At 46.7% G+C, this 218,935-nt stretch overlaps 9 protein-coding genes and 1 long non-coding RNA gene across 19 annotated transcripts; 4 read left to right on the top strand and 6 right to left on the bottom strand.

Annotated features, from left to right (window-relative positions):
* Positions 1-5,867: 5,867 nt before the first annotated feature.
* Positions 5,868-41,294, top strand: slc16a10 (solute carrier family 16 member 10). Its single transcript, XM_023810270.2, has 6 exons — positions 5,868-6,482; positions 29,003-29,147; positions 29,994-30,423; positions 35,863-36,006; positions 36,312-36,540; positions 37,602-41,294. Exons 1-6 carry the CDS (start codon positions 6,176-6,178, stop codon positions 37,838-37,840), a joined length of 1,494 nt encoding a protein of 497 aa, XP_023666038.1. The 5' UTR covers positions 5,868-6,175; the 3' UTR covers positions 37,841-41,294.
* A 773-nt stretch (positions 41,295-42,067) lies between these two features.
* On the top strand, positions 42,068-50,791 carry mfsd4b (major facilitator superfamily domain containing 4B). Of its 2 annotated transcripts, none has more exons than XM_023810168.2 (4): positions 42,068-42,611; positions 44,324-44,492; positions 46,297-46,413; positions 47,874-50,791. In XM_023810168.2, the coding sequence occupies exons 1-4, from the start codon at positions 42,330-42,332 to the stop codon at positions 49,238-49,240; spliced, it is 1,935 nt and encodes a 644-aa protein (XP_023665936.2). In that variant the 5' UTR covers positions 42,068-42,329; the 3' UTR covers positions 49,241-50,791. The 2 variants fall into 2 exon arrangements, with proteins under 2 accessions (XP_023665936.2, XP_023665938.2); XM_023810170.2 differs by lacking the exon at positions 42,068-42,611 and adding an exon at positions 43,348-44,146.
* A 953-nt stretch (positions 50,792-51,744) lies between these two features.
* rev3l (REV3 like, DNA directed polymerase zeta catalytic subunit) lies at positions 51,745-91,383 on the bottom strand. Its single transcript, XM_023810167.2, has 32 exons — positions 90,469-91,383; positions 79,654-79,843; positions 78,547-78,621; positions 78,053-78,213; positions 76,018-76,162; positions 75,828-75,922; positions 74,836-74,940; positions 73,879-73,963; positions 71,691-71,836; positions 71,216-71,344; positions 70,809-71,037; positions 70,271-70,410; positions 66,138-70,164; positions 65,000-65,922; positions 64,582-64,670; positions 64,131-64,256; positions 63,862-64,054; positions 63,334-63,445; positions 62,905-63,020; positions 62,073-62,191; positions 61,696-61,814; positions 61,151-61,292; positions 58,082-58,326; positions 57,075-57,183; positions 56,643-56,849; positions 56,050-56,159; positions 55,835-55,949; positions 55,099-55,236; positions 54,638-54,828; positions 53,846-54,092; positions 52,921-53,136; positions 51,745-52,448 (listed from the first exon to the last, which is right to left on the bottom strand). Exons 1-32 carry the CDS (start codon positions 90,605-90,607, stop codon positions 52,308-52,310), a joined length of 9,324 nt encoding a protein of 3,107 aa, XP_023665935.2. The 5' UTR covers positions 90,608-91,383; the 3' UTR covers positions 51,745-52,307.
* Positions 91,384-96,213: 4,830 nt separating this feature from the next.
* Positions 96,214-99,864, bottom strand: LOC111842985 (probable G-protein coupled receptor 139). The gene is made up of 4 exons (XM_023810172.2): positions 99,032-99,864; positions 98,641-98,743; positions 97,934-98,031; positions 96,214-97,685 (listed from the first exon to the last, which is right to left on the bottom strand). Exons 3-4 carry the CDS (start codon positions 97,995-97,997, stop codon positions 96,658-96,660), a joined length of 1,092 nt encoding a protein of 363 aa, XP_023665940.2. The 5' UTR covers positions 97,998-98,031; positions 98,641-98,743; positions 99,032-99,864; the 3' UTR covers positions 96,214-96,657.
* Positions 99,865-100,241: 377 nt separating this feature from the next.
* Positions 100,242-143,687, bottom strand: fynb (FYN proto-oncogene, Src family tyrosine kinase b). 6 transcript variants are annotated; one of them, XM_072703207.1, is made up of 12 exons: positions 143,517-143,687; positions 113,574-113,830; positions 112,078-112,174; positions 109,107-109,205; positions 108,265-108,368; positions 107,853-108,002; positions 106,414-106,578; positions 104,558-104,737; positions 104,166-104,242; positions 103,387-103,540; positions 102,969-103,100; positions 100,242-101,887 (listed from the first exon to the last, which is right to left on the bottom strand). In XM_072703207.1, the coding sequence occupies exons 2-12, from the start codon at positions 113,818-113,820 to the stop codon at positions 101,679-101,681; spliced, it is 1,614 nt and encodes a 537-aa protein (XP_072559308.1). In that variant the 5' UTR covers positions 113,821-113,830; positions 143,517-143,687; the 3' UTR covers positions 100,242-101,678. The 6 variants fall into 6 exon arrangements, with proteins under 6 accessions (XP_072559308.1, XP_072559309.1, XP_072559311.1 ...); XM_072703208.1 differs by lacking the exon at positions 143,517-143,687 and adding an exon at positions 142,554-142,669; XM_072703210.1 differs by lacking the exons at positions 106,414-106,578; positions 143,517-143,687 and adding exons at positions 105,947-106,102; positions 141,062-141,247.
* Positions 141,336-144,969, top strand: LOC140581234 (uncharacterized). The gene is made up of 4 exons (XR_011984297.1): positions 141,336-141,473; positions 142,960-143,117; positions 143,320-143,437; positions 143,744-144,969. It is a non-coding gene; the product is annotated as an uncharacterized lncRNA (long non-coding RNA).
* Positions 143,849-154,453, bottom strand: LOC111842984 (organic cation transporter protein). Its single transcript, XM_023810171.2, has 10 exons — positions 153,751-154,453; positions 151,525-151,628; positions 150,650-150,804; positions 149,796-149,964; positions 149,205-149,328; positions 148,568-148,674; positions 147,564-147,775; positions 146,535-146,643; positions 145,525-145,737; positions 143,849-145,130 (listed from the first exon to the last, which is right to left on the bottom strand). The coding sequence occupies exons 1-10, from the start codon at positions 154,117-154,119 to the stop codon at positions 145,067-145,069; spliced, it is 1,626 nt and encodes a 541-aa protein (XP_023665939.1). The 5' UTR covers positions 154,120-154,453; the 3' UTR covers positions 143,849-145,066.
* A 4,701-nt stretch (positions 154,454-159,154) lies between these two features.
* ccn6 (cellular communication network factor 6) lies at positions 159,155-162,982 on the top strand. The gene is made up of 5 exons (XM_023810246.2): positions 159,155-159,348; positions 160,637-160,898; positions 161,575-161,793; positions 162,071-162,264; positions 162,532-162,982. Exons 1-5 carry the CDS (start codon positions 159,301-159,303, stop codon positions 162,826-162,828), a joined length of 1,020 nt encoding a protein of 339 aa, XP_023666014.2. The 5' UTR covers positions 159,155-159,300; the 3' UTR covers positions 162,829-162,982.
* A 2,017-nt stretch (positions 162,983-164,999) lies between these two features.
* Positions 165,000-172,694, bottom strand: tube1 (tubulin, epsilon 1). 4 transcript variants are annotated; one of them, XM_023810154.2, is made up of 12 exons: positions 172,464-172,694; positions 172,081-172,154; positions 171,839-171,891; positions 171,690-171,750; positions 171,459-171,574; positions 170,756-170,877; positions 168,365-168,552; positions 168,072-168,244; positions 166,959-167,099; positions 166,459-166,599; positions 165,743-165,917; positions 165,000-165,476 (listed from the first exon to the last, which is right to left on the bottom strand). In XM_023810154.2, the coding sequence occupies exons 1-12, from the start codon at positions 172,486-172,488 to the stop codon at positions 165,318-165,320; spliced, it is 1,428 nt and encodes a 475-aa protein (XP_023665922.1). In that variant the 5' UTR covers positions 172,489-172,694; the 3' UTR covers positions 165,000-165,317. The 4 variants fall into 4 exon arrangements, with proteins under 4 accessions (XP_023665922.1, XP_023665924.1, XP_023665925.1 ...); XM_023810156.2 differs by lacking the exon at positions 171,839-171,891 and having other exon boundaries at positions 171,659-171,750; XM_023810157.2 differs by lacking the exon at positions 171,839-171,891 and having other exon boundaries at positions 172,464-172,693.
* Positions 172,695-173,295: 601 nt separating this feature from the next.
* lama4 (laminin, alpha 4) lies at positions 173,296-199,136 on the bottom strand. Its single transcript, XM_023810224.2, has 40 exons — positions 198,865-199,136; positions 195,161-195,262; positions 194,195-194,319; positions 194,005-194,085; positions 193,690-193,904; positions 193,016-193,116; positions 192,662-192,842; positions 192,243-192,332; positions 191,378-191,529; positions 191,111-191,221; positions 190,818-190,929; positions 190,504-190,668; positions 189,688-189,881; positions 187,611-187,727; positions 187,184-187,332; positions 186,271-186,412; positions 185,617-185,710; positions 185,352-185,468; positions 184,981-185,166; positions 184,647-184,783; positions 183,957-184,121; positions 183,171-183,316; positions 181,835-181,997; positions 181,598-181,731; positions 181,139-181,310; positions 180,614-180,745; positions 180,383-180,525; positions 179,553-179,682; positions 178,969-179,106; positions 178,658-178,791; positions 177,981-178,142; positions 177,522-177,654; positions 176,965-177,152; positions 176,637-176,826; positions 176,395-176,550; positions 175,820-175,979; positions 175,181-175,311; positions 174,954-175,047; positions 174,628-174,747; positions 173,296-174,066 (listed from the first exon to the last, which is right to left on the bottom strand). Exons 1-40 carry the CDS (start codon positions 198,976-198,978, stop codon positions 173,921-173,923), a joined length of 5,622 nt encoding a protein of 1,873 aa, XP_023665992.1. The 5' UTR covers positions 198,979-199,136; the 3' UTR covers positions 173,296-173,920.
* Between the last annotated feature and the right edge of the window lie 19,799 nt (positions 199,137-218,935).

Genomic DNA, 218,935 nt, shown 5'->3' with positions numbered 1-218,935 from the left:
GCTCACTGTCCTCATCCTGCCATCTCCCTGCTGCCTGCTCACTGTCCTCATCCTGCCATCTCCCTGCTGCCTGCACACTGTCCTCATCCTGCCATCTCCCTGCTCACTGTCCTCATCCTGCCATCTCCCTGCTCACTGTCCTCATCCTGCCATCTCCCTGCTCACTGTCCTCATCCTGCCATCTCCCTGCTCACTGTCCTCATCCTGCCATCTCCCTGCTCACTGTCCTCATCCTGCCATCTCCCTGCTCACTGTCCTCATCCTGCCATCTCCCTGCTCACTGTCCTCATCCTGCCATCTCCCTGCTCACTGTCCTCATCCTGCCATCTCCCTGCTCACTGTCCTCATCCTGCCATCTCCCTGCTCACTGTCCTCATCCTGCCATCTCCCTGCTCACTGTCCTCATCCTGCCATCTCCCTGCTCACTGTCCTCATCCTGCCATCTCCCTGCTCACTGTCCTCATCCTGCCATCTCCCTGCTCACTGTCCTCATCCTGCCATCTCCCTGCTCACTGTCCTGCACACTGTCCTCATCCTGCTCACTGTCCTGCACACTGTCCTCATCCTGCTCACTGTCCTGCACACTGTCCTCATCCTGCCATCTCCCTGCTCACTGTCCTCATCCTGCCATCTCCCTGCTCACTGTCCTGCACACTGTCCTCATCCTGCTCACTGTCCTGCACACTGTCCTCATCCTGCTCACTGTCCTGCACACTGTCCTCATCCTGCCATCTCCCTGCTCACTGTCCTCATCCTGCCATCTCCCTGCTCACTGTCCTCATCCTGCCATCTCCCTGCTCACTGTCCTCATCCTGTCCTCATCCTGCCATCTCCCTGCTCACTGTCCTCATCCTGCCATCTCCCTGCTCACTGTCCTCATCCTGCCATCTCCCTGCTCACTGTCCTCATCCTGCCATCTCCCTGCTGCCTGCACACTGTCCTCATCCTGCCATCTCCCTGCTCACTGTCCTCATCCTGCCATCTCCCTGCACACTGTCCTGCACACTGTCCTGCACACTGTCCTCATCCTGCACACTGTCCTGCACACTGTCCTGCACACTGTCCTCATCCTGCCATCTCCCTGCACACTGTCCTCATCCTGCCATCTCCCTGCTCACTGTCCTCATCCTGCCATCTCCCTGCTCACTGTCCTCATCCTGCCATCTCCCTGCTCACTGTCCTCATCCTGCCATCTCCCTGCTCACTGTCCTCATCCTGCCATCTCCCTGCTCACTGTCCTCATCCTGCCATCTTCCTGCTGCCTGCTCACTGTCCTCATCCTGCCATCTCCCTGCTGCCTGCACACTGTCCTCATCCTGCCATCTTCCTGCTGCCTGCTCACTGTCCTGATCCTGCCATCTCCCTGCTGCCTGCTCACTGTCCTGATCCTGCCATCTCCCTGCTCACTGTCCTCATCCTGCCATCTTCCTGCTGCCTGCTCACTGTCCTCATCCTGCCATCTCCCTGCTCACTGTCCTCATCCTGCCATCTCCCTGCTCACTGTCCTCATCCTGCCATCTTCCTGCTGCCTGCTCACTGTCCTCATCCTGCCATCTCCCTGCTGCCTGCACACTGTCCTCATCCTGCCATCTCCCTGCTCACTGTCCTCATCCTGCCATCTTCCTGCTCACTGTCCTCATCCTGCCATCTCCCTGCTCACTGTCCTCATCCTGCCATCTTCCTGCTGCCTGCACACTGTCCTCATCCTGCCATCTCCCTGCTGCCTGCTCACTGTCCTCATCCTGCCATCTCCCTGCTGCCTGCACACTGTCCTCATCCTGCCATCTCCCTGCTGCCTGCACACTGTCCTCATCCTGCCATCTTCCTGCTGCCTGCACACTGTGCTCATCCTGCCATCTTCCTGCTGCCTGCACACTGTGCTCATCCTGCCATCTTCCTGCTGCCTGCACACTGTGCTCATCCTGCCATCTTCCTGCTGCCTGCACACTGTGCTCATCCTGCCATCTTCCTGCTGCCTGCACACTGTGCTCATCCTGCCATCTCCCTGCTGCCTGCACACTGTCCTCATCCTGCCATCTTCCTGCTGCCTGCACACTGTCCTCATCCTGCCATCTTCCTGCTGCCTGCACACTGTCCTCATCCTGCCATCTCCCTGCTGCCTGCACACTGTCCTCATCCTGCCATCTTCCTGCTGCCTGCACACTGTGCTCATCCTGCCATCTCCCTGCTCCTGTGCCTCTCCTGCCTTCTGCTGACCACCACTTTCCTTCATACACATTAACAGTTTGCAAAACTGCACCTATACTTTTGGTGTAATGTTCTGTAGCTCTCAACAGTAATGTTTCCTACTTACTCTTCTTTTACCACCAAAAACGTGTCTGATGTCTCCATCTTTCCTTTTCCTCATAGTGTGTCTGTGAATAAAATCTAATCTATGTTTAACAAAACAGTATCTGGGCTATCAGATGAAGCTTCTAAAAATGTTCATAAATATGAAATTGTGGAATGCAGAATCAATACCACTAAAATTAAAATAATAGGGTTTATAAAATGACCATGATCGATTTTACCTCACCAAATAAGCCTGATTTAAATAGAAAACTTAGCTTATCTTGCTAGTTAACGTAACTAACGTTAACTGTATCGGCCTCAGAAGGACATTGGTAAGTAATTCAACTTATAAAGACGTCAGCTTGCATTAGTAGATGAAACACTTAAACGAATAAATGAAGGTTGTAAAATAACACATTTTCAACATGCTAGACTTCTGCTGGCTACTTACATTTACCAATGCACGACAAACAGTACCATGACAGACAAACACAATGAACTGGTCACTCAATGAGAATGAATGACGCAACCGACTGGCTAAGTTGCTTCTATCGCAGAGGTGGGTAAAATGGTACGGTCCACACTAGGGGTGTCTGAAATCGTTTTACATAAAATTTTCCTACAAGGTGAGGTTATCTTTTAATTTTTTTTTTTACAACGAGATAAAGATGTTAAGACCCCCCCCCCCCCAAACTGCTATTTTTGTCTATTTGGGGGGGTCTGGGTCTTGATCGGGTGTACTGTACCCCCCGTAATTCGAACCATGGTTACCCAGCAAACAATTTTCGGTTCGGCGAATGTTCGCTAAGCGGTGCGGGAACGTTACACGATCACTTAAGCGAACGTTCCGCTAACGTAATTCAGGAAAGTTTTATTAACGTTCTCGGAAGGTTTGTTTTTGAGAAACTGTACAGTTCGCGGACTTAAATAATTCAATATTGTAATAATTCTCTCTCCAGTTCCCGTCGAGGATTAGTAAAACACCGAAATTACCAAAAGTCCAAAATAATCCCAAAAATATACAAATGTAAAACAACTTATAACAAATTATCAGAAACAGAAATTAAACATTTCACTTAGCTTGTTCAAATGTGTTTTATTATACAACATATGTATTATACATTTGTATATTTATAATGATAAATACCAAAATACATTTAAAATAAATTAATAAAATAACATTATAAAGAAATGGTTGGGGCCGAGGGGTCACTGCAGCCAAAATGAACAGATGTAATCTCACTCTAAACATTCGATGAAACTTGAGAGCGTGTCATAATATTTTTTCCAGTATTATAACATTAACATGATAATACATTTTTCAATGGTCATGTATGACTAAATGTAAATGCAGAAAACATCATGTTGAAGCTCATTGCTCCTAGTTAGAGTTCTGGGGTATTACATATAATTCTCTCAGAAATCCTGTCAGGTTAGCATAGCTATCTTACGTTGAAAGTTAATTAATTAATTAATTAATTAAATAAAATCTTAGAAATTCTGTCAGATTAGTGCGTGTAATGGTAAAAACGTTACATGAAATCTTCTCTGAAATCATCTAATATAATATAATATGACATATATACTTAGACATTCTATACAACATTTACATCACTTCTCTCTAAGCTGCTGGTTACCCCGACGACGAGTAACGTCCGCGAGCGCACGTCGTCTTTTTCAAATCTGACGCACTAGGCGCCGGCGTTCTGTATCAGGGACCAATCGATTAACTTCATGTGTCAAGTACTGATGGAATACCCGGATGGGCTTTCGTTTTTTGTATTAAATAGAGTGCACACTGGAGACAATTTTAATGGGCATTCAAATTTATAGATCAGTGTTGATAAACACATCACAGCACACAGTGCACAATAAAATGTGTCTTCTGCATTTAACCAATATGCCCTAAAGGTTATTTTATGGTTCTATAAAAATAACCTCAAGGGAACATTCACAGAACGTTAGTAAAAGGATACAAAAATGTACCCTTAGTAGAACCTTCAGGAAACATTCCCTAAAGGTTCTCCCAAGGTTCCACAAAATGTGACCTTTAGAAAACGTTCTAGGAACGTTTGTAAAAGGTCACATTTTGTGGAACCCTTTTTGAATGTTCCAAGAACGTTCTCTGAAGGTTGGAACCTTCGGGGAACCTTTAGGGAACATTTCCTGATGGTTCCATGTTTGCTGGGTCTGCAGAACTTTTCCCCTGCCCATCTCTTCTGCATTCAACACATCAACTGAGTACTGAATGTCGGCTTATGTTATATGTGATAGCCCTAGTCGAAATTTTTCTGTCTGCCTGTGTGTCATGTTTCTCATTCGCAGTTTCTTATCCACAAGATCCTTGCCACCTTAAACTAGTGATGGGCAAATGAAGCTTCAAGAACCATCTGCTGTATTTTTTGACCTCACTAGATGGCGCTCTTGGCTTGCTTTGAGGCATGCTTTGAGCCCTTTTTTGAACAGACAGCACCATCTAGTGGAGTAAAAAAAAACATCAAATAGTTTATAAGTATCATTTTGCCCATCACTACCTTAAACGCCCTTTGAAATCTATTATGTCTATTAAGACTTACTGAAAAACAATTTTACTGTCAAGTTTACTGGGAGGGTGAAGTTAAAGTAACGGCAAGACATTAAGTGCACCCTTTCCGTGATGCCAAATGACATTGGCACATAGATTGAAATGGGCCCGAATGTTAAATTGTTTGAAGCAACAATATTCCAAGGTATAAAATAATCGTGCAAAAACAATGAAAAGTTGGACAAAATCAGGACGGCAATCAAAAAGGTTATCTATAGGCCTAATTCGCATATTAGGTGAAAAAAGCAAAAAAGTTAAAATGGCTTAACGGACATTTCTTTTCTGAATATTAAGTATTTTATTTTAATGACATTGATGGCATTTGGACAAATTACCTAAAAAAATACATAGCTTTAACATTTGGTTTGTATGCTTGTGTTACGACGTTGCTTGTAAAATCCGCTCAGGAAAAGCCACGGAACTTAGATTTTAAAGACAAACGATTACATGAAGGACGTCGTATAGTATCGACTCGAATATTTGGTAGATGTGTGTCTACACTAGATGTCGCTGTAAACTCCCATAAGGCACCAACAATAGTGTATATAGCATATTACAGAACTGCTCCGAATTTGGAATTTTAAGAAACATGTGAGTGTTTCAGATTTATAGGTACTGGACATTATATGATGCGTGAATACCACATGTATCTTGGGAAGATCACTTTTACCTTAAGGAATGTACAATTGAGAAAGCAGGGTCTGACAGACATTGTTACGTGCCACACCAAATAATTCTCTATTACTGTTGTCCAGTATTACCTGCAAAAGCATGGTATTTCAGCACGGCTAAACTTAAAGTAGTAATGTAGGAAGTGAATGCTTTTAATATAGGACTAAATAATTGACATAATTAGTTAAGCTCACTACTATACCATTTGTGCGTGGCTTGCCATTACTCTTGAATTGAGAGCATAGTGTCCAATGAGCGAATCTGTCCTACGAATGTCCCGCCCCGAATCTGAAGTATTTTACAATGTTGCAACACTGCTTGTCACTTGCAAGTAGGCTGCAATAAGTGGATACACTTAAATTAGATAGAATTCATATTCTGTTTTGCATTTTCTAACAAGAAATACTCGACACTATATTAAGCATTAAAGTGCGTTGACTGATGTGAGGAACACATCTAAAATAATTCAGATCACTGCTTTATGTTTTAAGTTCGTTACCTGTTTGTAGAGTACACACTGAGGCAGCCAAAAGGCTTAAATCAATTTCATTTAGTGCCGCTATTATATGCATTTTACTGCAACAGTACTCAGCAGAAGAGCGGCAGGAGAAGACTGGAAGAAGCAATATGACAGACAATGATTGTGCTACAACAAAAGACGCGATCGGCACCGTGCCCACGACGGAGAGCGAAGGAGTAACGGAGGACAAGAGGCAGAATGGGGAGAGCAAGGGGACCACCACGGAGAAGATCCCCGAGGCTGACACAAAAGAGTTCGAGCACCCCGAAGGAGGATGGGGATGGGTGGTCATGCTGGCTGCAATGTGGTGCAACGGCTCGGTGTTCGGGATCCAAAACTCCTTCGGCATCCTTTACGTGTCCCTTCTGGCAGAGTTCGGCTCCTCCAACGACGAGGACCTCAGGTTTAAAACAGGTCAGATATCCCAAACGAGCGGTGCTGCTGATCCACGCCGCAGGCTTGCATATCGCTTGCATATTGTGATGTAAATTAATAGTATCTTTCGCTACATAATAACAGAAATGTGAGCTTGCTGGTAGCCGTCCTTTCGGGAGCCCCGATTCAATTGCGCTCGCAAAACCAGTTCTGCGTTATACAATCGTCAATTTTAAGCGTAGAACGTTCTTTTTCGGTACTATAGTTGGCAGTACACGTGTTGCGCTGGATTCGGGCTCGGGGGAGAACCTAAAGAAAGATCTCCTGTGTGTAGAAGTTAACTAATGAATTTAAGCTAAAGAGTACCTTTGTTATTTAAGTCTGTAATACGATTTTCAAGGGTATTACATATGTATATGTTTCACACCCCGCAATCTGCTTCTAGCTCAGCAACTCACATGGTCTTCAGTGACCATGAGGTAAATGCGGCCAAGCATGGAACGGATGCATATATGCAATCCCAGATTTCGCCAAGGGACAGAAAACTAAAACATAGAAATTGGCACAGCAGAGATCAAATGCACCCAGATTCGTAACAGCTGTACCAAAGTACAAAATGTTCCCTCCGCATAAAATGCTGACCAAATAATGCCATTTATGTTACATTCATATTTCTTTAGCAGATTATTCTGTTCAAATGCGACATACAGCGAGACGTATAATGAGTAAAATTTCGAATCCGTATTAGAAAATCCGTCTCTTGGGAAATGCATAACAAAAAGCTACGCAAAGCTCTAAAATAACGACGTTGGTACTGTAGTTACGGCTGCATGGAAAAGTTAAAGATATATTCCAGCATTGTAACCATACAGAAATCTAACTGTGGGCCTTTCTCAAAAAGCAAACGTGTGTTACACGAAGTGATCTGTGGACTCTGTGTGGGCTCTAGTGATCGGGTAATAACGTTTTGCTGCATTGAGAACATGCCGTAATATGAATAACAGGTGAGTAACCTGATATTGATATTGTCACAGATTGCTTATCTTCAACTAAATGTCTCATGGTTACTGTAATTGAATAACGGCGCAGTACAAAGTGCAGAAGTGCGTTGTTTTAAACGGAGGGGAATACACAAAACGTTCAGCGACGCTTATCATTACAGAGATTATTGAAGATGGTGGGGAAAATTATATTTTATAAGGCAATCGAAAGATAATTTGAAATATGACTAGTTCTTAAGGACGCAGAAATCTGTGGGTTAAGAACTCTTAAATTATGCGTTTCAAATCATTGTACTTCTCACTAAATGGTTCTCAACGCTTCGCCTCACCCTCCCGAAAAAACTGGTTGCTTGGGGGTCTCCGACGACAGATTTCTCCGACCGGGGTGGGGGGGGATCGTCGCGAGAGGTCTTGCTAATGTATTGCCAACAGTGTTCGTGGTGAGTGAGGCCTTTCATAGAGATAGGCTACATGTTTCACTTTGTGTGTGCGTGTGGTTCGTTGTACCCCGATTTTTAAAATGGATCTGGAAGCATTTCGGAAAGGAATGTGTCCTCCCAGTGGCTTCCAGCGCCCAGCTTCAAATTCAGAATTAATGAATAAACGTAAATTCCAGTCTCCGAGCAACTCGTTAATTTCCCGTAACATCAGGAGTCCCGTCGGTGCTGAGTTTTATATGGTGCTGGAGTTAACGGAGTTGTTCATTTTAGTTGTTTTAACACAACTCTGATGATCTGATGGTCTTTTGTGAAGCAATCAGCGGCAACAATTATGGACAGAGTAAGGTCTACCAGTGTAATGTTCCGCTGAGTCAACCGCAAAAGGTTAACGCAATGGAAACAAAGCGTCAGAGCATCCGGTGGATATGCAGAAGCCTTGTTATCAATGCCCCCTCCGCCGACACCTTGTGCCGAAGCATACATAATCACAGGTGTGGGGGGGTCGTCGTTTATGAAACGGCATTGCCATGTCTGCAGAGTTTGGCCTTTTGCCAGGAGAGTCCCGGATACCCCCCACAGGGAAGACGTGCACGAGCAGTTGCAGCATCTCTACGCAGCTGTCAGTGCAGCCGCGCCCTCCGCCGTCCGTGTCATACTGCAGCCGTCTCCGGTATCACAGTGACTTTAAACGGGTGGCAGGTTCACTGGCTAGTGAAGCACCTCTGCCGAGCGTGTCAGCTTCACCTGAATCACGTGGCCTGTCGGTCTCCGCTCCTACCACAGTGAAAGGATTAAATATCAAAACCTGCTTTCATTGTTTTTTGGCCTGAAGTTCAGAATGAACTTGGCAGATGTATAAATTACCATGGTAATATTAGTATTGTAAATTACTTTTATAGTGTTGTTATTACTATTATTTATTGGTCAGATCTTTTTATCCAAAGTGATGTATGATCCGGATGGTAAGTTCAGACAGTGCTGGGAGCAATCAGGTGTTACCGGCCAACCCCACAACCCCGGGATGCGAATCGGCAACCTTTCAATAGCAGGCACTGCATTATAACCTGCTGAGACACACTGCCCCCTGTTTCTGTGGCTTTGCCCTGTACCTGCATTATAACCTGCTGAGACGCACTGCCCCCTGTTTCTGTGGCTTTGCCCTGTAGCTGCATTATAACCTGCTGAGACGCACCGCCCCCTGTTTCTGTGGCTTTGCCCTGTAGCTGCATTATAACCTGCTGAGACGCAACGCCCCCTGTTTCTGTGGCTTTGCCCTGTAGCTGCATTATAACCTGCTGAGACGCACCGCCCCCTGTTTCTGTGGCTTTGCCCTGTAGCTGCATTATAACCTGCTGAGACGCACCGCCCCCTGTTTCTGTGGCTTTGCCCTGTAGCTGCATTATAACCTGCTGAGACGCACCGCCCCCTGTTTCTGTGGCTTTGCCCTGTAGCTGCATTATAACCTGCTGAGACGCACCGCCCCCTGTTTCTGTGGCTTTGCCCTGTAGCTGCATTATAACCTGCTGAGACGCACCGCCCCCTGTTTCTGTGGCTTTGTCCTGTAGCTGCATTATAACCTGCTGAGACGCACCGCCCCCTGTTTCTGTGGCTTTGCCCTGTAGCTGCATTATAACCTGCTGAGACGCACCGCCCCCTGTTTCTGTGGCTTTGCCCTGTAGAAACTCAATTTAAATGCAAGGATTTGTACTTTTTAGCTGCTGTGCTTGTTAAATGTTTCATAAAGAGCTCAGCATATGTCACTGTAATATGATCCTGGCTAAAGCTGCAGCCAGACCCCAATTAGGCAAACCAGTGAAGTAAATCTTACAAATTTGGTAGCAATGACTTGTGGTGGGTTTTATTTTGGCTATTAACATTTATTAAATAAAATAAATAACATTTAAATGAATAAAAATCCCAGGCAACACACACAAACTGTAACCCTTCCCTGTAATGTAAGTTGGTTAAGAACATAAGAAATTTACAAATGAGAGGAGGCCATTCGGCCCATCAAGTTCGTTTAGGGAGAACTTAACTAATAGCTCAGAGTTGTTAAAATCTTATCTCGCTCTGATTTAAAGGAACCCAGGGTTATAGCTTGCGCTACACTAACAGGAAGACTATTCCATACTCTACACGCTGTGTAAAGAAGTACTTTCTCAAATTCATTTTGAAATGTTCTCCCGCTAATTTCTCTAAGTATTTAAGTTCTAGTATTTAAGCTAATACTGAGGTAGCCATCTGGCTGAACATGATCCAGACCTGTTAGAACAGGGGTGGCCAATCTTATCCGCAAAGGGCCGGTGTGTATGCAGGTTTTAGGGTAACCTTCAGGTCAGCTGTTCAAACCCAGGTGTGAGGACTCTTCAGCCAATCAGTCCTCTAATTAGCAATCTAATTAGGGAGCTGCAGCGAAAACCCGCACACACACAGGCCCTTTGTGGATAAGATTGTTAGAATCTTATATACCTGGATCATGTCCCCCCTTAGTCTCCTTTGCTCGAGGCTAAACAGATTCAGCTCAGCATCGAATTAATGAATAAATGTAATGAAATACTGAGGAACACTAGTGTAACTTGTGTGTTTTCGTCATGTGACTACACGTGTCATCAGACATTAGAATGCTGTTTTAATGTTTTTGACGGGAACAGGGGGTACACTTTGATCTGCCGCCTTAGATAAGATGTACTAGTATTCGGGGGTCCTCCCCCAATGCCTTAATCTTGGGATATGTTCAGTGCCTCTGTGGGCTGGGGACACAGGGGCAAATTTAGAAATTTACAAAGTACAGGGACTGTTGATTGTTTAAGGGCTAATAAAATTATTTAGCTTCTTTTTAGTCCTGTGAAATGGGGCTAGGAGATTGTGAATTACCCGAGCACTAAAAAAGGTTATATTCAGCTGATAATGTAACTGCAGTAGCACAGTGCATTCTGAGTCAACTTCAGTAATTTTACAGCATGACTTTAATATTGTGCTGAGCTTTCCCTGTTTACAGAAAAGCTTTTATTTTGATGTAAATTTCCAGCTTGATGGTCAGCTATGTGTGTAAGGAGGGAAACCACAAAACAATAACAGGCCGTCACTTTCCCCTCCTATTTTTCTTAAATATCCATTAACCAATGGGCCGATCAGGGCATCAAATCCTTGCTTCTTGTTTGGCATTTTTCTGTAAACAAATAGCAGAGCCCCTTAAAAACCAGTTTCTAATCTCTTGAGAGAAATGTTCCACCCACATTACTGTAGCAGCAGAACACATGTTTGTTTCTGTGTTCGCTGTTCAGTGTTTGTTACTAAAATAGAAAAAGGGCACACAATCTTCTCGCCGTTAATTTAATTTAGCATAGACCAAAGCAACATAAATTTGAAAAAGCAAGGTCTGGCAGTTCCTGGGGCAGTTAGGGGTTAAGGGCCCTGCTCAAGGGCCCAAAGAGGAACTCAGTCTGCTGACTGCTGCACTTGAACCCATGACCTTCTGATCATGGTCACAGAGCCCAAACCCTAGACATCCCATGCAAATGTTCTGCATCATCTGCATACCGGTTCACAACTTTTGTCATAGCCACTCCCTCTCCCTGGTCAACAGCTTTTCCCGTCGCTACCTTAGTCAACTGTTGCTTTGTGTGGCTCAGTGATTAGGAGTGTTGCTGATTCAAGTCCCGTTATTGTTGAGCAATTATTACTGTTGGGTCCTTGAGTAATACGGCCCCTAACCCTTCCTTTTCTCAGGAACTGGCTGCCTCTGCTTTCTCAAATGTACGTCATTTTAGATAAGAGTGTCTGCTAATTACATGTAATATGATGGAATCTTCATGACTAATTTCCTCTAACAAGAAATGCATGAAACATGACAGGTTAGCAAGCCACTGGTATGTTCCAACAACAATGGCTTCACATGTGGGCTGACATGATGTCAAAGGGATTTTCAAATTTCCAGTGCTTTTTTTTGGGGGAATTGAAAAGCTTATGTGCCCCCCCCCACTGAAGCCTCATGTAATCCACATAGCATGAACTGCTCCCCACTATGGCCTAGACTTTCAACATGGCTTTAGCTGAGAGCGGTAAACTCATTATAACATGTCAATCAAGAGGTTTATGGCGCTAACAAGGTGTGTAAGGCTCAGAGACTCAGTTTAATTGGTTTAGATCTTTTCACCTCCCACCTTTGATTGGTTGGTATTCTGTTGTATCCTGTGTCGGGCATACAGGACTGATACGGCCACATTGACTGGACCACATGGTCCTGAACCAGCTCTGTATCATCCTCTGTAGCCCCTGTACACCAGAACCAGAAGTACACCACGTAAATGACCCAGCACTCTGTCCTCAGACATTACTCCTAAAAATCTTGGCTTGTTTACATACAGGCATCACCTGAGTGGTTTACAAACATCGAATGCCCAGTTGTTAGCGATGCTCAGCACTGTTAATATCTGCCTCCATCTCTGACGCATAGGACACTAACCCCGAAGCCAGTAGATAAGCGGCCAGCGCGTCACTGTCTGCAGTGCTGGACTTGTAAACACCATAAACCTGGTGCTGGTTCTGTAGACCAGGATGCCTGTGGATTGCTTAGCTGGGGGGTGCTTCATGTAACCTTTCCCCAACCTTCCACAGAATCCTTCAGGATCCATTCCTACAAATTGCGATCCCCTTCCTGTGGTTTACAGCAACAGCCTTGTGGAAAGTGGACACAATAAATAGTGGGTGATTTCCTACTGTAAGTCTAAAGTAACTTCTTGACAAACTCCCTTCCATATAATAGACTCGCCTTTTTAATTTGTACGTTTGCATCTTTGCTGGAATATTCTAGTCATTCCCATCTTCACAAGTAGCGGTGGTAGGGTCAGGCTAGTGAGGCTCTTAAGTCTTGAATGTTTTTACCAATGCCCTAGATCTTTTTTATGTTTGGTTCGCTATATTTATAATGAACTGCGACTTGTCAATATGGTTCTGGCCTTAGCTTTGGATCTCCCTTGACCCTAGAACCAGTTCTACCTCCAACACAGATAAAAAGTTTCTGAATAGTGATACAAGTGGGTTACTTATGATTGCTGGAAGCTCTTTGGCTACGGTTTGATAAACCTAGTATTTACCACAATGCATCTCGCCTGAAGGAAAAAGTGTGGTCTCTTTGCCCTGTCTGAAAGCAAGCAGTGGATGGAAAAGAGGATTAGGAGCAGGGGGGCTGGGTGGCCGTATTTGGCTCGTGAGACTGGACGGTGCTGTGCTGTGGGGGGGGGGGGTAGTTTACTTTGCCGGCCGACTCCACCTCCTGTCATATTCTGACACGATTTGTTTGAAGCCCGTGACTGTACGACACTGGGTCAAGGAGAAGTTCAGGGAGAACTGCAGCACCTCACGGCCAATCACAGCGTCCACTGTCGGGGGGCGTCAGGCCAAATGTAAACAGTGGGGCCGCTTCTCCCAGGTGACCAACCTTCGTTTCCTTCGCTGAACATCCTCAGTGTTACTTCTGCTTCCCCAAGCCATTGAAGTCGGTAGCCTTGAAAATGTTGTAAAGAAAAACTAGAGCAACAGTAACGTCTACTGTTTGGACTGTGCAGAATTGTAAATCAGCTTCTGCATGTCCCTAATCCTGATGCATAATTCTGGTTTAGTCTTACACTCAGGAGTCTAAAATACTGATAACTACATATGTGTCGTTCAAGTGAGGAAGAGGTGTCGGTGTATGTGGTAAAACATGACTTAAAAACAAAATATTACAAAACATTTTGTCTTATGTTGATCCCCCTGAAGATGCTGTGAAAATTGTATATATTTCCCTTTGAGTTCCTAGTGCCCTTTCCAAGCACTACGAACAAAGCTGTGTACATTTGATGCCACCTCTTGTGGGCCTGGGTGAAAATGACTTATTTGTTCTTCTGAGTCAGTAAGGCTTTCTTATCAAAGTATGCAATTTCTGTCCATATAGACCTGTTATTTATTATTATAACTGGAAGCTTGGGAATAGTAACTGGAGATTTAATTCTTTTTCATGCTTTGTCTTGTCCAGCTGTCCAAAGATGTGGGTTATCTCTCTTTTTTTTCTTTCCTTTGAATGGTTTCAATATGGTGTGACTTTTCTTGCCTGAGGGGGCAGGTAGAAAGGAAGTGACAGGGTTCAGCATTTCTGCAGCGCTGTTCCTTCATCTGGCAAGACCTGGCTGAGTAAGAGCCCAATGTCGAAGCTCAAAATCCATGGGTTGGTCTATTAAGTGGAAGGAGCAACTATTTTATGGTATTGTTCCCAGCAAAGTCTGATAAGTGCATACTATATCCACGGTCCATTTTAGGATCTTTAACACTTCAGTCTTTTTAATGCAAGCTTACATCAGAAAGGTTGGGTTTTCTATGAAAGCCGCAAGATTTAGTTTTCTAAATCTGAGATTAACCGGATAAAGTTTAGAGACAAAAGGAAAAGAGGCAATTGGCAGTTCTCTGAAAAAGCTTGTATGTATGGTTAATTAATAACAGACCATGTAGTTAAGACGATATTAGCTTGACATTGTGCTGGGGTGAAGGCTATTGAGGAGGCGCACGTGTGCAAGCCCACGCGATCAGGGAGCCGCTTCCCCGTTAGCTGGGTTAGGAGTTGTCAACATCACCCCATTCGGGTCGCTGCTGGAGAAGAGTCAACACACAGGCAGGGTAAACACGGCAGCATAAGCCCACGGAGCAGCTGAAGGCTGCCCTACGATAGCGTTTCGAGGCCTACTTCATGTCTGTCACACTTTACCAGCATGGACCAAAGGACAGGAAGCTGGAGGGACCCTCTACAGCAGGGTTCTTCAACTCTGGACCTCGATTCCAAATCCAGGCCGTGTTTTCAATTCTCCCAGGTAGTTGTTTAATAATTACTGATTCTGATTGGTCAGAGGCTTCACACCTGACTGACAGGTAAAGGAAGGCTGGAAAACCAGCAGTGCTCGGACCTCGAGGACCGTGAGCTGAATAACCCTGCTCTACAGGACCGGCTCCCACCAAACCCTGGGCTTGCTCTTGTATTTCAGTAGCTATGTAACATAATCCCATTTAGCTGTCTTATACAGTAGCTACCTGCCTGATACAGGGAATCACTCTGAAACTTAAGGGCGAGAATGACTTTCCTAACATGAAAGGTTAAACCTTGAATATGTCGGTTGATGCCTGCGGGATTAACTGTGATGACAAGCGGAATGCTACCACGCGTTAGCCGTTCTGAGATTTGCTGCGGCACGTGTAGTTAGTGGAAAACTTGTCACTGTGGCCAGCCCCCTCTTCCCTCATTCTACAAACATAACAGCAAATGGAACAACACCCTGTAATGTGCTTAGGAGTAAAGTCATAAGCGCTGTACGAGGAAGCAGATGCATTGTGAAAGGCGTTGGGTTCTGTTTAGACACTTGACTTGATTTTGATCTGAGCCTGAGGGTTGAATTGATATATATATTTTTTACGCGAGATCCCTCCACTCTGACTTACATCAGCGATCTGACTTTAGGTGTGTCTTTAGCACAGCAGTTAATTCTCTCGTTCTCGGTCCCTGCACCTAGGTTGTGGAATGAACTGCTTCGTCACATCAGACTGGCTCCTATCCTCTCTGTATTTAAATCTCGTCTCAAAACTGACCTTTATTCCCTGGCTTTTAATTAGCAGTGAGCCTGTACTGTCTGGTGGTCCATATTTATTGTAGTCTATTATAATTTTTTTTATGTGCTTTAAAATTTGGTGTTCCATGACTTAATTTTTAATGTAAAGCACTTTGGTCAACATTGTTGTTTTTAAATGTACTCTATAAATACATTTGATTTGATTTGATTCCAGTGTAGCGCATTGGCAACAAGTTTCCTTTTTTCCATTGGCTGTTACTATGTTACTGATATAACTGTGAAAGCAGTCGTTTCCAGGTTCAGGAACGGAATTAAACTGAAGGCTAACAGGCAAGGCTAAAAGAACGGGAAACGTCCTTCCTGAGGGCAAGCCACAGAAGTGGAAATCGGGCAAGATGCAGACACACATCCCACTGGGGCTTCAAACCGATAAAGTGGAGCACAGGCAATTCTACACCCTACTTAGGGGGGCTCCAGCTATCCCATTTTTTGTCTCAGTCCCCCTGAAAAACTGGCAACCTGTATTTCTTCAGGTTGAAAGTGGCAACCCTACTGAACCCCCCGAAGAGTCAAATGCTCAAACTGCCCCTGAAATGCAGTCTGTTTCTTTAAGCTGGTGGCAAATACCAGCCGCTGCACTGGAAAGGTATGCTATATCCACATTCTGTATGTACTTAAAAAAAAAGCCAAATTAAATCCAGGCCCTCAACCATCTATGGAAAGTGTTGAGAAAAGCACCTTAAGACACTGTCCAGTCAAAAACCATCCTCATTACTCCGCACCACAAATGCCTTGCAGCCCTTATAAGACCGTGCTAGGAATTATGGTAAAAATTTATATATTTTTTCCTATGTATTAAACCCCTTTGATTGCTTCGGATGGTGCACATGCCTGGAATAAGCAAAGGACGTTTCCCAGCTAATACTTCTAAGGATGGTGGGATTCCGCGTCCCACGTGTGACGCCCTGCAGCACTTCAGAGTCATGGGCTTATTGGGCCAGATCGGACTGGGTGTGCCAAAACGTCGCGTGGAAGAAGAGCAGGTACCGCAGCCAGTGCCTTGCATCCAACTACTTTTCCGGAGCTGTGCTAATTAGGCGATTGGAGCTGTTCTTAATGCCACGTGGCGCCTTGGCAGACTGAATGGCATTACTTGCCAATGTGAGTGGAATGTTTAGTGCCACAGTTGGTTTAACCAGTGCTGCACATAAGAGGAAGTCAAGTGTGTCACCAGTAGGACAATGACCTCCGTTCCCCCATCTCCAGCTTCCTCCTAACCTCAAGCCAGTCCAGTTTCTGATCTTTGTTTGCTTTTATCGATAGCAACATTTCTTTTTTGTTATGGCAACTGGTTACTCAAGTTTTATATCCATTCAAGAAAAACTGAGCGCTAATGCTGACATTGAATTGACATAAATAGCTTTGGAATTAATGTACTTATAGGATGTTGTGCACAATGTGGTACCTGTCCAGCATCACAGTGCTTCTGTGCTCTTTATACAGTCATTACGCCAAGGTGCCTACAAAGGAGAGTGATCGTGTCGTATCACATGACCTGGTCACCTGACCTAAACAAGGTAAAAATGGTTGTAGATGAGTTTGACCAGAGAATGAAGGAAAAGCAGCCAATGAGAGCTCAGCATATATGTGGGACCTCCTTCAGGACGGCTGGAAAAGCATCCCAGGAGGCCACCTCATGAAACCGGCGTAGAGACAGTAGGGTCAACCAGTTCCAGGAGCAATTGGGGTTAAGAACCCAATGGTGGGATCACTCTACCGACCCAGGGATTTGAACCAGCGACCTTCTGAGTCCCGACTCACAGAGCTGCATCCCCTCCACAACAAATATATATTTTGTTTAATACTTTTTTGGTGCATGATACCATATTTATTCAATTATTTTGATGTCTTTATTCTAAAATGAAGAGACTAATACAAATAAACCTTTCTATGGGTAGATGGGTCCAGGCTTTTGACTGGTGCTGTAATTATTTTGAAAAAGTACATCTCTTTCACCATCAGCTTCAGTCATGCAGATCAAGCGATGGGCCAGATGTCATGGACCTATAAATAAATGATTGTCTACAGGGTGCCATAGTTGTGGGGACTTATAGGTAACTCTTAGCGCCTGGCTCTGTAGTTGGCAGCAAGGGGCAAGGGTGTAATTAGAAAGATCATAATCAGAAATGGCGGTTTTAGCCTCAAGGTAGAAAAGCTGGGGTTTGGGTACAGTGGGGGGGGGGGGGGGGGTTCATTACTGTATATTATTGCCTTGGCCTGGGGCCAGGGTTCACTACTGTCTTAGATTATTTCGCCTTGATGGAGCCTGAGTGGGCCCTGGTCTTAGATGTCATTAGTGGGGTTTGAAGGGTTGGGTTTTATAGGGGAGGTGGGGGCTGGTCTGTGCTCACTGCAGGGGGGGGGGGAGGGGGTCTGGAATGGAGCCAGTTTGTCAGCATCGAGCAGCTTAACCGCTCAGATCAAATCCAGGTGCTGGAGGGGGAGACAGACCATGCCTGTCTAGGCAGCTGTGCTCACAGTAAGGACCAGACTCTGTAGACCAATGTTTCCCAATCTGATGCACATGGACCCCCAGACAGTCTACGGTAGCGAGCAAAAACATGGATCGTCTAGGGCTTCTCCACAACTGGGTTGGGAAACACTGATACAATTACAGTACCAGATTTGTGTTTGGGCTGGACCGGAGCGACTGGATCAGCAGAGTCTAGTCAGAACTGAATGAATCGTCTCCTTCAAAGTGGGGCTGCTTCAGGCTAATCCTTGAGGCGTATGCCTTCAATTGGAGATCCTTGCCAGCGATCATTTCTGGAATGTTCCATTGCGTGTGGCCAAGGTGAACCTCAAGGCCAAAATAGTGCCCCCTTCCTAGACGGCACCGGACTGTCACTGAGACTCTGCGATGTGGATTATTTGGAGCAGATGCGCCAAACCCCGCTTCTCCTGGACTTGCTGCCGGGTTCCCCGTCAGACGGCGGCTTAGCACTGTCGCTTTGATTATGCTGTTAAATCAAACACCTCAGTGTTTATTAAAACTATTTTTTCCTGTCACTTTAAACCACATATTTTTTCTTTGTGTTAAAGCACGTATGAGGTAACAATCACGTGAAATGTGTATTAGTGTATTAGTGAATAGTGAAGGGTGTATTAGTGAATAGCACAGTCATACTTTTTAATTACTGACCAATTATTTGTGATTATAACATAAATAGAAGTAGCTTATAATGAATTTTCTCATTAACTGGGTTGCCGTCACCTAAACTCTTAATGCATTACAGTCAACACCAATAATTAATTAATCTAGCTGTAATTTTCATTATAGGAGTATATCTGTACCTTTAACAATTTTCTAAATGCAGATTCAGTTTAATATAAGTTGATGACTAATCCATTTGCATAGCTTTCATGTTATTTGCTTTGCTCACTGCCAGATGCTTTACAACAAACAAATTTTGTAGACAACCTGCTACTGTGAGAAATGGAAGTGAAAATCCTCTTGAAACTGTAACTGACAAATTATGTGTCCGTTTCACTTGCACCCTGACTCTGAAATTAACATGTGGTGCTTACATGTGGACTAGAGACACGTTGTTGACAGCCTGCGAGCGAGTGCGTGTATGCAGAGATTTTTGGTGCCCGTTCCCTGTAGCTCATGGTAAAGCATCAGATGTTTAAACATGATCAGACTGTGTGAGCTTCAGCGCCTGCCGGGAGACGCCAAAGGCAGGCCTGGCCTTGTTTAGTCTCAGCAGGCCGGGCTGTCAGGCCTCCAGTGAGATGGATCTGTCTGGTTCAGTCTGCTGGGGCGCGAAAAGGGTCAGCTCTTTCTATTCAGTTTGATTTTTACTTAAACTTTGTAGATCACACAAATCTACTTGGTTTCTCTCCATGCCATGTAAACAGGATAGTGTGAATGGTTTGTGGGCATATTGTATAAACAGCTCTGGAAAAAATTAAGAGATAACAGCAAAAGTTTTTGTTTCACTTATTTCTCAATTTATGGATGTGCTTCTGTGAATAATATATATATATATATATATATATATATATACACACACACACACACACACACACACACACACACACACACACACACACATACATACATATATAAATATTTTATTTTTTATTTTTTGCGAACTACTGCATAGTTCTTCCCTGTTCCTCATTAATGAAGGCCTTCTTCCTTGCTTTATTGGTCTTCACTCCTGCTTTTAGGAGCCTGATAGACACTGTCCTAACAGTGCACTTCACATCTGCACTTACTCTTTTTCCCTTTTCTTTTGAAGGTCACTTGATGTCATCCTCCGATTCATGAGGAACTGTCAGATAAGTTGACAGTCATCCCTGGCATTAGAAGGTCTCTTCACCCCTTTATCTCACTGGTATTTAGTTGTTCCCAGTGTCACCTGCTTCACCTTGTTCTTGTGTCTTGCTGCCTTCGAAATTTTGAGCTTGGAAGCAGCCTGCCTCACAGTGGAACCTTCTGCCAGCAGAACCAGGATTAAACCAGGATTTAAAAATGCAGATTTTTTTAATATAGAGTTAAAACATAGAGATAAAATATAGAGTTAAAATGTAGAGTGGTCTCTTCATTCCTATAAGCACTGGACCTACTCTGAAGGCCTTATTCTAGAGCTGTATGTCTAAGTAGGAACTTCTCAAAGTCCAGCTGTCCAGGTGTACCTGGTCCTGTTCTAGTCCACCACATTTGTACAGATTTCAAGGTGTTAGCCTTAAGCTGTGAGGTGTAAAGATGGACATCTGATGGTAGGAATCGAATGGATTCTAAAATGTACATCTACAAACCTCAACATCAGTTTCCTGGGGGAACGTCGCTGTTCTGTCATGCCCACTCACTAGATCCCTCCCTTTCCCGATGAACCACTTCATGCCCACAGGGTGTGAGCATATGTGACACGCTTACGGTAACCTGATCGAATGAGAAGCTTGTCTTGTTTAGCATATCTCACAGTCCCGGCGTTACAGGCTGGGGCGCTGAGATCTCTGATCGAGGCTATTATTCAAAGGCGTGTTGAGACATTAAATGGAAGAACAAGCTTAGAATTTTCATTTTTGACTTTTGAAGTGCCCCCCTCCCCCTATTTCTTTTCTCTGGCCATCAGACCAGTTAAACAGTGATCACTTCATTGTGATAACAGAGGGGACTAGGCAGGACATGCTCTGCTATGCTGTTGGCCTTAAGGTGTCCTTGCATTTAAGCCAACAAATGAGTGACTGAAGAACACTTTCTTTGGCAATATTTGTCTGGTTTAGGTATTTGATGGACTGATCATGTCGTCTAGATAAGTACAGCTCAAGGCCCGTGAAATATTTCGGTGCTGTTGCCAGAGAAGAGAACCTCGGCACTAAGTGTACACAGGCACTACTGTTGTATTTAGTGTTTTTTTTTTGTATTCTTATTCTTGTATTTTTATATATTTGTACTATTTTCAGGCTATCTGTCTAGAGCTGTGGTAACACAGAAATTTTCCCACTGTGGGATCAAAAAAGTCTGTCTGTCTGTCTGTCTATCTATCTATCTATCTATCTATCATCTTTTGTGGGCTTGAAATTGCTAAATTGATATTGTTGGAGTGTAAATGGCAAACAGGTGCACCTGTTAAGGGAGTCATGCCTGGCGACACGGAGGCAATCCCTGGGGGCTGTGTCTGAGCACTGCTAAGTCAACCTAAGCAGCAGAATAGGCTGATTAACTTGGAAATGATGGAACTCACCGGGAATTTTATTTTTCTGGGGAAACGTCTCTGAAATATCATTTTCTTTTTAATCAGAAGCAGATATGTGTGATTAACATTTAGTAATGGAAGCCTAGCGTGGCTTTCAGCATTGTACCGTAATCATAAAGTTGTGTGGGATCTCGTTGATGTTCGTAGATCAAAATGGATGTCTTTCTCCTCCAGGTCCCTCATGGAGAAGGAGAAGGTTTTTTTGAGGTGGGGGGCAGGGGGTAAGGGCCATAATCCAAATGGAGGTGCCAACCTTGTCATTGACCAAAATATGTTTTGAAGCAGTGAGTGATGGGGAGGGGCACTCTGGAGTGTGCCTGTAGCCACGCCCCCTTGTAAACGCCTCTGCGGTGTGTCTGTAGCCATGCCCCCTTGTAAACGCCTCTGCTGTACCTGTAGCCACGCCCCTTGTATACACCCCTGCTGTGTGCCTGTAGCCACGCCCCCTTGTAAACGCCTCTGCTGTGCCTGTAGCCACGCCCCCTTGTATACACCCCTGCTGTGTGCCTGTAGCCACGCCCCTTGTATACACCCCTGCTGTGTGCCTGTAGCCACGCCCCCTTGTAAACGCCTCTGCTGTGCCTGTAGCCACGCCCCCTTGTATACACCCCTGCTGTGTGCCTGTAGCCACGCCCCCTTGCAAACACCTCTGCTGTGCCTGTAGCCACGCCCCCTTGTAAACGCCTCTGCTGTGCCTGTAGCCACGCCCCCTTGTATACACCCCTGCTGTGTGCCTGTAGCCACGCCCCCTTGTAAACGCCTCAGCTGTGCCTGTAGCCACGCCCCCTTGCAAACGCCTCTGCTGTGCCTGTAGCCACGCTCCCTTGTAAACGCCTCTGCTGTGCCTGTAGCCAGGGACGGATTACGGACCGGGCCAGCAGGGCCGCTGCCCAGGGGCCCTTGGGGTGCAGGGGGCCCATGGGGCCCCTAGCCCAAAACAATTTGCAACGCTTATCAACAATTGTCTATTTTAAAGGGCCTACATTCTTTGATCCTCTGCCTACAAGGGCCCCTGACCCTATAGGGCCTCTGATGGAAACATGGAGGGAGGGCGTTTGGCTGCCAAGGGCCCTTGAATTGTGGTGGTTGTGGTGGTGGTGCTGGGGGGGAGGGGGCGGGGGCCCTTGCGAACGTTTTGCCCAGGGGCCCACACAACCCATAATCCGTCCCTGCCTGTAGCCACGCCCCCTTGTAAACGCCTCTGCTGTCCCTGTAGCCACGCCCCCTTGTATACACCCCTGCTGTGTGCCTGTAGCCACGCCCCCTTGTAAACGCCTCTGCTGTGCTTGTAGCCACGCCCCCTTGTATACACCCCTGCTGTGTGCCTGTAGCCACGCCCTCTTGTATACGCCTCTGTTGTGGGAACTAAAGCAGGCAGAGGAGACAGGGTCATTGGGTTTAAATGGTGACAGGAGAGATTATTATGAATGAATGAATAAATGAAAGTTGCATTTATATAGTGCTTTTCTCAACACCCAAAACGCATTACATAACCACTTTAAACACCACCACTGTGTAACCCCAACGTGGATGATGCGACGGCAGCCTTTCTGCACCAGTGCACTCACCACACAGTAGCTAAGGTGGTGATGGGGCAGGAGAGAATCTACCATTCAATCCAATCAGTGGGGAGACAGAGGAAAGATGTCTGAGAGTTTGGCTCAGGCAGTTTTAGCCGCTGTAGCCGTCGGGCGCCTGTAAACCCTGAGCTCATGTCACTATTACATTTTCAATATAGTAACTTTCTTGTTCTAAATACACAGTGCTGAAAAAAGACGAGCTAAAAATGCAGGACTACAATTTCCTGTTTCTGCATAGCCTTTTAGATTTGGATGGACTTATGTGTTTGTTGTAGGAGATGGATAAATTTGATGCAACTAATAATATATTTATATGAAGGGCCTAAGTAACAATAAGGCCTCCAGAGCAGCTTCAGCCCTTATGGGAGTGCTGAACCATATGTGGTGGGACATCGGACCAACCTGCAAGCAGAAAAGCTTCCATTTCTTCGAGGGATGAATGAGGTTCTACTTTTGCGTCAGAACTTCCTGTGAAGATTCAGGGTTGTGTAGATCTGGTGGTTGGTGAGGCCGCGAAAGTTGTTTGACTCCAAATCGCTACTAAATCTCTTTAGCAGTGAGTATGGGGACATTATCACCTGGGAATATGGGACCGTCACCAGGCAACAGTGTTTGCACCGTAAGGAGCACCTGGGCCTGTAAAATGGCCTCATGCTCCTTGGCCTACAAACAGCCACACTGAACAGCCAGATGGCTGCCCAACCCACAGACACTGTGATCTGAAGGCTTCCTGTGGCTTCCTCTAAGTGTGAACCCACCCAGATGTAGGAGAAAGGGTGAAGGCTGACCCAGCAGACCGTCAGCGGACCGTATTCCTTCCAGTCCGCCGGGGTCCTGGGGACATGCTCATTACGGCAGCTAATTCTAGGATTGGGCAATTCATTGAAAATTAATCAGAACCGACATTCAAAACCTCTAATCGGCGTAATGTTGCCCATGTAGTGAAACTACAATAAGCTGTATTTTATGTACACCATACTGTATTATAGCATATTTGAATTATACAGTTCAGTAATTGAATTTGTACAGTACTGTAATTTGAAAAGCGTTTGAAACAGCTGTACTGTATTTTGAAAATGTACTACAAATGTCAATGAGATCGTAATCTGGCAGATACATAAAGCAAACAAAAAAATTGGTTATAACGATCATCCGCCTATAGTGATCAGTTTCACCCAGACAGACATGATTACTACAAGCCGTTTCCACTGCAATTTATTTTGTTTGCAAGTAATGCAAAGTATTTGTTAACTTTTTTTTAGGGGACTTGCTTTTTACATTAAAACTAAAATGTGACCTTTTTCATAAGACGTTTTCATTTCAAGCAATTTGTGCTTTGATTTCAGTTGTTTGAAATATTCAATAACCATCAATGGTTCATCTGTGTGTTTCCTTCAATTGTTTTAAAATAATAAAGATAAGGTATACAATCTTTCATTAGAAAAAATATCCCAGCTTTAATTGTTAACCATTTTTACAGTACAAACCTTGTCAGTGAAATATGAGGGCAAAAAAAAACAAACAAAAAAATCAAAAACATAATTAATCGTTCATTAATCGTAATCGAGATAAAATGTTCAGTCAATTGTGACATTGACTTGAGGTCATATCACCCAGCTCCAGCTTATACATCCTTGTGTTTTCGCCCTGCACACAATCGGTCTCCCAACAGCAGCCCGGACAGAAACCCAGCTTTGTCAATCTCACCACGTTACGTTTTTGTTGCGTCTGGGTCACAGAGGTTCTGATCCAGATCGGTGGTGTTTTTGGAGGCTGTGTGTTTGTGCTGCTTGGCAACGGGCCTGTTGAGTGTCTGTCGATCCCCATCTGTGAGCTTTGACTTGTGGCTGCTGTTCCTCTTTGCCCACATAGTTTCTGCATGATTGGAACATGCCGTCATGATTTTTGTGACTGTTCCCCCCAAGAAATCGATACAGCTGAAATTCAAGCACTGAGCCTTTGGCATCATTTGACCTCATGTGGCTCTGAAAACTCGCATATCAAAGTGCTGGTTGCCAGAACTCTTTAATAGCTGACACATGCTACTCATTAGCAACATAAAGTGATTCGCTTTTAGAGTTTGCACTTGTTATTGTAATTAAGTACCTTCAAAGTTAAAGTGCCTCTTCTGTCATTTTTGTCCATTTTGTCATTTTTGTGCCAGAGTTAAATCTGAGGATAATTCTATTGACACTGAACCAGGATTCAGTTACTGGTATTTCTACATTATCCTATAAGTATCACAGTGGCTTTTGTGTGTGTGCGTGCATGTGTGGTGTGTGTGTGTGTGTGTGTGTGTGTGAAATCAATTCTGGCGCCAAAGTTAAAATCCACGAAGTTCTATTTCACAAAGAATGATGGTGAATGTTTTGAATAGTTTTGTTCTGTTCAAGACATGGTCTCTTAAGTGGTGATTGTGTAAATATGAATGTTTCTTGTGGGAATCTATTTTGAATCGCAGATATAGTCATACAAAGAATCTCCTGATGTGAAGACTCTGACTGTGGTTGGCTCTCGTAGCTCCACACGTAGCGTGTTCTGCTGACGAAGCGAAGGTTCTGGGTTCAAATCCTAAAGAGCCAACATCTGCTTTATAGCCTTCCCCTTTACAATAAGCCGCTTTGGATAAAACTGTCAGATAAATGAATGAATGTAGTGTAAACTGAGGGATTGCTAGTCTATTTATACTGTGAGGAACCGGATATTTGCCAATCATGACAAGAAGAAAAAGAACGAATGGAAAATTCAATGGAAACCGAAATATTTATGTCCCGACATTGATGATAAAGAGGAACTTAGAGAGTTTCTGGCGTGCATGCTGGTGGTTTCTGTGTGGTGGAAAATGGCAGAAGCAGTAGAGAACTCCTCCATTTCCTCACCTTAGCTCACCTTTCCCGTACCCCCTCCTCAACATCGTGGGGGGGGGGGGGGGGGGCGAAGTGCAACGGGAGCTTTTGCGTAACCGCAGATTGTGTGTTCTTTCACGTTTGCTTTCACTCGCCGCTTCGCTGTTTGTCCCCCCCCCCCCCCCACCGGATAGGAATAAAGGCAGGGAACAATATTTATGTTTCTGCCTGTGGTGTTTATTGTGTTTAGGGCTCTTTTTCCTGCTTCAGCGCGCTACACAGCCTTGTTGTTAGGTCCCTGCCTGCTGGGCAGTGAATCCTGCCATGGGACCGGCTGTTTGCGCTCAGCGGAGTGGCGCGTCAAAGGTTACGCATGGGGCCATTCCCCCCCCCCCACGGGTTGACCTGGGATCAACGCTGTCCTTTGAACAGAAGGGCGCTGAGGATTATGTCTGGGTTGCTGGATAGTTAAACAAGGCTTATGGGCTTCAATTGCATGGAGCAGAATGGATGGTAATATGCGGTGTTGTTAGTGTATAATTCTAAGCAAAAACCTGTGAGCAAGTGAAACGCAAGCGAAAGAGAACTTTGTATGTTTTTTGATGAGGCCCACAAGTCTTCGGTGTATTATCTTCGTTCAGCTTTACCCAACCAGCTCATATCTAGCATGGGACAGAGGGTGGCTTGCATGTGCTGCGCCCATCCTCAGCCTTGCCTGCTTAATTCACTGGCAGCCAAACTGTAGCGTGTGTGAGGGTGAGACGCTAACAGAGGAGTGACGCTAACAGAGGAGTGACGTACCCCATCCCGCGGGCGACTGGTGGCTCGCAGGCACTCCGTGGAGTGGAGGAGCAGAGTGTCAGGTCCCACCCACTCTCTCCCGCCTCCGGCTGGATAAAAGCAAACTATTCCAGAGCTTCAGGTTCAGGTTTGCACTGTGCAGAAGCCTTAGGCAGTCAAAGCAGGTACTAAGTACAGTGGTACCTCGGTTGTCGAACAATCCGTTCCAGAATCGTGTTTGAACACTGATCAGTTCGAGAACTGAACATATTTTCCCCATAAGAAATAGTGGGAATCTGAAGAATCTGTTCCCACACCCAAAAATTCAGCCATGGTGACGATATTTTACACAAGAAAAGCTTAAACTGAAGCGTCTCCCATTTGTGTACCCTTTGTGTACACGGAGAAAGGCGGACGCATGACTCATTTTGACCTGTGCAGGTTCTTTCAGGTTGGCGTCTTGGTTTGACTATCGAGCAGCGTTACTGAGCAGATTTTTTTCCGGAAAAAGCTGTTCGGGTGGTGGGTAGTTCGGACTCGGAGCAGTTAGACAACCGAGGTACCGCTGTATATATACAACTGTAGATATAAAAAACATAGGTAACACTTTACTTAAGGCCATGTTTTTAATATTTTATAAACACATTCATAATGCATTATAATGCATTCATAAAGCATCATGAACATGGCTATAAATATGTATAAAATGGAATAACACATTATAGGCATGTTTATTATGCATTATGAATGCTTTATGAAGCTCTCATCTATAATGCACTATAGGTACCTTCATAATGCAGTACAAAACACCCTTAATGCTTATACGACCATTATAATGCATTATAAAGGCATCTGTAGTGCATTATAAACGAGAGCCATGGTAAAGTGTTACCAAAACATATATATAAACCACAATTTAACATTAGTATATATGCAAATTAATAGTAGAATAGTGATGTTTCATTAACCCCTTTGGGGTATTTCTATTTTTGCCTACCTCATCTTGACCCACAGATAAGGGGGAGCAAGCAATGCGGGGGGGGGGGTCACACACAGGGTTAGCTACCTTGTGGTCCCCAAGTGAGTATTAAGGACTTTGCTCAAGGGCTCATAGACATGTGATTGTTACGGTGAGGCTGGGCTCAAACTGGCAACCTTCTGATGACAGGGACAGATGCTTAGCCCACTGAACCACATCCGCACCTTTGGGATTGGGGCTCGAGTCTCCACCCTGGCTCCATGCGTGGAGTTTGCATGTTCTCCCCATGTCGTCATGGGGTTTCCTCTGGGTTCTCCATTTTCCGCCTACATTCCAAATGCATGCGGAGGATAATTGGAGTTCCTGAATTGCCCATAGGTGTGAATGGTGTGTGAGTGTGCCCTGTGATGGGATGGTGCCCCATCCTGGGTTGCCCCCTGCCTTGTGCCCTGTGATGGGATGGTGCCCCATCCTGGGTTGCCCCCTGCCTTGTGCCCTGTGATGGGATGGTGCCCCATTCTGGGTTGCCCCCTGCCTTGTGCCCTGTGATGGGATGGTGCCCCATCCTGGGTTGCCCCCTGCCTTGTGCCCTGTGATGGGATGGTGCCCCATTCTGGGTTGCCCCCTGCCTTGTGCCCTGTGATGGGATGGTGCCCCATCCTGGGTTGCCCCCTGCCTTGTGCCCTGTGATGGGATGGTGCCCCATTCTGGGTTGCCCCCTGCCTTGTGCCCTGTGATGGGATGGTGCCCCATTCTGGGTTGCCCCCTGCCTTGTGCCCTGTGATGGGATGGTGCCCCATCCTGGGTTGCCCCCTGCCTTGTGCCCTGTGATGGGATGGTGCCCCATCCTGGGTTGCCCCCTGCCTTGTGCCCTGTGATGGGATGGTGCCCCATCCTGGGTTGCCCCCTGCCCATAGGCTCCAGACCCCCTGCAACTCTGTATAGGATAAGCAGTTACAGAATATGGATGGATGGACAGTTCAGGTTGTGAAGGTACAAATTCAGACCAGGATTTTGTTTCAGCTAACCAGTTGCATACTCTGTGAATGTGACTCTTTATACTGAACTTGCTTGGTTGAAACAAAATCCTGGTCTGGATTTGTACTTTCTCAACCTGAACTTTTCACCTGTGGTTTTCTCATTACTCTCAGCTGTTCCCTGCTGTCTTTCCTCTGCGGCGGCGACGCAGTTCTAACGGGCCAGTAAGATGTGGTTGCTGTTCTCTTCACACTGGCCTTCTGCTGACGAGTGACGTAACGGCTGATACCCAGCCGGCTGCTCCGAACAGCTCGAAAAAACTGCATCACAGCACTTTTTCCCATAATTGTGGAACTTCCAGTCCCATAATTCATTGTGAAAATAGCCTGATATGACATGCGAACTACTGTGAGAAATTACTCCATACTAGCTTGTCTGTTTTAAAGAACTGTTGTACAAAATTACGTAGACCTTCAGCTGTCAGGATAACATTTGCAGTGGAGTATAGTGAGTGGTCCTTGGTTTCCAGCACAGTTTGTATTGGAGTGGTGCTGACCTCATTCGTGACCCCCCCCCCCTCCTGTCATCCTCACAGCATGGGTTGGCTCCCTCTCCATGGGTGTGATCTTCTTCTGCTCCCCCATCGTCAGCATCTGCACTGACCTGGTGGGCTGTCGGATCACCGCCGTGGCTGGTGCCGCCGTAGCCCTGGTGGGGTTGCTGTCCAGCTCCTTCGTCTCGTAAGTGCCCCCCCCCCTCCCCCCTCGGGTCTTAGTTTCATAATCCCCGTCCCCATCTATCCTCAGTGCCCGTCACTGTCTGGGAAATCGATCTGTGACATACGACTCCACGGATTCAAGGGTTTTGGCATCAGTGTCTTACACACAATGAGATTACGTTGGTGTCTCTCAATGCCCATGCAGTACAAAAATGAAGTAAATAATACAGAAAAGTTGTAAACAATAAACAAAAGAGGTAGTCAAACTATGAAAGACTTCAATTATAAAGACAAAGACAATGTAACAGGATCATAACACAAAGGGCAGAAGTGACAAATGTCCATTATTGTAGGTTATCCTCCGTGATGAGACTGGCCCATTTTGTGCCCCTCACTGGATCATAAATAATCTCTGTATGAGGTGAGATACACAAAAGGCATTGATATTCAAAGCTGAACTCTCAAAATCAAGCCAGCTCGGCCAGAACACTTATTAAAAATTGCACAATGGTATTGGAGATGTCACAATGTTTATTACTGTTAAACTGATAAATATTAGGATTCTTTATGAAAGGTGCATCAATTTGGGAGTTTGAATGCTGTCTGTAAACGCTTCTTATATCTCTGAGCAGTGGAACTTCTTAGCTTAGTCTCTGTGACCTTCAACGATGTCGTGTAGTTTCCAGTTGAACGTTCCACAGTTGGGGTGTGCTTCATTCTTCCATCATGGTGATGTGTCAGCATTCCTGGATCGGAACCGAAATGGTTCTTGTTGGATTTGCCATGCTGGGCCTAAGGGCTGAATCACTGGTGAGAGAGTAGCTGACTACCTTTGATAACGGTGTCGGGTAACCGACTTGCTTCACAGATCCCTCGAAGCCATGTACTTTACCTACGGCATCGTGTTTGCCTGCGGCTGCTCCTTCGCCTACCAACCGAGCCTCGTCATCCTGGGCCACTACTTCAAGAAGCGCCTCGGCCTGGTCAACGGCATCGTGACGGCGGGCAGCAGTGTCTTCACGGTCTCGCTGCCGTTCCTGCTGTCCATGTTGCTGACTCGGGTGGGGCTCGCCAACACACTACGTGCCCTCACTGTCTTCATGTTCATCCTCATGCTGGCGGGCTTCACCTACAAGCCGCTGGTCCCCAACCCCGCCGCTGCCAGCAAGACCGGCCGGCGCTTCCCACCCATGAGCAAGATCTTCAATATCAGAATCTGGAAGTCCTTGGGCTACCGGATCTGGGCCTTTGGCATCCCCGCCGCTCTCTATGGATACTTTGTGCCCTACGTTCACTTGGTGAGAGTCGCTGCTATTTAATCGCTCTTCATAATGCGCCGAATTGACTGTCCTGTCACAGTGAATCATTAAAGGTGAAACTCACATTCAGCTATGGGCATAAATTATGGGGGGGTGGGGAGGGGTTGTAACCAATAATCAAAAGCAGCCAATACAACCCCCTGGACCCCCTTAAATGGGTGGAGACCTCAACCCCCCCAACGCTGAACCTAAAGTTATGCCCTCGCATTCATCATCTATTGAATCAAATGGTCTCATTTGATGCTGTTGGTCATCAATCAAAAATACCAGTTGTTTATCTCAAAAACCAGTTCAAACCAGTTTAGGGTTCTTTTCACTCAGATGGTTGGATATTTGAGACATATTGTTCTGACCTAATGTGCTCCTCAAAGGTTAGTCAATCTCAGGGGTGCAACTGTAGAAACTCAGGATATTGTTTACGTTGCTTTTTTGACAGAGAAAAGTGGAAGACTATCTTCTTGTAATATTGATATTATAGTTGACGTTCTTTGTGTTTTGTAGAACTGATGCTCTGGTAAGATGGGTGTCTGAGGCGAGGAGGATTGATTTCTGCTCTCGCTACACTAGCTCCATTATTCCTCTGACCTGCGTTTGTTTGAAACTTTTTTTGGAAATGAGTCCTTCAGCAATGGCAAGAAGTGCGGGGAAAAAAACACCTTTAAGTGATCAGCTGAAAGATGGGACTAAGTCAGAGGCATCGTCTTTGCCCATTGTGTTTGCTCAGATCTGTTTATGCTCAGATCAATTTCTCCACTTTTCCTTCCTTTTCGGGATAAGAGCTGCTTTCCCTTAAAAACAAGCCCTTTTTGAAGCACTGTATTGATATCACTATCAGTTTATTGATTTCTTTTATCATTATAATATTGACACTTACCTTCTGTCACAATTAACCAGTAAATAGTAAGAGTGGTGATAAAGTTCAGCACATGACCTCTGCTTACACACTTTCTATCCTGCGTTTACAAACCGGGCTCAGTAAGAGATTAAAGTATAAGCAAAGTCAAGAAATCCTCGTGATTCCAGATGTCAAAAGAAGTACTTTTAGGAATAAAATAGGACTGGTTTCCCAAAGGGCTGTGGACTGTCTTCCTGTAGCTCAGGTTCTGGGTTAACCTGGAACTGTGTGACTATACATGGTGACCAGGGAGTTCTCTGGTGCCAAGAAGACATCTGTTGCTTTGTTAATGGTCTGCTACAAAACCACCTACAGTTTCTATCCTTTTAATCTCCTAGTGGAGTTCTTTTTTGCTCAAGGGTACAATTGCAGGGTAAAATTGCAGGGTACGATTGGTTTCCCAATTGCAGACTTCCTTCTGCGTCCAATTTCTTGACCACCGTGTCTGTTGCTGCAAAGCATGTGACTGGCTGGCAGCACTCAGAGAAACTGTTCCTCTAGGTGGCGCCATAGTGACCCCACACAGCACTGTGCAGCCTATGGTGTATAAATAAGGCTGTTTGTGGCCACGCAATAATAGAGCAAATGTGCCTTGGAGAGAACAGCAAAAAGGTGTTTCCTGCTGTTAGGTGTAGGCTTCAGAGACTCAGAGAGTCTGAAGCTCGTTCACACACGGTGGTCACATACCATGTACACAGCAGGAATTATCCATGTCTCTCTTTTTTCTTTGGTGAAGAACATTTAAAAGGAAACTATGAGCATGGAGGTGGCAGGAAATTGAGGGCATTGTTTTTTCCTCCATATTCTCCCTCATGTGGTTTCACGAATGCACTCCGTCACACTCCATCTGGATTGCAAACGCTGCATAGTTCTAAACCCCATTAGGACTGACAGACCACCCTTTTTCGTCCAGAGGTGAAGTACTATGACTCCTGTTATCGGCAGTGTAGTAGCATAATCTGCACAGTTTAGCGGTAAGTCAGCAGATCGGCTGTTGAGATTCGCTGCTCAGGCCCAGAAGCACGTCCTGGTATCTCCTCAGGACAGTGCGAGTCAAAGTACACCGATCCTCTAGGATTAGATAACGTCCCCTTCTGTGCCGCTGCATTGCTGTCTTGTGTTTCTGCCATAACCTGATAAAAAAATGAGCTTAACCCAAGGAAGAAGTCTGGTGGACTAGTAACTAGTAGTGCTTTTTTTTTTTTTTAAAGTAAGTTGAAAACCTCATTTTTTTAGTAAATATTTTGGTCCTCATACCCAGAGGGGCCGTAACATAGTGAGAGGGGCTAATATTTGCTTTGATGGTGTAGTTGTCGAGTCAGAGCTGGGGGGAGGGGGGAGGGGGAGGAGTTGTCAAACCATGGGGGGCCCTTTCTTGGGGAGGCTCATGCATTAACCCTTTACTCTGGTGTTCTTGTAATTGCCTATAAAGACCATCCAGGAACAACTGGTAGAGTCTACATTGTATGTACTGAGAGCTTGATTAGTCATACACGTTGATTATGTTGAATTTAGCGGGGCATTTCCAGCGAGAGATTTTCCACTGCTGGAGCCCCTTGAAAGAACATATCTGATACGCTCTGTGCCACTGGGTGGCCATGATACGCTCTGTGTGCCACTGGCTGGCCATGATAGACTTAACCTTCTCCCAATGTTAGTTAACTCCAGCAAACAGGAGGCAGGCCTGGTATCTCATTTGCAAGCCCTGCTGTTCATGAACAGATGTTTGTGTTTAAGTGTGTGTGTGGGGGTGGGCTTTGTGGGGTGTTTTTGTAATTTTATTCAGACTTGAATAGTTATAGATTTACTTGATGTAGGCAAAGCCGTTGTAGCATGAACATATCTGGTACTGTAAACAAACATTTTAATAAAATGGGATGCCTTATCACCAGCAGTCATGATATATCAGTCAAAAGCAAATATAAATAAATGATCTGTGTCTTTCTGGCAAGCAGGGACTGTCCTTTGATGCATCCCTGTTTTTTTTTTTTGTTGTTGTTGCGAAATTCACGAGGACCGAGCAGAGGTGCGATGGCTGGTGTCCCGAACGAGAGCTTACGTGACTGTTTGCATGTGTTCTGAGTGTAAACAGCTCAGGTTATCAGACAGAGAGCCTCCCTGGGGCAGCTTGCTGGGCAGCAGCGACAGTGAGGGCAGGACCCACGATGCCCTTTGAGACCTGAACCTCTGTCGAGGTTTGGATGCGGGGTGGGAGAAGGTCTTCGCAGAATTCATTTTCTCTCTTAGGCACATTTGCAAGAAGAGTAAATATTCGGGTAACATTAAGACTTGTATTCAGAACAGCAGTGCTGAAGGGTGACTGATGCTGAAATGCTTGAATGCAAAAAAAGAGGTATGATCTTTTATGTGTTATTGAGCAAAACATTCTTAAGTGACAGCTAAACCTGTTCATAACTGGCTCATAAAGGGAATGAATAAGAGGTAATGGCCCATGAGCCATTTGTGACTAAATTGGGAAAATGTGCAATCAGTGTAGCTGCATTTTAACAGCATATTGTGCATCTAACCATTCAAGTGATTGGTTTTTACTTCTTATTTCCTGACTACAAGAAGACCTCTTGAATCCAGAAGTCAGTATGGCTGTATGGTCGGTGGCACCTGCTGTCACGCCGTGAAATTAAAGAGCTTTGAAGTGTAAAAGTTAAAAAAGCAGCTGTTGTGCACTAGAGGGGTCTGTTTCATTATGGCTGGTGGTTAAAAAAATGAGGTAAGAAGGTAGTCAACCCAATGTATCATGAAACTATGCAGATTGCTTACTTTCCAACACCTTATTTTGTGGTAAAAAAAGCAGCAAATTAATAGGTTACAGGGCATTTTGTAACTAATCCAATTTACTCAGTTAGTAAGTATTAAAATATTTAGCCAGTATGTCAGATGTAATGAGGAGCAGTTACTCAAAACAGTGTTTCGTGCTCTTTAATTTAAAGAACAATGTATGAATTTGAAATTAATAAAGAAAAAAAAGATGAATCTGTGGTTTTAATCACAACCTGTAGGGAGTTACCATCATTTCCCATATTATAAAAAACACTGCAATGTTTAGCAGTTTGTTAGTGACTGAAAATGCACAGGAAAAAAAATAACTGAATCATTACAAGTCACCTTTTGGGAGCAGAGAGGGGACACAAAGAAGTTGGAGCTGTTATTGTCCAGCATTGAAAGGGCAGGGGTGGTGCTGGTATCGTCAGGAGCGGAGCGAAGGCGTGGGTGATGCTCTTATTATCATGAGCAGAGAGAGACAGAAGTCATACTGTATGTTGTTGTCAGGAGCAGAGAAAGGGCTGTTGTTCCTTCTGGCCACTAGATGTCACTGTTTACAATATTGTAATAAATTTCACAATACTACAATAGTGGGTTTTTTTCCAAAAAAGAGAGAAAATGTGTTTTTAAATGACAATACAATTTTAGTAATGAGTTATTTCAAAGTTGTTTCATATTTTAATCATAAATAGAGGAGGTGCTGCGCAAATTAAAATGAGGCAGGGCGGCACATTGGGGAACGTGTTCCGTGAGATGTTTCCAGGGGGGGGGTGGGGGCGTAGGTGCCACATTAAGCGGAGGAATGTGTGAATTTACACCAGCTTGTGAGATGGCGTACATCAGCGGCGCTCAGATGGGAGGGAGTAAGAGGTGAATCCGTCTTTGGACGGCGCCAGCAGAAACGCGTTTCCTGATGAATCCACCTTTGAACTGCTGAGCTGGTAAAAGACGTTTCCCTGGGGCAGCTGTTGGCCGCGATGGAGGTCAGGGAGGCCGTGATATGGCCTTCCGGACTCACGGTTTGCGGGGCCACCCTGGGCCCCATGGGCTGCAGTAAATTAAAGTCATGTGTATCTGCCAGGAGAGAGGAAGGCCCCCTAACCCTATAACCATGCGGGGGCCACCTCAGGTTCCTCCTGTGGTGGAGCCCTGGAAGTGGAGCAGGCGTGTTTCCCCCAGAAAAGGGCCCCACAGTTCAGGTCCCCTCACTGAACTCCGCCCCCATACTAACACAATATCAAGCACAAACATGGGTAAATCCTGCATGGCTCACAAGTACGCGGACTTACAGGAAACTCTAGACATTAGGTAGAGGTTAATCAGCCCACACAGCCTAAAGGGCAGCCTGCTTGTACTTCCAGGCTATATTAGAGTATCTTTTGCCATGTCCCTGAAATGTGACTGCGCTTATGTAATTCAGTCAAATTAAAAAGGGCAGGAGAGGTTGGATGAAGGCAAAGACTTGAAGGTGGAACGTGTCGAAGTAACGTGTGTGGTCTTGCTGTTGAGCATGTTGTAGGTTAAGCACTTAACCTGACTTTAATGTATTTGTGTATTAATAGATATGTAGTAGCAGTGTAAATGAACAGGCACCAAGAGCGGTGTGTCTTAGCGACCATGAGGAAACAGTGAGGAATCACTGTGCACCTTTGGGAAGTTGGAGCTGAATCTTGTGGGACCCGTGCAGCTCATTTCCCGCCAAAGCTTGGCAGCCTGTGACAAATGGCCTTCCCGCCACGCAGATGAAGCATGTGAAGGAGGTGTTTGGTGAGGAGGCCAACAAGGAGGTGCTGCTCATGTGCATCGGCATCACGTCCGGCGTGGGCCGTCTCATCTTCGGCAGAGTCGCTGACTACGTCCCTGGTGTCAACAAAGTCTTCCTGCAGGTAGGAGAACAGTAAGGCAGGAGTGGAGGAAAAGCCATCTGATTGGCTGTGAACTTGTTCTCTGATAACCAATGGGAGAAAAGCAATAGTATGATACTATTGAAACTAGTATTGAAACGTAATCCGAATTTTATCAGTAAAGCCTGTAGAGTTATAATTGACGGACAAATATGTTGCTATATTATACAAATAAATAGTTGGAATAGTTGTAAATTGTACTGAGGACTGAATTTGACATATTCAGAAAGCATTGGGTTAAAAGGGTTCAGCACTGAGTCCATCCTCTGTATTCTCCTGACCACCAGGTGTCCTCGTTCCTGGTGATTGGCCTCATGTCCATGATGATCCCGCTCTGCAGAATCTTCGGCGGGCTCATCGCCGTCTGTCTTCTCATGGGCCTTTTTGATGGCTGCTTTATCTGCATCATGGCTCCCATCGCCTTCGAGCTCGTGGGATCCCAGGATGTGTCGCAGGCCATTGGTTTCCTGCTGGGCATGATGTCCGTGCCCATGATGGTGGGGCCACCCATTGCAGGTATTGTACACAACACAGCAGCTATATGCTTTCGGGGGATAGGTGTGGTTAGAGCGCCATCTACTAATAACTGCTAATGCCAGATGTTTGTTAAACTAGTTAAATATTATCTGTTTTATTCTTAAATTGTTTTTTACATTGTATGTGAAAAGTATTTTAAGCTACAGGAGTTGAAATGCATCCGCAGTTTTGAGCCACTTGTCTGAGTAGCAAGTCCCTGGGAATCAGAAACTGCATTAAGGTTTAGGCTATGAGGTTTGGCCAGACTTACAGCGGATGTGTGAACCTGCATTAATGATGTCACTAACGCCCAGATTAATCAGGGCCTGAGACAGCACCTTTTAAAAGTTCAGTACTCATACCATTCCACAAGATCCAGGGTTATTATTGTTAACGGAAACTAAAACTACAATAAAACATTTTCGTAAACTGAAATAAAATACGAAAATAAAATAAAAAAAGACAATAATAAAAAGACACTTTTGTTTATTGTTTCTGAAACTGAAATGAAATAAAAACAAATGTTAAATACTTTTGTTACAGTTTTGAATACTGTTTAGCTAAAGTAATGAGTTGTTTATCGTTAATTACTATCAAGAAAACCTGGAACATGTTTTGCCCGCTGAGATGACATTTGTACATAAGGTTCACTTTGAATTCATGTAGGATTCTCTAAAGCTCAGACAACAGAAGTCGATCCCCAGAAATAAGATTACTAAAACTCGAACTGAAATTAAAATGTATATAAAACTAAACAGAAATATATGTTTCTAACTAATAAAACCACACTGAATATTTACTAAGACTAGACTGGATTTCAAATTAAAATTGAACATAATATAACATTAAAAACTAATTATAAAAATCTAAATTGTAATACTACTGAGAAGAGCTCGATCCCATAGCCTACGAGAAAACCGTTCCTTAAAAATGTTGGGAAGCTGTCAGGACACCCTGCAAGGCATGCATGCTAGGAGATGTTTTGGAGGTCATCTCAGCTATAGGACTGTTTCTACATGTGTAATAAACTCGTTCTCCTTGCGTTGCTTTCCTTTGCTCAGGTTATCTGAGGGACAGACTGGGCTCCTATGACGTAGCCTTCTACCTGGCCGGTATCCCTCCTATCGTCGGGGGGGCTTTACTGTGCCTCATCCCCTGGGTGGAAGCCAAGCGCAAAAAGAAGGCATTCGAGACCGAGAAGGAGGCCGTGCAGACAATGCTGGAAAGCAAGAACTTCAGCAAGTGTCCAGCAGATAGGGGCAGTGCAGACAAGAGCGCTGACCCAGAATCTGTCATTTGAATCGGAAATATTCACACACACATGAACATCCAAATAAACACACATACACACATTCATACATGCAATCAATCAAGCATCGAAATAGTGCTTTTTTATTATTATTTTTTTTAAAAGCTGCTTTTGCAGGACAACTAGAGGGAGAAGTACTTCCACATCGGTGTTACCTAGTGATGGTCAAAGTGACACTTTCATGAACCATTAGCTGGATTTTTGACCACGAGATAGCGCTCATTGTACAAAAAGGGCTTAAAGCATGCACCAAAGCAAACAAAGAGCACCATCTAGTGGTATCAAAAAATGAGCAAATGGTTCATAAAGTGTCATTTTGTCCGTTACTAGTGTAACCTATTTAAATGCACAACCGTTTCTAAATGAGTGTGATTCTAATAACCTATGCATTTCAATGCTTTTCCATTAGATAAATGAGTGGCATATGCCTATGGAAAATGTTAATGCCTTTAAAATTTGCTTATGTATAACAGATATGAAGCTTTAGAGTACTTTATCAGCCTAATAGCACTGCATCCTTGTTAGCTTGTTTTCGAAAGGAACTTGAAGCCATTACTTTAAAAATGCTTAACCTGCAATGCTCAAAACGGTAATACACTAGATAAATTCCTAGTCAGATGTATCATAAGGCAAGTCAAACACTTTCCCTGGAAAGAGTGGAAAATGAATGTTGTGCATTTCTGTGGCCAAAGAGATTGGAACTAGCTGCTAAGTTACCAGTTTAGTCCTGGTATGTTGGAGACAGCTATGAACCAAAACCATAAGAAGAGCTGAAACAGAGTTTGAGATGTGATTGTGAGGTAAATTGGGCTGATTTAAGGCTGATGTGGCCAGTGGGCGTGATCCCACTAGAGAACAATGCTGCTTATTCGTCTAAGCAAATGAACTCTGTTTTTGGAAATACTTTTTTAAAAACCAACTTATGAATGTATCGTTAATTTGCAAAATAATTGACCTGGGTATAGAATATTGCTTCAGAGAAATGAATTACAAAATAACAATAGGATTTTATTTTAATGAAACTGTACTCTAAGGTGCTGTGATATACTAAGCATCTTTTAGCAGAATAGTAAGTCTCACAATGCTAAACACATTAAGGGAACATACATGCATCACCTCTGTAGGCGTGTAATGGAAAATCATCCCAGCTGTTAAAAACTGAAATTTCACATTTGTGGGGTTTTTTTCCCCCTCCCGTTATGCAGTTGAAAATCCAGTTCAGTGGTAGTAAATTTTTATCACTGTTTGGGTTTCACTGAAATGTTAGGTGATGCAAAGAAAGCGTGTTTCTATGGTTGACTTTCTATGCCTGGCTTCTCTATGCAATGTAGATATGTGATGTCGCCATGCTGAGTGACATGAGCGCTTTTACAGGAAACAGTGAATGGATGAAGTTGTACATTCAGTCACTAAGTGCATATGATATTTAAAGGCGTGTAATCAGCACATAAACATCCAGGATTGTATTACCAGCACTATCATAAACCGATTTCCGGTTTGCTAATACCACAGGGTGACCCTTCCTTCAAAGCTCAGTTTTACATAACCACCGAGATATGTTCAAGTTAAATATATATCTAAATGTGTTAATTGGAAACCTACATTTCTTTCTTATTTATTTTGCTTTGTGTCTAGAATTTGTCTTGGCTTTGCTCTGTGTGTTGTTCATCGAGACATTTGCCATAAATAATAAGTCTTACTGGTGCTCTTAAAATGCACATTAACTGATTATCAAAGAAGGGCCTGTGTATCACATCTGTACTGTGTTAAAATGACTACTTATCGTTAATACTCTTGTCTATGGTATCAAGGAGATATTAAATCAGTTTCTCAAGGTTTTAAAAGATATAGAATTATAAAAGTGATTAACAAAAACATTTACAATGGAAATTGAAAAAAAAACATTACTTTTGCAGTACTTTTGCATAGCGTCTACCTCAGAATACTTGGGCAATCTTGGGATATTTATCTTAAGCCCCAAAGGGCATCGCTGTGAGTTACCATTTCATTCCATTTTGTGAGGTCTGACATTCAATTTCACTAACTTTCAATTTTTTATGTTTTTGGGCCAACATTTTACCCCTCCTCACACCTCCCATTGTAATACACTTTTAATTCATCAGACATTCAACAACCAATGCCTGAATGGTTAAAATGCTATATATCTAAGGAAATTGTATGTAAAAACCCAAAAGAGAATTTTTCTATGAAACAGTGCCATTACACTTTGATATCCTGCAACGTTATATAGTATTGAACTTCAGCGGCATGGATATTTGGAATGTGTATATATATATATAGCATTTTACTATAATGCATTATATTTGAAATAAACCATTTACCATTTATTTTGTGACAGTCTTGGCTTAAACTGTGTAATGAACTATGGATGTAACCATTATTATTAGTAAATTTATTAGTGTTTTCTGATAGTATTTTGAGGAAAAACACTGAATATTGTGGAAAACCCCTTATATACATGCGATCTATTTGTACAACAGATCCTTTTATATGTATGTTATATAACGATACATATATGTTTATTTTATTCTGCTCATGTTGTTTATTTATGTACGTTATCTTTCTGACTTACAGTGTTTTCATTGAAGAGTAGAATAGACATTCTGTTGTGTTAATGATCTGTAGCACCTCAATTGTTAAAGTATCTAAGAGAAACATTCACTTACAGCTATGTAACGAAGTTGGGCAAATTCTAGTTTGCAGCGCATTGTTGGAAACAGCGACCTCTGCTTGTGGAAGAGCACCAATATCCATTTTTTTCTGTTAGACTAAATATTTCATTTACACTATCAATCCAAAGATTTAAATGTGAAGCATTTACTATTACTTTTAAAAGAATATAGTATATATATTAGTAAATTTAGATGTTTTTAACATTTTCTTTATATTTTTTGAAAGAAAATTGCTAACTACCAAATAACATTATTTACTGGGAATAGTATATATCGAGAATACAAGGAATATTCTATTAACGCCATATTGTGTGAAATTGAATCTTTTCTATAGCTTATATGTTTCTTTTCTCAGCTGTATCCAATAAGAAAAAAACTCATCTCTATTTGAAGTGTAATGCATTTAAGAACCTGCACGCACATATTTGGGTTTTCTGTCGCTGTGCACTGATTAATTAAAGTGCATCCCCGAATTCCCTGTCACGCAAGGTTGTTGGGTTATTTTCCTCATTTTTTTGTGCCTTAAAACTTTTTCGGAGCATCTACCTGTGGTATGGAAAACATAGGTTTTTGAAAATCATGACATATTTTGTATTAACTTTTAAGTCCCTAATTCCTGCATTTGTATCTTTTTGCTGATTGCATGATTTTTTAATTGGACTTTTCTAGTATGCAATGTACTTGTCCGCAGATTGTATTCCGATTGTATGATCACTTGGTTAAAGAGTAAAGAATTGTTAAATTTTTCCTAACTTAAATGAAATGTTTCTTGTCTCCTACAAATGAAAAGCCCATACATTGCAATTACTTGGACAAAGTCTGCTTTAAATTAGCGATGGCGCCTATACGAGCACACCATCAGCTCAACTCAAGAACTCGAGATGCTACAATACTTCTTGTCTGTACAGCACACGTAACATAATGTCACAGATATGTCTCTCATCCAAAATGTAGTTCACGTATTAGGACATATCACAGATACATCCCATTTCACCCGTGCCGTCACTAATCATGAAGAATGACGTGTGCCTGAGTCATTTAGACAGATTCAGTACAGTGTATTAATAATAAGTATATCTCTACATCGATATTCAATGTTGCTGAAGCCAAACCCAAGAAACATATGGCACAATATAGGGATACTCCTTTGATTTGACTCATGTCCATTACAGGACGTTACTCCACAAATTCATCCATCCATCCGTCTTCCAACTGTTTATCCTGTGGGGGGCTGCACCAAACAGGTACATTCTGGATGGGATGTCAGTCCCATGTGGGACAATGAGTCCATAATACTGCTAACTCGTTTCATTTTATGCCACAGCACCAATCTAAGAGTTTATCGCCTGTGACATTTGCTAGTAAACAATCTTACGTCATTTAATCAGCGCCCAGCGCTTTGAGCACACACCGCCCGTGTCACTGATTTCAAATCGGATCCCGTTCCGCCGTCCCTGTCTTCAGCGTTACTTAGTTTAGGCACAGAACTGATCCCGGATCGGTGCATGCCGTCTCCGCGCGTCCCTGCGCGTCATAGCGTCATGTTTGCTTCCTGTGTCGGCTTTCATTTAATCGCTGCCCTGGTTTACCTGACGGGCTTCTCCGCGGTAGCAGGCGGCCGCTTTGCCTCTCACCTGTCAGCTAGAGGCCTGCCGGAGCGAACATGAACTATATGTAATGTCGCAGAAGAGGCTGATCTGAAAGCGGGGTCCCTGTCATTTCCCTGCAGCGACCACGGCGGCCGCGTTTAGCACAGCTGGTCGGTAAGCGGCCGCGGACGGAGCACCATGTCTGCCTCGGCCACCGGCGAGCCGGCGGCGAAAAAGAAACAAGTCCGCTTCGCCCGGGTCGGGGAGGACGAAGACAATGACCAGGATGAGGACACCCTCTTCGATAAGAGGAAGGAGGCCAGAGGCGGGCTGAAGAGCGTGATGAAGCGGGTGCGCAGGCTGGACGGAGCCGGAGCCGGCAGGGTGGCCGTGCTGGGGCCGGACGGCGGGGCCGCCGCCTCCGGGACCTGCAGTCAGTGGATGGTCACGGTGGCTCTCTGCGCCTCCTTTCTTGGGCTGGTAATGTAATTATTAATATAGATTACTCTTCTAAGTTAGGCGGAGAAATAAAACGAGCCGTCATTTAGGTTTCGCTCTGTGTTTTGTCACTTAAACGTTAAGCAGCATGTAACCTGATCACTGAATGGAATGTCCCATTTAATTCCATTTATTTTTTTTATACTCATACTAATAATACTGGTTAGTTTCAGAAATCCAGTACTCTAAGGATGGTTCGTTGTTTTACTTGAGAAGGGATCTAGTACGAATAAAAACATTGGGGTTATCGTGTCTGTGTGTGTGTGTCTCTGTGTGTGTGTGTCTGTGTGTGTGTGTGTGTGTGTGTGTGTGTGTGTGTGTGTGTGTGTCTCTGTGTGTGTGTGTGTGTGTGTGTGTGTGTGTGTCTGTGTGTGTGTGTGTGTGTGTGTGTGTGTGTCTCTGTGTGTGTGTGTGTGTGTCTCTGTGTGTGTGTCTCTGTGTGTGTGTCTCTGTGTGTGTGTGTGTGTGTGTGTGTGTCTCTGTGTGTGTGTGTGTGTCTCTCTCTGTGTGTGTGTGTGTGTCTCTCTCTGTGTGTGTGTGTGTGTCTCTGTGTGTGTGTCTCTCTGTGTGTGTGTGTCTCTGTCTGTGTGTCTCTGTCTGTGTGTGTGTGTGTGTGTCTCTGTCTGTGTGTCTCTGTCTGTGTGTGTGTGTGTGTCTCTGTGTGTGTGTGTGTCTCTGTGTGTGTGTCTCTCTCTGTGTGTGTGTCTCTCTCTGTGTGTCTCTGTCTGTGTGTGTGTGTGTGTCTCTGTCTGTGTGTGTGTGTGTGTGTGTGTGTGTCTCTGTGTGTGTGTGTGTCTCTGTGTGTGTGTGTGTCTCTGTGTGTGGAGTTCTTATGTCCTCCCATTGTCCTGGTTCTCTGGTTCCATCATGCACTCCAAAGACCCTGATATCCCTGTTCTAGGTGTACCACAGCATGTGTGCTGAGCTTCCCCCTCCTTATTTCTTCCAAAGGCAAATAGCAATACTTTTTAAAGTAATTATGATGTCATGACACTGTGGTTGGTTGTTGGATAGGTAATCATGTTGCTGTACAGAAGCAGTTGTATGTGAAGGTTTTATAAATTGACCATCTGGTCAGCCTTAAACAGCATGCCGTCTGTTGAAGTTGTTTTTGTGACGCATTTTCACATGAAATGCATGTGCTCAGTATTTAAGTTACAATTCTGCCGGCAAATCACCCTGCATGGTTTTTCCGTGCCGTGAATGTAACACTCAGAATTTGCCTGAGTGAGCGCAGATATTTGGATCTCGCACTTGTTACACCATCCCTTGTCTGTGATCAGGGTTAGCCAGAGAACATCCAGCTGCTGGTAACATGGCACTGAGAATACAGAGAATGTAAGGAGAAATTCAGGTGACGGTGGACTAGTTTAAGTTTGTGATTTGTAAAGCCTGAACCTGAATAAAAAAAATAAAAATCGATATTACTGATTTCAGTGCTTTTTCTACAGTCGTAGGACGTAACTTTCTTAGTTATATATACAGCTGACGGACCTGAAGCGGATTAGCTGTGGCAGGTAAATCGTTTCGTTTACATTCGTTAAATTCGTTTACATTTTATTTATTTTGCACCTACTTTTATCCAAAGTGACGTAGAGTTGAGGGCCTTGCTCAGGGGCTCAATGGTGAGATCACTGTGCCGACCGTGGGATTCACACTGGCCTGTGAGCGGTGCCGACGTTGTCGTGTTTCAGGGAATGAGCATCTCAGTGCTGGGGCCCACGTTCGGAGACCTGGCCTCTAACGTCAGACAAAGCATCAGCAACATCTCCTACGTCTTTGTGGGACGCTCTGCGGGCTACATGGGGGGCTCTGTGGTGGCTGGGTTCCTCTTCGACATCATGAACCATCATCTGCTTCTGGGTAAGCCTCCATATCGGCTGCGTTGGTGGGTCTGCTCTCGCATGGGGACACTTTTACTTGCTCTGCATTGGTGTTTTGAAGCCCCTTGTGTCCAGAATGGAAGTTAATGCTGGTAATAGAATCGACGGTTGGCTAATGTGGGTTTCCGGCAGCCATTTTGCCCGTGGTGCTTTCAAAAACAATTTGAGCACTTTGTTCCTGCAGACACATTTATTTAGCCACCTGTTCTACAAAAGCCGCTGTAGCTCCTTGGAGGTGCAGTCGTGCTGCGTTGATTTGGTAGCCACTGCACCACGGTAAACCTTACGTTACTTTTACTTATCTGTTGGACATTTTAATCCAAAGCAAGATACAAGTGAGAATCAGAGAGCAGGGGTCAGACTGTTCCTGAAGTAGCTAAAGATTATAGGCTTTGATCAAGGAGCCTGCGGTGGCATCATTCATCCTGCCGGGGGATTTGAACTTATGACCTTCTGATCATGGAAACAGAGGCCTGCCTTGCAGAGCTGTGTGTAATGCTGTCGGGTGCTGTGCTAGCTGTCTAGCTGTTTGAATATGAGTCATAAATAAGCTTTTGGACAGGATATTTCTCAATACTATGGGGTGCATACATTTTGTTGGTGTACAACTGTTCATTTATTCGCGTAATGCATTATTCCATTTGCCGGTATCGCTTAGAACGTACACCTTTACAGCGTAAACTTCGATATAGCGTATGATTTTCAGAGGAAAATAGGCAAACTGACCTTCGTTACAACGTAAAGCCTCATCTTCCGAGCGCGCGCACAATTCAGAATCGGCTGTTGCCGGCCATCTACATCGCTTAGCAACGCCTAACTCAATGAACCTATCCTCACGAAGCATTCCACGCCGGCCGGACTCCTTGCATGCAGCCCCAGTTTTTTCATGGTTTTGCATGGTGTCATGGTATCGAAATTTATTTCAGCCAATTGAATCATACAGGTGCATAATTTTGGTTTGACATTAGGTTACAGTAAGGCGATTTGAACGATAAGCCGGCAGTGGATTTTGCGTTATGTCGGCTGTCTATGAGTAACTGATATTAACCTAGTTTGAAGAATATAGTTCCTATTCAGAATAGGAACTATATTCTTCAAACTACACAAGCTGTATGTCATAGTGTCAACTTGAGGGGTGTTTTATAAAAGTTTTTTTATATACATTTTGTGTTCTATCATTCATTTTGAGGGACTTGGTTACAACATACTATGGTTATAACGTACAAATTCTTAATGTCCCCCGAGGTACGTTGTAATGAAGTTCGACTGTACAAAGTGATATTTTTTTGAGAAAACAATGATTTGTGCCAACCTTGAGCTTTGAACGGGGCGACCTCAGATAAACCAGTGATCGTGGGCACGGCCCCCAAGCCGCTCAGCCCCCACCCTCCCATTATGCACATTTGTGAGAAATTCACAATTATAGTGCTGATTTTTCTTTTTTTGTGAAAACTGGCTTGTCTTGGGTTTTATAGGGAGCAGTAACTGAAACCTGCCATTGGACAAAAGGCGACATTTAAAACCCATTCATTTGACATTTAGTTGCATGTTTGTCTGACAGAAGCCTTGTTCAGTCCTCTTTATTTATGTATGTGTGTTGTGTGTGTTTTTTTTTTTTAAATAACCTAAATTGCAAAAGCGAAAGGACTTTAAGTGCCCAAGGTGCTGAGAGATGGGCGGTAAATGGGAAACAAACTGGACACCATGTTGTTAGAAGTTGTGGCCAGACAGGACCACATGATTCCCGATCTGTCTGATGTTTCTCTCCTCGCTGTCCTCGCCAGGCTTGTCGTTGCTGCTCACAGCTCTCGGCATGATTGGAATTCCCTTCTGTAAGAGCGCCATCCTGCTCACGCTCCTCATTTCTTGTGTTGGAGTTTCAATGGGGTTTCTAGATACAGGTAAGAACATCTGTAGAGGCAGGAAGGTGACAAACCTACAATGTATAGTAACAGTAATTATGTTTTTCAACAAGAGCAGTGTTTCCCAATCCGGTCCTTATGGACAGTCCATGTTTTTGCTCCCTCTGGGAAGGAGCAAAAACATGGACTGTCTGTGGGTCCCCAGGGACCAGCTTGGGAAATGCGGAAGTAGAGGATGTATTGTGTGGCGTTTTACTTTCTAATTTCCAACTTTTAAAAACAAATTTGTTTTCATAGTAGAGGGGGAGAATATGTGAATTTAGTTTTGTTTTTCCAGAAATCTTGTGTGATTCTCTTTGATTTGGGTCATACATTTAATACATTTTTTATAGTGCTGTCAAACGATTAAAATTTTTAATCAGATTAATCACAGGGTTGCTGTGGATTAATTTCGATTAATCACGATTGAATACCATTCATTTTCAATCTATATTAATCACATTTAATTTTGCATGAGCAAACCGACTCAAGAAAAAAGGGAATATATATGCACTTAACATGTTTATTGAACATCTTGAACATGAGTCGGATGTATTCCATCTGCCACAGAAGTGCAATACCATGGACCCATATCAAAAAGCAAGATTTTTTGCTTAGCCGGACAACTTGTCGGATTTAAGGTACCTCAGTTTAAATGGTCTTTATCTTCGTTCGCTTACAATTAGCACGAACTACCGTAAATCCGACAAATAATCCAACTAACCATGAAGTCCAATTCTAGCCCGGTTAATTGCCATTGTTAGCAATATCAGTTGATAACACATTACGTGCGGTGCTTTACATATAAAACTCCGTAGCAACACATCCACAGATAACTTGGGCGGTATAGCGTGCGACCGATTTAATGAGCCACAAATGAGATGTAGTGCTTAAACAGTAAAACTACAGCTTTCCCTTCTGTTGATAAAAGGCGCAGCCATCTTGGATTCTGAACTCGGGATCCACTGTGCTGCTCCGAGATCTCCGAGAAACGGGACCGTGCATGTCGTTACTTCTGGCTTCAAAACTCCGGAATCCGACTCGGAATACGAGTTCCGAGGGCAAATGGAACACACCAAAACTGCCCAAAATGGGTTGACAGAGACATTTCAGGGATTTTGAATCATTCTGCGCTGCAGATGGGTTAATTGTGTTAAAAAATTTAATCAGATTAATCATGATGATGGATTAATCCGCGTTAACCCGTTAATTTTGACAGCCCTAATTTTTTATTATCCTCATTCAACAGCATGCCGCTGTTTAAGAGAATTTGCATGTTACTTTAGTAGTTCAGTGTTTCTATCTGCCAGCATGCTGACTTGCCTCTGACTGATTTTGTTTTTGTGGCTGTGAGGAGTCTTGCTTCTCAATAGCTTTACGGCATTTTTTTCGGTTTTACAATTCTGTCGAGCACTGAGTCATACTTGTATTCCCAACCCTGCTTCCCACCTCATGCTTAGGTGGCAATGTCCTCATCCTGAAGACGTGGGGGGACCGCGCCGGACCGCACATGCAGGCCCTGCACTTCAGCTTCGCCCTCGGGGCCTTCTTTTCGCCCATCATCGCCAAGCTGCTGCTTGGGACAGACGATCACTTGGAGGACAGCAAGGTCTTCGGCTCGAGGGGCACCCACTCGACGACTGCCTCGTACACTACTTGCTCTTCTCCAACCACTACGGAAGGACCTGTGCCCCCTCTGAAAGACCACCCACTAATCAAACTAATCAGATCCACCCATCATCTTGCCCATGCACCTATCTCCAAGTCCATGTGGGCCTACATTGTGATTGGGGTCTTTTTGCTGCTGGTCTCTCTTCTCTTCTTTGTCCTCTGTTCCCGGAGCAGCTCTGCTCAGGACATGGCCAAGATCTCCCCGGGGAAACCGCGGATGGCCAAGTACCACAATGCCCTCATTCTTCTGCTCTTCTTCTTCTTCTTTTGGTACGTGGGAGCAGAGGTGGCCTACGGCTCCTTCATCTACACCTATGCCAAGGATGTGACTTGTATGACTCGGTCTCAGGCAGCTGGACTTAACTCCCTCTTCTGGGGCACCTTTGCTGCCACCCGGGGCCTGGCTATCTTCGCAGTAGCCTGCGTGAAGCCGGGCACCATGATCCTGCTGAGCCTGGTGGGCTGCACGCTGTCCTCTCTGCTGATGGTGATCTTCAGCCACAACAGGACGGTACTCTGGTCCTGCACCGCCCTCTACGGCGCCTCCATGGCCACCACTTTCCCTAGCGGCATCTCCTGGTTGGAGCAGTACAGCACGGTGACGGGCCGCTCGGCGGCAGTGTTCGTGGTGGGCGCGGCACTGGGAGAGATGGTGCTGCCTGGTGTCGTGGGATTACTTCTGGGGATGGTGCCGGAGCTCCCGGTGCTGATGTATCTGTCCCTGGGCACGGCCACCATCACCTCCATCCTCTTCCCCGTCATGTATAAGCTGGCCACCTCGCCTGGTGGGACGAGCTGGAGGCCACGGGACAAGCCTGGGGCCGACGACAGCGAGCACTACCAAGCCCTTCTGGACACCGGCGCCAATGAGGAAGAGGAGGAGGAAGAAGATGAGGCCGACCAGTGGAACGACGCTGACTTTGAAGTCATCGAGATGGACGACGCCAGTCTCAGCTCGCCGGACAAAACGGCGTCTCCGGTGGCCGCTGTGGATGCCGCAGAAGCCCCTGAGGGTTCCCTGGTGACCCCGATGACACACGACCTTACGGCCGAGCCAGCCAATCCCCTGGAGCTCACCAACTCCCCAGTCACTCTCCTTGGAGACTCTCCCAGTGTGAAGCCACTCATTACCCTGGACAGAGAAAAGAGAGACTAAAGACGCTGATGCTGGGCGGTTGATGAGTGCATGAGAGAGAAATTCTGCTGCGCGTCACCCATTACGCATGTCCAGTCTGTCCAAATGTCCAAATGTCAGGCACTTTTCCTGCCCCCTGAAACGAGCTTGAGCTCACAGATAGCGGCAGCTGTTCAGTTTGGGGGAAAACTTAATTGCAGCGTTGTGGAAGCTGTGTTGAATATGCCCCCGTATTTCTTGAGTACATTCTGTTACGTGTCTGGGTTATGCTTCGACTACAGACCACAGTTGCTTTACCACTTGTTCTCTCAGAGCAGTCTAGGTCATTGACTGTAGATGCACAATTCTCAAAATACTGCCCCCCCCCCTTCCAGTGGCTGATTACCTACATTGTCCTGAATTTATGTATCGTGACTTTTACTTTTACAGACTTATTGTGTTTGTTATGAAATTATATATATTTCATGGGGTAGGCCCTACTTAATGGGCAAGTATGATACACAGCATTCAAGGTACAGTCTGTGTTTTAGGGACAGTGCTGTACATTAGCAAAAAAATCACCCAGCATTCATAGCAAAGGAATTTTGGACTTAAATGTAGGGTATAGCAGTAGTGCAATTAAATGGTGAAGCCATTATACTAAGTGTAATCTTTTAATATATATTTTGGTATATTTTTTTAAAGTAGACCAGTGTTTCCCAACCCAGTCTGTGTTTTTGCTCCCTCCCAGCTCCCAGCACACCTCTACCAGGTATTCGGTGTTCCTGATTGGCTGGGAGCTTGGAGGGAGCAAAAACGTGGACTTGCCTGGGTTCCCTGTGGACTGGGTTGGGGAACACTGAAGTGGACCATAGAATCAGATTGTGCTGAATCAGAAGATATGCTAAATTAAGAATGATTTACTGTGTGCCGATATTTACAGTGTCACACTGTTCCATCCATTTTCTGTCACCACTTGTCCTATTCAGGCTTTTGGGGAGGGGGGGTTGAAGCCTATGGAAGTACTGGGCATTCGCACACCTAGGGGCAATTTGGGCTGTGGAGGGGGGGGAGATTGGATTGTACACCTGCACTTTGGTGACACTTTTTGGACCGTTGGGGGTGGGACAGCACTGGAGGAACAGGTCCAGAGCACATGGAACCCTGACGGAGATTCGAACCCAAGTCCCAGAAGTACAAGGCGACTGTGCTAACCACTACACCACACTGCCACCACATCATGCTGGGTTTGAATCCTCTCTTTAGAAAGCTGACATGAATTCAAGTGAAGAACAACACAAATAAAGGAATTGGACCCGCAGTCAGTGTCTCCGGCACCTTCAACTCCTGTTACAGAACCGTCCCTGGAGCGTAAATTTGCCTTTTTAAAATCGTCAGAGAAAAGTATGATTCCTCTGTGAGCAAAAATGTGGTGTCTTCATTTAATATTCTGGGTTATCTGTGAGCAAATTGTGCAAGACATCTCAACTGTCAAATTTTTATAAATGTACACTTTTATTTTGTATAGATTGATATTTAAGTGTACAATGTATTCCAATGTGTGTTGTCATTAATAAAGTATAAATTATGAAGGATGGTTGTGGGATTGTCATGACTCAGTGTCATTGCGGACTTCTTCAAAAATAAGCTGGACTTTTTTTAAAACCCAAACTCACAAGCCGGGGGAAGTGCAACTACAAGGACGGGTTTCCATTTGTGTGCCATCTGGAATGCTGAACGGAAAAACGAGAGCCTGACCTTTCCCGGCAAGAAACGACATATTCATAGTGCAGTTTTGGAAGGGGAAAAAAATCCTCAGAAAAGTATCCACTTTTAGACTTTCCTGCTCAGAATAATTTGCATAATGATTCTGAATGTGTGTAGTGTTTTCCTTTTTAATAGACTCGAGCCCAGTCAATGGAAAAGGTTAGTCTATAGCAGGATATGCGGCCTGAATACTGGTTACATCTGCCTGCGCACTGCAGGTCTAAAGGTCAGTGACCCAACCACAACACATGAAATTTAAAGTAGCACTCAGAGGCAGCATTTTCACTTAACAGTTAACAGGCTTATGTTCGTACATTTAATTTTATTATATCAACTGTTAACCTCCATCCACAGAAATATCTATTAAAAACAAACACCGTCCATTTTTTTTTTTACAATTATACAAATACACAGATCTTGTGTACAATTGAGATATAGAATCAGTCTTTACATAGGTAGGGAACATACATATAGCATAGAGAAAGCATTAGAAATGTGTACAAAATAAATATGCACAAAGAAAATAATGTATACTTTGCCATAAATTATCAAAATACACTATTGCAGCAAGTCCCAGGAGTTGGTGAAAACTCGAACGTGAACGTTCTCTGCTCCATTCTTCACCACCCACGACCCAAAGAGGCTCAGAGTTTTAAGGACTATTCCGTGCAGAAAAACGTACATAAATAAAACCATCTTTCTCAAGGCAAAAGACGTGGCGAGACAGAAAAACAACATGGTACCCCCCCCCAATCCCCCCCCCCCCCCCAAAGGAGAAAATAATATATTATTTAGCACTGCCACCCCCACTATAACCCCCCCGTGTTTTTAATGCAGGTGCACACAGATTTTAGATTTACAATGAGAGGATTTCTACATAAAAAGGTTTTTATATATTTATACATATATAAAAACAATCTTTTAATCAGTGGTTTTTTTTCTGCTACCTTGGAGTCAGAAGGAGCCCCATAAAAAACATTTAGACTTCAAAGTTTTTACAAAGAGTTACAGCGCGTACAAAACCATAACGCAGAATAGTCCTCTTAGGTCCGATTTCCCATAATTCCGTCCGACTCTGAAATATACCAGCCAAAAAAACACTGCTTTATGTACAACCAATAGCAGCTGGGAACGCAGAGGACGCCACAAGCTGACTGGCCAGCCACCACCCGCGCCAGCAAGCTAGCAGAAATACTTGTATAACAAATAGCGACTAGGCAAAAATTGAAACCTAACCATGTTAGATCAAAGCACCATTAAAAAAAAAAGAAAATCAAAATCAAAACGGAGACTGGGCATTTAGCACAACGTCGCCGAGTGTGAATGACGGGGATCCGGAAGCTCAGAACTGCTCCAGAAGCTGCCGGAGGTATGGGCCCTTGGACAGCTGCCGCGTGACCCGAGACAGCTTGTACAGAACCGGGCAGTCCAACGAGACGCACGGGACCTGGCGTTCCGCAGCGCTGCTGCAGTTCCGGCACACCTGTGGGGATGGAAGTTCGAGGGCGTCAAGCTCTGTCGTATGGTGGGGGGGGGGGCGATATCGGCTATGTGTCAGGAGAGTGCATACAGGGCCGTGGGGACGATGACACCCATGCAAAGACAGGACAGCTGGCGGTGCAGGGAATGCGTTACAGTGTAGCGAACAGGCATCGCAGTGCTGTTAACGCCGCAGAATGCAACGGCAGTCAGGGCTGGTGTGATTTTGACCAAATGGATTAAGGTAAGCATCGCAAGAATTACGCCTGGCCTGTAGCATTTAACTGATGCGTAATCAGCAGCCAGGAGGAGACATATCCGAAGCGAGAGCCATTTTTTGTAATGCAAACAGCAACAAATGGGAACTCTTACGTAACTCCTGACAGCTGTGGAAAGGCGCGCAAAGGCCGTTACCATGCCAACAGGCCTCGTTGTGCCCCCATGCATTCTGAGTACGGGTCCCTTCCACCCCTCACCTTCAGCAGATGCTCTTGCTGCGCCTCCCACTGACGCAGTTCCTGCTGCAGCGTGACGACGACGCGCTGGGGTTCGGCGCGGCAGCGGGCGCAGACGCCCAGCTGGGTCAGCTCGTCACACACGGGGCAGTGCAGGGTGGTGAAGTACTGCGAGATGGTGCCCTTCCGGCAGACCTCCTCGTCGCCAGCGCCGGCTGTGGAGGAGGCTTTCTGGACCTGAGGGTCACAAGTCAGAGGGAAATGACACAGGACTCAGCGTTAGCTCAGAAATGCACGGCTTCCATCTAAGCTACGTAACGTGTGACAGATTCAGGCCGATGATAATTTGGCATCATCTGAAGTCTCTTAAACGTTCTCGAAAAGTTCCCCCGACACTCTCAGCATATCCGTAACAGACCAAAGACTGCACAGCAGTTCTCAAAGACAGATCTTCCCGTTTGCTGCAGTCCTGGCAGGCCTCGCTCCGCTGTCGGAGGGCAGCTTCTCGTCCTAGGAATTCTGCCCATGTTAACAAATCATGAGTAGGCAGCACGCCCGAAGGAGCAACACAAGGTACGGCCTAGGACGCCATTTCTCATGGGCGGCCACTAGATGGCAGTAACGGCCCACATTTAAAAATTATACAGAATCCTTCATTGATGTTGACAACTTGAGCTAAATGGAGTAGTTGTGGCTGCTCTTAAGAAAAGCACGAGTCATGTCCATGTGGCTCTTTAAATTATAATATTTTCAATGCATTAACTGGAGGTGTGTTAGAAATTACCAAGGTTTGTGTTAATAAAAAAGACGCAAACCTATTGCAACCAACAGAAGAAAAAAAAAAACCATTACAGAATGACCATCCATAATGCAATAAGATAAACTGGCAGTGCCATTTGCCCTTCAGGGTCCCAACGCCTGCTCTAGATGCCCTAGGGCTGCTCACCCGGGGCAGCTCGCGGTACCAGTCAAACACGTCCACACCGATGAGGGCGAAGACGCGGTCCAGGGGAGGCAGGATCTGCTTGGAGATGTAGTAGCCGCTGTTGAGCCGCAGCCCCGCATCTTGCAGCACCTCCAGGGGGCGCCGTACCAGCTGGATGAGTGGCACGCCCGGCATGCCGTACACGATGACGTAGGGCACCCTCTCGCCGACGCGCGGCTCCAAGCGCCGGTCGTAGGCCAGCATGCGCCTGGCAAGGTCAAAAGGTCACGGTGGGCAGAGTGCCTATGACTACATGCTATTAATACGACATTTAATTACGTCATAATTATGAAATAATGACAAGAATATGAACTGCTATATATTAGCTGCTCTGAAAACAAAGTCCACGACAGCAGTATTACCGCGTGTCACATTTTCTTTTGCAGATCTCAAAATACACGACATTTCAAGAAAAGCAAATCCCACGGTTCATATACAGCAATGCATCGCAAAACTACACAGGAACGGTCTGTACATAGCAACAGAATATTTTCCCTTTAACAATAACTCGAAAGTCAGATATTTTTTTTTTTCTTTCTCCATATTAATGACAGTGTTGCTAGGCAACAGTCTCAGGTACAGCGAAACGAACAGCCTTGTGCAGACAATGGCTACTGGGGGGTGACGCTGAGCAGATTTACATACAGCCGAAAAGCATGCGTGTAGACAGGCAGACAGTCAGAGAGCAGCTGTCCAGGGATAAGCTGGGGGCCGGGGAACAGCACTGTTTTAGGCTGGGTATCAGGAGGTTACCTGGTGAGCTCCAAAGCAGGGACGCAGGCTCCTGGCCTGTAGGAGGCGCTGCCCCGATACTCCTTGGCAAAGGTGAGGTCCTGCATACTGGCTCTGCCCTCCAGGACCTTCATGCACTGCCGCTGGACGTACTGCTTGACCTGGCTGATGTCTCGCGTCTCGAACAGTAGCTTTATGGATCGCTCCAGGATCTGGGGGAGGGTGGGAAGGGGGTGGGGGGTGGGTGAGGACACAGAGAGAGACGAGAGCAAAGCAGTAAACGCGGTGAGCGGCATCGCGTCGGCTCAGGACCGGCAGCCCACATGCTCCATTTACCCGTTTCATTTCCATGCTTTTCCTCTCGCACTCGACACCCCCTCCCCCACCCCTGCTCCCCAAACGATGGCCAGGAGAGGAGAGCACGTATGGGCAAATCGCCACGGCCGTGAGGTGAAAGAGGCGCCAGAAATTCCCCCGGTTACCTTGGAAACAGCAGGGCAGCCGTCTCGGCGCACCGTCTCGATCCCCTTGGCGTCGAAGACGGGATCCTTCTGGTCCAGGGTCTCGTACATGTAGCCCACGTAGCGCTTCTTCGTCTGGAGCACGCAGGGAAGGTAAACCTGGGGACAGAGACACGCACAGAGGGAGAGACACGCAGAGGGGGAGAGACACACAGAGGGGGAGAGACGAGCAGAGGGGGAGAGACGAGCACAGAGGGAGAGACACGCAGAGGGGGAGAGACACGCAGAGGGGGAGAGACGAGCACAGAGGGAGAGACACGCAGGGGGAGAGACACGCAGGGGGAGAGACACGCAGGGGGAGAGACACGCAGGGGGAGAGACACGCAGAGGGGGAGAGACGAGCACAGAGGGAGAGACACGCAGGGGGAGAGACACGCAGGGGGAGAGACGAGCACAGAGGGAGAGACGAGCACAGAGGGAGAGACGAGCACAGAGGGAGAGATGCGCACAGAGGGAGAGACGCGCACAGAGGGAGAGACGCGCACAGAGGGAGAGACGCGCACAGAGGGAGAGACACGCACAGAGGGAGAGACACGCACAGAGGGAGAGACACGCACAGAGGGAGAGACGCGCACAGAGGGAGAGACACGCACAGCGATGGGCCGGTGAATAAAATCCATTTCACGGTTCAGGCTTAATTATAGAACCATACACTGGTCGAATTTAAGGCTGAACTAATCACTGATCCCCTCCCCACCTTCTCGAACTTCAGCTTGACAGGTTTAGGGTTGGTGGCGGTGACGGCTTCGGCGATCTCGTTCCCGATCTTGAAGGCCTGCTCCTTGGTGGCTCCTTTCAGCAGCACGAACATGCTGAGGGACAGAAACGTCAAGTGGAGAGGGTGTGCGAGCCGAGCCAGACCGGACCAGACCGGACCGGCTGGGTGCTTGGCCGGGCCGACCTCTGACCCACCTGTCGGTATCTCCGTACACTACGCGGGCCCCCCACTTCTTAGTGTCGTTGACGAGCTTGATGGCCCTCTCCAGCGTCTCCCTGGCTTTGTGGACGATGCTGTCACCAACCTAACAGCACAGGCAGAATGAAACACCACCATCGTTCTTACAGGAGTCTTAGCGATGGGTGCGACGGGGGTGGTATCAAACGTTTTATTGCGGTATACAAACGGCAAATATACCGCAGTATAGCGAGTAACCATGATACCACACAAGCCTACCTGGTCAAAGACAAAAACGGACACATGAGGGATCCTGATCAAATTAGAAACTTGAATTATGTCATCCACTGTTTGAGAGGAGAGCTTAAGGGTAATTGCTTCTAAGACCCAAGCAGCTTCTAGAACATCCTGGACAAGTGTCCCTATATGGGGTGTTGAGAGACCTGCCAACAGCCTCAATGTAACAAATGACTGAAGATGATTGGTGAGGTTGTAAGAGAGGATTTAAGATGATTGGTGAGGTTGTAAGAGATGACTGAAGATGATTGGTAAGGCTGTAAGAGAGGACTTAAGATGATTGGTGAGGTTGAGGGTGCCACCAGGTGCTCACCTCCACGCAGGGCATTCGGCCGGAGAAGCCGGCGGACGTGTAGCCAAAGGTGACGTTGGCGATAAGCTTCAGCCCCAGCTGCCGGGCATCCAGAAGGCGCATCAACACCTTGTCGTGCTTGTAGGCCTTCATCGACTGCTTGACCATGATGCGGGTCTTCAGGATCTCCTCCAGCATGCTGGGTAAGACACCCTTACGCACCGATGGCTATGTCCAGAGAAGAAAACAAAGTCGGACACGCAGCAGATGGGGCGATGAAGTGTGACCATTTCTGGAAGACGCTTTTCACGTGTTTAACCTGTTACATAACCTCTGAAACACCACACGTCTAACGGTGTGTCAGGAAATTTCAGGACTGTCGTTAATAAAATAATTCATTTATTTGTTACATATTTTCGAATAAGCTCACAGGCAATGCCAGGCCGTGCTTACCTTAACGAAGGCAACGCCGTTCGGAGAGATGGTGATGTCATGGCGGAACTGAGATAAGATGTCAGGAGGAAATCTCAGAGACGTACAGCCGAATTTATACTCGTCATGCCTGAAACGGACAGAGAACAAGGCTGGGCCCCCGCTGCTAGAGAAGCACCCACTACAAAGACGACGACTCCAACTGCAGCCGACACCCAACCGTTTTCTATATAGCCAAATTTCAGGTTGCAGGACATGTCAAACATCACTCGGTTCTGTGGATCAGGTGTGATATTCTCACCATTTGGAATCACCACAAATGGACAAGCATACTCTCCAAAAACGCATCGGAAAGTCGCCATTGCAAACCCAAACTGTGTCCAGCCACATTTAACTGCATGAACCCAGCATGTAGGCGAGTCATTTTGAGCACCCTAAGGTATCTGGTCAAATGTCAGATGAGAACACATTTTCTTCCACTCAGACAACCAAAGGGCATACTGGCATTTTTCAGATCGTAATTCCTCATCTCATACTGGAATAAACCGATTTACAAGCAAGGGAGGACTAACTGAAGCCTTTCATGCTGCGAGGCGAAGAACGTAGGACCAATCAATTGCTTTCCCTAATAAGTCTTTGACGAAGACAGCCCTGTGTGAGTTAACCACAAAACGGCCAACTTAGTCTGCAAGCTGTCCCCAAAGTCCAGGTGGACAGCAACTGTCTGTCATGAATATTGCACCACGCTTTAGGAGGGATGTCATTTCATTTCACTGTGTGCTGATATGACAGCAGCACTTGACTTGACTACTTGATTCAACAAATAAAAACGTTAGAGAGTAATCCAGAGCTTATCTGAAAATGGTACTGGACATTACACAATCTCAGGGCATCTCTCTCTCTGTCTCACGTGCACACAAACACCCTCCATGTTTACCCACACAACGAACACTACACTTAGGATCTTCCTCCTTGGTCAAACAGGAGCTCAGCGAGGGCGCAGATGAAGATGAGGGAAGCGTCCTTACGTGCCCAGACTCTCCACGAGGCCCAGGCAGGTGGAGTAGCAGTAGTTGTAGGCGATGACGATGGAGGGGTAGAGCGACTGAAAATCCAGGACTACCACAGAGTTGCTGTAGAAACGGGATTCTGGCTCCATGATGAGGGGGATGCACTGGGGGGCTCTTTGCTGGGCCCTCTGCTGTACGCTGGGGGACACTGCAATGTAGTTGAGGGGCTTGACGATTCGGAGCATCATGGACTCCACCCGGTACTGGCGGGGGGGGAAATTAAGAGGTTAAACACAAAGGTATCCTGATGCACACGGTACACAAATTTCAGTTCGATATGCTTGGCTGACATTCTAACACAGTTCAATGTAATTCAAACAGCTCAAAGGATAGCCGATAATCTCACACCCAGGTGTGCTAAATGAACCAAAAGTACATAGTCTGGAAAGTGTCTGCTATGCACGGCAGTCCCATATCATCATGGATTTCACGATCCCCAAGTGACACACAGGTACCAAAATCAGCATGACTCCAAACAGAAAATAATAAGGGGTCAGAACCACTGTCAAGACAGACTTCTGCAAGACGAACGCTAGAATCCCATAAACCATGCACCTCACCAGTCCATTCAGGCACGATTAATAAAAATCTTCGCCAAGGGCACGAATACTGGCACATCTACTTAAAATGCATAGCCTCTCCCTGGATTATGTATTTTTATTTTTTACAGTTCCTCCTGTAATGAAATCACCGCCAGCTTATCTCATTAAATCCACCCAAAGAGCAGATCTAAAGAAGGAATTAAAATCATATTGTCGCTTTCTTCATTTATGGCAGCAGAGTACCAGCATACCAGCTACTCAAAAACAATATATTTCTTAAATCCCCCAGCCTGCACAAATCCCACTGCACTGCTGAAATGAAGGGCTCTGGAAACAACTCATGCTGGAGCATCACTAACAGTGTTTTCACGTCACCGATGACAGAAACCGAAAAGTCTGGCCGCAGGGTTTCATTATCGTGTGTCGGAAACACAAACCAGCGCACTCAGGTGTACTACAGACTCTCTCAGCCATAAATGCTTTCTGTAATTAAAAACAAAATTAATTCACACCTGTCTTGTATGCTGTGGTAATTAAATTCATTTCCATATCACTTACAACTCCAGCAAACGCCGACAGGAAGCTTTTAATCCGACGACCGACACAGCGAGTAAGGAGACGGACATTTTAACGGCTTTCCCAAACTACAACAGTAATCAAAGAATGTCTTAAAAGAGCTTTGACGCCTCTGACCTGTCAGCTTCAGCGTGAAGATGTGGTAATGCTCTCGGAGAATACAAAAGAGGAAGGACTTAACCGCTCGTGCAAATAGTTATTAAATATGCCGACTCTGCACCAACACAGGAAAACGTGGAAAGGGTGGTCTGGGAAGCGGCTCTGATATTCACTGAACATACATTCCCAATGTGAAAGTCCATCAGTGTGGTTATCATCAACCCCTGCCACAAGGGGGCGCTAAGGCGGGAGCACGACCTATCCTTGTAGAACCGTGATGCCACATCACTCGGGTTCAACCCTGCGGTACGCTGGAGGAGATCAGTCATCATACAGTCTTTCTCCAAAGCAACGTACAGGTCAGGACTGATGAGGGTTTTCACACCAGAGGAACCATTTTCACAAACCAGAATCCTTTCCCCTAAGCAGGAACTTCTCTGATGTTTCCATCACAGGAACTCAGCCTGACTATAGTTCCTCAAAGACAGTTCTGGAACCTTTCTTTAGTCCCTACTCCAGGTACTAGGTACTTTTTGTTCAACCACAAACTGCCGGGGAGACACACACATCGATGAACTTGCGGACCGGTTGACCACAAGCACGAGCGCTAAGTTGGAAGTTATGCAGAGGTGCAGGAAAAGACAGAAGTAGGGGAGCAAAAAATGAGCGGATGGAATTATTTTTGCACCCCAGTCCCAACAAATTACAAATTTGCATTAACAAATACCATTTAACTTGCATCTCCATATTTCTGCATCTGAAAATCCAATCAATAACCAATACATATGTCTGTCTATCTCCGGTACAGGTAACTTGCCAGCAGTTATTAGTGTAATAATGTTACACTGTTTTTTATTCTGTGAAATATGAAAGATCAATCTGTTGGCCAGTTTTAATAATGAAATATAAAAAATTCACAAATTATATTAATAAAATATAAGTAAAAGGCTGTGTCCTGTTTTAATCGCAACCAAGCTCCCACGTAACCAACAAGTAAATTGAACTCCAGGTTTACTTCGTATAAAGGTCCCAGGTCTGACAGCGAGCTTTCAGAAGTGTCCGGTCAAAACAGCCCAGAAACTGATAAAAAAGGAACCAGGTTCCAGAACTTTGCTATGAAAGTGTCCATGGTAAGTGCATTGTGGGCCGGACAGCGAGCCAACACCAGCACATATCTATATATGGTGTGGAAATGTATTGCTCACAACAGCTATGGCACGAAGCTTACGGCAACTTAGGATGCGATTCGTGCCTTGAGTACTCAGAAAAACAGATCACTGATAAACGCCTGACATGCCGATTTCGTCCTCTGGAAGGGAGAGGAAATCAACCACAGCACACCCAAGTACACAATTAACAAGCTTCCACAAAGTGCCACTCAAATCTGACTCCTGTCGCCTGGACACACACAGGCCTTTGTTACAACAATGGCCCAGTTAAAGAATAATGGGCCAATTTCACTAGAAAGTAACTTCCACTTTGCAAAAAAAATAATAATAACGTGAAGGTGTACTTGAAAGTATGAAAGGCGCCGTGATTTCTTTCGAATTACCGAAAATTGCCACGATTATATTTTTCACATTTAGAGTGAAAAAGTTATGTTCTTTACAATAGCTGGATCCTGGATGAAGACTAAAATACAATCTGCATTCTGCAATGAGGAGAAACACAAACTGCAAAGCCAGTTTGGGAGGAAGCTTTGTGTTGGTTAAAGCAGAACTGGCTCTGCAGTCTCGGTGCACACGCTGCAGTGTTGTGCAGCAGCTGTAGGCGAGGTGGTGTGGCGCCAGTGATCAGGGGCGGTTCGAACCTGAGATCCTCTGGTCAGCACGTGGTAGAACTGGATCCCGAACACCCTGGCCAGCTCGCTGGTCCTGCCGATGATGTCACGCTGCTGTAAGAGCTGCATGGTGGCACACACCCGGCTTACGTAGTGATCCACCACCTTCCATCTGCAAGGCCAAGCCAGGATATGCCATGAATAACTGGCGTGTGCGTGCACACGCATGTGCGTGTGTTTGTATGCGTGAAACAGCCAAAATGTTGGGGAAACCAAAGTCAAACAGCAACTTAAAAATTAGAAAAAAAAAAAAAATGATAAAATACAGCAAAATGTATTTTTGTGTCAACCTTGTATGAGGAAAAAACATGCATGGATTTTATTGCAGGGGGTGCCACTAGGGCTGTCTTGTGGGGGGCCACAGTCATCGAGAATGTGGCCCCCCACCCAAATAAACGTACACTAAATAGTGCTGTCATTCATTTTCTTTGACTTTTAGACCCCCCCCCCCCCCCCCAGTAAACTGACGCTATATTGGGCACCAGTAATGAAATGGCCAGGAGGCCAGAACAGACCTGTATAGGTCAGTGTGGTGGTCGAACCAGTCGGAGAGGGTGCGGGCGCTGAACAGGGGGAAGCGCTGGTGCAGGACGTGGAACGCCACACTCTCAAAGCTGTAGCTGTTCAAGGTCACCTGAAAAGCCAGGCAGCAAGACTCACTCACATAAACTCACAGTGTTTCCCAAGCCGGTCTTCTGGGACCCACCACTGGTGCAAGTTTTTGCTCCCTACCAGACAGTCCACATTTTTGCTCCCTCCCTGATCCCGGTAGGAGCAAAAACGTGGACCGTCTACAGGTCCCCAAGGACCAGATTGGGAAACACCAACATAGAAAGATCAGCACAACTGGAGTTTTGTTTGGCAAAATGCCAGGGAGCACAAAGGCGCCTACCTCTGTCTTCATTACCCGCCACAGGTTGATGGTGATGCGGCCGATCAAGTGGATCTCGGACATGGTGTCAGAGCCGTACTCGTCCCGCTCGGCGGAGAAGCGGTTCTCTTTTGAGTCACCTGTCAGCAGACAGATGCCCATTACAGAACCAGGGGGCAGGGAACGCTGACAGCATGAGACGGCACTTCCCGGCCCGGAATCATCACAGCTTCCGTCTCACACTGCCACCTGTCCTTTTGATGCAAACTAACTGAAATCAGCCCACTTGATGTCACAGCAAGTTATCACTCTGACTTTGAGCTGCAGAACTCGGCACATCCATAATCCTGGACAGGGTCACGGCTCTTTGTAAACTGTACATTTGCATTGTCACCGGGCTTCAATTATGTCAACATATATAGGCCAGAGAAAATGAGCCAATGTGGGGCGTGTAGGCCCTAGGCCTGGGACCAACTGGGGCTGGACCACAGGCGCACAAGCCCCAGTTGAAAGCTGACTGGTCCCCAGGGTGCCCCCTCCCTTCGCTCGCCACATATGATTGGCTACTGATAAGGCTAGCACTTCTGTTTAAATTGTGGTGCTGATAATGCCCCCCGCCACCATAAAAACATCTGAGAATCGTGGCTGGCATGTAGCATAACGTGGTTGATACACACACACACACACACACACACACACAAACAAACACACGCACCCGGGAAACCACAGAGAGCCCCATAGCTTCCACTTAACCAGTGTTTCTGTTTTTGGGACAACATCACCATCATGAAACAAACTCCAGATGAAATGTGATGCCCTCGATGTAGATGCCCACCACTCCCGCTGATCTTACCCGGCACTCGTGACAGCTGCTGGCACAGGTCCACCCCTATGGCCGCTGCCCGCTGCAAGAGGTATCCCCAAGAGCGCATCTGCACCTCATACCCCAGCAGGATGTCTGGGTCAAACCTACCACAAGAGGGCACTGTTAACGCGAGCTGCAGAATTTCACATGACAATTTAATAATTAGAAGCATGTTTCAGATATTAGCACAAACTGTCTGCTGCTTCCAGGGTAGTACTTGACTGTTTAAAGGCTATTATGAGTCGCTCTGTTTAGCTCTTACTGAAGTCACTTCAGATCCTTTAGAAATATGCAACTAAAAATTGGACTCAATGCCAGCACTAGATTTGAAGTTTCACAAAAACTTGACAACTAATGAAATTCTGGGTTTTATGCTCTGTTCTGTATTAAAGAAAAGATTCACACAGAGTATTGTACCGTCTCATGATGTCAACGACTTCCTGGAAGAGCCCCTTCTCATCAACGGTGTAAGTAACCTGCAGGTTGGAAACCCCTGATCTCACCAGTAGAGGTGCTGTGCTTCTGGTACCTGGAGGTGGAACACAGACCTAGTCAGCTTCCTTGTACCTACTGAGTTAACTCAAACTAATCAAGATGCTGTTTGAGCAATAGCATTGTATTCCTTGGACTGTTTTCTGTTATCATCCTAATGTGAGGAGTGTCTGTGATTACGTTTCCCTTTGTTACCCCTATGAGGGACTTTGATTTTGTCTGATCACTTTCACATTCAGTCAAACAATGTGCCTGCATAGTTTCAAGACGAGTCATCAAATACTTTTTCAGTTATGGCACTAATGAGAAACCATCTGTATTCCCCATCAAGGGAATATAATACACAAAAGCAGATAAAATGCAGTTTCCAAGGGCGTGCCCTGTCACAGAGAACTCCTTCCCAGCATCATTTAGTAGTCACTATGTGTAGTAGTTATGGCACTTCCTTGTCACCTTGATCCCAACTGCCGCTGTCCTTGTCCACCACTATAGCACCAACCAGCTGGGTCCTGTCGGAACTGGGCAGGGGTGCGTCACAGTTCAGGCAGTAGAATAAGGCACATATCGGGTCGAACTCTGGGTCAGGCTCCAGGTCCCGGCGAGTGCGAGCATGGAGTTCCATGCACATCAGGGTCAGGTACTGCACCTTTAAGGGAGGGTGGGACAGGTGGTCACATGCCTTCCAATCACATGTCCCATAGGCTAAGGACACGGGACGGTACCTCGTGGAGCGCTTTGGCATCTTGCAGGTTCTGCATGCTGACTCGGAATCCATAGGAGTTGCTGATGGATGGACCTTCAATCTCTGAGCTGTCTGCCTTTGGAATGTTCAAAGCGGTGAGCTGGTTCTGATTAAGCAGGAGAAAACAAGGCAAAACAAAAAAATCGAGGGCTTGTTAGGTTATACAAAAGAATGCGGAAGACTTAAGCCACACCTCAGGGAACACCTGTTAATGACCAATATTTCACTTTAAAACTTTCCAGACAACAGAAGATCAATAAATAAATGTTATAGAATAACGTGGTTAAGAAACCTTGTGAGTCTGAAAACGTGACCCTATAATGTCGCAGTGCTGGCATTTTAAATTTACGATGGAAGCGACTATGAGGGAACATCTCCTCGAGTTGTTAAGTGACGGACATAACAGAAGGAGCAGCATCTATGGGCCTGACCTTCATGTGAGTGGTGAGGAGCGTTCTCCTCAGCGTGCTTGCTGCCCCGACTCTCCGCTGCTGAAGTCTCTGAGATCTCGATTCTGTATCTGAGGTCAGACCAAAAAAAAATTCAAAAAATAACTCAAGTCAAAATCCAAAGAAGGGAGAGAGAATGGGGATTGGGGCTTGAAGGAAGCAGAACCACTGCACCATTCCAAGGAGAAAAAACAATTACATGGGGATTTCTTCCAATTAAATTTTATTAAAAAATTACTGTGACAGATTAAGATTTCAAAGAGAGCTTCATTAGCCAATTATGAAGTCTTTAATGATAGCCATAAAAATTGACACTTTGTGGAAAAAATGTGATAAAACTTACTTTTGGAGCTACAACACTTAGAATGACTTTCTCAAAACATAAGGAAAAACCCATTACCTTCAATCACAGGAGTGCTGCAGATGGGCTCGGAGTCACCTTTGCTTCTCCGTCTCTGAATAACTGGTGTACTGTGGAGCAGGATGGGGCTGACCGTCTCCCCACCCTGGGCCGTGAGGGAGAAGGGGGAGGGGCAAGGCAATATGTCCCGCCTACTTTCAGGTGATATGTAGAGTGGGTCACCAGAACCAGTGAGCCTCTGCAGCAACAGCTCTGGCATCAACCCTTTCTTCTCCAACTCCTCTACGGACTCTGCAGCAGCTGAGCAGGGCCACGCTGATTTCTGCCAGGGTGGCAGGTCTGGCACGTCTGGAGAACTGGATTGACCAGAATACTGGTCATCCTCTTCCTCCTTCACTGCGCCGTCCCTTGCCCTAGCACCAATGCCATGTTTCTTAGGAGTGTGATGAGATTTTACTTCTAAAGGAGAAATTTTGAGGCACAGGTTCATCCCCCTTTTCTTCAGGGGCTGTGGGCTGGTGGCTTTTTCAGACTTATCTTCCTGGATCATAGTTGACTGTTCTTTACACTCTTCCACACAATCTGCGATCCTGCTTATGCGCTCATTCTGATCTCGATGTGACACAGCCAGGTCTTCTAGAGCGGTCTTTCTGTTCTCCCTGTGAATGTGCTGGAATTCCCTCCTGCTCTGCAGCCAGAGCTGCACCCGGTCCCGACTAGGTGCAGTCCTACAGGGTAGCAGCACCACCTTCTGATCCCCAGCTGAGCCAGGGCTGAGGTCGGCCCGGGTCCGGGTGCACTCCGTAGCGTCGGGTCCATGTGTTGACGGTGATCCGGGATGCGTCATGGCGAAGAAGGCAGTCTTCCAAAACTGCAGACCCTCTTGGGAAAACTCCCCATTGAACTCTGACAGCTCTCTTGTTAGTCTGGTCTCAACTGTCAGCTTCCGCCCACCAATTTCCCTGAAGGCACAAAAACATTTTTCTAAAAATCTAAAAATTTAAACAAAATATAAGGTGAAGACAGTGAGTAAAAGTGACTAAAGTTTGCAAATAAACTTCTACAGTGAAACTAACTTGCCTAAAGTTACAATCATTCTATGCAACTTTTTCCTCCATCACTTAACTGTCAATACATGATGTTTAGTGTATGTTGGTTGACACTGATAGTACTGTACCTGGCTTTTCCTGGGGCATCGGATGGATCACTGCAGTAAGGCTCCTGGTATGTCGCTTCCGAGAGATCCAGGTCCAACAGGGTGGTCAATATCTCATCCCGGTTCGGAGGAGACATGAGAGGCTTCAGAATGTGGGCGCCTCCCGTGCCTCTCAAAGCCTGACTGCCCATCTTAACATGCGACAGTGAGCTGACTGACCTTGGAGAACTGCTAGGTGTTGTCGTCGTTAAGGCGTCATTCCCTTCCAGTAGATCCCCAACTGGAGATCCAAGAATATCTGCAAAGGTTTTTGAGCTTAATGAGAGCGGCAATAAGGGGTCAAAGGCAAGCAGCAAGTCTCTCCTCTCACAGTGGAAGCCCTGAAAGTGGCTCAGGCCATGTGCTTTGCCATTGGGTCCCCAATCCCTGTTTTTCATAATTCTGGCGGCAGGCAGCTCCTGGCCACTATCGGAATCCAGTAAAGATGCTGACAAGTGAGTTGGGAGGCCCTCCTTGTTCTCTGCAGATTTGTCAAAGAGGTCAGGGCTGAGCGGCCCCATCTTGTGCCATTCCAAACCACACTGCAGCTCCTCCCCCAAACCCGAGCCCTTCTCAGGCATCTTCTCTAAGCCCAGGGCCACTGCAGGCATGGGCTCCTGGGTTACGTCACTAAGGAACTTCTGGGGCAGGTTCTTGTCGGCCAACACAAACTGGTTCCCCATGTAAAGGCTGCAGAACTCTGTTTGGCCTATGGAGTTGATGTCGAAGTTGTAGTTGTGTGGGAGTTCAGGAGACAAGCTATCTTCAAAAGAATAACAGCTGTCAAAGCCAGGGTCTGACAGGAAGGCCGGGCTGTCATCTGATAAGTGAGGCTCTGTTTTCAAAGGCTCCTCCTGCACTGCATTTTTACCTTTCCGACTCCTAGGTTTCTTTTCCTTGGGAATTTGCGTCTTGGGGACTCTAGGCTTCCGCGGGGTGGAAGAGGGGGCTTTTTTGGCTTTTGGAACCTTGTCTGCTGGGTCACTCGTAGCAGGACGGACTTCACACTCCGTCCCTTCCCCTAGCATTTTCTGTTGCCTTTTTTGCAGGAGCTCTTTTAGAACAGCAAGACCAGAGGGCATTTCTGGAATAGAAAGTCTTTCTCCATTCCTGGGAGTTGCTTCTTTGGCAATTTCTTCAGTACCACCTGACTTGCATCTAGACGCAAGCTTGGTTTTAGGAGGCATTAAATCAGCTGTTGCTTTTTCCTTCTTCTTTGATGCACGTCGTTTAGTCTTACGTGGCATTTTCCCTTCTGAATTTAAGGACTTTTGGGTTTCTTCAAAGCTCAAAGGAACATCACTTTCAATCTCTGTTTTGATTTCAGAGGGTTTTGTGGAACTGCACACGTCCGCTGAAATACATTTTGAACTTTGAGAATTTGAGTTCGATCTATTGTATGTGATGACGGAACATGGAAGGCCAATGCTAGCACCTGATGAGCAACGATCTTGCAACTTCACATCTTCTGATGGATTCAACATCTCCTGCGAACTCACAGATGCTACATTGGGATCATTATCAGTGCCTGCATCAATTCCCTGAGGAGTGACTCCTAGTTGCTCACAAGATGTTGCTTCAGAGATTGAAGTCTCACAGGTCTCAGACTTTAATTCAATGTTGGATGTCAAGGGTTGAGTACAGGAACTGGCAACATACTGTGAACAAACATCATCTGTGCTTTCTTTCTTGGACATGGGCACCTGAAAAGAAGGAAGATCCCCAGATGAAGCCGCTGTAGGAGGCAAGTCTTCCTCTTGGAACAGCACTTGTGAGCCACTGGACTGCTCACTCAGGAGCGACTCATTGGATTGCTCTTTTTGCTTCTTCTTCCGAGGCTTCCTGGTCTTTTTTGGAGCTACTGTACTCGGGCTGTGGTTCGTGTCTTGCGTGTTCTCCGCCTCTTTCTTTTTTCTCCTCGGGGTTCTTCTGCTTCTTGTGCTCTGCTTTTTAATGGGCTCCTCTTCCACAGGCTTTTTTGCAGCCTTGCCCCGTCTCCTTCTCGGGCTGCTAGAGGTCACCTTACTGGCACGAGCTCTGTTTCGGACTCCCCTACCGAGAACCTCTGCGGCGGGTTCCTGACACAAGTTAAGACAGGGGTCATTCAAAGGGTTTAGCAAATTACTATTAGAAGCGTCTGTCTGAGGCTCACTAGGTGACCAACAACGAGGAGGTGAAGAATCTGTAGGGCTGGAGGCTCTTTCTGAGAGGTAGCCTAATTCCACCATGACGTCAGTGTACTCAGTGAAGCAATCATCGGCATACTCGTTGTAAAATGGTGATGGAGGAGGCAAGGTAGGTAGAGTCAATGACTTATTTCTGCCTCGAGTTCTTTTTATCCTAAAACCCTTGCCTTTTAATTTTTGCGGGGTATTGGGTTTTTTTGGTGTGGCGTTAATCTTAGTTTTGCGTTTGGGGTATTTCTTTGCCTTTGGCTCACACAGAGGATATTTGACCGCAGTAGACTCTGGAACCTTGGGCCAGAATTGCTTGAGTGGCGCTAACCTTCTATACTCCTCCAGCCTCTCTGGGGTCAAAATTACCCTCTGCTCTTCCGCGTTCACTTTGGCTAATTTAACAAGCATATTCTTCTGACCTTTGAACCTATTGATGATGATGTATTTGATGATGATCGGTGGCTCCTTTTTTGAGATTCTCCGGCGCTTTTGATACTTGTATTCATGGTTCCCTAGCAGATAGGCTTCTCTGAGACTGTCTCTCGTGGCAAGTCCTGACTTGATGTGGTGGAAACTTGCAGATGACTCCCCATCCTCACTATCATAGCTCATCTTGCGTTTCGCTCTTAATGTGTACTTACTGCCTGGGGCACCTGAGAGTTTTGGTTGACAGCACTGTGCTAGTGCAGTGGATTTAGCTGGTGGAGCAAGCCTATATTCAACAGAAGCTTCAGCAGATCTCTCACTCAGTGGCTCGGAAGGTCCTACTGGAAGGTTTTCCAAGACTTCCTCGCCCTTTTCGGTAAGAGGCTTTATTGACAGGTTGGCTGTTTGATTGTCCTGAATCTCATAACATACATTTTCTGCACCAGACATCTTGAACTTCTGGCTTGTCGCTGCAGTCTTTCTCTTACCTAGCTTCATCCTGGACCTTCGATGCTCTTGCTGAAGTTTACCGCCACTATCGGCCAGCTTGCTGCTCAGACACTTTTTGGCAGGCCGGTTGAGGCAGTTGGAAAGTATCACACTGGGGAAGAACTTGTAGTGTGCCTCCTGTTGGCCCATTATTGTTCTCTCTGTCTTGTTCTCCTGATAGTCCTCATACCTGATCTTAAGCTCCCCTACATCTCCTGCCTCACTGCTTTTTTCCATTTCATCCTCCCCTGGGGCTATGGCATCTTCCTCATCTGCTGGGCTCTGGCTCGAGTTGACGCCTCTTGCCAGTGTACTTTTCCCGTCCTTTGGGCTGAGCTCTGTCTCTACCTTGGTGGAGCAGTTTTTCCTCATCTGGGAGTAACACAGAGAGAAACTCCTGCAGTTCTGCAGGACTGAAACCCGGTCCTTTTTCATATTTTTGATACTGCTGTATTTCTTTCTGCTTTGAGTGATCTTTCCATTTCCAAAGGTTAAGCCATCTGGGTCAGACTTGTTTAAGGTAACTGCTTTATTTTCATAAGTGTACAGAGGCACTATGTCCATCTTGTCGGCACCGATCTGAGAGATCTCAGGTTTACTTGCAACGTTGCAAGTAATGGGATGTTTCACAGGTTGTATGTAGGGACTCTCATTGTTCATCTTAAATCCAGTGGAGTCATTTTTGCTGTCCTGGCTGATGGAAGTCTTGGAAACGAAGTGCTTGTCTGTAGGTTCCTCTGTGTCCAAGGAGAGGGCTTGCCTGTGCTCTGGGTGCTTGCATTCCAGTAGCACCTTAGCTGAAGATGGAGGCTCCAGCTGGACGGTTTCTGTGGGAAACAGGTTCCGTTTGCTTAAGATCTTATCAGAGACTGTGAGAGATGAATGAGTCCTAGGCCCGTTGTCATTTAATGACGTATCTAGGGAGAGAGAAATAAAAATCACTTCAGTAAAAGATGAAGGTTTGCGTGTACATTAAAATGCTGACATTATTTTTTATTTTTTGCCCCATTAAATCAAACCCACCGCTATTTTCATCTGCAGCGCCATCCAGCTGTGGAATGGACAGATTAGCGAACAGAGTGTTCCCACTCCAGTCCATGTCTTCATCTGACGAGTCTCGTTGCTCCTCACCAGAACTGTCGTTTACGTCTTTCACTGACAGTCTGTGATGGACAGTGACAGACATATTTCAAAAGGGATTACACAGTTTATAAAGAACACGACGACTGAGGGATTCCTTTGTCAGTTCCTATATATGACAAAGTGAACATCAACAGACACCCTAAGCCAGGGTTATTCAAATCACGGTCCTCGAGGTCCGAGCACTGCTGGTTTTCCAGCCTTCCTTTACCTGTCAGTCAGGTGTGAAGCCTCTGACCAATCAGAATCAGTAATTATTAAACAACTACTTGGGAGAACTGAAAACAAGGCCTGGATTTGGAATCGAGGTCCAGATTTGAAGAACCCTGCCCTAAGCAATAAGGAGTAACCTGTGTTTGAGACGTTTTCCTTTGTCACATGACTCAGTTGCTAGGAAATCAACCATGAGACTACGGAATACCTCCGCCTAGATGAATGTTCTGGGAGGTCAGTGTCCCATCTCTGTGACATCATCATACTAAGCTCCGCCTCCTGTCTCTCCAGCTCAGGGGCTGCCTCCTCCTCATCGCTGTTGTAATGGCAGCTGGCACTTATCGACATGCTGCGTTGAGAGCTCTTCCTTGGCCCGTCAGCTTGATAGCCATCATCCTCCAGTCCTACAAGCAGGTCCACCATAGCCTGACTGTTGCCTGCGGGAGATTAAAATCAAACTCTATTGGATCTCTCAGAATCCCCTGTTCCTAAGCATCATTTGCCTGTACACTATGCATATAGACCGTGACTGAAAAATAGACAAAAAATAAATAGGACACTGCATCCCCATTGAGTGACAACCAAATAATTCCACATGATCAATGGGTACTCTACCAAGAATGGGTGACTGGGCAACTCCTTGGGAAAGTGGCAGGAAGGTCTGACTGTTCTCCAAGAGACTCAGGATTGCCCCCTCGTCCACAATTGCCTCTTCTGAGTCTTTACCACTTAACCTTTTAGCATCTATATGGAAAGGAAAGGACAGACAGAATAGTTGTCGCTAACCTCAGTAGTAGTTAAACAAGTGATTTGATCAAAGTGGTTTAAGCAATCATTCCAAGGCTAACCCTAATTCTTCATCTAGAGTTGGTCCTCAGGGACTCGCATAAGGTTCACATTTTTGCTCCCTGCTAGGGAGCAAAAACATAGACTGTCTGCAGGTCCCCAAAGACCAGATTGGGAAAAAGTGCTCTAGATCAGTACCAGGAAGATGATGAGCGAAAGGAATACCAAGGCCTTCTCTTATTATGAAAGTGCCATGAGATGGGTGGAGGTATCTCTGTACTGGGGACTGGGATTGCGGACCCACCCGTCTGCGTGTCTTTGTGGACCTCTACCAGATTGGCCGGGGTGCACCTCAGGGCCTCTGGGGTCAGGACATCAGGATGCAGGGAGAGCTCAACAGCAAACATCTGCGACTCATCTCCATCGCCGCACACCAACCCCGACTGAGTCCTGGGCGCGGGAATGGAAAATTTATTTTGTCCATTTGTCTTTGTTACTCAGCAACACTGTCACTATACAACTGTCACCTGAATTCGGATGCCCTTTCCAGTCACAAGGAAGCACATCTTTTATTTTTAGCGTACCACAATCTCAATCATGAAAATGGTTACAGCCTGTGCCCAGAAATGAATGGAAGGCTGGCAGTGGATGACAGCCAGTGGACTGGGTCCAAAAGCCTCTCAGCTACAGAGTACCATAATCACACTGCCCCTCCCCCCCTAAGATGGACATAGTGCCTCTGTACGCTTATGAAAATAAAGCAGTTACCCTAAACAACGTTCAGCTTAAGTTTGACCTATTCATACAGATGCACTTAAGAAATTCCTCTACTTTACAACATTCCTCTGAAAGACTTTCATACATACAATATTGTGCAAATGTCTTAGATAGTCAAAAAAATGTTTAAATCTGAGTAGTAAGTGCAAATTTTCTCAGGAGAAAAATAACACACATAAACATTGAAATATATGTAAATGTACCATAACACAATAAAAAGTAATAAGTATTTATTACGTTCTCCAGAAAAGTTACTGATATCTTGGTGGACGGCTAGATGAACACCGCTTCAGTTCCCAAACCTCTCCTCGGGGTCTCCTCAGTCATTCCATGTAATCATTAATTTTTACCACCAGCTCCCTTAACTCAATTAGTTGAATAATTTGGAAAAGTACTAATTAGCCAAACATAGTATGCTGGTGGTCAACAAAAACTCAGATATACTGGAGAGTCACTGTAAATACTGGGGGGGAATTTAGGAGAGGTTTTGAAACCTGCTTTGACAGATATTTACACCAACATGATGATTATATAAACAATTTTCTTTCACTGTGTTGGACTTTTGCACAGAACTGAATGTCCTGTCGGTGGGGACACACCGCTGGTCAGCAAGTCTGCGCAGCAAGTCTGCGCAGCAAGGCGTGTGTGACTGCAATTCTGTCTGTCTTAATTAGCCACGCTGCTAGAGTGCGCAATGCACATGCTGCGGCGCTGACTCCGCCCCCGTGGGCGGGGCCACACTCAGGCCTTCCCATTACTTGACCTACAAGCGAAATCCGAGCTCCGAGCCCCCGCCACTCATAAAGGATCGCCTGTATTTGCAGCATCAGGCCACATGAATAGAAACCATCTGGTGCTGATGTAATTCACGTGGAAAAAAAAAAATAAAAACTCTTTATGCGTGAGGAGAATGAATGGCACGGACGTCAAGCAGGACTCCACCTTCTCAGATGCAGAGGGGCACATTTGTTTTATGTGAACCAGGAAAAACCTGCGACGATCCTTCCAGTGGTCTGGTGCATTAAATAAAACCCACCAAGCACTAACAAGTATAAGAACCATATAAACACGGAAACAATGACTTCTCCGGAGGTCGCAGTCTGCGTTACGGGCAGGCTGTGACACGACATCCGTCCAGATCAGAAGGGGGGTAAGAGGATGAGCGAGATGGCGGGGGGGGGGGGGGGGGCATTTAGCTTTGATGTCAAACACACACATGAACTTGAGACAGTTTGCGCCAGAGACCTGGAGCTATGATTAGTCATCTTGTCACAATTAAGCCATTCTGCACTGTGGGTAAGCTACAGTCCACAAAGCTTATCAAGGACGTTCCAGTTATTTTTTTGCCACAACAGAGCTCTTGGCTTCAGACAAATAATATGAGCAGCTCATAAAAAGCCAAAACTCAAATGGAATGCGTAGACGAGCACTGAGAACAGGACTGAGCTTTACGGCGACTTTTCTCTCATCGATTTCCTGATATTGGGTACTTAATATATAAGCTTCAGTAATATAAAATAATACTACCCTAGTAACAATATAAGAGTGAAAGAGATACAAGCAGGCTGAGCGTGTTGTGGTTGTACCGTGAAGACGAATGAATTTCATTGTGTTGCAGCAAGACAGTGTGTCACATAACAGGGGCGAGCAATTGATTAATCGATGCAGTTCAGGGCTCCTCCTGTCTTAAAAAGGCCAGTAAAAGAGGAACTTACAGGGAGAAGTCATTTTCCCTCAGGATGTCCTTCAGCCTCCTCATAAAGACCCTCTCGCTCTCGCTGGGAGCCACACAGCCCCGGTCTGAAAAACGGAAAACAGCGGGATGCTCGTTAAACTCCGATGGCGGCCGACGTAGGCACGGACGTTCGGGAAGTGGGGGGAACAAGCCACACCCCTTTCTGGCTGCCAGGGGCCTGGAGGGGCTGACAGGCAGAGGAGGAGGGCAGGATAGAGAACCAATGCGGAGATTCATTGGACAAGCTTACGATACCCTTTAAGATTAAATGGGAATATCGAAAGGTCAAAATATAGATGATGCAGACAGCGCCCCCATCTGTGCTTGAGTGGAATTGCAGCTACAACAAAAGAGTTTGAGATTGTTGGCTTGCTACCATACGAATAATATTTCAACTGAAGACACGAAAGGGAAGAGCAGAGTTAGCTTTCATATAACAGATGCAATATCTGCCTCCTTCGATAGCTTAGCTCGTAGAGCAGAGCACTGCAGAAATGTTAAGATGGAAATCCTTAGGTTGCTGGTTTGATTGAAAGCTCACAGGAGTGCGGATTCGGGGCCGGTGCGTGACTCAGCGGATTTGGACGCTATGCCTGTGATTAGAAAGTCGCCGGTTCAAACCTTACGGAGTGATGTCATCGTTGGGCCCCCTGAGCAAGGCCCTTAAACCCAGTCGCTCCAGGGACTGTCTGATCTGGCTTTCTTAATTCTAAACCTCCATGCATAAAAGTGTCTGCTAAACAAACAGAATGTAAATCCTTCATAGTTTAATAATTATTAGAGACTTCCGATGCCCTGACACACTCCCACAGATCGACGATCCAGGTTCCACCTGGTTTGCGAGCACCGTCTCACCAGCTGCCATATACTGTCCCAGGCGTCTGAGTCCTGCACGGCTCAGGACAAACACAGCGGCGTGTGGGCTCACGTCACTCACCCTGAGATTCAGGGGTCTCGATCTGGGACGACTCGTTCTTCTCCCGACGCCGCTGCTTCTCGTCCTCCCAGATGGCCTGCAGACCCGGGTTCCTCCCGATCTGAGCTGCGGGAACATAACAGCTGAGCCGCTGGAGCGCGTGGATACGCGCTGGAGACTGAACCCCACCTGCTCACACAGGACCGATGTTCTGAGAACACATACGCGATCCCCGACAGCAATCTACTTCAGAAGATCAAAGAGAGCAGTCTTCACGAGCTTCACATCTTCTCTACATCACATGCTACACTTTGGCGCTTGGAAAATGATCTCAAAAGCACACATACAATAACTACCAAGAGTCTACAGCACAGCTAAGAACCATAGCAAGAAACACACAAGCATAACAAGCACACACAGAGTAAAAGCATGATACTTGATATAATAAACTCTCAAAACACCACCCAGCTTCGCTTGCTGTGGAAAATCCAACTGGATTACAAACCCCATACTGGCCCATCTCATGCATGACCTAGAAATGCTTCCACAATCACCCAATTCCCCTCCCATTTTCCCTATCAAGATCGGCCATAATTCTGTCTGGGAGCTTCTACGATGACTCAGGTCATCGAGAACGTTGGGGTTTGCTCCGAGGCTGCAAGGAGTGACAGTAACTGATCTGACGGGCAAACGAGGGGTCGAAGATGCAGTGGGGAAGGTGTCAGTCTGCATTGACGACAAAAGGGAGAGCCACAGCGCTTGGGCTTATGAAGCATATGAAGACCACACCCAGCCCAACGTTCAGAAAGCATTCATCTGCATCGCTAAGCATTCGTTCAAAGTCAGCCCCGCCGCAGAAGTGCCCGAGAGCAGCATTTTAAAAGCAGCCATGAAGATCATAAATGACGTGAGACATCTGCAACGGACCATCATCTCATTTAACGGTGAACGTGGAGCTGCTCGGACAGAGCTTCCCCCCCAAGTCAGAAGCACGTGCTCCACCCGACCCTTACTCTCGATCTCCAGCCGGTTGAGGATGTCCGCGGCCACAGCATCCACCTCCAGCTCACACGTGCTCTGCTTCTCCACCTCCTCCAGCACCAAGGAGCTGGGGAACAGACAGTGGGAGAGCGGTAAACAAATAGGGACCAGGAGACTGAAACAGACATACGGCGAGAGCCAGCCTCCCAGATCCACGCTCACCAGGGAATAGCATCCTCCTCCCAGCGGACAATACTGCCCCCTAGTGTGGAGTCTGACAGCTTGGCGGTACAGGGGCTCCTCCAATGGTAGCCAGGGGTCCTCCTGCCAGCCGGCTGTCCGTCCTGGGGGGTCGACGAGGTCTTCTCTGTGGAGGAAAGACATGGACAATGATGCTGGTAACTGTCACAAAAGTGGACTTGCCATTGAACCTTCGAATATTTAACCCGTACGATTAGACAAATGGGGCATAAATTCAGCCTGACGTTCCAAGGCTGCCACAGGAATCGGTGGGTTTTGTGTTCCACCCAGGATCAGAAGAAACTCTGCCCAGAAGGTGTCAGCCACCTGCATTCCTCACAGTCAATAAGGCCAGAAGGGCAGCGTTCCCAAAGAAAATTAGATATACATCAACATGCAAACTTTCGTGCTTCTTTTGCAGGTCGGGCCTACAGCATGGTGACCCAGCAGCAGTGGATTAATCATGAAATTCTGCTCCTTGTCTTGCGTTAAAATCCTTAGAACCTGTTAGTATCAAGGTGGGATTTCCAGCTGCCTTGCTAACTTGTTCCCAGACCTCAGGCCCAGTGAAAAAAGGCCCAGGGAAATGCAGCGGCATGGATACAGCGCCCCCCCCCCCCCAACCCCACTTCGGCAGGACAGGGGATTAGCGCCTTCTGGAGATCAAACAGTCCCGGCGATTCTGTCCCCTTTAATCGCTGGCATCAGCGGGGGGGGGCATGTTCACGGGCGATCAAAGGAAAGACAGGAAAGGTAACTGGCCTACAGCTCCCTCTGAGCAAAGGCTAGAGAAGATTATTCCTCCTGACAGAGCGCGGGAAGCCAGTGCAGCTACCCCAATGTGGCATATATCACCCAAGACTGAACGGCCATCACCGGATTCGAGTTCGACTTGGTCCGCCGGGCGAGGTGGGCCAGACGCGGCGAGGCGCGGGGAAGCAGAGCTCTGATTGACGGAGCGTGGCGCACGGCCCCGATTACCTCTCTGCTGCTGGAACATGCCGGCAGCGCCTGTCAGGGGGACGTGAACCATGCTCGCGCTCTCTCTCTCGCTCGCTCGCTCTGTCACCGAACACGTCTGCAGCTCAGCGGATCCTGTGAGCTGGCGTCCGTCCAGAGCATTCCCCGCTCTCCGGCAAACACATGCAGAACCTCAGCCGGCGACCACCCACCGCTGGGCTGAGCCAGCCGGTCCCAGGGCAGCTGGGACACTCACCTCCTCTCTTTGTTAGGGAGGAGGTGCTTTAGGTGGGCGTCCTGAAGTGAACCTGCTCCTCGATAACTGGCACGTGCGCCTGATTGGCTGAGCAGAGCCAGGGGGAGGAGCCACACCCCTTTCTGGCTGCCAGGGGCCCGGAGGGGCTGACATAGGAGGAGGGCAGGATAGAGCAGCGTGCGGAGATTCATTGGTCTGCCGAAAGAATGGCACACAGCTGCAGACAGCCAGGCCTCCCGGCTCCAGGCAGGGGGGGCCGCAGCTGGTTAAGAAACCGACCGTCCACTTTCAGGGACCAATCGGCTGCTTTTAAAGAAAGGACCGTTTCAGCTGAAACTGAATGTGACGCCATTATCACGCTGAGATGCAGGGAACCCCCACCTAGCCCTAACCCAATACAAAACCTTCACCATTTTTAGTTTTTTGATTAGCGATAGATTTGTCACTTTTCCCCTTGTCGCCACAAGGTCAATAATAATTTTTTTCCCCCTCACATTGTGCGGAAATATACATGCCCACATACACACAGACACCCCCCCCCCCCCAGAAGCAACTGCGTCACTCAAATGCAATTAAAGAAGACTCTTGCCTCCAAAAAAAAAAAAAAAAAACTGAGAAATCACCATGAACAATCAGCGTTTTGGCTTCTTTAAAAAGCACATCAGGCGATTTAAAGGCTTTTTTTAAGTTGTGTTCAAACACAGACACGCTCACGCTCCTGCCTGCCTGGCCGCCCGCATGCCCCACCTGCCCGCCCACAAGCCACGCCCACCCGCCCACAAGCCACGCCCACCCGCTTACCCCCACGCCACGTCCGCCGGAATTTGACTGCACCCAGGTTGATCAGGTTCATGCCGTAGAGGTTGTAGTCGATGAACAGCTGCAGCAGGTAGGGAATGTGAGCTTCGTGGGGCTGGTAGCTCTTGTTCATGACGGCGCCGCCCTGCAGGAGCTCGCAGACCCTGAAACAGACACACATGCATCTAGGCAGGGAGTTCAGCAAGGGCGTGAAGAGGACTCCACTAACCCTGCGTGGCGGAAAGTTCCAGATCCGTGTAATGAACACATAGAGCCAGCAGGGGGCCACAGATTGAGCCCACTGATCAGCATGTAGGCTGGGGGTTTCCCTGCCACTTTTACTAAAGAACATCAGAGCTCAAACTTGCAGATAATCCTGGTGGGCCCCCGTGGTATAAACCGACCGGAGAATGATGGAGGGGACGGGGGCGGGGGGGGAGGCCTCCACAGGGAGACACATGTTTCACAAGTTCATGCGGCGTGAACAAAAAGATCACCTTTTCACCATCTGGGGATTGTAGAGATAGATCTTCAGGAACTGCTTCTCCTTCGCGTGGAATCCATAAAAAGGCCTGAGGAGAGAGCGGCGGTTAGCAGGTTCTCCTGGGTTTGGACCTGTCAGACAGGCCTTGCACAGGACCACCGCCATGGTCCGCAGCGGTTCCTGGTACGTTCCTCCTCAAAGGTGCTGCGCGTCAGCTGAATGGCATCCGGAAGTGGTACGGCGTGACCTTCAGGGATCTATGATGTTCTAACACTGGGCCTGTGGCCAACATGCCTGCTTTTCCATAAAAATACCTCCACATTAGAATAGATGAAGGAAGCACCATTTATGTAAAAAGAAGAGTCTGGGAGGAGGACACTATTCCCTGGTGAGCGTGGATCTGGGAGGTTTTTATTTTAGCGGAAGCTTTTATACATTTTTTGAGAAAGCGGGGTCAGGCAGTCCCAGGAACAAAGGGGCTCAAGGGACTCGCTCAAGGGCTCAATGCTGAAATCACTCTGCTGACCCTGGGACTTGAACCAGTGACCTTCCTATCACAGGCACAGCAACCTAACCCGCTAAGTCACAAACCACCCCCCATTTTTACCCCATAATGTTATTTGTGAATTAAAAATTAATTTTGGATTCACTGGATACCTTCCATCTTCCAAGCACTTATCCAGTGCAGGGTCACTGGATACTATCCATCACCCTTTGCATGGTCACTGGATGCCTTCCATCTTCCAAGCACTTATCCAGTGCAGTCTGCACTGACAATCTCAAAGAATCAGGCTGCATGAATAATCTGTTTATTCCCCTAATACAAGCTGACTAAGTAACGCTTCACTTAATCCGACACTTTTATCCTAAGTGACTTACAGTGGAGGGACATTTAACGTCTGCTTCATGGGATTCAAACCCGCAACCCTTGTGTTATGAGCTAATGGGAAAAATGCCCTGGGATGGCAGAGATATTCCAGGAAAAAAGCTGAAATTGAGGATCAGGCTCCAATTTTACCTAAACAAATAAACCCAAATGAATGCATAATGGGAGTAAGTAATAACCCAGGACAGTGTACCCAGTGCCCCTCACACTCTTCTCAGATGAACGGACACTTACATGCCAGACACCAGGATGACCTTGAAGACGTGCTGCGAGTTAGACGAGGGACTCCCCATGGATACGTTGACGGCGCGGTCGATGCTGAAGGCCACCTGCCGCAGGAAGCGGTCCGGCTGCTGCCCGTAGCCATCGTAGGGAACGTAGATGTAGGGGAAGATGCCGTGGAGGTGGAGGCAAGTCTTCTGGCCTGGAGGACGGGGGACAGAGGGGGTTGGTCAGGTCATCAGGTCAGGCGAGGCCACTCACCGGCGAAGCGGTGAAATCGGCACAGCCAGGTGCGGCGACCTGCGACTCGGGGCTCTCGGCAAAGCCTGCGACGTCCGTCCGCCTCCCGACACACAACTGAGCCAGAGGGCAGGGCAACAAAGCGTCTGGTAGCCATGGCAACAGCATGCATGGGTGTAGATGCGTGCCTATTTCGCTCGCTGACGACTGGCGAATTTTAAAGCGGAGAGAGCCAGAAGACACTCGAATGGAAACGAGCTCACGGCGACCACCGTTCCTCATGTCGAGGAGACCTACCGTGACACAAGGGAGGAGAATCGGGCCCTGGGCCCCAAAGCAGGCGAGACGAACAAACACCCACAACGTTACGTCAGAGGAGACAAGGAGCAGAAGCCGGGTAGCACAGCAGAGCCACCATGATCTCACGCTGAATATCGCGGCGAAGAACGATTCTCACGCATCTCCCAAAGGAACGTACGAAAATCACTGGAGAAAAAGGCCACCAGAGCCCACAAGCTGCAGAGCTTCATCACATTATATAGGTCAGTCTTTCCAGATAGTTTATGACCCCGCTGATGATTCCTCTCCGACATTCTGAACCACCAAACTTCCGATTTCGACACGACGCCCCGCAAACCCAAACACACATTTCATCACGAAAGATTTTCCAGTGAGATTTACCCTTGACTGAAGAACCCTTTTCCTGTCTGAAACCCGTCTTTGTATAAGATATACTCTGACACGATTAAGCAGATAAGGTCACGCTGAGTGGGGGCTTTACAGTCGCGCCAGTTCAGGTCGTGTCCGTCAGAGATCCATAGCTCTCACTGCGATATCCAGCTGCACGCCCCAGAAATCACAAACAATGAGACTATAAACATCGCATTAAGCCCCAGCATCTGGTCCCCGTCGGCCTGTTTCGGCAGGATGTCGGAGCAGCGCCCCTGAGGGCCCCATGTCTGCGGGGGCAGGGGGGCCCCCAAGCCCACCCCAGTTTCCTCTGCCTGCAGCAGGTGAGGCCTCCCCGCCCCCTGCTTTCTCTTCTCTCACGGCTCCTCACATGCTGCACTACAGTCATGCCCCCCTCCCAGCCAGCAGGGGGCACAGCGTGGTAACTTCACATGCGTGGTCCTCATCATGACCCCTCCCAAACTCCCAGCGTGGTCCCTCTGGCTGTGACCTCTGTGAGGCGGCACCTCCTCAACCCTCAGGACAGACAGCACCCCCCCCCCCCGAAGCATCTCCTTGTTTCCACAATAATCTGGTCCATCAGTGCAAACTTCACTGAGACTCTGACAGAAGTGCATCTTTTCTCCCTGGCGTATTAGTCTGAGTGTCTTTTATTTATTTTCTTACTTACTCTCATTTCTTTGTATATTTTCCAGCATTTACCATCTTGTTTGCTCTTATTTGTACTTGTCTTCGTTTTTTTTGTGCACTTTATCATTTTAAATGTGCTCAATAAATACATTTTGATTTGAAAACAATACAGACAGAAAATGCAGTATAAAATGGAGCAATATGCAGATAAAGTGACGGACAAACTGCAGGTGCCATGGTGCTGCCCCTTCACGTCCACCAGGTACCTTGATACAGTGCTGAAGTCCGGCCAGATGCCCCATGTGGTCCTGCGACCCAGAGGCCCAACTGGCCTGACTTCAACTCATCGGCAAACGAGAGGGTCCGCCCGCCTGTACAAACCCGCGGCCACTGTCCACCGTGCCACGTTCTCGGCTCCCAAACCCGGCCCAGCGCTGTGGGAATGTCACCTCTCTGGGGGGACGTGCCCATCGAAGCCACCAGTGCCAATTAGAGGTGTGAAAAGGACCAGACGGCGGCGGGGAGGCATACAGTGCGGCGGCAGCAAGGACCGGAGGGGAAGCCCGGCGGGACACGGGGCGGTGGGGGGGGGGATCCTGATCACAGGGACACGGTGCGGAGAATGGGTGCGTGGTGGTAAGCACAAAGGCAGACGCCCTTCCCCAACACCCCCGGGGGGGCAGCGAGCGCGTGCTACGGCGGGCCCGTCCGTAGCCGCCGACGAAACGGAGCCGGGTTGCTAGGCAACTGTGCCGACGAGCACAAGCCTGCAGATAGAGGGGCAGGGAAATATAAACAGGCGATTGTTTGCACCCAGCTGGCCCGAGGCTGCAGGGAAGACGTCCTTTGATAGGTGCTTCCGACGGGGGCGCTCTCACTGGCGCTCTCACTGGCGCTCTCACTGGCGCTCTCTGCTTTTTATGAATGAGCGAGGACACAAAAGGACACGGTGTATGTGTGTGTGTGAATGCGCGCGTGTGTGTGTGGTCTGTGTGTGTAGAGTCCCCAAGCACCTCCCCAGGTCTCTGCACTACCCTGCACTCCCACTTGAACAGCATCCTGCCAGGAGTAAAGAAACCCTGGGTAATACCCTTGGGGGGGGCTGGTGGAGGTTTCCGGAAAACAGCCTCTTTCAGCTTCGCCGTCTGGAAGGGCTCCCGCCCTCCACGACCCGACTCCCAGCGCCAGCTGCATGGTATCAGAGGAGTCTCGCCCCAGCATCTGCGAGGACAGACACACTGTTTCCACAGTTCTGCTCTGCAGGTTCAGGGTGTAACAAGACAAGCATGTGTGAACTGTCACGTATCCGTGGTGAGGTTTGGGCTGGGAGCCATCAGCCGCTCCGGCCCAAATGAATCATTGCTCAGCACTATCCTCGCTCTCGATGAGCTGTAAAACTGAGGGTGAGGAGAGACGGCACGGCGCCTTTAACGCACCGACGAGGGAGGGGAGAGACGCCGTGATGCCTTAAAAGCACAGGCGAGGGAGAGACGACTGGCGAGGGAGGGGAGAGACGACTGGCGAGGGAGGGGAGAGACGACTGGCGAGGGAGGGGTGAGACGACTGGCGAGGGAGGGGTGAGACGACTGGCGAGGGAGGGGAGAGACGACTGGCGAGGGAGGGGAGAGACGACTGGCGAGGGAGGGGAGAGACGACGCAGCGCTTTAAATGCACAGGCGAGGGAGGGGAGAGACACCGTGATGCCTTAAAATGCACAGGCAAGGGAGAGATGACGCACCGCTTTAAATGCACAGGCGAGGGAGAGGAGAGACGACTGGCGAGGGAGGGGGGAGAGACGACTGGCGAGGGAGGGGGGAGAGACGGCTGGCGAGGGAGGGGGGAGAGACGGCTGGCGAGGGAGGGGGGAGAGACGACTGGCGAGGGAGGGGGGAGAGACGACTGGCGAGGGAGGGGGGAGAGACGACTGGCGAGGGAGGGGGGAGAGACGACTGGCGAGGGAGGGGGGAGACGACTGGCGAGGGAGGGGGGAGACGACTGGCGAGGGAGGGGGGAGACGACTGGCGAGGGAGGGGAGAGACGTTGCGCCGCTTTAAACGCACAGGCGAGGGAGAGATGGTGTTCTGCCATAAACTCGCACCACCCTTTTCATTTTTTAGTACAAGGAAGGCAGCAGATAATAAAGGTAAATGATCCCGAGAACAGTGATGTTCCAAAAAGTACAGATTAGTGACAAGGACAGGAATGACAGACATGGGCATGTCTGGGCATCTAATCAATTAATAATCAGCAGGGCAGATGCTCACTGTCCTGTTTGTCCTGAGAGTGACGAGCAGGTAAACTAGGCAGGGAACACCAAAGGCCACTGAGGAAACGACTCTGAACATGCATCCATTTCCAAGCCTTCCCTCCTGGCCAGGGTCACAGGGGGGCTTGGAGCGTATCCTAGACACCAAAGGGCAGAAGGCTGGGAGACCCTGGATGAGACTATCAAATGAAGATGGGAGAGACAGCAGGAGAGAAGCAGCCATTGGCTGGGGTAGCGAGGGACAGGAGGACAGGGACAAATGAGGGGCACCGCCACGGGTCCGACATCCAGCCCACAGGTATCAGACACGCTGGAGGCCCTGAACTTCCACAAGCAAGATTATTTTATTGTACATAATCCTTCAGGAGAAGGAGCAGGGGCAAGGGACATAGACAGATGGGGGGGAATGGGGTGAAGCAGGCGGGATAGTGGGAGGGGCTCAGTAATGGGGTTTGAGGAAGAGCTGGGGGGCAGGTGGGCCACCCCGGCATGGGGGCGGTGCTATTTTTAGCAAATTATATGACAGGTTGGCACATGGTGTGTGCAGAAGGGTGTGTGTGTGTGTGTGCCCTTCATTGCCTGCCACTCTGCAGTGCCCCCCCCCCCCCTCCCGGACGAGCGGAGGTTCCGGGTTCCGTCAGAGCTCTCAGCGCCCGCCCTGCCGGACACGCCCGGGCCTCCCCACCAGCCCAGTTCCATTTCTGAATCCCCACAGCGGGTGGAGGCCGGGGGGAGGGGGGTGCACTTGATTTTCATCCTACCCGCAGCTCAAGGATGGCAAGCCCACACAGGCTGCTCGGGAGGGGGGGGTAATATTGCCCACATTTTATTATTCCTTAAATCTCACAGAGCCAGACTGGAATTACAGGAACGTAATAAAGACAAAGAGAGCCGGACCAGCGTGCATGGGGCTGTCGGTAGTGAGGGCAGTAAATCGCAGCCCCCAGCCCCCCCTTCTGCAGTGGAAAGTAATCAGGCACAGCCAGGGCTCATCAGGAGCCAATCAGTGCTGCGGCCCACTCTGCATGGCTAGGGGGGGGCATGCCGGGGGTGTCCGCCCTCCTCAGCAGGCAGGGTGAATGACAGCACTAGCCAGGGACCCTTCAACAGCAGCAAGGAGCTGGACTCCTGGGCAAAGTGCAAACCACATGGCTCCGCCTCCCCAACAGGGTTGGCCAATCAGGTTTCAGCTGGGAGACGGTTTTTCGGGTGTCGTGTGAGCGGGGGTATCCCCCTTTCGCCACAGCTGGCGGTGCTTGAAGGAACCCTTCCCAAACAGTCCTGGAACAGTCCTTATCGGCCAATGAGCTTTCAGATACAGCAAGCAGTAGACACGGGGACACAACCACTGACCCCGCCCCCCGAACCCCAAACCCGCCTCTCTGACTGAACGAGGCCGTCGCTGCAGGGCAGGCAGCGAAGGGGAGGAAGCCGTCGAACCCAGGGCCTCTTCACCTCTGCGGGCTCCACACACAAAGCTGCGTCTGTTTGACTGGAGAGGCCCAGTTTCAGGAAGCTGTTACATCATCCCCAGCCTCATGGGGGGGGGGGGGTCAGGCACCAATGGGGACAAGGAAGAAGGCGACAGCGAAGAGAGGGGAACAAAAAATAAAATAAAAAAAAATTTTAAATGCAGACGGGGAACTTAAATTTGCTAATGCATGAAGCATCTGCGGCAGGCTGGGGGGAGGGACGGGGGGACTGTAGGGAGTTCCGGCTTACCAGGGTTTTCCCGGCTGCCAGCTCTGCTGCCGGACACCCAGAGGAGGAATTCCCTTCCCTCGCTCTGAGGCTACGGGCGACAGTTTAGGGATTTCAGCCTGGGCATCCAGAGCAAGTGCCTTACAGGCGTCTCACGGGCGTTTAATGCACTGCAGCACTGACTCATCGCTCAGCTCTGAGGGAGGAGACAATTTGGCCACTGTAGCATGTATACAGCGAGGCGCCCAGGGCAACGAGCCGCCCGCGTAAGTGACAGCTTCCGCTTCCTGTACCCTGAGGAAGTTGTGCGCTGGATTCCAGAGCCCTGCCGGTCGCCATTAAAAGGGGGCATCACAGAAAAGTCCCCGCAGCGAAAGAGAGCTGAACGCGGAATGAAGATGAGATCAGCCCCCCCCCCCCCCCGTAACCTCAGCCGGCTAAAACGCCAGGGACTTTTCCAGAAGACACCTATCTACCCCACAGCTAACTGGCGCACGCAACTGGAGGAATGTCAAAGGAGGGGAGCGGGGAGCTGGAACCAGGAACGGGGAAGCCTGAAGCTCGACGGAACGACACCGGTGCCATGGCTCCTGCAGCGAGCAGAGAGAAGTGGAAAATAAGGAGCCTGTGTTCTGGATAAAGGAGCGAGACCAAAGCGACATGGCGGAGGGCACAGGTGTGACGTGTGGGCTGTGACACCCAGGGACAGCCGGTGACGTGGGACCCTGCACACTCCTGCACACTCCCTCTCAGCACTGCCATGCTAACAGCTAGCGGTGCTCCGTCTCGAGTGTGGGGTCTGGATACTCCCTTATAAACCCCCCCCCCCTCCCCCTCCAGCAGGCAGGCCGCTCACCTACATGGCTGGACCGCTCATAGGGGCACTGTGCCACCCCAACATCACCAGCAACATCACCAGCAACTGCCGAAGTATCATCATCATCAACATCTACACCGTCTGTCTTTCCCAGCATTCCTTGTGGACCTCATCGTTTAAGGAACGAGGACCCGTGAACAAGAGGAAAAACAAGAGGGAGGGAGAGGGAGAGAGAGAGAGAGAGTGTGAGAGTGAAAGGGCATGAAGAGAGGAGGAGGTAGGATCCACGAAGACGCGGTCAACATCCCTTACGGGGAGCTCAGCAGGAGACCAGAGATGGAGAAACATCAGAGCATGAATAACATGCCACCGACGCGGAAATCAGAGCATGAGGTCCCTGGCAAGCAAGGCGGAGAACATGACACTAAACACGGGGGGGTCCACACTCTCGGAAGGAGCCATTTGGGCAAAGTGACAGCACATGGCTGCCGAGATCCCGACAGACACCCCTGCGTGGGGAGCCGATCGATCGCGCCAGGCTGCGGCTTCCATTACACCCCGGCGGCTGCGATCAGGTCACCGCCGGCAAACGTTTTAGCCAGAAGCCTTAATACACCGTCTTTACGTCTCCTTTCTCCGTAAGACGGGTTCATTCACGTCTAGGAAACGATGCATGAGGCTTTAATTATCATCATCACACGAACGACAGCAACAACAAGTAGTGACTGAAGCAGCTGCGGGAGAGAATTCCCTCTCAGAAAAGACAAAGGAGAGACACAAAAGAAAAATCTGGAGAGAGAGAGAGAGTCAACAGTGAAGGTCTCACAGTGGCCTCCTACAGCAGAGAGAGCGGCGAGGAGGGGGCACAGACGGTCATAAAAATTCTATATGAGACTGGATTGGGGGGGGGGACAGTGGCTCGTTTTTTGAAGATGCCATTCGTCGGCATTACAGTTACCACCAAACAACAGGAGGTCGTCCCCCCCCCCCCCGCGAAATGTCTGGCTTGGGCCCACTGCTTGAATCTGCTATTGGTTGCATGTCTATCACTTGGGGGGGGGGGCGGGGTCCAGAGACACGTGCAGCTGGAGTAGCTGGGGGGGGGGGGGGTGCTGGCCCCACCCCTCTGATGAAAATGTATGTACAGGTGCTATTTTTTACTAGCGAGCTGCAAAAAGCTGGCCTGGGAGACGGAGTTACTGCGTTCTCCCCCCCCCCTGTCCGGCCTCTGCTGGGTCGTCTCGCTGCAGCTGCTGTGTATCGGGGGGGGGGGGGGGGGGCAACCGGCCACGGTCGCAATAAAAACCAAGCCTGGCTATTTTTAGCACCCACCCCCCCCCCATTAATAAGACTCTTCTGATCACACAGCGTGCCCCCCATTGATGACAGCAATCCAGCCGGCTGGGAGGGGGGGGCTCCATCAGCATGGCACTGAAAGTGCAACATGGAAATGTTTACACAAGGACACGACGACCGAGGGGGGGGGGGGGATGCCCTCCTAATCCTCAGGGCTCCAAAGAGGGGGGCCCATTCTCTCTTTGCAAAATGGCCGGTGCAGGGCTTTACGGCATGCCCTGTGACCCCACCCCTCATACCTTCCACATCCAGGCTTGAGTGATCTGTAAACATCTCCCTTTGTCACCAAAATGCCACTCAGTGAAAATGCACTTGTCACTGTCACATTGACTGCCCCGCCCAGCTGGGCTAGATACCCCTGTGCTGCCCTCAGCTCTCGACGTCGCTACTGAAACACTGCTCAAGGCTAACGACGTCTTTAAGGGCTAACCGGGAGCGTATAATCCCCCGTGGCAACAACGAGGGTGCGGAGCGGCAGGCCGGTGGGGGAGGAGGGCCGTAACCGAGGATCGCTTAACATCCCATAAACCCCGCTGCCATACTGGTGACGATCCAAACATGTTCTGTAGCCGTGGAAAACAAAAGCAGGAGGTACCGCGGACGGAACCCCGGTCACACGGTAACGGAAAGGCGAGGCAGGCTCAAAGGCACCAAAGACCTGGAGGAGATGCAGAGGAATCCAGTGCGGCAGGTTGGGCTTCCAGCACAGAGCCACATTAACAATTAGAGTGCAAAACTGCAAAACGCACCGGGGACTCCACAGCAAGCCAGCTGACGGGCCGGTGAACCCGGCACGGAGCGCCAATTACAGGCCAAGCAGGAAGCAGAGGAGGGGAGGCAGGGACCCGGGGGGGGGGGGGGGGGGCACGAGGCCAAGAGAGTCACAAGTCAGGATTCAGGAGGACTCAGAAGCATAACCCAAGGGTTGCAGGTTCAAATCCCAGCAGGGTCCCTACTCCAGTGTCCCTGGTTAATGCACTAAACCTCAGTAGGACTATTAAAAACCCAGCAGCGTAAACGGTTACTTTTAAATACACAGCAAGGAACAAAAGCATTAAAATTAAAAGCAAACGCTGCTGATTATGTCGTACGGTGGAAGAGGGCCCGACTTCTTCTAAAGGTGGAATATTTTCCAGGTCTTTACCCAGCCCCAGCCACCACAGCGTATATCAATGTGGTCGCACATCAAAGTGCCTGGCGTCGCGTAACACGTCTCCGACCCGCAATTCGAACAATCTGTTCTTCTGCCCGGTTTCTCAGTCATTACCGCACACCATCCAAGCGACTGCAATACAAATGCCGGCTAATGTCTTCCATACGTGCTGCGGAGTCACATGCCCAAAGCAGGAACGAACCCCATCACGTCCGTAGCTTTGGCTGAGCCCCACCCCCGCCCGGCCCCGGTCCAAAGGGGACCCTGGGACCCAGTCTGGGGCTTCCCCAGGTCGGGCGTGGTGCACAAAATGCGGGCCAGTACGGACCACCAAAAAGCACACAAGAGACGCTAAAAAAGACCTGCATCACTTTTTAGAAATTAGTCATTATGGCAAAGAACTGACCAATGACACGCAGCAATCTAAACAGCCAATTAAATAAAGCAATTCCGAACGACCAATACATACTACACATCATTATTGGACATTATCGCTTCTACCACCAGGGGTGCAGTAGGGGCTTGGTGCCCCGGAAATTTACAGGGGTCCTCGAATACATAAAATTTTAAGTAAAATTGGCGGGGGGGGGGGGGGGGGGGGGGGGGCACAAGGTGACATTTTGTCAGGGGGCCCAGTATGTCTACTGCAATGCGAGACATACCATAACAACCAGCTGCAGGAAGACAGACGCACTTTGTGCCAGGAAATCAAGCGCTTTGCATGCTTTGACCCTGAGACAGAAAGGTCATACTTAGCAGTACAGCAGGCTGCCTGTCTGTCACCTGCCATGGAACTGCACGTGGGTAAAGGATACGAAAACATAATATATATATATATATTTTTTTAAATTATTTTCAAGAACCTCCGTCACCCGTCAAAAAAAAATCGCACACTGAATCGCTATCCAAAAACATTCTATTTTGCTGCATTTGACAGACACGACGCGAGGTGGGCATGGCACACCAGAAATGCATGCATTAACAGATTTTGACATGCCAGCCTAACAAGAATGGAAAATATCCGCACGTTACACAAGACATGCAGCCAAGGAGTAATAAATGCGATTTTAAAAGGCTGCCCGCGTCCCTGTGGCTTGCTGGCACTGCGGACCTCACTGCGGGCTCCCCGACCCAGGGGTCCCTATACAGCAGGATACGGCTCCCTCGGGGGCGCCAGAAACATAAAGACGATTGAAGTCTGACAGCAGTAAACCCGTACCTGATACGGGTCATTTTATACACAGGGGGACACAAACTTTCGAACATGAAGAGAAAAACGTGTTGCATTAATTAGGAAAAAAAACATTAAGTTTGTTAAAGGTGAATCCGCTGCCAGAAAAGACAATGCCCTGAATCAGTAAAGGCGGGGAGAATAATCACTATTCCCGGGGCAGGAATCAAATCGGACCATCAGTGACGCTTCTAGCTGGGAACAGTAACGCAGTAACGCGGTCTCCAGCGCCGGGCTGGGCAACAAGACCGTCCCCAGCCAGTAATCAAAGCGCTTCGTGGGTGAAGGAAACCGCCTCCGACGGGGAGAAACGTACGCTTCGGTCCCCCAAATAAGGATGGGAAAAATAAACTTGAAAACAAAAGCGATCCTACAAGAAAATGCCCTGGGTATGTCAGGTGCTCACCGTGCAAGTCTGACCGAGACAGGACCAGGTGAGATCAATGGGGAAAGCTTATGTATGTCCATCATATAAAAACATGAAGTCTGCTCCGTCTGAGTCTTCCGCTGCACGGAGGACCCAGACTGCATTTTAATATTTTGCAACCGGCAACAAAGAGGTAGTTTTCTATAGTTCGATGTGTAATAACCTGATAACGATTTGCATGCACAGAGCTATGAGGGAATATGTACATGCTATTCTTTCACTTTGCTAAACACCGGGACGGGGGTGTCATCCTGGGATGGACACACAGACACACAGACACACAGACACACACACACACACACACACACACAAGTACCTGCCGGTGTGGCGCCGAAGATCCGGACCACCGGCACCTTCTTCACCTCGCTCTCCCTGAAATCCGAGTAGCAGACGTCCAAGCCCCGCAAGGGACTGGCCAAATAGTAATCAGCGCTGACGATGCGGACGGCAAACATGATGGCCGCGGCAGAGACCGAGGTCTAGGAGCAGGCAGGACGGGCAAAACGGGGCAGCATTACACGGAGGGGGGGGAAAAAAAAGAGATTTCTTTGTCCCGTTCACAATGCTGACGAATAGGCTGTAACGTAAAAAAATATCAACACCTATTTACGTACAAAAAGCAAAAAAAGCATGTATTCTCATGGAAGAGCCTTGCGGGGGTATGTCCCTGGCAGAAACGCAATTCCTCTGCTACCTAAGTAAGGCTGATCGGCTCTACAGCTGTCCAGATCATCCCGTAATGGTGGTGCTCACCCCCCCGATAGCAGCCGCCGTGTTGCTCTCTATACCGGCGACGTCCGATTCCCGGGGACCGAACTACAAGCGGGCGTCCATAAACAAAACAATAACGTGCGCGCCGACAGGCGGTGCGGGAACTACAGAGAAAGCACTTTCCTTTCACTCTCGCCGTGCCCGAGTTTTAGCCCAGCTCCATGCACGCGTTTTATTCTCTCCTCTTCTCCTGCAGGCATTAATCTCTCGCTCCCTTGATCTGTCGCGGCGCTGGGCAGCCAGTCCTTCGTGGGGAAAATCCAATGTGGCAGCTCACCCGTCCCTGGCTGTATGGCTCCAATGTGCCATTACAGACATTGTTTCCCCCCGTCTCTGTAATATGATCTCGGCACTCCTCGGTACCCCTAATCAACACCATTCCCCTCAGCAGACCCTCCCCTAAAGTCCGCCTCCGCTGCTTAGCTACTGACACACTGCAGTATTCTCCACAACACGCAGCTCACTGTAGCCGTAATCCGCACCTGCGAGCGCTGCGCTGGAACCGTGCGCCGTCCGGCCTTCTCATTGGTCCGCCCGCGTCGCCATGCGCATCTCTGATTGGTGCCCGATGTACTGCGGCGGGATTTCTGCCAACCAGAGACATAAATTACACATCGGACTTTCGGTTTTCACCTTCTAGTTTAATTTCTCTTTTCAGTTTAAGACAACGTTGAACAAAATAGCACATTATTAGCTTTCTTTGTCCGTTGATTTAATGTCTTGAAAATTGAATACGTATAATTAATGCTGTCCATATTGCGAAAACTACGGCGATTAATGCCAAAATACCAAATACGGTTCGATAGCCTCGTGTTCAGATCCAATCGCATGTGCACCATTAGGTCAACGTTCCGCCCTATCACAGTATAAGCCAACAATAACGCAGGATTATCTGACGAGACAACCAATAAAAACGATGACTGCTGTTGATTCCTTGCTAACATTGTAGAGCAAGCTCAAATATTGGAGACGCAAGGCACCCTGCTGGCCCATACTTCAGCTATTGGTTCCCCTTAATGGCCAGCATTTTGATTGACTGTTGTGTCGACAAATGGGATTGGTCTACAGAGTATTTACTTTTTCGCAATAGCTCCTCCCTCTCTCTTGATGCTTGATTGGATTGTTGCTCTCGCCCTATGCGCTGACTGGGTGTGAGACCACGCCGTCCGAAGGCGACATGCTTCCGGATAAAAGAGGGAGAGAAATTTAACACATACCCGCCTAACCGGTTGTTCGGGCGAGACGAACGTCTGGGGGGAAATAATGTTTCCTACTGTATTCATCACAGTGATTTTCCTACGTTATAATAAAAATATATTTAGACAGATAAATTAGGAAAAATGTAATTTGCATCCTGCTTGTGATGAAGGACGTAAGAGACCAAAGGCTTTTCATTTGCAGGAATGGCACTGCAGTTTGGTAGCTTTTATTACTTAGAGAAATTGTCAAAGGTTTTAAAGCGTCTGGGTGATAGACTGTAGACTCATTGTCCCAGTTAGCATAAACATGGCCCATAAGGTAAATGGTAAACCTACAATTAAATAAAAGCACATGAATGAGAACGTGAGAGAACTGATTTTGGGGAAAGCAATAGATGAAAGACTTCATGTAGTATCCCTGTGGCAACTGTATATACATTTAATAATACCGGTGTTGTTTTATCATTTGATGTGTCATCAACCATTTAACAGTGATATCTTTTAGATCTCCAGTTCTGAATCAGACGATTAAGGCGGGAAATTATCAAAAGCAGGGGTGGACAGAAAAGGGCCGCTGTGTATGCAGGCAGGTTTTACTGTAACTGCCTAATTATATTACTAATTAGAGGACTGACTGGCTGAAGAGTCCTCACACCTGGGTTTGAACAGGCGACCTAAAGGTTATCCCAAAAACCTGCACACACACCGACCCTTTGCGGATAAGATTGCCCAAAACCTGTACATGTAGCTGTTTCACTATTAGAGGCGGATGTATCCATTTGTACATCTGAGTATCTTAATGGTGTCATGCAGGTATTTTCCTGCATGGTCTGTTTGGAGATTCTCACTTTCATGTACTGTTGCACATCTTTAACAGCTACGCCACCTGCTGCCCATCCAGTATGTAGCTGTGCGGTTCCCGCCACAAATTCTTAGCAAAAGCCGGGAGAGAGGAAGGGAGACCTCATCATGCACACACCAGATCACAGAAGCCCCAGCTGCTTACTCCTGGGGGGGCGGGACGGGGGCTGTATCCTCATTTCATCCAGAGCAGGTTAGCCCTCTGCTTGCCATTTACTTCCCTGGCAAGGCTCCCAGCTGCCTGGTTCACGTGAGGGCAGTTTGCAGAGCTCGCGGGCGTGCAGCCGCTCATCTGGGCTATCCATATCAGTCCATATCAGTTTCATCAGCTGCCACGGGAAACGGTATCATGCATCAATACGCAGAATCAACATCATGTCAGGCATTCGTCTTCCACCTATGATCATACGTTAGCGTGTTCTCATGTTAATGTACGATTCACTATAGAACAAAGGCATTTGCCCCCAATTATCCTTCCAAAGGAGAGGAGCCTAAAATAGGTTTATAGAAGAATCAGAAGGAAATTTCCCTGGCACGACATCACAGATTTAATGCGAAACATTGCAGCAGTGCAGGTCACATGGTGAAGGGGCTTTTCTTTACTGTCATAAGATGCCAGGTTCGCTGCATGGACGGTGCACCTAATGACTTCCTGATGATGAAAAATGGTTAATTTGTATTTGGTCTGGGCCAAAGGGGGGGGGGGGGCTGGCAGACGACAGTGTGAGCTGACCTTGAAGGGGGTTAGCCCGTGGTAGACGGGGAGCGAGAGGCGGGCCTAGCTGGTTAGTACTCTGCCAAACAGGCAGGCCGCGCCCCAGCAGGGCTCCACTGCACTTTGGAGCTGCGGGAGATAAGGAGACTGCTTTCTCCTGGCAAAGTTCAATGGCTGGGTTTACTACCAGAATGCAGTTTTCAGCCTTTATTCAGCCTTTACTCCTGGGGAAAGCAAATACATACCACAAGTTTAATCAGTCACAGGTAGGAGTGGACTATGCATGGTTACAGTGGGCTTTTGTTCCGCTGTGCAAAATGGTCCATAAATGCTGACCGATTTCTACGTTTGACATATAGATACACAGAACTAACCACTGGCATTAATCTACGCTCCTGTCCTGCAGAAAACTCAGTACAAATTTTCACCTTTATGTGGCACAGCTGTAGGCAATAATCAGTTACATGTCGCTCTGATAAGGTGACAGCTTCCATTTCAGCAGAAAAGAAAAACACAAAACTGAAAGCCTTCTCTTCCCCTTGTCTGTCAAACCTGGGTTTTGGCTGCGTATGATAAGGTCGAGATGTATGCAGGTACGTGTAGGACCACTGGGGCAAAACCATGGGAGGAGGAAACCACAGAAATGATGTTGGATGCTGCAAGTTACCAGATGGATCGCTGTGATAAGCACACCCATACTTGCACAGTGAATACGGCTGTCATGCAAAACGTTAAAATTCAAAGACAGGTGTTTACAAAGCCCATCACGCGATACGCAAAATCTATCTCATCGTGGATGTTTTGCAAGTTAATGAAGTCTATATTTTTAAGAATTGCTTTTGACAGTATGATTAAATGAACTTTGTGACTTATTACATGTCACTTTAGAGGTTTAGCGGGTTTGTTGCTGGGGGATGGTGGTATACAGTTCTTCGACACGTCATCCTGTCTATCACGTGAAAAGCAGAACAATGTTACACTTTCATTTATTATTTGTTTGCCGTTATGACTACTGTGATGCTTTTCTACTGTAAGCGCTAACAGAACGATTTTTATCGTACTGCTGTGAGATTTCCCGTTCGCCTTGTAGACATGCCTCATTCAAACATATCTGGTTGTTGTCTGCGAAGGATCAGGCTACTTGCTCGCTATATAATCTTATTATTTCAGCCATGCACCCATCAACACGACTCATTAAAGAGATCTGGAGAATGTCACACGCATAAAAAACACTAGCCTATGATACAAACAGGAGGCAGTGATAATCAGCCATGAAGGACCGAACGTGATCATGAATTCAGTGAAGTAGTCGGAGCGCCAGCAACGAAATTGCGCCATCTTATGGCCGAACGTTTAATGGCCGATGTATAAATGATAAACCTCGTGCTCTTAAAAAGACCTCAACCAGAAACATTTGCGTACAGGTAGTTTCATCCCTCACTCTCTGTGATTATCTGAACTAGCTATGCAGCTCTTGAATCCATACAATTGAGTTGCAAATCAGTTAGTTTAATGCTGACACAAAAATTCAATTCTATTTCAGGATCAGAGCCCGCAGGCTCGCAAAAAGGCTATTAAAAATTATGGTGATGATGCAAATGCAGCAAGAATTGCAATCAGTAGTAGAAAATATGTCATTACAGCTGATAATGTCACTGCGCAGACATCAAAACGCAGGTCAGACTTAACATAGCTTACCTTAACGCTGATGTACACATGAATACATCTTAATGTGTGCAACCATTTACGTATGGCGATCTATGAAGCTAAATCTCTGTGAAGCATTCTGTGGTGACTGGAAAGAGAGATCTGAATACAAACGGCCGGTCGAGATGCATGTAAATGCCAGGTGCCCACGGATGTACTTAACGCTGCCTGCTAGTGATGGGAGCACCCAGGACGCATGTTAATACCAGTGTGAACTGGGCCAGATGGACATGGCGGCTGGGGGTTCGAAGCCTGCAGCAGCGCAGGTTAAAGGCCGTCTTCAAGGGCTGAGTGACATGATCATTCTTCCAGCTGTAGGATTTGAACTTGCAATTTTACAGAAACAGGCTCAGATGCTTAACCTGCTGAATGCTGAGCCCCAAACTCCCCATCTGGGGGGGGGGGGGGGGTACATTGGCCAGGTGCAGCCTGAGACTGCAAGCAGGGGCCTGTTATCATCAAAGCAAAATGCTGCTTCGCCATAGTGATCATTGAGCTGCTCCTACAAAGATCCACTACATCACTAAGTGTTCTAAGTGTTTGCTGTCATGGTAACAGTGGAAAGAGCAAACCCGAGGTGTCCAGATGGAACATGTCTGCTTCAAGATCAAATGCACAAATAAACCCAGCAAAGCGTCCAAGTATTTCCATGAGCTGTGGATACTGAGATGTAAGAGATCCAAGATCCAAGTTAAGCAAAAAAAAAAAAACATGAATAATTGCACAGCAGACTGGGTTCCAGAAATTGATATCAATTTATTAAAATCAATCTTTTAAGCTTTAGAAAAAAAATTGGCAACAAAAGATGTCAGTCCCTAATTAAGATACTTTTATTGCCATTGGTACAGTTACATAGAGCCTCACACTGCCATGTTGTAACTTGAGTGGAAATGAAGTGGCTTCCTGCATTTACTTTACAGGCAGAGCCTAAACACTTACTGGGAACCAGGAAAACGAGACAGACATTTTTTTCTAAGTGGCTCAAAACACCGATCGTTAGCAGCACAAGAAATGGATTCTGTCATTTTGTGGTCAATCAAAAGCTCCCAGTTCTGAAGATTTTAGTTTTTGTCTGATATTCATGTGACTTTTCAGGAGTATTTTTACTTAAGACCCAAACGACAAATATGAATGAGCCGGCGCATACAGTGAAAAAACTTTATAGACATCCATTATTATCTTCAGTATACGCAGGCAACCAGATTAGTTCCTTTTTCTAAGAGCTTGAGATACTTTTTCCTCCAGCAGAACATCAGCCAAACTCAGTCTGCTTGGGGAGCTTAGTGAGAACAATGTTGACGGGATCTCTGCTCGTGGTGGACCTGTGGTCCGCCACAGAGAAGACTTTCATGGTGCTCTGTGTGAAAGCAGAACCCACCTGCCTGATCTGGGAACCACAGCTAAGCAGATGCACCAACTCGTGGCGGAACTGCCTGCTGACCACGCAGTAGAGAAGAAAGTTGGTGGTGGAACTGAGGTTTTGCAGCATGTTGGCCAGGTCGCTGGCCACGTTGATGGGCAGTCCATAATCATTGCGGTTGAAGTCCTCGCGGTTGTACACCGTGCGGAGGACGCAGTAGGTGACGAATCGGGGCATGCTAAATGCCACAAAGGCTGCGGACACTGTTCCCAGGAGCAGGACGCTTCTCTGAACTCCACCTGCAGAATTTCTCCCAGAAACCTTCATGGCTCGAAGCTCCTCCTTCGTGAAGAGGCGGTGGGCTTGCACCACGTGGCTGACGATGAGCGAATTGAAGAGAACGACGAGAAAGATGGGCAGCCCACTGGAGAGGAAGGTGGTGACCCACACCACTGTCGTGGAGTAGGGACCCTCCATGTAGAGGCACCGGGGGCCGGAGATGTTTACCCCGTCTGGCATAGTGATGTTGATGCTCACAACAGCGTTGATCCAGCACATGGGAATGGAAGCCAGGTGGGAAAGCAGGACAATGGTTACACAGGTGAGCACAGCTGTGGTGTGAGTCTGGCGCCACCTACTGGCATAGGTGGAGCTCAGCACCAAGTAGCGTTCAATGGTGAAGGCCACCACGATCCAGGAGGAGCTGTAGAGTGAGCCGAACTGCAGGAAGGTCAGGATGCTGCACCAGGGGTGCGAGTGCCAAAAAGGCTTCTGCTGCAGGAACGTGAGGGTGAGGTCTAAAAGGATCACCCAGAGGACATAAAAGGTGTCGATGATGGTAAGGGAGCCCAAGTAAACGATGGCTGTCACCGACATCCCACATTTACGGAAACAGACCATGTAGAAAGTGAAGAGGTTGGCTGTTGAAGACAAACACAGTTCTAATAGCAAAAAAAAAAGTCTTTGTACGGCACTATGTTGGCGTCGTAATCATAGCCACTTTCACGTTTACCTTTAAGCCTGTGGCCCATATTCATATGCATGTCATTTACTACTGAATTTCAGAGATATGGAAGGTGAATGTAGTATATACATAGCAGTTGAAAAATTACTGTCATTATCTACGCTATTTTTATATGAGGACTTTTGGAAAAAAACAGGTTCAAACCTGGGATTCCCAAAGCACACAGGAGGGGGTAGTAGGCTTTCTGAATGGTGATGAAGACATCCATCTCTCGGCGCTTCACACCAATAGCAGCTCACATGCTAATGTTTACAATAAAACCATTACTGTCCGAGATATGATAGCAGTATTGGTTTAAGATAAGAGGTATCACCAAACAGTCACTACAATAAAAGATAAATGTCTGTTATTACATCACATAGCTTACGTGTCATTTTCCTTGAACTAGTGCAGGAAGTTTCTTTTTTCCTTTGAATTGCTGCATCGCCTACACAACACTGCCAAGATTATACACACTGTTTTTGTTGTGTTTCAGCGGTTTGTATTCGTACCATAATCACTTGCCAGGACTTTCCTAACCTAGTAAATATTTTAGATTTTTCAATTAGGAAGATTACCAGTTATGTCAATCTTCATGAAAATTAAACTATGAAACAAGCACAACTGATGGCATTTAAAAGTTAATTGACAGAATCCTTTATTGTGTTAGTCTTACCCAACACAGAGCAAATATTAATGTAAACACTTCATTGTTGCACTGGAAATAAATCTTATTGCGCTAACTTCCTTAAAATTTGCATATGAAATAACGAATCCAGGGCTTATGCTGGTTCGGTCATGGGGCCCATAAGAAACAAGATGAATAAAATCACTTTAAATCCACACTACAGCTATGTCCAGGAACTGTGTACCTTTGGGAAGGTTCCTCGCTGCTTATTCTGGGGAGCATTTCATACGGATCAGTTTTCGGAGGCGACGGTGGATGGAGGTTCGGACGCAGCTTTGCACGCGCGTCTTTGGGGGAGAGTAAAAGCAAACGAGACAATGCTCTTATTTACAGGACAGATTCAGCAAAGGTATAATGGGAATAATGGGTCAGCATTCACTCCGCCCTCCGCATGAACTTAACAGGATGATCAATGCGGTCCCCAATATGCTATCAGAGATTTCAAGGCAGCCAGATTATAAAATCGACTTTATACCTAAATATTTTCCTTGACCCATGACTACATTTATTAAGGTAAAATAAACTGATAATTTCATTTATTTAGTGAGTAGTAATGAATTGGGGGAAAAACTTACGCCACTCTGATAGACGTGAAGAGCATCCGTTGGCGACGAAGGTGCCGAGATACAGAGGTGGGATGAGTGAGGAGCATTTAAAACAGGACCGGGATCCGATCGATACGGCGTCAGGCGGAGTCCGCGCAATCACAGGAAAAGCGGCACCTCGCCGTCTCCGTCCTACGGCCAGGAATTGATCCGTGTAATGCGACGTGTTTTACGCGTGATGGCCTATTTATCGGGGACCAGATGCCACGCAATTAATCGCCTGTGCGAAAAAAAATGTATTTACACTTAAGTGCATTATACTGGTAGACTAGCCTCGGATGTTACAGCAAACCCTTAGCAGTGTTTCTGGAATAGCTTTCACGGAAACATGCTTATTAAAACAGATGGGAAAAGAGCCACGCCGTGAATCCAACTCCCTCTACTGGGCATAGATGGTTGCTGCAGCCTGTCTGAAAGTTAGTTGTATGTCAACGTTGGACTCAATTGAAAACGAGATAAGTACTGAATGGAAAAAAAAAGTCACCGATTCGTGCTCTGGTTCGTGAATACACAGCTCTTATCCCGGAGTTGCTGTCCTCGTCACATGCACCAGATTCTCTCCAACTTCAAGAAACACCTCATTTGGCACCACTAGGGTGATTAGGAAATAACTGAATTAGCCGTCAGAAAGTCTCCTGTCCTGCTGCTTCCCTGCCTAAGGCTCCTCGGACTCCAGGTGGTCACTCTATATATGCAAATTCACCCACATCATCTATACATGGTACCTTGTAGGGGAGGGTCATTTGGTGTATAAAGGGGGCAACGAACTGCTTAACCTTGACCACACTGAGTCACAAACATTGCGAAGTTGCTCATAAATGTTAAACTAGAGGGGGAGGTCACCTGTCACCCAGCCAGACTGGTCAGGGAGTCACATGTGAAGACCAGGTTCTAGGTCAAGGGGCACCTTGTGTCCGAGACAGAGACCAGTACAAAGGTGAGTATGAACTCCTGCACATAAAGGTGAGAATCAAAGGGAACTTCTGGTCACCTCCTTACACCCTCCTGCTGCTCTCGGGGACCTTCATACAATTGAGTAAGAGCTGCCATCTGGAGCAGTGAAGATCTTCACCTTGCAAACAGGACATATGGAGATCAATATCGGACATGATACACACGGTGTCCATGGCAACGACCCATGGCAACAAAGCAGGCTATATTCCAAAAACAGACCACTAAATTGAAAAGAGTGTAAAATGTTTATTGTCCTCATTTTTAAATGGCAAATTACTTATTTCACAAAAATGATGTTAAAAATGGAACATGGAGGAATAATGAGAAATAAAAGCCATGGACAGTTATATTAAAAACAAAATGTGAAATTAAAAAAAAAAAAAGATGAAGCTGTTTGACAGGCTGCAATTTTCCCTGATCTTGTACTGTGTCCAACTTAAGCTCAAGTCTAAACTCTAACCTTTGGAGCCAACCATATGCTCTTTGATCAGTCAATCCAGGACAGTTTGCACATTATTGATTTATAAAACAATTAAAGAAGAGGCCTGACAAAGAGGTCAGGACAGACATGGGCGGTGCACTGCAGGACTGCAGTGAGTGGTGCTTTCGGAGCGGCAGCGAATTCTGCGGGCTGTTACAAAGCGATTCTTCATGTAACGTAAATGAAGACATAGGATCCACAGGAATGGCCGTGAATCGAACACTGTACACAAGTTAAAAAAATATTTTTTCCTGCTTAAATAAACTGCAAGTCAATCCCATATACACACCGTCTTCCGTCATTCCAGTTTTAAAGGCACCCAGAGCTGACGTCTAGATGCATACGCAGCCCTTCTGAGTGACAGAGGGCCGTTCACACGCAGACTTCTTGCATTTCGAGCCGTAATTACAAATAACCCCGACACACTCTCACCAGTCTGACGTCTATCACCTTGGAAGAAACTGCCGTTTTACAATGATAGATCAACAACAAAAACTACTTCTAACAAAAGCTGGAAAACGACGGAGAACATTGTCATACTTGGCTGAATCGGAGGGTGTGGCGAATGAGCATGTAATGCGGGAGCGCATTTTTTTTTTTTTTCTTGGAGAGAAGGGCGATTTCTCCCTCTTCACATATTGTGGGCATTACGCTACCCGAGAAAAAGCGAAACCGAAAATAAGAGCCTTTCCTATGAACGAGAAAGCGGGTTGGAGTTAATGCCCAGGTCAGAAAACCTCAGCAGGTTAATTGGTTTTAAAAAGAGTCGTTACCTTCATTATTCTTGTTATTTATTGTCCCAGATGAAAATAAAGCCTGTAGCAATATATATACACATATATATAAAAAAAATTAAGAAAACAAACAAAAAACAAATAAAAGTATAAGTGGTCACGTAGCTTTGTATTTACACAGGCGATTGCTCATCAAATCACATGCCAGCCACCCTAGAAACCAAGCCCCCCCCCCCCCAACCTATGAAAATCAGCTCCTCAGACACTGTGAAACTGACAATTTGTTGAGTCTCTTTCTCGCATTGGACTGGACCCGCCGGGGGCCGAAAGAGCTCGCCGATAGTCGACGGGACTCCTGAAAGTATCCCACGCCTTGGCAGGTCCACCTCTCCCCCACCTCAGCCCAGGCCAGGGCGGTGCGGTCCATCGCGGCCCAGGAGAGCGCCCCCTACAGGTTGTCTCCTGGCTGATATTGAGGCTCAGTGGCGGTGAAATAGTCCTCCAGGAAGGCCTGCAGGTACTCGAAGGTGGGCCTCTCCTCGGGGTCCTTCTTCCAGCACTGAACCATGAGCTCGTGCAGGGAGATGGGACAGTCCTGGGGACAGGCCATCCTGTAGCCGCGCTCCACCTGCTCCAACACCTCCCGGTTGTTCATTCCTGCCAGGTAACGGAGACACACAGGCTCAGCAAATCGGGGCCAGCCACTCAAACGATGGAAAATGGAGCTGAAAGCGACTCTCCTCTGAAAAAGAGAGCTCCGCCACAGATGTTAAGGAAAAACATCTGCAAACAGACTATTAGGGGGCAGCGTGTGGCTCAGTGGGCTAAGCCTGTGTGCCTGTAATCAGAAGGTCGCCAGTTGGAAGCCAGCCTCAGCACGTCTGTGGCTTCTTGAGCAAGGCCCTTAACCCCCAGCTCCCTGGGCGCCGCTACGGGTGGCTGCCCTTCACAGACAACTTACTCCACAAAGATCAAGCTGAGGGAGGCGTAAAGACAACTTCCCCACAAGGGTTAATGAAGTATCAATTATTATTATTAGCGATCAGATCTCATCTGTAAAAAGGGCTCTGACATGTGCTTGTATATATGTTGGCTTAATTCTATGGAAAACTTAAAACAGGCATCAAATGGGGCTGGGGGGGGGGCATTATTCCCCATATTCATTACCCACATCTGTCACAGCCAGGGGGCAGGTTGACTCGGCACCAGCCTATTAGCTCATTCAGACTCACCCCATTGCATCACCTCCGCTCTCGCCAGCCAAGGTGGCCCCTGCAAACTTGCTCTCAAATTCCACAAAAGCTACCATCTCATCAGCATTTCGCACTTTCTAAAAAGCGAGAGTGTCCCTTATACTGACATTCACATCAGCTGCACTCACAGCCTTTATTTATCTTTAGTAAAAAAAAAACACAATGCAAATGTGTGGCATTATTAAAAAAAAAAAAAACACCCTATCAATAATAATTGCTGAGAAAACTTCAATGCAGGACGGAGGCATTATAGAAACTCCGAAATGACAAACAAAACAAACGAACAAATCCATGAGCCGCTAATTAGCCACGTATCTTAAAAAACAACAGGTTAGTCCTGACTTTGTACACAAGCAAAAGCAGTGAAATGAGGAGCGGTATCACGTTCAGGGTGGTAAGCGTGAGTGGCACGACCACGCCAAACGCTCCCTCAAAAGGACAGTAATAAATGCGGGCACTTTACCCATCATGCATCACGCCCTCACCTGGGTAGGGGACCCGGCCCTTGGTCACCAGCTCAGTAAGCAGGATCCCGAAGGACCAGACGTCGGACTTGATGGTGAACCTCCCGTACAGCGCTGCCTCGGGGGCCGTCCACTTGATGGGGAATTTGGCTCCTAAGGCGATGGTGCAGAGGGGACAGACAGGAAATGACACGTGTGGCCACACCCAGTGGGTGGAGCTAGCTGCTGCAGTGCAGTAACTAGGCTCGTGTCTGCGGGCGCCCAGGGGACGCCTAGCGCCCGGCCAGTCAATGTTAAATCAGGGAAACGTTCTGGGTGGGAGATGAGAGCACGATGACATCAGCCACAGCTGCGCCCAGCACCCGCTCTGACAGAATGACATGTGGTCCAGCCCCCCCCCCCCCCGTGCATGACGTGCTGGGAGGGGAGCGCCTCTCACCCTGCCGTGCCGTGTATTCATTATCCTCGATGAGCCTGGCCAGCCCAAAGTCGGCGATCTTGCACACCAAGCTGTCGCCCACAAGGATGTTGGCCGACCGCAGGTCTCTGTGGATGTAGTTCATCCTCTCGATGTAGGCCATGCCCCCCGCCACCTGCAGAGACAGGGCCACAGCGTCCACATGGGCTCGCGTGCAGTGACTCCTCCGCGCCACAAGGTGGCATAACCGAAGACCACTGCCACCTCTGGGGATCTGGGCTGCTTTTTATGTGTCAGTGATGAGGGTGACGCCCCCTATCTGTCTGCGCTACGAGCATCTTACTGAGGCAGAGGAGGGGTGCAGGTCAAGAGGCGTTTAAACAGAAAAAGATGCTGGAGCAACAACAACAATAATAATAATACTTAAGCTCCTTGCTTTACGATATTTTGGCTCTACAGTGTGACAGCAATGTACATTCAGTGGCCATCGAATGTTGAATTTTGAATGTGATCTATTTGCTTTTCTTGTATTTACTAATTATCTATCTATATTTGATTTACGATATTTTCAACTTACACCCGGTTCATTGGAATGTAACCAGCATGTGTAATAAGAAACTGACAGAATTACAGGCAAATTAATAGGCAATTATAGGCAAGTTAAATTCCGTTATTCATTTCACTAATAATTCTCCCTGATACCGATTTCTGACTGCCAGCCCAGTGTGTCCCCCCCCAGAGAGGGGACACACTGCGTCCCGCCACCCTGCTGGGACGGCCGCCGCTCCGAAGGGCCTCACCTGGGCCGCCATGTCCACCAGGTTGGGCAGCTTGAGAGAGCGGCCTTCTCCGTCCTTCAGGAACTCCAGCAGGCTTCCTGGAAGCAGGAGGCCACACCGCGAGTCAGCAGCCATGCACAGCATCAGAGCCCCACCCATCACTCTAGGTGGGGGGGCTTTTCAATGCCCAGAAAAGACGGGCAGAGCGAACGGACGTCTTTATGATCTTCAGAACTGTTCCCATGGTTCATCTAGACACGTACATTTCTTCCTATCTTCAGACTGTCTAAATGACTGACTGTGAATGAGTCAATACCGTGACAAAGCAGCAGGTGGTAGCAAATCAGAACGAGGGACTCAGTGACACCGATACTGAGCTCAGCGCTCTGGTGGCGGCGGCAGTGACCCCTGACCTTTGCCCATGTACTCGGTGATGATGTAAATGGGCTCCTCGGACACCACGGCGTACAGCTGCACCAGCTTGTCATGCCGCAGCTTCTTCATGATCTGCGCCTCCTCCAGGAAGGACTCCGGCGACATGGTGCCCGGTTTCAGTGTCTTCACGGCCACCTTGGTGGTGCCGTTCCACGTCCCTGCAGCACCAAGCAAGCGCCACCGTTAGGGCGCATGCAGCGGATATAGAGGGCCGGTGTGCCAATGAAAGGGTGGCATTTGTGAGCGAGTGGGTGAGCGTTTGAGTCCCAGCAGGGAATAAGCTGTTTTAGGAACAGCAGCACCCTGCACTGCAAATTGCTGCAGCAAACATTGGGCCTTATAAAACAAGCATCTTAAAATATCAAATGTGCAAAGTCATTTTCAATGCAAAAACACTTGCATCTCAGATTTTACTCATTGCTTTTTAGAAGAAAATACAATTTTGAGGCTATTTTACAGAAAAGGATTGAAAATGCGAGTAGAAGAGGAAGAGAAGCGACGCCGACTCTGGGGTTCATTTGCCTTCGCAGCAAACACAGACGCTTCATGAGGCCAGGGAGTCTGACAGCAATGCGTCTGCCTGCGTGGCACCAGACGACGGTCTGACGCATCAAAAGGGCACGGCGTTCTACCGCCTGCCAGGATAATCCAACGCAGGGCGATTAACATGAAGAGCGGCGTGGTGAAGCTCCGCTCTCCGACGCCATCTGGCATGGCGCGAGCGGGCATGCCTCATTACCCAAAATTCAGTGTGGGCCGACCCGCTCACACCCACGGTCGCTCACTGATCAGAACAATTTCAAGGGTCTGGTGAGATGGTGCTGAAGCCAAACGAACCCCAGTGAAGAACCAATAGGCTCCTGTCAGGTCTCACTCAATGCTCCAGCGTATTGAAGTTGGGTTGTTGAGGGGATAGACCCCCATAGATGGGGCCTTCCAGAGCTCCATGTGGAGAGAATTGATATTACGCGTCATGGTATTTCTAGCCCTGTAGGGGGCGCTAAAAAATAAGTTTTGAGACACCAGTAAGTAAACCAAAATTCAATACGCTGCACTAGTTATAATGGCAGACTAGGAAGGAGGAAAGAGCGAGTTGGCACAGAAAGTTTCTATTAAGGGGGAAGATCTGAGAAACGGAAAGTCTGTAGGAATTCAGGATACCCTGGAAAAACCAGAGAACCCACGTCAGTCTGCCCATTGCGAGGTGGGACGTGCCGATCAGGCTGTGGAGAGCAGGCAGATGGCCATCCATACTTCTCGCAGAGGCCAATTAGTGTCACATGACTCTTTTCCATGGGGAACATGGTGTGGGTTATCGGATTTTTCCAGACGGGTCGTTACAGTAAAATAAGAAGTCGTTTCCTTACCAAACCAGACCTCGGCAAAACATCCAGCCCCGAGCTTAAGCTCCAGCGATAAGGAATCGCGGGAGACTTCCCATGCATCGTGGGACAGGCCCACAGTTTCAGGGGACAGGTTCACACACACGCTTGTTAAGTGATAGCACAAACCATCCGCGCTCTCTACAGGGGAGGGGAGGGGAAGGAAGGAACAGAATTAACTATCAGGGGGATGAACATGCAAGGAGGGAGGTGGAAGGTGCAGGCTTCACCCTGGGTGAGCAGAACGCCCCCGAAAATCCACCTACAGTATTCATAAAAGCATTAGCATCTCTAAATTTACATATGCATCCGTAATTCACCAGAACTCCCTCATTTTCCCGTGGCTGAGTCACGTCTTCATTACCCAGAATGCACAGTTCCGCCTCCCAGGGCTGCACCTTCCACGCTGCCTGAGGCCGGTTTCCGCGGCGGCGGTGGGCATGCACGCATACCCATCCAGACCTCCCCAAACTGCCCATTGCCCAGCCTCTTGATGAGCTGCAGCGACTCCCGCGGAATCTCCCACACGTCTTTGGTTTTGACGGACAGGTCGGCCAGGCGCGGCATGCCCTTGTGGCAGGGCACCACCAGGCGGCAGCAGAGGCCCGCGGCGCGCTCTGCGCGAGGAGAGAGCGGGGGGGAGACACAGGCAGGCGGCGTGAGGGGGAGGAAGAGTGCGGGGGAGGGGGGGGGACGGAGCTGCGAGGCGGGGGCGCTCCAGAGACTGGGTGGCCGCGTGGCAAAAGCAAACTAGGCCAGGGCAGATGTCAGCGTGCGCGTCATCCCATCCACGGGCGGAACCACCAAGGTTTGGGAGACAAAACAGCGGATTTTAAACATCTCAGAGGTACTGCAGGGAGAGAGACTCAGAGAAGGGGCTAGACATCACCCTCAGAGTGCGGGCGCTCATAGATCCGCCGTGCGCCATGTAACATGAAACAGCAGCAATGTGTATATTTAAATTAAGTCGTGCTATAAATTACAATTAGCATGAGCGTGTGGTCTGAGGGTCCATCGCACTGGGACTGACAGCGGTTCTGCCATTAACACCCTAAACATAATGGGCTGGTATGTCTTCCTCTTCTCGTGTGACAGGATGGCCTGGTTCACCCTTTTACTGCATAGGGTGACCATTTCACACTCCGGAGGGGGGGTGGCCCACCTGTAGGTTCCAGGCCAGACTTTGGGGGCTGATGCAGACTGAGGGGGGGGGGCGGCAGCGGAGCGTGGCGATTCAAACCGGGAAAGTGGACAGTCAGCGAGAGAGCAGGCGGGGGTTGGCACGGTAGCGGGTGGTAGCGGGCTGGCTGGGGGGTGGGGGGGGGGCGGGGGAACGGAGCCGAAACTCAGCAGGTGCTGCTTTCCTGTAACCCGGAGCCCCGGAGGAGAGAAACCCTTGATGTCCTACTGAGGTGACGACTCAGCATGAGCACGCAGCCTGAGGGCTCAGCGACGCGAGTCTGCATGTCCCGGGGGGGGGGGGTAAGCAGCTGTATCCTGCTCCCAGCATAGTGCGCCCCCCCCCCCCAGAAGGAGGGATCAGCCCACGGGGGCTCTGCAGCCCCAATTCCCTCTTTTACTTCCTTTATGAGCTCTGTACTGATAAAAAGAGCCAACAAGATCGCAGAATGTCACCTGGTTAGAGTAACTAGGTCAAAGCCTGTTCAGGGAAAGGGAGCGAACGGCAAAACTTTAGTTACACACTCCATCTTTTTATCCTTTTGTCTTTAAACCATTTTATATTATGTATTAAACTATATTCTTATACTGTACTGCATTTTTTGGTGTCTTTAAGATGTTTAATCTTGCACAGTAATTTCCGCCGGGACGAATTAAGCCGATCTTCCCTTTATCTTGCAAACGCAGCCGCCGTCAGCGGGCCGAACCTCACCAGAGTAGTGCTGCACCAGCTGCTGGAGGCTCTCGAACTGGGCCCTGGTGGTGATGTAGTAACCTCCGCTGTCCAGCTTGCGGATCTTATAGTGCTTCACGTGCTCCCCTTTGATCTCGTCCCAGTCCCGGATGGACAGGGAGTAGGCACCTGCAAGGACAGCAGCGGCCTGGTAAAGGTCCTTCACACCGACGGCACCGGTGCCCGATGTGCGGCGTCGCGGACCGACTACATCGCAGAGGGGGGGTAACCCTGGGATTACAAGCTCTCAAAAGGACAATCTCGCCATTTTCTTAAAAATACAAAGCAGAAACAATCACAGCAGAAGGCCATCTGGTAGAGGTTAGAGAGTTTGGGCTGGAGCCGGCCGATAGCCGGCCTCCTCGGCCCGCCTCCGGGTCGCCGCGGTTACCTTTGGTGGTCTCGCTCTCCCGGATGAGGTAGGTTCCGCGCACGTTGCCGTTGGACAGGAGATGCCGCTCAGCATCCTTGCGGCCCAGTTTGCCAAAGTACCAGCTGGAGGGGGGAACGGGGAGGTTAGAGACCACGGATCCTCTGCATGGACTGGGGGGGGGGGATCTCTGGCCGGTCCCCTGTGGGGGTGGGGGGGCATCTGCAGATGGGGAGGGTGGGGCACTGCAGGCCGCGCCATTAATGAGCCCCCTGAGGACTGGGGGGGGTTCCAGGAGATGATCCCACACAGTTCATGAAAACCTATTTTAGGCCGGCTGGCGGTAAGCAGAGAGTCTCCAAGGGACCTGGAATCTGTGTTCAGAGCCTCCCTTTGTCTCCAAATTGGATCATCCCCCCGCCCCCCCAGCCCCGCAGCCCACAGTTAATTTCAGCCTACGTTACTGCGTGTGTGTAATTGGATTCCGCCTTGGTATGAACCAATAAAAGGACATCACCACCAGCCCTGGAGATAGACGGAGCGAGCGCCACCTGGGGGGGGGGGGGGAGGCGTTTCGAATCCACCCCCTACAGTCTTATCCACCCCCCAAAGAATTCTCTAACCAGGTCTTCGTTTTAACTCGATGAATAAAGTCCCAATCCCCCGCAACCCCAGATGGGCCCACTGCTCCAGTAAACATGAGAAAACATTTGTATGGCTTCCCAAACCATGACTGAAGCCCCCACACCCAGAGGTTTCGGTGGGGGGGGGATTCAGCTGGTCCCACATGAGCTTGACAGATGGGTTGGGGCCCAGGAGCTGAGCGGGGCGGGACCACGCCCAGTTCTGGCGTAGAGACTCACTCCTCGGCCTGGATGGAATCCACTGGAGCCACGTAGTTACTGGGGATGTATCCGGTTCCGCCGGTGGCGAGAGATCGGGCCTCCCACCAGTCACCTTCACTGGGGGGGAGGGAAACGAGCATGACGGGCCAGTCCATTAACCTGCAGTCAAATCTATGCTATTACATCACAGAGATAATGTCCCCATAAGGTAAAAAGGTTTTTTATCGCATTGTGAGGAAATCTGCTGCCTACAATGTAATAATTGCAAAAACGCAGACAGACATGCACATACACACTCAGAGACACACACGCAGACATGCACACACCCACACACACACCCACACACACACACAGATGCTGTCCACCCCCAGGCATCCCTGTGTCCCGTCCACACCACCCAGTGCTGTGTAGCTCTGTTTAGTCACTCGCTCTGCCCCCCCCCCCCATTGTCTGTCTTACTGCCGCTCGCCTGCTGCCTTGCAGACGAGGTAGAAATGCAGGCCAAAAAAAGAAAACACCCTATCTATGAAAGGAGAAGTATGGAAGAGTGGGGCGGGGGGGGGGGAGGGGAGGAGGAAGGGAGGAGGCCCTTTCGTTCACGCGGACAAACAGCAGCATCAGGGGACTGTGTGCGGCAACAGGAATGTTCATGGATTCCTTTGTTTCCAGAGGGAAGCAGGATGACAGGGATTCCTCGGGCGGGAAGGCGAGGGGCCGTACCCAAGCAGCATGGCGACACCCCCCTGCAGGGGGCGCTCTAACGGCGTAACCCAGTGGTGCCGAAAGGGCTCCTCGCCGATGGGACAGAAACAGCAGGCCCCCGTACATGGCACCCCCCCTACCTTCCTGTGTAGCTGCGTGCGGGACACGTCCTGTTGAAGGGAAGCGTGTGAAGGGGAACATACAGAGAGAGGATGTCCCCCCCCCCCCTCCCCGGGGACATGCTGGGGCTCCTCACTCACCAATCACAGCCCCCCACACCATGTGACCTTAATGGCTCTCCCATACAGACCCCATAGCCTGTCACATCACTGCCAACCTCTGCAGTGACCAAAAAACAACAGAAATAAACAACCAGCTGTTTTGTTTTTGCATTAAATAATGGTGGGAAAACTGTTTGCCCATCCAATCGCAAAACCGAATGACATCAATAACCCCAACAAGGCTAGGCTAAGCCTGCCCTCCTGAGAGGCCTTTTATACAGCATCCTAACCCCCCCACGATGCTGCGTCAGACCCATGCAATGCTGCCATTCATCATAGCTCCTGGAGTGTGCTGTCACTTTTTACCAGTAGGGGGCACCAATTCAGAGGAAGCCCTGGCCCAGTAGCTGGGGCGAACAGGCATGGGTGGGTGACTGAGTGCCACGGCTCCGTCTGGCCTCTGACGAGACGGGTGCCCCCGCATTCCCCTAAGAGGGGCACGTTACTCGTGCCTGAAAGTCAGAATGACAAGCGCATCGATGAAAAGATGACAGGAAGGGTGGAGGAGCGGGAGGCCGAGACAGGGATGCATTGGAAATCCAATCCCAGCCAAAGAGAATCCAGCAGCGAGCATAGCAGCCATGATAAATGCACGCAAACCCCAGGAAGTGCCTGAGGAGAGCAGCAGCCCTGGGCAGGCTGGGCAGTTCAGGTCCAGAGAGTACAAGTCCAGACTGGGATTTTGTTTCAACCAACCAGTGGACAGTGGCTCTTTATACTCAACTGCCTGGTTGAAACAAAATCCCGTTCTGGACTTTTACTCTCTGGACCTGAACTATCCACCGCTGGAGATGGGAGCTGAAAGGCTTAAGAGGCATTCAGGGCAAATGGGAGGGGGCCTTCGGACGCATCCGAGCAGCTTTATGCCAAGTGCGAGACGCCTAAGAGGAGAATCAGCAGCTCCAAATCCACAGCTCTGATGTTCTCTAGCAGGAGAATGAACTGATCCTTTCAAGGGGGCGGGGAGATTGGAGGGGAGAGATGGGCAGCTTGGGATCCTGCCTGCGAGTGACAGTAACATGGAGTGAGAGTATGAAAGGCAGGTCAACTCCTCAGCTTCGGCTTTGTGTTCATGCCGGTCAAACGGCACCTGAGACTCTGTTTGCTTCACCAAGTCATGGTCAGCAGATGTGGGTAATGACTGAACAAAAAATGTCGTGAGTATAAGGTGCCGAAACGGGGCCTCTCTACAGGACGAGGAGTGCAGAGATCCGGGGGGACCTCGAAACAGAGCTGCTGCTGCTTCAGAGAGTCGCCTGATTGGCTGGCAGGGGAGACGTTCCAGGCACGCCGCACTGGGTGGCTGCTGGAGGAATGACATCACACCAGTGTCTAGGGATCCCCCAGAAGGAGCCTACCACCATGCCAGGAAAATCGGTTAGAAGATGATGGCAATGATGATGAGGTTGATGACGGCTATCCACTACGATGCCTGTCACATATGCAGACAACAACGCTACCTAATCAGCAAAGTCAATCACTCTGCAAAGCTACAGAGGATCAGCTTAATGAAAAGGGGGGGGGGGGGTGACGGAATGGAAACCGTGACGGCTGTAGCCTGTGAGGGACGCTTCTTAAGCTCGCTCCGGAATGATCCGGCCCCGGACCGCACAGACTGTGAAGGGAACAGAAGTCGGTACCAGGCGCACTGAGCACGAGCGAGAAGAGCAGTCAGGCGCTCTCGGCTGTGCCGGGGCAAGGCCGTCGGTGAGCAGTGTGGGCACGGTGACCGGCGAATGCAGACGCGCAGTGTGAGGGCAAAGACACAATGGCCGTCTTGTTCTTCGGTGAAGCACGAGGCCCTGGCACCTCCATAACAGCAGCGTGTGCGCACACACACACAGACAGACAGACACACACACAGACAGAAACACACACACACACAGAAACACACACACACACACACACACACACACACACAGAAACACACACACACACACACACACACACACACACACACACACAGTCATGTTACAGCTATGGTTATCCTGCAATACCACACTCACGTGCTGTTGAGAATCTGGAACTTCTCCCCTTTCCGGAAGGTGAGATCATCCTCGGTCCTGGCCTCGTAGTCGTACAGTGCCACAAAGAGCGTCACACCTGTGGGACACAGTGGGGGCACCGTCACCAGTCACACCATTAGTTGCAAACGGACCTTAAAATAAACCTTATCTGTCCAGACTGAGCACAAGTCGATTTTGCATGTCACACGGTGCAGACTGCTCACTTTTAATGTGAGGAATTTAGCTTACAAACCAGGGGATGCAATCCAGGAATGCACAACAGGATGCATTTTGGGAGCACAGGAATTCAGGCCCAATAATGCAACCAACCAGAGCTTGTACATGCCTGGGTTCTCATGGAAACAAAGTCACATGACACTGTTCTTCAGTCATAAACAAAACAGATGTAACATGACAGAGAAGGCAGCAGTGGAGAAAGACCTGGCTAAGCCAGGATCTCCCAAGTCTCAGACCCAAACGGCAGACTGACACCGCGGGGAAGGGGCCTGCAGCCAGACCCTGCGCTGAGAGCTCTGTCTAATTAACGGGCCCTGCGGGGCCAATCATCGCTGCCCCTCATTAGCCTCCTAGCCCTCGTTATCCACCTCTAAGCCCCTGACAAAGGAGACTTTCCAGCATGAGGCCATGATTTTACGGGTTGTAAGCGACTACAGCCTCTTAATGAATGACCAAGCCCCATACGGCTGCCTGCGCCTGTAAAATCCTGAGCAGCTGATTTATTCTGGCATAAGGGAATCGACAGAGAGCTCCTGAAGATGAGGAATACCCCCAGAGCTCTACTCTGCGGCGTGACAGGTTGGGCGGACCTTGAAGGGACGGTAACCCAGCCGGCGGCCGCAGAGACATCGAGACGTCGGTGGCCAGGTAACGGCAGCGGTGCCCGGGTGTTATACGTGATGGAGACCAGTGGCTGGTTACCATGGCAGCCACACAGTCACACCGAGCAGGCTGGCGGTCGCGAAAACAACTGGAAGAGGGAGATTATGTAAAAGCACGACGGGGTGCGGGTGAGCCTCAGGAGCGAGCGGGGCCTTCCTCTGGCCCCCCAATACCGGGTTAACCGGGGAACCCGCACCCTTATATAACAAAAACTGTCAAATGTAAGAGCTCTGCTAAAAGGTCACCGCAGACCTAAACACAAAGCAGTCTGTTTATATCCAGTGTCGCCGACATGCCGGAACAGTCTGCCCTGGCCTGCTGTCACTGACGACGTCCCTGCCTCTGTTCCCTCACAAACTTATATGGCGTCGTGGGACAATTACAGAGCAGAAAGGCTGCTAGAGAGATGCCAGGGGGAGGAAATGCGAGGTTAAGGAGGTTCAGCGAGCGTGGGCTCGGAGGCGCTTCGGGCAGAAATCACCGGGCGGGTCCAGGAGAGAAAGCCGCGACTCCCATCGGGGGTTCCCTCCGCCCCATGGCTTGCCCCTCCCTCCACCCTCACAGCTCGCCCCTCCCCCAAACGGGCCCGGGCTTACCTGTCCCGCCGCGAGAGCGCAGGGTCCCTGTGTGCGATGACGAGCTGAGGCCCCCGAAAACTGTCATCCTCTGGCTGTCCAGCACATTGAAGTTGTTGTAGTTGGGGATGGCAGTGACCCCGAAGGCGGGGTAGGGCTGGGGGGCGGGGTCCACCCCATATCGGTAGCCGGCGCTCTGGGACATGCTGGCGTCCCGCTCGTCTGTCAGCTTGGCCGCCTCCTTATCCTTGCATTGCACACAGCCCATTATCTACGTCCTGACGGAGAGGGGGGGAGTGGGAGAGCAGGTGAGGCGGGAGAGGCAGCATCTGGGGTCGGCGTGCAGACTGCCGCGCGTTTCAGACACAGTCGACTGAGAAGAATGAGAGTCTCAGCCCGTCCAAGGAGTTAGTAAGATCCCCAGGCACCACTAAAGCGGAGCGACTCTCTTCCCAGTACCTGACATTCCATGGCCGCTCCGAAATAACTTAATCCTGGTCCGAAAACCAGGGTCTTTATGCGTTTAAACTGAAACGCAGATGCAGTGTTCGCATCCAGCAAAGCGCGACTCGGACCTTAGCTAAACAGGCGAGCATCCGGGTTCCGCCAACCTGTTCCGTGACAGAGCCTTGGTTAGCACCGATCCCCAGGGCAGAACCGGACCAGAGCGGGAATTCCGTAATGTGGCACAGTCAAGGGCAGCTTGGAGTCGGCAGTCTAACAGTAGAATGGCCCATTTTCCTTACGTGGATGGAAGATGGCCTACCAGGGGGCAGGAGAGTTAACCCTATACCCAGCCCTAACCTCACCATAAGTAATCAAGTAAATTACAAAATTGTTGCCATTTTTAGTTTTTTTGATTGCAGTCGAACATTTCTATAAAATTGAGATTATCCTTGTAGGGATCGAAAAAATGTTCCCACAAAGTAAAAAGCTACAGGTTTTTATCACATCGAGCGTTAAACATAACAATGCGTTTGTGAGGTGCCTTACGGCCGCAGACACTAGGCGTGACTCGCCAGTCCAAAAGAGCAAAATCGATGGCGACGCAGTGCGGGGGCAGAACAGAGGCGGACGGCGATTCCCTCAGCAGCCGGCACACAGGCGGGGGGGTGGGGTGGCGTTAAGGGGGCTGACTTATTGACATGGAGAGACCAGGGAGGCTGATTAACCTCCTCCACTTTGATGGATGTCAGCTCCCTCTGCGTGGGGGGGCGGGGGAGGGGGCTGTCGGGATAGCACACTTCAAAGGAAGCTGGAATAATGTTGGTACAGAGTGCGTTTGTGTGTGTGTGTGTGTGTGTGCGGGAGTGTGTGTCATGTACAAATTACATTAAGACATATGTCCCCACGATGCGATAAAAATTTGATGCTGTGGGAACCATTTTTTCAGTCCCCACAAGGGGAAATTTAGTTTTATAAAAATCCGTGACTGCAATCAAAGAACTAAAAATGCCAAAAGTCTGGTATTTTGTTTGGTTACCTATAGTCAAGGTTAGGGCGTGATCGGGGTTACGGTTGTCATTGTTGGGATTCAGGATTTGCCTATATAAATGAATGGACGGTCCTCACAAAGATATGAATACAAACGTGTTTCAAAACCTCTGATAAAATCACCCCAGTGTTTACAGCCACCATGCAATATACCTCTGTATATTTGGATGATGTACGATATTAATGCCAATTCTAACATCGCTATTCAGCTAGATTAAAATAAGGCTTTTTCTTACTTTCAATTCAGTACAGACACAGCGCAGGCAGTTAAAGTTTTGCTAAAATATTTTTACTGTTACTCTGTCATAGGGGAAAAACTTAAGCTTTGCAATTTAATTATTATTCCTTTCATAGATTGTTATATGTTTAAAAATCAGTTTAAAGTTTACCTCCGCTGCTTCTGCATGAGCGCTGCATGTGTTCTCTGAGACAATCATAATCATTTTCATCCTTGCCATTTAAATCACTTAAATTTCTTGCAAACAAATCTTCAACTCCTTTTTTGTTTTATAAATACCCCAATATTTATTACAACAAAATCACATGCCTGCTGTATTAGTATATTCAACAAAAAACTTAATTTCTTTTCATACCGTCCGGATCTTTTTGTTGTATATGCGATTTAGTCATAAGAACATGTTTATCATTATTTTCTGATTTTTGAAAAGTTTAAGGTGGCGTTTGTATTGTGTTTCAGCGGCATGCATAACCAATCGACAAAGAAAGCCTTTCAAATCTCACCCAAAGTACCAAAGACGTACCCCAGCTAGTTTGGCATTTTTGGTACTGGTACCCGACCGGAAGTCAAAGGAAAAATGAAAGCACCAAAAGTACTTTACTTGGTGCGGTTTTAAAGAGCCCTTTGACTCGATCACTAGCACACTAGGTATAGCTAATCAATACCCCATAGACTTTTTTAAAAAAACAAATTAAATGAATTAATTGAGCAGGTGGTGAAATTTAACCAAAACATGAAATGGCTGTGATGCCCCTGAGGAGAGGTTTGGGAACTGAAGGGTGTCCTGCAAGATCTATGACTTTTGGGAGAACAGAAGAAATTCCTGTTAGTTTTTATTGTCTTACTCTTAATTTCCATATATCCTAATGTTTACTTGTGTTCTTTGTTCTGAGCAAATGTGCAGATAAATAGCTCTTTTAACTGCCTAAGACTTTTGCACAGTTACTGCATATATGTGTGTGTGTGTGTAAAGGGAGGTGGGGCAGTGAGAGAGTAAAGCAGAGTGGGGAAGAAGGAGGAGAGGAGCGAAGAGGAGAGGGAAGGAGCACTGCAAGGAAGGAAGCGCCGGGAAGGGAGGAAGGGCGGAGCAGGGAAAAGGATAACAAAAAAAAAGGCAAAAGGGGGCTTACAGCCACATGCAGCAATAAGAACCGCAAGCACCAGAGGGCCAGAAATGTTCATATCCAGACATCAGGAAAGAGAAAGGCCATCGTGCCAAATGGCACCTACGTCTGCATGAAGAGCAGGAGAAATGCAGGCGACGGTGCCGTGACGGAGGGCCACAGAGGCTGCGTGTCTGCGTGTGCATGTGCGTGTGCGTGAGCCTGTGCCCATTACGCAGCCGTGATGCCGGCCACGGCTCAAACGAACCAGGTGCGTAAACCTTAGCAGGACAATAATGGCAGTGATGGTTGGCGTTCTCTCACGCTCCGGTCATCCCTCCCCTAAAACAGCCAAAATTAACTCCATTCATGAGTCCGTGGGGAGGGGGGCAGTAAGAAACAGTGGCTGGCCCAATCTGCTGCACCCTCCCCCCCCCCAAAACAAAAAAAAAAAGAGGACAGGGGCAGGACCAGCCCCAAAAACCCGGTGTTCTGCTTCCTGAAGGGTAGCATCCACCCAGATACAAACAGCGGCGTCCTCCACCCCATTGAGGATTAAAACCCACTATTTCTCAGTCATGGCGCGTCAGGGAGCCCCCTGCTGCTACTGCACATCCGCACCCCCACCGCTCCTGTCCCCTTTACAACACATGACCAGCGGCATGCTTGTGTCCTTAACTACAATGCAGCCAGGGACACCTCTGTCCTGAATGGTCTTACTGACGTAGGGCCTCAGCCACAGCCAGCTATCAAAAGGCACAAATATATAGGAAGCCACGCCCACACATGATATACCACACCCATATATAAAATACCACGCCCATATATAAAATGCCACGCCCACATACAGGAAGCCACGCCCCTGCTGAGCTCCACAAAGGAATGTTTGGAGGCCAACAGACATCCAGAGAAGGAAGAAAAGGGATTCCTCTGCACCTCATGTTCCTTAAGGGTGGGGATGTGGGGGGGGGGGGGTGCACTCACAGGCAGTGACACCATTATGTCACAGCAGTGCAGCGTTAAAGCAAAGCAGAGGCCACAGGAAATCGACGCTCACAGTGCTGCCTGCCACCGTAACTTGGGCCTGCTTCGAGTGGCGCGTGTGTCCTGCATATGACAAACGTTTATTCACGCAAGACGTGTCAGGGGAGGAGAGAAACGGCACATTTGATAGCAGCTGAAACTTTGGAAACAAGCAGAGTGACTGAGGTGACAGAGCAGAGCAGCTCAGGACCCTGCGTCAAGCAGCAGCAGGATTACAGGTCAGGATGCTGATTTTGTAGGTCACGCATGTTGACTGCAGAGACAAGTGGGACTGCAGAGACATTTGCTGCTGTTATTCTGGTTAATGCCTCAGTGAAAGACCATTTTAAAACACACAATTCAAACTCGGCCCGATTCTCAAAGCAGACCTTAAATAATGGCACAGACTCTGAACAGACTACTTTGCAGGTACAGAAAAAGTTCATTTACTGGAAAAAAACGATCACATTTCAGACTTTTCATTGCAAGGATGGGGGGGCTGCAATCCATCTTCATCTGCAATCCCACCGATAAGGTCTGAGCGGGGGCCCACAACCCAGAAGTGAGTGAGTGAGTGAGAGAGAGTGAGAGAGAGAGAGAGAGAGAGAGAGAGAGAGAGCGGAGCGGCAGCCCACGCATCCTGTTCCCATCACCCTCCGTGGCAAAGTCGTCACCATTTCCATCATCCATGGCGCCGAGGAGAGAAAGCTGAAATGTGGGGTCCAGGAAGCGGTGTTGGGTGGGGGTGGGGGGGCGCTATTGTTCCCAAGGTGCTATGATTTCCTCAGCTTCCTCCACGCTGGTTGGGGCGGCGGCTGCAGTACAGTAACTCAAGGTCAAGGGTGGCAGCAAAGAGGCCAGTGAGATGGCGAGCAAGCGGGCGGAACACACACACACACACACACACACACACACACACACACACGCACACACACACGCACACACACACACACACACACACACACACACACACACACACACGCACACACACACGCACACACACACACACACACACACACACACACACACACACTTACACACGCACACACACACACACTTACACACGCACACACACACACACTTACACACGCACACACACACACTTACACACGCACACACACGCACGCACGCACACACACACTTACACACACACACACACACACACACACACACACACTTACACACGCACACACACGCACGCACGCACACACACACACACACACACGTACACACACACACACACACACACACACACACGTACACGCATGCACACACACACGCACGCACACACACACGCACACACACACACACACACACGTACACGCATGCACACACACACGCACACACACGTACACACACACACACACACACATATACACACACACACACACACATTGGTGTCTTGCAAAGTAGTGCGCAGATCACACTGCGTTTAGCAAAGAGCTACACGACAATTTCTGAAAAAATTGCAGAAACATAAAAGAGTATGGTGGCTTGTAAACTGGGGGGACCCCTCCCTACAGGCAGGGGGGAGGCAACCCAGCCTTCTCCCAGGGTGCATGTCTTATGGACATCTGTCATTTGCGGGTTACAGAGTTCTCCCTCTCAGATTAAAATAAACAGCGTGCTTCCTAAGAGTGTGTTTTGCTATGACGAAGCGCTTGCCATTTCCAAGCACGAGGCCACTGCTGCAGACGGCGAGCTGGGGGGTGGGGTAACAGCTGTAAATAACAGCACACGCACAGCACGCCCCGCTCCGGGGCCAAGGTACAGCCTGATACACCGTGTCTTCCATTATTCATGAGACTGCAGTGAAAGCCTCCTGGCACAGCGATGAAACGGCCCCCATGCAGACAGAGATGAGCCGCCCCAGCCTTCCTGTAACCTTCACTGCTGGAGCTGTGTTTGTAGCGAGCGGCGGCCTGTATTTCTCAGCTAGCAGCCAAGAGCCAGCTGCTGCACTCACAGAAGAAAAAAAAAAGCCCAGTACTTCATGCCCACGTTTAGAAGCAGGCCTCACCGGTGCCTAAGACAGGGGAGTCAGAGCAGGCTGAACCGGGGCCTAAGACAGGGGAGTCAGAGCAGACTGAACCGGGGCCTAAGACAGGGGAGTCAGAGCAGGCTGAACCGGGGCCTAAGACAGGGGAGTCAGAGCAGGCTGAACCGGGGCCTAAGACAGGGGAGTCAGAGCAGGCTGAACCGGGGCCTAAGACAGGGGAGTCAGAGCAGGCTGAACCGGGGCCTAAGACAGGGGAGTCAGAGCAGGCTGAACCGGGGCCTAAGACAGGGGAGTCAGAGCAGGCTGAACCGGGGCCTAAGACAGGGGAGTCAGAGCAGGCTTTACCGGGGCCTAAGACAGGGGAGTCAGGGCAGGCCTCACCAGTGCCTAAGATAGGGGAGTCAGTCCATGCTGGAACATGAGGAAGCAGAGTTGACTTTGCCAGTGCCTAAAGCTGAGTCAGTACTAGCCTCATCAGTATTTAAGGAGATGGGCAAGCAGGGTGACCTGGCTCAGACGGCGTTACGCCTTACTCTAAGCTGTTAACCGTTATGCAGAACACCAAGCATCATGGGGCCACTACCACTGTCCACCTGGCATGCTGAAGCCTGCTTCCCCCTCAAGATCTTCTCACTGCACATCCGGTAGAAGCCGGAGTATAGCGGCAAACCACAGCAGCAAAGCCATCATCACACCTCTTCTGCACAAGTGATCACATGGCTACTGCACAGCCCATCAGGGCGTTTCCAGAAGCCCGTCTACGCTCTGTAAGTGTGACCTCGAACAGCATGCATTCAATAAAGCAGCTCATATCCTGCAATCAATTAAAAAAATACTCCTTCTGTGTCATCAGCCAGGGCCAAATGATCTACCTGGCAGCAGTCAGACAGACATGAGAGTTTCTAAACAGTATCTGTTAAAAGTAGACAGAATTACATTGAAATTGCTTGGCTTAACAGTAGTATTACAGGAAAAGATTATGTATTAGTTTTAAAAAAAACCCAGAAGCATTTGGTGACAACAATGACCACAAACACACGCAACAACATCTTGAAGAAATTCTAAAAATAAATGGTTCTCTTTATGTTTGGGTACAGAGTTGCAATGTGATTGAGAAATAAGTTCAACTGCATTAGTGTTTACGTCGTGCCTTTCCTCATCAGAGACGCCATATAGCCAGAAATGATTCAGCATCTGAATCCGTGATCTGATCCAAATTAAAAGCAGACCCTTGTAACACCATTAGCATCAGACACTGTAGGGACAGACCAAAAGAGAAGAGGCAGAAATAAGGACAGAAGTGGTTACAGAAGGGAAAGACAACTGGCTGTCCAACAATCAGGGGTAATGGCGACGTCAAATTTCTGGTAATGTTTAACTTGACAGAAATAAAAGAATCCAAATGTAAACCCAGAGGTTTGTCTTACTGGAACGAGGGACCAAAACAAAACAAAAACAAATCTAGCATGACAAACATCTGTGTAAACAAGGCAGCAGATCAGCAAATACTTTAAAGAGCGAGATGGGAAACTTCTGTCTGATGTGGCGTGGTTTATACAGACAGTGGGCCCAGCCCATTAAAGCAAGGTGGTCTGGGCTCAGAAGGTAACGTTAAATGCAAGTCTTAGGTGCCGAACGCAGGAAGGTGGCAGAGGAAACAGAAAGTGAGCGAGGGAGACAGAGAGAGAGAGGTGGACACCTTTAACGAGGCAGACCCCTTCAGACGAGGTCGAGGAGAGAGCGACGGAGACAGCTGCAGCCTCACATCGTGGCCGGAATACAACAGCATGCCAAGCGATCGTGTTGTTTTCTAATGTATTAAAATGTGCAAATGGAGCCTTTTCACTGAAGATCCAAACTGAAAGCGCCCATATTACCGAGGGTGACAACCCGGGCAGAAATAAAGCTGTAAATCCATTATGACAAGGATGCTGCTCATGGGCGACCAGGAACGAGCTGTCTGTGGTGCATCTGACAAAAGATCTGCCTGAAATCTACTGTCCAACTTTCACTGGGAGAAAAACTATTTAGACAAATTCACAGGAAGTGTCAGGACCACAGCTGCCTGTTACAATTCAGTGTTAACGACACTGACGATAGTGACTTCAGATTGTTGGAGAAAACTTAACAATCAATGTTCATGACAGTCTACCAACATATTACAGAAATGTATAATTGCAATAAGACCTGACAGTCTCTCGCTGTCTCACACATACCTTTATCAGGATGTCTAACTTCTACGCTTCCACCCCCCACAACTCAAAAAGAAAAGGTGGAGAACAAAAGATCTGATGCCTGGGGTAGGGAAAAATCTACATTTGAGGCGATACATGTGAAAATATTCTCACTATTTGTTCCCACAAAGAAGACATAACAAGAGCCTAAAAAAGGAGCATGTCCGTGGGATTCATTATTTCTATCGCCATGCACTGCTTAAAAAAGAAAGAAAAACACAAAGAACAACAGATGTACGCCATTAAGGCAAACAGAGTTAAGACCGTGACACCGCTCCCCCAATTAAGCCCCTTTTAATTAAATGTGACACATTTCAGTCCCTCGGACGGCTGACATCAGCGGCGCTGCCGTGTGTTTCATCAGCAGGGAGGCAGGGACACCTCCCCACACAAAGCACACTAGTGTTCAGTTGGCAAACATACCCAAAATTACACATCTGAGCCCAAGAGGTTTGGGGTGGAGGGGACTCGCCCCACATGACAGCTGCAGCCCCCCACCCCCCCAGAGTTTGGATGGTGTTAGGATAGTGTTTCTCAATCCGGTCCTCGGGGACCCGCAGACAGTCCAGGTTTTTGCCTTCCGGGAGCTTGGGAGAGAGCAAAAACGAGAACCGACTCTGAGTCTCCAAGGAACGGACTGGGAAACACTTGCCAACAAAGGAAAGATGCCCAGTCACTCCACCACATGGATGGTCAACAGCTCAGTCAGCCCTGTTCCAACCAAACTCCTCCCCTCCAAAGCAACTGTCACCAGAAAGGCAGGCTGGTCTCACCTGGAACAGGGTTAGGAAGCAGCCAGTTGGAGAAACTGGGGGGGGGGGGGGGGAATCTGATCACTACGACATCATGCGTCTTGGGATTCGAACCTGCAGGTCACAAGGCCACGTCTTTCATCACCATTCCACTCCTCTATTTTACAAAACTATCAGCATGGACAGAGTGCTGGTATGGAAATCAACACAAACCTGAGATTAAACTAAAACAAAGCCTGATAAATTAAGATGGCTCATTCATCAAAGCTGGACGTGGGCAGCTTAAATTAGTTTTCCTGCAGCTCATGACAGTTAGGTCAGCTGAGCAGGTGGCGGGGGGCATTTCTTAATGGGTCCTTGACTGAAAGGGGGTTTCCCTCTAGAGCTACAGGGGCAGAGGCACACACACACAGACACACAGACACACACACACACACACACACAGCACTCTTGTTCCTTTCCAGCTCTCCTCAGCTTTGTGCCGATCTGCTACGCTGCATCCCAACAGCTTAAAACCACAAGGTTGACAAGTTAGAGTCCACAACACCAGCCACATGCCAGCTGACATGACCACCCCAACACCCCCACACCCCAACACCCCCACCACTGACCCACTGTGGATTGTGGCTCAATGCAAAAGAGGCCCCAACTGTGTGTCAAGCACATCATTACAGAAGCATCTGAATAAATTACCACCCAAGTCACACGTCATTGCGGGCTGGACAAACATTCACCGACCGTGAGCTGGCACTGCCCACGCGACTCCATATGGCTGAGCACTGGGGCTGAACGATTTCGGGAAAATATCTAATTGCGATTTTCTGGACAGATATTGTGACTGCGATTTGATTTGCTATATATCTATATATATTTTTAAGTCAAGCTTCAGTGTAATATCCAGTTGTGTAATAGATATAAAACATCACCACATGAGATATCATCAAATTATTAAATATTAAATTAACAAAAAACACTCAAACAATATTATCACAAAAGCTGTGACTGTGTTAAGTTAAAATAATAAAAATAAAAATTCCAGTAAATAAAAATAAAATAAAAAATAGCACCTAACGCTGCCTGAACCTCGAATAGTAGGACCTTTCTATAGACAATTCTGACCATGAAACAGGCATGTTTCTTGTTTCTGGGTGTACACGCAGTTGCCTTGGGCCACCTCTCTTTGGGGAGCTTGGCACACGAGGCACGTGACCTTCTGATAGATAAGAATGACTGTCAACACGGAGGATGGCATGAATTGGTAAAACCATCCTCACGCCAGTTTTAAACCCGGAATCAGACATACTGTATAACGCGTATCCTACGTTGCAGCCTTTGCGATTTGAAAATCTTGTTGATAATTGAAAATTAAAACTGATAAAATTGCCCAGCCCTACTGAGCACTAATTGCTAAGCCTGAACACAGGACTACAAAGCCTCTACCCTCAGTAAACATCCAGCCTGCGTGCAATCAGACTGTAGCCTGTTATTGCTTGTGCAGCTAATGCCCAGGGTATGATAAACATATGACACCTTAAAAAGGCATCTCAACTGTGTGGCCGCATAATTCGCTATCAGAAATGGGCATCGGGCCTCAACAGGAAAGGGGGCTCCAGGCTCAAGCAGAAAGCTTGGTACAGAGGCAGCCGCCGGGGCTTACAGCAGAGGCAGCCGCCGGGGTTACAGCAGAGGCAGCCGCCGGGGCTTACAGCAGAGGCAGCCGCCGGGGCTTACAGCAGAGGCAGCCGGCAGCTCATTAATCTTGAAGTACTACGTGAAAATTGCAGGCAGTCAAAGTAAATGTTTAAAGCTATTTATCTGCCCAGTAAGTGCACATTTAATAATAAAAAAAATAGTAGAACGTAATTTGTAAATTAACAGTAAATTAACAGTAACGAAATAAAAAAAACAAAACAAGAATTTCTTCTGTTCTCCAAAGTTACTGATATCTTGTTGGATGGCTAGATGAACATCGCTTCTGTTCCCAAACCTGGGTGCCGCAGCCATTCCATGTATTTATCAAATTTCAACACCAGTGCAATTGATCAATTAATTAGTTAGTCAGTTAAATAACTCGATGAAGTATTGATTAGCCGAACAGGGTATGCAAGAGGTCAAGTAAAAAAAAAAACACACAGGTGTATTGGGCGGTTGCTGCCAATATTGAGGTGACTTTAAGAGAGGTTTTGAAATGGCTAAGCTGACACACTTTGACAGAATCTCATACATTTACACCGACATGAAGATCATTTAAACATTTTTTTTGGCTGCCACAGACTTTTGCACAGTGCTGTATAACTATCTTTGATCCCTGCCTTCTTCGGGATTAAAGACGATCAGGACGGCTCCAGCAGCTATCCTCCGATTTACCCTCAAGTGTCCACGTTGGGAATTAAAAGTTGGCATGTCGTATGTTCATCAGGGACATTTACTGCTAGAGTTTGTGGTTATTCTCTAATCGGAAAAATATAAACGGTCCTTATATGCAAGCCTCCACTAGAATGTCACTTCAAAAGCTATATTTAACAGTGAAATAAGAATTCCCTCATTTTATATAGGAACAGTGTGTCCATCCCTTTAAAAGATGTCAGTTTCTCCATTTGTTTTCATTAGCATCACCTTCCACTGGTTCCTCTTGTACACATCCTCTTAAGCAACCTTGTGCTTTGTTCCTCATTAAGTCCTCTTATTTCTTCTCATTACAAAATTACCTGCTCCACATAAATGGCAATAACTTATAATATCAGAAAAACAATGGATTAAATGGTTAACCTTACTTGCCACCCACTTACGCACCATGAATCATTTTTGGAGTATTTTCATTCTGCTGTACTTATTTACTCACAAAAAAAAATGTTGACACTAATGTTTTTTTTTGCAAAAGCCGATGTAACTGATAAACTGCCACACATGAAAAGCCAGAAGATAAGCGCGTCCGGCCAAGAGTGTATTATCAAATGCCTGGTCCGAATAGAGTCTAACAGCACAAGCCAAGAAAAATTAAACAGAAATAGTTTTCTAAATTAATATCTCAATTTTCACAATTTCGACAGTGGAACCACCTTGGCTTAAGGACCCAAGGGGAGAATTTTTTTTTTAAAAACAAGCAAAAAAAACCCCAAACACAGCAGCCTTAAATGGGATATTCAATCAAGTAGTACATGATAGGAGGATCCCTGGACAGATTGGTAAATCAAGTAAACAGCACTGTCAACAAAGATTTTTATGTACAATGGCTTTATAGCTCAGCACTGGCGCCCTATTCTTTAGCCCCCGTTATATTCCAGCAGCCGCCCCCATGCGGCCCAATCCGTGCGGCCTTCCCAGCCGCAGAGGGCCCAGCCCCACAGCCAACCGTGCGAAAACAAGCTGGCCTTTTTGGGCCCGGCTGCCGCTTGCACGCCGCCTGACGGCAGCTGACGTCGGCCTTCCCCGTCGTTTTTGATCTGTCGCGGAACGACAAAGGCGGCCTATAACCATCCACTGAGAAACAAGGGGCCCTTATTCTTCTGCCCCTCGCCCTCGAATTTTCCATCTCTAATGTGGTCCCAGTGGAAATTTTGCAGCGGATCTGTCACATGCGTGAAGGCAGAGCGGACGCGTGTTAGACCTCGCTGCAAATCAGGACAGCATTTAAATCTCTACAATCCCTCCGTGTTGACTTCACGGCTGCATCCAGGCTGACAGTGGCTGAGGTGCACGTGTTCTGCGTGGACGGGAGACTATTTCGCATGGGGTACGGCCAAGGATAAACCTAGGGCAACACCAAGCAACTGTGCAAGTTGCGGCAGATGCAAAGGCCAAATGAACGAACTGATTGTTGCCTCCTCGCCCACACCGGCAAGTCCATAATAAGGGCGATGATCCGGAACGCCATTAGTCTTCCCTGGCCTGAATATGTACCTGTCAGGCCTCTCAGTGGGGCACTGATTCTGTGAGGAACAATGGAACCAGGCAGCACCCTCTGTCTGGTCCTCAGACGCCAGTCATGCCAACCAATCAAACGGCAGTGGCGAGATGCCTCACTGTAATGTGTGTGCTGTTCAGAGCCACGCCCAGCCAGTGAAGTACATGCACATTATTTTGCATAAAACACTTTCATAGGTATGACACCTACAGTCAACTGTAGAATCACACAGTGAATCAGCCTGGGAAGGACGGACAAGACAGAAAACAAAAAGCTAGAACTGTAACTGCATAAAAACGTATTTAAAATTAAGTCAGAAGCATCTGAAAATAGTGGTAGTAAATTAGTATGTCTGAAGAGGATGGAGAAAAAAGCAGCACCAACCAATCATGTGAGAGCAGCAGACCGCCAGGGCCCCACCCCTACAGCATGTATAAAACGGTTATGTTCATCTATGATGCTATTCTTATGTTTAAGGTTTTGTTGCCCACTTTGAGACCAATGTGTGGTATAACAAGAAATAATTACATATGAACCAATGTAGAATATGCATCTCATCTGTACTGGAAGACTGCGCCATAATTTGAATAAACACAAAATACATATTAGAAGACTTCCCTCTAACATTCAGAGAGTATGTCTTGACAAATTCAGCTATATATGGTGTTAGCCTGTTAAATACTCGAAAAAGAAAATAAAAATCAAAGAATCGTAAAAAAAATTTATCTGAAATGGTATGGTGGACCGAGGATGGATTATTGAAGTTTCAATATTAGCCTTTCCAACTGAGACAAGAAGCTGGAATTTTCCATGACATTGTGGTACAGATACCATACCATACCATACACCCTTAGGAAAAAAATCAACAAGACAAACATATGCTTGCTTACTAAAATTGTAAAAAAAAAAAACGTACTGGAATTTGTATGCTATTACGAAGCGTGCCAATAGTGCATCTAAAGAAGCTGTAGATGTTTTACTATTCACTGACATGTTGTGTTTTACTATTCATTGACTATTCATGTTGTGTTTTTCTGAAGTGGTCTTCGCCAAGTTCCTCTATCAAGTGAGCAACGAGGCTGAAAGGCTAGGAGACAGGATGTCATCATCAAAACCTGTGCAGGACCCACCTTTAGAACCAACGGTGGCAGGCGAGGGCTGGATAACTTAACACAGCGGGGCAGGGAAGAGATCGATGGCTGCAATAAGACGAGAGCTCTGTAAACTGTTCCACGCATGTTTATAAGAAAGCAGGTGGGAGTCTCCTGACATTTCTCAGCAGCTAATGTGTGGGTGCTCGCATTCAGCCAGTTCTCGACTTTAGCACAGAGACTCGGAGGCGCTACCCACGGGCATTCTGGGGGTGGAGAGAGAGAGCAGAGGTATAGCCCCTAGACGAAATAACCTCTAACTCATTGCCTGGCCTCAGATCTTCCAACAGAGAGGGAACTCCTGGTTTTGGTCATTCCAGCCTGCACGCGAAGACAATTTCCACAAAACCTCAATTGGGTTTCATTTTGCTTAGTGCCAAATCCTGCCTGTAGAGTAAACAACCCTTATTAAGATGGGGGGGATGAATATTGAGAGAAAAATGCAAACAGATGTTAAGAAAACAAGCTGCAGCTGAAATAGACCAACAGTGGTATGCTTACATTCTCTTTAATCACATTTTTTCCAAACCGTCCTTTGTTTTGCAGAAACCCAACGCCTTTACCAAAAATAAAATAAATGAATTAAAAGGAGTCTCAGGGGCCAAGGACCAAAGATATTAAAGGTGATAACATGATTAATCTCATGCGGGAAGACGGTTGCAATCTATGCCCGCACTTCTTCATTAGCATCAACTTCTACTTCTTTTAAAAGCTTTCGTAATGGATAAAGTCTTGCCACTGAACCGAAGGGAGAAAACGACTTGTTACTCATCATCACTGGTATTCCCCAGAATCGACCTCCTCCCTGCTGTGTGTGGGGGGTGGGAGCGGCCACATGTTAAGGTTAAGGTTACGCGACTTCCCATGGGCTGCGGTCGTGCCACCACACCATGCGTCTCCTCCGGTGTAGGACCGAAATGACCACCACGCCATGCGTCTCCTCCGGTGTAGGACCGAAATGACCACCACGCCATGCGTCTCCTCCGGTGTAGGACCGAAATGACCACCACGCCATGCGTCTCCTCCGGTGTAGGACCGAAATGACCACCACGCCATGCGTCTCCTCCGGTGTAGGACCGAAATGACCACCACGCCATGCGTCTCCTCCGGTGTAGGACCGAAATGACCACCACGCCATGCGTCTCCTCCGGTGTAGGACTGAAATGACCACCACCCAGGCTGCTTTTAGTCAGTGCCTGCAAGCGAAGTGGCAAGCCGGGCAAGATGAGTGGCACAAAGTCATTCAGCGCATCTAGCGATAGGAAGGGCAAGAAGGGGCACAGGGCCTATAGGGGCCGACCGAGATCACTGTGTAGATATGAATACCTAGGGGTGACCTCCCTGATCCCTAAAATGCCATCCGCTGCACAAACTAACTGCAAAATCAGCTACGGTGCAGCTGCAGATGAGACACATGTTAAAACATGGACATGCGAGTTAAAATGGCTGCCTGATCTGCGCTTTTGATGGGGGCCCCTGCACTGTGCTGGCTTTCCATTCCGCCGCCCCAGAGGAATGCGCAAAAAAATAAAAACAAAAAAATAAATAATCCATTTATAGCGTGCTGTACACTAGTGCAGTGTGTTTTCCCACAATGCATTCCTTTTGGCTGGGGAAGAGGCCGACGGGATGTGCACAGAACCCCAAACAGGAAGGGGGGGGGGGGACCTTACAGCCTTTGACAGGCTTTGCATGGACATCTCAGGAAGAAGAGGAGAAAGAAAGAAAAAGTCATTAAAGACGTTCAGAAGAAACGTGAAAGAATTTCACTAGCTGAAGCTAAATCAGGACACTGACAAGTTACAAGGCACTGCAATCTGTTCACACACATACAGTGTAAAAAATTTAATGAAAATGGCCACTCTGTGCACTTTCTTACGATGTCACTTTGCACTGTGGCCACTGTGAAGTGAAAACTCGGCTGCTGACGGACGTGGTGGAAGCGTGGCGCTCACTGCACCTATGGGTGTTGTCACCTCTGCTCAACATCAGCCATCAAGCCGACATTTCCTCTAGCTCACTGTCACACTCTTGTCTCCGTTCGAAACAAGTGCGTTGACAAACACCACGACAGTTAGATGTGATAACCCAAAATGCAAACACATTACCTTTCTCATGCTTTGTTATGCTACTCTTATGAATGTGATTTAACCAGCCATTGGTAAGAGCAAGCATGTTGATAATGTTCCTTCTGGTAAAGGGTAGTAAGGGGGTGGGCGGGGCGGGTTCCGAGAATCTGGAGTGGAACTTTACTCTCAAATCATACCAGCGGAGAGGAAAATGAAAAATAAGAGCATCCACTCACAGGCCTCCTACGATGCTGCAGTTCAGCTCATCAGAGCGTGGGCAGACGCTTGTGATAGTCAGCTTGTTGGGCAACTTAAAAGCCAAGCGGCACTCCTGTGTCACGGGCGCAAACACGTAACACAACAGGAGGCCCACACCGCCATCCGGGGAGCGGACACAGTGATAGCAGGAGCTTGCGCTAGCAGGAAAGCAGCTCCGAAAGGCCTCCTCAGCCTCACCTCTGCGTCCCCTGTTTTTGGTCTCTTTACTGGCTCCACATTGATTGGCTGAAACGGTGGCCCTACATGGAGAGGAAAAAGAAGAGCTAAACTATTCATGCTTTCAATGAAAACTACTCCTAGAGATAGGGACCATGCAGGGGGGTTGGAAGGTGGGTAGATGCACGGGTGGAAAAACACCGAATCGTGCTACTTTGGGCCTGGTCAGCGGCCCTATCAAATCACCACCGTCCTGACAAATAGTGAACTAGCAATGAACACACCCAGGGAGAAAGCCAAGGAAGGAAACTCCGCTGACCTAAAAATGCAGCTTTTTCCGAGCTGACTGACTTCCTCAGTCGGGGAGGGTTCATGGAGAAGTGAAACAGGTCACAGGTGCCATACACAGCTCAGTAGCTTCTAGAGAGATGGCGTGTGCTCCCTCCTTGAGACATATAGAGGCTGCACACTAGGCTCAGTGCATGATCAAGCATTCTTCCCAGACAAAAAGAGTGTGGACACGGCAGCTGTAATAAGACGTGCTCTGCTTAAAGGCACTGAAGCTAAGCTGATGCCCTAATGAGGATGACCGGGGATAACCGAGGTGTTTAGGCAGGAGAAAATGAACCGGCTGATATCATCATGTAGGCTTGGGGTATCGGGCAACAGCCCCAGATAAAGGTGAGAAGAGGACAGATACTTAGGTGGTGCAAAGTGAGCAGAGACAGAGCTAAATGCTCTGTTATAAACAGACAGGGCCCTCCCTTCTTTTACAGGCCCGTTAATCGGGGGAATGCGCCTCTCAGGCCATTACATGACATCTACAAGCTCTTTATACTATAGCTTAACCACCCGTCAAGGCAGCACAGAGCCATCAAAAGAGCAGAAGCTGCCATCTGGGAAAACCCACACGTGTATCCAGGTTAACCGGCTGTTAGACGTCAAGCTTAGGTAGAAGGAATACAACCTCCTACAATACCACCTGGGGAAAAAATAGTATAAATGCAGTAAAGACTGGAGTGATGACTGTCAGCTGCAAAGAGGAATCCTGACTTAATTACGCCGGGACCTACTTGGGTAATTATCAGATACGCACAAAACAGGAAAAATGTGCAAAAGAGATGAGGATAGACAGAAAGAGAGAGAGAGAGAGAGAGAGAGAGAGAGAGAGAGAGAGAGAGAGAGAGAGAGAGAGAGAGAGAGAGAGACAGACAGGCAGGCAGACAAGTAGTCAGACTTGCTGTCTCACTACAGAAACCCGCTGAGCTGTTATGGGAGAACAGATGGTGAGCGCAGAAAAGGAGGGAGGCTTTGACATTTAATTGCACAGGCTCATCTGCAAGGGTGCTTTTCCACTGCACCAGGTACCATACTTTCGGTACTTCAAAAAACTATGGTACTTCTTGTGTTGGTTTTCCACTGGTGTAAAAACTGGTATTGGTGCTGAATGACAAAATCAAATCTCAGTTTTCATATTGCAAGGACCGCTATAGTCAGCTGGGCTGAGATCAGACATTCATACTGTCTAAATATTACAGTGCAGGGGTTTTAAGTTTAGCTAAAACATCTTTATTCTGTCACAGGAAACAAAACTTAGAAAGCTTTGCAATTTTAACGAGACATCCCGTTTTAAGATTATCTAGTATATGTACATAAATCAGTTTAAAGTTTTTCCCTACTGCTCTTGTAAGAGCTCTGCATGTGCTCACCAAGAATATCATAATCATTCTCATCCATGCTGTTGAATTCGTTCATAGATCGGTTTGAGCAAAATTGACTTATTTTGAACTCCTTTTTTGCTTCATAAATATCCCATTTTGCATACTTATTGCAACAAAATCACACAGTGATATTTGAAAATTGCTATACTATAGCAAATCCTTTTTTATTTCGTGTCATGCTATCCACATCTTGTTTCCTCGGTTATTCTGACCAGACCGCAATTTAAGCTCAGGTCTCTTCATTTGCCCACACTTACATTATTACTACTACTTTTTTTTTTTTTTTTTTAAACATTTATTGTTTTCTGGAGTTCGTGGCTATGATTTTTCAAGATGGCAGATGTATTTTGTTTGCAAGGCAGGTTATTTACATAACCAAATCGACAATAAACATGTTTGCTAGTCCCGCCCAAAGTACCGAAAAAGTACTCCAGCTGGTCTGGTATCTTAGGTACTCGTACCAGACTAAAAAAAAAAAAAAATCAGAGGAAAAGGGAATTCTTAGTCCCTGGTGCAGTGGAAAAGCATCCTAAGACACACACAAGTAAAAATTTAAATCAAAATGGGCCATTTCCGAAGAGTCAGCCTAAGACCAAAACCTGCAAAACACCCACAGCCGCATGCTAAGCATTCTGCCGAGCACACTTTCGGTGGCGCGGCCAAGATGAATTTAAAGCAGAGGAGGGCAGCCGTCAAACTTTATTTCTGGATGGAAATGCACCGGGCCTCCCCGGTAAGGGAGGGAAACATGTGATTTTCTTCCCCCGGCGGCATTAAACTGCCAGTCAGCCTTTATCCCACACATCACAAGCTTTTCTAAGGCCTTGCCCCCTTCACGGCAGCTGAAACGAACCCCCAGCAGGGTCTCACACTCAGAAAGCCGCTCCAGGGCACCGCCTGATCCCCCTTTCATGCGGGGCCTCTTCCATCGGAGGGGGAGAATAATAGCCGTGGGGGTGTAGCTCACTGGCATGGGCAGTCATGTGACCGGCCGGGGCACAACAGACGCAGTCATTCCCCGGCTATTTACTGCGTCATCCCGGCAGTCCCCGACGCCTGGAGCTCCAACAACAAAGCCAGTGCGATAGAGGCCCCACTAAGGGCGGCTCCCCCCACACAAAGGCGGCCTGACATCCAGCAGGGAGACAGGATTCTCCCTCCAAGGACCCACCATCCATGCCACCTTGACGTAATCTACCACTGAAGTCAGTCACCTACCTGTTTTTCCCTGCTCTCTCATTACCTTTGTACTTCATATTTAAGTATTAACTTCTGCCGAACCATTGGTTGCGGCCTGGAATTTAAGGGTAGTCAACCCCCCACCCCACCCCACCCACATCACTGCCATGCTTCTCAGCTTTGCAATAAAATGATAATTTTTAATATGGTAAGACACCACTTGCAAAGGGAAGGATGATTGGCTGCCTGCTAGTGCTGTGCGATGTCAAAAAAAATATCTGATATTTTTATTTTAAAATATCATGATAAATGATATTATCAAGTCATCCAACATCATCACAGCCACCCACCCACCCACACAGACAAACAATCGATCATTGTTTTTTAGTCTCTGTGGAAAATGATTGATCGGCGGGCCGGATTTCATTGTAATTTCAAAATATGTTGTGGCCATCAAAAACTGTCTAACGCAATGATTCTCAAACTGGTGTACCACCAATAGTATGCTGTTTGAGTACCGGTGGCAATGGTAAGCCCTAGCCACATAGGCCTACCACAATTATGACCAACATTGACAAGGACTGATACCATTGTTTGAGGAAAAACTAATCAAATAAACAAACAAAAAACGTTAAAGATTCTGTTTAGTAAGACTGAAAAAAAGACACGTTTGTTTAAAAAATATAATAAACAGTATTGGCTGAACTGACAGCCCCATCATAAATCTTACTTTTATATTACAGCATGTGTAGCCTAAAGGCTGATTTATAGTTCTGTGAATCTACGCGGTTGGTGGCCGTGTATCAGACTGATGTGCACTCTCCCCAGAAACGTAACTACAGGTGTCAAGATACAGTATGGACTATGTGAGTATGCGGCTACCATACTAGATTCATACATAGATTCTAGTATAGATCAACCTTAAGCCTGGTTCCCAGACAAAGGCGACACCGACACAATTTCTGTTACTGGTGAGTGCTGATAATATTGTCAAATTGCACAAACCTACTGCCATTCCCACCCAGCCCTCGCAACGGAACCAGAAAGCATGAGCTCTGAGACAGGTACCCTTTGGCAGACACCTTCAGTTTATGCACTGGTTGTCTACTTCTTCTGAAGGAAGAGAGGGGCTCCTGTACCTAAGCTAGTAGCTACCGGCATCACCGTAAGAAGTGACCGCTGTCGGATTTCATCAGTCTGGATAAGCACTACGTGCTAGTCGGTAAGTCCCCTCTTTACGGCCTACAGGCTTTCTGACATACTTAAAATGATCATGAGACTTAAATGATCATGTGGTTTTCCTTCAGACGGCAGCTATCTGCGGCCAGAGATTCATTCCAGGAAAACAACATCAAATGACCTGCCAGGGAAAAGTCATGCATGGAAGTAACCCGCCAGATGACCATCTTCTGGGCTCGGGAGCAAATCGCACCTCGGGAATGTATCCATCTGCCACAGAAGACAGATTCTCAGGGTGGGTGGATCTGGTTAAGCCCTCCTGTGCTCATGCTGGGTCCAGCATTTAGGTGCTTGAGATGATCGCAATTCACATTCCTCAATAAATAATGCAGAAAAACTCACAGTGATTAAAAAAAAAGGGAGATAAGGAAGATGAGGGGTTCCAAAAGCTGTATTTTATTAAAAAAAAGTTAGCCCAGATGCAGTGCGCCCTGCTGTAATTAATGAATTAGCTCGACTCGTCACAGACTCAAGTTCCAAAAGGCAAAGCCCTATTGGGCCATCAATATCCCTCCAACCTGTCATAACACCAGAGAATTTTAACAGGGGAGAGGCTAAACTGCTTGGTCCCATCTGGGGTTAGATAACAAGGAGGAGTGTGGTGGTGTCTTCTGCCAGACTCTGACAGCTGCATCAGCCTAAGCTACAGCCTGATGGTGACTGGGGTGGGTTTTGGGTGGTGGGGGGGTTAGGAGACTCGGCATCACTGAACTGGGACAGACACCAAGTCAGACGCGAGCAGTGTCAAGCGCCCATAAGCGCTACCGAAATTTCAGCTTTAAGGTACAAAATCTGTCCAACATCACCACCACTTCAACCCAGCGACAACTGCAGCATCGCATTGCCCACAATGCACTGCTGACTGCGGCATCATGGGAAAGGATTAGGCCTGTACATCACCCTTCACCAAACCACTGCGACATCAAGCTTCTTTAAAGCTTTCACAAAGAAGCCTTGCTGTTCAGGGCTTTGCTTTGATGTTTCCTTCACGGTTAAGGTTCACTGTTAGACAATTCACGGGGGAACAGGTTTTGCCGAGTGCGGCAATGGATCATACCCGCCCGAGAGGAGGACAGAACAGGTTACAGTGTTCCTGCTGATTACTGTGAGGACAGGAGAAGTCCATCTGAGACGTGCAGAGGGTATGAAAGAGAGAGGGGATCAGTACCCCCCCCCCCCATCCCCAAAAGGAAAACCCTGCCTCACCCACACGGGGAGGATGGCTGGACACAACAAATTCTCAGCTTTATTTCTTTAGATATAATAAAAAATTATTTCCTTTATTTCAGTCCTGGTTATACAAAAATACACTAATCAGTATAAAAAGCTTGTTTTAACTATTCATATAATGGTTATAAGTGTAATACACAGGCTCCATCAAGTGTTACATCGATATAACAAAAAGCAGGGGACAACCACCTTTGCTTGATATACTAATTTAAAAGATGAAATAGATTAAGACTTTTCTAAGATTCAGTGTTTTTTTTTTTTAGAAAATAAAACAGCGACACAGCTGCTCCGGAGGTCAGGCAATCTGGCAGCAATCTGGCCGACTTCTACGTCAGAGGCATATGGGAGAAATCTGCTATAGGAACCGCCAATTACCACCACTGCAGTTTAAAAGTGGTGAGGACAGCGGTATTTATATGATCTTAAATATAGCGCTGGCAGCTCCGACAGCATATTCCGCAGCGACAATAACGCGCGCATCACTGAAGGGGAGCAGCCTAGATAATGCTCCCAAAAGGAACCCGAGACTCTGCCCTCACATCTGAAATACAAAAAAACCCCACACATTAATTGTGTCATTCACTCCTAAACCACTACACTGACACTGTAGTTTTTTATCATTACAACTAAGCAACAAAAGGCAGGAAACCAGAGTTAAAAACATTTTTGAAGATTTGAAATATATTTTTTTGTCTATTTTTATGATTCAGATACTTCAAACATACCTTGAGAAATTCATTAGCATTTTTACTGAACTAACACCTTCTCCCACTTCTCTACCAGCCCAATGCATTTCAGCCTTACGGAGACAGATGAGAGCGGCGGTTTGAGGACCGGACCCCCGGCCCAGGGGACCCTTCTGACTAAGACTCCTTGGTGTCTGCATCCCCCAGAGATCCGTCCCAGCAGACCTCACCGGTGTTCCTCAAGACCCGTGTCCGTTTCATGGTTTCATCACGTATCGAATGTGACCCACGGTACACCCTGCAGCCTACCCTAAATTGACAGCGAATTGTTGTCATAGACACATGCATAATCACTGGTCTCCACATTGCATCCGAAAGACCTATCAATTCTAACAGAGTATGAAGCAGATCGAGCCAAAGAACCGCGTTCCGAGGGAACCACAGCTTATTTTTGTGCTTTAGTGCTGAACAAATTCTGGGTTTGAAAGCAATCGTCAGGTCTGTGAGTGGGCCCGGTCAGTAAGTCACCAGTGACACGAATGTCCCATCAGACTGCTTCAACCAACACTACATTTTGTCAGAGCTCATAAAATCCAATGTGCAATTTCAACACAAAGATGGAGAGGTGGAGAGAGAGGGAGGGAGGGGCGGAGGAGCTGCTAGGAAGCCCATGCCCTTGTACCTGCAGCCAGACTAACACTATTACAGGGGTGGCGGCTGACATAGTTTTAAAAGTGACCTCTGCGACAGTCGAAGGCGCTCCCGAAAACACAAGCCAGTAGCGAAAGGCAGCTGTGGCCCCACCCAATCAAACCAGGACAGCTCTAAATGTGGAAACCTTTCGCTTTAAAAAAAATAAATAAATATAAAACCCACGACTGCAAAGAGGCTCAGGCCTTGAATACTAATGTTACCTGGCCCATGTAATTACTGCCATTCGTACAGCGGCCTGGCAGTCCCAGTACAGCTGTTTGCGTTTTGTACCGCAAGCATCTACTGAGGAAATCCTTCAGAAAGCATCACCTGCATCAGAGAGTCTCCGACACTGTCGTACCAAAGGGCAATGGCATCTGTTATGGTGTATAATAAGAAAAGGTGTAAGTGATACAACAAGAAGGGCCACCAGCTAACTGCATCATCACGTGGTAGAGGGCCGGCGACCCCCATCTCCCACCCTGCTATGGCGCGGAGAAAGCCTGAGTGAATATTCAAAGTGATGTTGTCAAGCCGCATATATTTTTAGCATCTCCAGCCTGTACACTGGTCATCCGCTCCGTCTGACTGCGTCATGCCCTCCTGGTCATTTGCCAGTCGCTGACATTTTGCATTAAATGGCACAGACGGGCAACGAACCAGTCACAGGAATGCTGGTAATTCCGGTTGTCATCAGTGCTGTGGTGCAGGGGTGGCAAGGCAGACTAAGTGTTTTGTCTTTCCTTGGCTGCATAAACGGAGTGCATCAGCCTTCATTTAACCGACCAGAGTAATGAGTATATAAATCAGCAGACCTGGTGGCTTGGCAGGCTGAAATAAGACCAGTTTTAAGGGGGCCTCTTCAGCAGAGGCGAGAGCTGCTCCTGTTCAAAGCTCTGCTTTGAAAGGGGGGCATGCGACCAGCAAGTCGAACCTGGACTCACGCAGGTGGGCCAGCTGATGCAAGTAACAAAGGTCGACCATAACATCAGACCCCACCCACATCTGGTGCATCTCCACCAGGTCCTCCGGAGCCCTTGAAGCTGCCCCTCCAAGGGGGTCATGAGAAGAGAGACTGCCACAATTGGAGGCTGACTGTGAAGGGCCAGGGGGGGGGGGGCTTTAGCTGCTTGTTGCTGTCAAAGGCTGGCAGGGCTACGTGACAGGATGGCCTACATAGCGAAACCCCATCTGACCGTGTCTGTCAGGGTCCATGCCCCCCCCCCACAAACAGAGCGCATGAAAGCGAGCCATGCCACACAGCGCCTGGACAATAAGCAAACGTCAGCGTCTGGCACTATGAGGCAGAGGGGCCCCATGCTGCGAGCACTGAGCCGAGCTGGGATCTGGGGTGGGGGGGGGGGGGGGGGGGGGGGGGCAATCAGGGTGCCAGCCACTGGATTACGGAGCCAGGGGATTGTCACTGGAAACTGAAGTAACCTGACTGAAAAGTAACTCTCAAACAAAAATGAAAAGTCACAAATATTAATTAGTAAACAAAAAAAAACATGAAGAGAAAAAAAACAAAAATTAGTAATTTAAAAAATCATTCAGATTTGGTGAGTTCCATACAACAACAAACTTGTCAACATGATGCATTCACAGAGTTCACACGATTCTGAAAGCTATTAATTTCTTCAGACGCGAGCTTGCAGTAGATCTTGTAAACCATTAACTCTCTCACTCATTGCTGCCCCACACAAAACTGCAGACAGGAAATCCACAAGGTCTCTTAATTTCTTATTATACACCTAACAATGCATAAATGAAACAGAACAGAAAGACTGAACTCTGAAGGACGCCAATAACCCAGCTGGGAGACACTAACAATTATTGCGTCACACACCAGACGATGTGATGAAACAGTACCGGTCACATCGGGGTGTGGGGCATGCGAGTGACTGATACATCCGCTCTACTCGGAAGCAGGAATTACACAGGTGCGTGGGCGGCGCTTGCGACACTGCCGGCCGAGCGCCGAAAAGCCAGCAGCTCGCCACCAAACTGCAGAAAGCCCCTGTCGCACTGCGTGGGCTCGATGCAACCCTGGGCGACTGCACCACCTCGACACAGAGCCGTTTCCCGGAACGACAGACACTCCTTATAAATAAAATCCGGAGAATGATGGAGCACATCCTAATTTAACAGAAATAAAGCCATGTGAACACATTCACAGGCATTTTAAATAATCAGACCATGTATTTGAATGGCAGGTAGAAGAGTCAACAGGGAAAGGTCAGTTAGTCCTATGAGCTACCTGATAAATTGTACCTTACATTTAACCCATGGTAACAGACCAGCATACACCAAAGCTGACCACTGTCACTTTATAACAGGGAAAATAAAGATGGGTAAATATGCACCAACGGCACCAATCTAACACTGACCAAAGGCAATGGAAAGGAGGTCTTCAAAAGGCTACTCTTTTTGTGTGGTTGGAAGGTTCATATTTAAGATGTGATGAATGATGGCTCACTATGATCTACTGCTACCTGAATTAAAAGGGGCATTTTACAGGAAATACAACGGAAATAAGAACTTGGCTTTTTTTTGTTTTTAAGGAAACCCACAAGCCAGGAACTGCATGCTATTTCTGACATCAGCTTCCTCGACAGGAACGCAGACTTCGCAAAAACGGTACAAGAACGAGTATCACCACACACATCTACTTAACCATAAACATACCGAAAAGTCAACTATACTGAGAGCACAGCGGCGGCACTCGAAGCTTTAGTGCTATATTAGGACAGAAACTGCCCTAATTGTCGGGGAAATGGAAAATTGCGCATATCTTAGTGCAGAAAACAGCCCCAGATGACAATGTGGCGCATTCAGTGATACAGCTGATGGCTCTTTCCAAAATTCGGCATCCTTCTTCCAAGCAAAGTCGTCATTTTCACACGTATGGCTCAGTCATGAAACTGTTTGCCAAACTTACCAAAACAAACACCCACAAAACACTTCCTAACATTTCAATTGCTCAAAGACACTACCCATACCCCATTACTACCACATTCAGACAGTGACTTCATTGATAAACAGGTTTCATAAAGAATTAAAAATGCGACAGAATTATTGGTCCAATGTTAATGCAAGATTTATAATTAAACAGTCTGCTACACATCTCCAGACTGGCATATCCACTCTTGATCGTCTTCCCGGAAAACGTTTGACTTCACATCAATGTTGCAAGTCAAACACACAGGAACCTAGTGCAAGACATCTGACAACGGAGGAAGGCGTACATCTGCACGCATTTCATCACACCTGAAAGGAGGAAAGAATGTGCTCGCTGCAAAAAGCAACAGTCTGCAATCTTAATTGATACAACATTGACGCAGATCTAAGCAAAAATGAAAAGGTTCAGATACCCGAACGTAACAGCGCGACTCACATCATCAAATAAAATTGCAAATGATCTTAGAATAAACTGTAAATACAGCATAAAACGACGGACAAATTTTCCACTTGAACATGCCCTAGTTATGCATTACGCCGGATTTTACTGAGCACAAACAGAAAATACTATAACGGTTATCCAGTTGTTATTAAACTTGTTTTAAAATTATTATTAATTCATGTTAGCCCATAGTAATAATGACAGAAATAAAGAAAAATGTAAAAAAGACGCTGTAAATGGAATGTTCGTACATGCAAGCTGCATATGAGGGACAGGTATTATCTAGGATATTTAAATGATTGCCGGGAGGTGAGAGTAAATAAGCGCACGTCGCTAGCAGTCTGAGCCGCACAATAAAGATGCTGTTGTGAAGCACACAGGGATCAACAATGGGGGCTTGTGGCACCAGGGTGGGCCCAGGAATGTCATGTCGGGATCCACGCATCCGCATCCCAGAAAGTATCCCCCCAAACAATGGTAACCCTTCAAAGCCCAGACAACGGTAACCCACAAAGGGGGAGACGCTGCCGTGCTTCCCGACCCGCCGACGGCGAGAAGTTTGCATGCCTTAAAGTTGCTGCTGGCCGCATTTGCGCCGCATTGCCCCTTTTTAAACTCCCTCCTTGGAGCAGACGGTGCCGACCGGCTCGGCGCGGCGGTCCCACCTCCCCGTCCATCGCATCCGAACCGCACTGTCTCCGGCTGCCGTTTTAAATCACTGTGGACCTCGGGCACCGGAGAGCTTCCTTGATAAAACTCCCGTTAAGCTCTTTTCGCACAAAGCCCGCCGGCTGTCCGTCACCCACGAGCCAAAACGCGAGACGCGACGCTTCCCTCCGTCCACACACATCTTAATCTCACGCGCCCATTAGCCGCCTAGCCTGCTATCAATTAAAACGGCGCCCGCCGCCTCATAAAGCGAAGTAAACACGAAGTAGGGGGGTAAAATGACCCCTTACCTGGATCAAAGGCGTCTACAGCGCTGCAATTACGTATCCCATCATAAAGACCGCGCTAGGGGGGACTGTTTCTATTTTCGATGCTATTTCTGAGGTAGGCGCACAGACAGCTCCCTCCGCACCGCTGGCTGAGCGTAACAGAGGATGGCGGCGCCGCAGCGCGTTGGCGATGAGGCTAACGGGAGCAGCGCTGTAATTGACAACAGCTCCCAGCCAATCGGATGCGCCGCTTCCTCTCCGGCCGGAGGCGGCTGCTGCTCTGGCAGCTCGAGACGCGCCCGGCGGTGCGTGGTCCGTTACCGGCTGCCGAGGTCTCCGTTATGTTTATTTTGCTGCTGGACCGTCGGACGGCCCGAGAGTGCAAAGCATGCCCCCCGTCGTCCTGCTCTGGTTGCTTAAAATCGGGAGGCAGGTCGGACCCGTTTCCGAGCGCACGTGGGAGTTTTTACCTTTTTGTTCGGATAGTGTCGGCAATGTCGGCTGGGAGCCCTGCTGAAGTTGTATTATTTGCAGTTGGCGTTTAATTTGGGGGAAAACGTCGTCATTGACCACTATTTTTAAAGTACTTACTCATGTATATGGTATCTGATTATTATTATTATTATTATTATTTAAAAAGTGCAATACAGTGTGGAGGAAAAATCTGACACATCAGAGTCGTATTGATGTAGTTCATTTTTCTTTCCATTTGTGTAGTGGTTTAACCATGTTTACCCAGTACCCAAACCATATATTGGCCTAAGAGCAGTTATAGGCCAATATATAGCCTAGTCATCAATCTCCTTTTGATTTTCCCAGTTTTCCCTTAATCGGCTGTTTCAATATAGTTTAAGAACTTAAGTGGACAATTTTCTCATTCAAACCAATGCATTGTTAGAGTTCATTCCATCTCACTTAAATCATCACTACAAAATTGAATTGAAACATTTGCTGCATTTGTCTGTACATAAACACATGACAATTAAGGGTAGATAAAACCAAAACTAAACGTTTATCTTTGGAAAAATGAAATACTAACTTTGAGTGCCCTCTGCTGGTCAGACTCAATAAATGGAATTATTTTCGGATTTTTATTTAAATGCTTTAAATGTCAAAAACTAGTGACGTGAGCGTTTTTGAAAGTACCGAGCTGCCGTGTCTTGTTAGCTACATTTATCACTTTCAATCTTGAAATAGTTTAGCACTGTTAAAACTCTCCCAGCACTTTGTGTCTACCTATTCTGTAATTACGGCCATAAGAACGACAAATGCTACCATTTGCTTACACTTTTCTTATCTCATCTCATTATTTTGCGTTGTATAGCGAAATACAGCTTAATTGCTGAAACTGTAATTTTTCCCAATGCGGACATTAACGGCCGAATAGGAGACCGGGGTAGGAATCATTAGTCTGAGGGAGACTGCAGCTGTTGCCTTTGAGGACTTTCTGCTGCTGTCTAATTGAAATCCCAGTTGTCTTATATCTTTACAGCAGCCCGCGCCAGCTACTCACTGCACGCTCCAGTCAGTAGCTCCAAGGGTCCTGGCGCCCGCTCGCAACCTGACACCCGTTTCGGCTGGATAACCTTGAATCGACGATCACTTAAGAGTGTAAAGAGGCACGAACAAAGGACGGCACCCTACTGTAATTGTGTGGTTAAAAAAACCCTACACATTAATGTCCAGTCAACCATATGATAACACAGTATTTAATTTTGATGTGTGATTCATACTTTTTCAACAATAAAAACAATGGCCTGCGCTCAATATTATAACACAGGGGAAAAAATCCAGACCGTAAAAATAGAGAAGCTGTATGTCACGTTGATATATCAAAAAAGGAAAATTAAAATACCACTTTTGTCCATAGGGTGGCAATGGTAAGTTATAAAGTAAGCAAAGCGTTCGTCTGTTTTCAGCAACAGCCACGTATCCAGACTAAAGAGTTTATGATGGAATGCAAAAGGCGAAATGCAGCGCACACCCCGGATTGCATCTGCAGTGCACTAAACCACCAGGAATCGAAGACATTCAACCTCCATAACCTCTTGTCCAGTGGAGGGTCGCAGTGGAGTAGGTGAAACAATCCTTACTTAACAACTAAACTAAAAACTAATCATAAACTTATTTGGGTTATTTAAATGTATTCCATATCAATGGTGTTAGATATGATATAATCATATGTAATAAAGTATTGTTAATAGATGTAAGAGAACATGCTTTATGAATATATATGTTGAGAGTTCAAATTTGTTATAAATAATCCATTTATCCAATAGCAAAATAAACAACATGGCAGCACTGTACGGGCACCCTGTTCAGAGTGTACCTCAGCCTTCTGCCTTATGTTGCCTGTGATAAGCTTGAAAGGTCCACAGCGACACAGTATCATCCAAGGTAAATCCCTGCCTCATTCCTGGAGCTTCCAGGATAGGTTCCGGAACCCCCCCCCCGCCCCCCCACCTGCATTACTTACTTCTTCCGCAGTGCCGAAAGGCTCTTTGAATGATAGATGTTTATAAACGTGATAAAGTCCAGCTCACACTCTAGTGTGTATTCACATTTCCTCCTCACTGTATGCACCTCCTCACTGTATGCACTTCCTCACTGTATGCACTTCCTCACTGTATGCACTTTCTCGCTGTATTCTACTTGTCTATGAGACAATGTCCTCACATACGCTTTCCTATATTTAATGTCCAGGATCCCTCAGGCTGAGCTGACGCAATACGGACACATCCACAGGCGCCGAAATCACCAATGCACCTACTTTCATTCCAGAGCAAAAGGGCACATCGACGTCATCAAGAAGGTTAAAAACATCCTGTACTTTTATTACAGTATTCAAAATATACAAAAAAAACCACAATAATAAATATGACCAAAAAAGTCCAAAAAAACACTAATATGTCAAATACAACATTATGGATGTTTATATAGTTTTGTGTTTGACTGTAGTTGTTCTGGATTTATTTATTTTCTGCTTTTTCAGGGTTTTGTAGGATAAAATATATTTTAAAAACCTGTGACAGGAGCTAAGTGGGATTACAAAGACAGTGGAATGCGGAGCAGGCCTTAGGCTGACTCTAATGGAGAAGGTGTCACTCTGGTCTTCAGGCAGAGCCGATGCGAATTTTACTGCAGCTCTCAGTCACATTTTTAAGTGGTGGTTTGAATATGCAGTCTCTGTGATTATGTTAACACTTATTATTTAATCATCAAGACTGTGGCCCGTGAGAACAGGAGTTGTGCATCTTATGAGATAAGGAGTATTCTGAGTAATCTGCTGGCACACAGTATTGCCCAGAGAAAACATCAGCACTGTTACTTTGAGACCAGTATAACAGGCATGTGGATTCTGCACTTTGCTAATGTTACAATGTATTAAAAGTGACCATATCATTATGTTAATGGATAGGCTGAAGCTCTTTACTTTAATGAAATATCATGATTGATTTCTCCTGTATGAAATAGTTTTTTACATGATTTCTTGGACTGCATATAAACTGGAGTGATTATGATTATTTGAAATAAGGTTTTATTTTTTAACCAAAAAGTAAAAAAAGTATGGACTACTGAAAAATAGTATTGTTTCATTCTGATCACAACAAAGACATTACAGACACGGATCCCGTGATCCCGACAGTCCGCATAGCACCTGGCATCAACAGATTTGTGTCTACTGTAACATTTTGTAACATTATTGTAAAATTATTGTAAGTGTAAATTCTGTAATGACCTTCCAAGGGACATTCACACATATATTCCCTTTGCTCCTTTAATAAGCACTTTGTGATTTATGGTTCACTGCACACAGAAAGGGGAAGACTTTCAGGGGCCCAAATACTGGGGCGAGTGCCTTGGAAAAACGGAACTACTGCTCTGCTGGAACCTGCTTGGCAAATTTTATCATCAGCACCCCCCCCCCCCCCCCCAAAAAAAAATGGGCCCCAAAAAGAATTGGGGGGCCCATTCAGTAGAATTATCTTTGTCTTTGTGTGGTCCTGACCATGGGGGGGGGGGGGCTCAGATGATGACCTCCAGGGACCCCGGGGCTTGCTTGTAGAGGGCCTTCTCTGCAGCATCCTCTCTGTCAGGAGGAAGACATTCTGCATTACAGTGTTTCCATGGAGACGGGCAATTTCCAGCACTGTTTGACTAATGTTGTACCTTAATTTCCCTGTAGGGATTAATAAAATATTTTTCTGTCTGTCTGACTGACTGTATCCATCTATCCATTATTCATCATCCATCCATCCATCTGTCCATCATGTACAGCTCTGTGCTATGTGTCACCTCCACTGAGAGGAGTGACAATGACACAAAATATGTCTGGGTGGCTAGTTGTTCTGAAGACCATGCTACGTTAACTGTCACATAGGCCACTAGCTTCTTGGGGGACAATGAACAAAAGATGTTTTCTAGAGTAGACTACAGTAAAAAATCCCCAAGAAAGCAAATAACCAAATCTATTCAAAGACTACCTGCACTGGGTCTGCTCCACATCCTTGATGGTGTCGGGCAGGGGCTTGCCGGCGGTTTCGGGCAGCATCAGAGCAAGGGCAGCCCCCACCAGGGGGCAGATGCCAAACACTGCCATGGGCGCCTCCTTCCTGTTGCTCGCCAGCAGGTGCATGATGGGAGAGACGATGCCTCCAGTGCGGGCGCACATGGACGACATGCCCATGCCGTTTTGCCTGCAGCAGAAATGGAGGTTTCAGCAGCACCTACTACATGCCAGAGGAACTCCTCACCTAAAATATCCACATTAAATATCCATGAAATAACCTTTGATATATATATATATTTTAATGTAGGAGAAACTAAAACAGAACTGATATACAGTAGCTGAATTCAGGTATTCAACTAATTAAAATCAGGAAAGTATCTGAAGTGCCTGAAAATAACCGGATTTTCAGAGGTTAAGGGCCAAGAGAAATATCTGTCATGTGTGGCCTGCGGTATATAAATCAAAGAGGATTAAACATACAAAGTAAAATAACAAGGACCAATAAAAGGTCTTTTTATACAGTGATGTACATTTTTTTTTGGAGAAAACTGGATCAGACATCGTTTGGGTTAAGGCCCTGGCTCAAGGGCCTAAGAGCAAAATCACTCTGCCAGCCAAGGGATTTGAACCGGCGACCTTCTGATCACAGGCACGATGTCTTAAACCATCGAGCCCCGTATCGCTCCCGCTGGGTCTCAGGCTGTTACTATGCCTACTGTGTGTACAGTGTCTCTGCTTCATTTTCCAGGAAACCCACAGAATAATCCAGAAGATGCAAGTATCTTTCTAGGTAAGAGTGAGGGATCCCCTATCTCATCCAGTGCAAGACCTCTCATGGAGATGCTTAGATGCTTAAACCACTGCTGAGTGTTGAGTGTCTCCGACCACAGGTCGTGTGCTTTCTCTCACGCAGTCAGTGTGTCAGCTGAAAGACAGACGTCTCCTCCACACGCAGCCCCCTGGAGACCGTGCTGGGACCCTCACCTGATGACTGTAGGAAACACCTCTGCGGAATAGATGTATATTACTGACACGGAGCCCGTGATCCCGAATTTTCCGATCATGGCCAAGAGAATCCTCAGAATGGGCATCTCTGCAAAGACAACATCGAAGGTGACGGCCCCAGATCAGACGGGCATTTCAGGAGATGTCCTCGTATGACTGAAGCATAATGTTCGGAACAACTATTCATTCACATAAGTCTTGGATGAGGACTGTGTTGAAAACTCCTTGTGGCCTCAGTTCTTTTATTACACCCATCTCTGCCATTGTAACCGTGCCAGGGACCTTGGATATGCTTGCTTGTACACAAAAGAAAACCAGAATGGAACCAGTTTGTAAAGTCTGCATAATCTACCCAATGCCTGCGGGTGCCACATACATAATTGCAATGCAATACATGCAGTGATGTCATAGTTTGCCAACACTGAACTCATCATATGGTATTGCTTATATATTTTGTAAATATTATGGCTAAAGCACTTTCTGGATGGATGCAAACTGCATTTCGTTGCCAGGTACTTGTGACATGTGCAATGACAATAAAGTTGAATTCTATTCTATTCTATTCTATTCTATTCTATTTAGGCTCGGCCTTAAGTCCAGCATTATGAGTCCTGGAGGATCCTACAGGAGCACAATCACCAGAACTATGAGGCCTGAGAGGCCAAACATTACAGTGAGCTGGACCAAGACCACGCCTGTTCCTGGGGTAGTACAGGGGTGAAATATGGTTCTGGTGAGAACCTCAGTATCAATGCACCTGTCTGCATACGTATTTATCAGTGTAGACTGTGTAGCATGTATCTGTGAGCTCAGATTGTACTGCTGTGATTGAACATATGATGGACATCAACAGATTGAAATAAAATGGAATTATGGCGTAAGTTCTGTCATTATGTTAGTAAATTATGTTAATGACAGTAGCCTCACATGGGATTGCATCATATAGTATTGTTTGGCATCTCCACAGTATTTCAAGGGTTATGCATTAATTTATGAAATCACACTTACTGTCTGGAACAAAGATGGTTGAAAGGCATGCAAGACCTCCGGTAACAAAAAAGCAGATCAGACAGATCTTCCTGGATCGGTTGATGGTGAAGAGGATGATGGTGCGGGCAGGTATTTCCACCAGTCCAAAGATAAACTGGGTGAGGTAGATGTTCATGCCAAAGGTGGTGATGTTCAGAGACAAGCCATAATAAACCAGCGAATTAACAAACCTGAGGACAGCAGAGAGGGGCAAAAATAAAGAAAACGGGTTTGTTTTTGCAGGTCACAGTTGTGTACTGAAAAACAACAGGTTCTCTTTTCCCGCCTTTTTTTGCAGACAGGAAGAGCCTGACCGACAAACACAGAGTGCAAAAAAAAACAGGAAATGGTAAAAATGTGTGAAAGTACTGTCCCGTTAAAGGGCAAATGGAGCTGTTTGATGAGACACGTCAAATTCTAAAGCTTAAGAATTCTCAGATTTAAAAAAATATATTTTTCACAAGCAAAAACAAGAGCAAAGAATTCTCTGCATTAGGAATAATGGAAGCTTCTTGCGTCTGCAAACATATAGGTGTGCGTGTGTGTTCACATGTGTGTCCTTGCCTTTGCTCCAAGTCAACAAAGTTTCATAAATGAAACATGACCATGGCAAATTCAGCCCTCCCACTCTGTGGTGACACAGCGTGTGTATAAATGATCCTGTAATCACACGACATCACGGGAATAAAATGTGTGTTTCACAAATGCTGCTGGATGCAGATAATCACGACAAGCCTCATTTCATACCACAGCGAATTACCCGACCCTATCGCCACCTTGCCCATCCAGCTTGGTGTGTACTGAGTTAAGTGCTTATCCGATATGTCATCTGTAGCACATTACATCAACTAAATTTACAGCAAGCTGTGTCTTTGTTGTAATCAGAATGAAACAGCCCAGGTGATTGGGCAAAGGTAGGATGGCTAGCTTCCGAGAGCAATTTCAGCTACAAATAGCCTTTTAGGAAATGGTTGTGAAATTACCAGAGGTAGAACAATATCAGCGACCTCTTCCTCATCCTTGGGGTGCGGACGAGGTCAACCAGGGTGCCCTTTTTCTTCTTTGCCTCTCCGTTGAGCTCATTGGGTTGCTGTAAAGCAGATGGTAAGCGTGTATCTCATTAGCTTTGTGGATTGTCTTTCCTAGAGCCAATGAGGAAAATGCTGCGTAAAATGTTAGTTAGAGCACAGTACATAGATACTTTCATCTGATTCCACTTGTATGTTGGTCAAATACTTAGTAATAACTCAATTACTACTGAAGTACAAATAATAAACAAATCATGAACACATATAGTCGCTACCTGAGATTACGTCACGATTAATTAACGATGAAGTATAATGAAACGTGAGATCAGCGTTTCACTTGTGTTGTTCATTACTTGTTCCTTAATTAAGCCACAAAGGTTTACAGAATTAACAGATATAGTAACAAATATAGTAACAGCCTGAGATAAAACATGCGTCACGGTTCATTAATGATGAATCAACATGAAGTCAGTATGTAACTAAGACTTAGTTTGTGGTTAATTAATACATAAGTAATAGCAAAATACTATATTATTTGAGCCCTTTCAAGTAAAGTGTTGCCGTTTGTCTCAGTGAGAAATAAAAATTGGACCTGAAACAGCTCAAAATTGGGTGGCAGCGGGTTTCTGTTCCTTAATGCTGCTTTTTGGATTAGATCCACGGCTTCCTTCTTCTTCCCTTTGGTTATTAGCCAGCGAGCAGATTCAGGCAGGACCCTGTGGGCACGCAAGCAGCGGGTGTCAATGGTCAAGCTTTACATTAACCCAGGACACACATCAAGCTAGTAAACCAGAAGGGGATCCAGCTGTACATATGGAAACACAGGGAAAAAGTCACTGAGATGTTGTAAGTAAAAGGAGGGGCCTATACAGGGGCGGGGCCAGAGGGGCACTGGCTCTAGCTGAAAGCTTATTGGCCCACAGAGTGCCCCATCATCTGTCACTCACAAATTCAAAACATATCATAAAAAACAATTATGCCCCCCCCACCATCTTAAAAACATCATAGAATTGCCCCAGAGTAAAAAGATTGTTTTGTAAGAGATTCTGCAAGATCTGTTAACTTAAAGACCAATTCATATTTCACTGTCCCATGAGTGCTTTCAGTTGCAGATGAGAGGACGTGGCGTAAATTTTGTGGTAAATTTTGTTGGTGACACGGATGACGTAAGGACGTGTCTCACCAAATGTAGAAGAAAAACAGGAATTCGGGCAGAGATACGGCCAGCTGCAGTGTCCTCCAGTCACGGATCAGATACGCTACCCCCGCCAGCATGATGTACCCCAACCCAAAGAAGTAGTCGGTGAGCAGGCCAGCGAGCATCCGGTGCTTCTGCCCTGTCCATTCCGTACCTGCAGTCCATGTAGAAAAAAGGATGATCAAGATTCAAGACAGAGCAATTAGCAACCTTTAGCCTCAACTACTCATGACTGAGATTAATCCCACTTGACAATACCAAACCAATGTCTTGGGACGCTTGCTTAATTCAGTAAACATATAGCAAATTTATTGGTTTTATAACAACAAACGATTACATTCATACTAGAAAATCACATTAGAAACAACCAGTTGTTGTAAGTAAAACATTAATTTCAAGCACTAAAAGAACTAAAAACAGTTAAAAAGATTATTGACAAGCAGTCTCATTGGGTGCTTTTAAATTTTTAAAACCTTTGCAATAACAAACACCAGACATTTGTGTTTAGTGTTCCTTTGGGAGCCAGTGACTACAATTGCAACTAATAACAAAATAGCAAGAACAGAACTGAATGAGTCAGTCAAAAAAATTATTACAATAAAAAGAAAATGTCTGCGTGGATGATATGTGCAGATGTGTTAAACATTGCTTATCAATGGATTTTTGTTATGAAACCAAAAAATTTTCAATTTTTTTTACAGAATTAAGCAAGCATCCCAAGACTTTCTGTGAACACTGTATACCAGTCGGTCCACCTTGAAAGATTTAGCATAAGGGGGAGAGAAATTTTACTACCTGAGTAAAACAATAAAATGACATGGTGTTGAATATGAACTGACCTAAAACGAAGATGTTCATGATCACTGCGGAAACAGTCATTCCGACCACAAAGCGGAAGAACATGTAGGTACAGACATTCGGGGCAAAAGCGGTACCAACTCCAAAGGTGGCCTGAACGGCCAAGCCAACGAGAATGATGATTCTTCGACCGTATCTGGAACAAGACCAAAAAAAAAGAGACCATTTTGGGTTAAGCGACCAATGGGATCAATTTAAAAACAAAGTTACAGGAGCTGCAGAATGATTCCCACCTTTTCAAAGGACAGAACGCTTGTAATATATTTGACTTGGAGGCAAAATGTGATTTAAAGCGCGTTTCTAACTGAATCAGCCACAACACTCTGAAAACAGCTGTGACATTCTGTCACACAGAAAGATCAGATAAGACCGATTTTATACTGCCTTTGCAGGTGTGGTGCATGTGATCCTGGAAAATGCCTATGTAATATCTGGCTGCTTCATTGCCCCTTGAAAGGTTTCCACTGTCAGTCTGAAACTAACATTTACACCATGTATGCACGTTCTTGTTATTTATGGAAAAATTATGCAAGCAGCCTCATAACACTGCATGTGTACTGGAGGACTGTGTGCATCAGGCATGGCCTTACTGCCATTGTAAAAAAATTGCTTTACGGGATAGCTTAGTGAATGAATTTAATATACATGTCCTTTTTGGTGTGAGTCAAATTTCATTCCCAGTTAATTTTATTATGGAATTTAAGCACCATAACTGACAATTTTTTTAAAGGCAACTATGCAGTTACAGTACAGTAGCTTTGTAAGGCAATGCTTTGCTGATGCATGTGTCCTATCTGTCTGCAAAAACCAGGAGCCTTGGAAGAAGCTAGAGTTGCATTGTTATGTTCATTCTTACTTATCTGCCAAAACTCCAGACAGAAGAGCTCCGACCAGAAGTCCGAACATGTAGATTGATGATGCAATAGTGTTCAGTTTGGCTTTATTGCACACAAGATCCCACTGTGAACAGAAGAACGACACGTGGCACGAGGACAAAATGAACATGTTTTTTTAAGAAAAAGAAACCAGATCGTACTATTCGCCACATGTTCTAGCTCACTACAAGGCAAATAGCACCCTTCTCCTATTGCATCATCATCATCATCATCATCATTATCATCTTCCCACCACTTCTCCTAATAAGGGTTGCGGTGACACCAGACTATGAAGGTCAACTCAGCTCAGCTATCCTTTTCCATGGCCATTGACAGGCTCATTCTGGGTTATCCCTAAACATTCCCAATGCCAACTGAGAGCTATAATCCATCCAGCATGACTACAGGTGAGGACAGGGACACAGACTGACTGGTAAACTGCAAGTCTCACCATATAACTTGACCCCCATTTATCCACTAGAGCTCGCCAGGGCCTGAAAAACTGCAGACTCCAAACCGAGCCGCCTATCAATCTTGTTTTCACTCATAAAGAGGATCCTGAAATGTTTAGGCTCCTTCACTAAGTACAGACTGCCTCCTCCAATCTGAGAGGCGCAGTTGACTATTTTCAGAGAGTTGGAGACACTGATTCTTATCCCCGCTTCTTCACATTTGGTATCGATTCCCTTTAGTACAGGCTAAAGGTCGTGATTGGATGAGGCAAAAAAGCACATCATCATCTGTGAAAAGCAGGTGTGTCCCTTGTAGCCTCCCGTACTGGACACCTCTTCAGCTCCGCCTGTGCTTTGAATTCCTGTGCATGAAAATCCTGAACAGAAGTGGGGACAAGATGCACCTGTTTTGGATGCCAACAACCTCTCCAAGTGGGTTAAATTTTGTGCTAAGGATGCGGCCACAACTCTTACTGCACTGGTGGATCTGAAGAGCTCTCAATAACAGTCTAGACTTCCCATATTGCTGCGAGCCCTCCCACTGCATGCGCCCAGACCTCCAGTCACATGCCTTCTCCAGGTCCACAAAGCACATGTAGGCTGTGGCAGCACCCAGGGATCCTCACTCAGTGATCCTCAAAGTGAGCCCCACTGATCCATTGCCAGGCCGGAATCCACAATCCTAGGGGAGTCTTCTGTCCAGCACCTCCGCTAGGCTCTCCCAGGAGCACTGAGAAGTAAGATCCCTCTATAGCTGGAAGACACCTTCTGATTCTCCTTTTTAAAAATAATGATCGCCACCTCAGGACAGATGTCATCGCCCCCTGCAGCCTTTCCTCTACCACTGAAGTAACTTCAGTCAGAACGATAGGATCCTGCTTTGCCTCCTTGCTCCTCAAAGCATTCCTTCCAGTGCTTGACAATATCTCCGAAGTTGGTCAGCAGCTCCCCACTACGGCTGGAGAAGCAGGGGAAGTTTTTTTCTGGTTTTGTATCGTACATCTTCTGCAACACAGATTGGCTAGACATTCCCCGCAACCCCTGCCTGCTCATCTGGCCTCCTTCCCACATCCCAACTCACTACTATCCCCTATAAACCTGGTCATTGATCTTTGACTTGGGGTGCTGTTTTATCATGTATACTTATGGACATCTGTGTGCTTTAATATGGCTTTCACTGAAGTCCAATAACGACCCAGCACTTGGCTTTTGATCCACGAGGCTATTCTTCCTAATCTCAGCCCTACAGCCATCACCATCATTCTTCACGAGTACTGAAGTCTCCCAGGAGGACCACAGAATCTCTAGGTCCTCAGCCACCCTCTGTAAGAAGGCTGTGCGCTCCACACTGCTGCGTCACACTCAGCCTTGTGAGCATCCCCGCAGATACCTGAGGTCATTCACCACAGGGATCTCCAGAGTTGGAGGGACTGTCACTGATCAAGAAGTCTGGCAAGGTTGAGTACATCTAGCTGATGCCTTGCTATCTCCCACAATAGCTTGGGCTCCTACCTTTCCAGAGAGGTGAAGTTCCACCTTTTATTACAAGAAATTGAAGAGGACATAGAAAGCAAAGCCTAAGCAATCTTGAGCTTCTTCCAGCTGAAACCTGTTTTGGATATTATTATGCACATTTTGTCACGGTCAATAATTATGGTGGAAGGGAGGCTCCTCACAACCTTAGTTTTCAGAGTGAATGACGATCATGTGCTATCGACTGACACGCCGGCTTTCGTTCATGTCCTGCCCACTCACCTCGGTCACCACTGTGCTGGAGAAGATCTCCTTGCTGTACTCCCAGCCCCCTGCACAGCCCTCTGTCGTGTGGTTCTTGCTCAGCACTAGGGCCTTGCTAAGGTTGGCCAGCTCTTGGGTATCGAGGGCTGTGCAGGAGAGGTCAGGACCCCCCCCTGGTCCAGCAGCTTGGCTGATGTTCAGGGGGAGGGCCTGGTTACCTGCCAGCGGCCATCTGGAGCGACATATGTGGGGGGGCACAGCCCCAGTGAAAACAGACACGAGCGTGTGGCATGCCAGGAAGATCTGTGGAAGGCACATCCATACGTGCAGGGTCTTCTGGAAGTTTCCAAAGCTGCCAATCTTGTCGAGAATATCATCAAAATTCATGGCTGGTGCTTTTTTTTCCACTTCTCCTCCTCTGGAAGCAAAGCAGTGGCTGCAAGCGAAGGAGTAGTCCGAATCTCACCGAGGGAATTATAAAGACATGATTGAATCAGTGCTCTAAAAGAACCTAAAAGAGAGGCACCCAAGCGGCTGAGATGGAATCCAGAGAAGGCTGCTCGTCTGGCTGCTCAGGTTCGAGCGATGTGCCTATAAAGCCAGTTAAGCTTGAGAGTCATCACACCTGCGGTTCGATCGCAGAGAGGGTGCAAGGGATGCCTTCCTGCGCGCACCGGCAATGTGCACTGCACACAGACATATGACTCTCTTCTGCTGGGAGTGACCTGGCTCCTAGGTGGAGTCATCACAGGGGAAGGGCTTTCTGCTCTAGAGGAATAAAAGTGCCGTGCTCATTTGTGCATGATGTTCTAAGAGAGAGAGAACCGTCAACAAAAAGGTTGAAAGAATCACCAAAAAGATGATGTGAGCGTTCCGGAGGCTATTAAATATGAACCGTGTGGTTTGTGCTCTTGTAATACGAGTCACTGGATTCCAGTGGCCAGTTGCACGAGTGTCGCTCTTAAGGATGCATCGCAGGTTGAATTTGTGTCTGTTTTGGGAATCGTTTTTTCACACATTGACATGCAGATAGTCAGTCAATCCATTGGGTGACATACAGTATGCAGCCATATAGGACACCATCTTCTGAGGGCCCCCCCCACCTCCTCCCTTCCCAGGCAAGGTCAAGTTTCTGGGCGGGGGGGGGGAGGGGGGTGCCACCAATGGTTCCCAAAGATGATCAGAGCTGAAATTGTTAGATTAACTAAACTTACATAGACAATATGCCATCAAAGCATGACCATTATCTGGACAACACACATAGTTTACACACACGCAACAAACAAAAAAAATCTATAAATTCTCCTTCTGTAGAAAAGAAGCCATAGAATACAAAAACCCAGGGGGTGACAGAGCGATCTGTGTAATTAGCATATATGTAAATTATGATGCGTTTTTTCACTGGCATCACTAAGTTGCACTTTAACTGGCCTGAAACTGCTCGTCACTCTCGGTCTATGCGTGTGACTTCTGACTGAGAGGGTCTCAGTCTCACTCTGACATGGATTCCCACAATCCATTCAGCCACACCGATCTCATCCTCCAGGGGCCAGAACTGAGCAGACTGGGCTGAACCCTCAGCATTAGTAACTGCTGTAGGTCGTCAAACACAATCTTGCTGAAGATGTGGAGCGTCTTGTAAGTACCTGTTATGTTGCATTCGCTCTCCAGCCGACGGTAGGCAGCGTAAATGGATGCCGTGCACCTCTGGAAATACGTCACATGCAATATTTGTCAAGGCAGCTATTCATTTCCCGACCCGGTTTTTCAGGACTTTCAATAGGACTTTCAAGCCTGTTCTGGATGCCAGGACTGATGACTCCTAATTCATTGGGAAAAGGATGTTCAACCCTTCTGTTTAGCTGGCTAACTTGATGCAATCCAATGTGTGCTCACTTTAATGTGAAATTGCATAATGTATAAATCTGAATAAAGCACAAACTCTACATCGATACTGAATTTCTATACAGCAGGAATATTCCATGCCTACCCATGACCCTGTCCAGGACAAGTGGTTGGAAGATGGACTGATATTTCATTCTTATACACAAGTGTTAATGCGACTGTATGGACACAAATAAATAAACGATAGAAACTGTGGAAGCACAGGTAATAAAAATAAATACTGCATTATATCTTATCAATAACAGCTTTCAGCACATATCATAAAGCTTGCTAAAGCTGAGCTGTGTCCATTAACTCCCAGCAGTGCCTCTGCTCAAGCTCTCAAAATAGTCTCCAGCTTCCCACAAAGGAGTGTGTTATTCCGAACAGGAGCATACACTTCTGGGTAAACCCCCAGTACTGCAGGAGGCAGTGAAAGAGCAGGGCAAACCAATGGTAAGGTGTTCCCCAAATGGGTCGAAGTTCAACTTCTTCCAGAAGATCAGGCCACACCTCCAGCCTGCCTGGCCCCAGAGACACTGGCCCCTGAAGAGCTGATAATGAAGGGGTAAATATGTGAACCCCGACATGGGGGGGGGGGACCACGGAGAGGCCAGGCCTGCTGGGTCTGCACAGCAAAGCGGACAGGAGACCCAAAATGGTAGATGGCAGTAACCATGGAGACGAAGCTGAGAACGTAAAAAAAACCCCATGGGTGAGTCAATGGCGGGAAGCTGCTCTCTGCTGCAGAACAAGACAAACTGGCAGAGGTTCCACCACACTCGGCGCAAAAAACATCTATCTGTGAGTTTCACCCCTAAATCAAGAGGTCCACTGGCACAACAGAAAGAGTAAGATGGCATTAAATATGTATATGAAACAAAGAAAGCTATTCTGGTTTTCTTCCATGGGTATTAGAAGGTTGGTTTAATTCACGCACTTTATTGTCATTGTGCAACACAACGAAATTACTATTGTGACAAGGTGCATTAATAAATACAAAATCAAGCTAAATAAGAAAAAAAAAATGAAAATAAGATAATCGTACAAAATATGTCAGAGTCTGCAAAGATGCCATATACTGTACAATGCTGAATCTTCCAACAGATTATCACTACCCAGAACAGATGACTACTGCCCAGCAACATAAATTATTCCCATATTGCACATATTAATAAACAGCAAACAGTGTATTGTACATCCAATATAACTTATTGTATGCATTCCATGAGAGATTATTTCAGACTGCTCCAGGGACGGAGGAACTCAGAGAAGCAAATTTATACAATCCATCCATCCTTATTCTAGCTGCTTCTCCTGGTGAGGCCTACCTAGGCAGCACCGGGCACAGGGAAGGCGTGCCCACTGGACGGGATGCCAGGCCATCACAGGACAAACCTGCACATTTTTTGGATGGCTGAAAAAGCCTCACTACACACACAACCCTACAGGAGACTAAAATACTTCACGAAAAGTCACTCAATAATCACACTCCACCATAATTTCAGCAAAGAAAGAACACTGAATTGCTGAATCAGGCTCCTTTCAGAGAGGCAGTGCTGCTTTGTAAGTTCTGCACAGAAGCACAGCTGTAGTTAATGGCTTGTGACTCGCGGGCCATGCTTTGGTAGGTGCGGTACTTCTTCTGTGTGAAATGCGCCGGGGCGAGCATAGGAGTGTCCCTGAAGGTTTTCCAATAAGCCCCCAGGGCCCTGAACCACACACAAGAGACATGACTCCCAGTCGGCACGGTTCCTTAAACAAACAAACAGTGACTTCTAAGTGTGGCCATGTCATCTGGCCAAAAAAAAAAGGTGACATACCACTGTCAGTTTCAGGTGCTAATGACGAAGATGGATTTTACACCTTTTACTACCATTGCAAAAAGTAAAACATCTCTCCATCTTTACACTAGTTTCCAGTCATTTATAACCACCTCATTTGACATGCTTGCTGTGCTCTTAATGTGCCCAATGAATTAATTTTAGCTCCAGGAAGCACCATTCACCACATAAGCAAAACTGGGTGAAATCAGGGTCTCACCCGGTTCTATGTAGTATTCTGTTGTACTTTGTCTACTTTGATTAACATGATTCTCTATTTAATTTTGACAGGACCTTAAATGTCCTTTTGCATCCCTAAGGGGTGTCACCAACCGTGAGCTTTAGGGAGCACTAACACAGAAAGAAACTTAACACATATATATCGCTGGTCTTCACTGTGAAATGAATTCAAATCCCACTTCTCACATTTCAGCAATCTGCACAAATTCAAATTGTTTGTTCATTCCTTTGTTTTGTTTTGGGCTTACTGCGGCCTGCACTCCCTATGTGGTAAAAGACCACTAGCACAGTTCTGTTATGTGAAGCTCTGCAGTGCTTTTCGAGCAAATCGTTCTGATTATGTTCATGCTTTATTTAAGTTGCAATTGTAGCGCATGTACTGACGAATAAACAGTTTTAACTAAATATAGTCAGTGACCTCAGAACAATAACATTCTCTTGCTGACTGACATGGCCGTGGCGACCGGGTGATTGGCAGATCCCACAGTAACACCACGTTTACCCCACACACAGTCTCTCTGTCATCTTTCCAGTTACCCCCCTCCCACCTCAACATCGCACAACAACATGAAAATGGGATGTGCGAGATATTCCTGGTGCACAGCCCGAAACATCCTGAAGATGGCGCTATGTCTAAGAGCACTCAGTCACACACTACAGAAACTCGGTCCGCCGAAAGCGGACATCTTTGGACTGCGGCAGGAAACCAGAGTATCGGGGGGAAACTTCATAGAGAGAATCTACCGACAAGAGCCCAGGGGGAACATTCAAGCTGCACACACAGCAGTAGTGTAAGAGTCAAACCTTCAGGCCTGTAGATGACAAAGGTCAATAGGATTCACTGAAGCACCATGCTGACCTCCAATATGAGTGATAAAATGCATACAACTGAAGATTGTGCTTTTCCGGAGCAAAACTTTTCGAATGAAAATAACTCTGCCGTTCCTCTATCCTCCAGATAGCTTAGCTTCCTCCAACCGTCTAAAGTTGGGCTGGAGTCCTTAAAAGGATCCTAATTGAGTGTGAGGGCCCTTTAATGAGATGGGGCGCCGCCCCGGGTTGTCCCGGGCCTGGGAAATGATTCAGAGACATGGGGATTCTGGATCTGAAGAGCACTGATGGGAAGTGAATTAATTATTCAGGCATTTTCCCCCTTTCGTGAACTCGAAAACTGTGACCGGGAGAAAAAGATGTGCGGAAAAGATTTTCAAAAAATGAAAACGTCATAATAAAAATGATGCTTTCAGAGAGAGAGAGACATCAAATTAAAATTTTAGCAACAGTAAACAGCACAGCCCCAAAGCCTAGAAAAAGGCAGGACTATTTCATGGAGAATGTAAAGATTTGCCAGTTCGCGCCACATGACCCGGTATTTAAAGGATAAGGCTACAGTGTAGCAACATACACAGACCACAGCTGTGGCTCTTTGAGGGAAGAGGGAAATATTTCACGTTTGGACCTGTGCAGCAGGCGAAGGTGTCTCTGCCTGGGAGACAGAGGGGGGCTTTGTGCCCCTCCGCTAGGTCAGCCCTCTCTCCTTCTCTCTCCCCCTCCCACTCGCTCTCTCTCGAACACACACAACACGCTCGTTCAAACGCTGTCCGACGCGAGCGCTAATAAGATGTCCTCGCTTCTACAGAACACCCTCCTGTTCATGCTGGCGCAACAGGTAGGAAACGGCAGATATATCTTCTCTGGCATGACTCACAAGTGGCAGCTGTGTGGGATGCCCCTCCAGATGCGTTAAGACAAGGTGGCGGGGGGGGGGTACTTTTATGACACTTGACACCCTTGTCTTTTAACGATGGGATCAGACAGGGGAAGGTGTTGACATGCTTACAGCAAACAAATTAGGCACAAGGGAAAAGAAGAAGAGTTTGGCAGACACTGACATTCAGAATGGCACAGAAACAGCATGTACAAGCAAACACTCCGGAGGATGACGTAAACAAACGGTGTCACTCTAGAATGACAGAATATTACATTTGCTAGGATACTTCAGTGGACTGGAAACAAAAATATTATTTAAAGGCTATGAGATGTTTTTTTTCTCCAGTAGAGATGGATTGAAAGCTGAGTGTATGGTGGGACTGGTGACTAAAAGGCTGCACTTTGGGGGTGGGGGTCAGGTTTAGGATGGATGCTGACTAAAGAGAGGTGGTTGGGGGGGGGGGGGGGGTTCCATTCAAACCAAAGCGTTCTCATGCTCTGAGGGGATCTCATTCTGTAAACCAGACAGAAAGGCCTCAGACTGTTTTTTTTGACACGACCTTCGCCGACCCCAAGAAGCACCAGGGTGTCGATACAGTCGGACAGGCCAGGACAGCAGTGACAGTGCAGGGATCTGAACAGGAGTAAACAAACCTTTTTAAATGTTTTTCTTCGTTACTCGCCTGCAAATGGTCACTTTTCGGGAGCAAAACCAGGAACATCTGCAGCATGAACGCAGAGACTGTTAAGCGGAGATGATTACTCCACTGCATGTTGAATTTCAGTGAAATACCACTGAGCATTATGGTACAAAGAAGCCAGTTGTTTACATCGGGGGGGGCGGGGGGCGGGTCTGAATCCGTTTTCTGTACTCACAGGCCACCTTTAACTTGCTTCCTTCTAAATAAATTGCTCTATTAATGGCTGAACGGAACACATACATAGCATCCATTTTTTATGGTTATAAGAAAAATAAATCATACAGGATCAATTTTCTGTTTTTCCTTAGATTCTGTGCAGAAGTTAGTACAACTAGACCTTGTGCTACACAACTTTAAATTAAGCTAACGAATAGGGGGTACATTGGGTATCATCCTAAATAAACTTTAACATACTGTAAATGTAAATTTTACAACGGTAAAACAGGTTTTACATTTTTACATTCCGATTGGTTTCGGGCCGATTCGGGAGGAGATTTCCGGGTTTCAGGGGGCTTGCAGATGCCAGCCTGATCCCACTGTATCCAGATGTTCTGCAGGGTGTGGAGTCAGGCGCTGGTTCCGGCCCCGAGCGATCGCCAGCCGCTGTGCCAGTGGCCGTGCAAATGCGGCCCCAGGCCCCAGTGCCCCCCAGGGGTCAGCACGGTGCTGGACGGCTGCGGCTGCTGCAAGACCTGCGCGCGGCAGGTGGGCGAGGCCTGTGACGAGCGGCATGTTTGCGACCCGCACAAAGGCATGTACTGCGACTTCTCTGCCGACCGGCCGCGCTTCCAGATCGGCGTGTGCGCTTGTGAGTACTGGTCACATCACCTTAAACCCCATTAAACATCGTGGAAGCTGGTTGCAAGCTTTTAAGCGGCAAATCCCGACATTGCAGATTTTTGTGGTTCCACCACGTTCGGCGTCGATTCTGGAATGTGTCCAAGATTCTCATTTAATGATTTCAGGAAGAGGTCACCTAAACCCAATTTTATTAGTGATTCACCTTTGCTTTAGGGCTGCCACTAACGACTGTTTTTCTATCAATTAATCTATCGACTATTTTGCAGATGGTTCGATTAATCTAAAACACTAATTTTCCTCCAGAAAACCAAATTTACTGTTCATTCAAGTTAGTTTGTTGTTGTCAAAATAAAATTGTCATTGCATTGGATAACGGACATCAGCTTTTCCGCACTATACAGACGTTACTTACAGCAACATTTTGAGAAGCAGATTAGTAGTATGCCTTCAAAATATTAATGAGGCATATTGTGATGCCGAAAAAAGTTAGCAATCTGTATAAATTTATTGATGCTGATGCATTTTCAGCGTCGAAGTCATCGCCTACGTTGACTAATCACTGCAGCCCTACTTTGCTTAAATGCAATCTGACGGGGTCTTAATTCTTAACAAGCCTGTTGATATTGGACTGAGCACTGCTAGATCCGGTTTTGGGTTTGCTGCTATGTATCCCTGTATCCCAGACATGATGGCGGTGGGCTGTGACCTGAATGGGATTCTCTACGACAACGGTCAGGCCTTCCAGCCCAACCCGCTCTACAAGTGCATGTGCATCGCGGGTGCCATCGGCTGTATGCCGGCCTTCACCCAGAAGCCTGCAGGCCTGCTCGGTCCCGCCCCCCTCCGCGCCGCCGTGAACACTGCTAAACAGCAACAGGACACGAATTACGGGACCATGCCAGGTGTGTGTTTGCACATTCCTAGTACGCATTTAGACCGCTAGTTTGGTCTAAAGTGATTCTCTAGTTCAGGCATCGGTTAGTCAGCATGGAATTTGAGCAGCACAAATTAACGTTCCTTTTAAAAAATGAATTCAGCTTATTTTTTGACCAACAAATCTCAACATGAACCTAAATTTCTAAATCGAATGTATAAGTTTCACACGCAGTGCGTTTGGTGGGAGAGAGAAGGTGTGTGCCGATACCGTCCTTACGGTGCCTCTAATAGTAATAATGAAAGCTTACAGGGATCGTCCTTTAGCCTGGAAGAAGAACTGCCTGGTCCAGTCCACTCCCTGGAGCCCATGCTCTCGGACCTGCGGGATCGGCATCTCCATTCGGGTCAACAACGACAACAGCAAGTGCGACATGCGAAAAGAGCGGCGCCTCTGCCTTCTGAGGCCATGTGACAAGGCCACGCTGAAGAATGTGAAGGTGGCTATTCAAAATCCACACGCCTTAAAGTCTAAAGTTACTGTCAGCTTTCTGCCTGCTACGTACGATCTTAGAACGCAGAACCACGAGTCCGGGGACTTTTTTAACAAAACACAAATACGATTTAAGATCCTGGCTAGATGCCTGTTTTTAAAACTGTGCCAGACCACATAGAGCTGAAATACCTGCTGAATACCTGCTGAATGAAGTGCAGGTGAATCTCACCATCACTGTTCTAAGGCTGCCTCTATGTTGTCTGACCCATAGATTGCCAAAGGAAAGACCTGCCAGCCCAAGTTCCAGGCAAAGAAAGCAGAGAGGCTGCGGCTCTCGGGCTGCTTGAGCGTCCAGAGTTATCGGCCCACCTACTGCGGCGTGTGCAGCGACCGCCGCTGCTGCGTCCCCAACGGCTCGCGCACCGTGTCGGTGCGCTTCAGCTGTGCGCCTGCAGGGGGCGGTGCCCCCACCAGCGTCCGCTGGAAGATGCAGTGGATCACGTCTTGCGTATGCCAGAAGGCGTGCAGCCGACCTGGGGACATGTTCACAGAGCTCCGTCTACTCTAGAACTCACCCGCACAGAGGCAGCACCCTCCCCCCAACTCACTCCCACGGGATGCTGGGAGAAATGCTGGGTCACCTGCTGGCCGCATTCACTGACTGATAGTGTGTTAAAGAGTGAAAGCATTGTTTAGAATATAAAAGGAACTATTGGTTACAAAATAAGGAGATGTGTGTGTGTTTTTTTTTTTTTAACACAAACTGGGAAACACTCCCCATTGTGAATTACAAGGACTTCAAAAGGGGGAAAAAACAGAGGAATTAACCTCCATTTGAACTCATGGTAAACTGAAATGAATAAAAACATTCATATCTCTATAACACTGAATGAGCGACTTCATATTTCAATTTACCCATTCAGTCTAATGGGTATACTTCAGGGTAGACACTCCATCCCATTCAGGGTAGACACTCCATCCCATTCAGGGTATACACTCCATCCCATTCAGGGTAGACACTCCATCCCATTCAGGGTATACACTCCATCCCATTCAGGGTAGACACTCCATCCCATTCAGGGTAGACACTCCATCCCATTCAGGGTAGACACTCCATCCCATTCAGGGTAGACACTCCATCCCATTCAGGGTAGACACTCCATCCCATTCAGGGAAGACACTCCATCCCATTCAGGGTAGACACTCCATCCCATTCAGGGTAGACACTCCATCCCATTCAGGGTAGACACTCCATCCCATTCAGGGTATACACTCCATCCCATTCAGGATATACACTCCATCCCATTCAGGGTAGACACTCCATCCCATTCAGGGTAGATACTCCATCCCATTCAGGGTAGACACTCCATCCCGGAGACCATCACACCCCTGACCAGTGTAAGTGGCTAGAAGTATAAATCATGATTTAAGGTAAGGGCCAGTTTTTCCCTTTTAAATTGTTTATACATTTTCATAATAAAGCAGAGAAAAAAACCATCCAGCAAACTGAGGACAGAAGTAGCTGCCTGAATCCATGCTCTGCTGGATCATTCCGCGGCTGTGTCTCATAGCCTCGCTCACTATCCTGATGGTAACATGTCCACTGCCACTTCATTTAGACTGCTTTCATTTGACCTTACTTATCGATATGATCTCATGGTACTAAGCAGCACTGAATCAACAAACACATATTCGTGTAGATGCACAAAAGATCTTGCTCTATAATGGCACATTTTCATGAGCTGGCCCAGTGTTGCAGGATAACATAGACTTTACTGTTTCATACAGATATTTTTTTTGGTAAGACTAATTTTCATATAACTTCACCTTAATAGAAATCAAAAGAAGCTAAATACCATATGCCTCTGCTGGGGATTTGCCAACAAAAATAGTTGCTTACAGGGAGACTAGCTAAATATTTTAGTAAATGCTTATAGGAAAACTAGCTACAGTAGAATCTCCTGTCAGGGGTATCCAGAAATTGTCAAGATTTCATAAAATTACACATCAGGGTTGCATTTCGATAATATAAATATCTAGTGCATAAACAAAATAAGTAACTTCTACCTGAGTAATCAGGACATATACTACATTTCGAGAATCATTAGAGGTCTCGTCAAGGAGACGTGAAGACATGTCTGAGTAATATTATATGATGCATCACATTATTAAATGTGTGAGACGCCTACAAAGCAAGCTTAAGCCGCCATAAACGACACGCCTTTGACTCACTCGATCCAATCGACAGTCACCGTAAGCTTACAGAGGAGCGCAGTGATTACTCCGCAGTTGCATCACACCAGGCTTCCACTGCACATCGGCACAATGCAACCCGACAATCCAGCTCCCGGCTGAACTCGACTCAGCCAGCTGAGGAAAGGAAAGCAAAACAAGCCCCCATCTATTGTTCCGCAAGGTAACTAGAAATGACTCAGGTCATTTACAATTACTACCTGTGTGATGTTCCTTCTGTAATAAATGGGAAGACAAGCAAAGACATTAATCAGTGTGAAAGACACCCTCAATTAGTATTAAACATATTATTATGCACTGTCTCAATAAAAATGAGTAAACTGCCTTATTACACATATGTTCACTTGAGCAACAATTCTCATGTTACCACCGATTGCTTTCTGGATGTTATTAAGGGTAAATTACATGATACACTCTGCACACAAAACCACATTATCCACTAATCCATCAGGTGTTGTGTTTTTCAAGTACATGATTTCACTGCAGTGATTTCAATTGATTATTTATTATAAATGATTTTCTTGGGCATAAAGACATGTGTTTAGGAACAAACAAAATAACATTACAGTATAAATCTATTCACAGTGACTGGTTAAGCACAAGCATCCAATCTAAGATCTAAGATGGTTGGTAAATAAGATGCATTTCGCTACAAGGTCAAACCAAAATAGCCACACACAAAAACATACAAACACACGTTTAAATTGCTTATAGTGACTCCATTCATTTTCCAACCGCTAATTTGCGTTTATGAAGTACAGATGGTAAATATCTTTCAGCTGACCGTAGGAGTGAGACAGAGCATTAGGTGGCGATAGTGAGCCTGGGCACGTCTGGGGTCAGCATGCGCTTGGTGGCGTCCAGCTGACTGTATTCCTCTATCAGTGAAGATAGAGAGGAAATGGCCTCTGTGAAACAGCCCTGTTCCATACCCTCAACATGCAGGTAGTGATGCAGGTGGGCCTGAAGGTGAGAGGGGGGCAGACAGGAGGCTCTCAAACTCAGTACGTTCTGCTCTTTGTCCTGCAGAGTCTCCTGATTACTCAATTCATTACAGTTTTACATATAACAGTTTTTAATTTGTTTACTTATAGCTAAATAGTATTAAAACAAGGTGCCGGAACATATTTGATGTATGTTTTTATTTTATTTTGGCTAGTTTCGGAAACAATATTTAAATTTATTTCGTATGCGAAAATGTTTTTTTCACAGCGCTCGGGTGCTTTTACCTTCTTCCTGTAGAGCTTCATGAACCTGTCCTTGAGTTCCAAGAAGGTGGGCTTCACGCAGGTGTTGTTGGCCAGAGCCAGCAGGGAGTGGGTGTGGCCCACGGGGGGGACTGAGCACAGGCTGGTTTTCCAACCTTCCTGGTTCCAGGACACGAAGGGCAGGGAGGGTTTTAACCTGCAGCGGGGGGCAGATCAACAGCTCACACAAGATGGCGTCGTTCGACGCCTCAGTTTTCTGTGTTATGAAACAACACAAGGTCACTATCTGCAAATGACCTCAAAAAAATATCACTGACTTTATTTCAAAGATGCAGATTCAATTCAATTTCAAGATTCAAAGAACTTTATTAATCCCAGAGGGAAATTACTTTATCTTGGTTATACAGTTGCTCTAATTAATTAATTTACCGAAGCTTCAAGATGCAGATTCACATGCCTGATTTACACCTCGATGGGATACAGATATGTCCTTTCATACGGACATCAGCTTCTCTTGACAAATGACCATGGGGGGGCGTCTTAAGGGAACAGGCTGAACGCCACCCCCGTAAAGTACAGGATTCATATTTCGCACCAGTGCTCTCCAGTGAATGGCAACGTTATATCAGAGTTGTTGGCAATTGCACAGAGTCTAAGAGTCAGTAAAGTTCCTGTTTGGGATGCAGAAAGGCTCCTTTAAGCTGGGCTGCTCAACCCTAGAGAGCACGCGGGCCCACCTCTCGATGTTCCTACGAAGGTCAGATACTTGAACATTGCCCCGGACAACAAGCGCACAAGCCAAGTAGAGGCTGTGCTTGGGGTCTGCCCGGATGAGCTGGTGGTCTCTGCTGAAGGCATCTGTGAACATCTGATCCAGCCTGAGCATAAACACAGCAACACAGAAAACACACGTCAGGATAATCATCCTGGCTTGGCAGCCGACAGCGTATTTTTAATTCATGCTGACATTCTGAACCTGAAAAGATTACAATCTCACCATTTTTCACTTAGTGCACCTGCCTAATGCAAAGCATACTTTACAATGCACGTAAAATATCAAAATGTGGGACACTCACATCTATTACTATTTTGTTTAACCTGGCACAACACGGCCCTTACGGTAAGAAGATTCTCATTCACGACTGTATATAAAGAAGTTCTTTAATATAGAGCAGTACGAGATCTCCAAGGGGAGAGTGACGGAGGAAAAGCAGAAGCGTGCAGACAGCAGACAGACCTCCTCGGCGGGACGCTGACGTCCGCTAACGTGTACAGCGGGGTGAGACTGGAGACCAGATAGTGCAGCCGTGGGAAGGGCACCAGGTTCATGGCGATCTCATTCAGGTCCATGTTGAGGGATCCATCGAAACGGGCGGAGCTGCGGGAGTGACGGGCAGTCGGGGCGAAGCTTTCAGCTAACATGCCCAAGAAGCCACACTTCCACTTACGTGTCGTCAAACAGCAAAAGCCTGGATGCGACCAAGCCTTGCTAACAGGAATATGTAGCGATGCACCAAAATTTTGGCAGCCGATAATATTTGGCTCAAAAAAGCCAAATAGCTGAAGCACTTTTTGAAGACCGAAATTACTGACCAAAATTGTGACGTTTAATATTGGAACCGTGTTTTTTGACCTCCTTCAACTGCCAGCTGCCACATACTTGGGTGCATGACACCTTTCGTTTTTGCTAATGGGACAGCGTGTAAGCAAAACGCTCAAGAAAATAATGGGAAGTCAGTAATCAGAGTCGCTGTCACCACAAAAAAAGCTGTTTACGTTACGTTATACATTTACTTTTAAACTAAAGGCACTTGTGTAAAATGCAATCGGTGGGAGTTGTTCAAAAAAGCCACCAAAGACATGCATGGACTTTGAGATAGTGGCTAAGTGTCTTATTTGTTTTGCTATGCCTGATGCAGTGGGTTTTATGTTCATTGTTTGTTTTTTATTTTTTTTTTGACATTTGAACAGTGTCTAGATAATGGTTCAGAAAAAATAAAACCCACTTTTCTCCATCTTGCTTTGTTTTAATGCATAAGCTCAAAAGCAAAGTGAATTGAATACATTAATTTCAACACATTGATCAATAAATTGATCAAGTAATTACCCAAAGTTTATTTCAGTGTTTGGCTGGAAATAAGCATAGGCTGTATGAACAGCTAAGGCTGTATCTCAGACTCGCCTTTTAACAGCTATTTTCGTTCCTCCCCTAACCCTTTGACTTTCCTTAAGAGAAAATTATTTTCTACAGAGGCAGTAAAATTAGGTAAATACTGCACTAGCTGCCATTTCTGTTGCTGTGTAAGTCAAGCTGCTGACGTGAAAGTGACAGAGTGCGGCCTGCAGGTACCTGGTCAGATTAAGCAGCAGGTTTGCCACGATGTTGTTCATGGCATCGAAGGGCTTCTCTGCTCCGCAGGCCCCACCCTGGCCTGAGATGACAGTGCTGTCCTTCTTTATAACGTGGCCAGGCTTTCCCTGGTGGGACATGTACCGGATCTTGTTCACTATCTCGACCAGGGACTGGGGGGGCAGAGAGAAGAAGAGAGGCGTGGAAAGGTGAGGTGAAGCTGAGGGAGAGAAAGCGAGTCCGTAAACGAGGGCAGAGAGCGAGGGAGGGGCTCTCGGGAACGCGGCGCTCACCTGGTTATCCACAGGCAGGACGCAGTCCGCACGCTCACTCAGCTCTCGCATGGCCAGGACGCTGTTGTACGGGGACGTGATGACGTCGTCCTCAGCGGAGGGGTACACGGACGTCACAATCCTGTACACCTCGGGAAACTCATCCTCCAGGAGTCTCAGCACGTAGGATCCCAGGCCAGATCCAGTTCCTGGCAAAGAAATATTTTAAAACATTGTTAGAAAAATTTAATATTTGTGTTATGAAGTCTGCATGTAGGCCAGTTTTGGACAGAAAAATCACACAACATCCATACTCACGTTCTCTTGCTGCATCTATAACCATTTACGTTGCATCCATCCATCCACTAACTGCTTATCCTCGTCAGGGTCACAGGAATTCACATCACAAATTGTATGTAATTATGAATTACTTACTGTATATTGCAAATACAAACATCAGTCCGTACTGCAAAGCATTAAGCATTAAGATTAACATTAGCATTAATAAATAGCAGACTTTAATATACATATAAAGGAATAAATAGCATAGAGCAATACAGGCAGTTCTCGACATGCAAACGTGATCCTTTCCGCAAACCTTTACTAAAAATGCATTACGATCAGTGGCATTATAAATAGGGAGGCTGTTAGTTTAACTACATTTCCCAGCAGTGAGGTCATTACTTCGTCATTACTTTCAAAACCAAGTAGCTTTTATACTGTGACACTGTCTATGAAGCAAAGTAGCAGGGTAGTTCTGACAAGCACTACATCTCCCCGGGCAGATTCATATTTAATCAACCAAATCATGTACATCGTGCTACTTTGATTTCAATGCATGTCTCTGGCCAATTACAATCTAATGTCACACCCACAACTTGCTCAAAACCGGCTCTATTTTTGGAAACACCGTTTTCAAACCTCGATAACGTCATGAAATTAAGAGAAACGACTGAAAAATTGTATGTATTCAAATGCTTACTGTGTACTATACAAACATGCAGTCAGAATCAATGTTGTTTTTGGGGCCTTTTCCGCTTTTCTTTCAGAACTGATTCCGATTGAACGCAATGGCAGTGTTTCTTATGAGAACTATGATGCTACCTCTGCATTCAGACCATGCAAACATGTCGAGCCTCTTTTGCAGGTGGTCTCAAGTCGTCCTTTATTTGTAGACTGTGCTCCTATTGGATGGACTTACATTTTTTGCTTTCCAAACCAGTGAAGAATATTGAAGACAACAAGGGCAACATACACATTACAATAAAAATAATGCAAAAATAATAATAAATACTAGAAAAATTTGGGAGATCATTACATTTTACAGTAACTCCAATGTAGTTATGCTACTTTTGCAGTCTGTTATGTAACTTGCTAAATTTCTCTGATGTATAGAATTCATGTAGCTCAACTATATTTTTGGAGAGTAACTAGCAATGTAGCTACCACATTTTTAAGTAGGTAACCCAAAAAGTCATGATGAATTGATTATTAAGGCAATTCAATGCATCAATCTGTAAAGTCAGAATAAATTTTTGGGGGTATAAAAAAATGCTCCTAGTTTTGGGTTGCGTGCTTTTCGCACTCACATGCTACATGCAAAAGGAGCAGTGCTGGCACGCAGATTTCCAAAATAGGGTTAGGTTCATTTTTATTAGAAGGCAACACTACTTGATGATCACTGAGCTATGACACTCTTGGGAAACTTGCCACTGCTTTGTAGTGCTGAGTGCTCCCTCCCGCTACGCTCCTTTTGGGAAATGCCCGTGTTTCGTAATGCAAAAGAAGTTCTTTTTTTGCAAGCTACGGTAGCAATGGTCAAGACCCTGAGGTGGCGAGCTAGCTAGCCAGGTAAAAAGTCATGCTAGCCTTAGAGACTGCATTGGATGATCGGCCATTTTCCGTAGTGGAGCATGAGGGATTTTGTGGGCTGACTCAGCACTTAGGAGATGCCTCAAAGCATTGGCCTGCAAGATGTTTATAATTCATTATTTATTCTGATCCACAGACCAATCTTTTAGTTTTCCACAGCATAAAACGACTATTCAGGAAACCTTATATTATTATTAATTTTATTAATAATTGTTATTAATTATTAAAATTATAGCATAAAACACATAAGCCAAATATATACTAGAAATAAGTAGGAAAGTATACATATAAAGAAAAAATAGAAATTATAAATTTATCTGTTTGCTTTAGTCCTTCTGGAGCTCTATATCTTGCGTAATTCTTTTTGTCCGGGTTTACAGAAGTCAAGAGCTGCCTGTATCACAATGTTCGATTTAACACATGATGTGAAATGTAATGTTTCTTGCCAAATACTACTGTGTGGAAGGATAACAGTGCAGGCCGAGAGGCCCTGTTCTGGAAGGCACCCCCGCAGTGGGGCACAGCCCTAGCGAGCCTCACCTCCCCCCATGGAGTGGATGAGGAAGAAGCACTGGAGGCTGTCGCAATGCTCCGCGGCCCGGCGCACCTTCTCCACCACCTGCTCTTGGCACGCGGGCCCATATATCCGGTGTCCAACAGCCCTGTATGGGAAAATGAGGCAGAAGCTGCACCCATTCGTATTCACCTGTGAACATGCGATCATTTCGGGGACCCAGCAGGACAACAGGACAAAGGACTCTGCAATCTGTTATTTAAAAGAGCGGCGTGTCCATAAAGAGCTGAGTACATATGACATGCCACTCAAGCCTGAGCTGTCAAATGCCAACACCCTGAACAAAGGGAACAGCCCGAGTCATTACCAAGAGATGAACTGTCCTCCTGCTTGTATTGAAATAGAACTACTCACTCCACCTTTAATGACACTGCAGGTACAGAGCTCTCTACTAAAAGTATATGGAGAATAGAGTACATGTACTATACAGGCACACCTGAGGGCAGGGAGTCTTTGTCCAACTCTACAAAAGCTTAATTATCAATGCTGGTTGAGTGTCAGGTGAGTCACTTAATTAAGATTAGAAAACAAAATGCTTTCAGAGAAGCACTGATGTTCAGACACTTCAAATGACAGCCCAAAGCCCACAGAGACACGACTCTGTACTGTCACGCAAATTCACATTGGCTTATGCTGACAAAGAGTTTGGCCACTCGTGCCCATCCGCACCAGTTGTTGCCGGACCCTGACACATCTGTCACCAGCTGCGTGTTGTCGAATACGTCTCGCAGAGGGCCCTGCAGAATCTCGTTCACGACACCTTCCTCCATGTCGATGAGGACTGCCTGTGGAGGGAGCAGCATGGCGGAGAAGGTGGGGGCTTAAGGGGCGGGGTAGGGATGACAGAATACGGGCGAAGAGACACTAACACCCAGGGCATTGTAAATCACAGTCATCTACCCTAGCCTTGAGGGATCGGATCTTTCCACCAGTGATGTCACTGTTCTCCCCGTCACTTCTCCTGCAAAAAAAATCACATAGAAAAACTTTAGCTCTAACTACTAACGTGGTGTTTCAGATTAATGTTTAAAGTGAAAATCCATTGTTACCTGGTGTCAACATTTCTAAAGAAATTGCTTAATGCTTCGTCATAAATTCCTTTCTAAAAACACAAAAGCAATATAAATGCAAAATCCAAACTTTTAAAGCAATATTGAACTTTTCAACACATTTTACTAAACTAAAATAGTGTACATTATTGTATATTTTATCAAACAGACAGGCATTTGCGAACTCATTGTAATCTGGCTGACAGTCTGCCAGCCAAGCAGTCACGTGTAGTTACACTCACTTTATTGACGTGAGCGTGTTCCCGTAATGCCAGATCCCAGAACCTGCAGCCCACCTGATTACCACACTGGCCGACTGGGGAGAATCATGGTAAAAACACGGGGCTAATAATCAGAAGGCAAGCAAGCGTTTTCTGCCAGTCGTTTTTTAAAATGTTTCTTTTGATTAACCTGCGCAATATGATACCAAATGCAACATTAACTAAAGTGTATTTTAAAACAGTTCAGTCGTATTCACAAAGTACTGTAATCCACATTTGTTAAAGCTAGGACGAAAACTTGACTTAATAAGACAGGAATATACGGCAGTAAATTTTTGTGGTCAGCTAAATCCTACTAGGCAGTAACTTCAAACCAGACGTCAGTGATACACTATTTATCTTACCTTGCACAATAATAGACTGTGTCATCTCTTGTTAGCATAGCTACGGTATAACAGAACAAAATAGTTCTCATTCAACATGTATGCCTATTTTTCCCAAAAATGGATATGTTGTTCGCTAACTTATAGCTCTGTTTTTGTCAGCTGTGTAACCACTGGATACCGCTGAAGCGCGAGGCTCAAGCCAAGCCGTCGTTGGTTGATGACGTTGCGTCGTAGAAGCGGGAAAGGCTGCTTCCCAGCGCTTAGCATATCCGGGGTCTGGATTGGTTAAAATGTGTCACATGGGTAACTTTCGCTAGGCAGAGCTGAGAAAAAGGGTCGGCATTTGTACTTAATTGCGTGGTCACCCACAAGATGGCAACATACTCACAGATTTGAATTGATCGTTTGAGCTGCTGGTTTATTGTATGAAAAAAGAAAAAAAAACTTGTGCTCTCTGTGATTGATAAGTATTTTTCATATGTCTACATTTAGGGACGTCTATCGATTCTCCAGATGCTTATCTTGGTCTGGGTCAGCTGGATCCTGTCCCAGGGAGCAGAGACTTTGAGCCTCATAAATGCATATCATATTGCTTCCCGAACCCAGACCAATCCATTTATGTTCCAAATGTTTCATTCAGGGGCCCTTTACGGCTCCTGAGCACAGGCCACAAGACTGGGGAACACCCTGGATGGTATGCCAGTGCATCCCGGGGCGCATACATGAACACAAGCACACACTACGAGATTAAACCTGCAAAATATAAGGAGGACATGCACACCCAGAGAGCAGATTCAAACCCCCAGCCCTGAGCTAAGTGCCAAACTTTCTAAGCCAATGAATCAAACACTTTTCTTCAGACAAATGACCCTTTATTGTGGCTTATCGACATACAATGACACCAGCAACAGCAAAAAACCATATGTGGAAATACAGTGTGTAAACAATATGGCTTTGTATGAAAGTACTACTGATACTATGCTGTTGAAATGCATAAAAATATGGCGGTGAACTGGCTTTGATCATAGCTAAAGTGAATGACTTTATTAAGGTTGCTGTGATAGATTGTTCAAAATGTATTCTTTGATTTATTTTCAAGGAATAAATGAAATGAAGAACATCTTTTTAAAAACAAAACTTGCGCAAAACTTCTGCACTCAATGTCATTTTTTGAAATGAGAGAAACAATAATACAACATTGTGTGGACCAATTAAGTAGTCAATTAGTGGCGATAATTAAATTTTGTTTACACAATAACAATATAGTGAAAAAAACATTTCCTGAATTTGATGGAAGACATGAGCCTGTTTTTTTAATATCAGTTAGCTCAGATTTAAGTTTTTTAATAAGTTGTGAATGAATGAGGAGATATTAGTATTTAAACTGAAGAAACCGAGATATAGTGACTGTAGTTTTGGGCATTTTTCTTTATTTGAAAGTGTCTGTCAGCATCATTAGCTGCCGCAAATCACTATCAAGCAGCTGGACAGGAGCCAACAGCGACTGCCCCATTGACCAATGCTGCTTTGCTGAAGCTTACTGGTGTCTCATTGATCACCACGTTTCTCATGCAGCCAGTGAACATCCTGGTAGCTGCAAGGGATTGTGGGAGCAGAGTTGCTGGGGAAAGAGAAAGCAGGGAATTGAAAACAGCCCATGACTTGTTTGTGTCTTTGTACAATGCAATGCTGGTTCTTCGACTAAAAAATATATATATATATATATTTAGTGTTCAGTTGATGCTTGAATTGATCTTATATTAAAACTAAACAAGAATCGGTACAGTTTAATGACATATGAGGTGGGATCAACCAATCAGATATCTTGGTCCCGCCTCCTCCAGTTGTTTCGACCCACCTCCTCTACAATCTGATTGGTTTTCTCTCTGAATCAATAATTTTTCCTTCTGCCCTCAGAACATTTTTGTGTAAGTAAAACTTATATGATCGCTCATACATCTTAAGTAAGACTGGTATGAGTAACAACACCCCTGAAGGCAAAGCAAGAGATCAGTGAGAAAGTTGTGAGAAAGTTTGGGTGTTTTAGCTCGGAAAACTAACCTTCTTCCCAAGAAGTGCTGACTGTTATTGTTATGATGTGGGTTTGATCCCCAGACAACCCAAAACTGTTATACTGAGATTTTGTGCATAATATACACTGGAAATCTACTGGACCACCAACCTGGGGCTCCCCCAATAAACACAGGGGTCTTGCCATCCGCAGCCCTGGGGTTGAAAGGTCCCACAACATGGTTCACTTCTGAATCCACGTCCAGTTGCACGACACTCGATTCTCTGATCACTGTGAATTGGAGACATGTAAAGGTCACAGAAACACACGTGGGGAACGCAGTAGTTCTGTAGGCATGTTCGTAGTTTCCATATAGGGCTGGCAGGAGAGCTATTTTTAATGTCTTTGAAATGCCTACAATTTGTAGAGGATAAAGAGTGTGAGATTTAAAAGGGAGACATTCTATATTTAAACATCTTTTATTTTTCCCAGCATACCTGTGATTCTGTGCCACCTGCCATCGCAGATTCCTTGTCTGGGAGAAACTCGGGTGGAGAATTCTTGCACACCATTGTTCAGCACAACCACGACCTTGAGTGGGAAAGAGTGGAACTCTGCATTCAGGTCACAGATTGTACATTAAGGCGAATGCAGGTTTGATAGTTATTTGGCAGCTGTATCTATCTCTGCGGCTGTGTGCTGGGAGCCACAGGGCTCTGCGTACCTCTCCCTGGTGCATGTACATGCTGAGATAGTCCTTCAGGTCAGTATAGACATGAAGCAGAATGCCTGAAGCCACACGGGGGCGCACTTCCAGCACCAATTCAAACTTCAATCCCAAGTTGAAAGAGTCATCTGAAGGTGATGAAAAATAAATCATTCAATAAACAAACCAGGCAACCCACAAATCAGGTTGTTTGTCTCCTGCACTGCGGATGACTTGACACCTCAGACCTCTGGCCTGGAATGTCAGCCTGCAAATTCTGACCGCAGAGGCACGCATGTGGGTGAAACCGAGATGGTCGCACCATGGTGTGAAATTGCTCTGGGCTTGTTTAACAGCTGCTGCTCTGTTGCTTGGACCTTGGGCCCTGAACCTGTCTTCCATTTCCCTTCGTGTTCCTCCTCACAGAGCTGTCAGCTGCTCCTGCCGTGTAAGCTCACAGCGTTCCACATGCGCTTACGTTTTTTTCCAAAGCAGATACAAACAGCGCAAATCAAAATGATGCGTAGCAGACACAGCCTACTTAGAAACGCGTGAAATCTTTTCAACGTCTGAATGTTAGTCAGAAAAGACAACAGATGTTGCCACGACCTGTTTTGTACGCAACAAGATGTCTCCCTCTGGCAATGAACAAATTACCCAGGACTACGTATCCTCCCTCGTCGGAGAAGAATGTTCCGGCCTCGGACGGGCCTTCGAAGCACGGTGTGACCCCGAAGGTGTGTGATGCTGATGGCAGGCGCTGGCCATCCAGCTGCAGGTCTCGCACGCAGACCGTAAGGCTGTACGCCGAGTTGCGCTGGTAGGGAGAGAAACAAGGGCCCCCTTGGTGTGACATCATCAGTTTGGGGTAAGATGTCCTGCCTCTCACCAGCTGTTGAAGTCCCAGCACTGGCATGGCTGTTGTCAAAAGGTTTAGCGCGTGCTGTGCAAATATTGTAGCCTCCGTATGTCAGCATGCAGAAAAATTTACTGCGCAAAGTAATTCTTCCATTCATGCCGTTTCTATAACTGCTTATGCACAAGCTAAAGTGATAATAATAACAATAATGTAGCAAAATACTGATCTGGGACATGAACGTCATAATTGTACCTTTGGTTAGACCTATAGGACAGAATTTATAGTAGCTGCAGTAGGGAAGTGAAGAACACCAGAATGCACATCACGCAGACTGTGTCCTGGTTTCTTAGCAGCTCTGGACTGCCAGCCATACCTGGATATTTTTACGTGCTCTCCCTGGCGGAGTCCCTCCAACATAGAGTGGTGCACTGACGTGCCACGAGCCAGTGAATACAGGAGCGCGATCCTCCAGAACCGTCAGTCCATCGATTACCAGTCGGCCCACGTTCCCTTCGCGGATAAAAACCACCTGAGGGAGAGAGCCGTACGCTCATTCCAGGCCGGAATCACAGTAGGAGGAACGTGTGTTAGAAGTGCCGCAAGGACGGGCCCTACGTCGTGCCATGCTCCGTCGTTAAGGTTTTGAGGGCTTTTGATCTTAATCTTGTGGTGGCCCACGTTAAAGGTGTACACCAATTTCCCATGGGCCAGGAATGCGGCCATGTAGTTCTTCTCCTCCTTGTCTGACACATAGAAGACCACACCGAAGGATGAGTTGGTCTTCAGAGACATCGAGAAGTGAGACCTACAAGGTACAGGAATGCGAAAATGCATATCTATTTAGTGATTCTGATAGCGAGAATAAGAGCATCAATGCTCGAGAAATGCTCAGCCTAATGTGTAGAATAAGTCTACGACTCCCTAAAGAAAAGGCGTTAGTCACCTCAGACTGAAGGATTCTGGGATATCCATGTACTCCTGGCGGCTGTTGCTGGTGCCCCCATAATGGTAGGCGTGGTGGCTGGCCTGAGGCTTTTGGGGCAGGGAGCAGGCCTCTGCAGTACTTGGCACCAAGAGGTCATTCTGCACATCTTCTGAGCCTTGGGCGGGGCTCGGCTTGTCCCTGCTCAGCTTGGGAAGAAGAGTTCACCTTCAGGTCGCCTTGTATTTTTTATGCATTCCTGTCAGTGGTTGTATTTAGATCATCTCCGGTCTTAAAAGCACAGCATAACTGCATATTTATGTGTCCCTGAGTGTTACTGTGACCCACAGAGTGCAGCGCATAGAATCATCAAGGCTTTTGGAGAGTTTTCCTCTGGGGGTGTTTCCACAGGGTTTTTCTCACATGCCTGTGAGTTGTGTGATATCTATTCATGCGCGTGTCACACTTATTACGTTAAAGGCAAAGTTAGTGGATGTATTGAAGTAAATTTGACTGTCTCATTCAGGCTTTCATGTAAATGTTTGCAAACAAGATTCCTTCGATTAATGTGCCGATACCTTCCTCGGCTGGCTTTTGCTGGTTTTCAGCTGCAGGACCACGGGGGGCTTCTGCATGGGGCAGTCTTGAAAGGAAGTCTGGACTTTCTCGGTATACTTCTGGAAGTCCTCCAGCTCGATGTCTCTGTCCTGCCTGCGGGGGAATGTCAGCAGAAGTGCCAGGCTCAGGAAGGTCACTCGCATGTCACGGGAAACTCCCACGGCGGCCGTCTCTGGGGAAGCCAAATCTACACGGATCGCCGCTTCACGAAAGGACGGCGGCTTGGAAAATCCCCACCATCAAAAGGCATAGACAAAGCCACAGTGCGTTTTGTGGTGCGCACACGCACGCAGTGATCACGTGCATCTCGCATTGTTACGCTTCGTTGTGCCGCCACGCACACACGTAATTAGGAACGTGTGACCTTTGACCCATAAACCTAGCATCCCGATTGGCTTCACACTGGGGCGAGACGTCACCTGCTGACGTAGGCGTAGCTGATGCAGCCGGTGAAGTTGCTGATGCTGCTGGTTGGGGAGCCCCCAAGGTAGAATTTTCTGACCGACGCTGATGACGGGCCCGGGGACGAGGCCGGCCGATTCTTCTGCTGTTTGTCCTTGTCGTCGATGACTAGCTGACACCTGCCAGAAACACACATAAGCTGGATGATCTGATGAAGAACCATGAAGAGCCAGAGGTGTCAGCGGGGTATGGATACTCAGACAGATACATGGGGCCCCCCAAAATTTCCCAAGAGCAAAATCAATCAAAGGGCATGCCCCCACTCGGCATATTTAATCTACCCGTATTGCCACAGATTGAAAGTGCCGACCCAAGACTGGCGAGGTGGCATTTTGTCAGGGGCCCCAAAATCCCTAGCTACGTCTCTATGAAGAGTAGACCAGGGGTACATTTCCTAATAGTATAATTGCTAACAATGTTAGCAACTTATGCAGTTGGAACCATGCAAATGAATGGTTCTAACTATGTAAGTTGCTCACAGGAGCTTTTGGGAAACGTGCCCCCAGAACGAGGCATTCAAACAACTGTTCGATTGATCAGAGCAGAGAGTGGTGTGATTAAGATCATTTGCAGAGTACAGCTAATAGTGGATGTGTGATTTTTGCGCAACAGCAGCAGAGTTAACCAGGCTTACTTCCGGTTAGTGACTGAGGCCACCAGGAAATGAGGTCGCCCATCATGGTAGCGCTTCTTGTTAGACTTCACTTCCGTCCCTGCGCAGTTTAGCACAACAACACCGTTGTCCACTGAGATTGAGAATACATGGTCCTGAAATTGCATTAAAAGATATTTTCACTATTTAGCTGACATTTTCATCTAAAACAACACACAGGGTCAGACAGTTCCTGGAACGATTGAGGGTTAAGGGCATTGCCCAATGGTGAAAATACTCTGCCATGGGATTTCAACCGCTGCCCTTCTGATCACAGATACAGGAGGCCTCACCTCACTGCTATGGTAGAAGAGCAAGCCGCTGGGCTGCAGCGTACGGAAGTCGAAGCCCCCTTCGAAGTCCTCGAAGGGCGATATCTTTGCTGCGGAACCCAAAAAGCTCTCTCCGTTGAAATACGCCTTGTGGGACATCTGTGAAACATCCGTGGGAAGCGATGGAAACACTTTGTGGAAACAAGTACTTCAAATCCTATTGTAACAGCCATTTAGGCAGTTAAGTAGAGGACATTTCCAAGACAGCGTTCTCAGTGTGAACCCAATATGTTCAACCTAAACAACAATGTCCATCTGGTTCAAGAAGAATAACCTAGAAAAAAATCATTTAAAAACTGAAACTCAAGCCATCCATCCATGAAACTTCTAATCACTAACCCAGTGAGGGTCATGGTGTTAGATCTAAGCGTAGGTTTATTTTATTGTGTAGTGCAATGAACTTAAAATGCTGAAAATCTGTGAAGACAACGTAGAAGTGTGCAGTTGAGTGGAGCCTGGCGTGGAAGGCCATGCACTAGGGCAGATGATCAGAGAGCTAGAGCAGGAGTAGGTGGCATTGTTGCAATGTTGTGCCGGATACGTACAAAGAAGTCTTCTGGGCAGCCACTGCTGATGCCAATGGTTCCAGGCTCCTCCAGCAGATTAAAGTCTTTCCTCTGGAACTGGAAGCCCTTCACACAGCCCCTGAGTCCCACTGAGGAAGAGAGTTCTGGCCTAGAGGGATATTTAAAAGGATCATTACCGAATTCCCCCAGCAGCACTCCATCCATTCCCAGGGCAACGCTGACACCTACAGTCTATAGCAGGGTTATTCAAATCACGGTCCTCGAGGTCTGAGCACTGCTGGTTTTCCAGCCTTCCTTTACCTGTCAGTCAGGTGTGAAGCCTCAGACCAATCAGAATCAGTAATTATTAAACTAACTACCTGGGAGAACTGCAAGCAAGGCCTGGATTTGGAATCGAGGTCCACATTTGAAGAACCCTGGTCTACAGTGTCACTGTAAGATGCTGCGGTCTCCCTAGCCAGCCTAAAATATACAAACTAAAAAAATAAAAGACTTTGTATTGCCTGCATGAACAATACACCATCTATTTTCCAGCATCTTGTCCAGTGCATATTTCCAGGAAGGCAGGAAACACTAATCCATGGCAGGGAAGGCACTTTGGGAGAATAAGAGATGTCCAGTTGCCTAACAGTGGGTATTTCTGGACTGTAGGTGGTAACCCAATCAACATGGGGAGAACATGAAAACTCTTCATGGAGAGCAGAGATGGAATACAGACTCCCAGGACACGTGGTGTGAGGCTGCAAACCTCCCCACTGGTGCTGCCGTGTGCGGTAATAACTGCAGTATATAGGCATAATATTTTTTTGACAATGTTCCCTTTGTGCACAGTTGATGGGGGCACTGACCTGGACAGCAGCACACTAGAGGGTGCCCCGCCAATGTAAATATCTGAGAATGGCAGCGTTTTTTTCTCATTTTCCAAAGACTTCACATGACTTCTGTCCACCAAGAGAATGATCTTCTTGGAGTGGTGATAAATGATGGACACCTGGGAAGCGGCAGAGTCGATGTTGTCAGCAGAAGCCTTTAATGAACCATAGAGTAACAATTCACAACAATGTGGCCTGGCCCCTCACCTCATGGTATCTTGCGTCATTGATCTGCAGTTTTGTTAAGTTGCTCTCCATGACGACTGGACCTCCGCTGAATTCGAAGTCATACGTAAGATGGAGGAAGCCGTTTTTCAATTGCAATACGAAGAAATTGCCCTAAAATGCCATAGGAAGAGGAACTAGTTTTACAAGGAAAATTGGTGTATTACAATTTAGCCACAAAAGCATTGTTCTTCCACTATAATAGAATGACAAATATAAAGGCAATCAAGAAATATTTTTGACTGTTGTCGCATGCGTCATAATGATTTTCAGCTGCGTTTTTTTGCTGAAAACCTCCTTTGTGAATCTACAACCGTGTTTCCAAACCCAGTCTTCTGGGACCCACAGACAGTCTATATGTTTGCTCCCTCCCAGGTCCCTGCCAGACAGTCCAGGTTTGCTGGGATGGAGCAAAAACGTGGACTGTCCACGGGTGCCTGAGGACCAGATTGGGAAACACTGCTCTAAAACACGCTCAAAAACCTTGGTCTCTGAAACTGCATTTACCTCCTTGACCATCAGGAAAAGGATGCCATCGCTGACCACAGTTCGGACTTCGATGTCAAACCTGGTGACGATGCCGAACTTGCCTCTCCTCTCGATATTGCTGACGAGAGCGTAGCCCGTGCCATCAAAGAGATAGCTGGTGACCCGACTTTGTGAGAAGGCAAACTTGTACCTGGCAAGGCAGACAGACGGGAGGAAAGTGGAAAGAGACTCGTTGGACTTTTAACCCCTTGTTGACCCTGATCTTTCATTTCTTGTCAATCTCTGGCTCTTGCTTAAAGGGCAAAGGTCAAAGGTCAAAAAAAAGGTCAATTTGACCTTTAAGATCCATAGAGAATAGGAGGATGAAGTGTTGCTGTCACTAATGATCACCAAGAATGAAGATCCTTTGAAATGTGTAGCCCTACAAAGCAAATAAACATGTAGGTTGACGGTATTTTAAATAATGGTTAAGCATACCTTGGACAAGGTGGTGTCGCAACAATGTCCATGTTGTGGGTTTGCTTGAAGTGATACAGGCTGATGACATCATTGTTCAGGGAAGCCAACTCAATGCAGCCCACGAAGGGGGGCAGGTTCAGCTTGGGGGGCAGCTGGACAGGCAGAAAGCAAATCAACATGGTGAACATCACCCTGAAAGATGACAGCAATGGTTTGCTCCAGGTCCACCTGGCAGGCCAGGGCTAACAAGCATACCCTGACATCTGTAGGGACTCCGCCCAAGTAGAACACTGTGTTGTTGGCGTCGAGGTCCAGCAGGGAGTCTGTGCTGTGAGCTTCGCCCTTCTGGATGAACTTCTGCTCAGCCGTGTTGCTCTGACTGGGAACGGTCAGGAACACTTTCCCGTGCCGACCCAGTCTACCGGATGTGAACACAGGGGGGCGCTGTTAATTTCAGCTATTTGCCGGGTGGGGTAGGGGCAGTGGCATCGGAAGGAGTTTGACATTGGGGGGACCGAATCTGCCCCGGAGGTGGGGGGGTAGGTGGGGGGGTGGCTGGAGGGGAGGGATGTGATGACATCACAATGGGCACACATGCAATAGTCACATTGCGAAAGTTTATAATGTAAGAAAGATTTAAAAATAATTTTCTAATAATAAAGATTTCATCATTTAAAACAGTGGTTCTCAATCCTGTTCCTGGCGCCCCCCCTGCCCGAATGTTTTCGTTCCAACCCTACCTCAATCAGGCTCAGATGGTCCTTAATAGGCTAAAGCCGGTTTCAAACCGAACACGGCGTAAACTACGCTGCGCTCCGTGCCGCGCGCTGCTCGCGGAGCTTGTGCGAGCTCTATGGTCAAAGATGAACTTTGTTGAACTTTGACCGCTAAGCACTGACACATTGTCGCGCGATCAATAGAAACAAGGCACCGAAATCGAAATAGAGGGAAAACTTATAGCTCTGGGAACTCAGACACGGACAATATATCACACAAGCTTAGAATCTTTTTGAATGCGAAATATACATCGTCGCTACTGACCGCGAGCCGACAGGACAGGAGAAAACCACGCCTACTCTTTGCGCAGAAGCCCCGCGCGAGCACAGCGCGTTGAGCGGACACCGCTGATTTAAAATAAGACTAACACTGCTTAGGGTTCTGTTTCACAATTAAACATAACTGAAAGAAAAATAACTGACCCATATGATAAAATGTTTTTGTCCGATATAGGACTACAGTGTTCTTTACGTATATGTTACGTCCTCGTGCACTGAATGCACAGTAAACTGGCCTTGGTAACATGAGGATTTGTAATGAAAGATAAGGAACTCTTAATTAGTCTTTCCTGTTGCATCTGTATCACGACAGAAACATGTTAAATAGCAAAATGCGCCGTTATGAACGGTTATCGGAAAACCCAAAAATATCACAATTTGATTTTTTCCCAGTATCGTTCAGCCCTAAATAGACATCTGTTCGTGTTTTTTGGAAAGGTGGGGGTGGATCTGCCAATATTGGGAGGAAGCGTCCCAGCCGTCCGTCCTATTTCCGATGACCCTGAGTAGGGGTGTGGAAGGTGTGTATTCCGTACCTCTCCACCTTGACGAGGTTGAAGATAGCTGGCCATGTGTTGACAGGCTTGGAGCTCAGGGAGATTTCTACGTTCTCGCCCCCAAGGTTGTAGATGTAGGCCAGGTTGCCATTCCTGATAACAAGCCCCATGTAGTCCTTCACACCCTTGTAAGATGAAAAGCAGGTTTTCGGTTAATATTTATCATCCATTCATCCGTCCTGGTCGGAGTTACTGCAGACCTGGAGCATATCTCAGGCAGCACCCTGGATGAGATGCCAGCTGGCAGGATCATCTATAATCTAAAATTCCTAGTACATGCAGTTGTACCAGGGCAATAAAGTGAATTCTGACTCTGGAAAACATCCAGTTCAGTTAACAGTTCACATTTATTGGATAAAATGTGACTTTCAAAACATTTAAGAACTGCCATTAATATTGAAGCACTGATGTTGAAATAAATCCCAAATTCATGAGATCCCCCTGTGAGGGTGTCAGGGGCTGCTTATGTAAATGATCCTTAACTTCGAAAGCGCTCACATACAATCGGTGCACTCATGTCCTGGAAAGCCGTGAAAGGCCCACTGTCTGCTCTAAAAGACTCATTGTCCGGCCCACACGATCACAACGGGATGCTGAAGCCAGCCACGGCTTCCCTTTGATCTCAGTGCTCCTGGAGGCCTGAACCTCCCAAGACTGAACAGCCCATCTGGACCTGAAGGCACCCAATGGAAAAGCTGCCCTGCTTCCACACAGTGACAGATTCTGGCCTCCTAGCGGTGCCTCGGGGCCACGGCACACCCTCACATTTCTGTCGCCAAGGTAGAAGACCAGGCGATCCTGGATGGGCTCATTCTCCTGTTCCACCCTCATGTACAGGCTGACGGAGGTGACCGTCTTCAGATCCTCCACGTTCGTGGGCGGTTGCACCTCCACTGAAGACTGGCCATTGAACTTCATGGACACTTGGACCTTGAGACACAAGGAACAAAGAACGAAATGACCAGGCAGATCAAACTCATTTCAAAACTAGAAAATGCCAAAACTTTTCAAATACTATGGGTAGTCATTTCTAATAAAGCTCAGAAATGAACTTACTATAATACACTACATAAAACAGGGCTATTAAACAGGGCTAGTCCTAGGTATGGAGAATAAGATACAGGACAACTTCTGTGGATCCTCTGATTTCCCAGAATGCATCTGAGTATAAAGCAAATATCTTTCCCATGGCTATCACAAAACTGAAGATATCGTATGGCTCTCCATTATAGAAAATGGCTGTCCAGCACTGCACCTTCTGAACTTTAATTAGCACTTTCCTTACACATAACTACTAAAATGAAGCAATAAAAAAGCCTACATTTACATAATAATGTGATTAATTTCGTTTTCACGTTAAATGGGCAGCTCTCATTGGCTGAATTGTTCACAAGTCTCCAGGTTGTTGTTTGTTTGCATTCTGACTGGCGTGGCAGTAAGTGGGTCACGTCTTGCCTTCTTGGCCACGCTCCTGGCCTGGGCGATCAACTCTCGAATACGCATGATGTTGGTGGAGACGTTGGCCGGTCTCTTCTCCTCCACCACTCGCAGTTTGTCCAGAAGCTGTGGCATGATGTCAAACAGGTTGCTCACTGTGAACGATGAGTGGAGAGAAGGGAAATAAATCACAACGTGTGATATATGATAACCCTGTTTTTATCAAAGCGGCAAATGGTATCATGTCTGCTAATCCATCTTAACTGTGATGAGGCCTTGGAAATGAATGGACAGGTATTCCATCATAAAAACAGCTAGTCAGCCGCGACTAAATTATAGCATTTTCCAGCACCTGTCTCACTGGCAGTGTTGATTGCCCGCTCGTAGGCGGCAGTGGAGTACTCATTGTTGTCCATGTTCCTGGACCACTCCTCTATCTTCTCGGCCATGGGGCTGACACTCTGTAGGACTTCGGCAGACTTGTTGAGGGTGCCCACTGCCACCTCCTTGGCAAACTGCAGCCGCTGCGTCGTCTTGCCTGCAGAATTCAGCCACAGGGGGGCGCCAGAGAGGCAGAGGAATATATAACTTTATCATGCACATCATGTACATGTTTTGCCCTAAAACCACAGACTACATCCATCCCTCAATGGGATTAGGACACCAGAAAAAAATCTCCTGCAGAATTCTTTCATGAAATGTCATATCAGGAAGGAGCCTTACCATTCTCTAAGATGCTGATTCCTTCCATTATGGCCTTCAGCTTCCCTTCTGCTTCCACCATCGTCTCTTTGGTCTCCTCGATGTATTTCACATTGTCAATGACGTTTTTTTCCACCTCTGAAAATCACAATTAAAGCGTCACCATTATATAGGCATACAATTCGGACAACATAAAAAAGAAGAAATATTGACATAAGCTTATCCCCGTGCCAAAGAAAAACTTGGTACTGTAACCAAATTCAGTGGGTCTGAAAAAGTGTGTTACCATCCTCCTCCGACTGCAAGATGACCGACTGTCCGAAGACACTGCTGCTTTCTGTTTTCAGGCGACCAAGCTGGGTGTTGATGCCGGTAACAGCCTCCAGGACAATAGCGAATGAGAAAGTGTCAGTACAGGCAGTAGCAGGGTTTTTGGCCATGAGAATAGCGTATAATACAAAGGCACAATGGCTAACGAGGACACAGTATGCTGCAGTAGGGAGAGCTGTGTAGCTCAGGTCTAGTGCTCTGCATCTGGAAGGTTGTGTGTTTCAGTCCTTGCACCCATTTCTCCCTGAGATGCCGGCTGGCCAAGCTCTTTATCTTAGAGGTAAGTGATGGTGTCTCTCGTAGACAGTGAGATGTGAAAGCTACCCAGATTCCCTATGGGCATGAATTAAGTTCTACTACTGTGTAATAAATACCAGAAGGCAATAGTCTATGCTCAGTAAAGAACAATGGCTATTCGGCATTAAAGTATCATGAGAAGACACACTGGTGCCTCATGGAACTTCCTCCTTGATACCGATGGTCATTCATTTACAAATGCCACCCCATCGAAACAAGATACTCTTCAGGATATTAAGGAATGGGACTTAGAAGTATTAAGGCAAAGCATGCGGCAGAAATGTCCATTGCATCAGCATTGTTTGAAACTTACATCAAAAGCTCTCTCGGCCAAGTTCATGGTGGTCACTGAACTGCTGTTGGCCTCAACGATGTACTTCACGATATTATCATATACACTGGATGCCTCGAGTGCCTTCTGCACAAAGCCGTTGGTATCACCGTCTGTCAAAACACTGGGCGATGGAGGATTAGCGTTAGAGAGCGATGTTAATATAAGTCATGCAGTCACATGGCACACCCATAACTCAGGCGCAGTCAGCCCAGGAAGGCACAGAGGCTTACTGTGCAGAGGGTTACCGCGCAGAGGCTTACTGCACAGAGCTTACCGCACAGAGGCTTACCGCACAGAGCTTTACCGCGCAGAGGCTTACCGCACAGAGGCTTACCGCACAGAGGCTTACCGCACAGAGCTTATCGCACAGAGGTTTACCACACAGAGCTTACCGCACAGAGGTTTACCGCAAAGAGCTTACTGCACAGAGCTTACCGCACAGAGCTAATCGCACAGAGGCTTACCGCACAGAGGTTTACCGCACAGAGCTAATCGCACAGAGGCTTACCGCACAGAGCTTTACCGCACAGAGGTTTACCGCACAGAGGCTTACCGCACAGATCTTACTGCACAGAGGCTTACCGCACAGAGGTTTACCGCGCAGAGCTTATCGCACAGAGGCTTATCGCACAGAGGCTTACCGCACAGAGGCTTACCGCACAGAGCTAATCGCACAGAGGCTTACCGCACAGAGCTTTACCGCACAGAGGTTTACCGCACAGAGGCTTACCGCACAGAGGTTTACCGCACAGAGCTAATCGCACAGAGGCTTACCGCACAGAGCTTTACCGCACAGAGGCTTACCGCACAGATCTTACTGCACAGAGGCTTACCGCACAGAGGTTTACCGCACAGAGCTTACCACACAGAGGTTTACCGCACAAAGGCTTACCGCTTGAGTTTTTCAGCCAGCTTGAGCAGCCCCTGGGCATGGTCGCTGGCCCTCTGCACCAGGTCTCTGTCGGCGAGGGAGATGTTCTCAGTCTTCTCCTTCAGCAGCTGGGAGGCTCCGTCGATTGCCGCGTGGAATTCAGTCACATTCTCCACGTGGGAGCCATACGGATAAACAAACCCTTAATAAAATACCCTTCCATCTTAGAGTCACTAATCCAGATAAGCCACTCAGCTTTAGATTGTGAGTATAAACAGAAAACCCATGCAAACAGAAGAAGGACAAATACCTACAACTTGGCCTGAAGGTTCGGGAACACAATGCTGCCCCTTGGGCCACTGTGTCCCACCAGGTCACATGACAGATGTGTGACTACAGTTACAGTTAGTAATTGAGGGACTTTTTGAAGTATTCAGACACCATTTACCTTGACCATAACCATAAGGTCAGTTTCTACATCTTCTGTGTTGGCGATGATGTTACCAGCCATCTGTAGGGTGCTGTTTAACTCCTCAAAAGTCTCCATCAACTTCTGCTGAAGAGCCTGGATAGATTGAACAGAAGCACTAATCTCAGTATGCTATCTGTCATGCTAACACACGTATGCATACACACACAGCACACGGGTATTTCAGGACCCCACGGACACTTTCTACCTCTTTTGAGTGAGATTTGTCATCATCTTGCAATTTCCTGTGCTTAAAATATCACACCACAGTGTGCTTCATGTTTGTGGCACCAAGACTGCAAATGTCACATAGGAGGTCCTTACATCGAGTCTTAAATTGCCATTCACAATACCAGATGTTTATGATGGCAATTTGATGTAATCTGGATTTTAAGTTTGTTGAGAATAGGCATGTTTTTTCTGTGAAGGATTTATAATGACGATTAGCCTGACAGTAACTGAACCTCCTGACTCTGCCAGTGTGCTCTCTGTGTTCATTTGAGGGCTACCCTGGATGGGACAGTGATCTGTCACAGTTTACACACACATTACGGGCAACTTAGAGATACCAGTTTGGCTAGCTGCAAGTCTATGGATTCCCAGGAAACCCACAAAACATGAGAACACAGTAACTCCACAGGCAGAGAGGATGTGGGAGCCCAGAGCCCTGCAGGAGGAGGTAACCGTGGTAACCACAGAACCGCCATGACACCCTCTGTGTGATACAGCACAAAATTTAAGGATTTCTTTAGAAACTAGAGGGGGACTTGCCCCTCGAAAAGACTGTGCACAGCACTGGCCCAGCTAACTCTTACTCCTTCCCCAACCCCCAGCCTCCGCAATCTCTAGTCCCCCTACGCATTCTCCCCATCTTTTTTAAAAGCCTTTTCTGAAAGCAGTCAGGTTCCCCAGATCTATGTCTGAAGCTTCCCTTCCCTTTGCTACCGCTACACGGCACTGCTTCAGCTCTAGTGTGGTTTGTCTCAAAATCTGATCACCTCCTGATCTTCTCCCATACAACGTGTCTGCGAGGTTTGGAAAAGATCGTGAAATACTTTTTTGAGTTACCCTGCTAACAAGCTAAGTGTCTACAGCGGCAGACCGATCACAAAACCATATGCATTCCCCATCTGGGGAATACAATGATCGTTAGAACAAAAACTGCATATTGCATATCTAGTACAATATAGAGAAATACCATTTTCAGACTGTTATTGCCCACCCTACATCTAGGCTTCTCCATTTCTGCCAATGCTGTTTATTCCTCGCTGTGTATGAAAGTCGGCACATGAAAGTGGTCTTTTGGATGGAGCCAAGCCCCATTTTTACTCTCTGAGTGGTGGCCCTAATGAGGAACATCTGGCCCACAGATAGCAGGCCACACTGGCTAACTGTTAGCCAACGAATGACACAACGGTTCTCATGATGTCGCCATAAACCTCCCTGCTGGTGCTTGCAGCTGAAGGGTTGGTCTACATTATGGCGTAAATAAAGTAATCCCATGCTGAAAAATAAGTCTGGGCCATGCAGCTTGTTTCTCAGATATTCCCAGAACAATAAATGACGTTCTTCTACAATAATTTTACGTTCCCCCACTTGTGCTTCTGCTTTTTTTCTCTCACACAGCTCTATCAGCTGCTTGCAGCTGCATATACTTGTTACACACAATGAATGCTGCACTGTATCCCACCTCCACAGTCGGCAACAGCTGTGCGCCTGTACAAAAAAAATCAGTCTTAAGTAGCTTGGGTGATTCATTTCCCTTGGTCATGAGAACTATTCATACAGTTGGCTGATAACGAGCTATAGAAGCTGCCTGTTAGATGAAGAAGAGCTGAAATCCCCCCAAAAAACACTAGTTAAACTGGGAGACCTTTTCTCTTAACTGACGCACCAGCAGATCCTGCCCTATGACTGTAAAGAAACGTGGATGCCAAGGCACAACAGTTCCACAGTGTCCGACAGCAGGTTAATGAAAGAACGTTGACAGGCAGGGGGTACGAGGACCGGAGAGAAAGTTATCTGGGGGACTCAGGCACTGGGCTGGGGCAGTTACCTCATTCCTTTGGAATTTGAGCATGTTGACTTTGTTCTTGTCCTGGGTTTGATGGATGGTGCCCTGAGCTTCCTGGAGGAGGTTCTGAGCGCTGGACAGCTTGGCAGTGAATTGGGCGAGGAGTTCCCTCAGTGGGGGAATTCGATCAGTGGTGACCATCAGCTTCTTCTCTAGCTGATGGACTCGTCTGAGGACTGAGAGCCAAGCACAGAATCACCCACACATGAAGAACATGTGTCTATGCTGGTTTGCCTATAATTGTGGCTCTCAATTTAAAGAAAATATAATTCCTCCACCCCAATAGAAGTTGGAAAACAGAGAAAAGCTGATAAATTTCAGCACCTATAATGTCCCCACAGGGTTAAAGATCTATTTGCTGAGACACTTTCATAACCCTAACCCTAAACCTAACCCTAAACCAAACCTAACATTGCGCTGCCTTACTCAGTATTGCCCCCTGTTAATTTCATGCTGCAGATTAACCCTATAACTACTCCAACAAAACTTAAATATAAAAAAATTTAAAAATTATGTGGAAGGGGGGTGTTATATGGCAGTAACCCCCCACACATGTATAACCACATGTAAATAGTCATGAGAACTTTCTTATATGCACCCACACAAACACACAAAACCCTTAGGATACCCATACAATTACAAACAGGCCTGCTGTGCATAATTCCCAGGCATGGAGTAAAATTACTTCAGCTGGGCCCCCATGACACACAACCCCTCCACCTGGACCCTTTCCTGCGCCCCCCTTCCACAGTTGTCCCCCCCAGATGGCTGACCTGACACAAGACCTTCTAAACTCACACTCATGGGCCTTGGTGGATTCGTCCATTGCGATGGGTTCACTGGGTGACAAGTCCATTTTCCTCATCTTATGGACCATGTTCTCTGCTTCCACAGTCTTCTGCTTGATCACCTCAGGGTCCACATCCTGGTGCACGCTGTACTGATCCCATTCGCTGACCATATCTAGACAGATGTAGAGGAGAAGAGGAAAGGTGGAGCAAAGGGATCACAAGTTCAGACAAGATGGAAGAGAGAGGTGTAAGAAAACGACGTGCTGATGTTCCTGAGCTGCATCGCCGCTTTGCTACGACACTGAACCTTCTCGCCTTTACCTTCTATCAGCACGTTGAGAGAGGTCAGGTTGGCAGCCACCTCGTTTGCCAGAGTGAAGCTTCGACTTGTGTCTTCATCCATTGTTCGTCCCAAAGCCTTCACAGAGCTTTCCTTCACCAGCCAAAGGAAAGAGCCCCAGGGGTGAGGACCAGAACAAATTTGAAATGTTTTAGAATATAGCCTAAGCTTTGGCGCTACACATAAAGCAAGTCTTCAAATAAACCATGTCCTTTGTCCTTAATGTAGATATAAGCAAGCTGTAGGCCGGATCTTGGCCAGGGGCTTCCAGTACCTGCACTTCTAAATCATCGACATCTACACTGAGTCCATCTAAATCTCTCTCCAGTTCCCACGTTTCTCTTCTCATCAGGTCGGACTTGTCCCTCCAAGCCAGAAACTGACTCTGTCACAAAAGCAATGGATTGCATGTAACAACACCTCATACCTTGCATCCCTAAACAGAATTTATGACCAACAGTCTGGACACATACAGATAGTTAGCACTGAGACACACTTATATAAATATGGCTGTAACATTAGAGGGCGAGGTGTATCATACCTTCAGCTGGAGAGCAGTGTAGTTGTAGTACTTCAAACGGTCGTTAGCCGCCGCCCCTGTGGAGATGTTTATCACGCTGACCTTGATTTCATCCAGGGTCTTGTTGGACAGTCTGATGTCCCCAATCAAGTACCAAATGCACTCATCACAGCCTGAAGGAGCAAAGGCAAGTGAGAGTCAGTGCTCAAGTGTGGAGTTTGTGTACTACTCACTGTTAGCAATTTTAGTTTTAGGAAGGTTTATGAAATGTATGGAAAAGTTCAAAGTGTCCAATTTTCCAGATGTTCCTAGAATGTCCTACTACTACAACTAAGACTAATAATGCAGCAATAGCTGAAAGGTGTGGTAGAGCAGCAGAAAACAGTTATTTTGCATCCCAAAGGTCGTTGGTTCAAGGCTGGGTGGGTGTGTTTGAAGTATACAAATACAGCGCTATTATCAAATATTATTTTTCAACATTAATTGTGTTAAAGGGTTGCCCAGGAAATAATGCTATCACACTGATATTCACAGAACCTTTTGGTAAAATGTAAAATGCGGAAATAACATTCCATTAATGTCACAGTAAGCTTTGACGCCAGCTTTGAAAAGACCTTAACGTAGCGTTAACTAAAGTTCTAGGGACGTTCCCTGTTAGCTGGGATGGTGTTATTTTAACTCCATAGTCCCATTCATAGGACAATGAAATAAGTAGCATTAATTGTTTCCAGTCGAAATGGTGTTGACCTTTTGCTTATCAGACATAACAATCCCAGTAACCCAGCATTGTTGATGGGTGTGGCTCTTTCTGCTGTGGCTGTTTTATATCGATACACTGAGCCGTGCTTTCGTACCGTGATTTTATCGTCATTTTTTCATTACTCACTGTTGCAGACGCTGCCCTGGGTGGAGACAGCGGTCTCTGGCAGACACTCTCCGGTGTGAATGTCGCACGGCCTCCCAGCGCAGTCGCACCCTGCGTTTCCGCAAAGAGAGAAGGCGTTCGCCGTGAGCGGCCGCTGGCTCAGGGCTCAAGACATCTGCTTAGTGGCCAGGCAGCTGTGTGAATGTAGGAAGGGTCTAGACGGGGAGGGGGGGCAAGGCCGAAGGGGCGGTAATCCTCGCAGCAGATGGTCTGTGGGCCCAGGGAAGCAGACACTGGCCTGTGTTCTGATGTGTGAGTGTGGGTGTGGGGCCGCCGCATTGCCGTGAAAGCTTCTCCGAGTCAAATAAACACCCAGGTCCCGCTTGGGCGCAATAGAGGGATGCAAGCCCTCGGACCGAGAAAAGATGAATGACACTTACGTGTGCAGCCCTCGCTGCTGTAACCCCAGTATCCGGGCAGGCAGCGCTCGCAATACCGGCCTCCGGCCCCTGGGTGGCACTGGCAGCTCAGGGTGTGGGGGTCGCAGGTGGGCTTGAAGGCAGCTATCGCACACTGGCACTTCCGGCAGCCCATGCAGCTGCTAAATCCAAAGTAGCCGTCCTGCGTCCAACAGGCAGAGGAAAAAAATACAGCAGCCTGTCGCTGAGTGTGTTTATGCAAGCCAGTGTGAGTGTACGCAAGGCTACGTGAGCTCGTCCTTCTGTGTTTACATTAGCATTTACAGACCAGCTGAACTGTTTATGCTTGCTGATGATTAATAAATGCCCCCTCACCTCACACTGGTCACACAGTGGGCCTGTCACCCCTAGCTTGCAGTGACACACCCCAGTCCTGTCATCACATGACGCTGTGCCACACTCGTTGCACTGACACTCTAGGGGAGAGAATACAGAGAACCATTGACAAGGGACTTGTTGAGAATCTGTTGCTCTTCCTTTTATCAACAGCAGCTTACTGCTTCACCCATGTATATAGTTGGGTATTTCACTAGAACTGGTCGGGTTCAGTAACTTGCACAAAAGTATGACTTTGCATGTGACTTCAGTCCCACAAATCCCCGTGTCCTTAACCGGGATTCTGTCAGCTGCATCAGTGGGATAAGAGTCAAACTTATAGAATAACAAAATCTGAATTCACCGGGGCAGGTTACATCGAGAATATATATTGCTGTTTCTTCTCTGATGGACCTGTGTAGCTCACACTGAGTCAGCCACAGCCTAACTAAGCATTCTGCTTAAGCATGCAGCGTTTGGAAGTTATACCATGTTTGATTTGCAAATTGCTATTCTGTTCATTTTATTAGGAGGAAATTTGCTGGAGAGAATCGGATTAATTCTTTACACAAAGGTATCACAGCAGGGTCCAACAAAGCTGTTAAGCACTCAGTAATCTGCAGCCCCTGAATGTGCAGGCACATCGCCTGGTCCACGCCGCCTGGTCCACGCACCCCGGCAGTCCTTGGCGCTGATGGCGTCGCCATAGAAACCCGGTGCGCAGCGCTCGCAGTAATCGCCGGCCGTGTCGCCCCAGCAGTTCAGGCAGACGCCGGTCACGTTGTGGCACTCGTCGAAAATGAGGTTGGGGTCCGAGTTCCCGTTGCAGTCGCACTTCTTGCAGAAGTCACCGGGGACCATGGGGTTTCCATAGTAACCGGGAGCACACCTATTTGACATAAAGCCTGTCAACGGGACTGGTAAGCGGGAGCTAAACGCTTTAGCTCTGCGGCTTCTCTTCATGTTTTGCCGCTCCTCTAAGGACTGACCTCTCACAGTAGTTTCCTGCGTGGCCCTCCTGACAAAGGCACTGCAGGGTGCTCCCCCGCTGGTCACAGAGCACAGCAAAGCTGGAGAAGCGCAGACACAGGAGGGAGAGGTGTGAGTATGACGCGGAGCCGAGCCACCGGTCCCTGCCCCCACTGCCCCAAAATGGCCCCTATGAAACCCTAGACTCACTTGTTGGAGGTGGTAGCAAGGGGGCAAGCGCAGGGACGACACTCGTGCCCGTCATGTGAGGTATCGAGGATGAAGCCATCCTGGCATCTCTCACAGAAGTCCCCGGTGCTATGGTCCTGGCAGTCCTGCAGCAGAAGCACGAGGAAGATGGAGGACCTACATGTGGTAGATTTTAGTTGATCTAAAATGGTCTAAGATGGTCTTAGATGGTCATGTCCCAGCTCTTGCTGCTCTTTGATGGTTTAGCTGCGTGGATCACCAGTTAGTCATACTGGTATGACCTGCAAGACCAGCTAGAACGACCATCATAAACTGGACCAGCTATACCATCAAATCCATCCATCCATTATCTATACCGCTTAATCCATCTGGGTCGCGGGGAAGCTGGAGCCAATCCCAGCATCTTCGGGTGAGAGGCGGGGTAACACCATCAAATCATCATGTGAAGACATACTCAAAGCTGGTCAACTATCATAAATTGGTAAACCATTTTAACCAGCGTAAGCTGTTTTTTTCTGCAGGGATGAAACTGCTATGAATGATCAGTGATGATGGCTATTATGATAAATCTCTCCCCTTCCAAGTTCCGCCCCTCAAAGTCAATGTCAACTTCAACTTTATTGTCACAGTGTGCATGTACAACAGAATGAGGTAGCAGGCTCCCTTAGTGCAAGCAGCACACATAGTAATATTGTTAAATAAGACAGTAGAATAGACTAAAGGGCTTGGGGCTTAAATGCAGTCCATTCACTGTCCATCACACCCCAAACCTTCCCCAAATCAGCGTTGGCTGGACCATGTTGAGTTGTAATGTTATCACAAAGACTCAACAGCAGTTTGCAACTGCTGGGAAATTCAGCATGACTGCAGCTTCACAAAACAATACAGAGCTATTCCTCAGGCTGAACATGGTGAGCATACTGAACACAGTGGATATTTCAGGTGCCGTGCGTGAGAGACACTTACTATACATATGCCCGTAATGTCCTCACAGCTGTCTGCGTGGCCTTTGCAGTTACATGGCAGGCAATTGTTTTGCTCGCTGCGGAAATAGCCGTTCCTGCATACCTAGAAGGAGGAAATTAAACACAGTCTTAGGTTTTGGGATCACCGGCCCAGAACTGAAAGCCAGTCCTCTGAGCTTAAACAAAATGTGAAGGAATGAGGTAAAATCGTCCTGCTGTAAACAAGTCCCTGTATGACCAGGAGCTTGTATCACGAAGCCAGATTTCTTGCTTGGCCAGATAACTTGGCAGATTTAAGGTTCCCCAGTTTAAATGGACTTTATCTTCATCCACTTGCATTTAGCCCAGGCTACCTTAAATCCGACTAGTTATCTGGCTAATCAAGAAATCCTGCTTTGTGAATCAGGCCCCAGAGCTTCTTTCTGGGTACTGATTGGCCATGGAGCCACATGTGGCCAATTTGTACCTGGGACTTACACCTGAAAGTATCATTTCTCTGTTCTTGCAAAGTGATACTGTTTTGTGGTATTGCTTCACCCTGGCTGTAAATGCTTCCATGTTTGACCTGTTCCGTCAGAAATTTGATACACATGTTACACATTTTTCCAAGGAGCACTGCATCAGGCGTAAATACCGTATATCTTACATATCTTAATTGTTTCGCTCTGTTTGCTCAGAGGCATGTTGTCGTTAATCCCAATGTAATGGAGAAGGAAGTTACAAATGGATTAGCGAGAGTTACGAGGGACCCCTAATCATTGGCACTGCTCAGAGAAAATACCAACAAACTCTGTTTTGTCTTCAACACAGGACTGGCTTGAACAGAGGAACAATTTCATAATCTGATGTCACCAGGAGATGTTTTGATTCATTCTTTGAAGTCAGCAAAGGCAGACAGGAACCCTACGAGAATCAACAGTTTACCAGAAGTCTGAACACTGCTGGAAGAAGACAAAGGAGTTATATTTGAACACAAATGCTGCCCAGTAATATTACTATCCATTACTATCAATTACTATGCATATTACTGCAACAGCAATCTCAGTTTGCCATGCTTTGTTAGTGATGCGGCTCGTTAAAATGTAGTCACTGGAAGACCATAACTGCCAACCACTAAAGGTAATCAAATAAGTTTTATTGGTGCAAATTTACTACCACAGTAAATGTTACAAAGCCCATACGAAACAAGCTAATGTTGCTAAAACTTAATGTTGCTGAGAGCGAAGACATACAAAGATGAGACAACACAGAATGTTTCAGAATGGAAAAGCAAAAACGGATGTTCTTCTCAAAAACAACTGGGGAAAAGAAACTCGGCGCCTGAGGAAGAGCCAGGAATTTATACCATGTGAAAAGCACATATTTTATGCATCGCTCTGAATTGTGATGAATGAGGCGTTTCAGAAATGGACAGTAAGTTACACAAGTTTATATGTAACACTGCCAGTTTTAAAAATAACCTGTAAGGTTAGTTGCGACACTAAATGAATCCTTTTGCTAACTTAACATCAGTTTTTTCCATCTGAATCATTACGTGCCCCTTGCTGCCACCCGCGCCATCTTTGTTTTGGTTTAGTAGGTGTTACTCCAAAGATGCAGGTGATAATAGCATCTGATGAGATCATGCTTACGAATCCTGGTTTCCCTCCTCATGCCGTATCTAACGCCCAGTCTTTCTGGCTCCTCTCCGCCGAGCGGCCTTGCCCTTGCTGTGATGTCAGAGGTCTGTGCTCGCCATTCCAGGCCGCTCACGCCCCTGCAGATGTGCCCGCTGCCACGCTTAAGGGTCACCGTGGGCCCACAAAGCGCCTTTGTTCCCCGAGGGCCGCCGGGATGCCCCGGCCCACCCGCTCGTCTCGCTCGCTCAATTGCACAATTATGTCGGGCTGGAGTTTTCTGCCGTTTGACGCATTCCTGAAGTGCGGATCCGCTATGCGCGCACAGACCCCTCGATGTTCTTACTCTCAAGCTGCAGCAAAAGAGATGCCTCTCGTGTGAACTAATGCGGGATGTCCTGCGAACAGGGTGCCTTTCTGACCCTGTCTGTTAGAGGAATGTCCTGTGGGGTCTTCCTGTGCTTTTCCAGACCGACTGGAAAGAAAGAGGACTGGAACCAGATTCCTATCTATCTATCTATCTATCTATCTATCTATCTATCTATCTATCTATCTATCTATCCATCCATCCATCCATCCATCCATCCATCCATCCATCCTTCCATCCATCCATCCATCCATCCATCCATCCTCTGCGAGACTTTTCCCACAGTGTTTTCCCAGAATGTTCTCTGGACTTGAGGAAACACATTTCCCCCAGTCGCTATTTTGATGCATTCCAGCATAGGGCTGTTGGTACAGAACCTGAACACCGCGACCGCAGGATGTGGCAGCATTAGAGACGGAGGTTAGCTAGTGGGGCTCCTTCTCACGTATCACCCGTAGATATAATCTCAGATCACAGTAGCTGCAGTTTCATGGAGGACGCCAACAAAGGTAAACTTGGAAAAGTACTGAAGAAACCCACTGCTTATGGAAAAAGCGGCTGGAGAAGCGTGACTGATTTTGGGCTTTTGTCAGATTACTCACTAAGAGTCTGCGTTTCGAGCCCAGGTGCGAGACACCTGAGTCAGAGCCACATCGTGGGGGCGGGATTTCCCTCACAGACACGCAGGTGTCCCGGTCGTGATGGCGCCACACATCTCCATGGTAACAGGCTACGAGAGAGCAGAGGCATGCTTCCCTATCTCAGTAGGGCAGAGAGTTTCACTGCCCCCCTCCCCCAGGTCGGAACCCCCTACTGTGTGATTTCTCTGGCCTCGGTCAAGTATTTAGCCGTTGACCTTCTGGCATGCGTGTCTCCTTACTGAACACTGACCAAACAGCACGGAACTTTCTAGCTCTGCTTCACAACACTCTCCGCAAGCTCCATCTTACTACTTCAATTTGATTGCGCGTGTGGACGCTATATAAACGTCAATAAGAAAATGTTCTCTATGTCCAACAGCTACATTACCCCCCCGGTTGTCATAATGGAGTTATCGTCTGAATAGAGTATTGACATGCCCAGCCTATACTGAGAAGTGGTCTTACATTTCAGCCAATCACAGTCACGCAGAAGTTCAGAAGATAGTCTGGAAGAAGCTCAGAAAATCACATCAGCCGGCTCTGGGAATTACTTGTATAACATAAAAGGGATAAAGACAGCTCTCACTGAGATTTCTCAGTGCCTGGGAAGATTCCTAGGCCCTTGTTTGGCCTGTTCCTTATTTCGGTGACACAGCGTGTCAATTTGCACCTTCTCAAAACATCCGAGCACACCCCTGCACATCCCGCGTGGCCCATCTGTGGAGGTGTGTGCCAACGGTGACACCCAGCAACTCCTCCAGGACGGGGGGAGAATGTGAGGGTTACAGGTATGTCCGCAGTTTGCCTGTGGAGGCGATGATCTACTGCAAGATACCTGCACAGTCCTCATGGACTTCCTGACACATTGAGGTCCAGACCACGACCTTTCACTGTCCTGGAAGACAGACCTGAGAACCAAACCACAGGCAGCCTGCTGCTTCGAGCGCCAACGAGTAAATAAACACGACGTTTTACGCAGCATATGAACAGAAGCATATGGCCACAGCAGCTTGTAGGGCCCATCTCAGGGGCTCCTAGCCAGGCTGCTCCACCCCAGACCAGCATGCCAAAGCTGCCTTACTTGCACCACAGTTGCCAGCTGCTCCCCCCTGGTCCCCGTGGTGGAGGTGGGCTGGAGGAGCCCCCCAACGACAAGCAGGAGGAATGTGGAGGAGGCCGTGGTCCCGGGAGCCATTTCCTGCCGCTGATGTGACCGTCTGCAGATCTCCCCTTTTCTCCGTCGTTCCCCCGTCTGCTGGAGACTCCGGCAGCGTCTGTCTGGGAAGCCGCTCCCCTTCGCTCTGGCAGCCTCAGACCCCGCGTTACTCTCCCACCCCGGCCAGCCCAGAATCCCATAAAACAAACTGTATGTGCTGCCCCCCCCTGCCCCCCGATGGACCCCGCCCCCCGCTCGCCAGACCTCGCCCGGATCCTAAATAGCATGCAGATGGAAAGTCAGGAGAGAGAGCGAGAGAGAACAGGGGAGAGACATGCAGCAAAACTGCGGCCCTTTACAACACAAACATTCATGCTTTTTGGTTTATCGATACTTTGTTGGCATTTGTAATAGGATTAAGGATTACCGTATGTTGTTAATATGTAGTTGTTTTTTTTATAAAAGAAAAAAAAATCCCATGCTTTGCCAAATGCTTAATTATCATGCTCAGACAGCACAAGAAGTGAGCTGAAAGAAAGGTTGTTAGCAGAGGCCAGCTGGAGAGAGGACAAAAAAGCAGGGGAACAACAGGGACAGAGAGAGGACAAAAACGCAAGGGGACGACAGGGACAGAGAGGGGACAAAAAAGCAAGGGAACGACAGGGACGGAGAGAGGACAAAAAACAAGGGAACAACAAGGATGGAGAGAGGACAAAAAAGCAGGGGAATGACGGATGGAGAGAGGACAAAAAAGCAAGGGAATGACAGGGACAGAGAGAGGACAAAAAAGCAAGGGAACGACAGGGACAGAGAGAGGACAAAAAACAAGGGAACAACAAGGATGGAGAGAGGACAAAAAAGCAGGGGAACGACGGATGGAGAGAGGACAAAAAAGCAAGGGAACGACAGGGACAGAGAGAAGACAAAAAAGCAAGGGGACGACAGGGATGGAGAGAGGACAAAAAAGCAAGGGAACGACAGGGATGGAGAGAGGACAAAAAACAAGGGAACAACAAGGATGGAGAGAGGACAAAAAAGCAGGGGAACGACGGATGGAGAGAGGACAAAAAAGCAAGGGAACGACAGGGACAGAGAGAGGACAAAAAAGCAAGGGAACGACAGGGACAGAGAGGGGACAAAAAAGCAAGGGCACGACAGGGATGGAGAGAGGGCCCACACTGGGGTGGCATCTCACAAGAGACCTCACCTTATCTCAACCCCCCCACCCCTTCACCAACATTGAAAGGGCGGGGGGTGTCACTTGGGGTCTGCCCCCCTGGGGGTCTGTAGTGCAGTTGCAGGGGGTTTGATGCCCCCTCTTTGGCTCTAAAAAAACAGCAGGAGATACTTCCATTGGTCAGAGGGACTCCCCCACGGTATTTGCCCCCCCAGTCATCCTTACGTTTCAGTTACATATTTAATGACAGTGGCAGGGGACCCCCGGCAAAGGGGTTGCTGGTTTACGGAAGGCTGACTCCCCCAGGGTAGGAGATCACCCCCCCGGCGGACCTGGAATATCACATCCGCTGCACCAGAGTTTATGAAGGACATGGGTGAGATTTATGGCTGGTCCACAGTAAATCTGTGGGTTAGGGATTTAAGTATTAAATCCCTAAATAAATGATAAAGTAAGCGGTGCCTGCGGAGTGTAGCCCCCGAACTCTGCAACCCGTCCGTACTGCTCTGTGCTGCCCAAGCTGCCCCTTTGTTCGTTTCCTTGGTTCTGGCTGACAAAGAAGGTGCCAAATGTATTAACAGGGTGTCAAAGGCTCAGAATTCGTTTGGAAACGAGAAAGCAAAACATGAGAGAAACGGGGATGCGATTTCAGCTGCTGCTTTCAAGTACTCTGGGGCCAGTGTGTGCCTGTGTGTGTGTGTGTGTGCCTATGTGTGACTATGTTTGTGTTCCTGTGTCTGTTTGTTTGTGTGTGTGTCTGTTTGTTTGTGTACCTGTGTGTGTCTGTGTGTGCCTGTGTGTGTCTATGTGTGCCTGTGTGTGTCTGTCTGTGACTGTGTGTGCCTGTGTTTGTTTGTGTGTGTCTGTATGTGCCTGTGTGTACCTGTGTGTGTCTGTGTGCCTGTGTGTGAACCTTCTCCCCTCGCCCTCTCCCACAGCCCACAGCCATCACTGTACACATCCCTTATCATCCCATCCTTACTTTAACCAGCAAACAAATCATGGTTCCTTTGATTCTTGCTATTATTTCTTTCTACAAAAAAATAGAAGTGAATAACAAATGAATCTAAAAATAAGTCAACCTCCTGATAGTCTCATAATAAAAAACAATAAAACACACAGGCATTAAAGTGAGATACAAATATCACCCATTAATAGATTCTGATTTAAACTCCACTCCTGTCCTCCAGAGAAAAAACAGATGCAATGACTCAGAAAGACAATGCCAGCAGACTGTTTACAGAAACACATCAGTACAGAAATACCAATATCAAGCATTTGCCTTTGTAAATGTAAAGGTCTCTAAGAGAACCTGGTAACAATTTCTATGAATGGCATGTCTAAAAGAATCTATGAACACATTCACAACACATTATAATGCATTCATAAAGCATTAAAACATGGCAATAAATATTTATAGAAAGGCATAACACATTTGTAACCCTGTTCATTATGCATTATGAATGCTTTATGAAGCTCTCATCTATAATGCAGTATAGATACCTTCATAATGTAGTACAAAGCATCCTTAAAACTTACCGACCATTATAATGCATTATAAAGGTATCTATAGTGCATTATACAGGAAAGCTTCATTAGAGATTATGATGTATTATAATCAATGCTATATTGCCTTATGACTGCCAATAGAGGATGCTGTAATGCTTTACTAATTCTTATGCCAACCATTATAATGCATTATGAAGGTATCTATATTGCACTCAGAACTCAATGCTAGACTTTAGTACTTTATATAGTTAAACACTGGCATACGTAGCTAATTGGCACTGCATACCTTGCTAAGAAAAACAATACCTCTGAAGCAAATGGACCCTTGTAAATGAGCAGTGGGGTGTGATTTTGTCAGGAACGGCATCAGTTACGGGATGACATTAGTTACTTTCAGTAAGGCTGTAAAACTGATGAAGGACGTGCTTCAAGACACGGGAGAAGCAACGCAAGCTTGGCACAGCGTATTCACAAACAACTGCCACAGCACTGTCGTCTGTAGGTGTTTCTGCTCCCAGGAAATACAAGGTATGAAATACAAAAACAAACAAACAAACAAACAGACAATGTTTCAAAAATAAACAAACAAGTAAATTGGTGAGGGGCAGTGTGTAGCTCCGTGGGGCAGGATGTTGTACCCTTAATCAAAAGGTCACTGTTTCAAATCCCTTGGCTGGCAAAGTGATGTCATCACTGGGGCCTGCAGTGAGCCCCCCAATCCATAGTCGCTCCAGGGACTAGCTGACCCTGCCTCTTCCAACTGCACATCACTTTGGTTCAAAGTGTGCATTAATTACAGTTTTTCTCAGTCGCTTTGGTGCTTTTCTCACATCAGAATGAAAAGTCTCAAAACCATTAGTGCAACCTCCACAACATTTAGTCATTTGTGCACATCATAGTAGCAATTTCTCCTTCCTCTGAACAAATTGCAAATGCCCTTGGACATGTATCAGTTGCTTTCATACAATTCTCTGCCGTTTTATAACATTATCATTTGCTTATGTCATGTCAGTCAAAATGAACTATACTTTTGGATGCTGAATAGTTGTTCCCAATAAAACTAATAGTCTTCATTTCATTGCTTGAGTCATTACATACAAAATTGTTGAATTAGTTATCAAATTCTGTCAAGCAAATTTTATACCTTTCTTTATTATTTTTTCCTGGAAATGTCTCCTAAATTGAACAATTTCTCTCAGGTGACGACGAGGAGGTGTGTGAAGTATTAGTTGTAACCAATGACAAGCCACTTGTTCACAGTCACTCATGGATCAATCCCATGAACCCTCAATTGGCAAGCATATATGAACCGAGCAGGAGATAGTGTGTACCATTTCTACAATTCTGTGACACAGAAATGTAAGGTCAGCATCGTGGAAGAGGGGTGAGGATGTGGGGGGGACAAAACAGGGGAAGAGGGAGAAGACGCCAAATACATAGGCAGATTCCTAATGAAATTAGGGCAGCACTTGTTGACCATGTTGTCAATCACGGCCTCACAATGGATGAGGCTGGTCGGAGGGTGCAACCAAATGTTGGAAGAACCACTGTGAATTCAATCATTCAAACATTTCGTAGGGAGAACAGGTATGTATAGTATTGGACAGTAATCCAACATCTCATAATATCTCATGTTTAGTGTACATTACTGTAATTTTACTGTAAATGGCTGTACAAAAAGTGTATAGTGCTGTCTTGAGCATTTTCAGGTAGTGTCACCGAGTTCTGACCTTTTTTTCCATTGGAAAACTGAATACTGTAAACTGTCATAATGAAAACATGACAAAGCCATTTGACTATCTTGTTCATAAAGATGGTGTCAAGACTTCTCATTTTGATGATACTGGCAGTTTCATTGACATGAATACTTGCTTTTGAGGAATGGATTATCGATTTTGAGCAAGTGACCTGCTTTTGCAGGTTATCCACTAGGTTTTGCAGTTTGCACTAATTGTTTTGAGAAATACACTAACTGCTGTGCAAATGTTAATAGTGATGTGAGAAAAGCACCAAAGTGACTGAGAAAAACTGTAAATAAGTGAATTTCTTTTTAATTTTATTCAACTGAATGAACAACAGTGGTTTGAGCAGTATATCTGCATTTATTTTTTTTCATTTGCCTGCTTTTGACCACAGCGTCTCTGCAACAGCTGGAATAACAAGACAAGGAAGAGCTGGAGACATGGAAATGAGAAACAATAGCGGTGCCTGAAGGTCCCTTTCAGCGCGTGGATACGTCTGCTGAAGGCCAGAGCCAGTCAGCGAAGCGGAACAGTCCTTATAACGATGGCCAAAGACATAAACGGCTGCCTGGGATTGGCTACAGAGCGCTTATGGAAGATGGACGGATATCAGTGACCATCAGAAACAGCAAAATAAATGCCTTTAATCACCAGAGGGGGCACATGGTTTTACAGGGAAAAATAAATCCACCTCTTTGAGTGTCATGTTTGAGAGTTTATATAAGAAGTCATGAGATTATTGTCAAACATAAATGCCTCTTGAAAATTTGGGAGAAAATATATTAAATATTTTGAAAGGATATTTGATCTATATTATCACTGTTATTGTTTCCTGTGATAAAACACCGTTCTGGTAAATCCCAGAAGCCCAGGGACCTTTATTGCACCCCTCCTCCCCCCACATTGACAACAGTTGTCCCCCTCTGACAACAACTGCACCGTTCTAGAAAACAGTGGGGAGGAGGGGGGGGGGCTCTACCAATTAAAATAGTATTACGGCCTTGGACCATGTGCCTCTGTCTGTATTATTCTGTATTTCTGCCAATCCCACCCTCATGTACCTAGTTTTCTCCAAAAAAAGAGATTTCATTATCTGCTCACTTCATCAGAACTCTGTCAGGACTCAAACACAGGTGCCCAAACACCAGTTAGTAACCTAGCACACAGTGCAATTTCTTCACGGTGTCTGCAGTTAAATCTTTGTTGTGAAAATCAACTAGACACCTCACCACCATGAGATACGACCAGGCTGTCGGCGTGCTCAGCCACCTCAGCATCATCCGCTGGACTTCAGCCACCGCGATGACAGCTAACCTGCTGCGCTAACAGCTAACCTGCTGCGCTAACAGCTAACCTGCTGCGCTAACAGCTAACCTGCTGCGCTAACAGCTAACCTGCTGCGCTAACAGCTAACCTGCTGCGTTCCGTTTACCTTGGAGGCTGGAAGTAGGAGCTGGGAATGGGTTTCAAAAACTGATTTCTTGCTTAGCCGGATAACTGGTTGGATTTAAGGTGCCCCAGTTTACCCACTCTATCATCGTTAGAGAGATAGATAGATAGATAGATAGATAGATAGATAGATAGATAGATAATTGATAGACAGACAGACAGACAGACAGACAGATAGACAGATAGATAGATAGATAATTGATAGACAGACAGACAGATAGACAGATAGATAGATAGATAGATAGATAATTGATAGACAGACAGATAGATAGATAGATAGATAGATAGATAGATAATTGATAGACAGACAGACAGATAGACAGATAGATAGATAGATAGATAATTGATAGACAGACAGACAGATAGACAGATAGATAGATAGATATAGATAGATGGATGGATGGATGGATGGATGGATAGATAGATAGATATAGATAGATAGATAGATAGATATAGATAGATAGATAGATAGATAGATAGATAGATAGATAGATAGATAGATAGATATACTTTATTTATCCAGAAGGAAATTTAGGATAGTTTCACTTACATTTAGCCCAGATGACCTTAAATCTGACAAGTTATCCAGCTAAGCAAGAAATACAGCTTTGTGAAACCATGAACCCCAGAACTAGCCAGGTTCATTGTTGGTCACAGATAGCGGTTGGACAGTACTGTGTGTATGACTGATTTAAAGAAGCACAAATACCGTAAGACATGAGTACTACAGTTTTTCTCAGTCGCTTTGGTGCTTTTCTCACATCAGAATGAAAAGTCTCAAAACCATTAGTGCAACCTCCACAACATTTAGTCATTTGTGCACATCATAGTAGCAATTTCTCCTTCCTCTGAACAAATTGCAAATGCCCTTGGACATGTATCAGTTGCTTTCATACAATTCTCTGCCGTTTTATAACATTATCATTTGCTTATGTCATGTCAGTCAAAATGAACTATACTTTTGGATGCTGAATAGTTGTTCCCAATAAAACTAATAGTCTTCATTTCATTGCTTGAGTCATTACATACAAAATTGTTGAATTAGTTATCAAATTCTGTCAAGCAAATTTTATACCTTTCTTTATTATTTTTTCCTGGAAATGTCTCCTAAATTGAACAATTTCTCTCAGGTGACGACGAGGAGGTGTGTGAAGTATTAGTTGTAACCAATGACAAGCCACTTGTTCACAGTCACTCATGGATCAATCCCATGAACCCTCAATTGGCAAGCATATATGAACCGAGCAGGAGATAGTGTGTACCATTTCTACAATTCTGTGACACAGAAATGTAAGGTCAGCATCGTGGAAGAGGGGTGAGGATGCGGGGGGGACAAAACAGGGGAAGAGGGAGAAGACGCCAAATACATAGGCAGATTCCTAATGAAATTAGGGCAACACTTGTTGACCATGTTGTCAATCACGGCCTCACAATGGATGAGGCTGGTCGGAGGGTGCAACCAAATGTTGGAAGAACCACTGTGAATTCAATCATTCAAACATTTCGTAGGGAGAACAGGTATGTATAGTATTGGACAGTAATCCAACATCTCATAATATCTCATGTTTAGTGTACATTACTGTAATTTTACTGTAAATGGCTGTACAAAAAGTGTATAGTGCTGTCTTGAGCATTTTCAGGTAGTCTCACCGAGTTCTGACCTTTTTTTCCATTGGAAAACTGAATACTGTAAACTGTCATAATGAAAACATGACAAAGCCATTTGACTATCTTGTTCATAAAGATGGTGTCAAGACTTCTCATTTTGATGACACTGGCAGTTTCATTGACATGAATACTTGCTTTTGAGGAATGGATTGTCGATTTTGAGCAAGTGACCTGCTTTTGCAGGTTATCCACTAGGTTTTGCAGTTTGCACTAATTGTTTTGAGAAATACACTAACTGCTGCGCAAATGTTAATAGTGATGTGAGAAAAGCACCAAAGCGACTGAGAAAAACTGTAATACACAATACATAACTATAGCTTTCACTTCTGTTGATGAAGGGTGCCGCCATCTTGAATTCTGAGGTCAGGGTTACAGAGGTTCCTCAGATTTTTCGAGTCAGAATTCCAACTTAAGGGGGCATTTCAGTTAAAATTTCCAACTAGGAACTCGGAAATTCCGACTTCCCAGTTCAAATGGAATGCAGCATCAGTCCCTCACCACACAACAGACTGATCATCTTTTGGTGCTTTTTAATGACCTGTTTCCTCCTGTAACACCGTTCGAGTGACATCACCAGCCCCTAGTATCAAGACAATAAAATATTTTACCCTTGAATGGTTCACACAATTTAAAATGTCATTGTAAACGAGTAATAAAGCGAGACTTTGGTACTAACTCCATAAACAATAACATTAGCATGTTAGCATTCACGTCTCAACATCATCTTTCATTCCCAGCCAGTGATCCTCTGATCCTTCGTAAACGGAATCCCATTTGGCCTGATGTTGATCAGTCATTCCCCTGTCCCACCGGGCACAGATGCCATAACCTTGCAGTAGTGTTGACCTGTCATTTACGTAACCCACAGCAAAGGCCGAAGGTGGCATCAATCTGAAAAAACAGGATTCTTCCATGACAACTGGGAAAAGGTGTTATTGAAAGCAAGAGGCAATTGTTTTGATAGGGGTTTTTTTGAGGGGACAGCGGACACAGCTGCCTGTGATTACTGCAGGCGCCCAAAGACCTCAGTAGAGTCTCAGACCTCAAACTCCTTTCTGGAGAGGTTGGGTCCTCCACCAGCAGCTCCTGTCCAGCTTTCGGTCTGATGGAGACTCAACCCAGCTGCGTCCCTGGAGCCAGGATTCTGTTACACCAGACAAATAAATGGGTCCACCATCTGCTGATATCGGAGAGGTGCCCCAGAATGGAAATGACTCATTCTATCTGGACATTATTCCACCGAAATGCTAAAGACTGAGGGGAATATGAAGGGGATGGAGAGCTGATGAAATGCACACTGAAATACCCTCACAGTAACACTGCTATTTTTCATATCTTGTCTTGGGTGATTCTTTTATCAAAAGCAACTTAGTTTTGCCTTTTTTATGCAGCTGGATTTTACAGCCGTAATTCCGGCTAAGCACCTTGCTTAAAGGTATCACCGTAGGGACCTTTAATTCATAAAAGCCACACCAGTTGCTCCTCATGCAAGTTAAAACTCTACCCAGATGCACAGGGCTGTTGTAGCGATACAAAGTCGATACAAAGTCATGCAAGTATAACAAACCTTCTCAGGTTGCCATCTTCCTGTTATTATACAGCATGGATTTCTAAGGAACGTTTTCTCAAAAAACACACATGCTGGTTCATTTCAATGTCCTGGGAATGGGATGTAACTGGGGTCTCTGGGCTAATCAGTAAACTGCCTTTGTTTTGCAGTGGGGGGGGAGGAAACAGGGGTTAAAGCCCGGCTGCCTGGGGTCTGCCAGTCCTGGCAAACATCATTCCTGCCTGGTACCAGCTGACTCACAATAAGAAACGCAGGCAGGACGGCAGGGATGGAACCCGGATTACAAGCCGATTGGCTTGTGGCAGACCTGACAGACCAGGGCACCTAACCCCAACTGAAAAATCCCCCTGGAAAAGAAACACAACAGAATGATCCAAGGGTAGGATTGTTCCGAGCCGGGGCCCTCCAGTCTCCTCCTCAGGGATTGGCCTGTCATGCCTAACTATACAGTGTCTCCTCAAATACCAACTCCCACCAGTTACAGAGAACCCGTGAGAACTAATGGAATCAATATCAGATGTGGAGCACAGATGCAGCCAATATGGCTAAAACATAACTCACATTCCGGAACACATCCTCCCAGCTTCTAACTTTACTGCCACTAATAGTAAATTATGACAGCAGGGGTGTTGGACAGAGTCTGACATTGGAGGAGACACAACTTAATACTTTAAATGCAAAGATCTGTTTATTAGGGGGATGAATGAAGTCACATTAAATATTAGGGGGTACACCCACCCTCCTCTCCCAGTTCTTACGCCCCTGTTTGACAGTGACCCATGGTCCCACTTAAAAATTTATTTTAGAAACACATAAAGATAAAAATGCTCATAAAATTGTTTCTACGGGGACTGTTTTTTAAATATCATAATGTCATCTTAGGTTGCAGAATTCCCACCACATGGGGGCGCTCATGAAGCTGGGAGAGGATTCATATGAGTATCCGTTTGGTAATGCCTACCCCCCCAAGGGAATAGGCCGGGGTCAGGGGGCTCTGGAGCAGCTGGTCCAAGCGGCTGGCGATTCTGATTAAAACCAGATGCGAAGTAGTTAAGGGAAGTGAGGAGGGGGGTGGCCTGAGAACAGCCGTTTAACCCCGAGAAGGAGGGGTCCACTTTCGTGGGAGAATGAATCATTCCAAGTCCTGCCGATGAGAACTGGCCTTCGTCACGGAGACGGCGTCGGAGGACTGAGCGAACTGGCACATGGCAGGACAGGCGGACCGACCATCCTGTTAAGCTCACCGTAGTCGGCTTTTCATTTTTGCTCTTTTAAACACACTGACTCCGATAAAGCAGGGACATCATCACTTGATCACACCATGATTATGCCCAAACAAAGGTCTCATGTGGGGGCTGGAGAAATGAACGAGGAGATGAAGAATCTGTTCATTCAACCCCCTGTGATTTGTGTACTGTGTTTTTTTCCCTACAAACTGAACTCTGACATGGTGGGACACAGCTGTGCTCTGTGTGTGTCTCTGGGGCTGTTCAGTTACTCCGTGTCTCTCCTGTGGCTTTGGACAGCTCTGTCTCGAGGGAGGCACTGAGATCAGCTCACAGAAAAAGCCATGTGCTTAAATATTTGCCCTATTTTTTCAGCAGCTATCACCTATTCTTTAATGTTTTTATCATGCCCTTTATTATAAAAATAATGGATGAGAGAAAATACTTGAAAACCAACAAAACAATTGGACACGTTTATCCGCATTGTAGAAATGGAAACTACAATGTTTAAGATTGTATTTACTAGTTGTTTAGTAACTTTGACTTCACATCCAAGGCAGGGTCTGATGACCGCTGACAGTTGTGTGCCAGAAAAAGTTGCCCTCCGCAAATACCTGCCTTACCAGTACCGGTTTTAAGTGCTAGATGTACGATAAGGGCAACACTCAGACCGCCTGTCCGTCCGCCATCTGGCTGCATAACAAGGGCCCTTTATCAGAGACACTCAAGAGCTGTCGCTGATGGCTGCATCTGTATATCTGTCTGCCCTGTCATGCTGTTCATTTCCTTACAAGGTCAGCTGAGTAAAATTTAATATTCATGTCACAGCTGCTTACCCCCAAGCAAAGTACTTCAATCCAATTAGGACATTTTATTTATAAGCAGTTATATGGATGGTTACAAAATATATCGCGTACCTTATACATTATTAAGTACCTTTCATGGCAATATTAACCACAAAACTAAATTATTAACGGGTGTAACATGAAAAGTATCGTAAGCAGAGAAGTGACGGGAAAATGGAAACGCATTTTAAAAATGTGAACCTGAATTTGACAAGGCGACATATGGACACACTAGTACTGCAAGAGCGCCATCTGCTGTAGCCTACGACACAAAACAACGCACAAAGCCATTCGATACAACGCTGTTTCCTCACCCACACGTTTGCTTCCTCGAATAAAATGCGTGAAGATGTTTGTAGTTTCCCGTCGTTTTTCGCTAATTAAAACCATTTTCATGAAAGTGAAAGGAAACACGACGACAGATTTAATTTTCTTTAACGTCTGATTCACTATAAACGGTCAAATTAAATTGATTGGATGTCAAGTGCTCGTTTTCTTTTAAGTGTTATTATCTGATGACATAGCACAGAAATATTAGAAGCTTGGGTGAATTAAGGTGAATGACATAAAAATGAATGATGGCTTATTTTGCAGAAGTGCCGCCCTGGATTTGTAATTGAGAAGTGCACATTCTCCTCGAGTTACGGTAAAATAACGCCATGTTCGTGGCGGTACAATTACCTCTAGTTTGTGCATGAATGACTGGGCTGTAATTGGCCTGCCAGTCATGGTCTACCCTGCCCTGTGTTCTGAAGGGTAGATTTTGAACCATCAGTAAAAAGAAAATGGCGGATGGAGTTAATCAAGGTCAATAGTACACTGCTAACTGAATAAGTAATATTAAAATCATTTGTATCATTTCGTTTTCAGCGAGAGGAATACGCATAAAATGCACCTCATCTGTTATGTATCAGCGCGCCATTAGACCCGCATGTCATGACTGTAATGGTCACCTTGTCAGTTCCCTTTATGAGCCTTGTATTAGCTATTTGGGGGGGCATGGTGCTGGATTAGATTAGATTAGGTGAACTTTAACGATCCAAAGGGGAAATTCTTCATAATAACATATAGCATTTAATATATAGCATCTTTCATGATTTCTCTCAGTTAGCATTTGCTTGGTGCTTTAAAGGGATTATGAATGTGCTTCTCAGTGGTGTTGATTGGTGAAGTCATTCTTTCATGCAGCTCAAGTCCATCCATCCATCCATCCATCCATCCCTGCTTGTCCTTTGCAGGGTCACGGGGATTGGGAGCCTATCCCGGAAACAACGAACACAAGGCAGGAAATAACCCAGGATGGGGCTCCAGCCCATCGCAGTACAGGTCCCCGCGGTGCAGTCTGCCACAGCAGGCCTAAGTGTCTTACTCACATTTGGCCAGAAAGCTCCGCTACGCTCACAGTTGTCGTATGTTGAAAGTAAATCTATTTCGTAGGTGATCAAGGTTTAATTCCCAAACCACTATGTATGTGTGAATGTTCACAGTTGATGTTTCATTTTACAGGTTCCACCATTTCAAAATCGGCTCGCTGTAACAGAAAAGCCCTTGTCTTCAGTATCAGCCCTTGTCTTCAGTATCAGCCCTTGTCTTCAGTATCAGCCCTTGTCTTCAGTATCAGCCCTTGTCTTCAGTATCAGCCCTTGACTTCAGTATCAGCCCTTGTCTTCAGTATCAGCCCTTGTCTTCAGTATCAGCCCTTGTCTTCAGTATCAGCCCTTGACTTCAGTATCAGCCCTTGTCTTCAGTATCAGCCCTTGTCTTCAGTATCAGCCCTTGTCTTCAGTATCAGCCCTTGTCTTCAGTATCAGCCCTTGTCTTCAGTATCAGCCCTTGACTTCAGTATCAGCCCTTGTCTTCAGTATCAGCCCTTGTCTTCAGTATCAGCCCTTGTCTTCAGTATCAGCCTAGCTGCCTCTGTATCAAAATGCACTTTGCCGTAGTTCATGGAACGGAGCCTCTGATGCAGCATATTCAAAAATGAGTGTCATCACTGAGGATACTAACTTACGTGGAACATAGCGTATGTGCTGCAGTCCATCTGAAGTGGGTTAAAATACTTCATACTACTATGCATTTTTAAAAAGAACTTGTGCAGTGGTTGTTCCCGCGTTTACCTGCGCTGACACCGAACGCTACTTTGTTGCCACATTGGTTTAGATCATTATTGTGCTAGATGCTTGCATATTATACTTTAAATGGCATAACTACACAAATCATTAACATTTATCGAATCATAAATTCTGCATCATTTGCTTTTCCAGGGCATTAAACTTCTATCTCACTTCTTTTCACAAAATAAATGCGAAACATCTGAAATTCAGTTCTGCCATCAGTGCACATCGATGGTGCATTTTTGTCACTATTACAGAAACATTCCCATGTGGGACTGAGATTTGAATTTGAGTCGGGTCTTTTTCTACCCACTGTGTTATTTCCAGCCGGCTGTCGCGTCCGATACCAGTGGAGATGTCTGCCCCACATATAGTCCCACATGCATTTCTGGCTAGACACCCTAGGTGGCAGTGCTGCTTATATTTTTGCCAGGGTTGGGTCTCAGTCATCCCCCAAAGGGCTTTCGTTGTAATAGGAGATAAAAAAAGACACGGTGCCTACCATTGTTTTTCATTTGCAGCAAAATTTGTCCGAATTTAGAGTATCTACGGCTTTGGTTATACGAAATAATAATTTTGGGGTCTTATAGATACATGCATCCCCAGTTACACATTAATGTATATATAATGTACTAAAATGATTAGAGATTTTGCTGGAGGTTGATTTAACACGCTGTGGTACTCAGTGTTAAATAGGAAATTATTTCACCACAGGGTTTTTGGCATTAAGCTCAAAGTAACACACCCACTTAATCACATGCAGCAATGCACTGTACAGCTAAAAAAATGTAAATATTGATTAATTTGTTATTGTCTTTTAAGGGTTGTGGCAGTGCTGTCAATGTCAAATCACTGGCATGTCTCCCCATGCGATTTTGGTGAGATTTATGGTTATTCTACACATGCTCAAAGCTCACATTATGCCTGTCACCGTCCTTCTGCTCCACAACGGTCTCTCCCGCTCCGACATGTGCGCCCTGGGAATAGCAGTGGTGCACCACTCTGAATGCTTAATGGCAAATACATACTTCAGCATCAGATTAATCCCTGTGATGTGACAAAGGTGCCAAGAGAGGTCAAGAGCAGAGCAACATAAGCTTTTTTTTTTTTTCAAAAGTCACACGCCTGTTTGAGACATGCCCTGCCTTTCACATCTGCACAGACGAGGGGTGGGCGCACCGCGGGGGCTTCAGGAGGAGACACACTGCAGGCACCTAGACAGCCCAACCCTCCCCACAAACAGCGGCGTGCTAATATGTCTGGGAGTGAGCATCCCTTCCTTTCCCGTGTTACGTGCACAGTCTGCACAATACTGGAGGCCACCCCTCCAATATCACCTTGATTATAGGGAAAGGATGTTATTTAGCGCAACACCTCGCTCACTTGTTTGTGTGCGTGCATGTAAACACACACACACACACATACACACACACAGGTTTGTAATTGTATCTTGTGGGGACTCTCCATTCAAAACTCGAAACCCAACATGATGATCAGTGGAATGTTTTATCTACCGTGTTTATTTTTCATTGTAAGGAAAAATTCACCTTTTGTAGATTGGTCTCAGTCTGAGCGTGATGACTGATAATGCAGCTTTAGGGAACAATGGCTTGCCACAGTTAATATAGCTGGACTGCCCAGCCCCACGCCACACTTCCCATAATGCAATTCTGCGTAGCACAGAACTCAGGCGCTGTCAAAGGCCATCCTTCATAGAAGGGTGAATGAATGTTAAACCTTCTCGATATTTTATGTAATGTGATCTTTCTTGCAAATCACACCACACCCCACCGCCTCCCCCCCCCTCATGTCTGCTCCCACAGGTACCCCTCCCAGTGTTCTGGATAATTTCCACGTAAACCTATGAATACATCATCCTTCTTACATCTCAATAGTCGGAGGTGTGGCTGCTACGATAATCAGTCATGCATATTCCAAAGACACTGGGTTATTGTATTCCAAACATTAATTAATAAAACCACCAAACATTGACTCTCTTGTCCAGATAAATGGTTTTCTTTGCAGAGGAAGGTTTTCATTTTTTTCTTTCCAAAACTTGTGGAGTACAATAGTTAAAGAATTGTAAATGCCTCTTTAGGATTAAGGAGAATTGTGGTAAGCCTCAAAGATTGATTTCATATTCGTCCCTGCAATATGCTGTCCTCGGTCAATTCTCACTGTTCTGTTTGATGTTAAGCACCGATTTGTTGAAGCATGGTTAAGGTTTAGTTTGCACAGCAAAACAAATCCTCACCAAAAACATGGTTTTGTTATGTAGGAAGTAATTACGGCAGCAAATCTGCAAATCATTTGCTAGATTGTGGCAGGGTGAGGGGCTATTTCTTAGTCTTTGATTGTGCCTTTAATTTTTATTAGTGAAATAATAGCATTTGCTTTGCAAATGGAAACCAGATACAAGATAAATTAAGTATTCAAATTCCGTTTAGACTGTGAATGTTTTTCTTCCCAGTCTCTTGCACCCATTTGGCAAATTCCTAGAAACTGCTGTTTCTTAAACATAAGTATTATGTATGAGTGTTGAATCTGAATCAAAAATGTTATGGTCATATGCATGTCTTAAGAACACTCTAAACTGGCTATTTAAATTGATTTAATATTGTATTATTAAAAGGCTGCTTGAATGAAGCAGTCCCCCCCCCCCCTGAAAAAAGTGCTTGGTCTGTCTTCAGTGACCTTCCATCATGGACAGGGTCTGTGCCAAGCGTACCACCATGGTTCTGGGGAGGGGGTGCATCTGGAGGGTCCAGTGGCCACTGACACACGGACACAATTAGCACCTTCGGAGCTGCTGGGTATTAAGTCTCTCCACACATAACAATACACATGCCAATGATGAATGGACTCTGTCGGGACCTAAACCCATTGCTCTCTTACAGCTGTTGTTTACATCCTTATGTAAACCCATCAAAACATCTGATTAAAGAGTCATCATGCTCAGAATTTGCCCAGAACCCCACAATAAAATACCATCAAAATGCTGGCGAAGCTGTTTTTGCATGTTTTTCTTTTGTGTTTTTCCTTTTTACCCATATTGTAATGTCAGACTTAGCTGCCGAAATCTATCACCCACCACTGCAGTGGTCAGCATTATGAGGTATTATTACCTAAATTGATCTGTGTCTTTCCACAAGCATCAGCATTTTTTTCCTTCTAGTGTCAATCTTCACGATGGCTAACCTTGGATTATTTCCATTACAGTGCAGGAGTCAAATGAGTTTTTAACATGTCCCCAAGTCTCCTCTCATGAATCTGGCAGTACTCATAGATCTAATATGCCTGTTTACAGCTGGTTTTAAAATGCGTCTTGGACAATCGGATTATAAGTAGACAGCTGAGGCACATTGCTGATAAGCACCTGTGTCTGTCACGCATCTCCATGGGGTCCAGCTGACCACTCGTGTTCGGATTGTGTCGCTGCCCTGCACACAGTTATTGTGATGTCCTTGTGAGAGGTGTGAGTGATCGGATCACAATACGCGTTAGTGACTGCTTACGCTTGTATTTAATTCTGTCTACTTCAAGTCAAGTCAAGTCAAGTGAAGTGGGTCTTTATTATGATACTATCTAAATGCAATCTACAGCATCCAGTGGCATGAAATAATGTTCCCCAGGACCGCGGTGCAGTATGTACACATGAAGTGAGGAGACTGTAAACAAGTGCTACACATGAGGGAGAGGAGGAAAGGAGGATAATAGCTAATAAATCAAAATAGAGAATATATGTAGACTGACAGACAGGGGAGCTGGGGGTACTCACACAGAATATCAGATACGGTGGCTACTGTAGGTGCGATGCGATCGCCGAAGACGCATTTTACTGCAAGCGTAAACAGGGCCAGGGACGTTCCTCTGCCAAGAAACAGTGTCGGAAATGGTAAGAACAAACAGCAATACTCCAGAAGTTTGGTAGCATAGCATGGAAGTCGCGGACCTTTAAAGTTTAAAAGGCAGGAAATTACTTTGTTTTCCTGTTGGGTTTGAAGATGTGCAGTGATTAGCTCCGATTTAGCACCTAGGTGCATATATTTGTACGGTTTGAAAGTTGCTCACCCAGAGGAAATGGGCAGAGTCTTAGGTTTGTGCTTCCTGAGAGGAACATGATGATCGAAATGATTAAAACAACGCTGATTTGCACTGAAGGGTAGGAAACAACTAATCCTCACCGTTTCCTCAGAAATGTGAGGGCCGAAGCAGCCACGTTTATTATGAATAGTGGCATAATGTCTCTCCAATAAAAATTCCTTGGCTTTTATTCATAGCCTGACGTCAATTTTTTTCCCCACCATTATCTTGGTGTGAATGACGACCTCTGCCCCTTTGAAGGTACAGCAGGATGTGTCAGCATGAGTGGACCTTGCTGAAGTGGCCCACACATGGAGCCGTGAAGGCAGGCCTTCCTGGTGACTTCTCGGCAGGCCTTCCTGGTGACTTCTCGGCAGGCCTTCCTGGTGACTTCTCGGCAGGCCTCCTGTTTCCTGCGGTGTCCTTCCTCTCCCAGGACTGCGGCTAGGGGTGGGGGAGACACGCCATTGCTGCTCCGCCATCTCCCTGCACATTCCCGCTTCCCACATGTCCTCCTTCTTCTCCTGAAATCCTTAGCAGCTCGTCTTTCTGAAGCTGTACCATGTTTCTGGTATATCTCAGATTAGCAAAGCCCTTCTCCCGATGGCATGAGCCATCATTCTTTTGTTTTTTGTTTTTGTTTATCAGCTGTGTTTGTCCACAGCGACAAGGCAAACAGCACATTTATGTTTACATTTACAGTACGGCATTTGGCAGACACCCTTAGCCAGAGCGACTTACATAAGTGCTTAGGGCTCATCAGTGGATACATTCTGATACTGGTTCAAGAAAACCTGGCTAAGAATTCCATGACTCGAAAAAACACTGTTGGCAAGTCATCCTTTTTTTTAAATAATAATAATAGTATAATTCTGGAAGTGCTAATCCAAGTACAGTACTTCCAAAAGAGGTAGGTTTTTGTCGTTGTTTGAAGGCACCCAGTGACTCAGCTGTTTAGACATCTAGTGGAAGTTCATTCCACCACATAGGCGCTAAAACAGAGAAGAGTCTTGATGCATGTCTTCTTTGCGCCTTGAGAGATGGTGGGATCAGGCAAGTGGTGCTGGAGGATCGGAGAGAGCGTGGTGCAGTGCGGGGTGAGATAAGTTTTTTTAGTTGGTGGGTGCTGGTCCATTTTTGGCTTTGTAGGCGAGCAGGCAGTGTTTTGAATCTGATGCAGGGCAACTACAGGAAGCCAGTGGAGGAGCATATCAATGGTGCGGTGTGGGAGAACTGGGGAAGGCTGAAAACAAGTTGGGCAGCTGCATTCTGGATCAGCCGCAGAGGACGAATGACGCTCAGAGACAGATCTGCTAGGGGTGAGCTGCAGTAGCCTAGTTTTGAGATGACGAGGGATTGAACAAGTACCTCAGTGACCTGTGTGGAAAGAAATGGACGAACACTTCTGATGCTGAAGAGGAGGAATCGACATGAGTAGGAAAGATTAGCAATGTGAGAGGAAGTACACTTGATTGCGCTGGTTTTGAAGAAAAAGAGAAAGGAGTAAACAAATCAACAGTGCACAGAAAAAACAGAGGAAAATAAGAAAGAGAACAATCAGGGTTATAGATGTTTTTCAAGATCTAATTATTCACAAGAATTTGAAAGTCCGTAAGCATTGTACTGCAAAATTTGGTAAAATAATTTGATTATGCTTTTAAGGATTAAAAATGTTTACACACCATTGGATGTACAGTGCCATCAAACAAGCCCTGTTTTAATTATTTTGTTTATTTTTCATGATTTATGTCATAATCAGATACATATTTAATACAATGGTAGAAACATGCATTTAACATCTGTCATAGGGCCAAGTTACAATGTGATGATATTACCCACTTTAACTCATTTGAAACGCCAAACACTCACTGAGCCAAATGAAGCGAATGTATTTTCTAAATCAACTCCGAGCTACGAAAAAAATTGCAAAGCAAATATTGTAAATGTTTGTATAATTTATAAAGCATGTTCCTTGACATTTCTAGGACGCACTCAGTAAATAAATCAGGCTTTGCTGGTGTGACAGACATGTGTGGGAACCTGGAGAACGTAAGCAGGTGTAAAGTCAGGCACTGGTATACGGCTGAGTGCACTCTGAGGGGCCGATTCAGGGGACTCCCACATACACCAAACCCCCAGAGTACCTGAAGGAAGCCTAGATGAACATGGAAACAAACGGCAAATTCCAGAACTGGAACCGCGTTCAGTTTTCTTCCCAGCATTATTAATGTGCCGAGGACGGAATATATATCTTCTCTTGTTTTCGCTGTAGAATGGCCGACCGGTGGAGCCACTGACAGTGTCAGAGCCTGTGAAGTAGCCCCTCTAGCTCTTGAGGCTATACCCCCCAACACAAACAGTGGGGGGCGCTACGCGTGAGCCAACAGTAGCACACCCGGCTAACGGGAAGGTGGCCAGCACCCGCCCGAGGAGGACCGACTGAGGGGGATTCTCCGAAGCCCTGCCCATCTGCCACCAGACGACCTTGGGGTTGCCCTTCCTGCAGTCCAGGGGCCCTACGAAGGGGCAGGAGGCAGAACGGCAGCACCTGCGTCCATGCGGGGGCTCTCCGGAACCCCTTGTTTCAAGCCCTGGCCCCCACAAGCCAATTCG

Source organism: Paramormyrops kingsleyae, chromosome 19 (genome assembly GCF_048594095.1).
Source record: "Paramormyrops kingsleyae isolate MSU_618 chromosome 19, PKINGS_0.4, whole genome shotgun sequence".
NCBI classification, from domain to species: domain Eukaryota; kingdom Metazoa; phylum Chordata; class Actinopteri; order Osteoglossiformes; family Mormyridae; genus Paramormyrops; species Paramormyrops kingsleyae.
The sequence above is the reverse complement of the archived record's forward strand: the minus strand, read 5'-3'. Positions and strand labels throughout refer to the sequence as shown.

Coding starts and splice junctions, on each gene's coding strand:
- slc16a10 (XM_023810270.2), top strand. CDS start 6,176: ATGACAGACAATGATTGTGCTACAACAAAAGACGCGATCGGCACCGTG. Junction 6,483..29,002: donor GGACCTCAGGTTTAAAACAG/GTCAGATATCCC, acceptor TCATCCTCACAG/CATGGGTTGGCTCCCTCTCC. Junction 30,424..35,862: donor TTGTGCCCTACGTTCACTTG/GTGAGAGTCGCT, acceptor CCCGCCACGCAG/ATGAAGCATGTGAAGGAGGT.
- mfsd4b (XM_023810168.2), top strand. CDS start 42,330: ATGTCTGCCTCGGCCACCGGCGAGCCGGCGGCGAAAAAGAAACAAGTC. Junction 42,612..44,323: donor GCGCCTCCTTTCTTGGGCTG/GTAATGTAATTA, acceptor GTCGTGTTTCAG/GGAATGAGCATCTCAGTGCT. Junction 44,493..46,296: donor GAACCATCATCTGCTTCTGG/GTAAGCCTCCAT, acceptor TGTCCTCGCCAG/GCTTGTCGTTGCTGCTCACA.
- rev3l (XM_023810167.2), bottom strand. CDS start 90,607: ATGTTTGCCGTCCGCATCGTCAGCGCTGATTACTATTTGGCCAGTCCC. Junction 79,844..90,468: donor CTTCGGCGCCACACCGGCAG/GTACTTGTGTGT, acceptor CCCGTCCTCCAG/GCCAGAAGACTTGCCTCCAC. Junction 71,038..71,215: donor TGCCCAGTCACCCATTCTTG/GTAGAGTACCCA, acceptor AATCTCCCGCAG/GCAACAGTCAGGCTATGGTG.
- LOC111842985 (XM_023810172.2), bottom strand. CDS start 97,997: ATGGATGTCTTCATCACCATTCAGAAAGCCTACTACCCCCTCCTGTGT. Junction 97,686..97,933: donor GTGTGCTTTGGGAATCCCAG/GTTTGAACCTGT, acceptor TGTCTTCAACAG/CCAACCTCTTCACTTTCTAC.
- fynb (XM_072703207.1), bottom strand. CDS start 113,820: ATGGGCTGTGTGCAATGCAAGGATAAGGAGGCGGCCAAGCTGACAGAC. Junction 108,369..109,106: donor GATTCCATCCAGGCCGAGGA/GTGAGTCTCTAC, acceptor TCCCCCCTCCAG/CTGGTACTTTGGCAAACTGG. Junction 103,541..104,165: donor TGGTGGACATGGCGGCCCAG/GTGAGGCCCTTC, acceptor CTGTCTCTGCAG/GTGGCGGGGGGCATGGCCTA.
- LOC111842984 (XM_023810171.2), bottom strand. CDS start 154,119: ATGAATTTTGATGATATTCTCGACAAGATTGGCAGCTTTGGAAACTTC. Junction 147,776..148,567: donor CTGATATTGTTCTACCTCTG/GTAATTTCACAA, acceptor TGCTGTCCTCAG/GTTTGTTAATTCGCTGGTTT. Junction 145,131..145,524: donor GTGGAGCAGACCCAGTGCAG/GTAGTCTTTGAA, acceptor TCCTCCTGACAG/AGAGGATGCTGCAGAGAAGG.
- ccn6 (XM_023810246.2), top strand. CDS start 159,301: ATGTCCTCGCTTCTACAGAACACCCTCCTGTTCATGCTGGCGCAACAG. Junction 160,899..161,574: donor CCAGATCGGCGTGTGCGCTT/GTGAGTACTGGT, acceptor CCTGTATCCCAG/ACATGATGGCGGTGGGCTGT. Junction 161,794..162,070: donor GAATTACGGGACCATGCCAG/GTGTGTGTTTGC, acceptor TAATAATGAAAG/CTTACAGGGATCGTCCTTTA.
- tube1 (XM_023810154.2), bottom strand. CDS start 172,488: ATGACACAGTCTATTATTGTGCAAG. Junction 172,155..172,463: donor ACAGTCTATTATTGTGCAAG/GTAAGATAAATA, acceptor GATTCTCCCCAG/TCGGCCAGTGTGGTAATCAG. Junction 166,600..166,958: donor GTCAGCGTCCCGCCGAGGAG/GTCTGTCTGCTG, acceptor GTTTATGCTCAG/GCTGGATCAGATGTTCACAG.
- lama4 (XM_023810224.2), bottom strand. CDS start 198,978: ATGGCTCCCGGGACCACGGCCTCCTCCACATTCCTCCTGCTTGTCGTT. Junction 192,843..193,015: donor CACTGTGTGACCAGTGTGAG/GTGAGGGGGCAT, acceptor TGTTGGACGCAG/GACGGCTACTTTGGATTTAG. Junction 187,728..189,687: donor TCAAATTCCAAAGGAATGAG/GTAACTGCCCCA, acceptor CAATCTATCCAG/GCTCTTCAGCAGAAGTTGAT.